At 39.9% G+C, this 288,358-nt stretch overlaps 4 protein-coding genes and 1 pseudogene across 7 annotated transcripts; 3 read left to right on the top strand and 2 right to left on the bottom strand.

The window, feature by feature from the left end:
• Positions 1-51,153: 51,153 nt before the first annotated feature.
• On the top strand, positions 51,154-70,325 carry PRDM1 (PR/SET domain 1). The gene is made up of 7 exons (XM_061207261.1): positions 51,154-51,226; positions 51,529-51,777; positions 58,182-58,301; positions 62,100-62,352; positions 67,381-68,492; positions 68,960-69,088; positions 69,441-70,325. Exons 2-7 carry the CDS (start codon positions 51,595-51,597, stop codon positions 70,011-70,013), a joined length of 2,370 nt encoding a protein of 789 aa, XP_061063244.1. The 5' UTR covers positions 51,154-51,226; positions 51,529-51,594; the 3' UTR covers positions 70,014-70,325.
• Positions 70,326-111,106: 40,781 nt separating this feature from the next.
• Positions 111,107-111,853, top strand: LOC133102392 (receptor-binding cancer antigen expressed on SiSo cells). The gene has a single exon (XM_061207379.1). It carries the CDS (start codon positions 111,123-111,125, stop codon positions 111,762-111,764), a length of 642 nt encoding a protein of 213 aa, XP_061063362.1. The 5' UTR covers positions 111,107-111,122; the 3' UTR covers positions 111,765-111,853.
• Positions 111,854-131,146: 19,293 nt separating this feature from the next.
• LOC133102237 (small ribosomal subunit protein eS1-like) lies at positions 131,147-133,173 on the top strand (annotated as a pseudogene).
• Positions 133,174-143,165: 9,992 nt separating this feature from the next.
• Positions 143,166-259,785, bottom strand: ATG5 (autophagy related 5). 4 transcript variants are annotated; one of them, XM_061206856.1, is made up of 8 exons: positions 259,502-259,785; positions 253,791-253,955; positions 245,200-245,327; positions 236,625-236,703; positions 220,054-220,216; positions 193,575-193,669; positions 160,455-160,572; positions 143,166-144,884 (listed from the first exon to the last, which is right to left on the bottom strand). In XM_061206856.1, the coding sequence occupies exons 2-8, from the start codon at positions 253,896-253,898 to the stop codon at positions 144,748-144,750; spliced, it is 828 nt and encodes a 275-aa protein (XP_061062839.1). In that variant the 5' UTR covers positions 253,899-253,955; positions 259,502-259,785; the 3' UTR covers positions 143,166-144,747. The 4 variants fall into 4 exon arrangements, with proteins under 4 accessions (XP_061062839.1, XP_061062838.1, XP_061062841.1 ...); XM_061206855.1 differs by having other exon boundaries at positions 259,507-259,785; XM_061206859.1 differs by lacking the exon at positions 143,166-144,884 and having other exon boundaries at positions 160,500-160,572; positions 193,575-193,665; positions 259,507-259,785.
• A 4,343-nt stretch (positions 259,786-264,128) lies between these two features.
• LOC133102236 (RNA-binding protein with multiple splicing 2-like) lies at positions 264,129-280,449 on the bottom strand. Its single transcript, XM_061207215.1, is given in 6 exon segments — positions 264,129-264,255; positions 269,112-269,313; positions 269,665-269,779; positions 269,829-270,208; positions 270,211-270,365; positions 280,409-280,449. Coding segments are annotated over 6 exon segments (1,020 nt in total).
• Positions 280,450-288,358: the final 7,909 nt, after the last annotated feature.

Below are 288,358 nucleotides of genomic sequence, written 5' to 3'. Positions count from 1 at the left end.
ACAGTGGTTTTGATTGTATGGTAAAACAGCTATCTTCCAAATGGAAAAAAACAAACAAACTTCTATTTGGGGGGAGAGGAAACTGTTGTTTATATTCTTATTTTTTTTTACCCATGTAAAATGTCCTTTGGCTGCTTTTTTGACCATTTCACCATCTCTTCCTGCTGGGTCTCAGGCAACTTGGACAAGTGGTAGTTAGCCTATTACGCGTGATCCCCTGTGTGGGTTTGCAAATGTGAATTTACTTACTTGATTCTCTTTCCACAATGCAGGATCCAGCCTTCAGCACCATAGAGCTGAGATAGTGTTAATTTTCCTTGGAGAGCTCTTCTGCATTCCTCTTCTACCCCAGAATATATGCTGAAGACCTGCAATAAATATTTTTTTCTTTCATCCTTCTTTTAAGGCTGATTAAACGTATTGTTTGCATTCAGAGATAATGTGGTGGGTCCTGCTTTTCAGCATATGCTTTTTTCTCTTCTGGTGAGGCTGGATTTGTGTGGATTTTTTACCTCACATTGAGCTGGTCCAACTGTGTGTATTTTTAGCACAGCAGTTCAAGACTAAGGTTAAGACCAAGTTCATGGCTCTGGAGCAGAACTTTAATGTTGGACCTTTGCTTCATGAGTGTAGTACTGTAACCAACTGAGGTAATGCCACTGAGAATTAGACATGGCCCCCTCATTGAAAATACTGTTTTCTGTGGGTCGTGATAGTGAGCAGTTGAAAGCAACTTGAATATCAAATCACAAGGGTGTGGTTAAATAAATCAGTATGTTCATATAATGGGATACTAAAACAGTACAGAAACATAGGCATTTGTAAAGAAATGTGTTCACATCATATTATTAAGTTAAAAAATACTGTAGTACGTATGTATGATCCTATGTCTGATTTTTTTTTCTACTTTATTTAAGTATAATTGAAGTAAACCAAACTATACATATTTAAAGTATGCAATCTGATGAGTTGACATCAGCAGACACCTGTGAAATCATCACCACAATCAGCATAATAAACATTCAATCAGCTCCCCTCCAAAAAAAGTTTCCTTGTGCCTCTTTGTAATTGTATTAATCCATTCTTCCTCCCACCCCTATCCACAGGCAAACACTGATCTGCTTCCTATCGCTAAAAATTAGAGAGCATTTTCTAGAATTTTATATAAATGGAATCATGCAGTATGTGCTCATTTTTTTTGGCTTCTTTCACTCAACATAATGATTTTGAGATTTACCCATGTTGTGTGTATCGAGAGTTCATTCCTTTAAGTTGTTGAATAATAGACCATGGTCTATTCATCTTGTGATGGTCATTGTTCTACTTATAGCTCCCTGGTAGCTTTTCTTTGTTTCTTGGCCTTATGGAATCTCACCTTAATGATAGTAAGCATATTCAGTCAGAGGCTCAAGGAGACCCACCTGCCGATTTCTTAAGCCCTTCTTCTGCATAGCTCCCTCTGTTTGGTTCTTTGCCATACAAATCCCAACCACCTCTGCTGCCTTGTTCTTTGATATTTGGCACCTCAGGTTAATGAGGTGGCAGTAGTCTTCTTGGGGTCCCTTCATTTGCTGTATCTTATAGGTGGTCAGGCAGAAAGCTGTGGGGTGGTAGGGCTCATCTTGTTAGTTTCCCATCTCTCAAAGATCACAGTTCTGTATCTGAGAACATTTGTGTCATATTTTTGTCCAGCGTTCTAGTTGACTTCAGTTGGAGAATTGGTTTAGAACTAATTACTTAATCATAACTGGCAATGTTAAGTCCACATGAATTAATTTGTGATAGTGATATCTAACATTCAGTAAGAAGATTTGTTTTTAAAAATCTTAACGATTTTCCAAAAGGGGAAGGTGACTCTTAGTAGGTATTTATCTTCTTATTTCTCAGGACAAGTACACCACTTTAACAGGATTCTGTGGGAGTGCAGAATCAGGAAGCAATTGTAGTATAGTTCATATTCCTATGGCAGGGGGAAATCTTACTAACTCAAATTTCTTTGAAATCACTTTTCATTTTTCATTAGGAACTTTCTTCATTGACTAGAGTGAACCAAAGCTATATAGAACAATTAAGATATTTCAAATGCCCATTTACCAGATGAAGCCCATGCAGCTCATAGAGGCAGAGGAAGCTTGGTTTAGGATGTGTGTACTATCTGCTTAATGAGATAGAAAGAGTCCAGCCTAGACCTTTTTGTTTTTCTTTCAAACACATTTCCCAGCCGACAGATTCTATTGATAAAAACAATCTGCTTCAAATCAGAGGAAACAACGAACAACCTTTATTTTTGGTGTTTCAGTAATATATGTTATCATCATCCAAAGGTTTAGCTAAAGGTTTCAAAAAGGAAAATGCAAATATAACTCATGGAATAGACATACAGCTGATAAAACCCTTGCCCTTTTTTCCATCCATGCTTTGGGAATCTACCAATGTTGTACCCAGGCTTGATTTTTGACTGGAAATTTCTAGAAATTTTCTCATTTAAGTCTCAGCCAAGCCTCACCAATTACTTGGCTAGAACAATTCCCAGAGGTTAATTTTTTTAGTTTAAATTTTCTTTGTGACTATTTTTGTATTGTGGCAAAATGCACCTGGTAAGACCTGGATGGGAAGACCTGAGGAAATCTGGATGGAATCCCCACTCGATCCCAAACACACACAACTCTGAGTCCTGAGGCTCCAAACAGGATCCTTGGAAAGCCCATGCTTTAGAAAATAACTAAGGTATCTTATTTCTTGCTCACATACCTTTAGAAAATGCAGAAGTAGCTATGGTATAAGCATTCCCTTTGATTTCTTGCGGTCATCTCTATCTTTCCAGTTTGTATTGTTGAGGTGGGGAGAGGCTAAGAGGTTTCCTCAAAGGATAAGGACATTTCTTACAAAAGAGACAGGTAGGGAGCATTTTTGTAGATATAGATTTTTATTACATCAAGAATATAAAATTACATTTGGTCTGTGTATTCAGAAAAGTCTTCTTAAGTTTTTCTTTCACCTAAGAGAGAAGTGAATCAATTCCTGTTATAGTTTTACAAGTTTCTGTATTATACAGCACACTGATTATAAGGAGAAGAATTATCCTCTATAACTACTATTTTGGTTACTCATACATGTTTCTGAAACATTGTGCCAACTTATCAGACAAGTCTATATTCCTAAACCCACTCATTTCAGGAAGCGACCACAGCTGTTTTTTTCTTTTTATTTATTGTTTTTATTTCAAAAGAATTGAAATATAGGCCACCTGGAATTTGCTCCCTTCTGTCTCTCCTTATCATTAAATTCAAGTATATAACGTTACCCCTAATATGTTCAGTGAAACATGATTAAAATGTTACTTAAAAAGTTAAAATAAGCTAGTTTGCAAAACAATAGTACTGAATGGGTTAGTCACAAATCTATTGTCATATAATATTAGAATTAAGTATTTCTTGCTGACATCCCTGCCTTAATCAGTTAGCTAGTCCATAGCGGCTTAGTAAGATTGTATTTAGCCTCTTTTCCAAATGGCAATTAAGAAATGGTTTCATTTCCTAGTACAGGTTTGCCCGTGAAATCTCTCTGGCTTGTCCACCCCTATGAATTCTCTGTCTCCGTCCTTCCCCCTCCCCTCCCCACACCTCTCTAGAAACTCTTTTCCTTTCCTCATCCCTAAGACCAAGGCTCTCCAAACATTCCCTGTGTGTTTGTACAGTGCACAGTGAGGAAGAAATGATTAAGCAGTGAAATGTTTGAAACACAGCTAATGCAAGGATTATCATCTATTTAACTCTTTCTTATCTTGAACTGGGAGGGGCTTAATGGCTGGACCTATTGTTCTCTTTTTCTTGACATTAATGAAGAAATCAGAGCATCCAGCTGATTTCCAAAGGTGTCTAAGAGTGACCTGCTGAATTGATTTATTTGTCCCCTCCTTCCAACATTGTTCCAGACTGGAGCAATGGAGAGCGTGGTATTGTTAGAATAAATACACATGTGCATGCGTGCTTGCACACACAATACAGGCACACCACCTCTGTCCACACTCAAGCCAGAGTGTATTTAGCCTCTAATAAAAGGATTGAAGGGGCTTGCAGATAGTCTGCTTAAGAGATATACTCCTAGTTTCTGTTCTACTTTCTCAGTGATTAAGAATCCTTTCAGTAGCAGCCTGCAGCTTCTCTGTATAAAGCAGGCTTTCCAGTTCTAACCTATATCTTGTGGGCTCAGGTGTTGTTGGAGTACATACCTTACTGTAGTAGATCAAAAGCTTATATATTTCTTATTTTTTATAGTTAGAAGAATTATTATTAACTTGCATTTTATGAATTAAGAATAAAAACTCCATTTTTAATGTTAACATCATGGTGTGTGTCCTTTGTTACCTTCTTCCATGATCATATAATTATAGAGGAACATAAAGGTATACAGCATTTTCTGTCATTGTTTTTGAAAAATCAGGTCATATTGTGTATCTTGCTCTTCTCAATAAATGCATGAGGGAAATCATTCTAAAGCCACTACATATCCAACTTCTATTTAATTTGTACCTGGCATTCATTGGTATGGCTGTGCCTCAGTGTATTCAACCATTCTCTGTTAATGGGCATTCATTTAGTTTCCTATTTTTTCACACTATAAACAACACAACTTTCTAGGAGAGGTAATAGTAACATGGATGGTGAAATTGAACTGCTTGGATTAGAATCCTGTTAATACCACTTACCAACTATTTGATCTTGGGCAAGTTACTCAACTACTCTCTGCCTCATTTTCCTCCTCTCAAAATGGAAGGAATGAAAGTATTTACCTCCCATGTCTCTTCCACAGCAAAATTGAACACTTGCCTAGCCTTAGGGCAAGAATAATTCAGTTCACCTGTTCAGCTCTCTAGTTGGAGGAAGGAGTCAAGGTAGCCCTTCAGGCTGTGTCCTTCTTGGGTGGATGGGATGGGCTTTCCAAGGATCCTGTTTGGAGCCTCAGGACTCAGAGTTGTGTGTGTTTGGGATCGAGTGGGGATTCCATCCAGATTTCCTCAGGTCTTCCCATCCAGGTCTTACCTTCACATAGGCAGAGCCCAAAGCCTCCCCTCCCCACTCCAGGCCTGCCCAACCTCAGCAGGTGCTCCCTACTTGGATTTGCATTGAGAGGGGAGGGCAGTAGGAACACTGCAAGCCACCATCTTCCTGAAATCCTGTCCAGAAGAAAACTATCTACCTAGACTTGGCCTCATAGAAATATATTTTTCTGCTTAACAAATTAAAAATGAAGTATCTACTCTCAATCCTGGATAATTCAATCGGAATAGACCTTGATGGTTAGAAAGTTGTGGTGGCCAATTCTTGTAATATTATGGAAGACCTAGGATTACTTGTACATGTGCTGGTATCATCGGACTAGATGCTTAATTAAAAAGAAAAAGAACAGGAATGTTTCTTGTGTTGAATTCTGTCTCTCCTCCCCACCAGGTCTTTTGAGCTGGCATCCCTATTAATGTTACTATACGTCTCTGTTACTTTTCATTGACATTGTTCATTTGAGAACATCTTCTTCTGGATGACATAAGGCCTCCCCTGGCCCTATCCACAGTGATGATATATTTTCACATTGCTGAAAGCTTAGTATTTCTGGACAGGAGCAGAATGAGTTAGCTGAGGAAAGTTCTAAAATTTAAAAATATATGAAACATATCAATCTCAAATAATGATTAAGAAAAAAGTCATTGTTTAGGGAATTACTGTTTACTATGTTCTTTTATTTCCACTACTTCAAATTATGTGTTTTTACCTGAACACTAAAGCAATACTTGCTAATTGCAGAGAGCTGGAAGATACAGAAAAGTAAAAAGATTAAAATAAGCCATCAGGTGTGGCTATAAAGGAATAGCATGAGGAAGTTTTTTTGGCATGATGGAACCACCCTGTAACTTGATTGTTACAAGAATCTATACATGTGTTAAAATTCACTTTACCGTATGATAATTGAAAAACAAAGTTAAACAAAAATAGAACTATCTATAATTCTTCCACCTAGCTTTAATCGTTTTTAACATCTCGGTGTATTTCCGTCTACTATTTCTATGAATACAACTACAGATGTGTTTCTCTTTTACAAAATTGCTCTTATACGTTTATGTATATACTGACTTTAAATATCTTAAACATTTTTTGTATCATTAAATATTAGTTTGAAACATTTTTACATGGTTGGAAAATGTTCTATCATGAGATGTAGCTAATTTATTTATTCTCTTACTGTAGTATATTTCCACAATTGAGTGTGCAAAAAAAGTTAATTTAAAAATAAGTGCTTAACTTTTGCTCCTACTAGAATTATCCTCAGAAGAAAATCCTTTTCTCACCATGAGCTACAAAGATCTGTTGCTTCTACAGCCTCAACTCACGTCACTCACCCAGCCACAGCAGTGGCCCTTCAGCCCCCAGAACTCACTGGGCTTCCTGGTTTTGGAGCTGGGATGCTTCTCTTCTTTCCATCCCGCCTGGCCTCCGCCTCTGTCCTCTTTCTCTCTCTCCAGTTGGCCAGGCTGACACCTTTAAGCTTCAGCTTAAAAGTTTCCTCACAAAGTGGTCTTCCTTGAGCACCCAATTCCCTGCCATTACCCTCTTCTCTCACACAGCACCCTCTCCTTTTTTCCTTTCCTCTCACTTCCCACACGTGGTGATTATATTTTTACATTTACTTGTTTCATGTCAGTCTCTCCCTTAATGATAAGCTCCATGAAGGGTATGGGCCATGTCGGTTTTGCTAAATACTGCATACCCGCTGCTTAGCACAGCGCCTGCTACATAGCGGGGACTCAGTAAATCATCGATGGCTGGCTGACTGGCTGAGCGAACCGAATGAAGAGCTGTCATCCTCTAGTGACACAGACCTAATGATTACAAAAATATGTTTGGAGAGCTTACATTCAGACTTTAGTATTTTTAATCAAATTGACAGTAAGTGGCATTGAAATCAGTAGGTGACCATCAGTGGAACTTAATTTAATAAAATGGGTTGAGATCCTATTATTCTGCACTGGAGTGAGTATTTTAAATTCTAAGGAAAGGCTTTTTCTCACTTGCAGTTCTTTTCTGTGTTAATTTTATGCCCTACTCCCCACCCCTACTCTCTCCTTCTCTCTACACACACACACACACACACACACGCACACACACGTTTGCCTATGTATATCTATATCTGTATTTTTTAAGTTACCATTGCTTTTAAAGTTCTCAATTTTTTTGGAAAAGAAAAGCTTTACATTTTTTCCCCATCAACCACCTTCTCCCTTTTTGTTGTTACCTTTTTTCTATTCTTCCCATACACACACACATACACACCAAATTCTGTCAACACTCTAAATCCATTGCTCTTCCTTTGAACTGTTTAGAAGATTTGCAAGTTGTAGCTGAGTAATTAAATTGAATACTAGGTAAAATTTGGCACTACGTTATTGTGTGCAGGTTTGCTTGTTTTGTTTTTTGTTGTTGTCTGTTTGCTTAATAAATCACTTAGTATTTTTTGCCAGGGGAAGCCAGAAGTCAACCATCACTGCAAGGCATAAAATAGATCCTATCCAGGGCAAACATTTGGGTGTGGAGGGAGCAGTATCTGACATTAAATCACATAACCTGTTTCTACACTTCAATTCCTTCAGTCTTTTACTAACGCTCCCTAGAAAATCTTAATTGTCTAATCCAAAGTGGATCAAAGACCTAGAGTTAAAAGGTTTGGATTCCTGCTACTTCCCAAGCAGGTGAATGGATCATTCCCATTCTTGTGATTGTTAAGCCCATTTCTAAGCTTGGTAGTCATCAAAGCAGGTTAAATCAGGTTCTTTCTCGAAGGACATCCTATCCACCTAGATAAGACCAAGGAAAGGAGGAACGATCACTCTGATTTCCAGTGAGAATCGGGAGACAACAAAAAGGTAATGAACATCATTTTTACTTAGGACTTTTTCCCCTCAAAATGAGGGGGAAAAAAAAGTGAATACATAGCCACCTTTAGAAACTTCACTTTCACTTTAAAGTGACTAGGAAACCAAATGGCTAGAAATGTTAAATCCAAGTTAACCCTTAAAGATAAGATAATTGGATACATTGTAAATGAAAAATATGGCATTAGAATACTTTTTAGGTAATTAAAAAAGAACTTTTATCGTTCTGGTAAGTCACTGTGGCTAGAAAATGCAATTTCTCAGCTGTCTTACCAAGATTCCAACCAATTCAGGAACTATCCCAATAAAACACCATCCTAATTATGACATAGCTCAGGTGGGTGTGAATAGCAGTGTTAATTCGCAGAGAAGTGGCTATTGCACAAGTGGCAGCAGGGAGATAGCGGTGTCAATAGGATTCAAAACTTGGATTAAGGGTCGCAAGTCCATGCTTTTACTGCTTTCCTTAAGATACATGGTTTAAAAAAAAATTGTTTCGTATCAGACTGTTTAAAAAAGCAAACAAACCTTATTTAGTTTGCTAGATTTTTTTTCCTGGTGTCTGGAACTATGCCCTCATTTATTGTGGCTTATTCAAAACAGCATATTTTAAAGCAATAATTAAAGTACAGATGATCAACAAGGCTAAATATATATGCCATGCTAATCTTTGTACAGTGTTCTGAGAAATCAATGTTGTTGTTCTCTTTTATTAGTGGCTGAAAGTAGTTAAGAAATATTTTCATTAAAACCTGGTTGACATTCATTACTCTAAGAAACAATGGAGGGGCAGAGGATAAATCTCCTTTGGCTTTTGTGTGGTTATCATTGGTTCTCTCTAAAATGTGATGGACAAAATAGTACAGAGAGGTACGAATCTATTTCTTTGTGCTCCAGTCTGATGAGGGTATGGGGCAAGATTTAGAAGAACTTGGAGTTTTAAAACTCAAACTAAATGTAGTATTTACTAAGCAAAGGCTAAACAAAACCAATGTTTGTGTTCTAGACAAACGTTCTAAATAACAATCCCTTCTCCCCCACTAAGGCTCACAAGATAGATGCAGAGCCTACCCCAGATCCTCATGGGTGATTTTATTATAAAATACACTCTCACAACCATTGCCACCAAATGTCTGATTTTTTACCTTGAGCAAGACAAAAAAAAACCCCACCATTGTTAGAGGAAAGGAAAGTATTCGTCCTGATCCTAGCAGAGCTGCTTTAGGGAAGAAAACACACACACACACACACACACACACACACACACACACACACGTGTGTATAGGATGCTAATCAGGCCTACTCAGAAAAGCCCTAATTAATGTAATTAAAATCTGTCAGATCAAACTGATTAGCCTGATACTCAAGCCGGAGTAGAGGGAGTGGGGCTCCTGGGGGGAGGGGAAGCAGGGACCGCTAAGGTGGGGTTAGTTTTCAGTAGAAGGAGGTGGTTGGTCTCCAAGGTGATCAAAGCAACTTGTCTTTCATTTCCATGGAATAAGGACAGTGGGCTCCTGGCCACAGATCTAGTTTCCTGCGTCTCTAGTTCCTGGCACGTCCTAAACCATTCAGGTGGGAGAAGCAGGTCCTTTCTGGGCTGTGATGGAAGGCAGTGGAAAAGGCTGCTTGTCTTCCCCCTTTGACAGCAGAATACAAACACATGAAGCATTTTTCATCTCCTGGCAATCCCCTGTCGCAGTCTTTGGCCATGACCACTGACACACCAGCAGGAAGGAGACAAAGGCCATGTCATGTGATCGTCCCGATAGGGCTGTTGACACAGGCCTCTTGCAGAGCCACTTTGGGGGGTTGGGGGAGAGCTGCTCTGCACTGGGAGAGGGAGAGCTCTGCTCCGGGCGGCTCCTTCAGAGGTCCGGAGGGGAACTCCAGGCCGCCTGAGTGGAAAAGTGAGTATTTCATCAACAATGGGAGAGAGGCTTATTCTAGCCAAATTAAAGAAGAATGAAGGACAAGTAAATTCAGGGTTCAGAAATTCTCTGAGCTTCTAATTGTGTCCTGAGAATATATTCTTTCCTATAGAGGGAAGATGACATTCTTCCTAATAACAGTTTTTCTGAAGTTTCAAGTAAGATCATCATAGGTACTTTTCACTTTTTTACTGATTAAGAAGTTTGAAAAGCAACACTCATTAAGAGATTGATGATCACCATAGGAAGTGACCTATATGATCTTTCCTTGTTTCTTAAACTAATAAATACAGAGGACCAAGCATTCTAGGTTTTCTTAATTCTTTATGCACATTGCATATATTCTGATTTCTCTGCTAACACCTATATCAGAAATACTAGGAAAGGAAAAAAGAATAGCTAGTGGTGGTAAGGGAAGAATTTGGAGTCTTAATTTGTTTCCTTAATCATAAGTACTACACATAGCGTACCCCTCATTTTTAGTCACAGTTTATGCAATTTCTTTAGTTTTTGAGGACAGTGAGAGAAGTAGTTAATTTGGGTTTTATTGGCATAGTGCTTTTTTTTTTTTTTTGACCCATGGGTTATTGAGAAGTACATTTTTATTTATTTATTTATTTTTTTTTTATTTATGGCTGTGTTGGGTCTTCGTTTCTGTGCGAGGGCTTTCTCCAGTTGCGGCAAGCGGGGGCCACTCTTCATCGCGGTGCGCTGGCCTCTCACTATCGCGGCCCCCCTTGTTGCGGAGCACGGGCTCCAGACGCGCAGGCTCAGTAATTGTGGCTCACGGGCCCAGCTGCTCCGCGGCATGTGGGATCTTCCCAGACCAGGGCTCGAACCCGTGTCCCCTGCATTGGCAGGCAGACTCTCAACCACTGCGCCACCAGGGAAGCCCTGGCATAGTACATTTTAAAAATAGTCTTTAGCAGTGAACTAGGTCTTTGTGGAAATGCCTGTAGAGAGACAGACAGACACATGGATAGTTGGTCAAAAGATAAATTGAGAATTGCATATCTTCTTTTCACTGTGTGTGTGGCTTAGCTAATCACACAAGAGTAGGATATAAAGAGGTAAATCTTTGTTATGGGAAATTCACTGGGACTTTCCAAGGGGAAAATGTGTATTAGGATGACCACTTCTGTCATCCTTATCTTCAGAGTTACGTTTCACTACAACCTCTCATAATAGTTGCACCAAAGGAATTAGAATTACATGGACCTTCACTAAAATTTTAAAGACTAATAAGAAAATTATTTATGGTAACGGAGAGAGTAAGAGCCAGGAGTTGAGAACCCTGGATATTGTCAGTTTTTCCTGTTGATAAGCCAAGTGTGAGCAAATCCCAACCCTCTCGGATCCTTGGTTTCCTCAGAGCTAAAACACAGGAGCTGGTTAGAAGAACTGCACAGTTCTAAAAGTCTGGGGCATTTTAATAAATAAATTCAAAGTAGAGGGAGAGTCTTTTTTTTTTTTTTTTAGCTGTAAAACTTCAGATTTGGCACTTCTTAAACAGCTTATGCCAGAAATTCTAAAATGTAGTTGCAAATAGTAAATGGGTGCTATGCCTTTGTTTATATTTTATTTGGTATGAATAACCAGAATTTGGAAAATGCCTCTCCTCTTACCAGAATTCTGATGGCACAGGCTCTGCATCTCTCAAAAACAACATCTCTGGAAGAAGCAATGTGTGAGTGGACCTGGGCAGGACTGGGGCGCTCAGAGCTGATCACACTGCGTTATCCTGGTATCAGCAGTTTAGCTGTCTGTCCACGGCCGCACTGATCAGGCTAGGCCAAGCCTATGTTTGACTTAGCCCCCTTTTCTCGAAATTTCACAATTTTATGGCTCTTCTGGTTGCACTGATATCCTTGAAAAAGACAGCTTAGTTAGTCAGTGAACCTGCAGTAAAGTGTGGCTGTCTGATCAGCACAGGGTCTTATCAGGAGGGAAATGTGTTTTATGGAATAGTGAAGACCAGGCTGTAGGGGAAGTCTTTTCTCTCCCTTGGTGTTGCTTTTGTCTTGCTTCAGAGTTGACCTTTTCCATTCCTTAGTATTTTAGAGCTCTTTTTTTTCTAAATGTGAGGGAAAGGCTTTCCAACTGTCTGTTAGCACTTCTGGGGCAGCATAGTACCGGGAAGGGGGCGTGAGTTGTAAAGACACTGATTCTGGAAAGCAAACCGGTTGCAGCCCTCCAGAGCTGACTGCGCTATACCTCTACCGTTTCTACCAAAACGAGCTCGGCAACAACTGGGGAAATCTAGAACCTCATTTACCAATAATCCTTAGGTGGCTGCCCTAATTTTATGCGTTATTTCTAGACGGATTTATCTTCCGTGCATGCCCTTAGTAAATAAACACTTCCTTTACTCCCCAGTCCTTTTCCCCCAACCTGAAGCCGTGGCCTCCACACTGTCTCCTGGCTACCTCTCTTCTCCCTACTCCCCACCCCTTCAAAGTTTGGGCCAAAGTAACTTCCTGACATAGTTCCCACAATTCTGTAAGTGGCCTTCGTTTCGGCCAGCGTAGATGGGAGAAAGGCCGGCTTTCTTCCCTTCCTTTCCACCCCTGTTCTCCAGCCGCGGCTGCTGGCATCCATCCTTGGTGCCACCATCCCCCACCACAGTTGTTGAGGCTCAGCTCAGAGGACACCTTCTCCGTCACCCTCCCCTGGTCACCCACCCCTCCCCGGTGAGGCTTTCGTGGCCTTTTATCACATCCCGCCTAGGACGGTATGCGCATGCGCACATGCACATGCGCAGAACCACACCAAATAGTAAACTTCTACCCCGAAACGATGTCCGAATTTATCTGGGCGTCTTTCTCAGTACCTGGTGCAGGTAGGTCTGCTATAACTGTCTGCTGAACGAATTAATATAGGAAAGAATGATGAATGACTGCCTTGACCCTTCAATTCAATTTGGTTCCTTCTTTTCCTGATTCTGTCTTTATTTCTCGTCTTTTGGCATTGTTAACGCAAATTGAGGTGATCAAGGATTTCAAACACACACTTCCCTCCCCCCACTAAACTTTGTGCTGCTTCTTTAATTCTCCTACAAGTGCAAAATAATAAATTACTTGAAATTCCGAACTGTTAAGATTTGGTGGAGAGTAAGGTAGGAGATGGCAGTGAATAAGGAGCGCTCGTGCTAGTCTCAGCTGCAAGACTGGTGTGATGTGAATTTGGAGAAGTCGCCTAACCTTATTGGGTCTCTGTTTCCACTTCTGTACAATGAGGGGATTGGACTGCCGCGAAGTGATTCTCGGACATGGGCCTTGGACCCTCAGGTTGAGTCCCCAATCAGATTTCTGCTTTTATCTATATTCCAGTTGCTCAGAGCACTGTAAGATTTCGGTAGGTTTAATAGAAGAAAAAAAAAGCAGAGGTGGTTCCACTACTAAAAAAAAAAAAAAAAAAAAGTTTGGATACTGTACACTATACTACATTATCTCTAAGGTTCCATACAGAATTCTAAAACTGTGTGATTTTAAGAGAGCATGAGAAAAGCTTTACTAAAATTAAAATGAAAGCCTAAAAGAGAATTATTACATACAGGAATTTTTTTAACCAGAACTATTTATGGTACTTTAGAATATAAAATGTTGAGGCTCTTTTTAAATTTTTCTTTATTATTTTGCAAAAACAGATGAGGTTATTTGAAAATAATGTATATTCTTGAGCTGTCATCTTTCCAGGCATGCTAGGTTTTTTCCCTTCATCCATTTCATCTACAAAGACAAAACTTCCCTACCTACAGAGGGCTCGGTATGGACTTGCTAGTTTTGTGTGATAAATTTAGTACAGAGTTACACCTTCAAAAACATATGAGTCATTACTTAGGTGATTTCAGTCATTCATCCTTTCTCTTTTCTTGAGGTAAAATAAAGCAAACCAGTATACTCACACCTAAGCTATTGAGAGAAACACTTTTCCCAAGTTACAAACAAAGGAAAACATTTTTAAAAAGTCACATCCTTAAAGAATTGTATACTTTTCATTCTTACAATCCAATGATAAATTGTACTTAGAAAAAAATTTATAAAACTATTTGGAAGAGGTAAACTCATAAAGTCTTTACATCTGATTGGGTGGTTTTCCTGCTATACCTGTAGTGTTGTATCAGTTTTCAAGAAAAAAAAAAATTCTTCTGGAAAATTCAGATTTCATCTGTCATAAGACCACAATGCTATCTATTCAGTTTGTGTATTCTTTGCATTTAAAACCTTTGGGCCCAACTGAAGAGAAACTTAAGAAAGGACAGAAAGCAAAAAAGTTCCCTTAATTATACCTGGGAGTAAAAAGCATGGTAACAAGAAAATGTGACATGTAATATGGCCCTTGTTAATCGTTAACTCTTTGAGTTGGACCTGGCTCCTTAAACAAACATAACCACAGTGGGATGGGTCCTCTTTCCCCTGTAGACCCAGGCTTAAGAACTAAGCTGGAGGATAGAGGAGGCCTCTTCCCCAGACTTAGAGAGTGGACTCACAGCAGGAGGGCTTTCACTGTCTCTTCAAACAGGAAGGGAAGGGATCATGTTACTTCAACTGCTATTTTCACATAAAGAAGGCAGAGAAGGGGGACTGGTTCTGTAAATGTCTTTCAGATCAGAGGGTAGCTGACCTGGCTTTCTCAGCTGTTATTTTGCTTGTTTAACTGACCCGTTGTCTGAACAGGTGTGTGGTACAGCAAAGTGTTGCTTAGGATAGCTGGCATAACTTTCTTTTCCGGGCTAGAAGTAGACCACAGCATGGCTTGTCCAGGAAGATTCTGGAGTCTGAACTCTTGAAGGGGGAAATGATGCTGAAACCTGAATTTTTCTTATAGAAGGGAAAAATTATTTTTGAAAAGGTGAGTGGGTGGCCTGTGATGGTTGTACTGTATTTTGGGAATGATGTCGCCTTTATAGTTTCCAAATAACAAGTTTTTTTCTTTTTTTTTAATATATAAATTGGATAATTAAGATTTACATTTTAAAAAAATTAACATTATGCTAAGTGAAATAAGCCAGACACAAAAGGACAAATATTGTATGATTCCACTTATGTGAGGTACCTACAATAGTCCAATTCACAGAGACATTAAGTAGAATAGAGGTTACCAAGGACTGGGGGTGGGAGGGAATGGGGAGTTGGTGTTTAGTGGGTTTGAGGATCATGAAAAAGTTGTGGCGATGGATAGCAGTGATGGTTGCACAGCAGTGTGAATATGTTTAATGCCACTGAACTGTGCACTTAAAAACGGTTAAAATGATAAATGTTACGTATATTTTGCCCAATTTTTAAAAATTAGCTATCATAAATATTGTTCAAAGACATTTTTATTGTAAAATATACCAAAGGAAGCCTGTAGAAATTTGGTTCAGTTGACTTGGAGATTAATATGACTAAGATAAAACCAGTTGCTTGGTTTTGTTTTGTTTTTTAAGTGAACTGAGTCTTCGGGTAATATTTTTTACTTCATGGAAGCTTTTCCACATCCCATGTGTTCAAGGCATTGTCTCCTTGAATTTCCAGTTAACCAGATGCCTTTTATCTCTTTTATGCTTTATGTGCTTTACATTTAATTAACAATTCTAAAAATAATTATCAACTTGATGTTAATAATATATACTTTACCTCATCAGACCATCACAGTAAAATATCCAACATATTAAATTCAGTAGTTATTTTGGATCCATGGTTGGAAGACAAACTGTCTCCTGCTTGTTAGCCATTGATGATGATTTGGTGGGACGGCAGATTTACACCCAAAGACTTCTTAACTAGGTGTGTTTAAATCATATAACTTTAAAAGTTCATAGTGATCATCTAGAGGTTATTAAAACCTAAACATTATAACATATTATTATTTTCTACAAATTTACACCTTAATTTAAAGTGATTGTTTGAGTGAAATTTTATTTTAATTAAATTTGAGTTTTAGAACAAATGTTTTCTTTTATTTCCTTCAGTTTAGGCCAACTGGACCCAATTTCACTTCCTGCTTCCCCTGGTGATTTTATTTACACCAGTTTTAAGCGCATGGAGACTCCCTTCTTCTGTCCTCTTCCTCCCTCCCCAATTAAGAAAAAGCTTTTTGCAGTCTAGGATCAAATAATCTGATTTCAATTTGTAGTCCAAACATCTTTGAACCTGACAGAGGTAAGATCTCTTACTAAAAACTAAAACTCGCTTCGAAAATTAAAATTAAGACAACCAAATTCGAAGGAAGCAGTAATGCTAAGTCATAAGTAATTTCTTTTGAGGAGCAGTCTCCCCTTTATATGTATTTTTTCCCCCTGTGTTTCATTTACAATTTAAAAGATAGAGAACACTGTTGCCACCCAGACTATAAATATATATTCTATTCTATCGCATCCTGATTCCTTTCACTCTTTTAAATACACTTTTTATTAGCACCGAAGGATGCTGACAAAACTTGAAAATGCTAGTGCTCTAAAGAGGCTTGCTTGTTTTCACTGAGACCTAGCTCTTGAGTAAAAGGGTTGAAGTTGAAATTGGGTTCCCTGAACTGAGAGAGGCTCCCTGAATAAAAGTGTCTTGGCTAATGTCCTTTTTTATGGTTTATTTTAGCAGTAGCACCAGGCCTCCCCCGAATGTTTACAGTCCCCTGTTTGGGTAGAAAGTTCATGCCTTCGAGCATCCTTAGCCCCTGGTTTACAGAGTGGTGAGGTAGTTTGAATGAGTGTCTAGAGTACAAAGGTTATGAACTACTTGTAACAACTTCCAGAATAAAAGCCCCTCTTTGGTTTCACTGCAGAGCTTCATCATTGGGTTGGTCTCCTTTTTTTTTCATGGGGACTAAATTCTTGGATCGCAGGTCATCTGCTGGAAGCATCAGTCTGCCTACTGCTTGGTGAAGTGGCCGACCCCAAGACTGATAGTGTTTCAGGTAGCTGTCATTATTCGATTGTAGCAGACAAATAGAGAACAAGATCATCTAAAAGTTTTTACACAAACAATTATGTATAGAGAAAACTGAAGGAAGATACAAACTCAGATATTTTACAGAAGGGTTTTTTAATGTTTTTTGACCAAGTAGATGATTTGCCTCTTACTCTTCTTATAAATAATTTAAAATCTTTTGTGTGTATGCCTGGTTATATTTCTGCTCTAAATTGAAAATCAAATTGCTACTTGTTCCCTTTTATCTGTCTGTCTGTCTCTCACTTAAAACTAATTCTGAATTGTGGGGGTGGGAGGGGAGTGTGTCTTCAGTGGTATTCAGTTTTCTTTCAAGATATTCTTCCAAGAATATGTCAAGTATTTAAAAGACTATTAAGTGGATAATAATCATAGCTCTTCAACTTTTGTGCTTTGCAAACCAGTATATGAAAGACTTGGACATTTCAGCCTAAGAAGGTAAGTGTCAGATTAATATATAAGCTTTAAGAAGATAAGGACCACGTGCATTTTAACTTCTTCAGGTAGAGAGCTAAGAATAGCTACATGAAGCTTAATCAATTATTTTATGCTAATTGTAATGAATCATACCTGTACTTTCTAAGGAGAAAGGAGAGAGAAGCTTAATTTAATGCTTTTCAAACTTTTCTATGCCAAGAAAAGGTATACATTTCTTTTGTCTTTATGGGACGAGTGTTTATGTGTTCCTTTATAAGCAAAAACACACTACTTACTGATCTTTTCACAGAGGAGACATATATTTTGAATTCGTAGTGAAGATAGGGTTTTGACATTTCCATACACACCATTTTACTTAAGATACTACCATAAATATTGGCACATGGTTTATACCCTTGGAACAAAATATATTGAAATGATCCATACTGCTATTGGATTTGTGACCTGGGCTTCATCAGCTAACCAGCACTTCTCAGTCCTGGATTATCTGAGCCAAGGAAGGAAACCATTCACATCCAGGATGGCTCTGCCAGGGCTTCCCAACAATTAATGGGTTAGGACTTGGTTCACCACACCCAAACTGCTCACCCTTCCCTGGGTGTGGGTACCTTTGCAGAAGGGGTTGTCGTGAAGGATGATCTTCCCACTCAGCACTTCTCGGTTCAAAACATGCCATGGAGTTTTGACCCAAGACTGTTCAACAATTATAAATCACCGCCAATTGAACTTTCCTAGTACTTTGGCAGGTAGGAGACTGGGCGGACAGCCTTAAATATATATCAAGTAATACCCTACTCTGCAGTTTGCTGAAACAGCAAGACAACCTGTTTTTCAAAAGAATTTTTTTTTCATTTAGGTATATTTGTGTGAACAAAATGCTATCGTTACATTGGGAGGGTACATACACACATATCCTGCATTATTATATACATGAGATGTGTTATTAATCTCGTTAGCAACCTGGTTCACAATTATAAGTAGTTGTGTATACATCTTTTATATTTTATTTACTGGTTAGAACATTTTAAGTGGAAAATGTTTGTCATTAGAATGTCTGAAATCTAAAAAAAAAAGAAAAGAAAAGAAATATGTGTCCCTTTGAAAATCCTGCAGATTAGATTATCAGCACAGCTAATACTTCAGGGACCTTGTGTCTCCCTAACTTGCCAATATCTATTTGTTGAGTGTTGCAAGAGTTTGCTAATTAAACAATTCACAAGTGTTTTGAGTGGAGCTTGTGGACATTTCACCAATTAAACAATTTATTGCTGCAGTTGAAAAAAGTTAGTTGGTGTTTATTAACTAACTTTCTTGCCATGTTTATGGGGAATCATTAGTGCGACTTCTGGCCCCTGACTCGATTTTTAAAGGGTTCATAGTCATTATTGACCCTTTAGTTGCCAAGGTGCCTGTTATTATTCCAAGCACAACCAACACTTTGCTTAATTTGCAAATTTAAGTTAGGTAATAAGACTCTTTTGACTGAGAGGCCAAATAAAATTAAGTCTGTATATATGAGAAGAGGATTGGGTGAGAGGGTCATTCTTAAGAACAAACATCAAATTTTTCACTCAAGGAAAAAACTCATTGTTTCCAATATAAAGGTAGAAATTGTATTTAAGATGAAAAGAAGACCCTTTCAAGCTAAGGATATCCATATCATAATTCTTAACAGATGAAGCTACCAAGCAGTTTTGTTTCATTAGTTAAGTGCAAACTTCCATCACCAACTCTTTGTTGTCACAGCCCAGCAGGATTTAGGACGTTGGCTTCCTACTCCGATGTCCAGTGAGGGCTCAGCAGTGAAGTGGAGAAAGCACAGGGCATTTGGACTGGGACCCACAGACCCCTAAGGGTTTAAGGGCAGTTTCTCATCTCTACCTTCCTGCCGCCTCTCCTATGCAGGTGACTGAACTCTTAACTAATTGGCCATTCCTAAAATGCAATTAGTAGGAATATTAATCCAGGCTTGACAAGAGTGGAAAAACTGTCTCATTCAGCAGATACCATATCTAATCTGCTCCAAGGTGTATAAACTTGCTTGGGCTTGAATCCCTTAGACCTAATAGCCCGTTTTATCAGCCGTACGTGAACCGCTCAGAAGCAACAAGAGAAGCTCCTGCAAAGGAAGTGGGTTTGAGTCTACTTGCCCTTTGTTGTGGTCAGTAAAGGAACTACTTGTGCTTTTTAATTAGAAGGGTGGGACCAGAGTCTTCTTAATTGCAATTTGAGCTATAATGTAAAGCATTTACAGAAGAATACTTTTTTTTAAAGAAATTCATTTACATTCTCTCCCTCTTTCAATCCCTAGCCTTTTCTTTGAGTGACTTCTCATTTTACATGTTTTACTTAACCCCTCCACCAGAATATATTCAGCTTTCTCACCTCTGAATACGTTTTTGAAGCTGCAACACTGCTCGTGTTGCTTATTTAGCTTGTGAAGGTGCCCAAAGCGTGCAAAGCCCTGGCTGGTAAGAATGCAGAAACGCTGGGTGTGCCCTTTGTTCTTGGAATGGGGATTCAAAAGTGCCCACAAAGTATGAGTTCAGCAGTGCACATTTGGAATAGCCAGAAAGGGTTCATCAAGAATTGCAGACCGCTGCTTGTGCTAAGTAGGATTTATCCTTAGAACTAGACAAGGAAATTTGTATTTCCTGTTTTAATTAGAAGGGACTTTCACAACATAAGAATAAAAGGCATGGTTTACCCCAGAGACACGCATCTGCTTTATATAAAAATAAATGCATTATAAGTGTGAGAAATTGCTTGAAGATGGCCATGATGTTGAGAATATGCTGTGTATTTACTTTATAGTCATCTGAGGTTTTCTTTTCCAGTAAGGTTAAGAACCTCAAGAATTTTTATGAGTGGTTTAGAGAAAAGCATGTTCAAGCACTCTTGTTAAAGTTATATTTGCACAGAAAGGTGAAAAGAAGCTTTTTACCTCATACACCTGCCAAATATATTCACACAAATGCAGCTTTTTCTTGTAGACCTTGAGAGGAGGCAATGGTTCTTAATTTTTCACCACAATTGTTCGTCTGGGATGCATACTGAACAGAGTATAAGTCGATAGGAATGTGTGTGTGTGTTCTGATTTTGTAGGATGATTTACTGGTTTATTGCACAATATTGATTTTTCTTTTTAATAAATCAACTTTACATATATCTATGCCAAATTCACTGTGTTGCGAAGGAAAACATGTCAAAGAACCATTTAAAATCATTTGGAGTGACAGGATTCCTACCAGAACCATAAATCGTCTTTTAAAATGAAACTAGATGTAATAATCATTTGGTCCTTGGTTCCTGCTCTATATAAAACCCAGTTTTCGTTTCTGTGCTTCTCTTACTCTAAGAAAATGTGCCTTAGACCTTAGATAATTTGTTTTCTTTTTAAGTAAACAAATATAAAGGAGATGGGAGGGTGCTGAGGCCCCAGGATGGTCACCCGATGGTCATGCCTGGGAGGGCTGTCACAGTCCTTTCCCCAACTCCATCCTTGGGAGTGGTGCGGCCGTGGTCCACACACAGGGATGCCGGTGGTAGGGGCACCTGGGGTAAGCTCCTCCCACAGTCATGCATCAGCCTTGGACCAGCGTCCTTCTCTCATGTGAGCCCCTTCTCCTCTTTCTTGCTGCATTCTACCCCAGCCCCAATTCAGAAGCAGAAATTCTGAAATTCTTTGTTCAGCTCTTGCTGTTAAAAGTAGGTAGAACATCATGCAAATTAATTTATAATCTTCCTCTCTTGCCCCGTGCTGGTTCCTCCTCCTTGGGCAGCAGCACTTCTGGGTTGTCTAGGTTTACATTCTTAAAATGCCTTGTGACTTTTCCTCGCCTTGGCCCCTCCTTACATTACATACCATCCTGCAGCAATATCTGGCAAAAGTTCTTTCCCACTCTCAGATGCACTTCTTAGAACAGCCTCAGGGCAAGTGATTCTGGCCTCCGTTTGCTTCCGTCTCACATGAGTAGCTGGCCCATCTTTAACTCCATCTCCATCACATCAGTGTTCCTGCTCAAGAGATCACCGTGCTCAACAATCACTTAGTGAACAAAATTTAAATTTATAGCATTCAACTTCTCCATCCACTCATTCAATAATTCTCTTGTCCAACAAATATTTCTTGAGTACCTACAAGTACCAAGCATAGTTCTAAGTGCTAAGGACTAGAGGTAAAAAGACAAAAAATGAAAGCAAAAAATACATTCTGTAACCTTAATGGGGATTACATTCTAGTGGGATAGACAGATAAATCAATAAACAAACAAATTAATTAATGCAATTCCAGATTTTAATGAGATAGTGATCATTATAGTAGAATTAAAACAGGGTAAAGCGCTAGAGAATGATGAGTTAGGGTGCTATTTTTAGAGAAAGGTAGACAAGAAAGGTCTCCCTGAGGAGGTGGCATCTGAGTATAGACTGTAATGAAATGAGTGAGCGATCCATGTAAAGTCTGGTGAGAGAAGAGCACGATTCAAAGGTGAGAATGATTTTGTTTGTTAGAGAAACAGCAAAAAGACAGTGTGGCTAGAGCCTGGAGAACCAGTGGGAGAGTGAAAGGAGATGAGATTTGAGAGCTAGAACATGGAAGGTCTTGACTATCATGGTAAGTAAGTAGTTTAATTTCATTCTGAGGATGATGGAAAGCCCTTGGCAAGTTTTATCATTGGAATGACATGATCTGATTTATGCTTTACGAGCTCTCTGAATGTTGGGTAAAGAATGGATGGTGGAGGACAAGACGGGGAGAAGACCATCTAGTAGACTCTTTGAACAGTCCAGGCAAGAGATGATAGTGTCTGGGGCTAGGGTAGTACTGCTGGAGGTGGTGAGATGTGCTTGGAGGATTTGGGATATATTTGGCAGGTAGAGCTAGTGAGACAGGCTGATGGACTGGATGTGGAGGGAGGGGATAGAGAGAAATAGGGAAGCATAAATGATTGATGATTCCTAAGTTTGATCTTGGTGGATGGAGGTGCCACTCACTGAGACTGGAAGATAGGGAGAAGAGTGATTTTGGGAGGGGAAAATCTATTCTATTTTGGTTTTTTTAAGAAGGAGACGTCCATAAAACATCCAAGTAAAGATGTCAAGTAGGTTGCTGGTTACAGAAGTCTGGTGCTCAGCGGAGTGTTCCCGGCTAGAGATCTAAAATTGGGAGTTGTCAGCATATAGATGGTTATTTAAATCCAAGCATTAGGTGCTGCAGCTGAACCCTAGTTCACCCCACCTCTTAAAAGGAGGAAGATGAGAATCCAACGAAGAAGACTAGAAGCAGTGGCTAGTGAAGAAAACAGGAGAGTGTAGTGCTTAGAAGTCAAATGAAGAATTTCCTCAAGAAGGAGTGCACCATTGTGTCAAGTGATGCTCGTAGATAAACACGATGAGAACAGAGAATTGCCCACTTATTTGGCAAGATGGAAGCCATTGGTGAACATGTGATTTCACGTGCAATTGTGGGAGTGAAAACTTGATTGCAGTGGATTGGGGAGAAATTCGGATGACAGAAAGTAGAGTCTGAAGACACAGACAACTCTCTTGGGTACTGGTAAGTATGACAGAAGTGGAACTATATAATTGAAAATGATATGCAAGGGAGGCCAGATCATAAACTCAAAGTTGGATGATAAGGGAAGTCAGAACAGGAGGTAAATATCAGAGAGTGAAAAAGTAGGGCCACTCATCATTGGACTAAAAGATCTGATGTGATTTGAGAAATTTTTGGAGTCAGGATAGTAAAGTCAATGTGCTGGGAAGACCGGAGAGGAGGAGATTGAGACAGACGCTTGGAGGAAGGATGCTTCTTGGTTATTCATGATGTGATGCCGTTAAGTGGGCTGGGAATGGGTGGCTGGGGTAGGAATGAAGGGGAGAAAAGATCAGATGATGTCAGAAGTAACAAGAAGTAACTAGCAAGGAAGACAGGGAGCCAGGTGTGAAAGTCAGTAAGAGGGGGATAGACCAGGGGGTCTGTGGATAATGGCAGCGAGCAGAGGTGTGGCATATGCATGTCGTGTCCTTCAACAGAAGGGATTGGGGGTGGGGAGAAATGATCTAGACGCAGTCACGAGAAGCAAGAAGAATCCCAGACTCAATGCCACGACTGCCCCTCTCTCCCCACCGCCCCAATTCCTCTTTTTGGTTTTCAGCCAGCGTCCTGAGATTTAGCCAGAACAGTTAACTGGTTCGACTAACCTGGACTGATTGCCTTCCAGCAATTCATATCCACCTTGTCCTTCAGCACCTGACTCAAGAGTTATCGCCCCAGCCAGATGTCTGAATTCATCTGCCTCGGGTATGATAATTGTGTCCCTCAGCTCAGTGTTATTTCAAATCTATTTTCCATTATGCAGTTAGATTCTGAGTTCCTCCACTTCATCTCAGTCATCTCTAGCAACAAGCACTGTGGTATAAGGACACACTATTTCTTGTTTGAGTTGAGGGTCTTAATAAGGAAATTGAGGCTCAGAGACATTGACTGATGGGCTTGAAGCTTTCAGCTAATTAGGGGCAGAGGTCTTTGTACATTTCAGAGGCATTGGGAGACTTTAATAATGTCTAACAGGCAAATTCAGCCCTGGCCCATCCATGATCAGTTTCTACTTTTTAGAGAATGGACTTAGAATATAGACCTGTCAAAGAAGAAGTGAAGTGGACAGGCTTTAAAGCACAGTTTCAAGATATAGTCAGGAGGGGATCTATCCTGATGTACAACTAACCATGCCATATCATTTTGCTTATCGGATTGGCAAAGATGATAGCTGAAAAATGCCAGTATAGGCAAGGGTGAGGGAAAAACAACTATTGGTGAAGTTGTAAATACATTCATCAGTGTTGGAAAGCAAGTGGGACATATATATTACAATTTAAAAGAAAACAAAACTCTTGGCTCCACTGTCTGCATATCTTGTTCTTACAACTCAGGCTATTTATAAAGAGGTTCTTAATCATTTCATATTTAGAGCTAGCTATAGAATCTTAAAAATATATTTTTGCTCCACCTATTGGGACACATCTCTGTAATGCAGTGTTTCTTTTTATTCTTAAGATCTAAACAGTATCAAGAGTAATTTTCTCTGTCTTTTTGTCCTATAGCATTCATTTTCAATCTATTTTTCTTTTCATAGGGAAGGAAAATGTATAACCCCATCTGTCATGAGGTTACTCTGTAACACAAAAGTTCATATCTTAAAAACTGATTTTTCCACAGATTTATACTGCAGAACAGTTTGAGATGCATTTCCAGTCCTCCAGATACCACTGCCAGCACAGTTGCTGTTGGGAGTACAAAAAAGCAGAATCTCAACAATGTATTTGTAATGTGATATGTACAAAAAAACGTTGGCCAAATCTGGCCATTTCTAAGAGTGGACTAGCTTTTATATGGACTTGCTCTAACAGAAGTTATTCCTGATAGAAAAAGTTAGGAAGAGCTTTCAAAACTGTTCACACCTCCCCACCTCCAACACATATCTTTTCTAATTATGGGTTTTGACTAAGTTGTGGCTTGCTGTGGTTAATAGGACGGCTGCTAATGTGTTGGGCCATGTTGATTCTTCCCCAGTTGCCTATGAGGGTTTGGTGGGGGGCACTGGGTGGAAATGAATAATCACTGCTGGCTTCTGTTTTTCAAAGTCAAAGGAAATGGCAGGCCTCCTCCTTCCACCCCCCCCCCAAAAACCTAATGAAGATGGATGGATTCCCTCCCACCCAAAGGGTGAAGAGGATGCCCTCCGTCCACAATAAGAATGGCAGGGTGATTCTTGGGTCCCGGCAAATGCAACCCTTTCCTTGTGCTGTTTTCCTGACTGTGGCCGCTGCTCAGCTCCTAAAACCTCTACCTCCAGGTCAGGCTGAGGTTAATGTAAACGAACTCAACACCTCCTTTCCAGATCATTCTTCAAATGGCAAAAAAATTACCGGGGGAAATAACATGCTTGGATTTTCCAAAGCTTCCTTGTACACCAAGGATTTCACCTCTTGGTTACAGAGCAGGTAGTCTTGGCACCAACTAGAATGATCTAAAGTTGGTAGAGTTTACCTGATCTTAATCTATATTCTGCCTATAAATGTCCCGCAACCCCACCTCTGAAAAATGAGCAGTCACATCTTAAAACAAGAACATTAATTGCGGCTGGCATAAGTTTTCTACTCATTTTCAGATATTTAAGAATCAGGTTTGATTGCCTGCTCTGTGTGATACGTTTTTTCTCTAAAGCGTTACTTATTGCATAAAGATAATATATCAATTTAGTAATTCCTGGTTCCTTGAAAAATAATTTCTAAAAAATAGAAAAAGATATGAAAGAGTGGCATTATGATCAATCCCAAAAATATTTTTTTGTCAACTCTGGAAATTCCATTTTAAGTGTACTACGTGTTGAATCAAGTTCTTGATCAAGTCATTTGTTAGCCTGAGATTAAAAAGATGGAGTGAGGATAGTGGTTGAGAATGGTAGAAGGCAGAAATATGTCAAGAAGCTTTTGTTGTTATGTTGGTTAATTTCCCCCTTGTGTACTAGTCTTATTTAAAATAAATGATCTTTCATCATTGTGTCAAGAGTGTGGCTTGTAGGGATTTAGCCTATACTCTGTTGACTTTCACATTTTAAAAGAGTTCAGTATAGAGGGTATGGCTTTGGATTTAAAACTGTTTGAGAGAATCCTAAGCTCACTCACTTTGTAATAATGCCCTCGTATTAAAAATTTACCCCAAATCCAGCATCTGGGAGGGACCTGAATGCAAGAGGATGTACATTTCTCATAGATGAAAGGGAGAATTCACTGTCCTGTCTAAAAATAGCATTGTGTCTTCCACCAGTTACTATCAGCTGGAGGTAGGATTAAACAGTAGTTGTCTAGGAGGAAAAGACAATAACTGAGTGTGACCATTTCTTCTGCAAGGCTAGCCCAGGTGGTGAAAGTTAAGTATTGTCCTTTGTCTCCCAGAGTTTGCCTCCATGTCTGTTTGGCTCTTCTGCAAAATGTCCTCTCTGGGTGTTGAGCCGTAGACAGACACAATCCAGACCTGTTCGCAGGGCTCCCACAGCGATCGCTCGCTCTCCTGGGTTCTTGGTGAGGGGCTCAGCTGGCAGGGAAGCTGCCAGACTGTTAAAACACACAGGTGGTGGTTTTCGCGATAGGTCCAAGTCCAGAGACTTGAAGAGTATTTGCCAAGTGACTTGAATCTGATATTTTAAGGAACATCTGAATAATTTTACTCCTGAGTGAAACTGGAGAAAGGAAGCAGTACTTGAGGGCTTGTCTTCTGAGAGCAGGCAAAGCAGCGTCCATTTATCCTGACCTCTACGAGCAGGAAAATTCTCTCTAGTTTTCCTGGCAGTGGAAGCTTAAGTTGGGTCCTGATGTTTCAGATGTTCCCAGAGCTGGTTCTCCTTAGTGAGAAGGAAAGAATGCACATTTAGCCTGAGTTCTCACCAATGCAGAATTAAAGCTAGCATTGATCAGGGAACTTTCCGCTGGGGTGGGGTGAGAGGGACAGCAGAGGGAAATAGCCCTTGGTGCCTCACAGATTCCAGTGTGTTCTCATTCAGCCCGGTCTCTGAATTGCTCTTTGAACTTGGGACAGTTGCTTAATTGAGTCAGTGTTTCCTCACCTGTGGAAGAGAGCTAATGCTTCTTGCTATTGGCCTACCTGGTCCTCAGTAGGACTTCAGCCAGCCAAAGCTGTGTTAATGTGACAAACCTTGCACAGACTGCAGGGGTGGTTCAGGACACCCATCAAATTTATTCTCATCTCCACAGTGCCTGGAGGATGTCTATGGCTTTAAAGTTTTCTGTCCATCTTGTCTATTATTTATTCAACAAGTATTTCGTGAGTATCTACTATGTTTAGACCTGCCCCTACACAAATCAATCCACAAGAGCTAGACCCTAGAAGACAGTACATTTTCAGAGAGCATCCTATAACTTAGCTTCTTTTACAATGCCCTGTGTTGTTAATAAGCTGAAATGAACAGTGGCTAAAAGTCTTGAAGGAGGAGATGGTAACCAACAGTTCATTTCCTATGTGTATCGTTAGCATCATGCGTCATTGGTAATGTTCAGGTTATTGTAATTATATATGAAGAGGGCTACACTTCTGCTATGCAAATAGTTTTCAAAAGTCTGTTTTTAATTACTGCACAAAAGTTCATATGTGACTAGGCTGCCTGCCCAATAATATCATGTCACTATGTATTGTTGAAAATGATTACAATGTCATCTGTAGTTTATCAGTTTATTTTAAATAAAAACTGGGTCAGTAGGCCTTCAGATAAGAGGTTAGGGTAAAAGAAGATTGAGACTTCATTGCTTCCGTAGATTGAGCCTATGACTTCCAAAATCGGGGGCCGCCTGGTAATCCTAATGGATTGACTTCCAAAATTCCTTGTATTTGCCCTGCTGGACTTGTCTCTCTGGAGCTTAGCTGGATCTTAGCTGCAGATAGATATTATGGTTTATATACAGTAATTCCACTTAGTCCAGCTGTAAATTTAAATCTGTTGTATTACTACAGCACTGAAAGGCAGCCTCACTCATGTCCGTGGAAGGGGGCCTGTCTTGCAGACATGTTTAACAGAAAATCAAGGATTTTCAGTTAGTTGGTTGAGAGACCCTTGGAGAAACAGCCTCCCTGCCTAACCACACGTTGGTTGTGGTTTCCGCCTGTTCCTTCCAAAGGGGGCAAATGAAGAGATTCCGTTCGTGGTCATTAGTAGGCAAGCTTTGGTGGGGGCTTTGTTCTTAAATGGGGGCTTTATCTTATCCCTGCTGGTTAAGCCCCTCCATGCACTCCTCACCTGTCATATCTGTCATACATTTAATTCATCACGCTGGGAACAAGAGCTAGCTGATCATGTCAGAAGGTGGGAGGGAGCTGAAGGAGGGGGGCTTGGTCAAGTCAGTCTTAAAACTTTACCATCAAAGATGATTACCAGATTTTAATAAAGATTTTTAAATAAAATTTTAATCGTAAGCAGTTTTGTAAAGGAGAATTTTCTGCTTCGTGATTCTTCCTTCAAAGCGGGTTTTAGGATCTAGAATTTCTGAAGCTAGGACATCAAACTCTGTTTAATTTTAGGAATCCAAATTTAAAATGTGGTGGGTATTCAAAAAACAGATCCTCTATCCAATATTTTTAACTTTTTTTTCTGATTATCAAAGTAATATTCATTCTTAAAGATTTGAAAAATCTTGAAAAAATGCAGGAAAAAAATGAATTGTATTTCCACCACTTAGTTATAATTAATTATTAATATTTTGTGTATCTATTTCCAATTTTTTTGGATATATATGTAGATTTCCACCCAAAATCATTATAGTAATGTCAGCTATAAATCCAAGTATTTTCTCCATTTTTACACATATTCTGCAACAATTATTTATTATAAAATTAGGGCATGCTTATTGTAAAGTATTCTAACCATACATATGGACATCTATTAAGCACATTCTATGTGCCAGGCTCTTTTATACATGAATGTTCCATGTATATATTAACTGGGTTAGTCTTTACAACCTCTCAATGAACATAGTACAATTATTATTTCCATTTTGCTTATGAAGAATAGGAGAGGTAGAAAAGGTAATTACCTTGCCTAAAGTCAGACAGCATGTAGATAGTGGAGACAAGATCTTAACCCAGGCAGGATGACCTCAGAGCCACTTCTCTTAACCACTACCCGGAACAACCTCATGGACTTTGCTTGTATAAATAATACATTTAATCTATCCTATATCACTTGATCATTTGGCTTGCTTCCAATTTTATAAACAGTGCTTATGTTCAGTAACCTGGTAGGTAATTATCTGGGAACACCTACAATTACTTCCCTAGAATAAATTCCTACAATTATCATTTCTGTGTTAAAATGTATGTGAGTTTGCTTCCTCAAAAAGCTAAACAGAATTACCATATGACAGAACATTTCTACTCCTAGATATACCCAAAAGAATTGAAAACAGGGACTCATCTATCTGTATGTTGATGTTCATAGCAGCATTGTTCTCAATAGCCCAAAGAGGGAAATAATGTGTCCATCATCAGATGAGTAAACAAAATGGCATATAGAAATGGTATATACAGACAGAAAAACAAAATGGAATATTAGTCAGCCATGAACAGGAATGAAGTTCTGACACACCTACATGTGGATAAACCCTGAAAACCTTATGGTAAGTGAAATAAGCTAGACACAGAAAGGCAAATACTGTATGTTTTCACTTATATGGGAAATTGGAATAGGCAAATTCATAGAGACAGAAAGTAGAATAGAGGTTACCAGAGGCTGGGAAGGGGAAGAGTTGGGGGGCAGGTGGGGAATGAGGAGTTATTGTCTAATAGATACAGAGTTTCTGTTTCAGGTGACAAAATTGTTGGAAATAGATAGCAGTGGTTGTTGTACAATTGTGTGAATATAATCAATGCCACTGAATTATACACTTAAATGATTAAATTACCAAGTTGTTTTATATATTTACCACAATTTTTAAAATGTATGATAAGTTTGTCAAATTGCCCTGAATCAAGATTTAGCATCTCTTCAGCAACATTAATTTTTAAATTGAAAGCAATACATATATATATATACATATACATATATAAAAATTATATTTGATTTATTTTGCGTGGGTAAATACACATGGTTCAGAGTTCAAAAGGTGCCAAAGGTATACAGTGAAAACTCTACGCACATGACTAGCCACCCAGCTCCTCCCCAGAGGTAATGACTCTTTTCAGCCTCTTGTGTAGCCTTCCCTATGTATATGTGCAGTATATCTTCTCCCTTCCTTTTCACATAAATTGTATCTCATAAAACATTCATGTTAAATTTGTATCTATGGAAACCTCTCCCACTTCATTCACTTTTTAAAAGCCTGGTTAAATTTCCCCTCTCCCATCCATAGTCATACAATTGAACATTGTTATTTAACAGGCTGTATTGAGCTGGGGGTTTGGGCCAAGAGATAGAACCCCCCCTTGTCTGGAGACGTGGTGCAGTCTCGGGGTAATCTTTCCAACTCTAGATACGATGACAGCCTGATGGCACCTCCTGCAAAGAGAAGACAAACAGGGATTTTCTTTCCTCACTTAAAGAAATGAACGTTATCCTCTCTTGTTTGCTTTCTGAGAATAAGCAAGTTCTTTAGGAATTGGTGCTTGATGAACGTTCTCTATTTGGCGGCTGTGGGATGTCTCCCGCCTTTGGCCACTGTCATGTCAGCATAGAGCCTTCCTCAACTGCAAGGGACTTCCCGTCACTCACTAATCTTTGTGCCAAATGGGCTGGTGGCACGAGGTTGCAAAAAGCACACAGGGACATGGGTGTAAAGATTTCAGATCTGGCACCACCTCTTCCTCCGCTAGCCGATCATCTAGCCTTTCTCATAAAATGAGGGAGATGACAGTAGATTCACTTCTGACAGCTAGAGTCTACTAAGTGTAGAGTTGCTTAGCACAGGATCGGACCAGTTAAAAAACTTAAGTCAGGGACTTGATTGTATATAACTCCCAGTGATGTCTATGTTTAACAAGTAAAGTAACAGTTCCTCAGAATGCATAGATGAAGGTGTTAAAACTGCTTTGTGATGCAGAGCTTTTTTTTTGAAATCACAGTTATCAAAAATTGTTTATAGACTCATACAACTCCGAAGTGTGTTAAGAGGAAAGAAATGGAAGCATCTTTAGAATTTAGGGAAAATGTTACATGTTTCTTCTTAAAATGGTGATAGATAGCTAGGCTAACCTTTTATTATTGTATCAGTCATGGAAAAAAAGCAAACTGGAAGCTGAGTAAAATGCCCCACTTATAAATTCAGATCACGCTGTATCTTACTACTTAGTAGTGACACTACTCTTCCGATGGTTTGGCAGCCCTCTCCACTGCTCCAATGCCATGGAGAAAGAGAGACCAGCTTCTCAGATACTCCAAATGACACGTGCCAAACACGTGGAAGGTAAATCCCCTAATTCAGTCCATTCTTCCAGCATTCTCTGGCAGACAGCCAAGCTAAATATTTCTGCTGGATAAAAAATACACTCTTGTGAGCTACACTCTTAACTGGTTGCCTGACTTCAGTGGAAGGGGTTGCCTTAGTGAGGAGGATGGGGAATAAGGAATTGGCTTCCAATGCCCTGTGTATGTTTTTTTCACCTTAAAAAAATTTTCTAAGCTATTTATGAGCTGTGATTGGATTAACTTATGCTTGAAGGAAGGAGGAAAATTGGAAAATAGATTTAATGCAATTCTTCCTTCTCCCCTCCCTCCAACTCCCCCTCAATTTGCTTTTAACGATTATCTTTTCAGATTTCCTAGGTGGCTGTCATTTTGTGTCTGTTGCATGTTTTTTAGCTAAATAAATTTTCAAAGGCTGTTACATTTGGTCTACTAAGAGGCCCAGCATATGGACCAGCGGGTGCGTGTCAGATGGGGATTATAGTTAATTGTAATTTATGACAACACTGCTGGCTTCATTAAGACTAATTAGAGGAGTAGAATTGGGAATCAACTTTCATATATACCCTTCTAATTGTTTTAGATGTTTTTATTTTACATAAAAGATAGGACATTTTTAGCAGCTGTAAAAAGGAATACGAATGGAATCATATCATAGTACAGTTTTGTATCCTCCTTTTTTTCCAGTGGTATATCATGAGCATTCTCTCATGTTACATTTATTTAAAACCTTTTTTTAATGGCCACATAATACTCATATCATGTGGCTGTATCATAACCTATTTGGCAATTTCTATAAATATGAATATTCAGGCTGTTTCCATTTTGTCATTATTCTAAACAACATTGCAACTAATATGTTTATATAAATCTGACTCCTCAAATTATTTTCTTGTCGGTATATCTCCATCAGTATAATCATTTGACCAAAGGTTATGAATCTTTAAAGCTCTTGGTATATACTGCTGAATCTCTTTCTGGAAAAGTTATACTATCAAAGTATAGTTTACAAATATCTGGACATTTAGATTTAACTTAAAATCTCAAGAATCTCCATGTTTTTATATTTTTCTCTATGTAAATATTGGTGGCATTAGTAATATTTGAAAAATTGTCCTATGGCATAGCACTTCTATCATTTGTTCAGTTGACAAATATATTGGGCTCTGTGTTCTAGGCACCATGCCATACCCCAAGGAGTGGCTTTGGCTACTTTCAAATATTTCTTCTTTTTTAAAAAAAAATATTTATTTTTAATTTATTTTGGTTGCACTGGGTCTTAGTTGTGGCACCCGGGATCTTTAGTCGCGGCATGTGGACTTCTTAGTTGCAGCCTGCGAACTCTTAGTTGCGGCACGCACGAGGTATCTCGTTCCCCAACCAGGGATCGAACCCGGGTCCCCTGCATTGGGAGCATGGAGTCTTACCCACTGGACCACCAGGGAAGTCCCTCAAATATTTATTCTTCTTTTTTTCTTTTCTTTTTTCTTTTTAAAATTTTTTTAACGTCTTTGTTGGAGTATAATTGCTTTACAGTGTTGTGTTAGTTTCTGCTGTATAATGAAGTGAATCAGCTCTACATATACATATATCCCCATATCTCCTCCCTCTTGCGTCTGCCTCTCACCCTCCCTATTCCACCCCTCTAGGTGGTCACAAAGCACTGAGCTGATCTCCCTTTGCTATGCAGCTGCTTCCCACTAGCTATTTTACATTGAGTAGTGTATATATGTCCATGTTACTCTCTCACTTTGCCCCAGCTCACCCTTCCCCCTCCCCGTGTCCTCAGGTCCGTTCTCTACGTGTGCATCTTTATTCCTGTCCTGCCCCTAGGTTCATGAGAACCTTTTTTTTTTAGATTCCATGTATATGTGTTAGCATATGGTGTTTGTTTTTCTCTTTCTGACTTACTTCACTCTGTATGACAGACTCTAGGTCCATCCACCTCACTACAAATAACTCAATTTCGTTTCATTTTATGGCTGAGTAATATTCCATTGTATATGTGTGCCACATCTTCTTTATCCATTCATCCTATGATGGACACTTAGGTTGCTTCCATGTCCTGGCTATTGTAAATAGTGCTGCAATGAACATTGTGGTACATGACTCTTTTTGAATTATGGTTTTCTCAGGGTATATGCCCAGGAGTGGGATTGCTGGGTTGTATGGTAGTTCTATTTTTAGTTTTTTAAGGAACCTCATACTGTTCTCCGTAGTGGCTGTATCAATTTACATTCCCACCAACAGTGCAAGAGGGTTCCCTTTTCTCCACACCTCTCCAGCATTTATTGTTTGTAGATTTTTTTGATGATGCCCATTCTAACTGGTGTGAGGTGATACCTCACTGTGGGTTTGATTTGGATTTCTCTAATGATTAGTGATGTTGAGCATCCTTTCATGTGTTTGTTGGCAATCTGTATATCTTCTTTGGAGAAATGTCTATTTAGGTCTTCCACCCATTTTTGGATTGGGTTGTTTGTTTTTTTGATATTGAGCTGCATGAGCTGCTTGTATATTTTGGAGATTAATCCTTTGTCCGTTGCTTCATTTGCAAATATTTTCTCCCTTTCTGAGGGTTGTCTTTTCATCTTGTTTATGGTTTCCTTTGCTGTGCAAAAGCTTTTAAGTTTCATTAGGTCCCATTTGTTTATTTTTGGTTTTACTTTCATTTCTCTAGGAGGTGGGTCAGAAAGGATCTTGCTGTGATTTATGTCATAGAGTGTTCTACCTATGTTTTCCTCTAATAGTTTTCTTCGTTGCTGCATGTAGGCTTTCTCCAGTTGTGGAGAAGTAGCAGGGGCTACTCTTCATTGCAGTGTACAGGCTTCTCACTGCCGTGGCTTCTCTTGTTGCAGAGTATGGGCTTTAAGTGCATGGGCTTCAGTAGTTGTGGCACACGGGCTCAGTAGTTGTGGCTTGCAGGCTCTGGAGCACAGGCTCAGTAGTTGTGGCTCACAGGCTTAGTTGTCCGTGGCATGTGGGATCTTCCCAGACCAGGGATCGAACCCATGTCCCCTGCATTGGCAGGCAGATCCTTATCCACTGTGCCACCAGGGAAGTCCCAAATATTTATTCTTAAAACAATCTTCCAGGCTGTTTCTTTGAACAATCATGATTTATATTGATAGGTTCAAACCATCTACATTAAGAATGCATCTTGCCATGACCATCCATTCATCTTTTAATTCAGACTATGATCAGAATCCAGTTTGGTAAGAGCAATAACATAAAGGCCAACAAAAAATTGATACACAAAGATGACAGTACTGACCCATTTTCAGTAGAATGTAGAATTCTGAGTTGATTTTCTGGTATCGGGTATTGCATTGGCATTTACTCATCCACACTCTTGGTGGTGGTTTCCTTTTCCAGGCACAATATTCCTCCGTAACTGGAATTAGGGACACAACCTACGGCCACAGACCCAAGCCAGCCTAAGGGACCCCTGTGAGTACAGAACTCAGGTCCTTGGCCTTACTGCCCCAGTTCTTTGCTAATCTCAGAGGCAGATTGCCTATTACCTGGTGATCAACCCAAGCCATATATTCAGATGCCATTCCTGTGAATGTTCCACAGCCATGGTACATTTCCTTAACCAGGGGACGATGGGGGGAAGACAGTATTTCAAGTGCAGATTTAATCTAAAAGGTGGGCATCTAATTAAGTAAATCATTTGCTTCCCAAACTTGGCAGCACATTGGAATCACCTGAAGATCTTTAAAACCTAGCTTGCTGGCTCCCATGCCAGTATTCTGATTTAACTGGTGTGAGGTGTGACCCGGCCGTCAGAATTTTTTATTGTTCCCCAGGCCATTCTAATATGCAGAAAAGTTTGAGGACCACTGAGGGAAGGCTTTTGTGGGGCATATTATAATGACCTGCTGTCAGTGTGTTCTGTTCACTGATGCCCTTGCCTGGGCTTTTGCATTTATGTCCACACCAAGTCATAGACATCCATCTTCTTTACCTACTGTGATGAAAAGCTCGCCTTCATTCTTCTTAGTTATTTCTTTGGGGGCAGGAAAAGGGGAGAAAAGTGAGGAGTAAATTCATAGTCTAAAAGGAAGCAGAATAATGCAGGCATATTTGGGGGAGTAATATATGAGTCTTAAGCAGAATTGCAGATTATAAAGGAGGCGGTTCTGGGAATCGTGACCTTCTCTGCCCTCTCTACACTAAAGTATAGCACACAGTTGGGTGTGCCTTGTCTGCAACTAAGGTATTTCATATTCTCCACGCCCAGCTCTCCTCTTCTCTGTTGTAGAGTTTGAGTATTGGTCCAATGCAGAGGGGGAGAGCAGGGGGGAAGCAGAAAGATGGAACAATTCCCTCTTCTTTCCCACAGTCCCACAGCGAGTCTTTTCTCTGTAACCCAGTTCTAATGAAACTCAAGACCGGATAACCAGATTTCAGTGTGTCCTATTTGGAAGCCTCTGCCCAGATGTGTGTACAGCTTCTCCTGCCGTCCGCAGTGCCGTCCGCAGTGCCGTCCGCAGTGCCGTCTGCGCCGGGGAACTTCGGGACAACCTTCTAACCATATATGTCATGAGCCCTGAGTAAACGAGAACAGAAACATGGTGGGGCAGATGTAGCTCTTCCCTGGAAAGGGGATGGTTTCAATACTCTCATCCCAGACAGACTTCCGGGGTATGCTTTTAAGGGAACCTTATGCCAGCAGGCCTTTGAGCTTCCCCAGAAGACTGGGCTTGTGTTGTGTGCAGATTTGACTCCAGTGGGCCGGGGAAGGGGAAACAGGGATGGCACAAGGGCGTAGAGGAAGGGAGGAGAACTGGCTGCGGGCTGTTCTCTTCACCAAGAGGCAGCCAGGAGTAGGCATGTAAAATCCCAGTGGTCAGTGAATTTGTGCGTCTGTGTGCATGTGTATCATTCTAAACCCACCGTTATCTCTCAGTATCCTTTGGATTGCATATATTAAGGGCAATATTATAGCCTAGCATATGATCTTCTTCAGTCTAAAAAAATGACGAGGCCATTTTATTGTCCCTGTCGTCAAATCAGCTGAACAGTATTAAGGAACTACTATTTTCATTTATTGTTCTGCCTAGATAATGTGTGGCTACGTATCTTACTATTGTTTAAAAATTATTTGTGACTTTTAAGTTTGTATAAGAAGAGAAGAGATTAAAACTTTGTAACTCATTTCAGCCAGTATCTTTGGTTTTTTTTTAATTTTTAATTTTTTAATTTTTTTTTTTTTTTTTTTTTGGCTGTGTTGGGTCTTGGTTGCCGCACACGGACTTTCTCTAGTTGCGGCGAGCGGGGGCTGCTCTTTGTTACGGTGCACGGTCTTCTCATTGCGGTGGCTTCTCTTGTTCTGGAGCATGGGCTCTAGGCGCGCAGGCTTCAGTAGTTGTGGCACACGGGCTCAGTAGTTGTGGCTCGGGTCCTAGAGCACAGGCTCAGTAGTTGTGGTGCACGGGCTTAGTTGCTCCACAGCATGTGGGATCTTTCCGGATCAGGGATCAAACCCGTGTCCCCTGCATTAGCGGGAGGATTCTTAACCACTGCGCCACCAGGGAAGTCCCTCAACCAGTATCTTTGTTAGGCTGCCATCAGTCATTGTATACGGAGTCGCAGGCCCAGTGACCAATTGAGGAACGTGACCTGGCTCTTGAATTGACCCTGATGCAGGTCCTACTCCTTTGTCTGCATCCCTCCCCTCAGGGCCAGGTGTGACTTAGACTTTGGAACTTCTGAGAATTTAGAGAGGTAATATTGATGCATATCCACCCAGTGAGGTGTTCTTATTCAAACATTAGTGTTTCTGCAGCAGAAAACAGCATGATGTTTCACTAATTGAGGCAAAGACAACAGACTGTCTTGGGTCAGCAGGAGTGGAGGCCATGCAAGGGTTTGGGGGAGGGAAGGGCCATGGGCAGGCTGTGATTCAGAGCGATAATTCCAGTAGCAGTGATGTTGATGAAAATCCTGGTGGAACTGGAAATGGAGAAAGCAATTCGAAGACCATTGTAGTATGTTGGTGATGAGAGTGGATGTATGGTGGTAGGAATAAAAAAGTGAAAAAACTTTCAATTTTCAGAGTTTTTGGATTGGGGGCTGGCAGATAAGATATTGTAGGCCTTATACCAGTAACTAGACCAAAAGAAAATTACCCTCTCTGTCTGTGTCAGCTTTTTTCTCCTATGAAATTAAAAAGTTAGATAAGATCTCTAGGGATTGTAACTTTTCATGGACCGAATGCTCCTAAACTTCAGACTCAAATTACTGATTGCCCACAGCATTCTGTATAATAGTTTAAAAATATATTAGTGATGTAAGTTTGATGATTAATAAAGCATGGTATGATATATGCACTTTGGAATGCTTTATAGCAATTTAAAATGATGCATACATGGGCAGATGTTTGCAGTAATAGGTGAAAAAAAGTGGGTTATAAGACTATTTACAATAGGATGTTATTTAAAAAATGATACTTGGATAAACTCAAGAATCTACACCATAATGGTTAACAATAATTGTTTTGTTAGGGTTCACTTGGTAGCAAGGAATAATAAACCCACTCAAACTATCTCAGGTATAAAGACTTTTGTTGAAGATTTACGAACGGGGCACAGCAGATAATCTCATGGCCATCTATCTAAAAGCAAATGCAATAAAGCTGCTGTGATATTGTATAAAATATTCATTTCTTTTTTTAATTTAACCATGAGTACTGATTCCTTGTGTATTAAAATAAATGGGTAATTTATTTTTAAGTGTAAGTTTTTTTAAATTTCTGAATACTTCCTTTATCAGTATCACTGTTGATGCAATTCTCAAATAGAACCTTAAGAAACATCTTGCTTCTCCTTTGAGATCTGCTAGTAACGATTTGTTGTTAAGTTCAATGAAGGCATCTCATAACTCTACCTATGAAAAAAAGGACATTTTTTGTACGATACTCTCTAAGCATAGGTTTTATAGTTTCGTATTATATAATAAATATCCTTTTACCTTTTAGATCAGAATGTTTATTTTATGGAGTCAATATTTCCAGTTTACTAATTATTAAAAATTATTTTTCATAGTTCAGAAGAAATGTGGACAATAAGAAAAAAATGAATAATGTTTTTAAATCACAGCATCTTCTTGGTTATACTTTACAGTATCAGCTGCTTCAAAACAATTTATTATCCCAAGTGTGGTGATTTAGAAGAATTCAATTATTGGCTGATCACCTAGAAATGCTATTAACTAATCTCACTAAATAACTTGCTGGGTGCTTTTATATTCTCTGTGCCCTCTGTAGACACACTGACTTTTTCCTCTCATGCTTCTCTCATCAACCCCTCTCTAACATTCCTTGAGCATTTCTGCTTTGTATTTTCTGATTTGTATGCTTACCAAGAGATGCTTGTATGTGTTCCCAAACTTGATGATGCTAGTTGTAATTATGTAATTTAATTAAATATTATATAAACCAATGAAATATAAGTATTAAGACTTGGTTCCATTAAAACCAAGTAGAAATCTTTGGAAAGACTTGATAAATACTAGTTGAAAAACTTCCTATAATTGAAATAGATGTGGGTGAAACAATTATAAAATATTGGGGAGGGGGGATAAATCTAGGAGGATTTTTGCCCTCAGGTTTCTTGGACTGAAAGGCATTGAAGTATGCGAGGGTTTATGCAGGAAAGACACTGGGGACTTCAGAAGGAAGAGGTTCATTCTCAGACAGAGGCCTTGGCCCTGCATCAAAGACAGTAAAATTGACATTCTTTGATATATTATCAAATACAATGTTTAAGGTTAGTATTTATTGTTTTTTGTGAGTCTCTGGTTTAACTCTTTATATAATTTTTTAAAAACTGGGGAGGCACAAGATAGAGGTAGGAGGTTAAGGGGAACAAACTACTATGTATAAAATAAATAGGCTATAAGGATATATTGTACAGCACAGGGAATATAACCAATATTTTATAATAACTATAAATGGAGTATAATCTTTAAAAATTGTGAATCACTATGTTGCACACCTAAAACTTACGTAATATTGTAAATCGACCATACCTCAATTTTAAAAAATTGATAGAAAAAAATCTGATCCCAATTGCATTGAATAAGAAACATCAGCTGTATTGACTAGCAACTAAATTGGGAAAAAAAAGTAATTTTGACCATCATAACAGAACTTAGTTTGAATTATCAATATCTCTTACTATATCAACAGATCTCATTTGCAAAATTTTTATAAAACAAAATTTTTATAAATTGAGCCATATTTTTACAGCAAGAACAATTTACTATTTAGAGGAATCCTTCAGTGGCTTCCTTTCTCAAGCAAACTAATTTTCAAAAAATCTTCACTTCCTACACTAAATTAGATGTCTAGAAGCTAAAGTAATATTCTGGCCATTCTTTTAGCTCTAGCTCTTTACCAATTCTATATATTTTGAGACAATTGGATTTTTATTTCCAGTGATCTGTTTCTTTCAGAATAAAGACATAATACTTAGCAACAATGACTTCTTGGGAAATTCAAGAGGTAAAAAAAGCTTTACACAGCCTTATATTAACTATTAAATGTCCCTGGTTCTGATAAGTCTCTTCCTTGGCCCTCAGAGGCTATTGTGTTTGTTTTCCTGTAGGATTATCCCCATTTTAACACACTGAGAATTCTATTACTGTCAGATGCTCATGCAGACTTCTAGTGGAAAGAAGACTATACTTTTAATCAAGTGTAGGCTTTCCCTTTTCAGGTGTAGTTGCAGAAAGCTTCTTTTTCCTTCATCGCCATGCTCCTATTCCAAAAGTCAAGGGAGTTGGTACAAGACTATGATAAAAATCACTACGGGTAAAATCAAAGTATATAGAACTCCAAATGTATGCTTGAAATCTTATGTGACACTAGTATTGAATAATAAGCAAAACATTGGAATTGTGCCACATTTTTGGTGTACAGAGAAAAGATTTTACAACGATAGTGACAGAAAAAAATTAGAAATCATAGTATTTTGTATAGTTTGGAAGTAATATTGACAGGACCTGGTGAGGTTGAGTGGTAAAGGAATGAAAGGTTCTAGGTGATAGTGTTGTTTAGTGGACCTAGCTTGGGTGACTAGGTCGAAGGCAAAATCATAACCACAACTTGAAATAGTCTACCCCTCACTGATCCCTTTTAAATTAAGATGGCACACAAGTATTTTGTGTAGAAGCATCCAGGAAATTGGATGGTGTTGATTATGTTTACATCAATCTTCCTTTTAAAAAACACATAAGATGGGACTTCCCTGGTGGCGCAGTGGTTAAGAATCCGCCTGCCAATGCAGGGGACACTGGTTCGAGCCCTGGTCTGGGAAGATCCCACATGCCACAGAGCAACTAAGCCCGCGCGCCACAGCTACTGAGTCTGCACTCTAGAGCCCGCGAGCCACAACTACTGAGCCCGCGTGCCACAACTACTGAAGCCTGCATGTCTAGAGCCCGTGCTCCGCAACAGGAGAAGCCACTGCAATGAGAAGCCCGTGCACCTCAACGAAGAGTAGTCCCCGCTCGCTGCAGCTTAAGTCCACGCACAGCAAAGACCCAACACAGCCAAAAATTAATTAATTAATTTTAAAAAACCACCCACAGAGAAGACCTATGTACTTATTAGTAGGAAAAAACGAGGCCTTTGTCTCAGAAGCATTTAAAACTCTGTAACACTGGAAAAAATAATCCTAATTAGATTCTTTAGGTCTGAATTAATATTATTTGAAGAAGGCATAATGCTTAGTAAACTATAGTTGAAGTGTAATGGTAATTTTAGACTGCATGTTTAAGACGTGGAAGTGTGTTTCCTACACACAATGGATTATATGCAAAATGGCTGCATAACTTATTTATCTTTGTTTTAAACTGCTTTGCACATCCTAAAACAATTTTGCAATCAGAATTATCAGCCCACTAAGCAGCAAGGAGTTTGTTTTGTTAATTGCTCTTGTTAAACCTAATTACCATGGGGTGGAATGGCTGTGAAGGGGAGGAAGGCCCAAAGACGGCAGGGGAAGATTTTAGGGAGAGGTCCAGTGCTGTATGAGTGCACAAAAGCAGACCTCACAAGGACTAGGTAACTCACTTAGACCTGGGAAACTGTTACATTTGTTTTTAGCTGGTGAAGTTATTTTCAAGCTCTGTTGTCAGAGGTAGGTTCCTCCCTTCTCCCATAAATAAGCACATTTCTATGCCTGTGGCTTCTATCCAGAAACATTTATTAAAGTTCCATGAACAACGGCTGAGCAGCAGTATATACCTTCTCTAGAAAAAGAGAAAGTATCTCCAGAGCCTATGGCAATGCCTCGTTCACAGGTGGGACCCAAGAGCCATTTTTTATCCGTTCATGCAGCGCACATTAGTCAGCCATCCATCACACGCCAGGCACTGTGCTGCGTGTTGGGTGCTCAAAGATGCCTGGGATTGCTCGCAGGCCAGTAGGTAGCAGACTGCAGAGACAGGTCCTCACTCAGTGCATGGGTTCATTGGTAGAGCATGAGGAAAAAAGTGGTACACACGAGGAAATGGAGCCTGGAGGCACAGCCCGGCCTGGAAGCCAGGTGTCCTGGCCACGCCTGGCACGGTTACCATCTTCCAGCAACTCTTTAGCAAAGCGTGTACTTCGATAACCCAATATCGTGTATTGACTGTCATGCTGGTCTTTGCTGGTTGGGGCTTCTGAAATGAAAAATGTTTCAAAGAACGTCTCAAATTATATGAATGAATGTGTAGGTTTAATATGCATCACAATTTGAAGAATAGAAAAACACTGTTTTTATTTCTAATGGTATTTTGGAAAAACCTCTCCTAAGGAACAGAGGGACATTATCACTGGAGAAAACTTTAGTCTGGCAGAACCTTTTTATATTAGTGTAAACTAGATGTTAATGAAATCGAGGTCAGTAAGGAGATAAACCTTTGATTTGTTTAAATATATTCTGAGTAGAACATCAAGACGAATTGGTGTCACTTGTCTGATGAGTGAAAAGCTTCGGGAGAACATTGAGTTAAGCAGTGAGGTACTTGTGATTAGTCCTTTCTTGCTGGGTAAATGTGTTTACTTTTTCCACTGGTATTTATACTAGTTAATGTGTTGCAACAGATAAATCTACTTCCTGAGTCCATCTTTCAGCTTGTTCTCCTCCCTTTGGAGCTAACAAATGATTTGACTTTGACACAGTTTATCAGTTGAGCCCCTGCTAGGTGCTGCCAGCTGCTGGCTCAGAATACTGCAGAGAAAAAGTGAGTTATCTGCAATATTTTGTTCCTGGTCCCTCTATCTGGAGGAGGGTGCATGACTCAGGGACCGATTCTGATGGCTATGAGTTGTTTTACCTCCTGTAGCATATATGTTTTCAGCCCAAGAGGGGCTCTTAATCATTTCCTGGTGGGGTCACTGTAAAACAGCATCCAGTGAGGCACAATTTTCAATTTTATCAGAAGGGCGAAATTAAACATATTTGGTGACTGTTATACCTCTCATGCTGAAGGGCACTAAAGATGCCTTACATTTGCCAAACACTAAAAAAACTTGTCCCCCAAAATGACTGCAATCCCAGAGACTGCTTTTTTTCACAGGGGCAGGATAGCAAGCAGGTGCCTCCTTCATTTTGTATCAATGCTTCTCAACGTGCATTCCCACTAACAAAAGGTGATAGACTTGAGTTCAACAGCATGGGTCAGTCAGGCAGAACTTTAAAAGTTTTATTTTTTCACCTTTTTAATATAAAATTTTGTTTACAATACTGAAGAACATGATATAATGCACCCTATGACCCAGTTCAACAACTATCAACTCAAGACCTGGATTGTTTCATCTGTACCCCAACCTGAGGGGTTTTGAAGCAAATCCCAGAAAGCATGATTTCACCCATAAGTATTTCAGTATGTATATCTGAAATACAAGGATTTCTTTTAAAAACAACCAAAAAATTATTGTATTTTTTAAGGACTGATCACAACGTACTCTTTAGGATACTGACTGGGGAAGGAATAGATGGCTCTAATAAAGATTTTTCAACATAAAAAATAAACCCTAAGGGCCAAAATTGTATTGCAAAGATAGTTTTGCTCCTTTCCTAAGTTTCTGGAAGGAGAGCACACACGTGCAGGCAGGCACCAAACTGGCATTTAAAGCTCTGTTGCTGAGATAGAATTATATCCTTTGGAGCGCTGGGTGAGAAATGAATGCTTTGCTCTGAGTAGCTGGTGGTGGCAGCATAATTAGTGAGATGTCAGCTACAAATAGAATCACCGAGGCATATGCTCGGCACACATGAGCACTTGCAGATTTGGCAGCCAGCAGTGATCTAACAGTTGGATCCTCCGTGTGCCCCGTGCCACTCGTTGAGTCTAATGCGAAGTGCAGTCTAGTCACTGGTGTGTCCGTGAGCATGATTAGCTGTTACCGATTAGTGAACTGTCTGAGGCCCCAGGGGTATTGATCTGGAGGCAGCCTTCTGTTCCGACACCCCCTCCCCACCAACACCCTTCCTTCTCCTCTCCTCAAGCTATGAGGAAGGGGAGAAAAGTAGAAGAGAAAAAGGGGTCCAGATGGGAAGACAAGAATGCTGAAAAGATCCTGTAGGAAGTAGGTCAGGTACTTTGGAGATTAGAGTAGCGCGCTTCATCCCTGAATGCTGGAACCAGGGACAAGTAGCATACAATTAGGAGGCATTAGAACAGCAACAAGTAGCTTGGATTTATCAGCTTTAATTGTCTATTGTCAGGACAGAGCTCTCCTCCCGAGGATCATGGTGGCGGTCTACATCCTAATACTTTTAATGGACCTCCATTGTGGGATTATCTCTCCTAAAGACGGTGCCTGTTCTTTTAAAAGGAGCTGTTGGGAAGCCAGCCTGAAAAACGCCAAGCCCTGGCTTTCCCTGTGATTGGTCCCATTCTAGGGTAATGCTGGGTTGCCCTTCTGTCCCCAGGGGCACACCTTAAGGGGGAAGATGCCTATTGAACATTAACCCCTCAGGCCCAGCTTCCTCTGTGTATTTGCAGGAAACAATGGGCTGTAGATGGAGATCAGATAAGCCAGGGCTGCCGGCTTCACAATCTCCACACTATCTTCTTGTTGAAAGGTTTCCTGGCATATTCTTAGTATTCTTTGTCAACATCGGAGAGTTTTTCAAAAGATAAGATGTCTATTAAATTAGGTTTGTCATTGTATTGCCTTCCCTTTCCTCCATCACCTCTCAACTCAGGTGGAGAAGAAAGCATTTAAAGGACCAGTCACCAGTCTCCAAACCCAGGTACCGAATTAGGCAGGTTTAATTTTATTCCTGTCACCACCAGTTTAGCATTTAAAAGGTTCTACAATAGGTGAGTCTCCTCCCTCCCCCTTTCCTAGCCCACCTGTACTTTAGGCCTCACAGGTGCTTAAGCATCCACGAGGATTCCACACTCAACAGAGAGCCAAGTTCTGGTTTTGCTGTCTGTGGGAGCTGAGGTCCGTCTGTGAGCTGGCATCTGCCAGGTTCCCAGCTGTATGTAAGATCCAAGTATGGAAGGAGGGCCCGGAGAGATGAGCTTTCTGCTTCCTGACCTCTGGCCCTCAGCTTCCTCGGCAGGAAAATAAGATGTTGGGCTGGGTCTATGGTCCTTACCGCCGCTGGCATATGAAATCCCCTTTGGAGCAGAACTGGGGGATAGGGGACATCTTTCTGTCTTTAAACAAATTACAAAGGTCCTACTTTTTTTTTTTTTCCCCCCTGCTCTCTGTTTGGCAGGGAGTTCAAAGGATTTCACTATTAATTCTGTCTCTTCTCTCCTAACTCACCCTGGCACATAAAAATCAAGCCTCCGCAACCTCGAATCTTTGCTTAGGAAGGATGGGGAGAAACCGTCAGTCCCATTTTTAATAAGAAATCATTCTTCCCCGATCCTTTGTTGAACATTCTGAGGTTTTAGGGAAGCAGAGTGTGGCAGGCCCAGCCGTGGGGCATTTTTCCTGTCCCGTGGGACGGCTCCTGCCCGTGCGGGCTCTCCTGGCCTCACGGCTGCTCTTCCGGAGGCTGCTGCTTCTCATGGCTCACCTTTGTGTTTAAGGCAACCCGCCCCTCTTTCATCTCACGCTGCTAAAACATCCTCTCGACAACCATCCTTTGTATTTCCACCTTGGATCCCAGCTCCGCCCCCCCACCTCCGTCCCTTCAGTGTGGTTTCTTCCTCCCACTGGAAGGTGAGAGAAGCAAACTTCTGCCCTGAGGTGTTGCTTCTCCTGTGTGGCAGCTGCTCCTCCTCTGCCCTAAATGAAGAAAAGAGGTAAGAGGAAGCCGAGTTTCAGGATGGACATCTTTCCCGTTGCTTTCTTTCTCCCTTATTTACAGCCCATATTTTGTCTCCTGTTAGTTTGTTTTATTCCTTTGTCCCACCAAATGCAAGACTAGGAAATATTTTCTGGATTCAGAAATGATCTTCCTTCCCGTGTCCTTCCCCATAGCCTTTTCAGACATTTAAATCCCTCTCTAGTCTGACTGTTGGATAAAATACATACATGATTAGGAAGAAACACCCACATAGGAAACCCACCTTGGTTTCCCCACAAATCACATAGAAATGATTATAGTTGCTGCTGTTGTTTATGAAGTGGGTGGATGTCAAACTCAATGAATAAGTTTAAAATATGTAAACGATTCAATAAGAACACAAGTGTCCGTCTGAAGGGAAGGCTGACAAGACACTTAGGTATGATGAGACACAGGTGGTTCTGTAAATACTGAGACCTCGGACATTGTGTGGGTTTTATAAAGTCTTCTGGATGGTGCTTACCAGTTCTTTATTCCTAGGAAGGGGAGGGAGCTCGGCTTTGGTTTTTCAATTTACTTAATTTTTGTTTCCCTTATTTAAGAATTCAAAATACTGACCTCATTTCAAAACACCCACAGCCCCCTAGGATCACTGTCCCGAGGTTTAGGCCCTGAATACGTTTGTCCAAAGTGTTGGAGCCGTGAGCTGTGTCATGGGAAGGAAGCCTTGTGCTATTTTTAAACTGATGCAACCCATCATTGAAACATATCATACACATATCATACCAGTGACACACACGCTGCATTGTAACATGGCATGTGTCATACATACATTCTCTCTCACTCACACACATCCCTGCCCTTCTTGTCCGGCTTTAAAAACGGCAGACAGCCAGCACACTGAGCACAGAGATTTGAGTTGAAAAGGCTGTTAAAGTGTAAAAACCAAGTGCCCCTCTAGTGCTCGGTCAGCGTGGCTTTGAGACATGTGGGAGGGCTTCAAAGCCACAGTGCCCCTCTTTTAGAGCTCAGGCTTGCAGTTGGTCCCCAAATGTTTACCAGCATGAAGATGCCTGACTTACAGGAAGTGGGAAGTGGGTGTTGGGGTGAGGGTGGGGAGTGGGGAGAGGAGGGTGGGGTGTTCTCTTCATGTGGTTAGTCTGTCATTGACCTTGTCTGGGTAGAGCAGGAGTTGAATTAGAAAATGAAAACACGTTTCATCCTAGGCACATTTCATCCCATTTTCTACTTTCCTTAGGAAAAACAAATTTATTTTTTTCCGAAGTGGAGTCAGGTCTCCAGATTTGGTACTCAATTTCCCTTCGTTCTGCAGTAGTCTTCGCCCACACTCATCTGACCACCTACATTGCAACTCCCGGGCCACCGAGGACTGGGCCGGCCCGGTAGCTGAGACTGAGTATTATAGGCTTGTCAAGCCGTTGTGATGACACCATCAAAGGGAATAGTTGGGAGTTTCTGAGAGCTGAGCTGTTGGGATCATTCATGATTTGCTGCCATTGTGAACACTTGTAAGGAGAGAGCTCTGCCTGAGAAATGCTGATTAATAAAGGTAACTGAGGTTGGCTTTTTTGTTTTTTTTTGGTGTTCTAACAGGGAGGGAAATAATATAGTGACTAAAAACGCATCAAGGTATTACTTAGAAACAAGCATTTTGAGACTTAAGATTGCAGACAGTGGCAGCCTCAGATAGCTCTCTCTGCACAGCTGTACCAGTACTGACATCTGCCTGCTTGTCAGCGTTCTAAATGCCAAGCTCTGGCCTTCTAGAAGCGGGGAGTGAAGTTTGGAAGACCCCTTCTTCTTCCCCCTTAACACTTTTGTGCTGGACATACCTCGATATGACTGTATGAACATGCTTTTCCTTACGATGGGGACTGCTTCCTTCCTTTATTTCTTCTTCCTTTTTTGCAGCTTTCATGTTAAATTATATTACGGCCTACCCTTGACTGCTATGATTGCAATAAAAATGGTTGGGTTTGGTGCTTTTGGTATTATTGGAAGGATCTTCTAGTCCAATTCTCTGTGTGTCTCTTTTCCTTAAAGCTCTACTCCCGGCCTTCTCCAGCTCAGCTGGAGCACCTGGAACTAATTTTAGGGTTGCCTGGCTAAGTCCCACACTGGTATTTGAAGTTTGCATCCTCCTTAGACTCAAGCCCATTTCACCACCTCTGAAGGTGAGTGCAGGCTGATATCAATTAACAGAGTTGATTCACTGGCATCTTCCAGTCATTAAAGTAAATATTTGGTTTAAAATAGCCTCTTCCCACCTCAACTCTCCAACTTTTGGCCCCTTCCCTTACTCCACCGTGGTTGACTCACCAGCGCTTACAAGGGTGTATGTGGCCTAAGAACAGCGTTTGATTCTAAAAGGGAAGTGAAATACTCTTTAACATCTGCAGGCGAGACTGTTTGAACAGCAGGCCAGCCTTCAGTATGACTACATTGTTTTTTTGTCCATTGTGGCGCTGACTCAGCATCGGTTAATAAGCCCTCTTGAGAAGGCTGGATTTCTCTTGTTTAATTATCATCTTGGAGCTTTCTGAGAACACTTTAAGGAATTGTTCATTCAGTTTTATACCCCTAGCACACTACCAACTCACAGTCCTGTTTCCTCTGGGTGCTAGCGTCCCCTCTGGCATAACATGTAACCACAGGTCACCAGGCAGTGAGCGGGGAGTGTATTACTTATGTCCCCTAGTGGGAATTTAATTGTTCTGTACTACAGAGATTGAGGAAGGATTTTAGACACAAATACCATTTCCTGGCAAGTAATCTTTTACTTCCCACCTACCCCCCCCAAAAAAAATTCTAGAAAAGTTTCCTAAAAGAGAGAAAAGAAATTTTAAAGATAAACAGACATGTTTTTATGATCGAGTTGGGCTTTTTTTTGCTTTGTTTTGTTTCTTCCTATAAACAAATACTCACATGTCCACTTCACTGTATGACTAAGTTGGTATCGTTAGGTGAGGACTGGGTGTGTGTACGTCGGGGTGTGCACGTCTGTCGGGACGTGGGTGTGTAGGCACACGTGTATTTAAAATGTTAGGGAAAACATTGCAGCCTAAGGTTGAAGGAGAGAGATGATTTTAAAAACCACCACGTATAGAAGGCAAGCAGGAATAGTGGGAGACTTGTGTTACAGTGACCTAAACAGTCCTTGTAATGGGGTGTCTGCTCTAAATGGACCCTTTGCATCATTGTTTCTCTGAATTAGACGATTCCTTGCTGAAGGCACAAGACCATTGAAGGAAGTAAAGCATCTGGTTTGTTTTGTAATGAGAAGCAGGAATGCAAGGTCCACGCTCTTAATAATAAACAAACAGGACATTGTATGCCATCATCACAGGATGTCCTTCCTTCAACAGAGGGCTGACTGGGGCTGGAGGAAAAGCCGGGCAGGGCTCCCAGCGTAGAGCCCCACTAATTACTGCCTTCGTCTGCCTTCCACTTGCAGCGATCAGTTCCACATTCCCTTTAACTAGGAAACGATTCATGCTGTACACTTTGCAAACACACTCCTAGGAAGTCTGCCTGTGGGTTTGGGGGAGGAGAGAAAAGGCAAAGAAATTTTAATCTGTAGGATTATACCTTTTTCCTATTTCCCTATTTACTAAATAATTGAAAGAGGGAAGTCAGTTCTACCAAATACGAGCGCCGTTTAGTTAGCAGGAGAAATGGAAGCTTTCAAGTTTGCGGGGAGAAAACGTGTATTTCACAGGCAGTAGCTTGGGGACTAGACAGCTACATCTTATTCCATTCCATGCAAAAATCATTGCTCTTTTCACGTGATCTTTTCAAGTAAGTTTTGTGTGTTCTGTAACTGGATCTGAGCCGAGGAACTCAAACGATTTTAGGTCATTTTTAGGTTTCCCTGAATTTAAGGAATGTGCGCCCCCTTATAAAGCCGCAGCAGGAAGGAGGGCGGTCTGGAGTCTTTAGAATACAATACAGCCCGAGTAAACGCTGAGGTTAAGTGCCCTCAAAGGGAAGTCAGAAGATTCCAAGTAAATGTTGAAATTCAGATACGGAGGGAGGAAGCTCTGGGCGCTCGCGGGCTGGGGGAAAGCCCTGGGGTGAGCTCTGCACGGCTCGGCCAGGTGTGGCCACGCCCCCACTTCGGGCGGCTGGTAGGAGTGAATCACGAATGGGAAATCTGCGGCAGGGAGGAGGAAAGGGCCGAGCCGCCGGCCGGGTTAACACAGACTGAGCGTGCTGCCGTGACACTCGGCCCTCCAGTGTTGCGGAGAGGCAAGGCAGCGCGGCACCTGTCCGCGCCGGGAGTCGGGACACGGGCGCCGGCCGCCGGAGGAGAGGGGCACCGCCGCGGTGCGCGCCAGCCCTCCGCCGGGAGGGGACGCGGAGCACATGCGGACTGTGTAGGCATGAGCGACACTTATCTCAGATGTTGGATATTTGCTTGGAAAAACGTGTGGGTACGACCTTGGTAAGGAACTTGATCTTGTTTTTCATTCTGAAATTGATCTGAAAACTTTTTTTTTTTCTCTCTTGGCTAACGTAGTCGTAGTAGAAACCAGAAGGGCTTCTGCTTTAGGGCGCTTAGTACTGTCAAACATTTATAAGACTTTTTCCTTATGAATCATTAACCCTTTCAGTTCTAGGCATAATTGTCAGTTCATTGAAATTTCGGTAGTGGCTCCCGCCCACACCCGTCCAACAAAGTAACTATTCCGCGTTGGCCTAAGTTTAAATTTTGGTTTTATTTTAACACTTATTTGGCATCGTGACTGTACATGTTGCAACTACGTAGAAATAAGCACGTTTGTTTAAATCGTGGCTGAGGGAAAGACAACTTCGCATCCGACTTCTTTTTTTTTTTTTTTTTTTTAAGAGCATCATATTTAGGGAAGAAATAAAAGAATGGAAAAGCCACCCTGAAGGACTTGGACAGTGTTATGTTTACATTCTAACAAGGACATGTTCTTACATGGAAATGATACCCACGTTCCTACTTCTTCACCAACCCGTCTGTATGCGAAAACACTGCAGACGTTGTTTACCTTTTTTTTTCTCTCTCTCTTTGGAAAGCACTTTTCCTGCGTGTGAGGGGGGATTTGCGGGAATACCCTTATCAGTTTATGAGTGGAAGCAGAGCTTGTCTTCTGAGCCTTCTATATTTGTTATAACTTTAGTTACAGTAAACTGTAGCCCATCAGTGACTTCTGGGAATTCGTACACTTTCAGATTTAAATGGAAAGTGCTATTTGTAGCTGAGGGCTCCTAAAGGAATTCTCTCCAGGGAATTCTATTGAACAGTTTTATGTTTTGTTTTTACTTTTTCAATTTGGCGTCAGATGCCCACAGTCAAAAGAAACTGCGGGGAGTTGCCCCCCCTTCCGCCCCCATCTTTCCTTCTCTTTTCCTATGGTCCAAACGATCTCGGAAAAGCTGCAGCTCAGTGATGCTGGCAGGATGCAGCCCTTTTCAGCCTTCCCTGTGAGAGGATGAAAGAGATCGCGCTGCAGAGGGGGGGGAGCGAGTTGTTTTGAAAGTTGTTTTGAGTTGGGAGCTGGTGGGAAAGTTCAGTCTTCCCCATTTGGAAAAGGCAGGCTGGGTTCCGCTCCTGCACCACACGCGCTTTCCATTTTTAGCTTCATTCAGAGGCAGACAGAGCTCCTTCCTCTTCCTCTCCTTGTTTGTGACACTTTTCTGAGGCAGCTTTTCCACAGCGCTGAGGGTCTGGCGGCCATGACCCCAGGCGTCCTGGGACAGAGGACTAGGCGCCCCCAACGTTTTTCTGCCGTGAGAGGTAAAGCCAGGGATTGTTTGGAGGTGGTTCTTTTCTTTTCCTTTTCCTTTTTTCTTTTTTTCTTTTTTTAACTTTGTCCCCCAATGTGGTTGCCACACTTTTTTTTTTTTTTTTTGACTAAGGATAGCATTTTAAAACCTTGCTTCTCCAAGGCAATCTTTCTACGGCTTTCTGGCTCTTACTCAACTGTACCAAGCACTCTGCATCTGCTTTTAAAGTCTTCAGACGACTGTATTAGTCATAGCCTCTCTCGGAGGAGCCACAGGACAATGGGGATTAAAGGCCTTTCCTTTCTCTTCCAGGCTGCCCCTAAGTGTAACTCCAGTGCTGTGAAGGTTCCAGGGTTGGCAGAGGGGACTGAGGGGACCATGAAAATGGACATGGAGGACGCAGACATGACTCTGTGGACAGAGGCTGAGTTTGAGGAGAAGTGTACATACATTGTGAACGACCACCCCTGGGATTCTGGCACCGAAGGAGGCACTTCGGTTCAGGCAGAGGCATCCTTACCGAGGAATCTGCTTTTCAAATATGCCACAAACAGCAAAGAGGTAAGCCTCTGGTTTCTTGCTGAAGAACACTGGCACCTGACGCCAAATCTCCCTACTTGCCCTTGAGGCCTCGTATGTCTGTGAGAATCTGTAAGTATCAGTAAATAACTGATCACTTAATTCACTTCTTTCATTGCTTTCTCTTACCCTAAGTCCATCCCTTCTTATTCCTCCAGCTCTCGACTGTTCCATACGAATTAGTAAACTGAAATCTTTTGGCAAGTTGACATTTCTTGGAAAAGCAGAATTGCAGCATGGGGTGGGTGAAATTGTCAGCAGCTTTGAGAAAGTTTTTTGGCTATTCTGGCCCTCGTCCCCCAGTATACTAGCTTTTGAGGGAGAGAAACTTTTTCTTAGAAAAAATGTTTGACATGTTTCTTTTGTCTCTTTTTGGTCATGAGATGGCTTTATTTATTTACTTTTTTAACGAGCTAGCTTTATTAACTGGGTTTCTAAAATTATTCTCAAAACCTTGACGTGTTTATGAACTGAAGTGATGGTATAAACGGAGAAGAGTTTCATGTAAAAGTGCCCTCTGTCCGGATGACTTCAGAGCTAACCCCTGTTTATCTGTGGCAGCTCCTTTGCTCTGACCGGGCTGGCAGGCCAATTTCTTCTTGGCCTCTGAAGTGGGTACACCCTTTGTTGTTTCAAAGGGGCTGAGAACCCAAACTTGGAATGAGCAAAGGATTTGTGTTTACCCTTTTCTATAATGATTGTAGCTAGGCGTAATGTTTGGCTGTGAAATAACTTGCAGAACCACCTCTTGTTTTGAGAATTCAGCTACTGCAGCTGCTTTCATTGGTCTACTGCCTGCCGGGCTGAGCTGGAGGAATCCACCCCTCCACAGCCTTGCCATCACAACCATTCCCATAGGTCACTGTCCGTCCTATCACTGCCTTCAGAAAGTCGCGAAAAGGGGGTCATTTGCTGTAGGAGCCCAGAATTCTATACTGGGACTATTCATTACAACCATGTCAAATCACTTTCCTCCTTCCCTAAGCAACAGCATTTGAAGGAGTTGAGAGCCGGTTTGGGAAATACTTTGTCTCTTTCCTGTTTGTGTATCTGAGTTCAGTGTTTTTGGTGAGGGGGTGACACAGCTGTCTAAAATTAAATAGAGCAACTCTGCTTTGGGTTTCATTAAAGCTCAACTTTTTTTTTTTTTCTTTTTTTCTTTTTTCCTGGTGGGAGAGAGGAGGCTGATCTCATAAAAAGCAAAATTTAAATTGTATTTTTATGTGAACATTACCAAAAATTTCACGCCAGAGATCGGCCTTAATTACACCTCTTTCTGAAAGTAATGCCCTTCTCTATAGAAGGTCTCTTAATATGTGGCCCATGGAATCAGTGTAGGATTTGTTTGGGTATTTAAGGTTTGGCTGTGGCTTTATAAGGTGTAGCATTTTTTCCCATATCAAATTTGACCAAATATTGATCTGTTCCCAGGTTTCAATTGTGCTGTGTTGCCCCATCCAGCCCCTTGGGATTGAAATCAAGACCTCCATTCTGTGGGTCATCCTTGCCTTTTAGTTCTGTAGTGTTCTTACCCTCAGTTCAGCTCTTAGCTTAAGTTTTTCAATTTTCATCATTCTATGTAAAATCATAGCTAAATAGAATAATGCCCTTAGTCCAAGGTTCAGAAAGATAGTCACTTACTTAAGGTATATACTTAGAGCCAGAGCCAGGACTTGGAGCAAAGTTCTTCAGACTTCCCCAACCAATGCTACTTGATTGTGCTACACTGGCCCCTCTTGGTGTCACTGTGGTTTTATTTATCGTCTTAACATAACTTCAGGACGATCATTTATTAAGCTTGTTTGGTGTTTTTTTCTCTGAATGTGTAACTCCCTATTTCATATATTCAGCACCCAAAAAGCATACAGTGCCTGTATTCCTAAGGAGGGTCCTTCAAAACGAACCTAATAAGAGATCAAGTTTCTCTTATTCTATTTTCCCCTAGAAATGCTTGAAGAGAGCAGTATATCTGTAGTCCCTCATCATAAAAGCAACCAGGAAACCAACTTAAATGTAATACTGTCTTAAGCTCTCTCTGGAATGTGTACCTGTTATTGTTTCTCCCTCCTTCATTTTTGCACTTTGGGGAAGGAGAGGTCCTTCCAGGTGGTGAAAGAGAACCGTGGAATTGAGCCATTGAGAATATGAGAGCTGCACACCAGTTCTAGAACAGAAATCTTCAGGATGGGTGAAATGTTTACATTATCATTATTCAGTTAGTTCTTTCGGTTCCACAAGCCGTGGAAAGAGGAAAAAAGCCTTTGTACGTGTAGTTTTCATCTGACTGATTTATCTTGCCCTTCTTTAAATGTTTTCATTTAAGTAGCAGAAGATGTTACATTATGTACTGATGTGCTGACATCCTGGGGATTTTTTTTTTTAGCAAGACCATTTTTCATTATGAATTTGTGCTATGTGTCAGCACCTTTTTTTTTTTTTTGGTTTAAAAACAAAACATACAAACCATATTTCTGATCTTGACCCTCATTTTTAGATTTGGTTTAGAATCATTCTGCACCTTTAATGAGGCTGTTCTTACTTCCTATTTCCAGAACTCAAACCAAATATAGACATACTATTCAAAAAACTTTTAAAACTTTTTAAACTGCTGGGTTATTCTTTTAGGGGGATTTTCCCCTTGACCTCCTGAAATAATCTTCTGTGAATACTTGAATACAGAAAGATCGATTTAAACACTTCTGTTCTGGAAGCAGGAGCCTGTACTGAGGTTGCTTGCGTTGAATTCAGAGGCTCTGTGGCTCTGAGCCTGACCTCCAGAGTTGTGTGGCAGTGAAACGTCAGGCCGAAGATGGGGACTCAGTGTCCATTTTGATTGAAGTCCATTATTAAGCCATCTCTAAAAAGTATCTTGCTATAAGTGCCATTCCCTCTTCATGCTGCCTTTTATTGTGGAGACCATGTACCCAGGCATTGCCGCATTTCCTTTAATATGAAGATAATTAAGAAGGAAACTTTCCTAAAACATGGCTATCCACTCCACCCCGTTTTTTAAAAATGGGGTGAAGTACAGGCTGAAGTCTTGATCCACTACAGAGCTCTAGTCATCTCAATGCAACTATCCTTGTATTCAAAATAGAATTTTAATCGAATGAGTCATTTTTATGGAGGGAGAGGGGAAGAGGTAGCTAGTAATTTAAATGATTTTAATATAATTTGGGGTGAGGATGCTTATACCACATTTAGACCTGAATGATGTTTCTGCTTGAAACTCACTGCGATGCATGTGTATTCATATATTCTAAAGAGGGAATTTGCTTTCAAAAAAAAAAAAAAGCACATTTATTCTCCTTACTCTCAGACTTTCATTCAGCACCCCCAGTCCACCTGTACTAAGTTGTGACATCTTCATTTTGTAAAATGGAAAACAAGCCCTGTTTTTTGTCTGCAAGCCTTGGACTTCAGGGTATGTTCTGTAACTGAGGCCACTGACAGGTCTGAAGGGGTCAGCCCCACACGTAACACACAGTGGGGAGGAGCAGGCAGGCGGGGAAGTGTTGAGGCCAGTGTCCTCTCGCTGGTAGGTTTATGGGAGGCACACAGCAGTCCGTGCCCAGCGGGGATGCTTTAGGACCCTGGTCAGTTCCAGTGAAGTTTCCTTCCTGAACTAGGTGAACACATTCTTAGTCTTTTTAGCTCTGGGAAATTTAAGGCACATACCAGGTTCCCCTGTATCATAGGCTAGCTCCAAGGATAGAACTTTGTTGGCTAAGATTCACATCTGGATCTTTCCAGGGCCAGAGGGAGAAGTATGACTTGGTCTCCCACTTCCCACGAAAAACTACCCTGGTTCCGATCCCCACTCCGGTTACCTGGCTGAGCACTGGAATCTTAGAATTAGAATCTTAGAGTTGCAGCTCTTATGTGCTCTTTGAATAATGTCTCAGACATGGATTTGAGGTGAAAGTGCTGATTGTGAGATAGGGTGCTGGACTGGGAACGGATAGAGATGGTATATAAGCTACACCGTTCCTTCCAACCCTGAAATTCTATGATTTTCTGTCTCTATTTATTCATATGTGTGAGTTTATATGTACCCAAAGCTCTGTGCATCACACAGCTTAAAATATTAGGGTTCTGTCTCACTTGCAAAGATAATCTAATATTGAGGCTCTTTTTATTTGTTTGGGACTTGAGGATTTTCACAGACCTCCCTTTCGTAACAAATTATTCTCCTGTCTGGCCCGCTGAGTTTCATTTGTAAGGTTATCGATGGCAAGAGCTACTTCCAGTGCTGTCATACAGCTTCCCCAGTGACTTGCCTATAGCTGTGCTCAAAGGTGTCAGGTGGCTTATGTCTACTGCAGATTCCTTTGTGGGAACAAAATGCTAGTTGACTTCTTCTGGACCGTAAGAAAATGGTGTATGGTTCTTAGTGTAAGATTGATAGCTGAATACCACGAAGCCCATTGGTTAAAAGAATGACAATTCAGAAGAAAAACCCTGGCCTCAATGTCATGCTACTTGTTGGTAATCAAGCTCTGACCCCCAAGACACTGTCTGCGAGAGACTATAATTTAAAACAAGGTTGATAAACCAGTTGAGTACCTTTTTTAAAATTACTGCTTTAAAGTGGATATGTTGAAAATATCAACTGCTAATTATTGGCTCACCAACAAATGACATTATTGTTTTTCCTGTTTGTCATTTTAATATTATGGAATAATCACTCAGATATGAATGCCAAATGATTTGCGTCATAGAAGCCAATTCCATGCATTTTTCAAATTAATTACTTTCAATAATATATCATAAACAATGAGCCTCTGAATAAGTAAGTCTACTTAAGCTTTAGGATGTATTTTTATCTCAAGATTGTTCTGACGTACTCCCGTCCCCCAGAGCTATACTGCCAACATATACCAATAACGATGAACTGTTATTGAAAGGGCAGATAGATGTAAATGAGGCAGAGGAGGAGGATGAAATGAACATCTGCTTTTTTCAGCTCTTGCCAGAAATTCATAACGGGCCAAAAATAACACTAGCTCACCAACCTTGTTTCAACTTGTGTTAGGTATAGGAAATTTTCTTTTTTTCTGTTTTTCCAGTCTGGGTATGCTCCATTGGCTTGTATATTGAATACTAAATTTTTTTAAATTAATTCTTTAAGTCACGTACATGAGAAAGCCTAGTCTGTCACAAGCATGTAGGTATGCTTATTCTATATTCATTTAAACGGAGACAAATTATTGATGAGATTAGTGAGGTGTCAGTGTATATCATAACCAAAATCTTAGATTCCACTGCAGACATTTATTGCTTCATGTATTTGGCCTTACCATTTCAGGTACACAATTATAAAGGAGCCACCAGGGATAATAAAAACTGGAAATAAATACGTTTTACCTCCCTTCTTGGTCCGTATCAGTAAGGTATTCAGTAAGTGATTTGTAGGCTGTTTGGAGCAAAAAGAAAATGAAAAGAGGAAAGTGAGTGAATAAAAACCAAAACAAAATGTACTGCAAAATGTCCTAAGGGACTATTACAGAGAAGGAGTTCTTTTGAATTGCTTCCTGATTCCTGGTTGGTGACTTTTTTTTTCAAACCCACCCCCCCAAAGAAATTTACGATCAAGGAGGAACTGGTATAGTTAACATGTTTCTTTAGCAAGGCCCTACAAAGTCAAAATGTGTGATACATCCAAGTCTGAGAAGGTCATTTCCTCAGATCTTAGAACCCACAGCTCTCCTCGGTATAAATTCCACTTCAAAGGAAGACTTTTGACCACTGTTGAGCAGAAGATGCTAGAGAAGAACAAAGTTACTTGAAAGAATTCCCTTCTGTTAAAGAGAACTTACAAGTTATAAGAAGAAAAAAAAAAAAAACCCTCATCTGGAATGAAAAAAAATATAATATGTTTTGTTTCTGGTTCCTTGGGCCTTTGTGGAACAACCAAAGAACATTATTTTGGTTTCTGAGGTTAAAACTATTTTATTCCCCTTAAGCACACTGTGTTTATGGCTTGAGGGAGAAGAAGAAATAGGAAACTAGGAGCGGGCTGAAGTGGTCTAACCTTGACTGTCTAATTCTGCAGTATCTGAAACTCGTTCTAAAATGGAATGGTTACCCTCTCCGTTCTCGCATAAAAAGTATTAATAAAAAATAGAGGACCCTCAGTCACCGGAGAATTAGACTGTTTTATACTTGGTTATGTATTTGCTTATGATCTGCGAGTTTAAAAGATGGTCTTCCCCAAAAGTCAAGCTCGTTGTTAATTATGTAGGCACCATTAATGTCTGCTCTCCATAGTACAATTTCATCATTGTTGGTTATATTACCATTTGACAATTCAGTTCATTGAAATGAAAAGATCAATTAATATTTTACAGTTGAACTCATTGTTTCATATGTTTTACCCCCTTTAGGTTATTGGAGTGGTGAGTAAAGAATACATACCAAAGGGGACACGTTTTGGACCTCTAATAGGTGAAATCTACACCAATGATACAGTTCCCAAGAACGCCAACAGGAAATATTTTTGGCGGGTAAGTAGGGAAATTTTTCCAGACTCATTAAGTATTAGGGGAAAAAATGAAACTAAAATTGCTGGGTCACTTCCTTTTTCAACGTGTCCTGGGGCTCCCCACAAGTATTCAGGGTCCCCATGGACATAGGGAATTCTAAGCAATCGTGATGAACCTGGTTAAATGTTTGGCCTGGGAAACACAGCCTGTAGGTGGTTAGGGATGGAGAGATGGTCTATATGTGAATCTTAATTTTTGCAATTCATAAGAGCTTTGTGATGAAAGGAAACAGTTTGCTGCTTGCTTCAAGGGTAAGTTCATTTGCATTTCTGTGCAAGGAAGTAGTAATGAGTCACCAAGCCTTAGATTTCACCCCTTGTTGATTTCTTGCTGACTTAACTTTAATTGAATGGACAAGTAATCATAAATGAATTACCTCGAAAATAAATGCCTTTAAGGAAGGATGGGTAGAAGATGGTACTAGGGGAATGGAGATGGACCACAAGACTCGTCCTGTTTCAATGCACCTGTACCATGAAACTATTGGGTTTGACAGTACGTAAGTTACTCCTATAGCGTAAGGGAAATGCTTATAATCATTCGGGATGATAAACTTTCCTTTAACATCCAAAGAGTCTGGCCAATCCAATTTCCTTTGGAATATCACAGTTAGAAAGGATCTCACAGGACTTCCCTGGTGGCGCAGTGGTTAAGAATCCGCCTGCCAATGCAGGAGACACGGGTTCGAGCCCTGATCCGGGAATATCCCACATGCCGCGGAGCAACTAAGCCCGTGCACCACAACTACTGAGCCTCCGCTCTATAGAGCCCGTGTGCCACAACTACTGAAGCCCATGCACCTAGAGCCCGTGCTCCGCAACAAAGAGAAGCCACTGCAATGAGAATCCCGCACACCACAATGAAGAGTAGCCCCCGCTCGCCGCAACTAGAGAAAGCGCACGCAGCAAGGAAGACCCAACACAGCCAAAAATAAAAAAATTAATTAATTAATTTAAAAAAGAAAAAAGAAAAAAAATAAATAAATAAAAAAATAAAAAAGACCTCACAGGTGAACTAATTAGATGGAATCTTTGAGTAAAAGACCCTGGATTAGGATGAACAGAGAAAAAATTGGACTGCTTTCCATTTTCCCATAGATCTCTCTGGGATACTTGGTTTCCTCAATTAGAAAATAAAGCTACGTTTACTAAATTTAAAAGCAATTTTTTATATACATACTTGCATAAAATGTACATGACTACTGGGAAACTGTTACTAAAATTCTTTTAAGAAACAGCTGCATGGTAGCAACAAAAATTGTATTATACTTACTCTGGCCAGATTTACCTAGAATGCTTATATCATTTGGACAAGTATATTTATAAAAGACTTCTATTTGGGGATCACTCAGAAGCTGTTCCTAAGAAACAAGCTTTTTTTTTTTTAATCTGGGAAGTTTTGTGTTTTAAGAAATGTATTTTACTATTTTCCAAACAAAAGAAATCACTGAGAATTTTTCACTTTGAGTTCTGTGCTCACAATTTTTATTTAATAATTAGTCATGCTTAAAATATATTTAATACCTGACTAATAATGGGCAAAATGTAAGCGAGTTCATTTTTCCCTTTACTGCCAATAAGGTCTTCTCAGAAGTGAGCCATAGACACGTGTAATTCTTGGAGTTGAAGGTCGGAATTAAGAAAATCCAGCATAAGTCTCGTTAATTCATGATCCTTTTGAAAAAAATGACAAGAAATATTTAAGAACCTCCTATCTCTGTCCCAGTTCCCTGGTTCATTGAAGATTCACTCTAAGTAGCTGAAATGCTTTCCTTGGGAGGATTTATTGAAATCGGTCCTTCACATGCAAAGGATATTGTAGGAGATAACTTCCCACATGTTGCTAAAAGCATCCTGATTTTGCTGGCAGGAATATGAACATCTGTTGTGAGGAAAGAAAAAGTTTCATGCAAATTACACAGTCAAAGAAGAGAAGGGATGTTCAAGTTGAGAAACCAGTGACATTTCTTGTAACTGTGCTATGAGTCAGCACGTTTTTAATCTTCTTGATAATATATGGAAATGTAGTGAGGGTGATAGGGAGCAGTGTTCATCTGACGTATCATTATTTTATTTTCTTGTGGGTGTGGGTGCGTGTGTGTGTGTGTGTGAGACTTCATGGCATCGACATATCTGTTTTTAAATGAGGATACAGTAAATTGTAGTCCGTGGAAGGCTGACTGGAATCAACATACCCGTAGCTTTAGAAAGCAGTTTCCGCCCAGCGAAGAGTGCAAGAGCGATGGAACCCCGTGTTCCTGGAAGTTTGCACATCAGAGTAAACAAACTTGAAAACCCCTCTTGATAGCAGAATTCACCCGGCCTTGTTCCATTTTCTCTTAACAAAACACACCGCAAAAGCTCTCACAAGCTGCTTTGATGAAGCCACATGTATTTCCCCCTTCACAATTTACAGGAAGTTACTCTTAAAAGAAAGTGATTCTGGTGTTTACTGCCCGTGTTAAAGGGACAGAGTTCCTTTTTGTCTGATAACATTTGAGCGAAATACAGAAACACTTTAGAGACTAACATAGCATGTGACTAAAAACAAAGCAATAACCTGCTGTCCGGTTAGAGCAAAACTTCTGCTATGAACCAGGCCCTATGACTTGGAACCTCTAAGTTGCAGGTAACCAGGTATTTCTTATATATGTGTAAGGATCTCTTAAGTCTGAAGATGAGTTGGGTACATCTTAAAAAGAGGGAAAGAGAGAAACTTTCTGTGGAAGGGTAAGGCGTTTGTTTATAAAGTTGTTTATAAAGTTTCAGTAAGAATGTATACTTTAATTTTTCCTATTCTTACCTCTACCTTTTTACCGAGTGGCCTGAGGGTATCTGTTAACCAAAAGCAGTATTACTCTAGGGCAGACTTTGAATTCTTCATTTTGCATTGCCTTTAAAGAACAACATGGTTTCTTTCTGTTCTTTTACCAAAAACACGAACCCTGTGGCTCTGTGAGTGGTGTTTTAGCCCAACCTCCTCACGGATAAGAGGGTTCCCTCTCCCCTCCTCTGCCTTGGAAGAAAAGTGCAAGGCCGAACACGTTTATCAAGAGGAAAAGTGACTTCTCAGTAGACTGTCTGATGCTGGCTTCTGTCCCAGTGTTCACTTTGTTATGGCAGGTGAAGTTCACCTTGGCCTCACCCAGCATTTCCACAAAAAGGCAGGCTTCCAAGTATTCATATGAACAAGTGTTACTGCTGGACTTGGAGGCTTGGGGGTGGAGGATGTTTGCATAGTTTAAGCCTTGGGCGGGGGTGTAGGAAACGGCAAGTACAGAGGCCATAGAAAAAGTTGAGAGACTCGGTTTGACGTACTCAGTCGGGTTGGTCTAATACCCAGTGACTCAAAGCATTAAAAGTCTGCATGATCGCAACTCAAGTTAGTAGCATCGCCTGTGTGCCATTCACTGTGGTAGCAGAAACTGTACTCGGTGGTTGTTTAGTCCTTCTGAGGCAGCTCCTTAAATGAAATCTTGTGTTTCACTCTTCTGTTACTTTTCCTGTTAGTTTTCCCCAGAAGTGAAAAGACACTAAAACTGAAATGGAAAAGGTAACTGACAAAGTGTGCCTTCCCTGTTTCTGCCCTTATTTCTGCTGATTCAAGACAACTCCGGCTAAACTGATTTCCTTTTCTAACCAGGCAATAAGGGACCAGAAATCAAACCTGGTATTGGCTGGGTTTATTCTCAGAGGTGCCAGGGAAGCTTTTCGTTGCTTTGGGGCTTTCTTTTCCATGTCCGTCTTCTCTTTTGGGCAGATCTATTCCCGAGGGGAGCTTCACCACTTCATCGATGGCTTTAATGAGGAGAAGAGCAACTGGCTGCGCTACGTGAACCCAGCACACTCTGCCCGGGAGCAGAACCTGGCTGCCTGTCAGAACGGCATGAACATCTACTTCTACACCATTAAGCCCATCCCCGCCAACCAGGAGCTTCTTGTGTGGTATTGCCGGGACTTTGCGGAAAGGCTTCACTACCCTTATCCTGGAGAGCTGACAATGATGAATCTCAGTAAGTGGATTACAGAACAAAAAAATTAGAAATGCCAGTAATGTCAGTTCTGCCCCTTTGCGCTAATGACATGTTTAATTACATGGCTTCATCTGATGGTCCAAGTAGGTGGCTTAAACTAGGGACTGGGAACAGGAAAACAGCTTTCTTTAGTCTCTATTCCCTGTAATGAAACTTGATCATTTAAAAAATACTAAGAGCTACTTTGAATGTTCAGAAAGTTACAGGAAGAAATATATGTTCAATGCTAATCTATCCGAAAGGGGGCAGGTAGGATTATAGTATAATAGAGATTGGTTCTGACATGCCAAGGATGCAAGGTATAGTTCCTTGTTTGTGGTAATTTGTCAGTGCTTAACATGTACATTGAAATATTGTAGAGATGCACATTTGGTTATCAAGTTATGGTCTGATGTGAAACATAAAAGGTTGTTTCTAGAAAAACTCGGAGCTATAATTTTTCAAATCTTATTTGAATATGGATAACCCTAAAGATTTTATATCTTAGCTTTCTTCCTAATGGTAAAAACCTAATTATCTGATCTCCTGATGAGTATTACAGTAACCACCTATCACTTTATCTTAACAAATTCTCAGTTCCTTAGGTTTGCAAGCTTTTACTTTTTTATTTGCTTAAAGTTGGCTATCATGACCTCTCTGCAAAACCCTACTTCATTTTAGTCATTCTCAAGTGATCTCTATGAATGATTTAAGATTTACCATAAAATTCCAACCTGTTGTAACTACGGTTGTATATTCTCAGACTGCTAAGTTTTAAAGCAGTTTTTTAAATCAGCTCCTTCTGGTTTAAAAGTTTTGGCCTCTAAATGCTGAAATTTTTGTAACCTTTTGTTTTGATCTCATTTGCAACCTAAGGAGAAGTTGCAAGAACAGTACAAAGAATTCCCAGAGACCCTTTACCCAGATTCATCAATCGTCCATATGCTGTCCCACTTGCTTTATCTGGAGGCTAAATTGTTTTAGTTCACACTTTGTCCTTTGAGATGAATGTTAATATTAACATAAATTAGAGTTTGACTTAAACCTTAGGACCAATTATTTATCCTAGTCAGGTATAATCCAATTCTATAGCTATTTGGTGCTCATCCCACACTGTCTCGTTTACTTTTGCTCCCCCTGTGATCCCAAGACTATATTTGCAGTTTTCTGAAAAGCTGGGGCTATAAAAGCTTAAGGACCTCCACCATAAGATCATCTTTAAATTTGTGTTTGTGGTCCTTACATACACACATATAGTGCACCTTGAGCTTCAGGAAGAAGTCTTAGAATAGTTGGAAACAAATTGGCTTTCAGCTTGAGCATGGTGGGTATAATCAGGTCCTGGCCAATGGTGGCGGTTCTTTTCCCTTATCTCTCTTTAGCGCTTCCAAGAGTCTCCATCATGTCACTAGTGCCAAGCATCCCAGGAGCCCTTCAGCTATTTTACCACCTGTAGGTGCCAGGCCCAGTGGTAAAAGGCAACTTGTATTCTGGCAGGACATCTCCCAGGAAGATGTGCTGCTTCCTCCTGACTTTCTCAGCATAGCCGGTCACTTCCTCTTGAGGGTCTCCTCCCATTCCTTGTGCTTCATCATTCACGGATTCAGAAAAAGACTTTGATTTTTTTTTTTTTTTTGAACAGTAACTCCATTTGAGGTGACCCACCCTGGTGACTTTGCTCCAACCACAAAGAAGTTTTTTCACATACATCTCTTACCTCCTGCCAGTCAAAGAAAGGTCTTAAAAGGCCTTGCATTTATTCAAATGCTTATTCTTTGTGTTCAGAAGCAACTGTCACGTATACTATGAAATGACACCTTTGTTCCCTCAAATATCCCTTTCTGTTTACGCAGAATTTTTTCTAAATGGTGGTTTAACATTTTCAGGTACCCATTCATTGTCCAGTATTCGTAGTAAAGAATGAGAGTTAACAATAGCCAGTCACAATAAGCCAAGACTCCAGTTGCCTTGTGAAACCAGTTGTCTTAGGTGTGGTAACTGATGATTGAGATGCTGATCAGGAAAATTTCCACTGTTTCATCAGGCCTAATAGGTAGATTGTGTCTTCACATGAGTTGTGTTGGGTTCCATGCTTCAAGCACAATGGAGGCTTGTGTCAGAATCTCCGTGAGGGCTTTAAAATGGCAGTGATAGTTCAACTGGTAGAGTTTTGAGGAGAAGAGATTTGAAGAAAACTGAGGTAAAGAAAAATAAGTAGCCAGAAATCATAAATAGGCATTTTTTAAAAACCGAAGAAAAGGAATAGGAACTATCAGGTTTAACTCTTACCCCTCCCAAGTTTTTTTGGTAGTTTTTTTCAATCTATCTAACTAACCCATCTAGAAAACAGTTGACCAAATTATAGACTTCTAAATGTTAATCTGCTTTCTCAGTTTCAGTTGAAAACAGACTTTGTTTTGCCTACTGCAGAACTTCTAGGTTCTTTCTTGTAGTCTTGGGGGTTCTTATTATAGATCGAAAATGTGAGTCGGCATAATTAAGCCATTCAGAGCCTTCAGAAGCAGTTCACTCTTGAAATGACTCCGTCCGCCTACAGCCATTTAAGATTTAAGAACAAAAACAGATCTTGATTTTCTTTTTCATGTTAACTCAAGCTGCTGCTGAGTGGGAGAGTCAGAAATGACACCAGCTCCGCTGATTACTCAGCTGCTGAAGGATGGTTTTTTTAAATGTACCTTTTCACATAGACTCCATGATCACCACCTTAGAACACCTGAGGGGGGCTGACGTTGCCCTCCGGATATTGTTTTTTAATAAGAAATAAACGTATTTTTATGAAGGCATAAGAGATATTGAACATATATCATGGATTTACTATATGCTAGGCACACTGTGCTCAGTATTTTGCACAGAAAATTATAAATTCCGACTTTCTGGTTGGCCCAATCGTTAGCTTTTTTTTTTAAGTTTTTTTTTTTAATTAATTAATTAATTGATTAATTTTTATTTTGGCTGCACCGGGTGTTAGTGGCAGCATGCGGACTCTTAGTTGTGGCATGCAGACTCTTAGTTGCGGCATGCATGAGGGATCTAGTTTCCCGACCAGGGATCGAACCCGGGCCCTCTGCATTGGGAGGGCGGAGTCTTCCCCGCTGGACCACCAGGGAAGTCCCCAATCGTTAGCTTTGTGGTAGTTCAATAATCGGATTATGGAGGTGCTCAGTAAGAACACCAGACTAAATAAATAGTAGGGACAGTGCTACGGACGGACTTAAACGTTTTGCTTATGGCTTTAATTTATTGGATTTTAGAACCAAGACAGTGTTGAAGCCAGTGAAGAAAATTAGGAGACTTACATGTAATTTGCCACATAAAAATGGCAGAAAGTTATGATGGTGAAGTTTCTGTATTTTCATTTTTTTTAGGGTGACATCTTTCGGTGGATGCCTCCAAATCATTGTTTTTCACCTCAAAATTCCCTCCTGTGGGTGTGAGATGCCTTGCCTATCAGCTTTCCAACTTAGTTGTCTCTCTTCCTTTACCATTTCAGCTTTAAAAAACAAAAGTGACAATTTGAACTTCCTGCCTGCTGAGCCTCACTGAAAGACTGATATTGGCCTGATAAGGGGCTATTTATTTTGGTTTAGTGGCTTCAGAAATCCCTCTCCCTCAACAAGCTTTCCATCACTGCCCCCATCAGCATCTTCCCTGATAGTGTCTGGGCTGTGTTTATTCTGGGGCTGCTGGCTCACCCAGGAGTAACTGATAACAGCCAGCAGAGATAACATTCTCTGAGGGGCTCTCAAACTGGAATCGAATCCCTCAAGCTTGTCAGTCTAGAGAATGGATTTGAAGAATTCAGACTCTGGAGTTCCACAGAGTTCATTTCTAGACCTATCAGGTATCAAGCCTGGAGTTCCTCCTCCGTTAAATCGAACAGGGACTTTTTTAAAGACAGTGAATGATACTTTTACAGAGGCTTCAGCCCAGTCCCCCAAGCCTGTCCTCTTCTGAGGCTAAGGCCACGAGGTCCCTGCCTCTCCTGGCATCTACACACACCGACAGCTGATGCCTATGCCTACGGCAGGTGTGCAGGCTAGAGGGGTTGCCCTCCAACAACCAGAGCTCCGACTAAGCAGCATGTATTTTACTTTTGGTTTCCAGGGAAGGCTGAGCAGCGAGTGTTTGGTTTTCCCTGCTCTGGCTGGTGTCTTCCCAAAGGCATCGTTTGTTCTGTGTGTTTGGAGGGGCAGTGCTGGCGATGGCCTGGAGAGCCTGTCCTCTCATTGCTGCTGTTCCTAAACAGTCTATTTACCAAGTAACAATATGCCGTCTTTTGGAATACATGCTTTCATCTTTGCTGCCTGTTTTCTTTGGTGCTCTAAGTAATTGAACTGGCTCAGGAAGTGCCAGTTGTGGTTTGGCAGTGATGCCTATGTCACGCCTTGTGATTCCAGGGAACAGCATTACTGGGAGCCTGGTTAGACCAGAGCCTCAGTGAAATTCTGGTGTTGTCAGCAAATGGAGGGGAAGGGGTGGCATCACATTGCTAATCTGTCTGTTTGGGAGAGGCAGTTTTAACAGGGTTTTATCAAATTCGTATTAAACAAGAATGGAGGCGAAAACTGACGACTGCTTATTACTTGAAATGAGTCTTAATCTTGCACATCTAGTTTGCAGGGTGTGCTGATTTCCTTTAGGTAAACCGTGAACATGAGAATGACTTTTATTAACCTGTGACACCCCGTCCTGGTATTTTTCCACGCCATTTTCATGGAGCCTCTCCTACTCTAGGTCGAACAGGACTGTCCTATCATGAGGTTTTTACCATTGGAAACAAAATAACACAAACGGTTCCATTCGTTTTATCGATGCCACCAGTGACCTGGTTTTGCTGAGAAGGAACTGGAGTGGCGAGAGCCTTCTAGAATAAGTGGGCGTTGAGATGCCAGGTGTCCCTCTTGGGGCAGCTGGGGCTCAGGTTTGCTCAAGGAGAGAGCAACTTGGGCTGGGCAACGTCGCTCCGATTTTGTCGCCCTCTGAGTAATCACCCTTTCTTTATTTCAGCGCAAACCCAGAGCCATCCAAAGCAGCAGAGCACTGAGAAACATGAACTTTGCCCAAAGAATGTCCCGAAGAGAGAGTACAGCGTGAAAGAAATACTAAAATTGGACTCCCACCCCTCCAAAGGGAAGGACTTCTACCGCTCCAACATTTCACCCCTCACTTCGGAAAAGGACGCGGATGACTTCCGGAAAAATGGGAGCCCCGAGATGCCCTTCTACCCGCGGGTGGTGTACCCGATCCGGGCCCCTCTCCCGGAAGACTTTCTGAAAGCTTCCCTGGCCTACGGGATGGAGCGGCCGCCCTACATCGCGCACTCCCCCATCCCGTCCTCCACGACGCCCAGCCCCTCGGCGCGCAGCAGCCCGGACCGGAGCCTGCACGGCAGCCCCGGGAACACCGTGTCGCCGCGGGCCCCCGGCTCCCAGGAGCACCGCGACCCTTACGCCTACTTGAACGCTCCGTACGCCGCCGCCGCCGCCGCCGCCGAGGGGCTGGGCCCCTACCCCGGCTACGCGCCGCCCCCGCACCTGCCGCCCGCCTTCATCCCTTCCTACAACGCGCACTACCCGAAGTTCCTGCTGCCCCCCTATGGCATGAACTGCAACGGCCTGGGCGCCGTGGGCAACATCAACGGCCTCGGCAGCTTCGGCCTCTTCCCGAGGCTGTACCCCGTGTACGGCGGCCTCCTGGGCGGGGGCGGCCTGCCTCCCCCGATGCTGGCGCCCGCCTCCCTCCCCAGCTCGCTGCCCTCGGAGGGGGCGCGCCGCCTGCTGCAGCCCGAGCACCCCCGGGAGGTGCTGGTGCCCGCGCCGCACAGTGCCTTCTCCCTCCCCGGGGCGGCCGCCAGCCTGAAGGACAAGGCCTGCAGCCCCACCAGCGGGTCCCCGACGGCCGGCACCGCCGCCACGGCCGAGCACGTGGTGCAGCCCAAAGCTACCTCAGCGGCCGCGGCGGCCCCCGGCGGCGGCGACGAGGCCGTGAATCTCATCAAGAACAAAAGGAACATGACCGGCTACAAGACGCTCCCCTACCCCCTGAAGAAGCAGAACGGCAAGATCAAGTACGAGTGCAACGTCTGCGCCAAGACTTTCGGCCAGCTCTCAAACCTGAAGGTAGGCCTGGCGTGGGCGGCCCGATGGTGCGGGGTCTGTCCCCGGGAGTGCACGACGCGCCTGGGTATTTAGTTGGTCTCCCGCAGGTTATAAATTGCCATTCCACAGTGTGAGACCCGGGCTGGGCATGGTCGATGCGGCTTTGCTTTTGCCTTTGCCTTTGCTGCTCTGGCTGCACCGCTTGGGACACGTTGCTTCCCCTCTCCTGAGTGTCTTCTGAATGATAAACACGTGGGGTTTGCGCTAGAACATCAGTTTCGAGTCCCTGCTTAGCCTATGACTTTTGTTCCTTTAGCTCCAACACAACAGAGTGTTCTGAAAATCACATCGCGGTTTGATTTGTTCTAAGACTTCACCTTGATGCTTTTCTTAAGAGGTTTGCATTCTAAATGCCCGAGTCCTTGCACGGGAATGTTCGCTTTTGCAGCCAAGTGACAGCTGAGCTAACGTGTGTAGCTTCTTCCCAGGTCCACCTCAGAGTGCACAGCGGAGAACGGCCTTTCAAATGCCAGACTTGCAACAAGGGCTTCACTCAGCTCGCCCACCTGCAGAAACACTACCTGGTACACACGGGAGAGAAGCCACATGAATGCCAGGTGGGCAGTGTTTTCTGGGTAGAACTTTCGACCTTTGTAGACAGTGTCTCAGGAGTCGCCCTCCCATCATCCCATAGCCCATAGTTTAAACCAGCACAAGAATTCTGCCTTCTTTGGGCTGCTGATGAGCTGAGATGATGACACACCAGCTTCCAGTGGTTGGACAGTGGTCTGGAAGGGAAACACCACCCCACGGGCAGTGCGTTCCCATCGCTCTATTTGCCTAACGCTGCTGGGAGTTTTTTCACCTCCCAGGTTGCTGGGTGTGGGTGGGCAGCGTGCCCCTCCACTTGGCAGCTCTTAACCTTCTGGTCTCCCACCTCCCTTCCCTGCCCCCTTCCCCACGCTGCAGGTTTGCCACAAGCGATTTAGCAGCACCAGCAATCTCAAGACCCACCTGCGACTCCACTCCGGAGAGAAACCTTACCAGTGCAAGGTGTGCCCCGCCAAGTTCACCCAGTTTGTGCACCTGAAACTCCACAAGCGCCTACACACCCGGGAGCGGCCCCACAAGTGTGCCCACTGCCACAAGAGCTACATCCATCTCTGCAGCCTCAAGGTCCACCTGAAGGGGTATTGTCCTGTGGCCCCAGCCACGGGGCTGCCTCTGGAGGACCTGACCAGAATCAACGAAGAAATCGAGAAGTTTGACATCAGCGACAATGCCGACCGGCTGGAGGACATGGAGGACAACGTTGACGTGACCTCTGTGGTGGAGAAGGAGATTCTGGCCGTGGTCAGAAAAGAGAAAGAAGAAACTGGCCTGAAAGTGTCTTTGCAAAGAAACATGGGGAATGGACTGCTCTCAGGATGTAACCTCTACGAGTCAACAGACCCGTCCCTCCTGAAGTTGCCTCACAGCAACCCACTACCTCTGGGACCTGTAAAGGTCAAACAAGAAACAATCGAACCAATGGATCCTTAAGATTTGCAGAAAACAAAAGATGTTTTGTCTTCTTAACTTATGACTTGGTGAGTCAGGGTGTCTGTAGCAAATGCTTGTACATAATTCCAGTTCTGCAAAGCTCTCCTGACGGCAGATGGTTTCCCCTCACCTCTCTGGAATTAAAGAAGGATCCCCAAAGTTACTGAAATCTCAGGGCATAAATGAGGGAAAGACAATATATATACATATTATATATACTTATTTACACCCCCATCTATATATTTGAACCTGTGTATTTTGAATATTTGTGTGGATATGTTTGCATAGCCCTCCCATTGCTAAGACTATTGCCTAGCCATAATTATTTTTTCAATGATAATCCTTCATAATTTATTATACAATTTATCATTCAAAAAGCAATAATTAAAAAAAGTTTACAATGACTGGAAGAATTCCTTGTAATTTGAGTTAAGTGTTATATTTTTGTCTGGTGGCTCTTCTTTGTAGATAATTTCTGCACATCTGTTTTAAGTACCTAAGATTTAGTAAACAAATACATTATGTCAGCCGACCTCCCTCTATAATAATGGTTTGAAAATGAGGTTTTGGTGTTGCCAAAGTTAGGCAATTGATGTGTTCATTCATAGGATTGTATCATTTGAACAGCACTGTATAACTTCGGGGTATGTGTGCAGAATTACCCAGTAATAACTTTGGTAGAAGAAATAAGAAAGAGAGAATCTTGTATGTTTCTGTAGATAGTTCAGCATTTCCCCCCCTAATCACAGATTTACCAGAAAGGCGACAAGAAGGCTTTGCTAATCTGTCTCCCTCTCCAAAAAACAGAGTCGCCCCACCCCAAAGTCATGTGACCGTTCGGAGTGGCCACGAGACTTTGGCATCCCAATGTATTATCTGAAAATGTGAAGAAGACAAAATGCCATGTTTAAAACCACTGCAAAACATTCCCAAAGCACAGGTGGTTTTTGTATGGGTGAGGTGAGGGAGCATGAGTCTGGGTGTTTTTGTTGTTGGTCTTTTTTGTTGTTATGTCAAAATTGCACAAACGTGGTGCTCTACCAGGAAGGATTTGAGTTAGATAGGCTCAGGCCACACTTTAAAAACCAAAAACCGGAAAACGGGTATTCTCGTTGTCTTAGGGTCAAAGCGGGTAATGAACATTCCTATCCCCAACACATCAATTGTATTTTTTTTCTGTACAACTCAGACTTTCCTCAGTATTTGTGTTTTTACATTTTATGGTTAATTTAATTGAAGAAGAAAGGGCATTGCAGAGTTGTTCAACAATTACCTCATTGAGTGTGTCCAGTAGTGCAGGAAGTGATGGCTTCTCTAATGATTTGCTACTCAAGAGGAGAGAGCCAGTGTGCACCAGAAAGCTGGAATGCGTCGCATTCTGTCTCCTCTTCTGCTAAACCCAAAGATGACACGTTGGCATTTGAGGTGTAGCGGAGAATGATGTATATTTATAAATCTATTTATACCACTATACCATGTGTATATATAATATATTTATAACCACTTAAATTGTGAGCCAAACCATGTGAAAGATCCTTCTTTTCCTAATGGCATAAAAAAAAAAAAATCAAACCCTTTCTGAGACTTTGCCTAATTAGCACTCGATGACCTCACAGTCATATTGGTGAGCTTGGGCACCCCCTTGCTATTGTAAGTGACCCTAAAACCTTGGTGCAAAGGTGGGGACTGCATAACAACCAGGGAGAAAGAGACATAAGTTTTTTACTATTAAGGACAATCTAAGATGGGTTTTTTTTTGTTTGTTTTGCCACATTCTGATGATGTGGTCACACCCAAGCCCCAGAAATGAAAATCCCATCGACCACTGCAACTTTTCTCTCTCTTCCTCTCCCTCCTTCCTAAATAACTGATGTTATCACTCATCAATCTGGTTTATATATTCAGTATTTTGGTCCATGGCAACTAATGTCAACCTGCAGAAGAGAACAACAAATTTAGGATAATGCAGAGAAACCTAAGAGCCTTACTGATCTGTTCCTTTAAGTAACGAAACTGACAGTTTTTTATGGTATTTTTTAATCAGTGTTTGACAAGTACAGTCCTTAATTGTAGGTAAACCAAAGCATCACATTCTGACGTTGACACCAAATACTTCCTATTCCCAATTATTCATTTGTTCTCTTTTTCCCCTTTCATGCTTTCTCATTAATGGGAATTTTTCCTGAGACCTGCACAGTGGCTTGAGACTTCTTGATTCTCTTTACCTTCTGACTTTCCCTGAGGCCTCTTACATGTGAACGTTGAGCCCACAATCAACAGTGGTTTTTTTTTTTTTTTTTTTTTCTTCTACTCAAAGTTAAAACCAACCAAAGTTATTGGCTTTTTACTTTGCTAGAACAACAAACTATCTTATGTTTACGTACTGGTTTACATTGTTATTTATGTGCAACTTGTCAAAATGTAAATTAAATATAAATGTTCATGCTTTACCAATGCTTGTCTAGTGTCTTGAGTGAAGGGTGCGTGAGCGACACCTTAACCATACTGCAAGGGTGGCCCCAAAACAAATTCTGAACATGACACAATTTGCCTCTATCCTGCCCACATCCCCACCCTCACCCTTCATCCCCCCCAGAGATGATTCCCTAATTTCACCTCCTCTATCGGCGACTGCTCTAACAGGGTCGGTCTCTTGCCTCTCTCATAACTCAAAGGTTTTTCTCTTTAATTATGAGCTATAAAAGTGCCCTCTAAGGAAATCATTTCAAGCATTAGCCAGTAAGTAGGGGAAGATTTGTTTGCTTTTGTTGGACTTTTTTGTTTTACTTTGTTGATGGACGTGGGGTGGTGGCGAGGTGAGGAAGACTTGAGATCAAGTCCAGAAATGCTGTCCTAGCCTTGATCCAGCATGTATGTGTGTGGACCCAGCCAGCTGCTGGGTGAGGGGCTCTGGGGAGCCCTGGGAACCTGAGGAGCATTTTGCCCATTGGTGGTATCATTTTTGCTTCAGTAGCCAGCATTGAGCACCCCACGGGGAATCAGGGCTTTTGTGCTTCTGCATAGTCTTCCTGCCCTACATCCCATTGTATCTTTTTCCTTCACATTTTAACTCGGGAAGTAGATTAGCCACTTGTGCATTTAAAGCAAATTTCAAGAAAGCTGTTGTTTGACCAGCCTCTGGGCATTGTTAGTATGAAGCCCAGGGATCATGGTGGCTTGGCCATGTGGTCCCAAGGGTCATATGTTGGGAGTGAGTCTACTTGCTCATCCATTGATGCTCCAGTAACTAATCTTTCTCCAGTCACAAACAAAAAGGCACAAATTATTTTGAGTCTCACTTGGTAGATGTGAATAAGAGAGATGCCTGTAGAAAAGTGCTACTGCCCTCAATGAAACAAAAAAAAAATCTAAAAGCCCTTTGCAAATGGTTTTCATGCTTCCCATTTCATCCATTACCAAGTTCATGGTACCATGCCCATGCTAACTGCATGTTAAGAAAATAATGCTCCCTACATTTAGACACTCAAAACTGCCCACTGTTTTTTTTTAATGCTGCTTCTTTATATTCACTTAAACATCTGTGCCAAGAATTTGAAATGCTGCCAACATTTAACTGTGGAGTTAAGAAAACCAGAACCCTATTGTCATAAATGGGCCAAATGGTGCTGGTTGCACTACCAAATTCTACAGAACCATTGTGGTAATAATTTTTCAAAACAAAGCCCAAAAGGAGTCAGAGTATAACAGTTACTACCATAAATCATAGTTCTTTACTTGACAAAGCATGCCTTTTTTTCTTGAGAGTTATCTATCTTGGGAACACTTGTGGACTTAGCTGTTTAATGAAACATTACATGAGAAGATAATATTCACTAGGAGCTCAAGTCTCCCCAGCCGACATCCACCCTGTTGAACTGAGACTTTGGGCAGCTGTTTGTAGAGCAAGGCAAAAATGAAGAAGCCACCTTTTTGAATCTTTCCTTAAACTAAAAGCCCTGTTCAGAAATGATGCATTCAATTCTTCACCAGAAGAAAACATATAGAATATACAGTTCCATGGGAGTTTATGGGCACACATCTCAAATTGTTTCTCTTGAGGGACAGGAAACCAATTTAGGACCCATAAGTTTGTACAAGTGAACTTATTTCTGTGTGTGTGTGTCTGTGTGTGTGTGAAGCCTTCTTTAAAAGAAGATAATGGGGACAGGCCAGAGCAGAGAAATGAAAGTAATTAGAGGCACATGGTGGAGGATTTCTAATGTAAAACCAGGCCTCTGGGATAATCTGGTCTACAAAGGAAGGCTGTACCACAGAGGTTGGCAGCTAAAAACATTAATGCATAGAAGAGAAGTTACATAGAATGGGATCATTGAACCAATTGAAAAGACATTTCTATTTCCTTTATGAGACCATAGAGTTCATTCTCCATAACATGTCTGTTTCATTATCAGTGTCTGGCCAGAAGAAATCAGATCATCCTGAGCACTGGCTACCTCTTTGGAGTCCACTTCTGGGCATACAGCAGCTGCAAGAAATGTTTCAGGACCCAGGAATAAGCCTCCTATCACATCCTTTTTTAAGCTTCAAGTCCTCAGGACCCCCAAGTCCGTTTGCTCAAAGTGCTACTGACAGCTGCTCCTTCAATAAGTGAGAAGTGATTTTAATCTCAATATAGCTTTAATCACGTAATTTAGGCCAAAAACAGAGCAAGATTCCAAAAAGTTATTCTTAACCTGATTTATGCAAATACTCCCCATGCCCAGTTCAACAGAATACTATAAACTAACAGACCCTCTCCTGGTTTGCTCTTCCTTCCAGGTTTGATAAATAACGAACCAGAGTTGGTCATGTACACATTCCTTCTCTCTGAATTTAAGATAGAAGCTTTTATTTAGCATAAATGTGAACACAGTCACCTTGTAGTTTTCTCCTACCCCCATCAAGAAAGAAAGAGGAAGTGACAGGTAAATGCCAGTGGGTAGTTTTGGTAAGAAATTCTTCAGTGTGCTAACAAAAGGGGGTTGTTCTCATGGAATCGTGGTACAACTTCCCATCTTTAGGTATCTGAAGAATTCATCTGTGGGCTATGGCAACCAGGGTGAGGAGCAGAGCAAAAGAAATGAAGTTAAATCATTAGCAGAAGGGACTTTGGTTTAAATGACAAAAAATAACACCCACCTTTACGGTTGGTAACACAACGGCTTCCTTTCCATGGGAGGGAGGAAGTAGTCTCCTTGCTGGGAGGGCTTAGAGAGGAGCCAGCTTGTTTGAAAGCACAGGATAAGCAAGATGCCTGGCAAGTCCTTCCCACGTCTGTAATTCAAAGGTTTCTCTCAACCTTACAAATGATGGTGCACCTGGAGACAAGACAGAGCTAAGGCTCTGGTAGAGAACTTAAGTTTCCTTAATGTTCCTGAGGCCTCCTAGGAAACTATTTATATAAAACTATCTATATGGAAGACAAATCTGAAGAGCTTGTCTAATTCTGAGGAAGAGTCCATGACACCACGAAATGAACTGTGCTGTATATTTTGTAAAATATTTGAAAACATATTCCCCGTTTGAGTTCTTCCCAGGGATTCTGAAAGGGGTGGAAAATGAGACATGGTACCCCTCCCACCTGGCACCCAGTACTCTGCAGAGCAATGTCCAGGCTAGCAGCCTGTCAGTGTAGTTACACCTTGGGAAGAGAAGGGACCGTCTCCACCCTCCCTCCTTCCACAGCAAGGCTGCCCTTGAGTGCTATTTCCCATCCACACAGGCAAAGGAAGTGGGATGCACCCTCATCCCTTTCTGTGGAACGCTTTCTTGCCTCCCCAGTTTTAGAACAATTAACGTGACAGTGATTTGCTGTGAGACTAACCATCTAAAGATCATGAATGGGGTGATTTAAGTCCTTCTTCTGTGCTCCCCAGGCCAGAGTCTAAATATACGCCCAAGGTGGGAACTGAGATTATGTGCTCCTACTCTGCAGGAAAGAGTGAACTGGGGATTTAGTTCTAGTCCTGGTTCAACCCCTAGTTACCTGTGTGCTCTCAAGAAAGTCCTGGAACTTCTTGGGCCTCAGTTTCCTGATCCATAAAATGAAGGAGTCATTCCTAGGTTTTCTTTGCCTCTTTCGGAAGTATTACATCTCTTAATATGCTAAAAGTCCATCGTTTTCTCTTATTTCCTTTTGGTTTGTTTTCCTTGGAAGTCTGATTGTTGCTATAGGCAGATATTTGTAATTTAGAGAGCAGATGTCAGAGGAAAATGGAAATGAGAGGCAGGCTTATATGGAAAAAACTATTGTGGCTTCTTTTGGCAAGAGATTGGGCTCGCAAAGGTCCTGCTAATTTGTGAGAACCATGAAATTTCCCCAGGAATTAATATGCTCATCTGAAAGGAATCAAGATTCTTTTAATGGAAATAATGAGTTGTGTGTAAATCAAACCTCTGTTCAAGTACCATGAATTCTAGGCTGTTTAGTTTAGCGGCTTTTTGTTTTTTCTTATACATCTTTTTTCTTTCTTTCTTTCTTTCTTTTTATGCAAAGGCTTACTTGTATGAAGACTAAGAAAGATTTAATTTTGTTGCCACAAAAAGGAAAGGGGGTCAAAAATATGAGAGCTAAAGAAGAGAAGGTGAGGCCAATCGAGAGAACCCAAGAAGACGCTGAAAGAAACATTCTGGTTAGCAAAGCAATGGAGGCCTCGATACTGCTCTAACGGTTCAAGGTTTAAAAAGGGGAATAAAGAAAAATGAAGCAGCAAGAGGGAGGAGGAGAGGGAAAGGTTAAGCCAAGACAGAAACTGTGAGTAGATAGATGTGAAAGGGGCTGAAAATAAGTGAAAAGTGAAAAATTGCTTTATGAATAAACCGTTAAAAAATAGCGAGTGAAAAAGCAATCGTGCTTCCAGTTATTACTGAATCACCAGCTCGTGGCAGCCAGAGGCTGACCTGAGCTGCGACTCCAGGCTTAACCTATATGCAGCAGTTGGTGCAGGGCTGCTCCTGTGGGCGGACTCCGTTTTCTACTTGAGTGTCAGTTTCATTGTGATTACTTGCCGTCACAGACGCATGTGGCCCATTTTACCGCCTTGAACACAGAAAACATGACTTGGTCCTCTCTCCAACCTGCTGACACTACAAGGCAGGCGATAGCCTCTCCGTACATACAGGACACAGTCAAGGCAGGGAGCGAGGGCCGAGGGCCGGGAAGGGTGAGCAGATCTTCTAAGAGAAGTTGATGCGGCCCGAACGCTCAGCCTGCCTCAGCCTTTTTCTGAAAATGAGGCTGTGAGTTCATACTCAGTGATCCCTTTCATTCCTGGTGGTGTGTCAGGGCAGGGACACAGTGGCCGTCCCACAATGTCTTCTGTGCCAAGAGCTGACAGAATAGCCTCTCCGGAGCACATCAGGGCCAGCAAACAAAATGCCAATCATAGCGTAACTGCCTCTGCCCCCGCCTACTTGAGGAAGCATTGGGAGCCCTAGGAAGTGAACCGGTTCCACCAGTTGACCCCGCCCTCCGAGCCTCCCGGAAGCGCGAGGACCGGAAGTGCTCGCACCCACCGGAAGACGGGTCAAGCATCGCGAGGAAGGGCTGGTGCAAATAGTACAAGGCATCTCCAAAGCTGCAGGGTCGACCCCCTGCTCCTTCCAAGTGTAGAACATACTTCTCTATCGGAGGTGCCTGTGTGCAGTTAACTTTTGATTCTGTTTCAACAGAAAGGAGGTGGAAGATGGTCACAAATCCCGAGATAATTTGCTTGCGAGGGCTTCACTGGTTGTCTCCAGTGGACTCCAGGGAGGCGGGTGGCCCGCCAGGGTTCTAGGGGCTGGCAGAAGCCAGCCCCAGGGAACATTTGACCCAAGTGACCCATGGAGCAGTGAGCCCATGCACACAGCTGGCTGTAAAATCAAAGAATGAGGCCCAATTTTAATGAATCCATTTCATTTTTAAGAACCAAGGTTAAGACTGTAGTTCTCTACATCTGGCCAATGGGGCTGAGGTTTCCATCAGAGCCTCACACAGATCTTAGTATCTGCTCTTGCTGTTGCTGCAAGAAGTACCTGGCCTTGTGCTGGTGGAAGGTTTAAGTCTTTCGTCCTTGAATGTTTTCACGAAGGAGGAAGGTAGGGATGGGCTTTGAGCATCTCTATCTTAGAAATGGGACTGTCAAAGCATGGAAGGTCAGGAGAGAGGCCCAAGCCACCTGACAAGTTTCTGGTGGACCTGGAAACCAAATCCCAGCTTCCTGATTCTGCTTCCCAAGTTAGCAGGTTACACAACATTGCTATTGCCTAGCGGGGCAGGGCCACAGGAGTCACTGATGCTGTTTGTACTTAGGGCAGACTTGCCAAAACAGCAGGGTTTTACAGCATTAAGTTACTGTCTTTTGCCTTGTCCGGAGCTTGACTCTTAACGAGTTCTGCAGACATTTCAGGAAAGCAAGGTGGAGACAGCAAGCCTTGGAGAACCGTGGCCTGCTACGGCCCAACGTTATTCTGAATCCATCCCAGCTCAACACAATTATTAACGTCTCTGAAACCAAGCTCCCTCCAGATGCCCCTTTTCTGAAAGGCTTTCATCACTCTGGGGGTAGCCAGTTCCCCTTCAAAGAGCCTGATTGAGTTGGCAGTTCCACATGCGTTAACAGAGGGTGGGTGTCAGGCTTCAGTGGTTCCGGGTCAGCCTCAGGTCAGCAGTGCTCCAAAGAGGAAACTGAGGCAGAGAGCTCCTCACTCCCTGTCAGGACATGCCTCAGGGACCTGACAACTACAGCTGAAGGGCACAGTGATGCTCAGACAGAAGGCACTGCGCACTTGCAAAAATTCAGCTGCTATTTTGGATAAAGTGGATAAGCTCATTCCACTTTAAAAGCGTGGAGGGTCTGAGTTTTCTACAAAGGAGAGGAAACACATAAATGGACATCTTGTCTGCTTCGAGTACACATAAAAATTTTTTTGTTGCTTCTGAGTTTAAGGAGGTATGTTCTCTGTTTTAAATATTGCCCATATATAGTTAACCAACATACCTGGAGACAGAGATGAAAGTTGAGAAAGAGCAGTCTGTTCTACCTTTCTGTTCCCAGGCAATGTAATCCCACAAGGCACGATTCCTCTAAGAATTATCTGAAGACTTGCAATATACCCACCTGTTATACAGCTTTTGCAACCAACAGAAACCCTGTAGATTTATAGTCATGTTGCTTCAAATTGGTAGTTTTTGTCTTCTCTAGTTTTGACCTGCACATGGATTCCAGACTGAAAATTACATTTATCTGTAGCAAACCATTCAGCCCATCTTAGATAGGTTACAGCTGTTTCAACCATCCCTCCAACTTTAGTGTAATAACATCATATATTACGGTTCATCTATAGCCTGAAGAATTAGGTGCTCTTAAGAGGACTGGCAGGAAAGAAAGAAAGAGAAGGAAGGAAGGAAGGGAGGGAGGGAGGGAAGGAGGAAGGAAGGAAGGGAAGGAAGGAAGGAAGAAAAGAAAGGAAGGAAGGAAGGAAGGAAGAAAAAGGAAGAAAAGGAAGGAAGAAAGGAATCTTTTAAGAGTAGCTATATAACTTAGACATGGGAGAAGCATCTCTTGAATTTAGGTCCAAATCTTGTTCACATCAGAGGAATGAGTGAGAACGTGATCAGGTGGAGATGAGCATTGGCTGGCAGGGATGCTGAACCCCGGCTCACCATGAGTTCTGCTGAGGGCCACTGGGCTTCTCCAAAAGAGAAGCATATATTTCTTATAAACAAAAACCAGAAAAAGGCAGGGCAAAGTCTGTGCTGAAGGTGCACAGACTTCCTTCCTTCCGTATTTGGGTTTTTCTCCCTTCTAAGGGGTGTTTGAAAGTTTTTCCTGTGCTTCTAACTGAGCAGAAACCACATCACGTCTTTTGTCACCGTCTCTGCTCACCACTGGAGACCCTGGTGGTTAGAGAGGGAAAGTCCCTTTCGATGGGGGTAGAGGGTGTTGGGGGCCAGGAAGGGGGGTGGTGGGGAGAGGGGAGAGGGGAGAGGAGGGATCACTAAGGTTTCCTCCTGGCCTCTACAGTGTACCCACCCTGGCCGGTCTCTCCAATCCTCCGAGCCACAAAGCACGTCTTTTAATGCCCCTGATCACCTTGGGGTGATGGAGGAAGAGATCATTCAACGAAGGAAAGAACATCCACTTCCAGAGCTCTGTGGTTCTGGGAAGCCAGAAGAGTGGCCACGGGGACCTCTGTGTAGCCTGAGGATAGCTTATACCTGACTCCTTAGCACCTGTCCCGATGGACAGGTGACATATTGGGAGGACAAGGGGAGAGAGGCTGGGGCACAGCTATATATTTGGTTTGAGCTGTTTTAGGGCAGTCTCTGTAGTGACATTTCTTCTCTCTCTTTTTTTAAATCATGGTAAAAAAAAATACACACAAAATTTACCACTTTCACTGTTTTTAAGTGTACAGTTCAGTAGTGTTCACTCTAATCACATTGTTGTGCAAAGATCTCTACAACGTTTTCATCTTGCAAAGCTGAAACTCTTAGCCCGTGAAACAACAGCGCCCCTTTGGCCTCCCCCTGAGCCCCTGTGCACTGACATGTCTTGATCATGAGTGCTTTTCTTTTCAGTTAAATCTATAAACTTGATTTCCGTGCCAAGACCTGTTGCAAGTTCATGCACCAGCCTCCCTGTCTAGTGAGCAGTTCAGATTCACTCGGCCATGAATATTCATCACTCACTGGGGATCACGTTCCCAAATGCTTGTCCTCAGCACTCCGGCTGGGCTTCAGCAGTTTATGGACTTGTTATTGGCACCACCAAACTGGTCAGGAATGAAAATAACAATCAACTCCTTAAATGTTTACAAGCTTCCTGGGCTATTGCACATGTAATTTCAAGCTGCCATCTTGTCTCCTCTCGCTCAGTGGAATGGAATGTCCTCTCCAACAGCTTGGCGGCTGCAGGACCCTGGGGAGGACAAGGCCCCTTGCCCCGATTTTCTAATGGAGCCTGGGCTGCAGTCCTCTCTGGTGGCGGGTTGTTTGGGCTCTTGTTGCTCTGCACCACTTCCTCGTACAAGTTACGTCTAAACAAATCCTCCCAGTAGGTTGTCCTTGGAGCCAGAGCAGGAGGCAGGTGAGTACTCTCACTCAATCAGCACGATCAGTTTGTCATTCCCTGAAAATAGAGTCGTCCCTCCAGTCTGTCCAGTCTCCCACCCCCAGCACTTGGTGGCGGGGATGGGGAGGAGGGCGCGCCTTGGAGCAAAGCCACATTCCAGGGGGAGGGTTCCTCCCACTCACCGCACTGGGCGGGCATGTTGTGCCTCGTGCCTGCAGCCACCCTTGAAGTGTTGCTGTTACACAACAGTCATGAACTCTGGAATGTCTCTGGTCATTTACAGCGTGACTGGGTCACTCCATAAATGACATGGTCAAGCTTCAAGGCCCAGAATGAGGTTGGCTTGTTTTTCAATAGACCATTTTCTCCCGCCCAGAACAAAGCTTCCAGGCTTTTACGATGTACTTCTTACTCTGAGACTCCTGAGAATGGAAATTCAGGGGAAAGAAAATACGGGAATAGATTACAAATCACACTCCAGTAGTCCTACGGATGCTTTCAAAACACTCTGAACAATTTGACCATACTATTTGCAGATAAGAAGCTTTCTAGAAATTAGCTGGGCACTTCTTAGAGTAACTTTTCATCTTCTCTCACTCCTGCCTTGACTTTTTCCTTCTTTGGTTCATTTCCTTCATGAGATAAATGAAGAGAGCAACCGATTAAGGTTCCAAAGAACATAGGATTTATGAGTCATGTCTATTTTTTTCTCTACTGTATTCATTTTAAATGGCATTGTTCCAGTAGAAGAAACAGAAAGTAAAATATGTACCTTAAATACTGATTTTGGTGCTTCTGTAGTACAATAATCATTATGAAAATAATGCCTCATTTGATTTATACTGTATAAGTTACTAGGGTCTGCCACCGCCATTTTCTCATTTTATCCTCATGAATACCCTTTGAGATGGGTTCTATTATACATACAAGGAAACAGACGCCCAGAGAGATCAAATAAATTAGGTGATGCAGGGAAAAAAACCCTTAACCCAGTTCACATCGAAAATACTCCAAAACAGTAACTGTTCTTAAGTAACTTGCTTAATGTCACCCAACTAGTGACTATGACCAGAACCTTCCTAAACCATGGCCACTAACTTCTCTCTCCACCTCAGCATAGCAATCTTAAGTCCATGAAATACAAGAGATTTAACTTTAAACATTTTCTGGAACCTCCACTTTATTATGTGTTAGCTATAGAATTAGTTTGTTGAGGAGTCACTAAATGTAATTCATACAACCTTGTGGTTTTTTAACCCATTTCCCCCAAGGCGGAAAAAAAAAAAAAAAACGCTGGGAGAATCCTCCCTACTGCTCCTCTTATTTTTAAATCATTTTATCAAAATGACTGAGTTTGGGGTGCGGGGGGCATGTTTTAAATTGTGAGGCTTTCAACCTAATAATGAAAGGTAAATCCAGCATTTTGACTCATGCATTCAATCATTTGTTCATTCAACAATATTTATTGCCTGCCTATTATACTTTAAATATTGGGCCAGGCTAAAGTATCCCAGCTGGCCAAACCAGGAATAAACCCAGGAGCAGGTACGAATAAGACCAAGACCTTGATGTCAAAGAGTTTCCTGCCTCCAGAGAGAGAGAGCTATGTACAATTTGATTGATGTTATTGGCCTCTTTCAAATAAATTAGTTCTATTAATAACTGCTAAGAGGGATCAAATTGAATTAGAAACACAAATTCCTAGCTTTCATTTGAAGCATTTAGTTTTATAGGTATTTTGGGTATCTTCTGCATATAATTCACCTTTGGCTCAAAAATGATAATTTAAGTAAGAACAGTGTACATCCTGACTATATTTTGGTTTGGATGTCTAACAGAGAATTCCATGTCCACTTTTTATATTTGTACTAGCCTCCACGGGGCAGTGCTAGAACTGAATATCAGCAAAACACACTGTTAAATCTGGCTATGCCTGCAAGGAATTTTTTCTAATTTAAAAAATTTTGTTATAAATCAGTGATAATTTAGGAGTAGGTGGTCATAGGACTACAGTATCATTTCTACATAGACCTTCAGAAATGTGAGTTTCTGGATGAGATATAAACAAAGAGAGCTCTAAGTTGTTTGTTCTTAATATTATATAAAACACACTATGCTGAGATGTGCTAGGTTTAACTTTAACTATCCAAGCATCTCATAAGAATTCATAAAATCATGTCAGGTCATTTCTTTCTTTCAAAAAGATGTATTTCCAGAAAAATAGCAATAATGGTGGGGGGTCTTGAAATGGAAGGGGTGCTATACTGGGGGGAGTTGTGGGGTATGAGGACAGGTAATCAGGACACCTGGGTTTATTCCTGGTATGGCCAGTTGGGCTACTTCAGCAAGAGGTGTAGCTTCTCCAAGTCTGTTTCCACATCTGTAAAATGTAGTAGTTAAACGTCTAAGTCCATTTCTACAAATCAATGGATGTAAAAGCTTGTTGCTCATTTTAGTAAAGCTGTATTAACATGAAAAGATCTCAGGGAAACCTCACTCAGCTGGTGGCCTCCCTTCTAGCCATTCTGTGTTTTAGCCAAACACGGTGTTTTGGTCAGGGTGGCAAAGGAAAACAGGGCGGCGTTGCCCTGCAGCTCTTGGCTCAGAGCTTTGGGAGGTATTGATGACTCAGCACGTGGCTCTCTGCCCCGTGGTCAGGGCTGCAGGTGCCCAGGAGGGCCTTATTAGGAGGGAGCTGCCAGCACTTTGGGGTGAGGCAGGAACTTGAAATGCAGACCATTTATAAGCACTCAGATTCCAGGATACCTTACTCAAGCTTAGGAGTGTCAACCTCCATCCCTTCATCAAACTGCCACCTTGGATAATTATGCTTCTCACATTAGTCTTGCATTTCAGTGCCATGTGGCATCCACACTTACTCTTCCCTGGTGTTGTGCAGTTTGCTTGTTGTCATCTAACCCATAAACCTGATGACAAGGCTTTTATTGCTTGGGGGTGGGAATAAGGGTGAATTGGGATATTTTTCTTAGACCCAATGAATCTGCTCTTTCAGGTCACTAAAGAGAAAAGAGAAAAAGAGAGAGAGAGAGAAAAAAAAAAAAAAAGCAATCCAACACTCTTCCCAATTTGAGGACAAAGGAAACTTACCACCTCAAAAACATTGGTGTCAATACTAGAGTCACCCTCGGTAGACAGGGGTCTTGGAAATCCTGGAAACATTTTGTAAAGATTAATACAACACTTATTTGTATGGAAAACTATTTTTTAAGGGGGTAATACGTTGTGAAACTACAAGGCTGTATAATCTTTAAGCTATGAGCTTTCGACATAATTGTTTTGAGATCAACCAATCAGACCACACATTTCGTGCTACCAGGTTATAATGAGTGTTCATTAAACATCATGATAACAACACCCTACTTCTTTGCTAACAAAGGGGCATTCTCTTCATGTATCACTGATAACAGGTGATGTGGCACAATTAAAGTCATCTACTCATTCCCTTTTTCCTGATTTCTTTCAGAGCTGTCAAATGGTCAGAGAACATTTTTTCCTCCTCCTGATTTTTCCTCCTTCCTCTTTCCTTACTTCTCCTTTTTTACCTTCCTCTGGGTTGAACTAGGGTTCCTCATGTGAGGAAATGTCTCCCTCCTGACCAGTCAGGCACTTTGGGCAATGCTTGACTTTTCCAGGTCACTGGGACACCGTTGGGTGAACTGCAGTCAACATTTACGGAGTGAAATTCCAATAGCTGGAGACATCTACCCACCTCCCAATATGACCAGTTTTTCCAGAGGAGTTATTTACTCACCTTGCAGAGCTAGACAATGGAGTGAACTCTTCCATGTGTGCATGTAAATCTGGAAAAATAGCCTACTTTTGGAATATTCTAAATATCTGCTTTTATTTGCATCTATTTTAATTTATTGGTGTTTCCTATGCCTGACTGGTTCTCTGTGATTTTAGGCAAGTCATTGAACCTCTGATTTACCATTTACTTATCTCTGAAGTATCACTGGTACAAATGAGGAGCTTTAATTCTTTCATCCACTATTTATGAAACCCAAACTTTTCTGCATGATGCTGCATTTTGTGTTTTCGGAGTCACAGGACAGAACAGTGTCTGCTGCTGTTCCCTAGAATTTACAATCTAATTGGAAAGATGGACATTTACACATAAAAATAATACCAGCAGAGCAAGGCCATATGTGATTATGCCCAGTAAGACAAATGTTGTATGTACAAGGATATTCACTGCAGCACTGTTTGTTATAACAACATTTGGGGAAACGTCTAAATGTCCATTAATACGGAAGACTGGTTAAACAAAATATGATCATCTATACAGTGGAATACTATGCAGTTAGTAAAAAAGAATGGGCTGGCTCTCCATCTACTAAAATGGAAGCGCTCCAAAATACAGCTTTAAGAGAAAAAAGCAAGTGTGTAATAGTGTGGCCTGTGCTACCATTTGTGAAAAAGAAAAAAATAGGCATATGATGCAAAGTCTTATGTATGCATTGGATATCTTTGAACAGATATACAGGAATCTGGAAAAAGCAAATGGCTCTTGGGAAGAGATGGGAGGCTAAGGAATGGGGAAGGAGGAAGAGCCACCTTACTTTTAGCATCCTCTTGTCACTTGTGAATTTTCCAACCTGGTACATATATTATCAAATTTTTAAATAAACATAATAATATTTAAGATGTACCCTAATCCCTAACTGGAAGATCTACTGCTCTGTTCCCTTCAAGTCAGTTCCCATCTGATGCTTCTAACATGTAGAGCAGGACAGAAGGGGTTTCTATAACCTGACATTCCATTAAACTTGGAGTTTTAGGGAACTGATTCAACATGATAATTCAAAAGGATGTGGGACATCGTTGAGGGAAGGAATTTGGGGAACACAGGAGAGCCAGCCAGATGTGCCCTGAGTAGAAGGTTCTTTCTTCCCTGAGAACCTCTGCTGACTCTGTCACACTTGTGGGTGTCCTTTGTCACCTGGACACCTGTGGCCAAGAAGGGGACTGACAGCCCTGGCTCCTGTCATAAGGAGGGTCATGTCTTCTTGGTTCTAAGTTCTTCCTGGCACATTCCCAGAGGGTATGGCAGCTTATCAGAACTTTGTTACCATTGGTAATAACATCTCCTAGACCAGTAGAATCTCAGAGGCAGGAAGGACTCTGGAAACTCTCCTCACCGCCATCATCTTACAGTCAGGCCCTGGGGAAGACTGACCCGCCCATGGACACATCAGGCATCAGGCGCAGAGCTGGGATGGTGCCCTTGCTCTTCTAATCCTGAGTCCAGTGCTCTTTTTATGACACTACATAAAGTCACGGTCCCCTTGGATTTTCAGTTGGGGCGATTCTAAGGCCATGACAGCTGTTCCTCCAAAATGGATTGAACATTGTGAGGGCAAACTCGACAAGCCAGAGTCAGGGCTTCCCTAAGGCCAGGCTGCTGAGACAGGTTTCAGGGTGGGAATAAGGGGACCAGGAGATTCCCTCTTCCTGCTGGAGAGAAGGTGGGTGATCACACAGACTCCCAGCCAACAGCCAGACAGGTAGTCTTCAGGATATATACCCACCACTCCCCCCATGGATCAAGTCCAACCTAGAAGCTTCAGCATGAAAAAATCCTCACCCCCAAGATGTAACATACCAATTTTTATTAGTGATGGGTTATATAAAACTTCCTACAGTCTCAGGTCTGGAAACCATAATATAGGAGCAAAGCAGTAAGGAAAATAGACAAATTTGTCCTTTTTTTTTTCTGTTGGAAAAAGAAAACAATAAAACCTCAGTCCTTGGACTAACTTTAAAAAACATAGTAAGGGCTAAATGTGCTCGTCCATTTGATACCACTTCTCTTTTTGCTATTTGTACGAGTCCCCTGTGTCTATGGGATCAAGCTAAGTCTCTGGGCATCAGAGTCCACTGGGTTGGGTTGGCAAATGGCTCATCACTCCTGGGTGCTGACCTCTAACCCTACTTAGTTAGAGTCTCACCTGTGCAGCTCTGACGGCTTTTACTTTCTATTTACTAAAATAAATTTCCTCGTTTATGATGACTTCAGAAAATGGACTCTGGACTTGGAGTTTATAAAGACAAGAACTAGCTTATCTCCGTCCTGGCCGTGAATCACTGCCTCTTCCCACCCATTTCCACAGACACCTGAGTTAATTTAGTCTCATCTAATTCCTCCTGCTGTTCTCAGCGGGACTTCCGCCACCTCGGCAGCATGAGTCAAAACGGATCATCCGACTGCTTAACGAATGAAGGTATTTGTTTGCAGCTGAATGTTTACAACAAAAACCGCCAACTATCTTGTTTTTTCATGTTGGGACAGCCCGGAAGCTGAGCTCCAGGGAGACAGCCTCTCCATTCCTGCCTAGAAGATGGGGGTCTTCTGATTTCTTGGCTTGTTTGGCTTTCGTTGAAAGGTTCGAAAGTTCTACCCCACGTCCAGTGTCTCAGGTCTCGATGAATAAAAAAGTGTCAGCACCTAAGCTAATCTTTATTCTTCATTTCCAGCCACAGCTCAAGGGTTTTGGTGTCTGTCTTTGGAAATGACTCAACTAACAAAAGGGGGGGGGGGGCGGGAACTGCACCACTGAATTAATTATGCTGCAACTTCAGGCTTTGTCCTGATTCATTTACTGAATCGTGTTTAATTAACAACTCAAGACGGCACTTCCTTGCAGTCGAGTTTGCGTTTCATGAGATCATAAAATTAAAGAAAAAGTCTGCCACACTCATTGCTCACCAGCCCTTGGCCCTTGCCTGACCCCAGCTGCTTTCATTCCTGAGTCCTCTCTGGCACTCCCCTGTCTAACTAGGAAAGTCTCCTAGTAGGGGCAGTGAGTGCTTGCCACTTCAGAGGTCACCTTTGGAGCACTGTCCTTGTCGCTTCTGTTCCCATGACTTTTTCCACTCTCTCTCTTCCTTTGTCTTCTCTGCATTTTTATTTGCCAGATACTGGCGGATTGTTAAGCTGCCATCACTATTTACATACAGTTCTGTTTTAGCTAATGGTCATTTTACGAATAGACACAAATAGTCACAAAGTACCTCCACGGCCTCTCTCCTTCGCCGCCATTTTTACCATCCCTTTTTCTCTTTTCTTCCTTTGCCTGAAGCAGGAAGAAGGTAGGGGAGAGGGAATTTACTCTTGTTCTAACCTAGAACCAGTCTTCAGCCCTGGCTCATTTTTCTCCCTGACTAAAAATAAAAGTTCAAGTTTACCAAATGCTTTACCAATACCAACTCATATAACTCCCAACAACTGTGTGCTTGTCCCCATTTTACCATGGAGGTGGTCTGGCTCTTAATACTGTGCTTACCCTGCCCCTCACCAGCTATGTGCTGCCCAATCACCTCTTGGCCAATTAAAACACACACACACACACCCCCTTAAATTTAAAAATAATTCCTCTGATGTAATTTGGATCCATGGATATTAACTCCCTTCAATAAGCTGACATCTTTGAGCCTAGGCATTGTCTACAGTGGTGAAGTCTGGAGTGGAAAACACTAAAATGTTGACAAAGGGGGGGAAAGAAACAACATAAAGCTCAAAATACAAGACAGAAATGTTATATTTACCAACACCATGTAAGTTATTTTGATGATAAGACCTTATCCATTCAGTATACTGGCCTCTGATCCACCAGAAAGGGTCTCATAAAAGTTCAGTGCTAAAATCCAGCCCCCAGCTTATTAGCTGAGCCCCTCATCTAGAGTCATTTACATTCTACTCACTGTTACTTTCTACACAATTCTAAAGGGGCCAGGGATCTTCTTACCAGTCCATAGTAGAAGACTAGAGACCGCAAATCAAAAGGCAAAGCCAGAGGGAAAGACGCTAGAAGCCTGCTTCCTAGAGTGGGTAGAAGAGGTGGCTGATACCTTTGTAGGAGGAAGAGGTGCTTTACAAAGGAGCACACGTAGATCATTTAGTGTAGGAGATGAGAGCTCCGCCCGCAGCTACCCTGACATCAAGAAACAGAGTAACTGTTCATCATCACATCCCTAAGTCACCAAGACAAGGACCAACCACGACCAATTATAACATGATGAAGAGGTTCACAACTTTGTCAAGGAATCCCTATACATAATGGTTAGAGTTTTATTGCCTGAAGGATATCAGTAACACCAAGATAGCAAAAATGACTCACTCCCCAAGATTTCTGGTTGGCCAAGTTTTACTTTGTGTGTTTACATGCAAGTTATCCCAGAGATAAGCCACACTGTCACTCTTAAACTAGTTTCTGATGACCATATTTTTATATTATCCAGTCACAAGTTCTCAGATTAGGCAACAATAATTACCCCTAATGCCATGAGTGTCTAAAGCACGTCTGACTATTTCAAGAGACTCTGCATTTCTGCTAGTACAGGTTTCATGAATGATTCTGGCAAGAGCTGGAGTCAGCCCGGACTGTGGTTATTTTGCATACATGAAAAGTCTGGTCATCTCTTTGAAGGGCCTGGACTGTGTCCAAAGATCCCTTCCTTTTTGCATAATGGGGCTTTACTTCCTGGATTACAAAAATATTATTTTACTAAAGAGAAAAGAACTGGACTTGTGGCATACTCTTGTGCAATAATTTAAGTTAATTCCCTGTGTTCAAAATGTACCTGTCAGTTATGAGCTGACAAAAAGAAATAATATATTTCAAAATCAACAGAATATTTTCATTCACTCTTCCAACCTACATAGAGTCAAAAGCCCAACATCATCACCACCCCAGTTTCTGGTTAAAGAGCACTCTAAGCCTTTCTATTATGGAAATTTCCAAGCATCTATAAAAGTAGAGACAATGGTATAATGAACCTCCATGTACCCATCATCCAGCTTCAACTTTTGTCAGTTTTTTGTCAGTCTTAAAGAGTACACATTAGGACTTCCCTGGTGGCACAGTGGTTAAGAATCCGCCTGCCAATGCAGGGGACACGGGTTCAAGCCCTGGTCCAGGAAGATCCCACATGCCACGGAGCAACTAAGCCCGTGAGCCACAACTACTGAGCCTGTGCTCTAGAGCCCAAAAGCCACAACTACTGAGCCCACGTGACACAACTACTGAAGCCCACGTGCCTAGAGCCTGTGCTCCGTCCGCAATAGAAGCCACCGCAATGAGAAGCCCGCACACCGCAACAAAGAGTAGCCCCTGCTCGCTGCAACTAGAGAAAGCTCGCGAGCAGCAACGAAGACGCAACGCGGCCAAAAATAAAAATAAATTAATTAAAAAAAAAAAAGAGTACACCTTAGTTTCACCTACGTGAAACTCCTTCTATTTTCATTTTCCAGCAGGCTGGAAATATTTGGGGTTGGCCTCCAGCAGGGCAGAGCAGCCAGGCATCCAACTACAAGGGTGATTGGGAGCATGTCAAAGGCTCTTTACCCCCCAGATGATGACTGCCATCATTGGTGCTAACATTCCTGGTGCTAACCATTGCTCTCTCTCTCTCTCTCTCTCTAAAGTTCTGTTTCAAAATGCCCTCCTGCTGGGAAATTCCTAAAAATCTTGTTAATAATTGGTTTTATCAAAGTAAGTTGGTTTTTATCAAATGATTTTTTTCTAGAAGAGAAGACTTGGGAGAGACAGTCTAACATCCCTGTAGTCTGGAGATACACAGGACCCTGAAATGGTGAAAGAAAATAGAATAATGTGAGGTAAGAAAGACAAATTCACAGTGCCGCCCAGGATTAGCCCTGGTAGTATTTCCTTTGAGAGAATGCCTTGGAAAAAAATTCATAATTGAAACATTTTTATGACCAATAATCAGGGTTTGGGAGTAGTAAAAAGGATAGTCCTTTTGTCACTTTAAAAAGATAGCTTAAAGCCACACCATTTAAAAATACTTTTTAGTTAAGGTGAAATGACATTCAAAAGTTTCCAGCCACCTCTATTTTGAGCAGCTGTGACAACTGGCTGGTCACCTTAGGAAGAATCATTTTGGTGGTCCTTTTCACTTATGTACTGTGAGAAACGGTTAGTAGGACTTTGTGTATGTGTGCGTGTGTGTGTGTGGCTTGACGAAAGTGGTCCCTCTTTGGGAATTCCCTGACGGTCCAGTGGTTAGGACTCAGCGCTTTCACTGCTGAGGGCCCGGGTTCAATCCCTGGTTAGGGAACTAAGATCCCGAAAGCCACGCGGGGCGGCCAAAGGAAAAAAAAAAAGTGGTCCCTCTTTATATATGTTTTAGGACATCCCTGCAGCAGGGAGGGGACACGTTGTCAGGACTGCCAGAGGAAAGAGACTGAGTTCTTGGTTGTTGTTCTTTGAGGTTCAGTATCATAAGAACATTTCTAATGGATTGATGTAGCCCGGATTAAGGTCAGCTGGTGAAAAAGGAGCCTAGCGTTCCACCCTGTGCCTGCCCTACCCCTGGCCTTGCGAACTCAGCAGTTGTGATGAAGAGTCTGAACTGGTGACCCAGGCTTGGGTCTGTCTTGTTCAGGAGAAAGTGCGTCTGGCAGCAGCCAGACATCGCGACAGCTCTGCATCCAGCAGCAAGAACAGTAAGCCTCCTGGTTCTTAAAATTATCACAGGAAGAGACAGACTTATAGGCGGGAAGGAAAGACAGACTCATAGGCAGGACGGGGGCTCAAATCTTATCAATTTTCATGTTAAAAGAACTGTGATTATTTTGTAGCTCAAACTGGTAAAGCAGAGCATAAGTTTCTAGGAAAAAGATTCTAGGGAAGTTTATTCATGGGTTAATTATTTTTTCTATAGTGTGAGTTTGTAGTACATTTTTGTTTTCTTCCTTATTCTTTTTTGGTTCTTTTAAAGTCCACCTTTTCCACAATAAAAATGCGTTGTTTTCTATTTAGGAAATATAAGGACAGTAGGAGTTTTCGTTTTTTCACCCAATTAATTATCTTGCTAGGGTGGAATCTGCCTCTCCCACCAGGTCACCTGTCTCTCCCTCCCCCTCCCCTCCCCTCCCCTTTCCTTCCCTCTGGAACACAAGAGAGCCTCCCCTAAAGGTGGGCACTCACTACCAACAAACAACTCTAGAAAGTTCCAGAGGACAGCAGGATGGGCAGTTTGGCTAGCAGACAATAAGCGCTGAGGAACAGGGAAAGCAGAACACCATCTCCGGGAAGATGAGGGGGCGTACTGACAGCCGGGGGAAGCGAGAGATGGGGGTTGAGGGAAGGGTCAGGGCGGTCACTCTCCACAGCGGTTCGCAAATGTCCCCGGGGCCGCTCAGGCAGAGTGCAGATTTCTGGGTCTCACCCCAGACCTGGTTTGGAAGATTCGGGGTGAGGCCCAGGAATCCCCAGGTGATTCTGGCCTGAAAGTAGCCTGAGGGCCTCTCTTTAAAATCTGCGGCAAGAGAGGGAGGAGATATGGGGATGTATGTATACGTATAGCTGATGCACTTTGTTATACAGCAGAAACTAACACACCATTGTAAAGCAATTATACTCCAATAAAGATGTTAAAAATAAATAAATAAATAAATATAAAATAAAATCTGCGGCAAGGCCCAGTAAGTCCACCTGAAGAGGAAACCAAGCTGGGGTTTCGTAAGATGGTGCTCACTGTAACTCAGGAACCGCCTCCCAGCAGCGAGCAAGAAACTCACTCGTTCTGGTTCCACAGAAACTCCCCGTGGACTTGGATGACGTAATGCGGTGATGACGACAGTGTCACGCTGGTTCCTGCTCCACACGCTCCTGGCTGACAACCCGAGGGCAGGACACCGTGACTTTGACGGGCATCACCCACCAAACTCCCCTGGTGGTATGCTCACTTTCCTGATGTCTTCCGGGTGGAGTCTGAGCCACGCAAAGGGGAGGAACCGTCACTTGCCTTCAGTGATTGTCACCCTCCCCTTTGGGGGCAGGGTCTTGCTAGAAGGTCTAAAATATATACATATTTTTAATTTATTTTAATAAATTTATTTATTTAGTTTTGGCTGCGTTGGGTCTTCGTTGCTGCACGTGGGCTTTTCTCTAGTTGCGGCGAGCGGGGGCTACTCTTTGTTGTGGTGCGTGGGCTGCTCATTGCGGCGGCTTCTCTTGTTGCAGAGCACAGGCTCTAGGTGCACGGGCTTCAGTAGTTGTGGCACGTGGGCTCAGTAGTTGTGGCTCGCAGGCTCTAGAGCACAGGCTCAGTAGTTGTGATGCACGAGCTTAGCTGCTCCGTGGCATGTGGGATCTTCCCGGACCAGGGCTCGAACGCGTGTCCCCTGCATTGGCAGGCGGACTCTTAACCACTGCGCCACCAGGGAAGTCCTATACATATTTTTTAATGTGTTGCTCCTCAAAGTGCTCTACTGAGTACAATCATATCTACAGTATTGACAAGAATTCACAGGAAGTGTCCTACCGTTGACGCTTTGCACAAAGCCTGGCAGGGGTCCCTGGACTCTCTCTTGCTGCTCTGCCAGGCATTTCTGAATCCTGAACCACTGAGCACAGACACGGAAAAGCACCGAGTCCATGGCTGGAAAGAGCCTGCCTGCCCCTCATATTTTGTCACCAATAAGCTCTGCCTGGAATTCCCTGAGCACCGACTCCTGCTCAGCCACGTGGCGGGGGGTGGGGGTGCTTCCTGGGGAGGTAACCACGTGACTGTCCTCCGGGAGCCTCCACTGGAGGTGGAGATCAAAGGCTTAAGGAGAGCTGAGATAGGCTTCTCCAGCCTCTGTACTTGACCTTCATAGTTTCCAGGAAAACCATGATTTGTGTAATTATTTCCTCACTAGACAGTAGACTCCAGGGGGTAGGAATAGAGTCTGTCTGTATCTTCAAAGCCTAGGAGAACTCAAGGCACATCCTCAGCCTTCAGTCCCTGGCTGAGGAATGAACAAATGACCCACCAGCTGGCTGAACCGTTTGCGGAGTGCTGGGAAGGGAAGTGAGAGGCGGAACCAGGGACCAGAGTGGGGGACTTAGACAACAGAAGCTCATGGAAAGTTTCTGAGCACAGGATCACATGCAACCTTCCATGTTTCAGGAAGATGAACATGGGGCGAGGCTGATGGACAGGAGAAGGGAGGGTGTGCAGGAGGCCACCCCAGGAGGAAAGCCTCGCCCTGGACCTCCTGCCTCCCCCTCCCCAGGAACTGTCACAGAATCGGGAGTCCCATAGGTGGGTTTTCAACCACTACTGCATTAGAAGGGATAACACCACTGGAGCTGTTTTTAATACACCAAAGAAATGGGGTTGCATGGACGCATCTATGGCGATTTTGAGAGCCGTACCTGTCCACCCGGAGTTAAGGAAGCACGGCTTGGCGGTACATGCCTTTGCCATGAACTCTGTCAGGACTTCAAGTATCCTTTAGTTCCTAGAAGAGCTCATTTTCCAAACACACACTCCAGTGCCCTGAGTTAATGGGTGTACATCTCACTCTCGTGGAATATTTTACTCACTACGGATGAACAGATGATTATTATGGCTATTATTAATATTGGGCCTAATACTAGTAATAAACATGTTTCTCGGGGGCCACTGCATGGATAGCAATTAAAGCCTAAAAGAACATAGTCTCCAGAGACCTACAATACAAGCTAATCAGGCAGTTAGGGAGGATTTTTTTTTTTTAACTTTCCCCCTTAATCCCATCTTCACTGTGTGGGTGGAAATCACCCCTTGAGGGATCAGCCTTAAGGCCACATTCTGGAGCTATTTCAAAAGGGCTAAGGGGTGGCGTTGTGGGCCCAGGAGCCCTGTGAAGTAATGGCTGGTACCTGATACAGTTTCTTTTCGAGAGGCTTTGGGTGGAGGTGGCTCTTCTACCAAAACACCGCTTTGTCGCTGCCGGCGCTGTTTCTTACTCCATAATTCGTGGCAATCCTGCCATTGGGGGAGGCTGGAAAAAGACAAAAGAAAAGGGGAAATGTGTGTGGGAATGTGGTAGTGAGTGAATGGAGGAACAAGAGATTAAAATAGGAAGGCAAAGAGCAAGGGGAAATGGAAAGGAAAATATAAAAATAACCAGAAATGTTGGTAAACAAATAGTAGCAGCGCAAATAGAATCATGGCATATGGTAGCCACCCCAGACCAGTGTTACCCAATAGAAATGCAATGCGAGCCACAGGTGTAATTTTAAATTTTCTAGTAGCCACTTTAAAAAAGGTAAAAAGAAACAGGCTAAAGAATTTTAGTATTTTCTTTAACCTAATGTATCCAAAATATCATTTCAACATATAATCAATCTAAAAATTATTAATGAGATATTTGAGGGTTTTTTTTGCTGTTGCTGCTCTAAGTCTTGGAAGTCTGCTGTTTTACCCTGACAGCATGTTTCTCTTCGAACGAGCCACGTTGCCAGGGTAGCTACTGGCTGCCATAGTGGACATCACAAATGGAGCCCCTCTGGGAAGATGCTGGTGTGCCACCAGGCTGCGGACACTGTGGGCAGTTACATGAGGAGGCCCCTCTCGGGCACTAACCACAGGAATTTAGTACTGGGCGCCAAAGTAAGGGACAATGTCCAATGCTTGCCCCTCCCGGTGCCAGCTGAGCCGAATAAATGCTCTTCCGGTTGAGAAGGGTCAGTAATGGAAGAAATGTTGTGGCAGAGGGAGGTGAAAGCCTCTATCAGTTCAGAGATTCTGAGATTTTGTAAATCTAAGTCATGCTGTTAGGAGTCTGGGAGGTCAGGGAAGAGAATGACAGGCCCAGGCAGAACCAAGAGAGGAAGAGGAAATGAGGCCGGTGAGAGGGGATTTGCTACACCAGAATCTGGTGGGGAGGGATTGCTGACTTTGGGGCTTCCTTAGAGATGATCCTGCCTACCTTGGGCTGGAGAGCTTGCCAAGGAAGGAAGGAGCCACCAACCGCACCAGAGAGACTTATCCTTAGGGATGAAAGGAATGTCACTCAACACCCCAAGGGGAAGTGCAGACTAGTGGGCCTCCTTCGGCACAAAGACGCAGCTGGGCCACATGGCCAGTGCCCTGTCTCTAGCCGCGAGGCCTTGGGGGGCTGGGTGTGTCCACTCTCCCCTACAGCTTACGTAAATAGAATTTGAAATAACACATTGTAAAACGATCCAAATTATGTCAGATGACTCTAAGTGATTAAATTCGACGCGACAGAGAGGTGGGTAATGGGCAGTGGCTGCCTGCCTCCCCCACTGTCTGTATCACTGAAATGAATCAACCTCGAGACTGAGTAATGTAGGGCAGGGCCGCCCCACTTGGGCTGCTGCTTCCTAAAGAGAACTGGGATCTTTCCCACATTTCACAGGTTCAGCCAGGGGATCTCGCCACAGGTAAAAGTGCTGCTTCACGCCCTGCAACCACAAGACCTGCCTTCTGCTGCTTGGAAGGAATTTTCCGTTAAAGGCCACAGTGTGAAGTGATGCTTTAGAATTAGGCCTTTTAAAATGAACGTAGAGTTCCAGGGTCACAGGACATTGACCACTGTGACAAAGAGACTTTGGGTCAAGTGTCAGCCTATAAGCTGTGAAGATGGCACACGGTGTGGGCCTGGCAGGGCATGACCCACTGGGTTCCTCCAGGGCCAGGGGTCCATTAGCACATTCAGACAGCTGGTACGTTTAGGCAGCTGTTGGGTTTCAGGCCAATTTCTAAAGAAATTATACATATTTAGGCTTTGGGGGTTGGAAAATGACCATTTGACTGACTTCTTGAGAGCCCAAGGGAGACTTCGCCGTCTTGCAGTGTGGGGCAGTGCCACCCAGAGGCCCACCTCGGCCATGTTAGCTATGTACCCATTCCAGCCCAGCTTGCTTGAAAGCCACACATCTGGCAAACAAACAGGAGGGAAACATGTTCATCCTGGGTTGGCTCCACTCGTTTCTCTCCCACAGAGGAAATGGCCCGCTCCCAGAGTTCAAAGCTTCCCGGCTGCTTGGGAGCTGGGACGATGTGTATCGGCTTACTGGGCTCTCTCTGCCCCGATTCTGAAAGCCCGGACGCCGAGGACAGGTATCTGCTAAGTGACGGTAAAGAATGAAGTCCGAGGCTGGCAACGAAGGAGCAAGGCAGGGGAAGTCTTGCTCCAGGGAGGCTGGCCGACCCGACAATTATTTTTTATGACATGGCGTATATTATGTTGATGGTTTCATTTATGGTCATTACCTTCTATTAAAAAGCATCTTGAGTAAGATGATTATGGGGGCATCTTACTCCCACCTCAGGAATCTACTCTCAAATTTTCAGTGAAATGCTGTTTTTCCTGGACATACTATTATGATTGTTCTTGTTATGGTTGTGATTATGGAAACTGCTAGTTGTCAAAGGGCTCTTTATTAGCCGTTGCTCACAACCCCATTGCTTTGAGGTAAATAGGGCACGGAGAGGTTAAGTACCCCAGGAAGTTCTCTCCTGGCCAGGGCCCACTCCTAGACTAGAGGGCCAGCATTTCGCCAGGGCCAGGGATGCCAGAGGGGGTCCCTCTCCTGCCCTCCCCAACCGCCCTGCCAGGAGCAGTCTTGGGAACTGTGAACAAATGAAGAATATGCCCAGAGCGGTGTCAGCTCCTCCTAGTTCTGGGTCCAGCTCCGGTGCCACCCTGGTGCTGGAGATTTGCCATGGATCTCCTGAGCTTTTGACTTGAGTGACTAGCCTAGTGGCAGACAGGATGGCCTAGGTTGGCCGCATTCCAGAATGAAGAGTCAGGGCTTGGAACCACAAATGTCCCTGAATCCTGAACTGGAACTAAAACACTATGGGCCGTTGTCACCTGGCTGTCCCACCAGCGCCTCAATCAATGGGTCTAAATTGGATGTATTATCTTACCCCCAAGCCAAAACTTAGCATCTCCTGAATTCTGTCAGTGGCATCTCTCAGTTACCCAGGAGAAAAAGACTTAGATTTCTAAATAATCTAACTTTTTAAATTATAAAATTATACACTTATTGCAAAAAAATGCAGAAGTTTATAAAACAACAACTAAAAATACGCCCTGCAGCCCCAACTCCCCATCCCGCTCCTCCCAAGTACCGGTGTGTGTGTCACTCAACACTTTGTTCTCTGCAACCAAAACCAAGTTTCTTTTGTTGTGGCCATCATCTTTGACCCTACCCTTGCCTGCATCAACTCCCCCTAGTTTTTCCTTTATGTTTCTCATATCTTTCCATCCAAATTCCTACTGACCTGCGCTCAGAATATCAGTGTTCCACAGGGAAATGAGAGAGGGCTTTGGAACCGAAAGACTTAGGTCTCCATTTCTCCACTTGAACAACTGACTTTCCTTCTTTGAGTTTCAGTTTCTTTATCTGCTCAAAGGGAACAATAATATCTGCCTTTTGAGGTTGATAAAAACGGATAAAGCTCTAAAGTGCTAGGACATAGTAGGTGCTTAATAAATGTCCACAATTAATACTCTCTTCTGGGTGGCCTTGCTGAACACTCATTTCAGTTCCCTCCAAGTTAGCCTGCATACCATAGTTGGATTCATCTTTCTTAAAACACTCCTTTTTATTTTGAAAGTCTCTTGCTCATAACCTTTAAAAGGCTTCCCACTGTTTATAGTGCTGGTGACAAATAGTCTTTAACTCACACCTCAGTTCTAGTTGATTAGTAGTGTCTGCTTGAGAGGTTGCCCCTGGGCCTGGTGAGAGAGAGTGCCGGGTTTGATTAGCAATATCTGCTCCGAGAGCAAAGGCAGGGAGTAGCAGGCAGCCCTGACCTGCAGAATAAAGTCCGACCTTACTTCATGTCCTCTACGCCCTGGAGGATTCCCTCCTTACAGGCGTCATTCCTCCCTCTGGACTGGTCTCCTGATGTGCCACACATACCGTAGATCCTCTGCCAGTGAAATCTACCCCCACCAGATCTTGCTGCAGCTGGCTGACTTCCCATCACCTGAGCTCACGTGCTATCTCCCCAAAGAGGCCAAGCACTCTTTATAACACTGCCATTGGTTTTCTTCGTAGCACTTCATCTCTGTCGGAAGCAGTCCTCTTGATTTGTTTTCATGTTTATCGTCTGTCTCCCCCACAAAAATCTGAGCAACTGAAGGCAGGGACTTTCTCTTATTCACTGTGTGTCCCAAAAGCCTAGACCTGGTCTGGCACCAGCGGGAGCTCAGCGCTGGGCGCTCATCGAGCCCAGGGCTCCTTCCATGACCGCATCCTGTCTTCGCAAGCAGATTGTGACTGGAGGCCAAGGACTGGGTCTGATTTTTCTTGGTGCCCGCCACATGTTGTCCAGCCTGCCATATTAAATGTGCTCAATAAATCCTGGATTGGCTGATGGCTATGGCCTTCAGGGGGAATTTTACTAAGGCATGTGCACCCATGAACTGCATCAGATTCTGTGCTCAAAGGCTGTAGGTCGCACCTGTGGCCAATCTGCCTTATATAGGCCATTTTGCACGCCTGCTGGCAATTTCTCTCTGGACTATCTCCTTGGTAGTTTTCACAAAATCACTTGTTGCTGAGTTTCCTGTTTCCCAGAGACACCTGATAATGTGCTGGTTACCTGTGTCATTTACATCTTGACTCTTCTGGTTTTCTACTTTCTGTCTTAACATCATGTGTCTGCAGGAATGAAAGCATCCAAAGGGCTTAGAATATTAAAATCCATCCTGCAGAGGAATAGCACGGACCTTAGAGAATGCTGAAGAACAGAAATGATGGGTAACATGGAATGCACAATCTATTTTTTGCCAATGTGAGCTAACTTCCAAAGGACAAATGATGAAAGATTATTAAGTCCCCTGTGTTTAAATACATTTTCATTGGTCATTTTTCTACTCCCGGTCATATTGTTTTAATTGAAGTTTTTTCCTCCAGTTTATGTCTGAGATCACATAACATCAACACTGAAGAGCACATTATGACGGAGAAATGTTTTCATATTCTGCCACCCTAACAACTGTTTTCATTTTTCTCGTTTCCTCCCAATCTTTCTGCATATGCGTATTTTTTCACAGTTATAATCAGACATTTTTGAGAAAGATAAATGTTTTACTGCTAAAGCCAATAATAATAAATGTAAGAAAGCACCAAATAGTTTTACTTTCTATAATAATATGCTCATTTTTTCCCCCAAAGTCTAGGTTTTCCACTGTTGGCCTTGAACATAGTCCAGAGGTATAAAATATCAAGGAAGAAAATAATGGAAATGTCTGGTAAAGGATGCCCATACCTATACCGAATGACATTTTACTTGTTCCTGGTTTAGACACATTCCTACGGGTTGCGAAAGGTAAGACACTTCACCCAGCCCCAGTTACCATAGAATTGGCTTCCACGGGTTGAATGCCTGGAAACGATATGAGTCAATCCTTATTATTTGCAGATTCCGTATTTGCAAATTCGTCTACTTGTTAAGATTTATTTGTAATCCCAGGATCAATACTCTTGGTGCTTTTGTAGTCATCTGCGGGCACACACATGTGCAGTGCAGCAAAAATTTTGAGTCACTCAATACGCACACTTTAGCTAAAGTTGAACAAGGCAACATTGTCTCCTTGTTTTGGCCCTGACACTGTAAACAAGCGACTTTTCGCAGTCTATTTAATTCTGTGTTATGTGCCTCTTGTACTTTTTGTTAGTGATTTCACTGTTTAAAAAGGCCCCAGGCACAGAGCTGAAGAGCTGCCTAGTGTTCCTAAGTGCAAGAAGGCTGTGATGTTCCTTACAGAGAAAATATGTGTGTTAGAGAAGCTTCATTCAGGCATGAGTTACAGTGCTGGGGTGCTGGCTGTGAGTTCAATGTTAATGAATCAATTTCTATTAAATCAGGTGTCTTTAAACAGAACCACACATAACACAAAGTTAGGTATTGATCAGTTGATGAAAATGTTGTGACCAGAGGCTGGCAGGACCCTAACTCTGTATCTTCCCTAGGGGCAATGGATCCATACTCATGAATTCAGTATTCCTAGCGGTCGTAGAACGTAACCACCACAAGTAACGAGAATTGCCTGTGTAAACTTCTGTGTGCATTGGCATTTTTTTGAGAGGGAGAGGACTCTGACTTTTATCAAATCCCCAAGGGGGCATTAAAAAAGGTTTAGTCATTGCATCAGATCCTCTATTAGAAGAGAAATAATGCTGGTCCTCTTGAAAAACCACGGGAGTGTTTTCAGATGACAGGATGGATCAGCCCCCAGACGGTCCTGGCTGTCAACTTGGTCCATGCTCGTCCCAAGGGAATGAAAAGCCAGGGTGTTCTAGGCCAAGCAAAGTCAGTCATGTTTCATAGACTTGGAATGTAGAGGCACTCTGAACCAGCTTGGAGGAATGGTGTGTTTTAGGACCCTAAAGAAACAGTGCTCACATTCGCTCCTGTCATCTACAGGAGGTGTCCTTTTAGTAAAGACAAACCAATATGTAAAATGTAAGAACATAATAACAGCTGCTGTTCATTGAATGCTTATTAGGAACTAGTATTATTGCAGGTAACTCTTCCAACCATCCCAGGAGGGAGGGCATGACTAGCCCCAATTAACACATGAGGAAAATGAGGCTCAAAGAGATCAAGCCGCTTGCTTACCCAGGTGACCCAGCTATGGCGGGAGGTGGGGCTGGGATTGGAGCTCAGCTCAGCAGAACTAAAAAGCCCACATTTCCAACCGCTGCTCAGGGGGGTCATGACTTGTTTGCCCTGATCCTCCCCACCAAGTCCTGTAACCACGAGGAGCCCCAGCGTGCTCGAGGTGTGATGCACTTTACTCACATCTGTTCTGATCACTTCTCAGAAGCCTATCGGCCGCAGTGGAGAGAAGGGTGACGCTGCACTGCAGGGTGATGAACTGTAACTGTGGCTCTTCTCATACCCTGTCGTGGTGGCAAATTCTAGGAGTTTCCAAAAATAGCATTGGGACTTCTGCTTTGCTAGAGAAGGGATTATTCTGACCTTTCGCCCAACAAGGCCCACCTCCTGAGGGTGACAATTTCACTGCTTCACATGACATTTGGTTTCCCTCACATGTGGCCAGTCGGATTATACTTACAGGAAGTCAGAGAGAACCTCTAACCTCCTCCTGCTCTATTTTTTGCTTTTCATTCTCTTTCTCTTCTACTCCTCACCCCGCCTTTGGTTTCTTGAATCTCTGAGAATCTTCTTAACCCCCTCTCCCCCGCTCGCAGCCACAGTAAGTGTGCACTGGGGAACACGTGTCCTGGGGAGGGAAAGGTGGCCAGGTGACACGGGCCTGGCTTCCACCCACTGAGCCACCCTCTCTGCCTCTCCCCCACTTCACAGGTAGGATTGCCCCCCCCACCCAGTCTCAGCTTCTCGAGGGAGGCGCTGCCTGAAGAAAGTCCTTTAACAGCACCATGTGCCTCCCAATCTATAAAAACCAGGTGATCACTCACCTTCCGAGCACAGGTGTTGTGAGGATTAATTACTGTCCGGCGGTGCTTTGAGATGCTCGGATGAAAGCCTTTCTGTAGGTAAGTCCTGTGGTCCTGTGTTTCTGAGCTTCCCTGCCCTGCATACTCCACCAACGTGACTCTTCAGCTGGGAGGAATGTTATCAGGTTGATGAGGTACATGTCAAATAGGACCAATATTCAGGGCAGAGGCCCAAATTCCTAGCACAGGTTATGCAGAGCTGCGTCTTCTGGAAGGTGCTTGTTAAATATAGTTGGGGGGCGGGAGTTGGCCAGGTCCAGCCAAACACAACACAACAGCCTGCACACAACCTTTCAAACATGTGGTAGCATTTCAGAAATCCCTTCTTTCCAGCATCTATGCCTTGATGCTTGTAAAGTCCAACTGACTAAAGCAGTGTCCGTAAGTGGATTTTGATGGAAGTGGAAATGGCATCGAGGGGTTCAAAGCACGGGCAACTAACGTCATTCTGCGCGAGCCTCTCTCCGAGCCGAGCCAGCCTGGCTTTCTGTGTCCTGAGCATGGCGGCTCCACACAGACGCCCACCCAGATCCTGTTCTTCAGCAGCAAAGCTCCTCTGTGTGTTTCCTTCTTTCACCAAGAGCACCATCCCTGGGAAGAAATCCCCCATCAGGTGACTCAACTGGCCCCTCGGCCTTCCTAACACCTCTTGAGCAATTCTTTCACCATAAGAGATCCCAAAATATTTTCTACTTCCACTGAAACCTCTAATTACAGAGACGTGGATGGGACTGTGGCCTCTAAATACCAAAGAGATGGAAGCCTGGGCTTTGGAGACTGGATGACACAGTTCAAATCCCTGTTCTACCACATACTAGCTGTGTGTCCTTGGGCAGGCCACTTAACCTCTCTGTGCCTTAGCTTCCTCATCTGTAAAAGTGAGCTCCTCAGCTGATGTGAGGGTTAAATGAGAGACTGTATGTAATCGTGCCCGACATGCCGTAAGTGCTCCATTCATGTTAGCTCTGCCGAAAAAGGAAGAGAGGGATGGCTGTGCTGAGTGATGATTCTAGATTTGAGAAGCTAATTTTCTTTTGTATCACTTGGCCATGTGAATTATGCTATAGCTCATGCCAGAAAACTCCAAGGTGGGGTGGGGGTGATTTTTCTGGGATGTGCTTGCCTTACTTTCCCCATGACCAGTGGGTCAGATGCCTCTTCCGGAGTCAGCCTCACCGCTGGTGTCTCTCCTCTGGATGCTGTCTCTCCTCTGCTCTCTCCAGATGCTCCTGAATTCTTCAGGATAAAGCATCTGCTCAAAAGTACATGAGGAGAATCGAATCTGCTGTCACAGCCCTATGAGCAGGGCTGTGGCCTCACTCACGGGGCTGCTCTGAACTGAGACGGGGCAGGAGAGGGTGGAACCCGAGGCTTTGCTGGGTTTTGCTCTGCTTTCTAGCTCCACTCCAGGCCAGGCCTGCATTCTCGATACACATTTGACCTTCAATGTATTCTGAAGCTGCAATTTTAAAAAACGGAGCTATGTAATAAACTCACTATTTAATAAAAGAAATCCCACAGCACCTCAGGCCACAGCGCTAGGCCACAGAGCTTGGTCAGAAGCGCGCACAGTGTGTGGTGTTAGTTGGATCTCGGAGTCACCGAAGGGCCCTTCAAATGGTTTCTGAGGCTGTCCTCACAGCAGCAGTGGCCCCATCAGGAGAGGCTGCACCCCCCAGCTGTAGGATCAGATCAACCGTCCCTCCCACCCCCCCAGGCCACACAGCCCCACCTTTGAGGGTTTAGACTTAGAACCAAGTATTAGGTCTGTTGAGATGCCTCCTTTGGGGAACTAAGCTGGGAGAAGACAGCCAGTGCAATGGTTTGAAGGTTTGTGTGCTCCCAAATTCATATGTTGAAATCCTAATGCCCAGGGCAATGTGTTAGGATTGGGAGGTGCTTCGATCATGAGGGTGGAGCCCTCATGAATGGGATCAGTGCTCTTTAAAAAGGGGCCTCCCGCAGTGGTTGGGAGTCCACCTGCCAGTGCAGGGGACACAGTTTCGAGCCCTGGGCCGGGAAGATCCCACATGCTGCGGAGCAACTGAGTCCGTGCGCCACAACTACTGAGCCTGTGCTCTGGAGCTCACGAGCCACACCTACTGAGCCCACGTGCCACAACTACTGAAGCCCTCAGGCCTACAGCCCGTGCTCCACAGGGGAGGCCAGCGTAATGAGAAGCCCACGCACCGCAACGAAGAGTAGCCCCGCTCGCAGCAACTAGAGAAAGCCCGTGCGCAGCAACGAAGACCCAACACAGCCCAAAATAAATTAAATTAATTAAATTAATTTTTAAAAAATAATAATAAAAATAAAAAGGGGCCTCCACACAGCCCCCAGCCCCTTCCGCCATGGGAGGACCCAAAGAGAAGTATTCAAACTGGAGGATAGCCCTCACCCGACCGTGTGGGCACCCTGATCTCAGACTTTCAGCCTCCACCATTGGGAGTCATATATTTCTGGTGTTTATAAGCCACCCAGACTGTGGTATTTTGTTATAGCAGCCCAAAGGGCTAAGATAACCAGCAATGTCTGCACCCTCTGAGCCTCCGCTGAAAGAACATCTACCGATCCAAGAAGAGTTCTGTGCTTGGGGAAGAGAAATGCAGCACTCCACATTTGCATTTATTCACATAGAGCAATCATTTGTTTTCAGATTACTTCTATCATTTCAGAAGGAAATTTTGGAAAATACAGAAAAGTACAAAGAACATGACATCACGTGAAACCTCACCACCCTGAATTACAAACGGCTATTGAGGAAGAAGCCAGGCTGCAGAGTGGGAAGGCCAGCCTCAAGCCTCATTCCCTAACCGGCTCTGTCATCTTGGGCCAGTAGTTTGACTGGACCTCAGATTCGTCGTCCGTGAAGGGAGGGCATTACACGGACGGATTCTGAGATCTCTCTGGCCCTGCCGTTCTATGGGATGTCAGATTCTGGGATCACAAGCCTCAGGCAGGACGGTGCTGGGGCTTCGGTCAGCACCCAGACACCAGGTGCTCCTGAGAGGGTTTGCCTCGGGCAAATGTATCAGGGAGCCTCTTCAACGTCTTCTGGCATATCCTGCCAGGTGTCTGGAGTCTGCTGCAATCACTGCCCGTGTTGGAGGGCACTGCTCAGTCTGGGGCTCAGGAGAGCTGGGTGCACCCCTGGCCCTGTCACCAGGTTCTAGATGCCCTGGGGCCTTAATGTCTGTAAAATGGGGAAAACAACGTCTGCCTTCCCCAGCACACAGAGCTACTCTGTCAATGAGCACGTGTACATAGGAGCATCTAGAAAAGAGTTCAGGCCTAAAAATACGTAAAAGAGAGAATGATCAGATCACGTGAACAAGTGAGTCCATCCGCTAAATGGAAAGTAGGGCTTCACTCTGGGCTCCATCCTGTCCTCACACAGAGACGTTCTAATCACCGTAATCAAGAAATCAAATAAACATCAGCGAACTTACCAAACAGGTGAATGGGAAACAGAGCGGCAGTTTCAGAGCCTGGCTTTCGGTAAATGTTAGCATGACAGCCGCAAAGCAGGCAGTGCTTCGAGAGCAGGTGGGAGACGAGGAGAGGTTTCCTGGCCCCTGCCCTTCACCTTGGTCACTGACTCAGTGTGAAACAGTGCCTGCAGAGAGGAGGAGGGTTCTCATCCTAGTTCACAGATCAGCCTGCGGCCACAGTGGGGGCAGTGAGCTGAGTTCAAGGCAAAGGATGACTAAACAGCCTCTTCATCATTAATAACAATAACACTTGGCATTTATCTAGTTCTTTATGTTTTCAAAGTGCTTTATAATCGTTAATTAGTTAACTAGCACTCACCACTATCCCTGCCGTCTGCCTGCTGTGCTGAGCAGACAAAAGAGCCAGGCGGGACCTGCCGTCTGCCAGGGGATTGCAGAGCTGGGGAAAGTGAGGGCCGGGGCATGTGGGGTGAAGAGTGGGGGGATGGTATCAACATCAAGAACTAAATTTGGAAGGAGACGGTTATGAATCAGTGCAAATAGATGTGGGTATGTCCCTTGACGAGGATGTCAAGCACACAGGCAGGGACGTGATCTGCACTTGGACAATGGGATTCAGTCCTTGGTGGGTAAGCATGGTGCTTCACCAGGGGGCTTAGGATTTCCCTAAAATCAGATTGTTCCAGCCCCTGCCAAGTGAGATGATACAGGATATAGGTGGCATCTGTGCCCTGGACGGTCAGCTTCACCCCTTCTCCTCTACAGAATGCTCATGGATTTGGGCATCATTTTCTAAACTCCAGGGTTCTGCACGTGGCCAAGACCCAAACTTGCTGGTACTGTTTATCCAACTTGCGCTGGATATGAGATTAACCTCCCTGCAAAGGGTTAAAAGTGCAGTGTCTCCCAGACACTCAGCAGTGATCCTGAGTGGGGATGCAGATGGCAGCAGGTGGGGTGGGGTGAGGTGAGCTTTCTCTCCTTCACCCGTGCCCTGAACTTTAAATGACGCTGGGAAAAGCACAACGAGGCATCTGGGACTAGGTGAACCCACAAGCGCAGTCAGTGAAGCTGGATGTGCCAATTGTCAGCTACCTATTTACATGGAAATCTGATAACTGTTGTACTTAGAGAGTAGAAACCGAAGTCATCAGCCAAATAAGTGACCAGAAGAAAGCGATTAGTCATCTTTCTTCATGAGTGATCACAACACTTCTGAAGCTTCTCCACCTGTAACTTGCAATTTAGGGCCTTGTCTAATGACAGGGTGAGCGTCTCTTATTGATCTCCAGACTCCTTAGTCAATTAAATGGCAGGTACACAAAGAGGCGAGGGACAGGAGTGTGGATGCAGCCTCACAACTCTTGCTCTGTTCGAACGAGGTTCTAGTAAAGCCTGTGGGTCTCTGGGCTGCCCTGGAACTCCAGAACCAAAGCCTGTGGCTGGCAGAGCCTCCCGGGGCCAGTCCCTTGTGGTGAGATATGCATAAATCTGCTGATTAGCCTTGATTTATGGCCCTTCTCACCACCTGGGGCTATACCTTGTCAGATCTCAGGAACTAAAAACAAGGCAAGGGCTTGGCTTCAACTTGGCTGAAAGACCCAGAAATGATAATAATAATTAACACAGCTCAACTTCCACTTGCCCGATAAATAGTAATTAATGCACACAGCAGCCCAGGGAGGCATCTAGATTTGGATTATGAGCCTTGTTTTGCAGACAGGGAAACTGAGGCCAGGAAGTTAAGTGGCTTTTTCAAGGCCACACAAGGACTCCATATCATACCTGATGTAGGCTTCCCTGTCTCTTCGTCTGATGTCTGGATCATACCTGTCAGTCAACAAAGACTTAAGAAAATCACACTTATACACACACATCAAAAAAGGCATTTCCCCAGAAGTCCAGGAAAAAATGATAGACTGAATGTGGCACTGGCCTGCCAGTCACCTGCTGTGAGTGGACAGCATCTAAACCAGACAAGAACTGGTGGTGCTGTGTCCATTCTGTGAGGAAAGGCAGTGTTCCCCAAAACTGCCTTTAATGCATTTAATTGCATTTAATGTCATGCACTCCGTCTGTTATACTTCCTTTCTTTGCCTCCTCCATTTTTGTAGTTTGAACTAAGGAGTTGATGGGGATAGTTGTCTTAACTTGTCATAAACTAAAGAATTGAAGATGTTTTTCCAATAATTTGGACACTGCATGGGAATCACCTTTCCTCGTGTTTACCTTGCCCAATTGTTGCCTGAGTATTATAAAACTCTCATGAACTTAAGAAACTTCAAATATTGCTTGTACAATAATTGAAAACAGCCTCATTTGATCTCTTCCACTCATACATTCATATATCTAATAATTGATACATTCAATATAGAAAAAACAAAATACAACTACCAATCCAGTTATTTTCTCCAAGTAGATACTTTTTAGTTGTCAAAAGGATAACCTTATTCTGGCCTCTTAGTTGTCAGTGACAGAAACTCCATTCAAATTGGTTTAGATGGAGAATTTCAGGGATGGCTTCAGATACAGCTGGACTCCTGTGAGCAAACGATGTCATTGGCACCTGAGTTTCTCCATCTCTCAGCCTGGCTCAGGGCTCATCTGTGGGGACAAAGGTGGCCACTTGAATTCAGGCTGACTTCCCCCAGTGGAGCAGCTCTGCAGGTGGAGAGCCTTTCTTTACTGATAACACAGGCAAAAAGTCCTGGGATTGACCATGGCTGGCCCACTGGACCGCTTGACCCTCTCTGAGGTCACTGTGATAGGAGGACACGTCACTCTTGTTCAGGCCTAGGTCACACGCTCATCCAAAGAGCCAGGGTATAGGGATGGCCCCTCACAGACCACTGGAGTCAAGTATGGGAAAGGAGTGGTTCCCCAAAAGAAAACTGGGGTGCTATTTGCAAAAGAAGAGGGAAAGGATGTAAGGCAGTTAAAAGCAACAGATCTCTACTACCTTTGTGTAGAAATTTAAAAGTCTACATTTTACCATATACAGTAACAGAATATTCTTCTAGATGCTATTTCCATTGCCACTCATAAAACCCTAGCTAGGCCCTCAAATACTATTGCTAAGGGACAACACCACCTTGAGGAACCTAAAAGCAAATGTGATTCTCCTACTAGTTCAAGTGTCTGCCCACATCCCGCTCATTCAGGATGCTTATGATCATGGACCTCAGGATCACATTCTAGAGCTGGGAGAGGGAGCCAGGGCCAACAAGAAGGCAGATAGCATACCAAGCCAACAAGCACCTCCCTGCCAAAGAGATCTGGCAAATGCCACAGGCCTGGTGCATCTTGATTTTAACATAACACTTGACAAAATGTTCTCCAATGGGCTTCTGCATCATTTGGATTTTCATGAGGAGTACAGATAACTTTTGTAATTAAAAAGAAACCCCAACAATCTACAGAAAATAAAGATGAAGACAAGTGGGTAGGATGATAACAATACAGCTAGAGGGCTGTTGGGTTAGTTGAATCCCGCAGGTATGAGTCCGCACCCAAAGCATGTTACTTACGTGCTAATATTAAATGTTAAATTGACAGTGTCTGAAAGACTTCCTCCTGTGGCTGAGTGCGTGTAGCCTGGACATCCCACGTTCTCCAGCCCTCGCAGGCCACCCTCTCCTGAGTAACCCATATCAGAAAATCCAGCTATGTCCCCATTCCTCCTCTCACTGGTTGGGGACTCCCTAGGAGTATGTCCTTGTCCCCAGAGTCATCCTGGTTATTTCTTATTGTCTCTCACTCCTGCTCCTCCTGGTCAGCACCAGCTGCCTCTATTTCCCCCAAGGACCCTCACAGTTCTCCAAAGCACAGTGAAAACAGCAACAGTTTAACAGCATCTACTGAGGACTCTAGCCTAACACGAGGGAATTACAGAGCAGAAAAAGAAACTTCAAGTAGATATCAGCAGCCCCACATGCCACTGGTCTTCCTCATCACCACTACCTTTTCCTTTACCTTTTTCTCACTAAAGCACAGCTCCATCACATGTGACCAGGATAGGTCATCTCCCCTGGAAGGTTGTCCCATAACATCTAGCCTTATACCTGATGACTTACAAAGAAAAGAAAAGAAAAGCCTCATCAAAGCGTTCCTTCCAGAACAAAAGGACAAATTAACTCCAAGAGCTAATTTCCTTCTTCCCTAGAATGCAAAAATCACTCACAAAATCAAAATGGAAATTTCTTGGTTTCAACTCTGTCAGGGTTCGGACCCAAACTTCAGTAACAGTAAAAAACTGGCAAATTTGAAAATAGAATTTTTGGTCCCTGCCGTATCAGGATGAAGACCAAGAAAGCATGTTTGTCAAATCTGTAGAGAGCCAAGCATGGAAAGGACAGCCTCTGTCCTGGAAGACAGAATAAGGATCTTGACAGATCATCATGACTCAAGTCAAAGAGGACACGCTATGTCTCCATGCTGAAAAGATCAATGGCTCCAGTAGAGACTGGGATAGACTGGCTTAACTTCAGCTTGGGAGGGAACAAAGACCCATGTGGTGTAACTGATCACAGGGTTAGTATATGCCAACTGTGTGATCTATTACTAATAAGTGACACTAGTAGAAGGCTGACATTATAGCAGAAGGAACAGGTGTGGTCAGATCAGACCACATCTGGGGGGGCACTGGTCCTTGTCCAAAGGAGGGTGCTCAGAAAGTGAGAGTGTATAGATCCTGTCACACAAGATCTGGAGCAGAGAACTTGGGTTGGGGGTAGAGATGACACATGAGAGTTGTCTTCAAATATTTAAAGGAGTTAAAACTTGCTCTGTGTTGGTCCAGTTAAGTGGAATTAGGAGCAGCTGGTTAAAGTCACAGGGCTGCAGGTTTTCGCTCAAGGGCTCAATATAAACAACTTGCTCATACTTAGAGGGACTGCTTGGACCACACCTGGAGGATGCCTTACTGGGATTCTGCCTGCATGGGAGGTGGCACAGATGACCTCAAAGTCCCTTCCTACCCCAGAAGAATAAGGCCTGTAAGAAGGTGTGGGTGTGCGCGCGCAGCCCGCGGCAGCTCGGAGCCTCCGCGGGGCGGGCGGGGACGGGGAGGGACAGGCCTTGCTCCTTCCCAAGCAGATTTTTCTAAAATCCAAATCCCAGTTCACTCGGCACCCACTTGGAGCAATTGAGAGCGTTTTCACCAAACGCCGTACGTATGGCGTCGGATCGTGTAACCTGAAAACGCTCCTGTTGTTTTTCGCATCTGTACAGTGGGTGAATCTTTTTCACTTGACATAGCCAAGCTGTCATTCCTGTTGATTTCCTAGAGATGTCATTTGTCCAAAAGCGCTGAGGGTTTTGATTCCCACCATGGCTATCACACAGTTTCGGTTATTTAAAGTTTGTACCTGCCTAGCAACAGTATTCTCATTCCTAAAGAGATTAATATGCAGATCTGGCAGAGGACGGAAATTAAGTGGAGACCAAATAACTTTGCCAACTACAGTTGATTATTCATCAGTTCCTAAGCAGACAGATGTTGAAGAGTGGGCTTCCTGGGATGAAGATGCACCCACAAGTGTAAAGATTGAAGGAGGGAATGGGAATGTGGCAACACAGCAAAATGCTTTAGAACAACTGGAACCTGACTATTTTAAGGACGTGACACCAACTATAAGGAAAACCCAGAAAATCATTATTAAGAAGAGAGAACCATTAAATTCTGGCATCCCAGACGGTAGTACAGGTTTCTCTAGTAGACTAGCAGCTACACAAGATATCCCTTTTATTCATCAATCTCCTGAATTAGGTGACTTGGATACCAGGCAGGAAAATACCAATGCACGGGAAGAAGAAGAAGATGCGGCCTGGCAAGCCGAAGAAGTTCTGAGGCAGCAGAAGATAGCAGACAGAGAAAAGAGAGGAGCAGAACAGCAAAGGAAGAAAATGGAAAAGGAAGCACAGCGGCTAATGAAGAAGGAACAAAACAAAATTGGTGGGAAACTTTCATAACAAAATGTCCTTCAGATGCATAGTGCCAGTGGGAGAAATGTGAGCTCCACAACCCAAGCAACATTTGTATGGATCTAAGAGTATTTTCAGAATACAAATACACTGCTTGATTTTAATGCATTCATCTGGCCATCCAGGACACCAGGATTCTCTCAACGTCCCTTGAACTCTTGGTGACTGAGACTCAAAGAACAAAAAAGACTTGTGAGACAATATTTTCTTCAACATGTTCCAACTGTAAGACAATTGTTTGCTGTAGAGAGATTATTACAAATGGAATATATCAGTACCTCTTCAAGCTAGTGTTTCTAGCTAATTAAATGGGTGTAAATTTTATGGTGGGAAAGAACTCTGCTGTCTATAATGCTTTCCTTCAATGTGCATAATGATAAAATAAATCATTTTAAATATTCAAAAAAAAAAAAAAAAAAAAAAAGAAGGTGTGCCCCAGGCCCTTCCAGGTTACACACAGGAGGCATAGTGCTAGGGCAGAGATACTTGTGAGGGCCTATGAAACTTTAACGTTTTTTCTCACATTCAAAAAAAATGAAATTTTTAGGGCCCACAAAAATCAACTAAATTTTGTCTAAAAGAGGAATAAAGGTTGAAGTATCTAAAGTTATATTTTAAATATTTTAATATTGATATTATTATGGTGGGAGGGGCTCACAAAGGCCTCAGTGCCCAGAGCCCTCGGAGGTCACGGCGTGGCCTGGGTCCCTGGGTAAGGCCCAGCTCCCTCCAGGGGTCCCTTTTTAGCACAGCCTCCTCCAGCTGTATGTTGTTACTTACAGCCCAGCTCCTAACCTACCCATCATTCTTTGGATCTGGGGATGATCTTTGCTGTTTAAACAAAGAAGGACATTCTCCGTGTCAGAGGCAACCACTTGATCCCAGCAAACTAAAAGAAAACAGAAGATGGGCTTAACCACACACATCTTTCCTTCTCCTTCTCTTCCTCCGAAACACTGAACAACCAGCCGCCGAACGCAGCGTTGACGCGTTGGGAACGCAGAGCTGTGTTCAGGCCTCTGAAGTAGGCTCCACCTCGGGCCTCCCACCACCCCTCCCTGGCCCACCTCTACCTTCCAGGCAGGAGGAAGTTGGGGGCTTAGCCCTGGACCCATGGACTTGTTTCCCCCACAGAGGGGACCCCCACGATATCACACTCCCTGAGGCATACATAAGTTCTCATTTTGCTGCATTGAGAATATTGCTGGAAATGATGGTCCCAGGCTGCAGGACTCGACTGGAAATAAAGTGATGTTTAGATAATTTAGGAAAGAATCTAGGAAGGGAAAAAGGATGTTGTGCACTTATCTATCTCCCCCACTCCCCCGCCCTGTATCATTTTCCTCCATCCAGGTATATGTCTTTCCCAGTGCTCTGTAATTATGGTTTTTAAAAACTGCAGTAAAATACACATAATGTAATATTTATCATCTTAACCATTTGTAAGTGTACAATTCAGTGGTATTAAAAATATTCATAATGTTGGGCTTCCCTGGTGGCGCACTGGTTAAGAATCCGCCTGCCAATGCAGGGGACATGGGTTCGAGCCCTGGTCCAGGAAGATCCCACATGCTGCAGAGCAACTAAGCCCATGCACCACAACTACTGAGCCTGCACTCTAGAGCCCGCGAGCCACAACTACTGAAGCCTGAGTGCCACAATTACTGAAGCATGCGCGCCTAGAGCCTGTGCTCCGCAACAAGAAGCCACCGTAATGAGAAGCCCGCGCACCTCAATGAAGAGTAGCCGCCACTCGCTGCAACTAGAGAAAGCCCACGCACAGCAACAAAGACCCAACGCTGCCAAAAATAAATAAATAAAATAAATAAATTAAAAAAAAAATATTCATAATGTTGTGTAACCACCATGCTATCTACACCCAAACTTTTTCATCATCCCCAACAAAAACTCTGTACCCATTGAATAATAACTCCTCCTTTCCCCTCCTCCCAGCCCCTGGTAACCACCATTCTACTTTCTGCCTCTATGAGTTTGCCTGTGCCAAGTATCTTGTATAAGTGGCATCATACAATATTTATCCTTCTGTGTCTGACTTATTTCACTAAGCATAACGTTTCCAGGCTTCATCCATGTGTAGCGTGTGTGAGAACTTCATTCCTTTTCATGGCTGAATAATATTCCACTGCATGGGTGTACCATATCTCTTTATCCATTCACCTGTTCATGGACACTTGCGTTGTTTCCACCTTTTGGCTACTGTGAATAATGATGCTATGAATATGGGTGTGCAAGTATCTATCCAATTCTGTTGGATATATACCAGGAAGAGAATTGCTGGGCCATATGGTAGTTCTATGTCTAACCTTTTAAGAAACTGCCAGTTTGTAATCGTGTTTTGATGGGAATGCTCGCACGCAGGTAGGTAGCTTTCTTGGGTAGAGATGGCTGGGACATTTGAGCTGGGAGTAGAGATGAGTAATTGCTTTGACATCAGGACAAAGGACCCAAGAAAAGCCTGGCTGTACCTCAGGCACTTTCCAGGTCACAGTGCTGATGGGCCACCCCAGACACTTTCCTTGTCAGGGTGGTTGTCACATGGATAGAAACCAGAAAACCACTTGACAAACTGAATTATTCACCTTCGTCCCCTGATCAGGTGAGCACAATACTGTTGGCCATCACCCAGGACAGGGAAATGGCTTCCTTAGAATTCTTGCATAATAGCGTTCATTTATATATATTTTTAATTACAAAGTATATCATATGAACAAAAACAGTACGTAAGTATAGATTAAATCATAATAAAGTTAATGCTGTCACACCTACCACTCAGCTTAAGAAATAGAACATTACCAACCTGTTTGAAGCTCCGCGTTTATCTGTTCCTGAGCACATTTTCATTCTCCACCACATAGGTGACCATTATACTGAATTTAGTCTATCATTCTCTCTTTTTTTCTTTATAGTTTACCATACACATAAGTAAGACTACATTCTAATATATTGTCCAATTTTGCATGTTTCTGAACCTCATAAGTAAAAACATCTGGATGTATTTTTCTGTGCCTCGCTTTTTTCATGCATCGTTATACTTTCAAGATTCATCCATACTAAACTGTGTAGCTGTAGCTCATTAATTTTCACCACTGTGTTGTGGGTTCCATTTTATGCCCATCCTTAATGTATTTATCTATTCAACTGAAGATGGGCCGTTTTGGTTATTTCCTAAGAGCTCATTCTAATCAGGGTTTTAATCCTCACAGTAATTAGCACTAAATGATTTTAATTGTCTGTTTTCCTACATGTGCAGGTTTTTCTCCAGATTGTATGAGGGGAACAGGTACCATGGCCCTTTTCTTTTGTTGGATTACTAAATGTTGAGTGATCCTATCCCATCACCCACATACTTTTTCTGAGCACTGGCTCTCTCTGACTCAGAAGCCATATTTATACCCACGACCCCACCCTCCCGTCAGAGCTGATTGGGCAAGAGGCGGATACAGCTCTCAAGCTGGACCAATCAGATGCTCTTTCTTGAGAATTTTAAACTAGTGCCAAAAGAGAGTGGTCTTCGGGGACTTCCCTGGAGGTCCAGTGGTTAAATCTCTGTGCTTCCAACGCAAGGGGTGCAAGTTCAATCCCTGGTCAGGGAACTAAGATCCCACATGCCGTGCTGCAAAAAAAAAAAAAAAGAGAGAGAGAGAGTGGTCTTTGATTCTTTGCTGGTTGGCCCTGTGAAAGTGGAAATTTGGGATCCTGGGTCAGCTCTGTTTTCTTTACCCTGTGTATGGGGGGCAAGGGGAAGGACAAGGGGGGGTTAAGGTATAAATGAGAGAACTGAAGAGGATGGATAGCTTTTTTTAAAGGGGAGGTGGGTGGTGAGAGATGGACCAAGAATCCTAAAGCCTTCCAGGCCTCAGCCCCAGCCCTTTGCAGAGGCCTGGTCCTTGGGTCTCATGAGATCCTCTGCTGAGTCTTTATAATAAATTGACCTTTTTGGCTTAAATTAGTTTCAGCTGTTTTCTATTACTTGTAATCAAAGACCCTCACTTATCTATTCAATTTACTTCTTCCCAGCCATTCAAAAGAACTGCAGGGCTGTCAGGGACCCCTATTAACCAGAGAATGAGTTAAATTCTTTCCCCGACTAACAAGAGATAGGAAATTCTCCACTTCCAAAGTCAGTTGGCTTCAGAGAGCTAAACAATGGAGTGGATATTTAGCTGCTTGCTAGTTTTATGTCAACAAGGTATAAAGTAGGTATGCTAGTTTTATCTCGAGTTATTTTGACCAGCTCTTAGAAATGACTGAAGAATTTTGCTCTTAACTTCCTAAAAACAGGTGCTTGATAAAGACACCCCCTCCCCATTATCCTCAGGTGATCGGGAGGGTAACCACAAATAAGTGAATTTTACAGATAATCTCCAAACCTTATCTAAACTCTTATCTTGGGCAATAGCTTCCTCTTCTGCCTTTTAGCAGAGCTGTTGACAAGAAGCAAATGGACTGTGGCAAGGTGGAGTTTTTATCTCCTTCTATTTCCCTTGCACACCTCCAGTGGAGATGCTAAGGAACAATGACAAGGACAGAAAGACAGGTGGCAGGAGAGCAAAGAGAAGAAACAAAGCCGGGACGGTTTGAGCACTGGCAAGACAGCTTCCAGGAGTTGTCTTAAAGGAGCTGGGGGCTTTGGGAACATAGGTCACCGAGGATGGGGAAGGGAAGCACAATCACACGGGGGGGGGGGGGAGTCCTTGCTCCACATTTCACAAAACACCTTTCCCAAGTTGGCACCGCTGCATTTACAAGACAACACACTCCTTGCAGGTATTTGAGATTCTGAAGATGTGGCCCTCACTAAGTGGAAGGGAAGCCCACTTGCCTCCTAAGTGTGGTTTTGCTTAAAATCTTCTATCCGTCGGTACAGCTCCTACAAAGGCATCGGAGATTTTACTCTAGCCTCTGCCAAGTGATGAAGCCAAGCGCACCCCGTCTCACTCTAGAGGTAGCCATTCAGCTTTGATGTGTAATTTGAGGCAAGCTATCTTCTGCCGCCCCTTTCTTTTTTCACTGAAAACCACTGTGTAGCCACAAAGCTCAAGTTCAGAGGGGAGGATGGCTCCCCAGCAGCGCCATCTTAGAACAGGGGAAAAAGACTCCGTTGCTTAAACCTCAGCCCACTGAATCAGATCATCCTTTGCTGTGATGTTACAACTGTAACGTTTCAAACTAGCTCTCAGAAGCTGTTAGGTAGTCCTTGCCGAGACCTTGAATTTGGTGGGCACTACACTACATGAGGTTGCCAGCAGAGGAGGGCAGTGGTGTTTCATTATTCATGGAAACATGCTGCTCGTGTGCTTCGGTTTGAGCTTTTGATGAACAGAAAATGTGCTCTTTACATTTTCCTTTTTGTGAAATCCTGACACAGCATTTCTGGTTTCAAAGGAAGCTGTATAAAGACCAGCAGAAAATCCCACAAAACAAGACCACCTTAAAAATCAAGTTTACTGGCTAAATGGGATTAAGCTAGAGTTGTGTTTTAAAAAGAATAAACCAGAAAAAAACAAATCTTTGCTGCATGGTGCCCACTTCTATCTAAACAGCTCTGAAGTCCAGATGCACGCTGTCACTGGAGCATCTCTGGAGAGAGCGTGGGAAGTTAAAAGTCAGTGTTTTTGATTAATTAATAATCATCCTCAGCTGTGTTGGCAAATGATAAAAACAAATTGTCTGCCTTTAAAGTAAGGGTGGAAGACGTGTGCTTACCCAGAACCGAGGGGGAAGGAGGAAGAGCCCTGCTGGCCTAGTCGGCCCTTGGCTGGTCTGGTGGTGGCTGAACAAAAACGACGTTGTGTGTCTCTTACCCTGTACGGTCATGATAACCACCACAGCTCGGGCAGTCAGTCAGGGAGGTGGGTGGAGGAAGCCAGTGTCTAAGGAATGGCCCAAAGGGCTACCCAGTTGTCTTCTAGAACAACCCAACTGAGCATGTGCAGGAATAACTGTTTCACCATGTTTGTCATTGTGAGGCGCGAGTCAGCAGGCTCCAGCTGAGTGAGTGTCCGCGTGCGTGCATGCGTGTGTGTGTGTGTGTGTGTGTACCAGGATGAGGTGAAGTTTCATTGGTAGTTTAGAGGAGAGATGCAAAGACCCCTCTCCTTTTAAATTTGCCACCTACAAGTTAAACAGTGACTCCACGTCTTTCTTTCTTGAAGACTCTGACTGCAGCTGGGCGCCATCTTCCTCCCTCCTGAACCTGTAGTTCTCGAGCCACACTTCTCTTACAGGACTTACCATTTGTCTCTTGGTAACACAGTCATTCCTACTTCCTCAAATGTAGTGACGTTTGCCTTTGGGGCAGCACCTGGGACAGATTATTGGGTAGAGGAGACATACAATACATCTTAAATATTGGAATGAGTGGAGGAAGGCGGGACTGATGGATGGACCTGTGCTGGATGCTATGTTCATTTCGTGGCTCTGTTGGTGGAATTTCTATCTTCCCCAGTGACTGCGACATTCTCTCTTTCCTTCTGTCCCTACTGCCAGAGCCATGATGCAGGCTCTGATTAACTTTTACCTCTTCTCCTCTCATGGTCTGCAAATAATCCCCATCTCCTAGCTGCCTCTACTTTAATCCATCTTACATACTCAGTCCACCTTGATTCTATCCCGCCCCAGCCTCCAAATTTTCCATGGTCCCTAATTCCTCACCAAATCACCCAAACACACTACACCTGACGATTCAAGAGCCTTCACACACTGGGGACCCAGAATACTCTTTCTATCCTAACTCACACTACCCCTGATGTGTCAAATGTCCAACATGCTATTTCTCTAAAAATTCACTCAATTTCCTATTTCCATCCCTAAAGTAAAACACCACTCAGCCTTCAGGGCTCAGGTCCAATGTCACTTCCTCTAATAAGTTTTTGATTTCACATACTGGATGTGATTTCCCTTGCCTTGATCTTCTTTGTATTAGACTCTTTCAGTGATTGTCCAATTACTATATTAGAAGCCCCTGAGGGCAGGAAGGCCAAGTTCATCTTTGCCTCGGAGCTGGCAGCAGAGTGCTGAGAACCAAGAATCCCCCTTATTGCTGAATTATATTCAGAGGGAACCAGGTGGCCAGGCTCTCCTGCTGGGAGTCTACAATCTAAGGCTGACATCAACACAACTGTGGCTGTGGCTACTGACCTGAGACTCTGGTGCCAGGATAAATGTGGAAAATCCACAACTCCAACACAATTAAATATTTACCTGTATTAGTTTTCTATGGCTCCATAACAAACTACCACCAATTTACCAGCTGAAAACAATACCCATTTATTAGTTCACAGTTAAATTCTATAAATCAGAAGGCTGGCACAGCATGCCTGGGCTTCTGCTCAGAGTAACATAATGTTGAAATCAAGGTGTTGGCGCAGCTGAACTCTTGTCTGGAGGCTCTGGGGAAACAGGGCACTTTTAGCACTTTCTTGTTGGTAGTAGAATTTAGTTCCTTGTGGTTATAGGACTGAGGTCCCTGTTATGATTAGGTCAGGGCCACTGGGATAATCTCCCTTAAGGTCAAACGTGCCATAAAACATATCTGATCACACAGGTAAAATCCAACATATTCACAGGGTGTGCACGCAAGTGGGGAAACAGGAAATCTTGGGTCATCTTAGAATCCTGCCTATCACATCACCTTAAATATAAATTTGAGATACTGGTGAGAGATTTGAGGCCAAATCAGATTTGGGGGCAAATGGCAGCTGGAGAGACCACCATGTTTCTTCAGGCAGTACAGGAAGACATTGCAGAGAAGGAAAAACAGGAGTTCTTGAAGAGTTGGGAGGGGCCTAGAATTCCTGAAAGAGCCTTGATGGTACAGCAAGAGGAGGGCTTTCCAGGCAGAGAAAGAGATGAGGAAGAGGATGCAGGGAGTGGCTGAAGGAACCAGAGAGACCAGTGTGGGTGACAGAAGCGGTAAGGGAAGGAAACAAGCCTGGGAGCCCCAGGTCAGGGCTCTGTTTCTGAGCCACACTGTGTGGGGAAGTTGCCACCATGGCCAAGGCCGAGGGCACGGGGACCACTTGGTGGATGTGCTGGAGTGAGAGGGGAGGCCAACTGGGACGAGTCTGTAAGAGGCCAATTGGAGCTGGACAACCCGTGAGACGGCCAAGGGGCGGCGTGAAGGGAGACTGAGGAAGGCAGAGTCTCAGGCTGTTGAGCAAACCTGAGGAGAACAAAGCGTTAGGGCAGGATTCACGGAATGAGTGTCACAAAGAACTCTTGTTATGGATAAAGCAGGAGACATCTTCTCTGAGACCACAGAGGCCGAGGCAGAGCCGAATGCTGGCCCAGAAGGCACAAAATTTGTGTCCTGGGCCCAGTTTACTGCTGACTCACCCTGTGGCAGTGGGTGCCTTACTTGCTCTTTCAATGCCTTTGTTTCCTGATCTATAAAGTGGAGACTAATGACAGCCCTGTCCTGCTCGGTCTAATTAGTGCATAGAGATCACTTTCCAGTCACTGGCTGCCAGGAACATGCCTTTCCCATTCCAGGGCTCTGCGTTTGGCCTCTGCTAGTGAGTCGAGTGGACAATTCCGTGCTGAGGGAGCAAAGCACAGGTGAAGCTTGGCTGGTTATGTCCACCCCTGGGTCAGGCTGGTTCAGACCACCTCCTAGCTGGGCCCTGAGCCTGAGGAGATTCACCTCCAAATCCGGTGTACATCAGATGGCAAGTATTGTTCAGGAGACTCGCTTTAAGCTGTATAATCATCTCCTGTTAGATTCCTTTCTGGAGGAACTCTCCTAGAGATCCCAGGGCAGAGAAGTTTGTATATGCCTCATTTAAATCACCATTCACTTTCAAACCGTGTCATTCACGTTGTCAGGTGAAGCCCAAATGTCACTGCTGAAAACTTTGTTGAACTGTGAGACTACCAAAAAATCTTTGAAACAAGAGCCAAGCATTAGCCTCCACCCCGTATACCCCGTAGACATACTCCGGGTGGTAGGAGAGGCAGTACGAAGCCTCTGTGGGCAGAAGTCCTTTCCTACGACGGGCCCAGATCAAGTCTTAAACACTCAAGACAACAGCAGGCAGTCACTGACATGTCTTAGAATTTTCCGGCCCTAAAAAAAAGTGCTTTGAAAGAGCTGGGTTGCCTTTTCAAGGACTTTGAGGAGTAGGCAGAAATGTGAACTGAGGAGAAACCCAAAGTGAAAGGGTTCGTCCACAGCTGCCACTTCCCAAGAAAACCCAGGACAAAGTGCCTGGCGGGGGTGTGGGGGGTGGTTTGCTCCTGCCTGCTGGGTACAATGTCAGCGGCTCCTATAGTCCAGAGCAGGAAGATCCTCCCGTGATGTACATGTCATGTGGCCTGAAGGTCTCCACTGCTGACAGTGTCCCCCTCAGGACTGGGTCTTCTCCATGTGGGGTCTCAGTCAGGCCAAGCAGTTGGGCAGTGGGGTCCCAACATGAGACTGCTCGCTGTGGGCCCACCTGCCCCCCAACTCCTAGGACGGACCCAGGGCCTGCGGGCTATCCTAGGAAGTATTGGTTGGCCTGGATCAGGTCCAGAATCTTCTGGAGTTTCTAGGTAGATAGGCCTGTTTTGATCCAGAGCCCAAAGTCTCCTGTAGAGTCTTGAGGTGCAACCAGAGCTTATGTTAGCAATGATCTTCCTCTGGCCTCTCTACCCAACCTGGAAGTTTCTTTCAGTCTTTTTCTAGAATTGAGCAATGTCTGGCCATATCTTCAATTCCAAGTGGCTTTGTCTGCAATAATTCTTGGTGCCTATTTTTGTTTCTGAACATACTACCTTTAACACCTCAAACCCCACCCTGTCCGTGTTCTGTGAGTAGCAGGAATTAGCCCTTTAAGAAAGGTCCTTCTGGGGCTTCCCTGGTGGCGCAGTGGTAAAGAATCCGCCTGCCAATGCAGGGGACACGGGTTAGAGCCCTGGTCCGGGAGGATCCCACGTGCCGCGGAGCAACTAGGCCCGTGAGCCACAACTACTGAGGCTGCGCTCTAGAGCCCGCGAGCCACAACTACTGAGCCCACATGCCGCAGCTACTGAGGCCCGTGTGCCTGGAGCCCGTGCTCCACAACAAGAGAGGTCACCGCAATGAGAAGCCTGCGCGCCGCAGGGAAGAGTGACCCTCGCTCGCTGCAACTAGAGAAAGCCCGCGCGCAGCAGCGAAGACCCAACGCAGCCAAAAATAAGTAAATAAATAAATAAATTTATTTAAAAAAAAACAACAAAACATAGATGTAAACAGAAGTTAAAATATTTTCTTTTTGCACTTCAGTGGATCATCCGTGTACTTCACAGGTCTAGAGTAGAAGGCCTCAAAAGTCCAGCTCTGTGAACTTTCAAGATCAATTGAAAAAGATATCCAAGATACTTGGTATGGGTAACATTATACATTTAGTTCTAAAATAAGATGGTCAGAAAGGAGATTGGCACACGTTGGCTGATACCAACTAAAGCTAAGGTTCTATAAAAATAGTTCTTTAAAAATAGAGGTATATGACCCAGCAATTCCACTCCTGGGCATATATCTGGAGAAAACTATAATTTGAGAAGATACATGCACCCCAACATTCATAGCAGCATTACTTACAATAGCCAAGACATGTAAGCAACCTAAATGTCCATTGACAGATGAACGGATAAAGAAGATGTGGTATAAGTACAATGGAATACTACTCAGCTATAAAAAAGAATGAAATTTTGCCATTTGCAGCAACATGGATGTAACTAGAGATGATCATACTAAGGGAAGTACATCAGAAAGAGTAAGACAAATACCATATGATATCACTTACATGTGGAATCTAAAATATGACACAAATGAACTTATTTATGAAGCAGAAACAGACTCACAGACATAGGAAACACACTTGTGGTTATCAAAGGGGAAAGGGGGTGGAGGAGGGATAAATTAGGAGTTTGGGATTAGCAGATACAAACTATTATATATAAAATAGGTCAACAACAAGGTCCTATTATATAGCACAGGGAACTATATTCAATATTCTATAATAAACCATAATGGAAGAGAAAAAAATAATAAAATAGAGTTTAAAAAATTGCATTCTTTGGTCCTGTTTGGCAAAATTCCTATTATCTTTTCCCTTTATCTTGGCCAGGCCTTACTTAATGCCAAAAGGGTCCATAAATATTAAATGCATTCTCAGCACCATACCAGGTAATATGGGTGAATATAAAAGATCTCTGAATACAGATGTCCATCTTGAGTTTAGCTGTATTTGCTTTCTTGCCTGTGTCATAGGTGAGATGCATCCATGGGTGGGCTTTAACCACTAGTACCAGGATTTGGGCTGCATTGCCTTTCTGGGACTTAAGACCTGTCTCACTCCTTTCTTCAACCAGCCTGTTCAGCCTGGCTTTCGAGCTTGGCTCACACAGCAGCAGCAGAAAGGCATCAAGGGGAGGTCAGGCTGGGGAAAGGTGCTGCAGATGCCGAGGTAGCTGTGGAGCTTAGGGTGTTAATCACTTTCACTCAGGCGCCGCTGCTCCGGCTGCTGCAGGCTCCCCCCATGCTGCCGGCAGAGGGTCCATGCAGCAAACCAGCAGGAAATAGAATGGTCAGGAGAGAGCATAAGAAAGAAACATATCCTTTCTCAGACAGGAGCTTTTATTTCCACCCTGGTCCACAGCTTCAAAGGGCAGCTGCCTCACAAGGAGAGTGTTTGACCAAATTCAGTTTGCATGTTTGAAATAAGCAGACCGCTTTCTTGATCTCTGAAACTGAGTCCTAGAAGGCCCCGTTCCCAGCATCCTTGCCGTCCCCTTCCCCTCCTACCCCGTCAGCTTGCTCCAGCTGTGCTGGTTGACCCTCCGGGAAGGGAAGTGTGGCCAAGAAACTGCAGACCTGTCCTCCACTTGGACAATTTTGCAAACCTTTGTATAAGAGCAGATTGCACAAGGCTGCATGGGTGAGGTGGAGGGAAGAAAAAGGGAAGAGCGTTTTCTGCTTATGGCCGGGACCCTGTTATTCATTGGCTTGGGTGTTTCAGCTGAGTTTTGTGGATTAGGAGGCCAAGTCATGTCAGTACAAGAAACCTCCTGGGTCTCTGTCACGTGTGCTACCCCACCTCTTCCCCGCAGCCCAGACCATTCCTTTCAGAGAACCCTCCCTGTTTCGCGCTTTCACAGAGCGAAGCTGTTCTGAGTCTTGGGGTCACACCCAACTCACACAACCCAGCAGAAGATGAGGCAAGGTCTGGGGTCCTTCTCTGTGGCCTCCATCTTCAGCCCTGCCCCTGCTTCCGCAGACGGGCATGAAGCAGGGCTCACAGTAAGAGTTGGTGCTGGTGTCTGGCCGTGGCAGAGCTTCCATCCTGCCGGATTGGCTCAGGGAAGGGATGCTGGGCAAACAAAAGCTGGGGTGGCTGTGTAATGTGGGAGATGGCGAGGGCCATGTTCCCAAACTATAAGTCATGATGACACTGTTAAAAAGGGCTGGTGGGCGGGGGAAAGTGAAAGAAAAAGAACAGGGGGAACAGAAACCAAAGTGAGGCACACAGAAGGGTCGAGCAATGGCCAATGCACGAACAGAGGCTAGGAAATGGGACAGGCCTGCAAGAGAATCAGGGAACGTAGGATAAGACTGTGGGTAGGAGGAGAGAGATTAAACCAAGGAAAACACAATGAGACACGAACGGGAGATGTGATCATTTGTTGGAGGAAATGGCAGGTAACTTGCCAACACATACACCAACAGAGGGTGTTGGAGGCCTGGTCCAAGGACGGCCCTGGGTGTATCACCTTCAAAGCCCCAAATACAGGACAGATCAGCCCTGACGATGAAATCTACGTCTCTGCTTGCTTAAGCCCTAGTGAGACACTTAGGAGAAAAGAAAGAGGCTGTAAGCAGAGGGAAAGGATCAGGGAGATCCATAGATGCAGTCACAGCCCTTCCACAAGTTAATCCCCAGGCAGACCTGCCCACGGTCTTGCAGGTGATGCAAAGAAATAGAAACAATGGCTTTTGGCCTCAAGAAATTCACAATCTGAGAGAAGGGACAAGATGTACATATGCGAAGCAATAAATACCAGCAATATTAGTGGGACTGCTCAGGTGAACACAGTAAAGAATATTGGTTGAAAGAAACAAAGAATGAATTAAGATAAAGAAATGAACTACAGAAAGGCTTTCTTGACAATGTTCCCATGTGGAAATTTTTTAAAATGCAGGAATTAAGTGATATGATGTTGGTTGAACTGGATGAAACATTTAAAACTGGGCCAAGAAGGTGACCAGGGCTTGACTACAGCATAGCACAGGCTCCGAATCAAAGCAAAGAACAGGAGGCATAACTGCCCAATGAGGTCTTCCAGGTGAGTTGGATCTATGTAACATGAAATTCAATTCAATATTCAACATTTTAAAAAACATTGGTGCCCTAGGAGTCATATTTAGCATTAAAAGGCAACAAGAAAATATTGGTGAGATGGCCCTAGAGGAGGCCATCTTTCTAGCATGGAAGCAAGACTTGCCCTAGTCTGAGACAGATGCTGGAAGACAAACTGAGATCAGGATCAAATGAATAACTGAGGTTGGGGGGAGACCCAGTGGGTGGGTTGTATACGTGTGAGTCAAAGAGGCAAGGTCATTTAACTTGCGATTTGAGAAAAAAGGATAGTGAAGGTAATGATAATTACAACAACAAACATTTATCGAGCGAAAACTATGTGCCAGGTGCTGGTCTAAACACTTTACATGCATTCGTTTACATGATCCTCACTACCACCCATGAGGGATTTTATTATTATTATTATTTGCATTTTATATGTGAGGAAACTCAGACACAGAGAGATCAAGCAATTACACAGTAGAGGTTAGCCCAGGACTCTAATTAAATTCCACAACACTCTCTCTCTGAAGCCATGGAAAATTCAATGTCTCTGTTTCCTCATCTGTAAACATTTGTTATCTAACCTGCTTATAGAGACACTGTAGATGATAAAGCCTCTGTGAGGAGACTGGCTGTGGTGTCATTATGAGAGTATTAGCATTAATAGGAAGGTCATGCTTTTTCCAGGAATGCTAAATATATGCTCACTTTTTCATGCTAATACCACAAGGCCTTGAAGAAGTTTACAGAGGCTCATCAATAAAACCCCCTCCTCTGGGTTCACAGTAGACATTAATGCCAAGCGAGTCTTCTCGCAAAAGGTGAAAGGTCTCTTTCTGACACCCCTTTACAATCCTTATAATGTTTGGGGGTTGGGACTCGGTTTCCCACTGAGAAGAGCAGCCAGGTTTTTGTCCTCGCAGGAGCCTCTCCCACAAGGCCCAACCAGAGGACCACGCCATCTTAGAAATAGGGTTTTGAGCCTGAGAGGCAGCAGATAGAGAAAAAGATAGCAAATACATCTGTTTTTACAAGAGCCTGTTGTTCTCTGTACTAACTGCTATAAAAACGACATGAAACTAGCCACACATTAGTTTTGGTTCTCGTGACTAAATCAAGGAATGGCATGATGGTGCTGTGTCATTAGAAATGAAACCAGTTCTTAAACAAGAGAATAGGGCCGACATTTTAATAACCTGAACGATTTCATAGAAAAATCAAAGCTGAAACTTCAACACCCCATCCCTGAACACCTGCTGCTTAAGTTTGGTTCTGAACCAGTGAAACTTCTTTCTCGCCATGAAGACACGAGATGGGCCCTGACTTGCCCAACACTTGGTGGCCAGGGAAGCCTTCCTTCCACCTGCTGTCCTACTAGGCTGAAACGTGGGCTCAATCTTGGCTTCTACAGGACTGACTGTAATTGCCACTTTGAGAAAATACAAAAAGTACCTCATATTTTATTTTTATTTTTTCAAATATATAACCTGATATATTTTGAGATATATATATATATATGACATATTTAGATACATGAATTTTACCCTCCCTGAGGTATTTTCATCCACATCTTTTCAGATAAAGAAACTGAGACCTGAAGAGGTTAAGTCACTCACCTAGAAGCAGGCAGAACTGGGGTTCTGAACAAAGGTTTCCTTATCTATATCTGCACTGCCTCCAGTTTGGCCTTTATCACGATAATAATGATGTTGATGTAGTAAACATACATAGGTTGCCTCCCTATCATCCCTCTCCCCCCTTTTCCTGCCACAGCACCCACATTTTGCCTTGAGGGCACCACCCCCTCACTGTCTCCCCTTTCTCTAACAGCTGGATACATCCAGCTCCCAGGGGTAGCCCTGATGTGCTTAAGCCAGAGAGTATCCATCACCTGGCCATGGTGATTGGCTCAGGGGTGGGCATACAGCCCGATTCAGGCCAGTGGGATTTGAGGAAATGTTCCCTAGGGCTTCTGGAAAAAAAGCTTCCTCAGCCCTCTGTGGGTTTACCAGAGGGGACAATCCCCCTTCTCCTGGATGGTGTATTGGAGAATACAAGATTCAAAATTCCCTCAGCCATTTGCGCCACCAAGAGAAGTGCCAGCCTGAGGATGAAGCCGACACACAGAAGAGGCAGTGCTATAAACAAAACGGACATGGAGCTGATATCGTGAGGAAGATTTAAATTCTAGACTGCGTGCTGGAGTTTTCAGGCCATAAGCTAACACAATCCCTTTGTTTGCTTAAGCCAGTTTGAGTTTGTTATTCTGTCAGATGAAAATTCTTAACCAATGCAAACACCACTGGCATCACTCCCAGTAACATCTGATGGTTGCTTTGGCTTCTCAGTCAAGAGCATGAAACCCATTTGACCAAAAGGACCAATTCTTCAAAATTAATCAGCATTTCTGGAGCACGCCCATCTCTGGTGCCCGACTTTCCACAGAGGACTCACATTTTTCTGCTCCTGGGGTCCGGCTCCTCCTGTTTTCTGCTCCATGTTGGCTCTGTCTAGGCCTGTCCTCGTCCCAGTCCCTCCACAGTGACAGGAGGTGGCTGTCTTCTGCTGAGGAAGCCAGCGGCCAAGTGGGCAGCCAGCTGCAGACCTCAGGCATCAGCACTGTCAAGAAAAGGAGAATCAAGAAAGGATTTGGCCACAATATATTTTAATATGACATAAAATCGGGTGGGAGAAGGGTCTTTGGCACATAGCTATACACGATTACCCGCCTCCCCAGCCAGCTCCCTGTCAGAATGCTAAAACGCCAGGAATTTTGGTGCCCCTCTGAGGATATTTATTTGCTAGTGATTGGCGCTCACAGAATTTCAGAGATTTGGCATCAAAGATTATAAAATCTGTGGGTCTGAAAACCTGTGCTAAGAACTGTTTTTTGTGATTCTACTCAATCTCAGTTTCTCTTGAAAAATTCTGTTATTTCCACTTCTGGCCACTATGACTAAGCACAGAGGTAGAAACACAGTCTAAACAGTTGAAGGATCCTGTAACTACCCAAAGTAGCCCAACAACAGAGAAAGAAAGCAAACGTGAGCACTGGCGGGGTGCAGTGTGTGAGGGAGGGCTCTCACTCTCCCCGTCCACCTCCCCCAGACCCAATCTATCAGCAAGACTTGCCAGTTCCCAAACATGTCTTGACTCAACCACATCTCTCCGTCTTTACTACAGTCATGTAACTTATTCATTCAACACGTATACATTGAAGGTCTTCTGTGTTCCAGGCATTGTTCTAGTGGCTGGGAGTACAAGACTGACGATGGAATGTGAACGCACGTCCTAGTGACTCTTCTTGCTTGGGCCTCCCTCTGTACGACCCTTCTCGCTGACTGGCTCCAGCTTCCTCATTTGCCCTCTCCTTCCATTCTCCACATAGGAGTCTAAAAGATCTTCTTAAATATCAACACTTCCCCATTTGCAACCCTCCAATGACTTCCCATTGCTCCTTAATTAAAATACCAAGGCTTGCTCGGCCCTGGCCCTGTTCGAGGGCTGCGCACCTCCCTACATTTACAGCCTCTTCTCACATCCTAGGCTCACTCTCCACAGTCACACTGGCCTCCTTTCAGATCCTCAAGTATGTTACGGATTTTTCTCTTTTCAGAGTTTTCAATCTGCCTTTATTTCCTCCTAAAACAGTTGCTTTCAACTTTTTTTTTTGACAATACTCCCCAGTAAGAAATATTTTATACCATGAACCAGTAAATACATCAACCTATAAATAAAGGCAACATTAGTTTTACATGATACTTCTGGTATGTCCTGTCCTTTTTTTAAAAAGCTAGCCATGACCCACTAACCTGCAGTTTCGAAAACACTCCTCCCTCTGCTCTTTGAATGGCTGAATCGTTCTCATCAACTTTCTATCTAAATGTTAGCTACCCATGGGGGGGGCTTCTCTGGCCACCTGATGCAACCCAGGTCCCTGACTTAGGTTATTTTTCATCTGAGGGCCACGTCCCTTCCCTTTGAAGCACATATCAAAGTTATAATTACGTATTTCTTCGTTGAGACTTGCTCATTGTCTGTCTCGCAGGCCACATCACTAGCTTTTAAAGGCAGGGACTTGGATGCTCTGTTCCCCACTGTATATCCTGCATCTGGTTCAATGATCAGCATGAGAGAAGAATATACCTACGTAATCCTTGACTGGCTGACTGAGTGGGTGGGTAAGTGGTGCTGAGGTCTGGATTGAAAAATAGGCCTCCCCAGTAAAAGGAACCGGGGTTCCTTGGAGAAATGGCTGATTCTAAGGCTGGGGAAGGAAATATACAGTAGTGCCAGAAAGTAAAGAAATACTCAAAAAACAAAAGGATGGGGCATGTCAAAGGGACACAGGAGCCAACCTAAAAAGAACTCACAATGGCCAAAATTGGAACAATTTGAGCAGCAAAATAAATAGCCTAATATCAGATTATAACCCAAATCTTTAAATAAATATGCATGAGAGTCCATACTGATATAAGTGGTTGACTAAATAAATAAACGAAGAGGGGGAGAGTTACTTCTTTCTTACAGAAGAATTTAAATGACTTACATAAATACTACCCTCCAGGAGGTGGAGCTTAATTCTCCCCTCCCCCTACCCCCTTGAGGGGAGGGGGAAGGCACTTAGTGACTTGATTCCAAGCAACAGAGTAGGTAAAAGGGGAACAGGGTCACCTTCAGTGAGGAAAGCTGGCAAACAGTACCTTGGCCAGGTGTTCAAGATTGATTTTACTGTCCCGTCATGTGGATGGCATGTACCCCCGACAAGATGTGAGAAGGGCACTTCACCTCTGCTGGCTTCCTCCAATAGCCCACAACCCCAGTGCAACCATAAAAAAAGCATCAGGGAAACCCAACTAGAGGGGCATTCTACAAAATACCTAACTAGTACTCTTCAAATCTGTCAAAACTCCATGAGAAACAAGACTAGAAACTACCACAGACCAGAGGGATTAAGGAGACACAACAACCACTTGTGGTGTGGCATCCTAGATGAGACCCTGGAACTGATAAAGGATATCAGTGGAAAAGCTAAGGAAATCTGAATAAGATATAGACTTTAGTTAATAACAACGTATCAATATTGGTTCATTAATTGTGACAAATATACCATTGTAATGTCAGATGCTAACGACAGGAGGAGCTAGCTGAAGGGTATACGGGAACTCTGTACGTTATCTTTGCAACTATTCTGTGAATAAAAAACTGTTTTAAAATTAAAAGCTTACTTTAAAAAAAGTTCAGCCTTAATGCCAAGAGCCGGGCCTTCATTCAGTCAATTTTATGGAGTCCCCACAAAGAGCTTCCAACCCTGCTGGGCACAAAGAAGACACTTAGACACATGGGAATGAATAGATGCATATACACAGGCAAGGCATCCGGGGTGATGAAACGAAGAGCAGAGCATGCAGGTTTGCAGGTTGACTAGAGAGAGCAGGTGTGTGTGTGTGTGTGTGTGTGTGTGTGCTTGCGCGCACGTGGGTGGGGGGCGGGTGGAGCTGGTAATGAGAGAAAGCAATGACCAGAATGAGGAAGGAAGACAAAGACTGGCTGGCTTTGGTGAGGTGGAGCCAGCTATTCCCCACTGGAATGTAAGCTCCCCGAAGGCAAGAACCTTGTCTCTCTTCTCATACCCCTAGGAGCAGAACTGTGCCTGGAACACAGTAAATGTTCATAAATGTGTATTGAATAGATGAGAGACTAGATAAACAGACAAAGTCCTGCTGGAACTCCACTTGAACTCCAGAACCAATACTGTCATGTGAGGTCTCCCAGGTGCCCACTGGATTTGCATTTTGTACATGGTGATGATTGTTCTGCATCATCAGAGGTCTTCTGGAAAGCATGCAGATGTTAGCATTGGTTTGGAATGGCTCTAATATTCACCCACAGGCATGGAAGTGCCTTGGAGCATTTCTTGATGGTATTAACCGGTAGGTCTGCTGATACGCAGGAGTGAATGGCATCTCCTCTTTGCTCTGTTCTAGCATCCTGTTAAACCCAGCAGGGGGTCCTAGAATTGTAAGAATGGAGAGTTAGCAGGGGCTTCAAGCTTTTGATACGGTCTCTACAAATATAAGGAAACAGTTTAGAGGGATGTTGAATTTCCCTGTAGGCATCTACTGACATTCCTCCTTAAAGGTCCTAAATGCTCAATATATTCACTTGCATGTAACTTTATGAAGAAAAATTCAAATTTGGGGAAAATTATGGAAAAATCATACCCTATTATGTAGCTATTAAGAATAGTGCAGACTATATGTATTAATATGAAATATTAAACATACAAAGTAAAGCTGCTTTCTGAAATAGACACAAGACACTGGTTGACAGAGGGGAGTTCTGTGAAGACAGCACGGGAGGGAGGAGACTTTCACCGTACACGCTTGGAACCTTTTGCATTTTTCACGTGTACAAAGTATTACAAATGAAAAAAACTTTTAAAAAATTTTATTTATTTATTTGGCTGAGTCAGGTCTTAGTTGCAGCACGCAGGATCTTCGTTGCAGCATGTGGGATCTTTCGTTGCAGCGCACGGGCTTCTCTCTAGTTGTGGCGCGTGGGTTCCAGAGCACGTGGGCTCAGTAGTTGTGGCGTGTGGGCTCAGTTGCCCGCAGCATGTGGGATCTTGGTTCCCTGACCAGGGATCAAACCCACGTCCCCTGCATTGGAAGGCAGATTCTTTTTTTTTTTTTTTTTTTTAATTTTTTTAACATCTTTATTGGAGTATAATTGCTTTACAATGGTGTGTTAGTTTCTTCTTTATAACAAAGTGAATCAGTTATACATATACATATGTTCCCATATCTCTTCCCTCTTGCGTCTCCCTGGAAGGCAGATTCTTAACTACCGGACCACCAGGGAAGTCCCGAAAGAAACTTTTAAAAATGATTCCAGAGGAAGAAAATTTTGAATTTTGTCTTCAGGTTATAATAATCTCCTTTTCCGATCTATGCTTGATTATCTTTGGGCCTCTGCTTTCTGCAGGATCTGACCCACGTCGGGTGACAGGCAGGTTATTCCACCTATCTAGTCCTGGCTTTTAACATCATCTCAAATAAGCTTTTACATGAAGTGACAGAAGTATGCTGATGGGATTGAAAGAGGAAGACATTCATCATAGTTTATGCGTTCAAAACTAGGAATTAATAAAAAAAAAATAAGTCCTATAGTTATTTTGTAAACAGCATGCTTATATTATATTGCAGTTTTCTGTTAAAAAGCATTACGTTGGCTTTTTGGCTCTCTGAGCAGCACCACGGTGGTTGGCAAGAACAAGCACCTTATGAAAGTGGCAAAAAGGGAGCCAAGAAGAAAGTGGTTGACTCATTTTCTAAGAAAGATTGGTATGATGTGAAAGCACTAGCTATGTGTCAATATAAGAAATATTGGGAAAACACTAGTCACAAAAACTCAAGAAACCAAAATCACATCTGATGACCTTACGGATTCTGTTTTTGAAGTGAGCCTTGCTGATCTGCAGAATGATGAAGTTGCATTTAGAAAATTCAAGCTAATTACTGAAGATGTTCAGGGCAAAAAATTGCCTGGCTGATCTCCATGGCATGGATCTTACCCGTGACAAAATGTGCTCCATGGTCAAAAAATGGCAGACCATGGTTGAAGCTCACATTGGTGTCAAGACTACCCATGGTTATTTGCTTCGTCTATTCTGTGTGGGTTTTACTAAAAAATGTAACAATCAGATTCGGAAGACCTCTTATGCCCAGCACCAACAGGTCTGCCAAATCCGGAAGAAGATGATGGAAACCATGACCCAAGAGGTGAAGACAAATGACTTGAAAGAAGTGGTCAATAAATTGATTCCAGACAGCATTGGAAAAGACATAGAAAAGGCTTGCCAGTCTACTTATCTGCTCTATGATGTCTTTGTTAGGAAAGTAAAAATGCTGAAGAAGCCCAAGTTTGAATTGGGAAAACTCATGGAGTGTCATGGTGAAGGTAGTAGTTCTGGAAAAGCTGCTGTGGATGAGACAGGTGCTAAAGTCGAACGAGCTGATGGATATGAGCCAGTAGTACAAGAATCTGTTTAAAATTTACACTTTTAATGATGACAAATAAAAGTTCTTATTCGTGAAAAAAAGCATTACTTTGCTAAATGTTAACATTTAAAAAGTATATCTAGACCATTAATAATGAATCATACTAATACCCTAAAAACATTTGTAGAAAAGATTGAGAAGTCCCTTTGAATCAACAAACAGTATATCCCTCAAAAAAATAACTGATCAATAATTCACTACAGGGCATCCCTGGTGGTGCAGTGGTTAAGAATCCGCCTGCCAATGCAGGAGACATGGGTTCGATCCCTGGTCCAGGAAGATCCCACATGCCGCCGGGCAACTAAGCCCGTGCGCCACAACTACTGAGCCTGCTCTCTAGAGCCCGCGAGCCACAACTCCTGAAGCCCACGCGCCTAGAGCCTGTGCTCCACAACGAGAAGCCGCCACAATGAGAAGCCCACGCACCGCAATGAAGAGTAGCCCCCGCTCGCCGCAACCAGAGAAAAGCCTGCGTGCAGCAACGAAGACCCAACGCAGCCAAAAATAAAATAAATAAAATAAAATAAAATTTAAATAATAATAATAATTCACTACAGATAAATATTTCATCAAGATCACATTCTGCTTTTAAGCAATTTTGTTTTCTAATATTCCAAAACAATATGGTTTCAAATTCTGAAGACAACTCCTTTCTTAGTACTGAGAAAATTAATGTTTGAGATACACGTGAGCATTTTGAGTTCTTTAAAACTAGAACATATTTGTGATAAGATGTATTTCAACCTTATTTCAGCTAACTTCAGAAGAAAGGGTGTTCAGTATTTCTCGCATAAATTTCATTACAAGGTTAAGCCAATGTAAAATATTTACATTCAGCTGCCATTGCAAAAAAAAAAAAAGCCTCCTGGAAGCAAGGATGGAAGGTCTAAGCAGCAACCGCATCCCTGGGGTGTTTGTTGGAAATGCAGAATGTCAGGCCCTGTCCCACCTCCTCTTCACAATCTGCATTTAAACAGGCAGTGATTCCCATGCTTGTCACAGTTTGAAAAGCTGCTGGGCTAAGAAACCTTAATTATGTTCAAATTCAGGTTATACCCTTTAGTGAACACTGGATATAATCTTTAGTAATAAGGACAATGTGATTTTTTTTTTTTTTTTTTTGAGACCAGAGAGTCACACTTATCAGAAATGACTGTAATTAATAATCACTGGTCCCACCCTCCTCCTCTTACTTGCGAAACATCCTTCCTCTTTTCTGAGTCCACCCCCTCCACTTGCTCCAAGACCATCTATCACCCCTTCCTCCAGGATGACCACTGTCATTTTCCACTGATTCCTCCCCTTTCACCTATGAACACACTGAGGTCTCCCTCATGCATAAAACGCACACACACATGCACACACACACATGCACACACACACGCACACACACAGACACATTTTCTCTCCACCGTGTTAACAGCTCAGCTACAACCTTTTCCCCATCACTAAATTTCTCAAGATTAGTCTGCATGCAACCTGACAGCTATCAGACCCGAATTAGCTCTCTTGAAGGTCCCAAGTATTTAACTGCCAAATCCGAAGGCCTGGTCCCTGTGACTTCCCTAGATCCCTCTGCAGGTTATGAATTCTTTCTTTCTCTGGCTTTATTGTCTCTGGTCCTTCTTCCTCTTTTTGCCACCCAAGCAGGGGCATTCCCCTCAGCTTTGCCCAGGGTCTTCTTTTTCCACTCCATACCTTTGCTGTGTTCTTCCCTTCCTCCACTTGCTCCTGCTTCAAAGGTCACCTCCACACAGAAAGTATCCAAGACAGTATCTTCAGCCCTGGCCTCTCTCTAGAACTCTAATAGCTTCGTGTTGTTTTCACTCATTTAATATTTATTGAGGGCCTATGACATGCTATTGCACTGTGCTAGGCATTGGTGAACAAAGAAGACTCATCCCTGCCCTCATGGCACTTACAGCCTATCAGGTACCACAGATGTGGATCAGTGAATACAAGTGAGATAAACACTGAGGAAAAGTAAAGAGTGAGCTAGGGGAGAGAATAACCAAATCTAGTTGGGAAGTAGGGTTTCCAGTTAAAATACAAGATGTCCAGTTAAAGGTGAATTTCAAATAAACAACTAAATTTTTTTAGTAGAAGTATGCCCCAAATATTGCAAGGGATATACTTATACTAAAAAATTATTGTTTATCTGAAATTCAACTTTAACTGGGCATCTTGTATTTTAATCTGCTACATCTAGCAACCCTACCAGGAAGGGATTGTGCAGTTGGAGAGGAAAGTCCTGAGGAACTGAGAGAAAGGATAAGTAGGAATTAGCAAGCAAAAGTGGGTGGTGGGAGAGGACATTCCAGAGAGAAGGAATAGTCAAGGCAAGAGTTTGTATTAATAGAGAGCTTCATGCTTTGAGAATCTGAAAGACGTATAGTATGGTTGGATCATGAAGAAGAGGAAGAGTACTGGGGAATAAATCTAGTGGGGAGAAGCCAGATCTTGCAAAGCCTGTGTATAGTACGGATTTTGGAGTTCCCTAAAGACAACAGGAAGCCATTTCAAGATTTCAAGCAGAGGAGAAAACGGACCTAAAATGGCTCTGTACCAACGTCAACGTCTGGGGAGCGGGATGTTCCCCACACCACCAATAAGCAATTTTCTAGATACCAGCAGAGAATCCTACAATTCAACTCAATTCTGACACATCTGCCCAGAAATAGCATCACCTTCCACAGCTAAGGGTTTAGTCCCACAAGACTGCCTCCTCCCTCCAGCCACACCTCAGACACCAATTGCAAGCCCACACTGCTGCCTGGCTTTTGACCAACAGCTGTAGACCAGGGGTTCCCACAACTCCCGCTTCCTTTCACTTAATTCGCTAGAACACCTCACAAAACTCAGAGTAACATTTTGTTTTCTAGTTTATTACAAAAGGATATAAACCAGGAACCACCAGATAAAAGAAGTGCATAGGGCAAGGTATGTGGGAAGAGGCGCCATTCTCTCCAAATGTCCATGAATTCACCCACCAGGAAGCTTGCGGAAGCTTTTGGGTTTTTACGGAGGCTTCGTTAACTAGGCATAATTGATTAAGTCATTGACCAATGGTGACTGATTCAATCTCCGGCCTCTCTCCTCCTCCCTGGAGGTCAAGGCGGGGTAGGATTGAAAGTTCCAAACCTCTAATCACATGATTGGTTCTCCCAGCAACCAGCCCCCATCTTTAGGTGTGGTTCAAAAGTCATCAATAACATAACGAAAGATATCTTGATTGCTTTCATCACTAGGAAATTCCCAGTTTTAGGAGCTCTGGGCCAGAAAGGAGAAAAAGACCAAATACATATTTCTTATTATAAATCACAATATCACAAGACCTGAGCTGAAGCTTTAAATGATCTTTCTGGCTGCCAGATGGAGAAAGGAATTGCAGGGCCAGGAGTGGATGCAGGAACTCCATTTCTGAGATTACTGTGATAGTCAAGAGATGTAAGTGACTCGATCATGGCAGCCTTTCTCTCATTGGTCTCCCAGACTCAGCCTATACTAAACCTCTCTACAAGATGCTACCAGAGTCATCATCTCAAAAGGTTACTCTAAACATATGATCTAACAACTAAAAATATTCAGTGGCTCTCATTGTACACCAAATAAAATCTCATCTCCTTAGCCTGGTACTCAAGGCTTTCTATAATCTTCTCAGAACAGATCTTTCCTGTCATATCTTTCCTTCTCTCCTGCAAGTGACTTAGCCCAACTGGACAATCTTTTCTCTGAGGTTTTATTCATACACCTCTCTCTGTATGAATATCTGTATCTGTATCTCACTTTCCTTCCTTCTTTTCCCAATTTCTTGAAGAAAGAATTTCCCTTTCTTCAAGCTCCAGCTCAAAAGCCTTCTTCAATGAGGCTTTTCCTAACCTACTCAAATAGAAGCTTTAGAAACTTACGCATTCAACAAATATTCAATAAGGCCCTGCTATGTGTCAGGCATCGTGAGAGTTAAGAGGATGAAGAGAAGAATGTCCCTGCCCTCATGGAGCTTACACTCTGTTGTGAGACCAAAGGCAAGCTAAGGCAACTGCAGAAAGTGGGTGAGAGTGTGGACCTGGCCCGTTCCGCCTGGGTTTAAATCCTAGATCTATTACCCACCTCATGATGCTAGTATAGTAACTTAATTTTCCTGTGCCTCAGTTTCCCCATGGGGATAATACCAGTAACTATCTCATACAGCTCTGAAACTAAATGAGTTAATACTTGAAAAGCACTTAGAACAGTGCCTGGAACACTGTAGTAAACACTCAATTACTGTTAGCTACATAGCCATGCAGAATCCCCAGAGGGAGAACCATCTTGGCGTATTTAAAGGACAAGGTGGGGAAGGAGGCCAGTATAGACATAATAAAGTAGTGGAGGCAGAGAGTGATGAGGTCAGAAGCAGGGATCAGATCAAGCAGAACTTGGTAATTTTAGATCTATTTTGGTGGGCTGGAAAGACACTGGAATGTTTTCATCAAAGAACTGCCATGACGTCACATGTTTTAAGGAGAGGCCAGATAAGAGGCTACTGTTAAGTAGTCCAGGTGAGACAATGATTGCTGAGACTTAGGTGGAAACAGTGGAGGTGGTAAAAAAATATATTCAGGGTATATTTTAAGGTAGACTCATTAGGACTCGTTGATGGACTAGACATGGATGTGAAGAAAGAAATTAAAGATGACTAGGTTAGGGGACCTCCCTGGTGGCGCAGTGGTTAAGAATCCACCTGCCAATGCAGGGGACACAGGTTCGAGCCCTGGTCCATGAAGATCCCACATGCCGCAGAGCAACTAAGCCCATGCGCCACAACTATTGAGCCTGCGCTCTAGAGCCCGCGAGCCACAACTATTGAAGCCTGCGCACCTAGAACCCATGTTCCGCAACAAGAGAAGCCACCGCAATGAGTAGCCCCCACTAGCTGCAACTAGAGAAAGCCCGCACGCAGCAACGAAGACCCAACGCAGCCAAAAATAAATAAATTTATTAAAAAAAAAAGATGCCTAGGTTAGGAATAAAAGATAGTAGGCTTTGGGGCTGGGTTGCATTTATTAGGATGGGAAAGAGAGAGCTACAGGTATGAGCAGAAAATCAAGAGTTCTGCTTTGACTCAATAAAATTTGAACTATTAGACATCTAAGATGGTTGTCAAGTAAGTGGTTGGGTAGAAGTCTGGAACTCAGGAGAAGTTAATATTGCAGAAAACATATGATTTTAAAAGCCATAGGATGAGCTCACACACTGAGTGTAGAAAAGCCTGAGCCCTAGAGCACTGCAACATTTAGGAGTGAAGAAAAGAAAGAATCATCAAAGAAAACTGAGACAGGGGCTGAGGTAGGAGGAAAACCAGGAGGGTGTGGTGTCCAGTGAAGAAAGTGTTTCAAGAATGAAGGTGTGATCAACTGTCAAATGCTTCTGAGAGGTCAAGCAAGATACCATCTAGTTCGCTCAAAGTAAATCATTCTCTCAGCTCGATTTTTCTCATAGTGGTTTATTTGTACGTTCTCATTGCAATATCCAACTATTATGTTGTAGTTACTTTTGTCTTCTCTCCTCTTACAGAGGTCCCTTAAGGTCAGAGACCATGTCTTTTCTCTCAAAATATCCACTACCCTACTTGCTCAACAAATGTTTGAATAGATGAATCATGTAGAATTCTTTAAGATCTGGGAGAATATGCAGAACACAGAATTAGCAATCAGAGTTGGTTTTTACTAAGATATCCTAAATGCTCTAAGACTAATGCATGGTCTTCATTCTGCCTAGAATGAAAGGTGTCCACCATGCATCTGAATTTGAGTTGAACTACAGCTAATCATAACCTATCTGGCATTTCTATTTTTTTATTCGAATGTTTCATGCATGGTACAACCCAAAAGTAACTTAACTTTTACCTGATTTGCTTATATATATATTCCTCCCCAACCCCTGCCCCAACCTGGCTAGCCCTCATCTAAAGTTGGCTCCAGTTGATACCTTCACACGTCAGCAGTATCATCAATAACTTTCTGTGTCACACTTGAATGTTAGCATCACTATGGAACATCAGAGACATCAGGTAAGTTGACATTTCATATTACATGATAATTAATTTCAAAACCATGACAAAAGGAAATATTGAAATATAGGCACTTAGGAATGACCAAATTCTTAAGGGAGGCATGGTTGAGATGGCCTACCCAGAAAAAGGCTAGTAGTCAGGGCATGAAATTTTTCCCTAGGCCTGCACACAATAGATCAGATACAGGTAATAAGTCACTGAGTTACTGTCTCTGTAAAAGAAAGCTAAAACCCAACAGTTTTGAGTAACAAGAATATCAACATCCAAATTATGGATTTAAGCTTTCAGAAACATAGCTTATTTGGAAAATGTGCATTAGACAACACAAAGATACAGTCACCACATCCCAAACAAGTACAGTATCTCCCTAGAGATAAGAAACGCCTGCCACATGTACCAGTGCCACAGAAAATCACCCATCTATGGAGCCAGCCTCTCTGCTTGGCCCTTCCATTTGGAGCTCTAGTAATTATTTTCCTGGAATGCCGCATTTCAGCTTCATGGTTCTTTTGCCTACCTTTATGGAGGCTCCCTGAGAGCAATTATTCATCCCTGATTCCTGCTTACTTTCACACCTAAGAATTGACCATCTGCCTAGTTTTTATACTTGGATGGTAGTCTTATAAAGAGACCTTGTGGTTCCCGGCCCTTTTACTAAATCTTGCTCTGAATGTGCTGTCAAATTATGGCACTGCTGTGCAGCCAGACTATCCACCCAGCATTAACATGACAAATTCTAACCTATTGTATTTCTTGCACATAGCTTGGCATATATTACTCATTATATACTTGGTGAATGAATTTCAAGAATGATACTGACAAAAATGGAACATATCTAGAGGATGGAATGAATAGACTCGAGATATTTTTTTGGGGGGGTCATAAGCTTAAGAGATACTTTCAAATGGAGTTGTCAGAAAAAGAGGGAGAAGCCTTACGCTCTAAGCTCTAGGTCATTAGGATATAACGATTTAATGTAGCATTTCCCAAACTAGAGTTCAATATGATGTGGTACTGGAGGAAAAATCCTATAATCAAGAAAATTTGGGAAATGCTAGATCAAACAGGTCTCTTAACCTTAGAACTTCTCAAAGTCTTTAATGTATCAATACGCTTTGGAGTCTAAAAGGGAGATATACTACACAGACTTTTCCAACCTTTTATTCAACAAGTATGTAGTATATTCCGCTGTGTTGCAGCACAGTGCTAGGTCCTGAGAATACAATCCTGGGCCAAACAGACCTGGTCTCTGCTCTTATGGAGTTTATGCTCAGTGTGAGAAACAAATACCATACAAATATTTATTATAAACCACAGTAAACATTACGAAGGAAAAGTTCATCAGTATTTTCTAAATAATACATGAAGCAGATACCTCTTCCACTCAAATATAAAAGACTGAAAGACAAATATTTCTCTTAAAGCTTTTCATAAACATGGTCCTAAGAGTCTACCTCAGTTTGAAGAACCCTGCTCACAGGTCTAACACATTTCCCTTGCTAAAAATGTATTACATTTTCAGAAGTAAGGTCTAAAGGCAAAAGCAAGACACAAACCACTCATTTATGAAAAGGCCAGAATTAATAAATACCTCTAGATGCTTGATGAGAATAGCTCCAACTTTAGGGGCTGCTTAAATTAGAGTGATGTTGAAACAGAAGATCTGTGCTGCGGTCTATGCTACAACTAAAATGAACGTGGACTGACGCAAGGTTCCGATCCACAGTGGTTCCTGCTGAAAGTAGCCAATTTGAGTAAGCAAGTCTTCACCAGTACTGCAAACCTGCACTCACTGCACTTTGTATATTGATTTCTAAACAACAAGGTCCTTCTTATTTTTATGGCTGGTATTTTTAACAGGAAAACATAACATTGATTTTAAAGCATCATTAAATGATCCTGTTAATTTTTTTCTTTTTTATACATAGTTGCAAAGCACCAACTATGTGCAAGACACACTACTAAGAACCATGGTAAACAAAGAGGAAAAAGCCCGGTTATGCTTTATTTATTCTTGTGATACGGGGGTGGGGAAGCTATAGAGGGAAAGCCAAATTCATCACTTTCAGAAGAATCAATTAGTAAGTTGAAACATGTTGACATTTCTAAATCTTCAGATTAGTCTTTATCTCACTGGTGATCATTCCAACATATTGTCAGTTGACAAGAATAGTTAAATATTAAAACAACTTAAATACTTAATGAACCACCTAAAGGATCTAAAAATAGAGTGCTTTTTCACTCTATGGTTCCTATATTGTGACTGCTAGATTCCATAGTAGTATTACATTTGCCAATAAGTGTGGAGAATCAAATCTGTAATTCATGTTTGAGAAAATTTGACAAATAAATCTATGTGGTAATGAATTTTCATTACAAAGAATCATTTAATCTCAAATTAGTTGAAAAGAGGCATGACTCCCTTCTCTCCAACACCCGTGTCGGTAAGTTTTAATACTTTCAGACCAAGAGATGACTGTATTTATAAAAACTTAAGTGGATGACAGAACTCAATAGACAGGTAAGTATTCTGACTGATTCCACCCCAGTGATTGACCATGAATGGAATGGACTATAAATATTGTCATACTTGATTTTTTCCTATCATACCCCAAGATCCTACACTTCTATTTCAACTGTGTTGGCACATCTAAAAGGAAACCCAACTTACCTCAGACCTAAGTATCAACAGTATGATAAAGAAAACATGAGACTGTCATTCTTTGGCATGACCCACGTAAACCAAATTTCTGAAAATTGAAAGAAAAAATGTTACCTCATATAGCCTACAAAATATAAACATATCCTAGAAAGATAACCATTAAAAGTAAGTGCCACTCCATATCAAATCTTGTATATTGTTTTCTTAGCAAACCATCCATTCCCACCTAGCTTCCAGTGAATGGGGGAATAAACATAACAGGAGCAGCCTATCCTGCGTTCATGTCAGACTGACTGGAACGTGTTCTGAACATCACCATGCTGTAAAGACTAGTAGGTCAGTTTTAACTATGAGCAAGCTACTTTGGGTCTCTAGATACATAAAGTCCTTATCAGTTCACTCTATCCATGAACTTAGGTCATCCAAGTGAAAAACAACATTATGAAGGACAAGCAATGATTTACTTTACTTAGGCTGAATTTTTTGCTTCCTAGTTAAACAATGCCAATAACTTAAGAACACATTTTCATTTTCTTAGGATGCTCGTTGCCGAGGATGAGTTAAACAAGCACATTGACAAGATCTGTGGTCCTCTCCAGTTTTCTTTCATATATTCTCCTTTATCCCTCCTATCATTTATTTCTTTGAGAAACTTTTATGACAGGTATAAGAATAAGGAAATTTTAATGATTTCCCCAACAGGTAACTTGATTTATAGTCAACTTCATTTTCAACTTCTAGAAATAAAGACAGACACAAAATTAATTTAATTTTTTAATAAACCATAAAATTTAAATATTCAAATAAAAAGAAACAAAAATAGATATTTAAGCCAGCACTAATTTCTGTTTTTATTCTTCCTCTGGGTATCAGAAGCTTGACTTACCTGGGACTAGAGTAGAGTAATACAGTTATGATGCTGGTGTAATGATGAACAAGTAGGTAAAAATGGGAAATGGCTTGATAAAACTTACTTTCGAATCTGGAAGTAAAGATCAGTAGCTCACTTTAGCCCACTGCAGAGACCTTACACTGGTCTCGTCTGTGGAAACTACTGTGGCTTACTGCTCTCACCACACTTATCTCCTTCACAGCTTAGCGCTCCTGGCATTTTGATCCTTTTTCTCGCTGAAGCTCACATCAGTCTGTCAAAACATCAAGAGGGAAAATCCCCAAACTGAATAGATGAATAAACACTTTTAATGTGAACAATCATATTCAGATCAACTTCTTTTGAAAAAATACAAGTCAGTGGGTTTTTTAATCCTTAAGTAACTCAAATATTACTATTTTTTCTGCCTTACTAAAATGGCACTTTTCATTTTATTGACGTTAGCCAAGTATTTGCTACTTGCTTCTATTTTTTTCTGATCATATTGGTACCCTATGTTTTTCTTTTTGATTGAGGCTTACACTTTCCATTCCAGAATATTTGATCTCTGACTAACTTTATCTCATCCTGTGGATAAGTCTGCTGCTTAGTGAAAATCGTAAAAGGAACAAGGAAGCAGTGAGCACTAGCAGGATCTCACCACACGTTCGTACAATTTTTTTTTTTTAATGAGAAAAACATTCATCTTTATTTTGGAAGCTAAAACCATTATTGTATGATACTGTCTTTTAGCATACTCAAACGGGTCAACATTCAATATGAACAGCAAGCTAGCTCACAAGAAACAAAGTGTAATGCACAAGTACGTTCAGCTGGTCGAATCCCAGCAGCGTGGTAATAAAGTGCAGCAAAAATTTCCTTATTTGAATAAGAACTCTAGTAACCTCTGAATATTTTTGGTAAAGTTAAGGGAAAGCTATTGCAGTCTGGAGATTGGTAATCTTTAAACTTCAAAGATTGGCTACCAGGGACCACCGTGAAACATTAGACCTGAGGCCAATGAAAAACACTAGCTTGAAAAGGAATGGGTTTTTCCAAAAAAATGTAAAATTATACAGATGCTTAAGATACTATGATTTGACAGATTTACAGTGATAAAACAGCAATGATAAATGGCAACATTATTTATACTTTTAGTGTAAATAACACAGATTTAAAAATCGGCAGCAAGAAATTCTATGACAGCTCCTGAGACAAGTTATCCTGTGCCCTACACCCATTCCATGCCAATGATGACCAGTCTGAAAGGTAACACACAGAGTAAAAACAGTGATCTAATGTATGTGAGTCAGAAAGTACTGGAAAAGTGACAAAATTGTATGTTATTAAATGACAAAACATATTTAGAGGCTTTATTTAAAAATCTCTCACTGTTCATTATCAAAGTTACAAGATTGCATACCAATAGACAGACTGTAAACATAGGAAATTTTCATTAAGGAAAGATGGGTTTACTGTAATTTGATCTTTTATAAAAAATTACTGAAAGTTATTGATAACAGAATTTCTCTTTTACTTTCTTAAGTCTAATTCTCTTGAAAATTAAACCAATGTTTCCACTCCCTTGAGCTAAAGTTCAACCATGGTCACCTTAGGAAATACCCCTGTTTATTTGTTAATCAGAAATACAAATTGAGTGGCACATATTTCCATTTTCTTCTTAGGCCAAAGGCTTCAGCTTCATTATATTTTACAAGAAAACAGAAGACTTGCAGTGGTCCTGTAAAGTCTTTCATGTCGCAGCTGAGGTTTAATGACGGCAGCGGAGGAAAGCAGTGGTGATGCAAAGTAAGACCAGCCCAAGTACCCTTATCTGACATGGAATCTTTTTCCTGTTTGGCTGGTAGCAGTGTTTCTGGTCAGGTTGCCTCCACCAAACCTGATTGAAGCAGAAAGGTGACATGCTCTGGTAAATCCTATTTAAGGGTGATTCCGTTCAAGCAAATGGTTGATCCTTCAATCTGTTGGTTGCGGGATGATACTAATATGAAGAAAATTATCCGGGTAGCTCAGATGTTCACTCAGCCACTGCAAAGGTGTTTCCAACATTGGTTCAATTCCATGAATCATCACTTGATTCTTTTTTTCCCCATCTATTCCAAGAAAGAAATCCAACAATAATCGATGAGTCAAAACAGTTGAAGAAAAAATAATCTGCTGCCTTTGAGAATCCTCAGTGAATTAAATGGATTTTACTCCTTTAACAGGTTAAAAACCTGGTCTGTTTCCTGAGCAGGAAATGTGGACATGGAGAAAGTTCAAATGTTGCAATATGTATCACCCAAAACAGAAACCTGAGGGTTACAATGAATTCTGATAAAAATTCTGTTGCTATATGTGAAAGTATTCATTCTTTCTTAATTACTGTGCTTACCTAAGATTGACGTTAATGAAACCATAGTGGAGAAAACAGCCCATTGTACCCACTGACCAAAATTTATTTTAGTTACACATTAAAAACTGTACTATACGGCTATGAAAAATGACAGGTGGGTGAAGTAGGTCAATACATATTTAAAACATACAAAACAGAAATGTGTCTAGAAGTCATCAAGAATAAGATCAGTGTTTAGGAAGATGTTTAATAAAACAGATGGGAGCTGTAAGTTAATTTTCAATAAAGCTGTTCATATATGTATGAGAAAATTTTAGAGACACTATTAGAAGAAGAGCTAAAGTTTTAATGAGAAGGAACTGGGAGTCTGACTCAGGGATTTCTGTTTCAGAGTACTGAAACCTGATTGATTTTTGTTAACACCCATTCGCTAATTAAAAGGTTGCTGAAATTCACACTCTTCTCTAAAGTTCAAATTTTATTTCAAATTAAATTTAAGATTAGTTTTGTGTCTTTTATGATTTTTGTATGATATACTGACGATCTTTAAAGAAAACGGAAGCATGCTTGGTTGCTATAGAAAAACAAAGAAAGTAAAACCAAACTCTTTTTGAAAAAACAGAAAACAAAATAAAACAAAATAAAGAACCTTCGAGAAACTTTGTATCACTCCTTTAGCACAATTCTTGGTTTGTCTCTTTTAGTTTCTTCAATCTACAACATCTAAATCTCTCAACTTCCTGGACACAGAAGACAGCAAGGAAACAGGGAATTCATGGAACTGTATGAGAGGGAAATACCCTATTTTTCCTTTCTGCTCTGTTCAAAATGACTTTTGCATCCCTAGTGCTCTAACGTCTAGGCAAAATGGGCTGATGATGTATGGTGATAATGGCTTGGCTGGCACCTGAAACAAGAGACCCTTTTAAAGAAATATTTAAACTCCCTATTAGAGGCAGCACAGTCCTGGGCAGTGACAGTCAACAGATTGACAATGAGAGGACACAAAAACACTAGAGAATTGCTAAAAGAATGCCAAAAATAAAGACCTAACAAACATATTATCAACCCCAAAGATAACCAAATAAATGTCTCCAAAAAACCCTGAATTACTGTGTCATAGCTTAAAACAATTTTGGAAAAAGATATCACCTTATAATACTACTAACTTAAAAAAATTCTCTCATTGTTTTGATTCGTCCACCAATCTTTGTTGCATCTATGCATACTTTTTACACAGTTGTGATCACAGTATTAATACAATGATTGGTTTCCATAAGGATGTGAATCATTTATAACTAAAAGATTAAGCTATATACAGAATACTACAGAAAGCACAGTATTAGTACTTTGAGAAGATTTAAAAATGTTGATATTCAAATGGATAAGCCCTCAGCTATCTGGAATGATTCATACTTTGTAAGTTCTAGACTGCCAAGGTTTCACTGTATTAAATCTTTTTTAGAATATTTAAAAACATTTCCGGTGTAGTTCTCTTTATATTCTTATTATATATTTCTTTGAAATACCTTAATAGTCTCAGAATCTTCCTCCTACTTAGCACTGAGTCAAAAAAAAATGAAAGAGCAGTGGTGTAAGAGTCAAAGTTCCTTATCTGTAAAGTTCTTCCTTAAGCAGTGTCACCTTTGGATACTATGAGATAGAGCTGAATATCCAAAATACTCTGCCTGAAGCAGCATGTAAATGTGGGAGCAAATACAATATGGCACACTGACGCATGGTGTGTCTGAAAGGCAAAAGGCTAACCCTGTTACACAAGAGGACAGTTTAAGAACTGTACAGCAGAAGCTGGAGAACATAAGCACAATTCAAACACTTTGTAAAACAAACCCAATATATCACATTATCAGAAACCTGAATAGGCAGTCCTGATTCTCTGGTTTAACCTGGGGCCACTTTTAATCTGGAACATAAACGTGTCGCTAAACACAGACAACTAAGCAAGTGATCTAGACTGTCATATCCCTCAACACAACAGTTTAAGATTTTAAATATATAATTTTGTCACTGCTTACATTTGTCCAAATATTTCACCTGTGTATATTTATCTTTTTGGTTTTCTGACTTTCTCTGATAATGTAACTCTCACCAGAAGGATTCTTAGAATGGGACAGCAGTTTCCTTGAAACTATTAACTAAAACTTCTCTCTCATTTATCACTGTATCCTCAGTGCCTAGCGTGGTGCCTGACAATAAATGTTTTCAGAGCTTGGATCATTTTGCTGCTGGTAAAACACACTATCAAAATTAATGTTTTGAAAATAGTTTCTAATGACTACCACTACTATGTAGAAGAGCTCTACTGATAAAGACAGTTTTGGTTATTAAAACAACAAAAAGTCAAAATGTTTCCAAATAAGCCAAGAAGTATATATGCCATCACCAAAATTGATGCTACTGCAAATAACAACAAAGCATGACTGGACATTTTGGCAATATCAAAACTAACAAGACTAAATAGTAAAAATTTAGCAGATTTTTTTTTTCCCCTAACCGAAAGGAAACACTTGATGATACTGCTACTAAAGTAAATCATGTTTTTGGTAAATACATCTTTGTGTTTCAAAATGGGAATCTAGAATTTAATACTTGGGAATAAGAAATATGTCACTACAGAGTAAATGACTCAGGAGAAATATGTTACTCCACATCCCACCCACTCAGATTTTTAAAAACGTTAGTCTGATGCTTTAAAGTAGGCAAACGTTTGAGACAGTTATCAAGTGAACTCATTCTATATGAAATTTTCACATACAGGGCACTTTTGGGGGTAACTTTTGATTTGGATATAATTTCAAACTTAGAGAAAAGTTGCAAGAATAGCACAAGGAATTCCTCTTCACCCAGAGTCATCAACTGTTTACATTTTTACCCCATTTGCTTTATCATTCTGTGTATATATATAACTACTTTCTGAATCATTTGAGAGTAAATTAGAAACAGAGTCCTTTACCTTTAAATATTTCAGGATATACTTTCTAATAAAAATATTCTTTTATATAACCATAGTACAGTTATCAAAATAAAAAACATTAACATTGATATTATACTATTATGTAATCATTTCAAATGTTATTAACTATCCTAATTATTTTTTTCTCCAGTCTAAGATCCAGTCCAGGAACCACACACTGCATTTAACTTTCAGGTCTCTATACTCTCCTTTAACTTGGACAGTTTTTAGCCTTTCCTTGCATTTCTTAACCTCAACAATTTTGAAGAATACATGTCATTATTTTGTAGAATGTCCACATAGCAATTTAAAAAAACAACTCTTTTAATTCATCTTGTAAATATAAGGACAGTCATTCCTAAATACTTTGAGTTTGTGAATTAAGGAAAAGGACAGAAACAAATATCAGAGACAAGCATTTTCTTTGAGTAGCAATTAAATTCACTTTAAGAGTTAGATGTTAAATCTAAAGAGATCATGTATCAATACAGAGAATATCACAATAAAATTTCATTTCTTATATTCATCTTACTTATAAACCTCAGTATTATGAAAGATAGAAATGTAAACACATCATATAATGTTTTATTATCACCAATACCCTAATAAAAACAAACTTAATTCTAGCATCTACTTTAAAGTGAGCATTTTAGAGCTGTGTGACATTTTAAGAAAAATATATTTAGACAGATTTTGGTTGTATGATTAAAACAGTAAGAATTACATATAGAAACAAAAAGAAAAGAAAGAAAATCCATATTAGTTAACAAGTCATTAATGAAAATTATGAACTTTAAAAAAAGACATGAATTGGGAGGGAGGCAACTTGAATTCCAATTCTGATAATGAAGGACTCTGGGCAGAACTCATCTCTTTCCTTATGTATAAAAAGAAAATGTCTGTCTAGATCTATGGTTTGCAAATCTGGCTGACCATCAGAATAATTTGGAAGATTTTTAAAAATACATAACCTCTCCAGACCTGAATCAATCTCTGGGGTAAAGTCTTTTTTTAAATGTTCCCTTAAATAAATCGTATTTAATAATATGGGTATAGAATTTTTCTTCAAACAAAATCTTATGCAGAACCACAATATATAACACAGGTGCAGGTGGGGCAGCTTTGGTTGATGTGGGATTGAAGCCTGTCTCCCAAGTCCTGCTGCTTGCTGACTTATGATCCATGGCAGTTTGTGATTCAACTCCATGGGTCAGTTTGTAAAGCACTGGTCTAAAACAGAGGATTGGTAACATGTCTTCCAGTTCTAGTACATGAGTCTTTTATGCCTAAACAGCAAAATATTTCTTTTTGAGTTTAAACCAGCATAATACACTAGTTTTTAATTCTTAGGCAACTCACTTAACCTTTTGAGTCCCAGTTTCCTCCTCCTACAGTGTAGATAAAGAATTCTAACCTCCAGGGTTGCAGAGAGGATCAAATGGGATATCCAAATAAAGCACTCAGCACAGAGCCCAGCACAGGGCTTGGACATAGTAGGCATTCAATAAAGTGAGTGATATACCAAAAGGTATATAAAAACTGTGGATTTAATTAAGTGACTGGCATGCAAAGGGCTGTGAGAATTTGGCCTCATGTTAATATACACTCTGCATTATTCAGACCCATTATTATGCAGTGTGTCACACGGATTTTATGAATGTGTTAAGAAAAAAAAGGAGAGAGAGATGAGAACAACAAAAAAACCCAAAGACTCTATCATTATGCAGACAACAAAATGAATGACATTTAAAAAAAGTCATTAAGCACTGTAAACCCTCTGGATAAATCTAGTACTGCTCTAAATATGTATATTCAGCAGAGCACATCCTGGATAAGTCAAATGAGCCCTATTGTACTATGGTGATGTTACTTAATAGACTTTAGATATGGTTCTTATTTTATTTTAAAGATGAAAAATTCAAGTAGGGGGAGAAAAAACTTCCAAAATCTTTGTTGTACATTTTAAAGTACATCATTATTTGAGAACTTAAGAGTATGTGATGAATCTGCTTTTTAGAGATTTCTATTAGCAATGGCTCACAGCCTTCCCCATCCCAATCTGCATTTTAGCCATTATTTTTAAGCCAATTATCAACAAGGAATATGACCTAAATGTCTTTAAAAACAGGTTACTTGAGATTCTAGAGAGATGCATGAGTTTCACTCTTACTATTAATACGTGTAACTAAATATGTGAAACTTCTTTGAATTTAAAGGAAGCTAGAGAAATGGATGCTATATCTTTAAGGGAAAGTGCTTTTAATCAGAACATTTCAGATTGTAACTTGTTTTTTTAGTTCACACTTGTGAATATGGAATAATAGAAATCTAAGGCCAAAGGCTGTAACCACTGTGTTTAAATTTGTGGCTTCACATTTATATTTTACATAGTTCAGCAGAAAATGCCTTGATTTGCTATCTTGGAATGTGTGATGCTGAAGGTAAAACTTCTGAAAAATATTTGATACTTCTGAAAAACAGAGATAAACTTTTTTACTGTCACTATTCTGAACAATGTTGCTCTGACAAATTCTTTAACTTCTGATATGTTCATTAGTAAAACGCCAACTAATTGAGTCCATCGACATGAAAAACCACAGGCTGAAATCTGAAGTGCATACATCATGCTGAAGGATTTTGACTCAGCCTCAGCGATAATAGTCAGTGAGGTCAGGTCAAAGAGGGTTAAACCAAGCCAGGATATAGCCAAAGGAATACATCAAACGCTGATTTTAAAAGGGCAATTAATCTTAGACAGAAATGCTTCCTGGGGAATGAGATCTCAATCTTAAGAGCATACTACATGATGTAGCAGTAAAAATGAACATATACAAGCTTACAGAGCTTTTATCCTATGATCACAAACAGAAGGAGAGTGCTGTTTATCAGAGAAATACAAACCCATTTAAAAATACTTACATTAACTTCTTCCGGATCTATGCTCATTTAGTAGTATAGGTTTTAATGAACATAGAATATCACAGTTAATATATACCACCTATCTTTTCCCATGCGTAAATTTTATCTTTATATATATTTTTACTATTTCTGTCCAAAATATTACCAAAGGCTTGACTCTTAACATTCTGTATAAGATTTTTCAAAACATGTCTATGTTAATTCTTTCACTGACTTGTTTATAACCTTTGTATTTCTTAATGAGGAGGTAATAAACCAAAATTTAAACTTAACCCCCCCAAATTAGCTATAATTATAAAAAGAACATTGTATTAAGTGACTGTGAGACCATTTACATAAACTGATTAAATGCCTCCTGATAAGATAAAAGTGTGGTACAAGTTAGAAATTAAAACTTGTTCACGTCAAGAAACCCCCCGCCCCAAAAAATGAAACTTTGAAAATATAGGTTCAAATGTTTTTGAACTAATTTTATAAAATGATCCAGTAATTCTAGCTGGGTGTAATAGGGCCCATTAATATTTGTCAATTATGAGTTACAGAACAGTTCAAAACTAATTGTTTTATTTAAAATACAGGCAGTAATTACACTGTTTATATATGGTCAGATTAAGGTCTCACAGGACTTGTTTTAACGAAGAGACGACTTGCTTTTAATTGCCTGCATGTGTTATTATTTTGTTAAGAGAATTGTTTTCTAGTGCTAAATATGAAATATTAATTATGTAAGATCTGTTCCCACTTTTGAAAGAGTCAAGTTAATTCATTTAACTTCTTGGGATCTAGGTAAAGGAAATCAGAGGCATCTCCTGACAGGCCCAGTAATCCCATCTTCACTAATGGAGAATAATGAAAATAATCAGTTTATTATTTCTTTCATTTTAGAAAAGACATATGTCAATGGGTTAAGTCATTAACAGATTCTGTAGCACCAAAATTAGTCCATGTTACCCATGTGTTGGGACAAAGCACAGAGATGGAGGGAAAATCAAACAAACAAGGCGAAGAGTTCGATTCAGTTTAGATTTGATAACATAATGATACATTTAAGAAAATATATTATAATTACCAAGTTTAAAATAGCCTTATAAGTTACTTCTGTCCAGACTTGAATATAGTAGATCTTTGTTGATGAGGGCTACATGTGAAGAACTTCTTGTATTACCACTGTGAATGACACTGTATCATTTCTTTTACACCCAGAGAGAGAAAACAATGAAGAGTAGAGAGTGTTAGGATGAGACTGCAGTCTAATGACCCAGTCCCACATGGCAGGCTCACGGTGGAGTTACAAATGGGCCTTCCAGGGCTACTTGTGAATAGCTGAAACTTCAAATAAATATGTGATTCGTTGCTTATAGTCTTCAATGAAAAGCTTTCACCAGCAGCAACACTTCCGGACCTCTTGCCTTAAGATTTTTCCTTTTTAACATATTTTAACAAGTATATGCTAGTCCAGCTGGCTGCAGTGACTATGGAGATAAGCTTACTTATGTCTTACCAGAGCATTCCTAATCACATCCAGAAGGTAATTTCTAAAAAAAGTTAAAAACTCAGTAGCATGGAACTCTTGCCATAACCTGAGGTATAAGCGGTTCCAACATCAGTTTACATTTAGAGCTCATCCTACATCTATATCTTCTGTGCAGAGGCTGAATATCAACACGTACTTATCTCTGCAGAGTGGGATTATCAACAAATGACAACAAGAAAAAACAAAACTGGTTCTTGCTAACTCCACTTGGTAAATTTCTTATGAGTACAGTTATTTGTGAAAAAATACTAACAAAACCATAAGAAAACAAAAAAATGTTAATTGTAAAACTGTGAAAAATATTAGATTATGAAATCTCACTTAAACAAATCTTTTGTTCATTTAAACCCTCCAACCATCCTATCAGATGTGTAGCAGGTAACACCCTTATTTTATAGAGCAAGAACCATTAAAAAAAAAAGCAACTACTAAATGATCTTCTAAATCAATCAATCATACCTTTGTATGAAGGTACAAAAGGATACTAGAATGAAAACAAATTTTAAATGAGTGAAAAAAGAATTACTGAAACTGTAAAACGATTATTATTCTTACTCCTAAACCCTCATTCTGATGAAGTTTGGGGTTTGAAGGCTTTATGTTTCTGTGGCATGAACTGGCAAATTGAAATGCCACCTCTTTGGGGGTCAGTGTCATCATGCTGACAAAAGTGCCAATTTGAAGTTCAAACTTCAAATTGAAGGATCCGCCTTGGAAGAATAATGTGAGATTTAGATGTTTCTTTTCTCTAATTGCTTTATGTCTGAAAAAAGCTGTTACAACAAACAGTTGATTCACTTTATAAAACAATCTAATCATATGCTATGGGGCTAAGGAGAAAAAAATGCGAATGCACCATCTTTCCTTACTTTCTATAGAAACTATTCTGTGGTTTCTCATAAAGCATGTCAAAAAAAAGCAGTATAATTTTCAAGTTAGACTTCCTAAATGGGATATTATGACTCCCTAGCCTCAGTTGTTAAAATTATATTCTAATGTACTGACAAATAAAAGATTTGTACTAATAAAAGATTAGTACAAATAAGATTTGTACTAAAAAAAGATTAGTACAAATAAAAGATCTGTACAATAAAAGACTTGTACAAATAAAAAGATTTGTACTAAGCAAATAAAGATCAATTTTAGTCACTTAGCTCCTCAATACTTTCCCCCCACATCTCTGACCTCATTGAAAATCTTGTCCACATTATTGGGAGAAAAGTAGAAAAATAAAGCTAGTCTTTCAGGAAATAGAGTAGGGACATTTTAGATCAGCATTTCAGACCAGACATTACCCCTGAGCAACCAGCCCCTGGGTAGCTAGTGAAGGATTCTACTACAGTGGGACACTGTGACCTGGTCCCTCCTTTGCAACTAATTTCTGCTCATCTTTTAAGACTTAGCTCAGTCTTTATTGCCTACTCTGGAATGGATAAGACAATAAATCTTCCTCATATCTTTTGCATATCTCCATTCCTACACATATCACATCTGTGCATCTTTCTGTCCACTCCAACTGGACTAAAGTTTCTTAAAAGCAGGGACATCTTAGTAACCCCAGTGTCAGAAGACAGTATGATGTGAAGAAACTGATGAATAATGAAAGCTACAACATCAAATGGAACCCAAAAGTTAAATGGTAGTTGGGAAGGGGCTCAAAGAGTAAATAAAATCCCAGGAAGCAGGGCAGAAATGGAAAAAGGCAAGCAGCAAGAAGACTGTACTTACTGGTAAGAGAGATGCAGGGAACCCTGACTAATTTGCCAGTGAATGTAAGCCTTTCCCTACACACACACTCCATTGGTACAATACCAAATATAAATTCAGGATTACAAGAGCCCAACTGTTACAGAGGACTGATCAACCGGAACTTTGAAATAAACTTATAAAAGTGAGAATGGACATTGTTATTTTTATAACCCTAACTTACTAGGTTTTTATATATTACATTAGAAAACTGAGCAATGAAACATGATTGGGCAAAGCTTATAAGATTTTTGTATTCTCCAAAGTAAAAGAATAAAAGCTATGATTTTTAGTTTTAGGTTTTTAAAAGTTTTTGTATGTTGTTTCTAAATGGACAAAGAAAGAAATTTCACTTCAAGCCTGCTACAGAAGCTTAGCTCTCTGAGTCATTTTAACTACTGCTGACACCACAGAAAAAATTTACCTGAGTTCACCTTTGGTTACTTCCTGTTATCCTGGCTAACTTATCTAGCCACTTACAAAACAAAAAAGGAAACACATAAAGCAGCTCATTGTTAGTTACAAGAATAATGACCTAAAGCACGTCTTCATGCATATTAGTACATTCTACCTTCATATGATGAAATAAGGTAAAATTCCTTCATGCATGAATCACTTGTTGTAAGGAGTAGTAGACAATGGTGCCGCATAACTTTTATGAAGCACTTTCTCTTGTAATCATGTGATGACAGCTAGTTCTTATCCATACACACCCAATCTTAAAGTCTTTCACTTTCAACTTAAGTTGGGTGCAGGTGTTTCAAAATGCTTCACGACGGACAATATCACAGGTGTACTGAACCAGACAGTAAAGATTTTTACTGAAAGAGTGACTTGATGTTTTGAATACTCCCCATAGATCCTGAAATGACTGACAGTTATTTTCCAATGAGGTGACAAAAGGAAGAGGCAAATAAAAGTTTTTCCAAAGATAAGATACTGGTGTTAGAAATGTGGCCTCCTCCTGGTATGAAAGGTACCATCAAGAGTACCTCAAAAGTATAGGTACTATTTACATCATTTCAATGAAGTATGTGTATGGTATGTGTATGTTCCCTGATGGATACAAGCATGTGACAGTTTGGGTGGGAAGAAGTCTGTCACAAAAAGATATCCGCCTAAGAGGCAGGTTAGTGGATTAATGCTGTGAGTGGCTACCTCACTGCCCTCCCTTCAAAAAAAAAAACAACAAGGGGAGTCACCTTGTGTATGCTTTAGGAATGGATGGGCAGGTAGGGCAGGTTAAAAATTTAGGAGAGGGCTTCCCTGGTGGTGCAGTAGTTAAGAAGCCGCCTGACAACACAGGGGACACGGGTTCGAGCCCTGGTCGGGGAAGATCCCACATGCCACAGAGCAACTAAGCCCGTGCGCCACAACTACTGAGCCTGAGCTCTAGAGCCCACGAGCCACAACTACTGAGCCTGCGAGCCACAACTACTGAGCCCGTGAGCCACAACTACTGAAGCCCACGTGCCTAGAGCCTGTGCTCCGCAACAAGAGAAGCCACCGCAATGAGAAGCCCACACACCACAACAAAGAGTAGCCCTCGCTCGCCACAACTAGAGAAAGCCCACGCGCAGCAGCAAAGACCTAACATAGCCAAAAATAAACAAAATAAATAAATTTTTAAAAAAAATTTAGGAGAGAATAAAGAGTCTTTAAAGGAATAAAAAAGCCTCACAAATGTGTGTGCCATTCTTGTGCAGGACCACAGTAACTTTGTATATGTACTGTGATCTGGGTGTAGGAATGGCAAAAAAGCACAAAGGTACATTCTGACAAATGTGTCAGCTCAAACCATGTGACTGCTTTTCATTTACATGTCAGAATGTCATAGACAGCATTTCATAAAGTCAACAAGAAGAGTAGCCAGAATTATACACAGGAACACTACAGTAACAACAGAAGCTCAGGTCCCTAATATCACACCAGGGAACACTGAAAGAAAGTGTAGGTCTTGCATGTAGGCCAGATTAGGTACTAAACACAAATCATAGAATAAATTGAGTTAGGAAAAAGCAAACATTTCAGAATGTTATTTTAAAGTAAACAAAAAAGTGAAAAGATTGAAAAGGTGAAAATGAAAATAAATGGTAGCATAGTAAAGTGGAAAAACCAATGGACCAGGAGATGAGACCTGAGTTCTAAACTTAGTTCTACAATTAAGCAGCTAAGAGACCTTTAGCAAATCATCTAAAAAACTAAGAGACTGAACTGAAATAACTCTAAGGTTCAACAGTTATATGATTCTTTAAAGATGTCAAATACAAAATTAACACCCAACCAATTTCTTCCTGCTCTCGGTCCACTAAGGTTTTCTCTCATCATTCTGTGGATTTGTTGATAACTGTGCTGCCAGTTGGGGGGCTAGCGCCTTACAGTAGAACAGTTTTATTAAGGTTTTGAGTCTTATTGTGATGTTCTCACTAAATAGTCAAGGATTTTATAAAGAAGTACATTTTACATGACAATGTTCTGGAAAGAAAATTGTCAAAAAACATCTAAGAAAAGTACAATCAGGTAGTCATTTCAACATTAAGCTTTAGCTTAAATTTCAATTTACTCTTAATTGATAAAAGCATTTTTTCGATGTTCTTTAAAATACTGCAAAGTACTCAAAAAGAAAGAAAAATACAGTGCAGAGAAATGAATAACTGAAGGCCAATGCTTGCAGTGGGGGCAGCCTGTGGGTCCCGTCTCTGACAGCAATAAAAATGATTAATCTCTTAATTATACTTCAAATGGAAAAACTAGTCTATATTCCCGAATCTTCAAGAATGTAGCAAAATAGACATTAAATAGATTTTAAAAACACACACAAAACCCCTATAGCATGGATCAAATGAACTGGAAAAATAAGATTATTCCTAAAGTTACTGGGAATATCCCAGTCCAAATTTCTATAACTTGAGTTCAAAACGAAAAAGTTTACTTAACCATCTCTGTGAGGATTTACAGGAAAATGGCAACACTGGTTGTCTCTGGAGAGGGGAACTGAGTCAGGGTTTTCTGTATAGGAGTTGAGATAGAGACTTTTCACTAAATTCCTTTATAAACTTTTAGATTTTGGAACTATACAAGTGTATTATCTACTAGAAAAAATATTTGATTATTTAACTGAACACATGTATAAAAAACCTTGATAAATAGGACTTCATCAAAATAAAATATTTTTTACTCTTCAAAAGAAAATGAAAAGGTAAGTCTCAGACTAGAAGAAAATAATTACAAACCATGTCTGGTAAAGTACTTGTATGAAGAATATATAAATAACTCTCAAAACTCATGGATTATATGATATATAATCCATGAAAAAAATGAGAAAAGGATTTACATAAGACATTTCATCAAATATATCCATGAGTAACAATAAACACATGAAAACACTCAACATCATTCGTCATTAGGGAAATTTTAAAAAACCAACATGAGATACCACTACACAACACTAGGATGGCTAAAATAAGACAAAAAACATATACATTGATAAAGATGTGAAGAACCTGGAATCCCCATTCATTGCTGGTAGAACTGTAAAATGGTGCAGCCACTTTGGAAAAGTTTAGTAACTTCTTAAAAAATTAAATATAAACTTACCATACAACCCAGCCATTCCACTCCTAGGAATCTACCCAAGAAAAATGAAAACATATGTCCTGTATGTGGATGTTCAGAGCAGCATCATTCATAAAAGTGAAAAGGTGGAAACAACCCAAATGCCCATCAATTGGTGAATAAACAAAATGTGATACATACACCCAATGGAATACTACTCAGTAATAAAAAGGAACAAACTACTAATTTATACTACAATATGAATGAAACCCAAAAACATTACGCTAAGTGAAAAAAATCAGTTGCAATTTTGTATATTTCCCTTTATGTGAAATATCCAAAAGAGGTAAATTACAGAGACAGAAAGCAGACCAGTAGTTGTCTATAATTGGCAGCAGGAGCAGAAATTAGCTACAAACAAGCACGTGGGAACTTTGAGGTGATGGAAATATTCCAAAACTAGATCGTGGCAATGGCTGCACAACTCTATAAATTTAATAAAAATAAAAATCACTGAATGGCAAAAAAATTAGTTAACACAAACTCTTACTGAAAATGAAAACTACGTAGCAATAAAGAAGATTAGGATTATAAGATAGTATTATCCTATTATTAGAGATATGAGGATGTGTATGACAGTATCAAAAACCTTGACTAGTATAGTACAGTGGTGACAAATGACACAGTAAATATAGTTTACTATGTTTAGTAAACTATAAGGTTATTATAAGAGGTTATAACTAAGAGGTTATTTAGTAACCTCTTAAACCAATGAAACTTGCTCAATTTTCATAATTTTGAGTAGTGGTCAATGATCTTTTTTATCGATCCCTTCTGGAACTGGTTCTGATGGTATTTCAGATGCCCCTCTTCTCCCCGCCTTTTGAGCCTTTGTGTATTTTCAAAGTGCTACATATACATAGGAATGCCAGGAAAGGCAAGCATATTCAATTAAGAAAAATAGTTATATTCACAGGCCAAATAGCACACATTTTGAGTTCCATATTCTTTGTTTAGTCTTTTAGGCTAGAATATCAACATTCCTCTCAATCCTACTATTTCTAATTCTACTTAATGGGCAAACCATTTCCATAGATACTGTATGATTCTTGAACTGTGTGATATAGTTACAAGTCATATAAATAATACTGCCATTACCACAACTTAGGATATATTAATAAGAAACACAGCATTATCTACTGAAGTATTACCTTTGTATTTACTAATGCCTTACCTCTTCCCATAAAGGATTTAAAGTGGCAAGTTTGAAATGTTTTTCTATATGATAAATCCAAGTCTAGGCAATATATTAACAAATACAGCAATATGCCACTGAAATTTCCCCTACAGCTTAGTGTAACCAATAATAAGACAAGTCATTCAGTAACAGGGTGATGGTCAAATTATGGTACATTGATATAAAGGACCATAGTGCTGGTATTTAAAAACATAGCTTTAAAGAATTTTTAATGACTATCATGTTATGTTAGGTGAAAAAAGCAGCAGGACATATAATTTTATACACCCACCCCCCCCCTCTCAAATATTCAAGTGTATATCTGCATGTGTGTGTTAATAGTGGCCTCTATGAGTTAGGGGTCTATAGCATTTCCCCCCTAGTCTTCTGCATTTTCCAAGTGTTCCTTATGTTGCAATTAAGAAAAGAGAACTGTGATTTTTATATTTTTCCTCTGCTTACAGGAAAACAATCTTAACCTAAGCTACAAAATGAGTACTACAAAACAGGACAAGTTCTTGACTGGACTTGTGAAATGTTAAAGCCTCAGAGAACAATGTTGAGTAAAACATTAAAGAGTAGCAAAAAATTCAAATAAAATACGCATCCATTATTCAATATTTTGAATTTTAAAATATCAACCAAAGGCAAGACCTTTTCTTTTCTTTTTTTTTTTTACTATCTCTTATTCCTTTAGAATGAAGAAACACAATGCAAGATTAAAAATAATGTTTACCAGGGCTTCCCCGGTGGCGCAGTGGTTGAGAACCTGCCTGCCAATGCAGGGGACACGGGTTCAAGCCCTGGTCTGGGAAGATCCCACATGCCGCGGAGCAACTAGGTCCGTGAGCCACAACTACTGAGCCTGTGCGTCTGGGGCCTGTGCCCCACAACAAGAGGGGCCGCGACAGTGAAAAGCCCGCGCACCGCGATGAAGAGTGGCCCCCGCTTGCCACAACTAGAGAAAGCCCTTGCATAGAAACGAAGACCCAACACAGCCAAAAAAATAAATAAATAAATAAAATAAATAAAAATAGCATTCAAAATAATAATAATAATAATGTTTACCAGAACTGAATTCACAAATGAAAGACGCAAGGCCCCAGAAATACAAGAGAGTAATTTTAAAAGTATATTTTAGTTTGCTAAAGGGAGTGAAATTCTTATTCTCTTAGTGTCAATAATTTATAAAATAGTAAGTTAAATATTAAGTGCTTCTATTTCAAAAGATTTTTCCTTACAAGATAATGAAAATATCTTCCTGAAGTAACTAATAAATGTTATTTATAAATATAGAATGCTTATGTTACTTCAGTAACAAAGAGAAATGAAAGAAATGTTTTAATGTTGCTGATTATATTACCTTCAGGAGCAACTGCAGAAGGACAGACTTCTTTGAGGAGATCTCCTAGTGTATGCAATTGTCCATCTGTAGCCACAGGACGAAAAAGCTTCTGAATGAAAGGCCGTTCAGTTGTTGTCTATTTGAAAAATGAAAAAAGATTTCAAACAATTAAGTCTCTGTTGCTGCAAATTATGAACTAATAGATCAGAAATTTAAAGCTGGCATTAGATGTCTTCTGATATAGTGTAATCAGAAGCATATAACATCACAAATGTGGTATTATGGCCCAAAATGCTTAACACAAACTCAAGTAAATCTAATCACAGGAGGCAATAAAACAAATTCAGAACGTGCAGCATTCTAAACACAGCTGGCCTGAACACTTCAAAAAAGTCAAAGGCATTAAAAAAATAAAAACAATACAAAAAGATTAAAAGAGACTGACAAGATATAACAACTAAATACAAAACACGAAGTCTGACTGAATACTGGATTGGAGAAAGAAATTTAAAAAGATCAGCTATAGGGCTTCCCTGGTGGCGCAGTGGTTGAGAATCCGCCTGCTAATGCAGGGGACACGGGTTCGAGCCCTGGTCTGGGAGGATCCCACATGCCGCGGAGCAACTACTGAGCCCGTGAGCCACAACTACTGAGCCTGCGCGTTTGGAGCCTGTGCTCCGCAATGGGAGAGGCCACGACAGTGAGAGGCCCGCGCACCGCGATGAAGAGTGGCCCCCGCTCGCCACAACTGGAGAAAGCCCTTGCACAGAAACGAAGACCCAACACAGCCATAAATAAATTAAAAAAAAATAAATTTATAAAAAAAAAAAAAAGATCAGCTATAAAAGACATTTTTGGAATAAATGGGGAAATACGAAATGAACATTAGATAATATTATTAAATTAATGTCAAATTTCTTAGGTGTGATAATGTTTATAAGGACAATATCCTTATTGTTAAGAAATTCATGATCCAATATTTAGGAGTAAGGTACCATGATGTCTGAAACCTACAGTCCAATGGTTGGGGGAGGGGAGTGAGAAAGAGTATGTGTGTAGAAAGAGACAGCAAATGTGAAAAAATGTTAATTACTGGTGAATCCAGGTGAAGGGTATTATATGGTCTTAGTTGTTTTATTATTTTTTCTTTTCTATAGGTTCAACAAATTTCAAAATAGTAGATGTATTTCCTCTGACAATTGTTATTAGCACTATGTCATAATTTATTGCTAATAATTTCAACGTCTTACCCATTCAAAAAATTAGGTTTAATTTTCTCAAACTCCCTCTCTAGAAGCACGACAACAGTGATGAAGCCTCCCCATGACAGACTGCAGACTCTGGAATCAGCCAATCTATGAATAAATAGCACTGTCGTTTATGAGTTCTATGATCTTGTACCCAGTTTCTTTGGAAATTTGGGACATTCCATACCTCTTAAGTTTATTCTGGGAATAGGAGAACCGCCAAGAACAGAATAAGTAAATGATAAGGAGAATAATACCCACCACAACTCTTAACTGCTATTTCATTTTAAGATGCTAAGTTTTTGTTTTAAGCTTCCTGGAATGAAAAATCATAAAAACCTACAGGAACAGAGTAATACGTTACATTTTATAAGAAAATGATTTCAAATACCTAGCCATTAGAGACAAGTTTTTGGTTTGTTTGTTTGTTTGTTTTTTAATTAATTAATTTATTTAGGATGCACCGGGTCTTAGTTGCGGCATGTGGGATCTTTGTTGCGGCATGTTTAGTTGCAGCATGCGGTATCATTAGTTGTGGCATGCATGTGGGATCTAGTTTCCCAACTAGGCATATAACCCGGGCCCCCTGCATTGGGAGCGCAGTGTTTTACCCCCTGGACCACCAGGGAAGTCCCTGTTTGTTTGTTTGTTTTTAAATCACAGAGGTATATCTCAACTTCTTCAAGACAACTTTTACCAGATTTGGTAAAAAATCATCTGATTTTAAGTGCAGACATAAACTACGATGTAATAAGAAAAGCTAGATGTGGTGCAAGCATGTGAGTACCTCTCCTGGCTTTACACTGTGTGTTCAGTGAATACATAATAAATGTTAAAAACAGTGTTACAATAATACAGTTGAGCATATATGGAAAGTATGAAAAAAACTAAAATTTTAATAAATATGCACTGAATATAATGCAATTCACTTCACTAATTGAACTCTTCATTTTTTAAAAGTATGATTGAACAGGGAACTCTACTCAATACTCTGTAATGGCCTATATGGGAAAAGAATCTAAAAAAGAGTGGATATATGTATTTGTGTAACAGATTCACTTTGCTGTACACCTGAAACTAACACAACATTGTAAATCAATTATACACCAATAAAAATTTTTTTTAAAAAGTGTGATTGATATCCTTCAATTTAGGAAGCTCATACTTTTCCCACAGGTGAAACTGAGAATGATATCATGCACAATCAAGGATTAACTATGTGAAGATAATAAAGGTTAGAAGAATTCAGAGAAAAAAGAAATGAATAGGGGACTGCAGTAATAATTTAAAATAGCCACCACCCACTTAGGGCTTTCTATCTTCCAGGCAATGAAGAGGCTTTTAAGACTTTTTAGCAAAGGAAGTGACGTGATGAAAGAGGCTTTTTCTGAAGGCTAATGGAAAGCAGCTCTGTGTACAATGACTTGGTGAAGAGGTAACATCAGGATGATCGGTGAGAGGCTGTCTGAGTAATGCAAGCCTATGTGATGACAACTAGGACCCGGTCAGTAGAAAAGGAGGGGCAGGACTGTACCCCCAATTTAAAAAAAGTTAAAATGTATCATCCATGCTCTGATCTGAAAATACTAAGGTTTTCAGCAAAGCCAAATAAATCTTTTCAAGATTCATTCGCCCTTACTTAGTGACAGAACTATGAGGTGGCTTAGCTATAATAATATAATATATATTATAATAATTTGAAAAAATATGCTGAACAGGAAAGGCCAAGTAGTCTTAGCTACATATTAAAAAACAGAAATTCTCCTCTATTCCCATTCCTAGAAAAAATGGCCTGTAATTTCTCTGTACTTCTCTTTTTTCAACTCTCCCAAAGTGGAGCAGTTATAATAAAGGTATAACTTCAACAACCTTTATAATGCTATTTGCTTGGGGGGAGGGGGAAAGCCCCAGTACTATTAACACATATTCTAAGTAAATTCTGTAGAATGGTAGCCAAGAAAACTCTCATCAAAGTAAACTGCTGTTCTTCAAATAATAAAAACCTTTATTAAAATACCCCAATAAAAAATCTAATAAACATTTTCTGTTTAACATTTATTCGAGTGCCTTTAAAAACTTACATTCTCGGGCTTCCCTGATGGCGCAGTGGTTAAGAACTCGCCTGCCAATGCATGGGACACGGGTTTGAGCCCTGGTCCGGGAAGATCCCACATGCCGCGGAGCAACTAAGCCCGTGAGCCACAACTACTGAAGCCCGTGCACCTAGAGCCTGTGCTCCACAACAAGAGAGGCCACCGCAATGAGAAGCCCGCACACCGCAACGAAGAGTAGCCCCCGCTCACCACAACGAGAGAAAGCCTGCTTGTAGCAGCGAAGACCCAACGCAGCCAAAATAAATAAATTAATTAATTTTTAAAAATCATATTAAAAAAAACTTATATTCTCATTCTTAAAAATTTAGTATGTTAGAAAAGAGCCATTAAGTGTCTGAGTAAGTTACACCAAAGATTATGAAAAGTACTCAATTTTGAGAGTTACTTATCCTTAAAACAAAAGCCCTCCACAGACAGATCAGGAATTCAACTACTGTACAGAGGTTCTGAAGGGCAGTGGGAATGAAGGGTAAATTCATGTAAATTTCTTAACAGATCTCATTAAACCTAAGTTGGAGTTAAGCAGAGAAGACTAAATTATGTTAGGAAGTATTTAAAAGCTATTTTCCTTTTGAATATAGCAAGAATTTTAAAAATACAAAAACTCCACGAACATGAATTCTTTAAACTTTGATTTAGTATGCATAAAACCAGATAATGCTAACAATATCCATGGTAATCTGAACCTTAGCCTGATAGATAAGAAAGCCACTGTAATAGAACTACACCACAACACTTAATCTAGCCATATATTTGTAAATATGCAAACTATTTCAGGGACTTTCACAAAACAGAATTACTTTCTCATGAGAAATAATATGACTTGGTAAAGTCATATTTGAAACTGCCCTTGCTAGTTTTTAAACTAAATAATGTTAGTCATTTCTTAAACACATCAAATGTATATAAAACTGGGATGCTACTGGCTGGCTGTGCCCCATCCCTTCTTTACTCAGGCACCCTCATCACTGTAACAATAACTTTTTCCTGTATTAAAACGTTATGCTGTTGATTTACCTTGGAGATATACTGAACAGAAGCAGAGGAACTATATTTGTAAAAATTTTAAGTTAAATTTGTAAGATTTTACTGAATCAAGTTTGCACACATATGCATGAGTATAAATGGAGGTCATATCTACACTGCAGAGTTTCTGAGATAAAATATATACACAGTACAGTCATGGTACACACAACCACCTAAATACACACTAAAACACACACTACCACCGCAACACTACCACCACCACGATCAACAGTTTTAGAGCACTGTAATGAATATTTTAACTTAATACTGTCTCAATTTAGCAGACTCAAATTTTATTTCTTTTTAGTTTTAATCTACTTTCTCTAAGTTCACTTGTCTAGATGCTAAAAGGTCCAGAATCATGAAATTCAGCTTATGTTGTAATGTTTTTATATGGCAAGGTAAAAAAAGCAAAGTCACTTTAGGACTAGATTCAAAACTAGTCTAGAACTTAACACCAAAAAGCAAGATCCATAAAAGGAAATATAGATAAACTGGACCCCTATCAAAATAAAAAAAACTTTTGCTCTAGAAAAGATTCTGTGAAGAAGATGAAAAGACAAGACTGAAAGAAAATACCTGCAAGACTACATATCCAACAAAGGTCTTGTATCCAGAATATATAAAGAACTCTAAAAATCCAACAGTACAAAACACAAAGAATTCAATTAGAAAATAAGCAAAAGACACCAACAGACATTTCACCAAAGAGGATATACATATGGCAAATAAGCACGTGAAAAGATGTTTGAGGGCTTCCCTGGTGGCGCAGTGGTTAAGAATCCTCCTGCCAATGCAGGGGACGTGGGTTCGAGCCCTGGCCCGGGAAGATCCCACATGCCGAGGAGCAACTAAGCCCGTGCGCCACAACTACTGAACCTGCGCTCTAGAGCCTGTGAGCCACAACTACTGAGCCCGCATGCCACAACTACTGAAGCCTGCATGCCTAGAGCCCATGCTCCGCCACAAGAGAAGCCACCGCAATGCGAAGCCTGCACACCACAATGAAGAGTAGCCCCCGCTCGCCGCGACTAGAGAAAGCCCACGCTTTCGAAGACCCAACGAAGACCCAACTCAGCCAAAAATAAATAAATAAATTTAATTAATTAATTAATTAATAATTTTAAAAAGATGTTTGACACGTCATTAGCCACTAAGGAAATGCAAATTAAAACCACAATACAACATCACTACACACCTACCCGCATGTCTAAAATAAAAAATGGTAATAATACCAAATGCTGGTGAGCATGTGGAGAAACGAGATCTCTCGTACTATTGCTAGTACAAATGTAAAATGGTTCAGCGCTTATGGAAAAGGGTAAGGTAGTTTCTTACAAAACTAAACATACATTTACCATATGACCCAGCAATTGTACTCTTGAGTACTCCCAGAGAAGCGCAAACTTATGTTCTCAAAAAAATTGTACACAAATGTTCATAGTAAAAACAATCCCAATGTCTTTCAACAGGTGAATGGTTAAATGGTGGTATATCTATACCACAGAATACTACTCAGTAATAATAATGTAAAAACCTATTAATGCATGCAACAAATTGTATGGAGTGCAAGGGAATTACACTATGTGAAAAAAATCTAATCTCAAAAGCTTATGTACTGTATGATTATACTTACATAACATTAGTAAAATGATAAAATTTTAGAAATGGGGAACAAATTAGTAGTTGCCAGATGTCAGGGAAAGGAGAAAGTGAGGTTGGAGGCTGAGCTATAAAAGGGTAGCCTTTGTGTTGGAACAAAACTAATGAAATATGAATAAAGTTTGTGGATTGTATCAACGTCACTTTTCCTGGCTATAATATTTTACTATAGTTATAGAAGATGTCACCAGTGGGGGGGAACTGGGTGAAGAGTATGTATAGAGATGTTTCTGTATCATCTGTTACAACTCCATGTGAAGATTATACATGTTAATTTATGAAAAGCATTTAGAATGCCTAGTGAACATTAATTGCTCAATAAGTGCTGTTACTGTTCTTATTAAGCACGACTTGACAGTCAAAAGAAATTTATTAAACACTAACATGTATTTTATATTGAGTTGTAATATAAAATATGGATGATAAGAAGATATACTAATCTTGTCATCACACTGTTACTACATAGCATTAGGGCTGATTTTGTTGTTTTGGTAATATATATTGTATCAATATAATGGGTTAGAAATGTTAGTTTGTTGAAAATGACAAATTACAGCTGGACACATTTGGTTCACAGACCACGGAGTTAGTGACCTTAAAGAGGAAAGAGTCATATCCAATAGGAAAAGGAGATTCCATTCACTGAAACAAAGAGATTAAAAGTTATGAAAGAGAAAAACATAAAAATTCAGAAAGGATGCAACCTAAAAGATGTCCAGTAGATGCATGATGATTCACTTGTTTGTGAAACTTACAAATGCCCTTAATTAAAAGGCTGGGGCGGGGGTGGGTCTCCTACTGATACAGCAGGCAGTACCTCATGATGACAAGGGACCTCGTTTGTTAGAACTGCTTGGATAGAATCATCCCAGTAGTAGTACCCAGGTTCAGGATCTCTGATCTGACTCGCTGTAAACTGAATCCATAATATTTGGTCCAGTGAGCCTTAGACTGGTATTCTAAGCCCTTGGTTGGGCTGAAGAAATAAATATTATGTTGATACTTTATATATGTGGTATTTCTCCAGGTACAGCAACAAGTTTTGATATCATCAGCTACTTTGTATGTTTTGCTTTTAAGTCCTATGAAAGAGTCAGGATAATTGGTTTACTATATTTGTAGATAAAATTTGATTTACAAGACTTGCTTAAGTATATCAAAGGAGTTCACTTGTTAGGTTTTTAGATTTTTTTAAAAAAAATCAGCTATACTGAATTATAACTGGAATTAGCAATGCCTACTTATTAATAGAGAATGTAATTAGATTTATTTCATTAACTATATAGATAGTACTATGTGTTTTAGAAGAATAAATATGGAAAAGGAATAAATTATAAAAATATCAAGAAGTGAAAAAAACTGCTCTGATTTTTATGCAAACCTACTCTATTTATAACTAGCATAAATTGAACTGAAAGACATTGGAAACAATAGATTTTATAAGTCCAATAAAACACATATAACCGTAAAGTTACTTCCAATATTAAAAACTCCACCAACTAGGGCCATCAAAATCAGTGCATTTTCACTTGACACAATTTTAAAATAACTAAATTTACTATATTTTAAAAGCTTTACATAAGTAGTGAAGCCTTCATTATTGCCAAAATGGTGACATGATGAACACCAATAAAACTTTCCTTATATCCGTAGAAAAAAACCACAATATAATACTTTACTTTTGAAAATCATGTGGCCACTGATATTCCATTAATCCTTGTAATGTGACAGGCATTACAAGGATATAAAGATAAATAAATTGCAACAAAGAATATTACATTTATTTCCTGTCAATGTTTTTTTAAAAAAAGGATTTGAGATTGCTTATAGCAAAAGCACGCATATAATAACAACAAAAACTATTAACACATCTTTGTCTTGGATAGAATGATCCCATCTCTTATATGCAGAATCCAAAAAATAAAAACAACAAACCAACAAACCAAGCTCACTGATCCAGAGAACAGATCAGTGGTTGCCAGAGGCGGGGAGTATGGGGGTGGGAGGATTGGGTGAACTGTTTTTGTTTTTAGTTTACAGAAATTGAATGAGGGAAAAAAAGGACTAATCCTGCTACAGTCTATAACATAAATTAAAATTGGAAGAGACTGGAGAATTGGGGAGTCTCTTTGGTTTGCTTGAGAAATAATGAGGATAAGAACTTGTGTGGTGGCAAAGAAAATGGAGAGAGTGGATATAAGGGATGTGGATAGATTGTGTGATCTGAAAATAGATTTGTTTCCTTAATTCATTCATTTATTCTTACTTTAGTTCACCTCTTTTACTGTATCAGGCAGTTGTTAAAGGTATTCAGCAGAAAATGAGCAGGGTTACTCCCCTCACAAAGCTCTCTGACCAGCCCTGAGTAGCTCTCCTTTAATCCAGTAACTCAAAAATTAGTCCCACCCCCTAAGAGTGCTCACAGCCTCCATCCAGAAACATTCCCTCCACATCCTTTCAAATTCTGCTTCCTAGCCTGTTCCCAAATCTCCCAGTTTCTGATCACATCTTCTTTTCCTGACTATGATTCCACTTCACCCCATTGGCAGCTCTCATCTCTGGCTTCTTAGATGCACTTCCTACTTCCTATTTTTAGAGAGTTAGGCTGATTTCATGTGCTTTGGGTAAATTCTTGCCTAGTCCAGTGAAGCCCTGTGGTCTTGGCAACTAGGCACAGTCCTCATGGCTGTCTCCCCACCGGCCCCCAAACAGCCCAGACCCAGACAGTCAAGAGTCTAGCCACAACACAACACAACACAACAAAACAAACAAACAAAAAGAATTATCCCAGTAGTAGTACCCACATCCAGGATCTCTAACAACCAGAGGGCAGGGGTAAATATATCAGAAATCTTCATTCATTAAACATTTGTTGAGCACTTATGAAGGCATCACTTGTGCTAGTAGATACAAAGATGAACAATGCACACATAAACGAATAATTGTAACAGTGTTAAGTGATAACAAAAATATGTACAAAGTGCTATGAGAAAATTTAAAAGCCCAAGCATAAACTTTTTAACTCTGGACTTTTTGGCAGCTAGAGCAAAAACAAAAGTAAAAAACAAACAAACAAACATCAAACAAAAAACTGGTTACATAATTTCATTTTATAAGTGTGCAAGATATACCAGTAGGTTCAAAGTAAAATATGCTAAGTGTGGTAGAATGTAATGTATTAAATAAAATTGTAGGGAGTTTCCAAAGAAGATGAAAACAAAGGAGAGAATATAGGTCTTCCAGTTTCCAACTTGAAATGGAGAATTTTTTTTTAAAACAGAGAAAGAGACAAGGCTATTTCAGGCAGAGTACAGCACCAATCCTTCCCTTTCACATGCCCCTCCCCACTAAAATATTCAGAGGCAGATGGAATATAACACTACCTGTGAGAAATTAGTGGATAAGGGGAGCAAAGTGGCCTACAAATTTAGCACATAAAGCGTGGAATGTCAAATGCACTGAATTACCAAGGGCTTGGTTGGAATCCCAACTCACAACACAACTGACTAGGTACCTAAGGCAAATTACATCAATCTTTGGGAGTCTGTTTCTAAATTTGAAAAATGGGAATAATATATATTTTTGAATGACTGTTGTAACAATTAAATAAGATGAGATACACAAAACACCTAGTGCAACAGGTGTTTTAACAATGATTAATTCCTTTCATTTCTCCCTTTAAAACCACGGTTAAATCTGGACCAAAGAAAGGTAACACTATCTAGTCTTTACAGAACCAGAAACAGAGAGAATAAAAAATAATTGGTATTCAACCATGAGTTGTTCCCTTTGAAGTCTTGTTCATTAGAATAAATATGTGGCACAAAGAAAAAGAAAATAGGGGTTTACAGAGGATATGCTGACAGACTTTACCAACAATGACACATGATATGTGCTTCAAACTGTCACATGCATATCTGGCCTTAGATATATTCATGCATGTCAAATTTTGCGTCACATGCTTTTCAAAAGAAGCCTCATGTTAAAATTAGCTTAAGAATATACACAATTACAATACCTCATTAAGTAAAAAGAACAGGCCATTTTCAAATGAATGCTTTTAGACCTTTACAGTAAACAGTCCTTTTGGTGGTGGGAAGTAGGGGGACAGGGAGGACAGCGGGAGGGGGGAGTCTGTGCCACTTATCAGGCTACTTTTATCCTTGATGTAGGGAAATGGGAGACTTGAAAATAAGCACTTTCTGTAGTTATGCTACCAGAGTCTGAAGTCCACTTTTAATATTCCCGACAACTCTGAAAAATAATAATTAACATTTGAAAAGCTGTCATTATTATAGTCAGGGACACTTAATCCTCAAAGCAGCAGTGTCTTAACTGAGACTATGATTAAATGAAAGCACCCATCAGAATTACATCCACGCATCTGGTTTGAAGTTTATGTTTTGTCTTATTTAAATTGCTATATTTATTATATTTCTGCCTAGACAATACCAAATATATTTTGCCGCATAAATAATTAAGGCAAATTTTCTTCAAATACAGGCAACAGTTTGTGTCTTCCTCATATCCTTTCACTGAATAAAATGTGTTACAGGGAAGTACCATATCCCTCTTACTCAAGATTGAGATCAATTTGATGCTGTTTATGAGCTAATTTATAAAACAAGTTATATGGCTTTAAAGTGTTTTATTTGAAATTATTAGTAGAGTGGCCAACTGAGAAGCTTCCTATAAAAGTGCTAGGATTGACGTGTTTAAGTAATAATTATCTTAATTCTTCTAAGGTTTCTCTGGAAAGATTTCAAAACCATACCTGGGGAATCATAGTTTAAATTTCACTATCTATAAGAGCTTTAAAATATCTTTTCTAATTTTACCTAAAAGCCATACTAAAAGGTAGGCTACTACAAGAGTAATGTAATTAATAAATGTTTTTGACTAAAGAATCAAAGGATACTTTTATATACAGATTATTTCTATCTTTATGGTATAATTACATAAAATAACTATGCAGCACTTTTAATTTGTACAAATATAGAAATCCAAGTAGCAATAAGAAACATCTGGGTAAAAGAGGTTGTGTTGACCTCAGAATTAAAATTCTGTTCTCTTGATGTCCAGTCAAGTGTCTTATCCACTAGAAAAGTGTTTCTAAACTTGGGCCAGGAGCTAGTGAAGCTCTACAAGATCCTCAGTCCTCTGAGCAAGGTCCGTAGGTTTTACAGTGAATGCTAAATAAAGTTTATAATATGGGAATGTTGATATTTTTGTTTCTGATACAAATAATTTAAAAAAATTATCCTACTGAAGTATCATCAAAAGCAGATTTATCAAAAGATAAATTCTTGTGAATTTTTTACAAGTAGCAAATAAAAACTAGTGATAAATATTTTACAGATCTCACTGTTGAAAGTAATCTGCTGATTAAGAAATTCAAAAAACATAGCCCTTGACTACTCTAAAAAACATATGAAGAAAAACAATGTAGTAAAACTATAAAACTCTTGAAAAACATAGAAGGAAATCTTTATGGCCTTGGATTTGGCAAGACAACCTGAAAGCACAAGCAACCAAAGAAAAAATAAGCTGTATTTAATCAAAATTAAAAATCTCTGTACTTCAAAGGACACTATTAAGAAAATGAAAATAAAATCTACGGTATGGGAGAAAACATATGCAAATCATATATGTGATAAGGAATTAGTGTCTAGAAGATATAAAGAGCTCTTATAATTCAGTAATAAAAAGACAACCCAACTAAAAAAGAACAAAGGTTTTGAAGATATTTCTCCTAAGATAACATACAAATGACCACTAAACATATGAAAAGATGTTTAACATCATTAGTAATTAGGGAAGTGAAAACTGAGACCAAAACGATATACCCCTTCATACCCACTAAGATGGCTATAATTAAAATGATAGAAAATAACAAGTGCTGGCAAGGATGTAGACAAATTGGAACCCTCGTACTCAGCTAGCGAAATGTAAAATGGTGCACATGCTTTGGAAAACAGTCTGGCAGTTCCTCAAAAGATTAAACATAGAATTATCGCATAACCCAGCAATTCCACTCTTAAGTATCTACCCAAGAGAACTGAAAGTATATGTCCACACAAAAACTAGTACATTATTGTCTACAGAAACGTTTATCCATAATAGCCAAAATGTAGAAACAATCCAAATAACCATCAATTGGTAAATAGATAAACAAGATGTGATATCTCCAAACAGTGGAATATTACTTGGCCATAAAAAGGAATGTACTGAAACATGCTACAACACTGATGAACCATGGAAATATAATGAAAGTGAAAGAAGCCAGACACAAAAGGCCATATATTTTAAGATTCCATTTACACAAAATGTTCAGAATAGGCAAATCCATAGAGAGACAGAGAGAGAAAGTAGATTAGTGGTTGCCATGAACTGGAGGTGAGGGGGAATTTGTCATGGGCTGGAAGGAAGGAAGGAAGAATGAGTGACTGCTAATCAGGTATGGGGTCTTTTGGGGGTGATAAAAGTGTTCTGAAATTACATAACAGTGATGGTTGCACCAACTTTGTGAATATTCTTAAAATATCAATGAATAGTACACTTTAAAAGGGTGAACTTTAGGACTTCCCTGGCAGCCCAGTGGTTAAGACTGCACTTCTGCTGCAGGGGGCCTGGGTTTGATCCCTGGTTGGGGAACTAAGATTCCGCATGCCATGCGGCACAGCCAAAAGAAAAAAAAAGGGTGAACTTTATGATATCAAAGTTATACTTTAATAAAGCTATTATTAAAAGGAAAATATAATGTAAAAAGTCCTCAAATGGGTGGGCAGTGGGGGGAGTCCTTCTGGGGTGATAATTCAGATTCATCATAGTTTCATTTACAACTATTCATCAAACCATGTTTGTTTCATGAGTTCTTAAAAAACAATAATTATACCACCCCCACAAATTTAAAAATTTTAAAGTCAAGAGTTTCCAAGCAATAAGGATCAGAGAAATATCCGTCTTCATCAATTCAGAAAAATTATAAGTTTTTCTTTAAAAAGTTGTATAGCATCGTGCCAATTTTAAAGTTGCCTGTGGGGGCTTCCCTGGTGGCGCAGTGGTTGAGAATCTGCCTGTTAATGCAGGGGACACGGGTTCGAGCCCTGGTCTGGGAGGATCCCACATGCCGCGGAGCAACTGGGCCCGTGAGCCACAACTACTGAGCCTGCGCGTCTGGAGCCTGTGCCCCGCAACGGGAGGGGCCGCGATAGTGAAAGGCCCGCGCACCGCGATGAAGAGTGGCCCCCGCTTGCCACAGCTAGAGAAAGCCCTCGCACAGAAACGAAGACCCAACACAGCCAAAAATAAATAAATAAATAAATAAATAAAGTAGCTATTAATTAAAAAAAAAAAAATAAAGTTGCCTGTGGGAATTTAAATAACTCTGCCTTAATTTGTTTAACTCATTTAAAATCATGTTCTGATGCTTAAAATGAAGCCCGAAAGTTTTGAAATTATAAAACCTAGTTTAAAGCGTGTGCGCGCGGCAGGGGGGCTTACTAAAATGAATTCAGAATTTAATAATAAAGGGTTATATAAAACAGAATTAATCTCTCTTACCAAATAGCATGTCTGGATCATAAAAAATGTTCTTATTGATCAACTGTTGCCCAGCTTGTAGACTCATTACGTCTATTATTTCAGAGCTTTCCCAGAACCCACTCTACCAGTCAGGGTAGGAGAGGAACTCCTCATCTACCTACTTCCTTCCTACTAGCTTGGAACCTCTGATTCCAGCCCACACTGCTGAGACCCGAATGGAGAGGCGGGACTCTGCAATAAGAGGGGCTCTTCCTCTCACAGATTCTTGACTTAGAATCTAGAATGGTAAAGGAACGATATTCTAAGTGCAGGTTAGGCTTTACAGTACCAATATCATAGTTCAATTTCATTACTAATTATGTGGCCTATCCTAGGAATTTTTTTTACTTATAATACAAGTCCTATATGCTTTACAGATTCAAATTTTGGGAACACAATATATGAAGAAAGGATTGTCTATAGAATCCAAAGTAGGCTAATATATCCCATCAGAATTTTAGTTCAAGATAATTTTCCAATACTACCAATTCAGCAAGTCAGAATTGCAGGTTTCTTTCCACAATGGGAGTTTTAAAATAGCATAAACATTTTGCTATTTAGTACATTGAAGTGGTGATTTTTTAAATAAGGGTCTAAGAGGACCATAGACAGCAAAGATTAATTGTGTAACTTAAGTGACAGTCTATCCAGCTGAGAAATGGAAGACTGTGGTGAGGCAGAAGAGAATAAACTGTGGCTAAAAGCTATTATCACAACACTTACGAATAGTTATCAGCTGAACTACAAAATGGGTGAAAGAGTGTGTATTTCAACTTAAAATATAGTTCTTTATTTAAGGAATTTTATTTATTGTTCCAAAAGCAGATCATTATTCCCCAGAATTAATTACAATTAAAGGAAGCCTTCTTTACACAGAACATAAATTACTATATTATTTAATGTGGACATTGTTAAAACATTCCAAAGTAATAAATCTGTTCAATTATATGTGATATGACTCAGGAAGGCATGGAGGTAGAAAAGTTTTTAAAACGATAATGTGTTAGAGGGAAGAGCAAATTTGTTAGTTCTACTCCATTAAGGATTCCTTAAGCAACGTAAAAACCAGAGTTCTAGTTATACTTTGATGTGTAGATCCTTTTGAAAGCTACTCTACTCCATTTTATATGAAGCATCTGTAGCTAAAACGAACACCTAGTGAAGAGTACGAATGCTGCATTACACAAGCAGACGTCAGAACTGTCCCAAGCTGATTCTAAGTTACTTTAAACATGTATGCAGTCAGAAATTAGCTGTGGCTTACTTCTTAGAAGTAACAGATAATTACTCTCATCATGATGAAAAGGATTTTAAATGTAAGCTAATAGAGGCATTTTTCCTTTAGTAAAACTCTGCTTTTAAAAGTAAACTTCAAAACTTTAATTAAAATAGGAAATGCTTATTACATAGTAAAAACTTCTCAGATTAGTGAGGCAGAGAAAAGGAGGGGCTCTGTAAAAGAAGAAGGTGGGACAGAAAGATGAAGAAAAAGAGAAATGGAGGAGGAAAAGAAAAGAAAGTAAGGAAAGACTAAAAGAACAGAAGTGCCGACTGAAATACATTATTTCTTTCAAATTTTAAACTAGCAGGAGAAGTTTTTTCTTCTCATATACATGAAATAACCAACGTTTCTCTTATCTATGCTTTGAAATATCTAGACAAACAGAAATCCAATGTATTATGTATTCTTAACATTTTGAGCCTTTAGTTTTGAAGACATGTTATTTCTTAGTATGTTTATTTTCTACATTTGAAATGTAATATCCATTTACACAAATGTTTTGAAGACAGATTTAATATGGTGTAAAATATGGTTAATGAAGTTCAATAATAAGTAACATATTAGTTTGACTTCTCAAAGTTTTGTGCACATTAACTCAGCCACACATCTAATATACAAATCACTCATCAGTGAATTCAATAATCATTTGAAATCCTCAGCTTACTAATTCATACAATTTCACAATTGTATGAATTTTACTTCATACAGTTTCAAAAATTGTATGAATTTTACAATTCATACAATTTCAAAATTGTATGAATTTTACAATTCATACGATTTTAATTAATTTAAGTCGTGTACATAACTGTGTCACAACATAACAGATAGGTGACTTTCATGAAAAGATCACACCCAAGGTAGACATATGGTCTACTCATATATGGTTTCCAAATGTAGATCCAATCCTGTTGAACTTAATTGTGATCAAGACTCATCATTCCATTGTTAGAGAGCCCTCTCTATCCACTACCCACTCTAAGCAACACACTTCAAACAGTGGCTCTTTGAACCAGCATTGACATTCCTTTACATTTATAACGTTTTTTGAAACAGACCTTTAAGAGATACATCCTGTTTGAGACAAGATATAGTCTATAAAATGCTCCCAAGGCATCAAAAGATAATGCAATTGACTGTTTAGTATAGTTTAGATTATATTTCTTAACTGAGAATTAACATTTTAATATATCACAATCGATCTGCAAAAGGAGCAACTTGCCTAGCCAACAATTTAGAAATTTCAAATATGTATATATCAAGATATGCATCTATATGTAATAGCAATACAATTGATGCATGCATCAATATATCTACACATATATCTCTGTATTTACATGATCTCCTTAGTACTTGTCTTATTATTATAAACAACCTGCATGGATCATGAAGCAAAAATATATAAACCCCCACAAAACCTTGAAAATTAAAAACAAAATTTAAAAAAAAAAAACAAAAAAATGGGTATGACCCAACAACTAAGACACAAACTTCATCAAAGAGTAATACCAGGATATAAAATGCCAAACAAAATTTTCTAGGTTCAGGCCAGAAATAAAGAATAAGATATTAGCCTGTGTATTTTTAGATTTGTTTTTCCTTCTAATATTCCTAAATAATCACACATACATTACCTACTTGAAATTATTAGTAAGTAGTTATTTTAAAAGTATGAGTAATTAGACCAAAAGCAATTCTCATATTTACCCAAAAGAAGGAACCACTACTAAGAATCAAAGCCTAGTAATTCTGTTCTTAACGGACAGGTGTTGTGTGTTCTGGCCTGTTATATGAAAATCATTTATGAGAAGAACAGGAAAAAAAAATCAGAAGGTAGTTTTCACTATTGGAATAGATAAGTGATTAAGCAAATTTTCTTACACCATGAGATTGTCAATAGATTAAATGATCACCCTATAGGGCATCATTTCTGGATGTTGGCATTCCTGAGATGGAAAGGGACTGAAAGAAAAATGTGATAATGACACAAACACACACAGATGATATGGGTAGTAGAAAACTTTTTGAAGGAAAAAAACATTCTTTAGACAGGGACTGAACTTAACATCTGCCAAGACCTCATTAGGCCAGCAGTAAATCAGGAAACTAAAACCCATGTCAGTTAGAAAAAGATGGGAAGGCTGTAAATCAACCCATTAAAGCAGCAGCTGACCATCCTAAGGTGTAGGTTATCCATGGCATACGGTTGACAATTCCTCCAAGAAACTCAAATATTAACTGTAATATGAGGTGCCTTAATAAATAAATAATAATAATAAACCAAGGAGTAAACTTGAATTGAAAATATTTTCTTAAAAGAGTTATATACCAAGATCTTATTTTGTGATATAAATACTATTGAATACTTAGGTATGAAACAACTCTATTTTCATTTTAGCCAAATTATAATTTTTTATGTCATCTCACAGTTAACCTAATAAGCTCTTTTCAAATTTCAAACTAACTGGAGTTCAACTTATTTTCACCATATCTACTCATATTCTCAAAGAGTGTTTAAGGAGAGTTGAAATTATCAAAAGGAGAGAACGAAAAAGAAAATACACATGAATAATTGACAGTAATGTCAATTTTTACATATATTAGAATACCATAATAAAATATAAGCATGTTATTAAACTAAGAATTTTTTTATGGAGGGATCTAAAATATAATTTTTAGTGAAATAATTAAGACCATCTTATCAAATTTGTCTATCTTTTTAAAATGAGGTATTTAATCTTTCAGTTCTTAAAATTACCCCATAGTACTACATGCTTAAGCAGGAGAGTGAAGTTCATTCTATTCCTAAATTTGAGAGTTTACGCTTTAATGTGATCACTAAAAATCCTTAATTGGTAATTGGAAAAAGAACATTCTGTAAATAAAAGAGAAAGAAAACCGCACAACTTTAGCTATCTCTTTCAATCTCTTCACACTAAAGGGAGGATGTCATGTTTTTACTTTCTGTCCATGCATTTTCTCTATTAGAAGAAGAAGAAGAAGAAAAAAAGGACTGAAGGCAGGAAGCAACAGAAAGGGTGGAGTAATAAGTAGCCTGATGTGTGTAAAAACTGGAAAACAGTCTCAAATGGAAAGTTGTGATAGAAAGGAGTAAGAAAATAAAAGTAATGAACTCAACAATGTATCAAAGGAATAGTGATTAAGAGTGAGAGCTCTGGAGCCAGACTGCCTGGGTTGAAACCCCAGCTCTTCCACTTCCTGAGTGACCCTAGGCAATTTTCAATAACCAACCAATTACTTCATCCATACAATAGGGACAGTACCAGCATATGTCCCAGAGGACTCTAGTGAGAAGTAAATGAACTAATACATGTAAAGTAGTATTTCAAATAGTACCTGGCACACAAAGTACTCAATAAATGTTAGCTATTATTGGTGTTTCTCTATAGCTTACTTTAATTACCAGTAATGTTTTTTATTCTTGAAAATATTAAATGAAACAATGACCTAGCTTAGTGTAACAAATTAGTAATAAGAAAATGTTGACTTCATTTAATAATAACTTTAGTACTTTGGGATAATACTATTAATTTGCATATTTTAACTTCTTTAACAATAAATTAGGGGCAACATTTGCCATTATATTATTATCTGTGTTATTTTGGAATTAATAAACGAAGCAAATTTTTAAGAAGCTCTAATATATATCCAACGCCTTAAAAACAAAGCAGCAAATCATCTGCATCAAAAAGTTCCCATTCTTATACAAGACAATTTTAAAAAAATATACCCACCAAATAAGCTCATAATTAATAGTTGCTTTCATTTTTCAAAAATCCACATAGGAAGCAATTTAAGACTAAAACAATCCCAGAGAGTAGTAGCTAGCTTATTTAGCAAGGGCAATCAAAATCTGCTGTGTTGGGCTGCCCCCTACAGGCCTCAATTTACCAATTTCTTTTAAAAGGTGTCTAAGGGAATATCATTAGAATCTTACATTAAGAATATTAATTAATTCTAAAGCAAAGTATTATTCATTCATTCATTCTAGCAGGAAATAGTCTCTGAGAAACCTCTATAGAGATACAGAGAGAAATGAAACAATTCCTCGACCTCCAGTAATTCACAGGTTACATTTTACAGAGAAATCACATAGACTTCAACAGATCCATGGTGAAATACTGCAAAATAGCTTAAGAAATGTCTATATTACAATGCTGCATGTAGAAAAAGAACCAGGCTGGAAATCCAAGACTCATGTTCTACTCTTGTCTCTGCCATTGAGTATCCAGTTGAACATCTGGGCAAGAGTTTTGTGCAAGCTTTCTAAAATTAGGGGGCTGAATTAGATGATTCCTAAGGTTTCCTCCTAATGTATAATTACATTTGCCATAATAAGAGGCAGAAGGGAATGTTTTAAAACAAAATTCAGAGAAAGAAGAAATAATTTCTACATGGTATGAAGAGTTGGGGCACATACGGAGAAATCAAGAAAGACTTCTTGGGGGAAGTGACATTTGAGCTGAGTTAAGAAGCATTCTGGGAAAAGGGGCTATTCCTAGCAGAAGTGAACAGAGTAAGAAAATAAAAATATCAAGCATGTTTTGGGGAACAATACATGATGTTATTTGGTAGGAGTCTAGCTTTGTTCCATGAAAATCAAATTAACAGTAACTGAAATTAGTGCAAATGGCAAGAAAGTGATAAATGCAAATGGTTCTGGTACTGTACAATTCTAAGAAACTAATCAAAAGAGATTCCAAGGTATTTTGTCTAGAAAATTGAAAGAAAGTGGTAAAGAAATAGGGAACTGAAACAGAAAGAGTAGGTTATGTGAGTACTTGGCAGTAATGAGTAACAGATTTTGGGGACCAGACAGAGCCTCACAGAGAAGACTACACTAAGACCAGAAATATATTGATAAATGGAGTGAACTATTTGTCACATATGTTACAGTAGTCATAGGGGGTATGGCAATCCCTATCATCACTGATAAAATAATTCACAGCAATAAAATCTAATAATAATTACAGCAAATAATTTGCAAATTATTTCCTATGTGCCAGGCATAATATCAAAAAGTATTACATTTAATTTTCATTAACAACCCTATGAAATATTATTATCCCTATTCTACGAATGATAAAATTGAGGTCCAGAGATGTGAAGTGAATGCCCCAAATCACAGCTAATTGGGATATAATTGCCTAAATGAAACTTCTCCATCTTAACCACTTGGTATATTAATGAAAGTTACAGATTAAATTCCTACAAATTTTTCAAAGTTCTTTACTGGAGAACCTATGTAGAAAAAAAAATCCAAAATAATCAAGGATACACAACTTTTAGAAAAAGTAATAATCATCTATCCTTTATAGCAATATTCATGTTCTTAAGCAATATACTAAGTTAAAATTTTTGTATTTAGAAATAATTAGAAAGAACAGATTAAAAAAAAAAAAAAAACCTTAGAAAACTCCTCAGTCTTTATTCTCTTCCCCAAATTTCTACAAAATCCACCTATCTAAATTCGGAGGTTAAGAATTATTAGAAGTGGTGGTGTCATCAGTAATGGTGGAGTAAGGACTTCAAATATCCTATCTTCCATAAAAGCAATGAGAACACTGGCAAAAACTGTGAGAGACTGAATTATTAATTTTTAAAACTTCCCACAAAGAAACACCCAGAACCAGATGGCTTCCCAGGTGAATTCTACCAATTATTTCAAGATTTAACACGAACCCTTCACAAACTCTTCCAAAAACTAGAAGAGGGAACACTACCCAACTCATTCTGAGGCCAGTATTACCCGGATATCAAAACCAGATGAAGACATACAAGATAAGAATACTAGCGACCAACAATCGTTATGAATATAGACACAAAATCCTCAACAAGAAACCAGCAAACTTGGACTTCCCTGGTGGCACAGTGGTTAAGAATCCGCCTGCCAATGCAAGGGACACGGGTTCGAGTCCTGGTCCAGGAAGATCTCACATGCCACGGAGCAACTAAGCCCGTGCGCCGCAACTACTGAGCTTGCATGCCTAGAGCCTGCGAGCCACAACTACTGAGCTTGCGTGCTGCAACTACGGAAGCCCACGCGCTTAGAGCCCGTGCTCCGCAACAAGAGAAGCCACCGCAATGAGAAGCCGGCGCACAGCAATGAAGAGTAGCCCCTGCTCGCCGCAACTAAAGACTACGCACAGCAACAAAGACCCAAAGCAGCCAAAAATTTTAAAAAGTAAATAAATTAAAAAAAAAAAAAGAAAGAAAGAAACCAGCAAACCAAACCCAGCTACATATGTTATATAATCTGACTGACTGGTATCTATCCCAGGAATACGAGGTTGGTTCAACAAAGAAAATCAAGCAATGCAATACATCATATTAATAGAATAAAGGGGAAAAACCCATATAAGAACCTGAATAGACACAGAAAAAGCACCTGACAAAATCCAACACCCCTTCATGATAAAAATACTCAACAAGATATAGGGAACTCAATCTTATAAAGGGCATATAAGAGAAACTTACAGGCTAACATCATACTCAATAATGAAAGACTGTAAGCTTTCTTCCCCCTTAAGATCAGGAATAAAACAAGGATGTCTGCTTTTGCCACTTTTATTTTGACTCTGTACTGGAGGTTCTAGTCAGGGAAATGAGGCAGGAAAAAGAAGTAAAAGGCGTTTGAACTGGAAAGGAAGAAGTAAAACTATCTCCATTTGTAGTGACATGACCTTCTATATGGAAAATTCTAAGGAAACAGCAAAAAAAAAACCAAAAAAACCCCCCAAAACTGTTAGAAGAAACAAGTTCAATGAGGCTACTGGATACAAGATCAATATACAAAAAAATCAATACTATTTATACACACTAGCAATAAAAAGTCCAAAAACAATAATAAAAACTGGATCAAAAAGAAAAAATTACATAGGAATAAATTTAACAAAAGAAGTGGGCAACTTGTACACTGAAAACTACAAAACATCATTGAATACCTACATATATGGGAAAAAATCCTGTGTTCACTGATTGGAAGACTTAATATTGTTTTTTAAGATAGCAATACTCCAGGGAACTCCCTGGCAGTCCAGTGGTTAGGACATGGGCTTTCACTGCTGTGGGCCCAGGTTCAATCCCTGGTCAGGGAACTAAGATCCTGCAAGCTGCGTGGTGCAGCCAAAAAGAAAAAAAAGATAGCAATATTCCAAAAATTGATCTACATATTGAATACAATTCCTATCAAAATCCCAACTGTCTTTTTTTTGGTAGAAACTGACAAGCTGATCCTAGTATTCATATGGAAATGCAAAAGATCCAGAATAGCCAAAATAATCTTGAAAAAAAGAACAAAGATGGAGGACTCATACCTCTTGATTTCAAAACTTACTACACAAAGCTACAGAATTCAAGAATAGACATATAATCAGTGGAATAGAATTGAGACTCTAGATACAAATCCACACATTGTGGACAACTAATTTTCAACAAGAGTGCTAAGACAATCCAACGAGAGAAAGAGAAGTCTTTTCAACAAATCATGCTGGGAGAACTGGAATATCTACATACAAAAGAATGAAGTTGGACCCCTTTACCTTGCACCATATACAAAAAATTAACTCAAAATGGATCAAACACCTAAATGAAAGAACCAAAACTATAAAACTTTAGAAGAAAACATAAGAGGAAATCGTCATCATTTCGTATTAGGCAAGGTTTTCTTAGATATAATAACATAAAAGCATAAGTAACAACAACAAAAAGAACTGGACTTCATCAGAACTAAAAACTTTTGTGTTTCAAAGGCCATGACCATGAAAGTAAAAAGACAGCCCACAGAACGGAAGTAACTATTTATAAAGCATATATCTAGTAAAGGTCTAGGATCCAGAATATATAAAGAACTTTTACAACTCAACAATGAAAAGACAACCCAATTTAAAAATAAGCAAAGAAGAGACATTTTTCCTAAGAAGATATACAAACCGTCAGTAAGCACATAAAAAGACGCTCAACATCATTAGTCATTAGGGAAATGCAAATCAAAATCATAATGAAATACCCCTTCATATCCACTTAGGATAACTAATCAAAACGATGTACAATAACAAGTGTTGGCAGGGACATGGAGAAACTGAAACCCTCATTCATTGCTGGTGGGAATGTAAAATGGTGCAACCGATTTGGAAAACAATATGGCAGTTCCTCAAAAGGCTCAATGTGGAGTTATCATATGACCCACCAGTTCCACTCCTAGGTATATACTCAGGAAAAGTGAAAACATATGCCCACCCCCAAATTTGTACATAAATGTTCATAGGAGTTTTCTTCATAACAGCCCTAAAGTGGAAACCACCCAAATATTCATCAACCCGATGAATGGTTAAACAAAATGTGATGTATCCATACAATGGAATGTTACTTAGTTAAAAAAAGGATGAGGTACTACATGCTACAAGACAGATGAACCTTGAAAATATTATGCCACATGAAAGAAGGCAGACACAAAAAGACACATATGATATGATTCCATTTATACGTCCATGTAGCACATCCACAGAAAGAGAAAGTAAATTAGTAGTTGCCAGGGGGAGGAGGGAAGAGAAGTGACTACTAATGGGTGATATGATTCCATTTATATGTCCATATAGCACATCCACAGAAACAGAAAGTAAATTAGTAGTTGCCAGGGGCCAGGAAGAGGAGGGAAAAGAAGTGACTACTAATGGGTATGGAGTTTCTTTTTGAAGTGATGAAAATGTTTTGAAATTAGATAGTGGTGATGGCTGCACAACTGTGAAATACTAAAACTGTACACTTTAAAGGGGTGAATTTTATGGATGTGAATTATATCTCAAAAAAATAACCCACTAGAATATTTGATCCTAAAATTTTGTGATATGGAACCACAAAAGACCCTGAATAGCCAAAGCAATCTTAAGAAGAACAAAGCTGGAGGCATCACACCCCCTGACTTCAAACTGTATAACAAAGCTATGGTAATCAAAACAATATAGTACTGGCAAAAAAACAGACACATAGAACAATAGAATAGAATAGAGAGCCCAGAAATAAATCCACAGATATGTATATGGTCAATTAATTTATGACAAAGGCACCAAGAATATACAATGGGGAAAGGATAATCTCTTCAATAAATGGTGTTGGGAAAACTGAACAGCCACATGCAAAAAAATGAAACTGGACCACTCTCTTATACCATTCACAAAAATTAACTCAAAATGGATTAAAGACTTGAATGTAAGACCTGAAACCATAAAACTCTTAGAAGAAAACAGTAAGCTTGTAGATATCAGTAAATGGTGAGAAAAGTGGTAAGCTCCTTGACATGGTCTTGCAAATAATTTTTTGGATCTGACTCCAAAAGCAAAGGCAACAAATGCAAAAAGAAAAGAATGCTGGACTCTATTTCTTTAATCCTTTAAAACTCAAATCAGTGCTCCAAATTAATTCTTCATTAATTGAACCAACCTATGCCTGTAAAACATTAATCTCATATCCAACTGCTAAAGTCTCAATAAACATTCATCTTCTTGCAAAAAAGATATCCCTTTATAATACGGGCACATGTATATACTACACAGAGATAGATTTGCACTCTAGTCCCTGCTCCACTGCTCACTAGCTTTGTGTCTTTTATCTGGTCATTAACTTCCACCTTAAAAAAAGACGATAGTATTTGTTCTGTCCTCACAAAGCTGTTGTGAAGATCAAATGAGGTAGCGTGAAGGTATTTTACAAAATATAAAGTGCTAAACAAATAGGATTTATTATTATTATATACCTCATATAGCTCTGTTCTACTTTAGGGCAATAGTAGAGAATGATAGTTTACTCAACAGAAAATCCAGCCCAGAATTCTGTAGTAAAAATATATGGTATGAATGTTACAGTCTAATTTATTATGAGACCAGAATGACCACCACCTTCATAGATAATGAGACCTTCCTTAGTTTGTTATATAGTTTGTGTATTTAGTGAGCACCTATTATGTGTATGGCATTGTGATGAACACAAAGATATAAGCACAGTACAGAGGCTCAACTTCTTCTCTGAGTTTACTAAAGAAGGAATTCTCCTTAGCTGTTTAATAAATGTTTAAAATACTCTGACCAACCTAAATGTCCATCGACAGATGAATGGATAAAGAAGATGTGGCACATACATACAATGGAATATTACTCAGCCATAAAAAGAAACGAAATTGAGTTATTTGTAGTGAGGTGGATGGACCTAGAGTCTGTCACACAGAGTGAAGCAAGTCAGAAAGAGAAAAACAAATACCATATGATAACACATATATATGGAATCTAAAAAAAAAAAGGTACTGATGAACCTAGTTGCAGGGCAGGAATAAAGAGGTAGACATAGAGAATGGACTTGATGACATGCGGTGGGAGGGCGAAGCTGGGGCGAAGTGAGAGTAGCATGGACATATATACATTACCGAATGTAAAATAGTTGGCTAGTGGGAAGCAGCAGCACAGCACAGGGAGATCAGCTCGGTGCTTTGCGATGACCTAGAGGGGTGGGATAGGGAGGATGGGAGGGAGGCTCAAGAGGGAGGGGATATGGGGACATGTGTATGCATATGGCTGATTCGCTTTGTTGTGCAACAGAAACTAACACGGTAATGTGAAGCAATTATACTCCAATAAAGATCTATTAAAAAAAAAAGAAAAAAAAATACTCTGGAAAGAAATTAACTTCATAAGCTGACCTTAAATTTATATATAGAAAGGTGAAAATGAATGATATGCCTTCAACTTGCAAGTTATTTATCATTTTATAACTGTTATCGTCACTTGGATCAGAAGTGAAGTTATTTTGAGAACTGAGCATCCATTCTATACTTTCTTGTCTTTACATATGAGATACAAATCCTGTTTTTAAGCACAGATGTCTTAATATTCATTGTAGCATGTACCGCCATGGCTAGGGTGTGAATTAAGTATTAGACACCTTGCCCCAAGGATTACTGCCATATAATTCTTTACATGAAAAAATAGCATAATAACAACTATACATGGAGAGGATTCTGGGAGGATGGAAGCTTAACGCTTCCCCCTCTCCTTTGTACTCCCAAATCTATCTCATACCCAACACAGTGGCTGGCTCTCCTGAGCTAAAGCACCTATTGGGGTGAGTAGGCAGGGAGGACCTACATGGAGGAGCTACAAACCCTCTGCAATATTCTCCCCTCTGGGTGGACATGAGCCTAAGGACCAACAAGCCTATGTATCCCCAAAGGCTAAGGAAAAAGCTGGGAATAAAGGCTGAATCCTGCTAGTAACATTTATTATTCAATACTGTCTTGGCAATGCAATACTAGCAATGTGATAAGATAAAGCAAACGAGAAATGGCTGATAAAAGTGACAGCAAGAGGTGTTGTTTTTTTTGGTTGATGCCATAAATAAATATCTAGACATGGAAATGAAATAAAGAAAAACAAAATCTAAAAAACACCTAGAAATAAATTAAAAAGAAAGGCACAGGGCCTATTTGAGAACATAAAAACAAAATCTGAATAAGAAAGATGTACCTGGGCTTCCCTGGTAGTGCAGTGGTTAAGAATCCGCCTGCCAATGCAGGGGTCATGGGTTCGAGCCCTGGTCCGGGAAGATCCCACATGCCACAGAGCAACTAAGCCCGTGCACCACAACTACTGAGCCTGCGCTCTAGAGCCCACGAACCACAACTACTGAAGCCCACACGCCTAGAGCCCGTGCTCCGCAACAAGAGAAGCCACCACAATGAGAAGCCCGCGCACTGCAACGAAGACCCAATGCAGCCAAAAACAAAAACAAACAAAAAAGATGTACCATGTTCTTATGTAGGAAGATTTAATGATATAAAAAGGTGAATTCTACCAAAATTAAAACAGAAATGTATTTCCACTTATTAAGCATGAAAAGACTGAAAAAAAGGTAAGGGGTGAATTGCCCCAGCAGATATCAGAAGACTAAAATCAAATAAAAATAATACTGTTATAAGAAAATACAAATAAACCAATGGAATGGTTTGTAAACATTTTTTACAGAAAGATACCATAAAAAATCAAGACAAATTTTATAGTTGTGATTATTTTTTAACAAAGTGTTTGATAGAAAAATGGTTAATATCTATAAAAATAATTTTTGTAAAATCAGATAAATAACCCAAAAGAAAAATAAGCAAAATATTTATTTTGCCCCCAACTCTGTGCTCAAGACCAGCAGGCTGTCCTCATACTTACAATGTCCCCTCTGCCTTCAAAGGTCCTCTCATCACTCTTTGCCTACCTTAATTCTATCCACTTGTCCGACCTCAAAAGACATGACACTTTCATCAAAGAAGCCTTCTCTGCCCTACTAAGCTAGATCAAATTCCCCTTAGAGGAATTAGGCTTCATTGCACTATATACCTCTCCTTCACAGCACCAATCACAGTTGTGATTTAAAATTTGTTTGTATACTTATTTGATTAATTTCTTTCCACCTCTAGATTATAAACTTTTAAAGGATGCTGTACCATATTAATAACCACTTGCATCCCCTGTGCACAGTATAAGGCATAGCATGCAAATATTTGTGAACAAATGAACTTGAATGAATGAATGAGACAACCGTTTCTTACATGTAGCATATTGGCAGGATAACACTTATGAATCCATTGCTTCTTGAAAAACAGAAATTATGTGCCTAATTTTCACTATACAACCTAAATACCAATGCCTAAGGACTTCACAGTCACTTTACAAGTCTTTTTAACAGATATCCTCATTAATCACATCTGTTTACGTGTGCTCGTCTCAATAACATTTTAGTTATATTTTTGAAGCACTTCCTGCCATTAACCTCATCTCTAGAATACTGGCTAATATGAAGCACCTGGATTTCAGGAACACAGACCTGAAACACACACGCTAAAGTAAACTGTTATGTAAATGACAGAAATGACACATTTTGGTCTGTAATGGATCTCTAAACTACTTTTGGACCTATTTTACTTTTACCACTAAAATTCTGTCATTGGATTATAGTCATTTTGAGCCCGTGGTAAGCAAATTACAGATGAAAAAGAACTAAAGTTTTCCAACAATCTGTATAAAAGTCAACCTTTAAAGAATATCACCAGTTAGAGATTTTCTAGGTTTGGTCAAAGTGGACTTCACTTTATGTGATACTTACGTCTTGAAAATTCTGTAAACTTAATTTTTATAAATAAAATTATATTTTCTTTGTAAGTCTCACCTACGTCTGGATACTAGTTGTTCCACATTTCATATGTGTGCCCCTGAGCAAGTGATTTAAAATTCCTCAGCTTCAGTTTCCTGACGTGTAAAATCAGATAATGATCCCTACATCCTAAGATGGTTTTGAGGCTTCCAAAGATAAAATGGGCCTCACTCAAGCATGCTCACTGTCCTATCCTTTTTACCCCCTGCTATAGAGGAATTCTATTAGAATGCTGCAAAGAAAAAAAGTTTAGCAAAATTATGCCCTTTATTTGTCTTACTAATAAACCTGGATTTTCAGGTTTTATTTAAATTTACTTACTAATTTAAGGTCTCAAATAGTACAGAGATCTACATCTAGTATATTAAAGAAATGAAAAGTACAGATTAATCAAAATGCCACATAAGTAAAAGCTACACTTAATCAATAGACTATCCCAACCACACAAACTAATCAGCTGTAAAGGAGTCAACAGCAGAAATATGGTATTACCTTTAGATCATATAATTAAGGAAAACAGAAAGCAGATCCCATCTTCCTTTGGTCAAGGCATGAATGAAGATTCAAAAATACAAAATAGGGAAATGGAAAAAGCCAGAGAATGGACAATGGGCAAAAACTAAGACTCCTAAATTTTTATATTCACTTATGCATCTCACGTCTAAAATTTTAATCAAGTTCAAGTAAGAACCAAACCAGATAAGGGTAAAGTCAACAGCAAAGTCAATAAAGAGAACCAATAAAACCGTGAGGCTCGGGGGTCTTCTCTGGTGGCGCAGCAGTTAAGAATCCGCCTTTCAATGCAGGGGACATGGGTTCGATCCCTGGTCCAGGAAGATCCCACGTGCTGCAGAGCAACTAAGCCCGTGCGCCACAACTACTGAGCCTGCACTCTAGAACTCGCAAGCCACAACTACTGAAGCCCGCATGCCTAGAGCCCGTGCTCCGCAACAAGAGAAGCCACCGCAATGAGAAGCCCGCGCACTGCAACAAAGAGTAGCCCCTGCTCGCCACAACTAGAGAAAGCCTATGCACAGCAACGAAGACCCAACACAGCCAAAAATAAATAAATAAATAAAAACCAAAAAACCCTGAGGCTCTGTCTCTCCCTGTTTGAGGAAAAGCTGCCACTGTCTTGACAGAGGAAAGATCAGGCAGCAAGCTCTGCCCTAACAGTCACCACCTGGCAGCCAGGTTTTGTCAAGCAAATTTTGAGAATTCTCTAGCTTCCCACTTTCTATCTAATTATAGACCTTTATGAAAACCATTCTCTCTCACACATACACATTCTCTTTCCCTCTCTCTCTCACATTCTCTCTGTAAATCCTTTTATGTTATGATATGACAGTAACAGGTATGCATACATCTGACAATTTTCCCCAGAAAAGAACGGTAAATACTGCCATAAAGGAAAGAACTGTGCTTACCGTAAAAATAATAAATCTGCTCTGAAATCAGGAGTATAAGGTGTTTGAAAAAGAATATCAGTGGTACAATTAGATAAACCTGTAATATGGCTTCTTTAAAGAACAATTCTGACCAGATGTATAAATTCACTCAGTCATGCCCTTTTCATTTTGTGGATGAGGAAACGAAGGCCCAGCAAGACAGTAAGCGCCTGTGGACACACAACTAGTCAGTGTCACACCTCCCACAGAGCCTTAGAGGCCTCCCTTCTAGTGCAGTGCTCTTAGTAGGAAACCTAACTGTTTTTCAAGGGAAACTGCTTTGGCCTCTATGTCTCAAATATCTGACAACTTGGCGAGCTCAGAGAGGTTTACATGAAGTCACAAATTGTCAGATTAGGTGAATAAGGCAAAACTGTGATCTTGATCTATCATGCACTGTTTTTGGATGCAACCCTTCCAACAGCTCTTTTCCACTTGCTCCTACTATTCTCCCACCATTTGAATTAATTTTAAAAGTGTTTTTTCTTCAACTATTACAACAGCACTATCCTTGTTAAAGCCAGCTAGTTCTTTCAGTTTTGGATTATTTGAACTATAAAGTCTTTTTTCAGCTTCAGAATTATGTGATCTTTGGTGCTTTTAATATTCCAAGATTCAACGAAGTAAGTTACTTGTGAAGCACCTACAGTGTACGTAACACTGTGCTAAATCCTACTACACAGATTTAAAAAGGAAAAAACAAAAAAAACCCAAACAAACAAAAAAAACTAGCCTTGCCTTCAAAGATATCACTAGCATGTTGAGTGTATTAGTGTATCCACAGTGCTAGTTAGATCAAGAATTACCTAACTTGGGCAAATCACTGAACCTGTCCAGGCCTAGATAAAGAGATTTGCAAACTGTGCTTCAGAATTTCCATAAGTATGTGATGCTATAACCACTGGTCCCCAGGAGGACAGAGTCAAGCCACCTGAGTCAATCTCACTTATCCCCATCTACCCACCCCTTCCAAGTTCAACCCCAAAGTGGGCTGCTGCATTAAAAAAAAAAAAAAGAAATCTACTCAGAAAACTTCAGGACCACTCTAAAATTCTGTAATAACCTGTTACTGTTTTTAATCAGTATTTTAATCACCAATATCTATGTCAGTGATGGTGAAGACGTAGCCTCTCCCTATGAGATTTATAGACCACATGAAGGATCCTACCCACTATAAGTACTATACTTAGTCCATAAAATCTGACTCAATTTTGGCTTTTCTCAGTGGAATAACTAAAGCATATCACTACTGAATCTAGTTCTGTAAAATCACTCCTGAAGTTCTCTTAGGGAATACCTGAGGTGGTCAGTACCAATTCATGTAATGTGAGACATTTCTTCTCTCTATACAACTAGGCTTCCTGCCACCTTTCTCACATTATTTTATGCAGATATAGGCACTGTCCTATTTGCCCACTGTTTAATGTAACAGTTGCCGAAACTGTTCTACCTCTCTGCTGCCTGTACAGAGAAGACTGAGACTCTCTCATGTGAGCAGCAACAATGTTTCCCTTCCTTTTCCTTAACAGGTCTCTGCAAACCTCTCTTCTCTTGGGCTAAACTTTACTGGTTAATCCCAATCCTCAATTGCCTTGCTCCATCAATTACTTTCCTTCTTATTTGACAAACACATTCTTCCATAAAATAACCTAAAATTTTATTCTGCCTTAGCCTTCCCATTACTTCGCTAAGTCTTTATTATACTGTGGATGATCCATGGCTTATGACACATTGTCTTTAGCTATCACTGAGTGACACTTTAGGTAGCAGCTTTACTGAAACTATTATTATATTTTTACTGTAGGTAAGGTATAAAGGATATATTGCCCTGTCCCTTCAGAATGAGGCCATGTGAGAATTTCTTTCCTAGGTGGTACCCAAGAAAAGTTAGCTTTCCTGATGACCTAGTAAGTTTTCATCATATATAAAATGAAAAACAAAATTATATCTCATCACATTTCTTTCCCCTTTGCTCTGGCTAAAAGGAAGCTTGGGGTCAAATTTATAGGTCAATTTTAATAAATTTGAGGATTTCACTTATTCATAGCGTAGGTCATTTCATGCTGGGTTTCCATTTTATATCTTTGGTGGCTCTAATTTTAAATTTCAAACTTTTTCTATTTTGTGACTATACAAAATATATTCTTGTAAATTGCCTCAGATTCTTCATGATACAAGATAAAGTATAAATAAATAAATTATGGCATTTCCAAACCCAGTGGGTAATATTTGTGCTTAACAAAGACTTGTGGAATTAAAATTTTACTTTCCTGAAAAAAGGAAGCAGAGGAGTGTAGCTAATTAGATCATCTGGTCTTATTCCATCAAGCATTTTTCTCATTTTATTTCTATTGTACATATTATGAATCCATGATCTAAACATAGTCTATTTGCCATTATGTTAATGAAATAAATGAGGAGCAACCTTATTTAAGTCATAAAAACTTTTCATTCTTTGAGTATATTGGGATTTTTGTTTTTTACTTTTCAATTAGACAGTTTGTTTTCCTCTTTGAACACACATTAATCTGATGGCGCTATAAAAGATTAAAAAATAACTGTAGAAGTAACTATGAGTAAAGACTGTGAGATAGTAAAAATGGCTACAGAGGGAAGTTATGACACAATCTCTTTGAGTTTGAATGGAGGGCCTGCTAGATGAGAGTCTATGTTTGTGACACTGTGTTTCTAATTCCTATTCTTAACTGCTTTTTCCATGATAGTAGGCAACTAGCTTTCTGGATACCATTCATTCAATGAAAATTTACTCAGTATTGCTATATAGGAAACACATGGTAGTTTTAAAGTACTCTACAGAAACATGGAGCTTCTTAACCCCATGAAAGTGTACAGTAATGAGACGCTACTATTTATTTTGTTGTACAACACTGAAGACCCATCATCTAAAACAAATACAGTCGATTCTCATCTGTGGTACTTATGTTCTATAAAGTTACTGCAAACACTGAATTAACAAATACTGAACCATTGTTCTTAGGGGGACTACAAGGGTTACTGCAAGTCTCTGGTCACATGTCTTCAACTCGTCAATACATAACCTTGTTTTATGTATGTTTCTGTATAAAGATAGCACTTCAGCACTATGCTTGGGAGTCATTTTTAACATCAAAATTACCAACAAAAAGCACAAAAATGTGAAGAACGTGGCACTAAATAGACTGGGAAAAGTCACTTGTTTACAGTATGAGAGCAGAAACAAGAAGGCACAGCATCACTGAAAATGTGCACATGGGCAAATCAAATTTTTCATCACTCTGCACATGTCCAGGGTAGTACTGTTGAGTACTGACTTTGAGGTTGCAAATAAATTTTAGCAAGCAGGCTAATCTGCAAATACAAAATCTGCAAATAAAGAGCACCAACTAAATGAGTCACATATTTCACAGTGCAGTCTCTGATTTGACTGCCACCAAAAGGAAGAGATCTGGAAAACCCTAATAAATGTTATTCAGTTACTATGCAAACTGAAAAGACTTTGGACTAGAGCGCTTCAAGAAGTAAGATGTCCAAGGCTTTCATAAGTTGGTATTGTTAAAAATGTTACTTCCTACCTGGTATATTCTAAAAGGGACGTAACGAAATCCATTTTCCTCTGCAGGATATTCCATGAGTTTCCGATTGATGGCCCAAAACTGGTCAAATCTGTCTGTAATGATAAATTATTCATTAAAAATGAACAACATTATAATTTAATACCTCATATGAAGAGATGAAAGTTGTTAAGCATCCATCCTCATAGAAGTTTCTGAAAGGGCATTATTTCTATACTATTTTTCTTAAACTTATCTTTCCATAACTAAACATAAAGCAAGATATAAAATTAATTTTTTTCTACATTATTGTTGCTTCCTTTTCCTAGATATCTCCATAGACATTTTTTCTCATAAGAGAAACCCTAAACAGATTATGACTACTGGTGTTACCACAGCAAAAAACATCAGGTATAGATGAATGTCTCGATTCCCTTGGTCCTATTCCTACTGTCTAAACTATAAAGGCACAGCTTCAAGTGACCTAAAGTTTAACCACAAATTGTTTAAAGAAACAAAGTAAAAATACCAAACAGAGTACACATTAAACAGAAAAAAGATAAAATTATAGGACAGGCTTTGAAAGAAATGTGAAACTGACACTTAAGAAATAACTGTCAGAAATAACTGTCAGTTGCAGTTTAATCTTAGATTGATTAAACAACTCCTTTTAAAAAATGTAAGGCTTGCTTTAAACAAAAAAAAACCCACTTTACTGATATATAATTCACATACCATAAAATTCACCCTTTTGAAGTGTTAACTGAGTGGTTGATAGCATATTCAGAGTTGCCAATATCTAATTTCAGAACATTTTCATCATCCCCAAAAGAAACCTGTACCCATTAATAATTATGCCCTCACCCCCCATCCCCTGGAAATCACTAATCTCTATTCTATTCCAGAGATTTCATATAAATGGAATCATAAAATATGTGGTCTTTTGCATCTGTTTTTTTTTCTTACTATGTTTTCAAGGTTCATTCATGTCGTAGCATGTATCAGAACTTCATTTTTACTACCAAATAATATGTCATTCTATGGAGATACCACATTTTGTTTACCCATTCATCAGTTTGTAGACATTTGGGTTGTTCCCACTTTTTGGCTATTATGATTAATGCTACCATGAACATTCACATATAAGTTTCTGTATGGATGCGTATTTTCAATTTTCTTGGGCATATTACCTAAGAATGGAACTGCTGAGTTACACAGTAACTGTTTATCTGCCATATGGTAACTATGTTTTGAGGAACTGCCAAACTGCTTTCGAAAGAGGCTGCACCATTTTACATCCCCACCAACAATGTATGAGGGTTCTGATCTGTCCACATCCTTGCCAACACATTATTGCCCATCTTCTTTATTATAGTCATTCTAGTGGGTGTGAAGTGGTATCCCCTTATGGTTTGATTTCCATTTCCCTAAAGACTAATTATGCTGAGTATCTTTTCATTTGTTTCCTAGCCATTAATATATTTTCTTTTGGAGAAATGTCTATCAAATCCTTTGTCCTCTTTTTAACTGGGTTGTTTATCTTTTTGTTGTTGAGTATTGTAAGAGTTCTTTATGTATTCTGGATACAAGCCCCTTAATCTGATAAATAATACACAACTATTTTTTTTCCCATTCTGTGTGTTGTTTTTTAACGCCTTTAACTCACCCAGATTTCTACCTTAAAATATTTTTTATACACAGAAATTTATCTCAGAATCAAATCTCTGTAAAGTACGTGAATACTCCAGAATCTCAGGTCAGCCTGGTATATTCTCTATTACTAGACTCATCTCAACCCAATTTACTGGCAATCTATTCATACTGCTTAAGCCGTCATAATTATATATAAAAAACAAAGTTTAGAGGGAAGAGATATGGCAACATATGTATATGTGTAACTGATTCACTTTGTTGTAAAGCAGAAGCTAGCACACCATTGTAAAGCAATTATACTTCAATAAAGATATTTAAAAAAAAAAAAAAAAGTTTAGTTGTTTCTTCTTAGATGACTGTGACAGGCTCTAGGCCTTCTCTAATCTCATTTTCAACTCCAATCTGGGGAAAGACACATACTACAATAGAACTGGTAGGATAGGGAATTTAGAACCCAGTCAGTCCAGGGCAATTTCACAGATGACAACTAAGGTCCAGCTTGTTATGAGTTTAGTTAAGAACCAAGACAAGACTCTTGGTCTTCTGATTCAAAGCCCACAACCGTTTCAACAGTTGCAACCACAAAACTGCATCTTAACGCTAAGAGTAGCTCCTTTAACCACAATTCTTTCATGTATGAATCAATTATTCAGTCAATGCTTTTTTAAAAGTATCTTTCTACTTTCAAGTATCAAGCAAGAATGTGATAGCTACATAAAGTGATTCTTCATGCACTGCTAAAATTTTACTCACTGCCTCATCATTAAATCTCTAACACCTACCACAGTGCATGCACAACACATGCTCTTGAATCAATGAATAACAGAATACTACATATATAACTTTTCATTAAAATTTTTGGATTCTAATCCTAGGTCTGCAACTTAATAGCTAGACTAGAAACAAATCAACTGAAAATTCTGCCCTAATTCACTTACAGATGAAATAAAAGGAGTTAAATAGTTCTAATACCTCTTCCAAAAATAAAATTTTGTAATTATTTAAGACACCCTCTTTATCAAAATATAACTTATTAAAAACCACAAGCAAACCTCTATTAAATGAAAAATTTATACTGTTTCTAACAGAGGGGAAAAAATGGGCGAAAGCAGTGGTCCTTAACCAGGGAAGATTTTGCTCCCCTGTGGGTCTGGGGACATTTTTGGATGTCACCAATATGTGTGTGTTACTAGCATCTAGTGGGTAAAAGACAGGGATGCTGCTAAACATACCACAATGCATAGGACAGCTCTCCACAACCAAGAATTATCTGACTCAAAATGTCAATAGGGCTAAAGGAAGGAAAGCAAACACAAACAAACAAAAAGTACAGAAAGGTAATTAGTAAAAAGCTTTCACGTACCTATATTGCAAAAAAGTAAACTGGAAAAAGAAACATTACTGTGCACATTACCAATTTACTGACTCTCAGCTCCAAATTCACCCTTCAATATATACACAGGCATAATGGACACAATTTCTTTAAGCATCTCTAGCGTGACAATCACATTAAGCTTTCTCAGTAGAGAGTACTGAAAGGACACTGCAGGAGAAAGGGGCTCCTGCCTACACACACACACACCGAAGGTCCCTTGCCCGAATTAGCACCCTGCTTTCCGCTGCAGGCCCATATGGGTGGCTGGCCTACAGTTTCCCACAGAGACGCCAGTCCCTCTGCATGCCTGTGCCACTTGTTGCTGGTGGCCCACACTCCAGATTTTCCTGACTTCCCAGCCACTGCAGACCTGCTCCAATCTGGGCAAAATAGTGAATTTCTCTACTAACCCAATGGGCTGGAATATACGTTCTCCAATGAGTTCTAAACCCAGCTCTGGGAAGGGGCTCCTTTTAAGTGTGACCTTCCTCTTTAGCCCTAGGGTACCAGATACGATTTTCTTATATCTTCAGTTACTCTTTTACCAGAGTTTAACCATTCAGTATATAATACTTAACCTATTTAACCCTCTGTGTGGTTTCTATCTCCTGACTGGACCTAGTCTGATACAACTATGTTTTAAAGGAATAAAGACATAATAAAAATCTGTATTAATTAAGATTAGCTTTATCTTCTTATAAAAATGTTACGTTCTTATATAAAATAGGCATTTCCTCAACAAAACCAAAAACATTCCAACCAAGAATAATCTAACTTTTGTAAGTCAAAGTTATTAACAAGAAAGACACAAATAAAAGAAATTAAAAGAAAATCAGTGCTGAGTTTCAGTTTATAACCAAATGTCTTTCACACTGGGTTTTGTAACATCAGGAACTCTTCTATCCCTTAGTCAATAATTAAATAAAATTGGAGTAAGGATGTATTGCTAACTTCCTACATGGTAATGAATCAAGTACATATTAACCTGTTACCAAACAATACTTTGAATATTGGAACTACGTTATTAGTTATTATAATTAAGTTGTAAATTTAGTTATTTGTGTCATTGGCCACAAAAACAGTACCTGCAAGTAAAAGAAGCGCAATGGTCTTTAGCCGCTCATTTTTTAAACTGTAAAGTTAGGTAAATGTACATCTATTTCAACAGCTTTCACATTAATTTAGTTCTAATTCTAAAACAAAACAAACTACTAAGTAGAAGAAAATTAAAACTAGCAGTCACTTACCTTATACAAAGAATGGGAGAAAAGAAAGTAACTTAACGTACTTCTTGCCAGAGCTTATTAAGAATATGATTGATAAGTTGGTTTCTGTTTTCTATAGCTGTGCTATAGAAAGTCAATCTATTTTTTTTTAAAGATATTAAAAACAGAATTCCTCAAAATCCTGGTGGCCACCAATTTTTTTTTCTCACTCTCTGCTGAATTAAGCTTTTACATTGGTCTTGGAAATTTTTTTAAAATCCAGAAAAAAAATTTTTTTAAACCAAAGATCTTCCTAAGAAGCATGAAAAATAAATTGATTACACTTGTATTCTTTGTTCCTCACATGGAAAAAGCTGCAGAAAAAAGTGGCAATCTTAAAGGATGTTTCTGCTCTTCCACTTAAGCTTTATTAAGAACTCAGGGCAAAATAATTTTTAATATTCAAATGCCACAAACAATGTATTCATCTACAGGATCCCACAGGAAACGTGGAGGACATCTAAGGGACTGCGACCCAGCCTCAATTCAGTAATGTGGTATCGCTGGCTGGGATATAACCATAAGAAAGGGGTGAAATGGCTTCCACATGCACACCATCCACTTCCTGCTCTTTAAGTCTGTGATGTCAAAAAGAACAGATTTACAGCTCCCTAAATAAGTGTCAGATCATGATGGCCCGTAAAACACAGGCTCTAAGCTTTTCTTTAAAGAGAAAAGCAAATGGTTGAAAATCACTACTGAAGGGAACACGCTCCTCACAAAAGTCCGCATTTATCAACAGTATTATTCAAATCAGTACTACAGGCGGCCATGCGATATACATGGTGTTTTGACCAGAGGCTTTCAAAATTTCTAACAGAAAACATGTCCAAGTATAGACCTATTTGAATTAATTTCTTAACATGTAATATAGTAAACATCTTTGTGAAGCAAAATATGAGGGGAAAAAAACCAGTAATTACTGGTAGGGTACCAAACACAGGTGTGTTAAATATGTGACCTGTATCTTCAAACTCATTTGTCCTCTGAGTCATATGTTAACAGGACAGTTAGGGCTGACCCAGGGAAGGGAGCATTCTGTGTACGGCAGCACGTCCACTGGTGCTTGGATGCTTCTTAACAGAACTACACCCATACATTTCCATGAGAACTTCTGTTTGAGGTTTCAAGTTACTGTGATATATCTTCAAAGAAGTCTTGCAAATGCTTCAAGGACCCCTGAAAATTTGTCATGAAGACAGAAGTAGGCAGGACCAGCAGGCTGGCCTCTGTATTAAGGCTGAGAGGAGAACCAAACCAGGAGAAGGTCAATCCTTACTCCTGTTCGTAAACACTCATCTTGGCAATAGGATTGTACCCTGGGGAATTTGTTGTTTGAGTGAATCAAAAGAGCAATAAAACCTGGATCTGAGGAAATCTCTGACCTGGAGCATCACTGCCTCAGAATAAACTGAGAGAAGACATTTACAGCAGTCTCCCCTTATCCATGTGGGATACGTTCCAAGACCTCCAGTGGATGCCTGAAACAGCGGATAGTACCGAATCCTATACAAACTGTGTCTTTTCCTATACCTACATACCTGTAATAAAGTTTAATTTATAAATTAGGCACAGTAAGAGACGATCCCGATTGCCAGCATCACTAACATTTTGGGGCCATTATTAAGTAAAATAAGGGTTACTTGAACACAAGCATAGCAATACCACAACAGTTGATGTGATAACTGAGACGGCTACTACGTGACTAACAGGAGGGTAGCACATACAGTGTGGATATACTGGAATCATCCCCTATACTTCACATGCTGAGGTGAGACGGAGCAAGATTTCATCATACTACTCAGAACAGTGCACGATTTAAAACTTGTGAATTATTGATTTCTGGAATTTTTCATTTAATATCTTCAGACCACGTATGCCCACAGGAAACTGAAACTGTGGAAAACGAAACCATGAATAAGGAGGAACTACCATACTCCTCTGCCCTAAAAAAGAAGTGTTGTCTATTAAAATAAAGTCAATTACTGGGATTCACTCTTGGAATACATTAAAGATGTTGTAACACACAGTCTACAAAACTGGCATCAAGGAGAGGAATCAATATATATTTTTACAGTGCAATTCTCTCTGTATTCACTGCTACAACTTTCATCTAAACCACTATCATCTCTCATCTGAATCATTGTGACAGCCTCCTAACTGGTCTCTGCCCTTCCACTTGTATCCATAATACACAGCATCCAGAATGCTCTTTTAAAACATAAATTGAATCATACCATGAATGAATAAATTTCCAAACATTTTTCTAATGGGCCATAAGGAATAATGCTTTATAATGTACTTTAACAATACGATTATTTGAAGTTAAGTACTAGAATCATTATTAAAAGAAAAAATCCATTGCATCTCCTTACTGGCTACAAATGGGGCAGACTGCTCCCCACTCAAACTCTGCATGCAAGCAACCAAAATGTTGGTAATGAAATACCTCCTTCCCAGGAAGCTGGTTCCTTTCAGCCCCCTCCCACTCCCTTGGAATGCAACGGTTCCTGCATCCCTCTGAGATCTCGCTGCCTACCAATCTGCTTACTAAAGCTCCAAATCACACTATTTTTCTTTTCTGTCCCTAGAAAACACCAAGCTTATCCCCACATCACAGTTAGAGGCTTGGAATCCCCCAATTTTCTAATCTTCATGTAGCTGCTTTTTTGTCATCATCCAAGTCTCAAAAGAGGTGTCACCTCCTCAGGGGAGAATTTCCTCATAATTCTAGCTAAAGTATTATCCTGTTTTCTTCTAAAGACTTACCGTTCTTTGAAATTACCCTATTTACGTGTTTAATTAGTTACTGTCTCTCTCCCCCAATTAAAATGCATTCCAAGAGTCAATCCCAGTAGTTGACTTTATTTTAATAGACAGAATTCAATTACTGTATTTCAACCAATTAAGAAACATTTACTTCAAATTTATTTTCAAATTGGGCCAGTAACAACATAAAAGGGATTCAAAATTCAAAAAAAATCATAATGTAAAAAAACCCCAACTTATTCTATGTGCTCATGTTAAAAATAAAAAAAGGAAGAATGACCTTCAATTATATTCAAGTCTTCACTGACTCTAAAAGACAATTTTTAAAGTAGCTTGTTTGCCAAAAAGAGATTTAAAGAGCTATAGCCAGTGGCAGGCCAGCGCTAATTAACTAAATGTATTCCTGTGTAAATCACCTATAGATTTTTAAACAGATTACCTGACTTGTTACCTTTCAAAACTACTGTAAATCGAGAAAATATTTTTCCTCTCAGCCTAAGTTACAGTTTATCACTTTCCTAAATTCAGAGGGCCAGAAACAAATTTAACATGTTACCAAGCCCATTTTTACTTCACTCAGAGCACTCCAAAGTCATAAGACAAAAACAAAAATCTATTTTAACTTTTGAAAGACCAATGGAGAAAAAGATACTCCATTACATTCACTACTATCTTTGCAATGTTTATTATGCAGGATACTCTATCTTTATTTTAATACAAATTCCTCATGCTTCTGATGAGAAACTGTAAATGAGAAAATTTTATTAATAATTATTCATAGACAAATAACAAAAGCTTAAAAAGGTGGGTGGGGCACCAGCGGTCACTGGAGATGCAATATATAATGCAACATTTCTCAGCTTTAGCTGCCTACCTGGACCACCTGAGAAACTTTAAAAAAAATACTAATGTCAAGGACCCACTCCAGACCAGTTATTTCAGATTCCCTGGAACTGTATTTTTTGGAAACTCCCAGATGATTCTAATATGTAGCCAGAGTTAACAGCCTCCAGATGTACTGGAAAATACACTGACTTTAGAATCAGAGATCTAGGATCAAATCCTGGTCCCATCTCTTACTAGCCCTGTAAGCTCTTTTCCTCATTTTTAAAGTTATAATGTTTATCAAATTCTTAGGAAGAATCACTAAGAAGGCATATCCAGGACTGGGACATCATAGGAATTTAGTAAATGTAATATGATTACAGGTAAATTCTGTTCTATTTCAAATCCATCTCATCTGTCCAAGGTGGCTACATGAAAAATGCCTCTTTAAAAGAAGTCCCCCATTTGCAAATAGTTCATATTATGAATCTCCTGTTTAATTCTAGGCAAGGAAGAGAAAAGAAAAAGTAAAACAACTGATAGAAGTAACAGTGTACTCAATTAAGTTTTTACTTTGTAGGATCTGCATAGAGTTAAATCTATTAAAGTGTTTATTTACTCCTATTATGTACCTAATTGAGTACTGGGAGCTGTAGAGAATTAAAAACCAAAATATAAAACAAGTACACGGACTCTCCTTTACTTAATATGTAGTTGGGGAAGCCAAATTGACATACATAAAGTTATCACAATTTCTAATGGGTCCGATTGGTCCTTTATTGTGCATTAGTAGTGCTTGATGGTTCAAGTCCTCCCCGCCCACTTCTCTTCTAATGCAGGTGACCAAGTGACAGATGCTTAAGTAAAAAGCATGTTAAAAGTTAGGCTGGGGACTTCCCTGGTAGCGCAGTGGTTAAGAATCTGCCTGCCAATGCAGGGGACACGGGTTCGATCCTGGTCCGGGAAGATCCCACATGCCATGGAGCAACTAAGCCCATGCGCCACAATTACTGAGCCTACGCTCTAGAGCCCGCGTGCCACAACTACTGAAGCCCGCGTGCTCTAGGGCCCGTGTTCCGCAACAAGAGGCCACCGCAATGAGAAGCCCGCGCACCGCAACAAAGAGTAGCCCCCACTCGCCACAACCAGAGAAAGCCCGCGCACGGCAACAAAGACCCAACACAGCCAAAAATAAATTTTTTTTAAAAAGTTAGGCTGGTAAAGAAGTGGTATTAAAATAACTCAAGTGATGCTAGAGTGAAAAGTTATGGGTTCTGATTATAGTAGAACCTCAGAGATCATTTTTATTAATAACATACCTGAACAGAATTTAACTGTTTTTTTAAAACCCTAAATGAATTTTATGTTGTTTGATTTTCAAAGCAACTTATTGAGGGAAGCTGCGGTTCAAAGCAGGTAAATGATTTGCTTGAGGTCACCAGGCCAGTAGATTCTCAGGGATGCTACCATATCACAGAAAACTTTCAGTTACATTTCTATAAATTAAAACACTGTTTGCTTGTTAAAACTCCAAGTTGAGTCAATTCAATGACGTATGATTAACAGGAATCTGAGAAACTATTAATGAACAGAATGTTCATATTATCAAAAATTCCATAGTCCTATACTTCAAAATTCATGGTAGTGTCAGGTATAATAGTTTACCAAATCTTGTCTCCTTTGGCAGTTACAGATCACAAACTGAACAGTTAGCAGTAGCTGCTGCAGAAATAAATACTTAATAAACATTTAAGTAAATAAAAATTTACTTCAACAGGTACATTAAGGCATTATTTTTCAATGAGAACAAGGAAAAATGCAACTGATAATTGAAAACATCATTCAATTAGGAACTACCTCTTAAAAGCAGACATGGGCAATGATGAGTAAAACTGGAAAATTCAACCATAGTTTAACTTTTAGCTACTAGGATTATTCAGGTGGCAATTACTACAAAATTTATTTATTATAACAACTCATTCATTATCAAAACAAAGTTGACTTGTAAAATTATACAAGTCCCCAAGGCCCCAAAAATAGGGCCCACCCAACATTTTATAAACTATATTACTTCCTATAGTGAGTTTATTTTAGAATAAATACTATTATTTTAAATGTATTCAGTAGGTTTTAGTAATAAGTGATATATATAATGTATCCTAAAAGTTAATCAGGATTTCTAAGAATTCCAGTAGAAATAAGAATAAAGTTATTGAAATTATTCTACCAGTGCTTCTCAACTTATTCATTTACACTCAAATATCTGAATCTCACAGAATATTATTCTGAGTGTAATAACGCCTTAAAATAAATGATGATAAAAATATTGGAGGGAAACTTTTTTTTGAATTTTATATTATTTATTTTTTGTACAGCAGGTTGTTATTAGTTATCTATTGTATACACATTAGTGTATACATGTCAATCCCAATCTCCCAATTCATCCCATCACAACCACCACCCTCCCCCGCCACTTTTGGGGGGAAACTTCTGTATGTAAAGCCTTTCTCCTTCACTCAATGAGCCTATGCAATTGCTCTCTTCTCTTCCTCCTTCCCAGATATTAGATGTCCACTAATTGCCTTTTTTCCTCTGCTCCTCCTTCCTTATATTCTGAGTGGACAAATAGCAATACCTTTTTTTTTCTCGCAAAAATGTTTTTATAGGGTTTTAAAAACCCACATAAAAATAATTTCACCTTAAAATAAGCGAAAAGTTAAGTGCAGGTTAATATACTTGTAGGAAAAAAAATGTGAGTTTATTAACAAAAACAAGAAGCTAGTTTAAGAAAAAGAGGCATATATCTTGAAGTGTACTTCTGCGTGTGGTTTATGGTAATGTGAAATAAAGCGAAATCTGAATCTGGTTAAATCTTTTATGCAAATAAACTCCAATTAAAAATACCATTTGGGATATTTTATTGATATTCCTCTACAGAGAAAGATAGAAATAAGCTAGATGTAGAAAAGCCCAGGAACCAGAGATAGTCCGGATCCTAAAGGGACCCTGTGGGAAGAAATGCTTCTTAAGTAGAAAGCCACTTTGAAGATAATAATCAGGACTTGACTGAACACGCTGTATCTTAGATACACAAATTTGTTTATTTTGCACTCATTTTTTATAGGTTGCTTCTTTTCTAGTTTTCCAGCATTTGGGTTAAAATCTTGCAACTCTCTGAATGCTAATTAAAACACTGGAATAGTTTAATATTTAAATGTAATTTTCACATAAAAGGATTTCTGAATCTTTTACAGTTTCTAAAGCAATAAAAGAGACATGCAATGAATAATAACAAATTAGCACTGCTATAGAACAGCAGTTACTTCTTTGGTTCAGAAAAAAACATCATTAATATGGAGAACCGTGACATCCAGAACTCATTATCACAGCCACTAGTCAGGACTGGTCTGCACAGGCAGAGATGGAGTAAATAGAACGTCACAGGGATAGGACTGGGAGAGTGGAGGGGGAGGAAATTCTAGAATTCTCAATAAAGTAATTTCTAGGTCTTTGTTAAAAAGTACATGAAATAGGTACCTGGGAATAGGTAACACACTGGCCCTCATTAATTAGACTGTTGAGCTAAAATGTTTATCTGGTCATCCAGACCCTAGAAAGATAATGAAAGAATTGGTCAGAGAGTAGGTAAAAGTTTAAATGAGAGGCAAGAGCGGGAAAGAAGTGTTATCAACATATTCAGAACTAGATCAAGTGCCACATAGAAAGCTGGAGAGGGAGAGGAAAGGCAGCAAAAGAAGGAAAAGGAAAAATATGGAAGACACATGTTACTTCAAAAAATGTAAACAGGGACTTCCCTGGTGGTGCAGTGGTTAAGAACCAACCTGCCAATGCAGGGACATGGGTTCGATCCCTGGTCCGGGAAGATCCCACATGCCGCGGAGCAACTAAGCTCGTGTGCCACAACTACTGAGCCCGTGCTCTAGAGCCCACGAGCCACAACTACTGAGCCCATGTGCTGCAACTACTGAAGCCCGTGCGCCTAGAGCCCATGCTCCTCTACAAGAGAAGCCACCACAATGAGAAGCCCGCGCACTGCAACGAAGAGTAGCCCCCGCTCGCCACAACTAGAGAAAGCCCGCACGCAGCAACGAAGACCCAACGCAGCCAAAAATAAATGAATAAATGAATTTTTAAAAAATGTAAACAGTCTTACTGAAATGACAGCATACTATTGATTCATTTGTCATTTAATAGTCACCTCAACAAAAATAAAATAATCCTCATCATCCAGAAACAATTATAGCTAAGTTTACAATAAGAAGTTCACATGGTTATGTTTACATACAAGAAGAGTTAACTGATTAAACTAACTTTTTAATTTGTTTACATGTCAAAGTCCTTTTGTTTAAAGAATATAGTTCCAAATACAGCCTAAATGAGTCACTGTAACAACTGAACATAGTAGTTCTCAAAGGCTGAGTTGGTGGAACAGATGAGAAACTTCATAAATAAATTGGCCCAGGCTTTAGACTTTCAAACACATCTTACAAGGCTGTTGTGATGACAGTGATAATTCATGTAAAGTACCCAGGACAGAACTTGGGGATTCAATAAATGATCACTGCTACTTTAATGGAGAAGCAGTTTTATGCATTAATTCTACATCACCTCTCTCAGAGCAGTGGTACTCAAATGGGGTGATTCTGCCGCTTAGGTGATATCTGGCAATGTCTGGAGACATTTATTAATGTGATGATTGAGAACGGGGAGTAGTGTGCTCCTGGCATCTAGTGAGTGGGCAGAGGCCAGGAATGCTGCCAAACATCCTATAATGCACAGGACAGCCCCTCCCTGACGCCACCCCAACATCAAAGAATTATCCAGTCCAAAATATCTAATGGTGCCAACCCTGAGAAATCCTGCTCAAGAGTAGTGGCTCTCAAACTTTAGTGCATCACAATCACCTGGAGGGGTGCTGGACCACAGGTTACTGGGATCTGCCCCAGAGTTTCTGACTCAGTTGGTTTAGGATACATTTCTAGTCAGTTCCTAGCTAAAACTGATACTTCTGTCCCATTGTCTACACTTTGAGAAACACTGCTCTAGAGAAAGGTGATCAGGAGCTAATTGACAAAACAAAAAAAATATTACGAAAAGTAAGTACACTTGGGGTTTTCCATTCTCTTGAGGAGAATTACGATATTAAGTTTCAAAACAAAAGATTCATTTAAAAACAAAATAAGTTAAAATATATATGCACATATACCTTAACATAGGTCTTGGCAATTTTTTTCAGTCTGACATCAAAAGCAAAACCAACAAAAGCAAAAATAAACAAGTGGAACTACATCAAACTAAAAAGCTTCTGCTCAGCGAAAGAAATCATCAACAAAATGAAAAGACAACCTACCGAACGGGAAAAAATATTTGCAAATCATGTATCTGATAAGAGGTTAATATCCAAAATATATTAAAAAACTCATACAACTCAATAGCAAAAAACCCCTAAACAATCCAATTTAAAAATGGGCAGAAGATCTGAACAGACATTTTCAAAGAAGACATATAGATGGCCAACAGGTAGATGAAAAGTGCTCAACATCATTAATAATAAGGAAAACACAAATCAAAACCACAATAAGATATCACCTCATGGGCTTCCCTGGTGGCACAGTGATTAAGAATCCGCCTACCAATGCAGGGGACACGCGTTCGAGCCCTGATCTGGGAAGATCCCACATGCCAGCGGAGCAACTAAGCCTGTGCACCACAACTACTGAGCCTGCGCTCTACAGCCCACGAGCCACAACTACTGAGCCTGCATGCCACAACTACTGAAGCCCGTGAGCCTAGAGCCCGAGCTCCGCAACGAGAAGCCACTGCAATGAGAAGCCCATGCACCGCAACAAAGAGTAGCCCCCGCTCGCCACAACTAGAGAAAGTCCGCGCACAGCAACGAAGACACAACACAGCCAAACAAAAAAAGATATCACCTCACACCTGTCAGAATGGCTACTGTCAAAAAGAAAAGAGATAGCAAGTGTTGGCAAGGACGGGGAGAAAAGGAAACCCTGTGCACTGCTGGTGGGAATGTAAACTGGTGCAGCCAGTATTTTAGTTATTTTTAGTTATTTTATAACTGGTAAGGTACAGCATGGTGACTACAGTTCATAATACTGTATGGCATATTTGAAAGTTGCTAAGAGAGTAGATCTTAAAAGTTCTCATCACAAAAAAAATTTTTTTACAACTATGTAAAATGACATGTTAACTAGACTTATTTTGGTGGTGAGACTTTGCTATATATACAAATATTGAATCATTATATTGTACACCTGAAAATAATATAATGCTACATGTCAATTATACCTAAATTAAAAAAATTAAAAACTAAAATAAAAATATAAAAACAAAGTAAGTTAAACTATATATGCATATATACCTGTGTATATATATGTGTTTTGTGTTTGTGTGTACACCATGTTTTGTTTTGTTTTTAAGAAGAAAGAGGAATCATACTGTAACTTCAAATAATAATAATAGGTCATGAGTCCAAGAGTGAAAATCAATATCCGGATATTGATATTGGATCAATATCCGACAGACGTTATTCTGCATTTCCTTTATATAGGGTACCAACATTCATAAGAGAAAGCTTCTTGAACCTTCCCAAACTTACCTTACAAAAAAGTGACAGTACGTTACAAGGCATACATTTTTTTAAAGTTTTTTAACTGGACCAGATAAATAAAAGATATGATAAGGTAGTCCTACTGTAGATAATTTGGAATTTTATTTAAAATGACATTACAAACTAAACCTTTGTATTCCTGCAACACTAAGAGTTCACTAAAAATATTTTCAAGTACTGATCAGAGTTTAGACTGAAGTATAAATCTAGTCTCATAGATTTGTACATTTATCAACTGAATCTCATACACAAAAATGTATTCTCTCTACCACTGATTAACCCTGGAACATATGACCATTCACTGTAATTAAAGGACTCTTTTCAATAAACTTATGTTAGTATAATTTGTAGTGTATTATGAAATAACTGTCTAAATGTTTTCGCCAAGTTTTATTATCCATGATGTTCACTGCCAAGTGTACCCAAAGCACTGTAAGAAGCTATGATCCAAATTATTACCAAATTTATTTATTCATTCAAATCATGTAATTCCCAAGAGCAATCTTTCTCCAGAAGCCAAGCAAAGTATCTTTATGATTTTATATTAAAACACAAATGCATAAACTTTTTAGATTTTCATCATTATTTCTAATTACAGAAAGTTAGAATACCAAGAGATTGATTTAAAACATGTAGCATAATATAGTAAAATGCTTGTTTGTTCAGCAGTAAAACTTGAATGCTCAAGCAGGTTACAAATTTTCTCTAAGCAAATTTCTCAAAAAGTTGTAGATTCTTGAAGCCACACACACAGCTTCAGACTGAGCTTATTCATCTTACTACACTGCAGACAAAACAATAAGGGAAACGACTATCTCAGCTGTATGCGGAAAAAAAGCAAAACACGGTTAGTGGATATAAAGAACTCTCATACATTAGGAATATATGGGATTGCTCCATATTCATTGCCTTGTATCACTAGGACATTAACTGTCATATCCTTTAAGATAAAATAATAAACAGGGCACTTATTGCTAAAGTAAATGACTATGACATTAGAAGCTGCAGCATTCAATTCAAATCTGTTAAGCTTTCTTCATCTACTGATACACACTCACAATACTTAATTCTATCAACCTCTAACTCAATGCATCTGCACGTGAATGTCTCAGAGACATTTCAAACTTTTTTTAAAAATTTATTTTATTTATTTATTTTTGGCTGCTTTGGGTCTTCGTTGCTGCACACAGGCTTTCTCTAGTTGTGGTGAGCAAGGGCTACTCTTCATTGTGGTGCATGGGCTTTTCATTGTGGTAGCTTCTTCTGTTGTGCAGCACAGGCTCTAGGCAGGCTGGCTCAGTAGTTGTGGCTCATGCGCTCTAGTGCACGCTCAGTAGTTGTGGTGCACAGGTTTAGTTGCTCCGCAGCATGTGGGATCTTCCAACACCAGGGCTCGAACCTGTGTCCCCTGCACTGGCAGGTGGATTCTTAACCACTGCACCACCAGGGAAGCCCACATTTCAAATTTTGCCTTCAAGGCTGACCTTCTCAGTTTGGCTTTGTTCCCCATCCCAAACCTATTTTTTATCTAGTTATTTCATATCATGGTATAAAGCACTACTATCCATCTAGCTGCCCAAGTCAGAACTCAGGAATGATTCTTTCCTTTCTTTCAACCTAAACTTGAAACCATACACAAGCCCCTGTGTCCCTGTCCTTTGAAGTAAAAGGCTTTTGCTTTAGTCTCCCAGGCCTCCCTTGTGTCTCAAAAGGCTGACTCAAGAGTTAATGATTAGGAAATGTGAAGATGTAGAAATAAAGAATAGCTGTTGGGCTGGGAAACTGGTAACAATTTAGACTATAAATCCACCACACAGCACAGTCACCCAACTCCCAGGTCCCTGAAAGATACAGATAAAGGCCTGACACACATTCCTGAGTTGTTTTTAAAGGAATCAGGCCCCCACCAGATGGAAACTGCTGACCACAAGAACACAGATCCTAGTCTGGTTGAAACCAGAAGGTCGATGATGCTTGGAACTTCACCTTGATGCCAACCAATCAGAGAATTGTGCAACAGCTGATCACACACCCTGCAGCCCCTCCCTCACACTGCCTTTAAAACCCCTTCCCTGAAAGCCGTCGGGGAGTTTGGGTCTTTTGAGCATGAACTGCCCATTCTCCTTGCTTGGTGCCCTGCAGTAAACACTGTACTTTCCTTCACCACCACCCAGTGTCAGTAGATTGGCTTTACTGTGTGTGGGTGAGCAGACTCAAGTTTGGTTTAGTAACAACCTAACACCCCATCTAATAATAGATTCTATCAATGCTACCTCCAAAATAAACCCCAGATTTACTGACTTTTCTCCATCTCTACCATCATCACCCTAAAGGCCACCATCATCTTATACCTGGACCTACTACTACAGACTCTCCACTTCCACTCTTGGCTCCCTCTATTCCACCCTCTATTCAGCAGCTACAATGTTCTTCCATCATATTCTGCATCTCATCACTCTCCTGCTTAAAAATCCTCCAATGGCTTCGCAATGCACTTAATATCACAATTCTTTCCTTGGGCTTCCCTGGTGGCGAAGTGGTTAAGAGTCCGCCTGCCAATGCAGGGGACACGGGTTTGAGCCCTGGTCCAGGAAGATCCTACATGCCACTGAGCAACTAAGCCCGTGTGCCACAGCTGCTGAGCCTACGCTCTAGAGCCCACAAGCCACAACTACTGAGCCCGCATGCCACATCTATTGAAGCCCACGCACCTAGAGCCCGTGCTCCACAACAAGAGAAGCCACCGCAATGAGAAGCCCGCGCATCGCAACCAAAAGCAGCCCCCGCTCGCCAGAACTAGAGAAAGCCCACGCGCAGCAACGAAGACCCAACGCAGCCAAAAATAAAAATATAAATAAAATTAAAAAAAAAAAAAAAGGATGAACCAAGTTATAGCAGAAATGTGATGGTTAATTTTATGCAACAACTTGACTGGCCACAGATGCCCAGATTAAACATTATTTCTGGGTGTGCCTGTGAGGGTGTTTTGGGATGAGATTAGCATATGAATATGTGGCATTTCAGTAGACTGCCCACCCCAATGTGAGTGGACATCATCCAATCAGTTGAGAACCTGAAGAGAACAAAAGGAAAGGCAGAGGAAATAGGAATCTGCCCCCATTTTTCCTGCCCCGTTGCTTGAGCTGAGACATCTCATCTTTTCCTACCATTGAACTGGGATTTATACCAGCAGCATCCTTGGTTCTCAGGCCTTGAAACTCAGAGTGAATTACACCACTGACTTTCCTGAGTCTTCAGCTTGCAGAGGGCAGACTGTGGGACTTGTAAGACTCCAAAATCACATGAACCAGTTACTCATAATAAATCTGTGTGTGTGTGTGTGTGTGTATGTGTGTGTGTATGTGTGTGCATTAATTCTATTTCTCTGGAGAATCCTGACTAATAAAAGGAGTATGCAAGAAGAGTGGCAGGAAGGTCAACACCAAGCACAAGATGAGGTTTATTTAAAAAAAAAAAAAAAAAGAGGAGGAAAAACAAAACGAGCTTTATAAACCATGTCTGGCAAAGAAAGAACAAACGCATGGAGAACATTATTGGGAAAGACGGTTATCATATTAAGAGATGACAGAGAGAAAGCTAAACTATCCAACTTCTGTTTAGTTTCCATTTTCTTCAACAAGAGAATGATTTTCAAAGAAGAAAGTGTGAAAACTTAGCTAAAATAAAAATGATGCTTCAAAAGATTCAGACATAACAGTAGGTACTCTGCTTTAAATTAATGCAAGTCTTCAGACAAAGGAAAATTACTTCAGAGGACACTAAAAGAACTTAAAGATAGGATTACAAAACCAATGCCAATAATCTTATGAAACAATGGAAAATGAGAGAGGTACCTGAGGTCAGCAGACAGGCAAATGTTTCAACCTAAAAATATGAATGGATTTTATCAACTGGTAAGCCTGACGTCAATCTTTAGCAAAGTTTTAGAATGTTTTTGAGCATTCAGGAAGTAAAACAATAATTAGTAGAAATCAGCACAAATTTTAAAATACTTATAGCATCAAAGTGACCATGTTTCTTTTTATGACAGTATTAAGAGACTGGATATCAAAAAAATGATTTATCTTAATATAACAATAAAGATCTCCTTCGGGGTGTCTGTAAGCTGGATGAGTGTAGTTAGGCACACTCAACAGTTTCTAAAATGTCTGGGAACCAGCTATGACAGTTTTCATTCTATGACCCACCACATTCAACCAAATACTAAGTCCTAGCAAGTCTACATCTCAAATATTTCTCAAAACTGTCCACTTCTCTCTACCTTCAAGACTGCCCTGTAGTCTGAAAAATTCATCTGCTACCTAACCACTGGAATGGACTCGTACTTGGCCTTTTAATTCCATATTTGTTCCCTTCTAATTCATTAACCATATAGTAGTCAGAGATAACTTAAAAAAGAACATCTGATTCCTTTATATCCCTGCTTATAATCTTTCAGCAGTCCCCTATCTACCCCCCCTCACTCCCTGGAGATTAAGTTCAATATCACTAAAATGTCCTATCAGACCCTGAATAGATAGGGTCCTCTATCCAATTTGCAGTGTTATCTACTTGCCACTCTCAATCTTGATCACCGTGCTCTAGTCAGAATAGCCTTCTTGAGCCTTATAAAGAAAACTGAGGGCTTGGAGAACCACTGATTAAACACAGAAGAACCACAGGAGGCTTGAAGGGGGAAGTCCAAGTAACATGGCTTTAAAGATTTGCTTAAAGGAAGTAAAAGTACCCCTTAAATAAAATATTGATTTTGAAAAAAAAAAAAGAATAGCCTTCTTAAAGCCCCTAGAATTTATTAAGCTCTTTTCTCCTTTGCAGCCTAACCCAGATCATTCCCTGTGCCTGGAACACTTTCATCACAACCACACTGCTCTCTATCCCTTCCTCTATAACTCAAGATATAAATGTAATAATTACTTAAAGGCTATCTGTTTAATGTCTGCCTCTCCCACCAGAATATAAACTCTGAGGGAAGGAACCATGGCTGTCATACTCACCCCAGCTCCCCCTATGCCTAGCACAGTGCCTGGCATGTGGTAGATTCTTGTAACTGGCTAATCCATACTATCAGGATCTGGGTATAACTCTCGTATAATGATTGTTCTTTCCAAGACTTGATTAAATAACAGAGTATAAAGTCTGTGAAGAATATAAATCTGTGAGCAATATTCATAGCGCTAGATTAAAGAATGAAAATTTCTATAAACTCAGAGTGGGGGAGGGGTGAGAGCAGATGAAACAAGACTGACCATATACTGATAACTGCTGAGATGGGTGATAGGTATGTGGATGCTCATTACACTATTTTCTTTGCTCTTATTTATACAATGTGATCCCAGTGTTCTCATGACTGATAAACATCTGAGTTTTTCTAAAGAAAGGAAGCTTACCAAATAGTGACCTTTCACTGAGACAAAAGGTTCAAGAAGAATATTTATGCTTCCTATTGACAGTTCTACATAGGAATCTCCTTCCACACCACCTACACATTAGAACAGTACTGACACTGTGATAGCAGCACAGAAATGGAAGCTTCAAGATACAGAGTTAAGTCCAAAAATCTCTTGTCTTTCTGTTTTAGTAGTCTTTCTATGACACCACATTTATTTCTAGAAAGTTATCTATTGCCTTTTACCTAAGTCCTGCTTGAAAGGACCAGAAAGGAAGAGAGGGAAAGAGGGAGAGGTAGAGAGAGAGAGAGAGAGAGAGAGAGAGAGAGACAGAGCGAGAGAGAAATAAACAATAATTATTCTTCCAGGAAATCCTCTGGAATCAAGAATATCTAATCACCAGAATTCAGGTGTAAGTGATTACCACTGGACAGTCTTTGAATCTGAGTCTTGTGAGGTATCATCACCTTGACATTTATAAGGAAACTCCATCTCAAAAGAGTGATCTGCCATGGCCACACAACCAATAGGAGATAAGCAAAGAAAGATCAAGTCCAATGCTCCTTCTCAGACCAAGAGATTCTCAGTCCATTACTTATACTACTATATTGCAACTGATAAAAACAAAGCAATGCAATCACAACCCAACTGTCTCTATCATATAAGCTTGTTATAACCATTGCGTTTCTTTTGCATCACCCACCAAACAGAAGTATTTTCAAAATGCTATGACTTATCATAAAATTCACCTTAAGCTAACCACTATTTCGTCTTAAAAACCAGTTTTAAGTTAAAATGGTACACTACCAAATAATTGATTTCTCTAAAAAATTACTTAGCTCAAAAGGATTAACCATACTTTATAAACAATGTAAATTTTCAATATTTAGCAGTGAAAACTTGCATTTATTTGAAGGTCTATGGAATTTATTTGATGCCATCTTTTCTTTTTTTAGTATACTCAGAAAACCAAAGCTGAAAACTAAGTCATATATTATGTTAAAAATATTTTTTAGAGATTTCTTCAAATCTCTAGCTTATAAGAAAAACCTCCTGACATTTAATAGAAAATAGCCTGCAAATATAGTGACAAGTGCCTCATAAATAATAAAAATGCTACTTTCTTCTCTTTTTTTGTGGTCATTACCTTTGTTTCACAGGGAGGTTAAATACTTTTATATCTAAAATGAAAACCCATAAAAAACACTGAAAGGCACAGTATGTCTTAAATGAGCTTTCTTGGTTTCAAAAGCTTTTCTTATTTCTCTTTCACAGAGATCTGAAAAATTAAAATTAGCATTTGAAAGTATTCAAAAATTGTTTAAATCGTTTAGTTGCTATGCTGTACAGGTGCAGTTCTGAATGAAATAAATTTACCATCTGCTTTGTCTCAATTCCGACCAATTTACAATTACACTAACCAACAGGTGAAATGTCTCTGCCCTAACAAATCTGTAAGACTTTCTTTTGGATGGAAAAATTCTTAAACATAAAATCCACTTCCATAATTAAAAATTTTAAAGGTACTTCCTCTATTTTACACTAATATTAATCTATTTATAAAAAGCTGTTAACAGTATTTCCTTGTTGTACTAGATAGGATTAAAATAAAGGAGTCACTCAGTCAATATTTATTTTGTCCATTCTATGCCTAAGAATATACTAGGTGCTGGGGATACAGAAAATGCATGATACACTCTAACCAAGAGAAATTTATATTCTAGCAGAATACATAAACCATAACTATAACAGAGAGTGAATTATGAGAGCAAGAATGCATATGAATGGACAAGGAGCCATGAGAGCATGAAAATATAAATAGTTCTGCCTCCACTTGGCTGTAGCTTCACAAAAACAGGATCCATGTTTGTTCTATCACTGCTGGATGATCACTAGCTCCTAGCATAGTGTTAGGCACATATTAGATGTTCAATAAATAGTTTGTTGGCTAAAAAAAAAAATGAAAGAGGCAAGTTTTCACTTAGAGGGTGACAAGACAGATGAGCATTAAAACATTAAGTAAGAATTAAACAGACAAAAAGGGAGGGAAAGGTTATTCTAGGCAGAAGGAACAGAATGACGTACTATACCCACCTTTCACCAATTTACCTTAATGTAGGTAACATTCAACATTTTACCCCAAAATATATTTTCTACAAACAACCTTTACCCAGCCAAAGATTTTCTAAATGTATATTTCAATTTTAAAAAGTAGAAAATAAACTATCAAGGTCTCCACAGGATACCACATGTAGGATTTTGAGTGTGTAAACTCAATCATTAGCAGTACCAATAAAACCAAACATAATAGCTACAAAAATAATTTATAGCTAAAAAAAAGGAACAAAATATATTTCAACCACATACCATTTTAAGTTGGATTTAATGAAACTCAATTTGAAAAGTAATTTAATAAAAGTTAAATTAATAAAAATAACTTTAAAATAGTCATATATCCAAGAAAGAATATAAGCTAAGACAAAAATAGGAAAAAAGGAATTTCATAAAAAAATATATTTTTTTATATAAAAAAATAGCAATGAAGGCAGTTATTAGACTAAGTCTGATACGTTAAGTTATACCAAGTTCTGAATATGTGACACTGTGAGTCATGCTCTAGATCAATGATAAATACAAGCTGTTGGTTTAATCAACCTTCTATAGGCTGGCAAATGTTTTCTAAAAGGGTTAGAGAGTAAATATTTTAAGCTGTGGGCCACATGGTCTCTTTCACAACTATTTTTTTTTTACTTTTTAACATCTTTATTGGAGTATAATTGCTTTACACTGTTGTGTTAGCTGCTGCTGTATAACAAAGTGAATCAGCCATACATATACATATATCCCCATATCCCCTCCCTTTTGCGTCTCCCTCCCACGCTCCCTATCCCACCCCTCTAGGTGGTCACAAAGCATGAGCTGATCTCCCTGTGCTAATCGGCTGCTTCCCACTAGCTATTTTACATTTGGTAGCATATATATATGTCCATGCCACTCTCTCACTTCATCTCAGCTTACCTTTCCCCCTCCCCGTGTCCTCAAGTCCATTCTCTACCTCTGTGTCTTTATTCCTGTCCTGCCTGGTTCGTTAGAACCATTTTTTTTTTTTTTTTTTTTAGATTCCATATATATGTGTTAGCATACGGTATTTGTTTTTCTCTTTCTGACTTACTTCACTCTGTATGACAGACTCTAGGTCCATCCACCTCACTACAAATAACTCAGTTTCGTTTCTTTTTATGGCTGAGTAATATTCCATTGTATATATGTGCCACATCTTCTTTATCTATTCATCTGTGGATGGACACTTAGGTTGCTTTCATGTCCTGTCTATTGTAAATAGTGCTGCAATGAACACTGTGGTACATGACTCTTTTTGAATTATGGTTTTCTCAGGGTATATGCCCAGTAGTGGGATTGCTGGGTCATATGGTAGTTCTATTTTTAGTTTTTTAAGGAACCTCCATACTGTTCTCCATAGTGGCTGTATCAATTTACATTCCCACCAACAGTGCAAGAGCGTTCCCTTTTCTCCACACTCTCTCCAGCATTTATTGTTTGTAGATTTTTTGATGATGGCCATTCTGACTGGTGTGAGGTGATACCTCATTGTCGTTCTGATTTCCATTTCTCTAATGATTAGTGATGTTGAGCATCCTTTCATGTGTTTGTTGGCAATCTATATATCTTCTTTGGAGAAATGTCTATTTAGGTCTTCTGCCCATTTTGGGATTGGGTTGTTTGTTTTTTTGATCACAACTATTTAACTCAGCTGTTGTAGCATGAAAGTAGCCATAGATGTTACATAAATGAATTGGTGTGGCAGGGTTCTAATAAATCTTTATTTACAAAAACAGGTGGCTGGCTCATGACCACACTTTTTGCCAACCCCTGTTCTCGAGTCTCAAAGTGACTTCTCAATAATTCTTTTTATCAAGACAGCTTTACTTCCTTTCAAACACTTTCACATAAACTGTATTAGTGTTTCGTTAAAGCTTCTAAAAACATTTATAGGAAAACATAGCAGATATTCTCTTATTTTACAGATAAAGAAACTGAAGCTAAAAGGGATTGAGTGACTTGCCCTAAGGAGCTACCAGAAGAGCTGAGACTAAAAACCACACCTTTGTTATTTCCACAACTCTTACCCATCACCCTCCATACCTAATCCTCTAATGCCCCAACTGAAACAGTTCAATCATTTTTAGAATCCTCTGCTGAATCCCTGGGCTCTCTATAGCTGACTCACCATGCTCACAATAGATTTCAAGAACATCTACTTAAAAGTTCATCTAAATTATTTACTTAAATTCTGAAGACAAATTACTCTCAGATCTCTTCTCTCTTTAGAACATTCCTGTCTTCTTCCATTTAAGCAATCCTCTTATTCACAAGCCTCCTAAAATGTCACTTCATCTACAAATAGCCAGCCAGGAAAAGGAAAAAGTACACCTTCTTAAGGGGTTGTAAACTCTTTTGATCACTTAATAAGAATATGTGTACTCAGTAATATAAATGAAGTGAAAGGCCTGGTGCCTTCCTTTTGCAAACCTTACAACCTAATTAAGAAATATCAGAGGTACAAATATGAAACTAAGGAGCAACTCCACGTAACTTGGGTCAAATCTAAGAAACTTAAAAGAAATGTGAAAATTTAATTTACAGGACACACTGTCATAAAATACGTACCTTTTGTACTAATGAAGTCACAGATAATGCCCTGTACTTTGCATAATGAAAGTTTAATAAATACTAAATAACTACAGACGACTCTGTGAAATGGTAATGATACAGTCCAAAAGATAAAACTGTATCACATTTAAAAAATTTTTTTTTTTAAGGGGGAAAGAGGGGTCGTCTCTTATTCTAGTTGTCGCCATGAAAGAGCAGCTTATATTGTACCAACTCCTTGTCCAAAAACAACTATCGAAGATGGACAAAATACAGACAGTCCTTGCTTTGCACAGTAGTGCAGGACTGGAAAAATGACCATGCAACATAAAACCATGCAAAGTGATCTTAATAGTTAATGGGAAAATTTATGATTGCTTTGTGATCTTTTAGAAAATTGTCAAAATATTAAAAACTCTGATGGTTATAAATGTACAGGAAAATGAAAAAAGTAAATAAAACTAATATTTATTTAGTACTGTGTTTAACAGTACACTAATTAAAGCATTAGAAACATGGAGAATTAAAGTGCTTTATTTGTAAAAATCTTAAGCACAGTTTGAATAGTGCCTGCTTTCTTACAAGCAAGCATCTTTCCTAAACCTTGGCAAATTATCATACTCCTTTCTAAGTTTGGATCAACTTCAAACATGTTACTTGCACTTTCAACACCATGAGATATCCCTGTTCCTTTAATGTGATATTTTTGCCAGTATCACTCCTTCTGGGATAACTTCATCTTTTTCATCACAACCACTTCCCTCATTTGTGTGGAAGAGTTTGCCTTCACTAAGCTCCTGGGGCTGCATATCTAAAGTCTCTCAAATGGTGGTAGTGTCAACAGCCCCACAGTTAGCTATGTCTTCTATAATTCCACTACCTTTTATTCAAATTTCACTTCCAGCATTATCACTTTCTGTTTCTTTGCTACACTTTCATCTTTCTTGGCTAATTTCCTCTTTCAATTATCCAGTTTTACAAAATGTTATGTGGGCTTATCAATGGACACAAGGAGGCAACACAACTGCATGCTTTGCTGTCTGTGAGTGAATTAAATAACAGCGGCATAACGACGATTCACTGACAGACACTGAAAGAAAGTGACCGGTCACTGATCATGATATGTATCTGTTGTTACATAATGAGTGGACCGAAGAGTTAACTCTTACGTATTTGTACTTTATGTGATTATTCACAGTTAATACACCATGACAAATGAAATTTGAGCCACATTGTTGGGGAACTGGCATTATTTAACTAAAGCATGTTAACTGAAATTCATGCATATTTGACCCATGCAAAGTGAGAACGGCCTGTATACAGAACTGTGTGTAGGCACTGGAGGGCAATCAATGCAGGCAAGATTAAGGAACTATGATGGCTAAGAAGAAGAATACATCAGTAAATTGCAGATTCCCCTCAGCTTTTTCCTTGAGTGTATTTTCTAAATCCCAGCCAGGAGAGAGAGAATCTGAGCACAAAGCAAGGCTTCCTGTTCTGAGAAAGCAGAGACTAGAGATTGTGCCCTACCCAGGCGGAGGTATTTTGGTACATACACAGGGTATTCAGTTGCAATTCCAGAAGGATCGTGACTAGGACTAAGGGCACTTTTTCCAGAAGCTAAACACAGGAAGTTTATACTGTCTTATATTATGGGCAAAGCAATCTGTCTAATGCTAGGGAATCCAGGAAGAGAGGGATGCTAGAAGGGTACAATGTAAGAAAGGTATGACCAAAGGTAGCTTCTTTGTGAAATTCTGTGCACAGAGGCTGGAATTTAAACTTGTACCACCAACCCTAAGATGTACCAATTACTCACAGGATTATAGTTACTTCATACTTCATAAAGTGGTATTATGAAATTAAACACTGTTATATTTACCATTTTGTAAACCCATCCAGAGTTGCTTGTGATCTTTTTTCTGCATTTCATTGATTACTTGACTTTTGTGCTTTAAAGCATCCGCTTCTTTCACACAAGACATAAAATGAGCTTCAATTACATCCTTAGATGGACAGTGCAGAAGGTCCTTTTCTGGAAAACTCTATCAAAGGAAGAAAAAATACACATATAAAACAGGTACACACATTACAAAATTAGCTCTTCAAAGAATTGTTACCTCCTGCAATTTTCCAATATTTTAAGCAAACCACCTCTTACCTTTGCAATAAAGAGATTTTAGTATAACTCCAAATACTTTTTAAAATTAACTTAAAAATCTTAGCTGTCTGGCATATTGTGCACTTTTTCCAAATAATCCTTATGTGATATGGTATGCATTTATACAACATGAAAAAAGATATGAAAGAGCAAGAATTTTAAAAATAGCTTTTTGACTGACCATACCTAGTATTGGCAAGAATGTGGATGGAAATGTAAAATGGTACAAACACTGTGGAAAACAGTTTGGTAGTTTCTTCTAAAAAAGCAAACAGACACCTACCATCTGATCCTGTCATTCTACAACTAGGTATTTACTTAAGAGGAATAAAAGCATATGTCTACACAAAGACTTGTACATGAATGTTCACAGCAGCTTTATTTGTAGCAGTAAAAACACAGGAAGCAACCTAAATGTCAACAGATAAACAAATATATAAACTGCGGTATAAACTTATCAAAGTGTACACTTTTAACATGCATAGTTTCCTTTAGGTCAATTAGAGCTTGACAAAGCTGTTAAAATGTAAGGTCAAATAGCTAAATTTACATTCTTTACCTTCACTGAATCTTTTAGGCAGTTGAGGCAATGATCATTGGACAAATAAGCAGTTATGTAAATGAGATGACATGCACTTTTCACCGAAAAAAAAGAAGGATATTAACAATGATAGCTAACTCTAATTGAGCACTTAGTATGTGACAAACATCGTACTAAGACTTTAATCTGGATTAAATCATTTAATTTTCCTAACAACTCGAGGTAAACACTATTGTTATTGCTATTTTACAGATAAAAAATATATAAATAAAGCTCTGGGAATGGACAGAATTGTACAGCTTGCTAGTGGTGGAGTTAGAATTAGTCTGACTCAACAGTCCCAGCTCTTAAACCACCATGCAATACCACTTCCTCCCTAAGACCTAACTATGTACTTAATGATTATATTCGAACATTATCTTACCAAAAAAAGACATTGTTCTATAAGTCCTTTAATAAAAATGGAGTCAAATAATAATGGTAGAAAATAGCATTTAGTTATAGCCTACTCATGTTATTGTATTAATAGACAACATTCAATTATCCAAGTCATGGAAAGCTCCTGAATGATTAGGAAATTTACCATAGATGCCCTCCTACCAAAGGAAAAGGCACTTGACTACCTATGGCTATCTCCTAAAGCATATATTTTTTAAATGCAAATAATCAGTCACACCTCCTTCTATTTTCATAGAATCCAGCCTCACAGTTTCTGCTGAGTAAACGGTAAGCCACTATATAACTACCGGCTGGTCACAGTTGCCTAGAGCAGAAGGAAACAGCTGAGACAATCAAATTGTCTCTCTAGGTACAAATGGATTCATGGTGCTCTTGAACTAGAAGTCCATAAAGAATTAAGATGGATGCTTTCAGACACAGGCACACAAAGGCAAAGAATAGGAGAAAATATAAAATGTAAATATAAGGCAAAAGGAGAATATGAGGGACAGATAAAACTAAAAGATGAGAGAGGATATGGACAGCAGAGAGAGTGTCCCTGCCATAAGCAACTTTACAATCAGCTGTATTTGCTTTGAATTAGCTAGACTGAAGGGATTTGCCCTGGATTCCTGACCAGGACAAAGAATTAAGTGTACATCATATCAATTCTATTACAGTCAAATGGATTAGCATTATGATAGTTATTTGTATTTAAGAAAATTTCAATTTTGTTATACTTGATCTATAAAATTAGAAGGGCTTTTTCAGACCAATGCTTTCTTTATTTTTTACTTTTTTAGGCCGTGCAGCATGTGGGATCTTTGCTCCCCAACCAACCAGGGATAGAACCTACACCCCCTGCAGTGGAAGGGCGGAGTCTTAGCCACTGGACCGCCAGGGAAGTCTAGAAGGGCTTTTTCAGTTATTGTACAGTAGTCCCCAACCTTTTTGGCACCAGGGACCGGTTTCATGGGAGATGAATTTTCCCGGGAAGGGATTTGGGCAGTGGTTGGGTGGGGTGGTAGGGATGGTTCAGGGGGTAATGAAGCTTCGCTCGCCTGCCCGCCACTCACCTCCTCCTGTGCGGCCCGGTTCCTAACAGGCTGGGGACCCCTGTTGTACAGTTCACTACACTGCTAATTATCCACTTTGGTTATGAATGAGTGGCAGAAAATATAAAAGTTCATATTCCAAAGAAAATATTGTTTTCATGTAGTTTAATTTATGACCTATTTAAGCTTAAATACCGTTGGAATTTCTTTAAATTGTATACAAGCTGATTATGAAAAAAAGGAGTTAGGATCTCTCAAACCACTGGTTTGAAAAATCAGGAGGAAAAAAATCCTGCCATTTTTTAGTGTTGCATCAGCATAGGCTGCTAATTCCTTCAATGGTTCTTGTAACCAGAGAAGGTACTGAGGTTTTGCTTTTCCCAGACTTCCACTGCTTTGCAGGTTTCTAAACTTAACCAATGCTGACACCTATAATTGATAGCTGACAATTCCAAATGCCTAGTCTTTATAGCAAAAGAGGGGGTCTACTAAGAGCGTGCATGTTTGTACACCTACCCTTCAACAGAGAATGCCCTATCTCCAGATGAACTCTTTAATGAAATGAACTCAGGGGAAGCATGAGAGCAGTAACAGAAAAACGGAGATACCTGCTTAGGCAGCCATAGCAGTTGAATTAATTGTGGCAATGAATACAGTGTCAGATGTCTCAGCCAAAGCCCCCTCAGCTTCTACTCATGAAATGCTCTTCTTTCCATGATTAGCTTGGGCTGGGGTGGGAAATCTTTTTTTGAAAGCTTCACAATAAAATTACAAGCAGAATCTAGGTTTGTTACATTACATTTCTAAATCTCTTCTCATATACATGAGCAGTTGTGTTTAAGTGCATATCTTTTCAGTCCAAATTCTTGCAAATAAAGGCAGCGACTTTAACACCATGTTTACTTGCTTTCATTAATCTTCCAAGTCAGAATCCTAATAAACTAGATCTAATTTCACTTTTTTCCTGAAAGGTTCCATTTACTTATATACTATTACCTGTGTCCTTTAATTAAAATATTAATCCAGGCAGTCTGGAGTATGTCCAGACGCATTAGAGATAACCAAATAACACTAAACGAAACACTAAAACTACTTACAAAGTTAGTAGGAAAAAAAGCCTTTTCAGTCTATTAATAATAATATTACAAGCTCTATTATGACAATAGAGCAAAACAAAAAAACATTTTCCATGTACTGCTGATTCCTCCTTCTCCCCGTCTCCCAGATCCAAGCAAGTTCTGTTGAATCTACATCCTAAATAGATCTGAATCCATTCACTTTCAACATTCCCAATGCCACTTTCCTAGTATAAATTAACAACTATGTGAAATTTCTGAAAAACCTCGTGACTGGATCCCATGCCCAAAATCTTACCCTCTTTAATTCATTTTTCACATTTGGAGTCATGGTGATCTTTCTAAAATGCAAATCTGGTCTTCTCACTCAGCTGCTCTGCTCTACTTTTAAGATAAAATCAAACTTCTAACGCTTTCAACATTCGAATGATTTCTCTCTCTGCTAACCTCTCCAGCATAATCTCTTACTCGCATTTCACATACTCCATTCTCTTTCCCTTCTCTCCCACATACAGTCTCTGCTCCAATGATCCTGAATATCTGTCATCTGCTCAGACATTCTTTCAGCCATACTCTCTTTTCTGTTCCTTTACACAAACTATATCTTCTGCCTGGCACACTCTCCTTGCCTATCTCTCAACCACCTACATGCCTACCCCCCAAAAAAATCCTCCTCAAAATTCAGATTCAGTTTTGATATCACTTCCTTCAGGAAATTTCCCTTACTCCCCAAGTCTAGGTCATGCTCACAAAGTCCTTATACTTGACCCTATAATATCACTTATATGTTATGTCACCGTACTCTTAAAGCTCCTCAAGACAGAGACCAAGACTGTTCTCAAGTCTGTGTCATCTCAATAAACTTTTAAAAATAAGTAACTTTATTGAGATATGATTTCACATACAGCCAAATGAAGAAATTTTACGCATACAGTTAGATGAATTTTGATACTGCGTAACTGTCAGCCCAAACAAGATATAGAATATTACCATCACCTTCTAAAAAGTTCCTTGGTGCCCTGTGCAATCAGTTCCCCCATTTTGAACCTCAGCTATCACTGATCTGATTTGTATCACCAGAGATTAGGTTTGCCTATAATATAATCACATATCAACAGAATCATACAATGTGCGGTATTGTGTACTCTAGCATCTTTCACATAGCATGTTTTTGAGATTCATTTTTGTTACTGCATGTATCCGTAGTTAGTTTCTTTTTATTGCATAGTAGTGTACAACTGAATGGATATACCACCATCTGTTAATCCAAAACCCTGTTAGTAGACATTAAGATTATATGCAAATTTTGGCTATTACTAAGAAAGTTGCTATGAACATTAGTGTACAAGTCTTCTGAGAACATGTTTTCATTTTTCTTGAGTATATACCTTGAAAAAGAAATGTCGTCATAAAGAAAGTTTATGTCTAACTTTATTTAAAAACTGCCAAACTATTTTCCAAGATGAAAGTACAATTTTACACTCCCTCCAGCAATGTAAGAGAGTTCTGGTTACTACATTCCTCAAACTTAGTACTGTCAGAATTTTTTTTTTTGGCCGCACCGTGTGGCTTGCGGGATCTTAGTTCCCTGACCAGAGATTGAACCCGCCCCAGGGCAGTGAAAGTGCCAAGTCCTAACCACGGGACCACCAGGGAATTCCTTTTTTTTCGGTACTGTATTTTTAATTTTAGTCATTCTACTGAGTGTGAAGCAACATCTCATTTTGGTTTTTAATACACATTTCCCTGATGACTGATGACGTTGAGCACCTTTTCATGTGCTAATTGGTTATTCCCACATGAACATACATACATATATATCTGTTCATATATATACACATATACATGTGTGTGTGCATATATATGTCTGTTTAGATCTTTTGGATGTGTTCCAAAGTGAATGATATATTAGGGAACAATTTGAACAATGTAAATTTCATGTTTACTTTTGTAAACATTGTCCACAATAGTAGGTGAAGACAAAAAATGCACCCAGCTAAACCAAACCATATCAGAACACACAAAACAAACACACATCTCAGAAATGGATCCACTACTTCAATTCATACTATGAGCTACACTCATCCACATCCTATGTTACAATTTTGTCTGATTTCAGATAACCTTCCTCCTATCACTTCATAATAACTAACAAGCTGCAATCCTTTCCAATGCTCATTTCAACAAGCAAATTTCCAGTCTTTTTCAACATAGAGTGCCATATTCATTGTAGTACTTATGTATTCCTTAAGCATTTAACATATGTAAAATTGTGCTTTTATTAGGTTCCTATCTTTTTCATTTGTCATTAATGAAGTTTTGGGGTTTCCTCTGATTTTTAACAACACAGTACTTTTTAGGAATATGTATCTTGCAGTAGAGCAAAACTATGTAGAAGTGGTGGAAGCAGACACTCTTGCCTTTTTCCTGATCTTAGGGTGAAACATTCAGTAAACCACTATTTAGCATGATTTCAGCTATAGGCTTCTCATATTTAGTCTTCGTCAAATTGAGACAATTCCCTTCTATTCCTAAGCTTGCTAAGAGTTTTGATGAAAAACGGGTACTGAGTTTTGTCAAAAGCTTTTTTTGCATCTATTCACCAAATCATGATTTCTCTTTTTTCTGCTAATATGCTGAATTGAATTAAATCGATTGATTGATAATGAAGTTGAAGTTACCCTTGTATTTGTGGGACAATCTCAACATGGTCATGGTGCATTGTCCTTTTTTACATGTTGCTGCATTCGATTTGCTTGTATTTTCTTGAGAGTGTCTGCATCTAAGTTCATTAGAAATACTGGTCTGCAATTTTCCTTTAATATCTTTAATAGGTTTTGGTATCAGAGTTATTCTGGCCTGTAAAACAAATTGGGAAATATTCCCTCCCCTTCTATTTCTGGAAAAAGCCTACAGATTGACATTATTTATTCCTTAAACATTTGACAGAATTCACCAATCACGAAACTAGGCAAGAAATTTTACTTTGTGAGAACTTTTTTTAAAATTACAAATCTAACTTCTACATATATTTAGGGGCTATTCATATCTGCTACTTCTTTTCATTGAATTTGTCCATTTGTCAAATTTTCTGGCATAAAGTTTTTCATGATATTTCTTACTATCCTATTAATGTTTATAAGATCTGTAGAAATATCCCATTTTTTCATTCCTGGTATCAGAAATTATGTTTTCCTACTATAGAAAGTTTTTAATTTCCTCTAAGCACTGCTTAGGGTGACTCCCACAAACTTTAATAAGTTGTGTTTCCATTATCATTCAGTTTGAAATACTTTTAAAATTTCCCTTGTGATTTCTTCTTTGACCCATAGCTAACTGAAGATTTAGTGGCCTCATCCTTTAGATAAGTGTGGCCACATATTTTACTTACAGACATTATTAACCCTTCCTTAAAATGATATTATTCTTGTCTTAAACTGTCATTTCTCTTTTAAAGAAGTTAAAAGAGGTAATCTTTTCTATTTATTTACCATTTCTAGTGTTCTTCATTCCTGCCTGTAGCTTCTTCCAGTGCTTTAAGATGTCATTCCATTTTCTTTTGTTCTTCACTATTTGTTTCTTTTGTTCTTCACTATTTGATGAGAAGTCACCCATCATTAACCTACTGTTCTCTTGTGTCATTTTTTTGGTGGCTGCTTTCAAGATTTTCTGTTTATAACTGGTTTTCAGCCGTTTATGATGTGCTTGGATGTGGTTTTCTATATAGTTACTTGCTTTAGATTTGCTGACCTTCTTTAACACAGACTGTTTTCTCCCCCAAATTTGGAAAATTATTAATCATTATTTCTTTTTTAAAAAATTGAGATATAGTTCATATACAATTCACTTAAAATTGACCATTTTAAAGACTAGAACTCAGTAGTTTTTAGTATGCAGTTGCCCTCCATAGCTGCAGCTTCTTCATCCATGTACTCAACCAACCACGGATCAAAATGCAGTTGGTTTTATCTGTGGATGCAGAACTTGTGGATACGGAGGGTTGACTGTACTACACCATTTTATATAAGGGACTTCAGCATCCAGCGGATTTTGTTATGGAGAGGGGCGTCATGGAACCAACCCCCCCACAGACACCCAGGGACAACTCTATTCACAAGCTGTACAACCATTACTGCTATCTAATTACATAATATTTTCAACACTCAGAAACAAACCTTGTATCTGTAAGCAGTCACTCCCCATTCTGCCCTCCCTCCAGCTCTTGAAAACCACTACTCAACTTTCTGTCTCTATGGATTTGCATATTTTGGACGTTTCATATAATGAATCATATAAAGTGCAGCCTTTTGAGTCTGCCTCCTTTTGCTCAGGCTCAGTATGATGTTTCAAGGTTCATCTGTGCTATAGCACGTACTCCGTTCCTTTTCATGGCCAAACTATATTCCATTGTATGGATATACATTTTGTATATCCATTCATCAGTTGATAAGCATCTGGATTGCTTCCACTTCTTGGTTCTTATGACTAAAGCTGCTATGAACAAACATGTACAAGTTGATGGGTAGACATATGTTTTCAATTCCCTTGTGTGTATGTAACTATGAATGGAGTTGGTAGGTCATACGGCAGGTCTTAATCATTTGAGGGAATTGCCAGATTGTTCTCCAAAGCAGCTGCAGCATTTTACGTTCACAACAGTAACATGTAACATATGAGAAGTACCGATTAGCCCATTCTCTCCAATACCTATTATTGTCCAACATTTTGATTATAGCTATTCTAGTGGGCATGAAGGGGTAACTCACTGAGGTATTTCTTTGCAGTTCCCTAATGACTAATTATGCTGAGGTTTTGTGGTTTTTTTTCATTTTTTATTTTTATACAATTTTTAAAGGTTACTTTCCATTTACAGTTATTACAAAATACTGGTTATATTCCCCGTGCTGCACAGTACATCCTTGAGCCTATCTAATACCCAAGAGTTTGTACCTCCCACTTCCCCCACCTCTATGTCTCCTCTCCCCCCACACTGGTAACCACTAGTTTGCTCTCTATATCTGTGAATCTCCTTCTTTTATGTCATATTCACTAGTTTGTCCTATTTTTTAGATTCCACACATAAGTGACATCATACAGTATTTATCTTTCTCTGACTTATTTCACTTAGCATAATGCCCTCCAAGTCTATCCACGTCACTGCAAATGGCAAAATTCCATTCTTTTTTATGGCTGAGTAGTATCCCATTATATATATATATATCGCATCTTCCTTATCCATTCATCTGTTGATGGACACTTAGGTTTTTTCCATGTCTTGGCAACTATAAATAATTATGCTTGGTTTCTTTTCATATGCTTACTGGCCATTTATATACCTTCTTTGGAGAAATGTCTACTCAAATCCTTTTTCCATTTTTAATTGGGTTATTTACCTTTTTATTACTAAATTCTAACAGTTCCTTATATATTCGGGACACCAGACCATATTAAATATATCATTTTGCAAATATTTTCTCCTATTCTGTGGGTTGTCTTTTCATTTCCTTTGAAGCACAGAAAGTATTGCATTTTGATGAAGTCCAATTTATCTGTTTTTTTCTTTGGTTGCTTGTACTTTAGTTGCTGGTACCATGTAGTTGTGTTTACTGTTGCTTTGAAACCAGGAAATGTGAGTCAAATCATATTTCTTAAAATTTTCTTTCTGACCCATGCCCTTCTTCCTTTCCTTCTAGGACTCCAATTACATGTATGTTAGACTGCTTGATATTATCCTAGAAGTCACTGGGACTCTGTCCCCGCCTCCCTCTAATTTTCTTCTCTCAGTTCTTTACACTGAATAATTTCTATGGACCTGTCAAGTTCACAGAAGCTTTCTTATGCCATCTCCAATTCACTGTTAAGTCCATCAGTGAACTTTTAATTTCAGATACTGTTTTCAGTTCTGCAATTTTGTTATCTTAAGTCACTGAGTTTTTAATAGTTGCTTTAATTCATTTTTTGCTAATTCCAAATGTGGGTTATCTCAGGGTCAATGTCTATTGACAGCATTTTTCCCCTTGATATGGTTCAAGTTTCCCTGCTTATTTGCATGTCTAGTAATAGACGATTGTATGCTAAACATTGTGAATATGGTGTAAGGATTCTAGATTATACTGTCTTTCTTGTTGAGTTTGTTCTGCCTGGAGCCTCTCCTTGATCTTAAAAAGGCTTAATTTTAGGCTTTATTAGGGCAGATCCAGAGCAATCCTTACTCTGTAAGAGGAGTTAAACTTTGTCTGTAAAGAGCAAGATGGTAAATGTATGATTTGTGGGCCATACAACGTCTATAGCAAGCACTCAACTCTGCTGTTGTAGTCCAAAAGCAGTATGTAAATGAATTAACATGGCTGGCTGCATCCATCATTTATGGTCACTAGAATTTATATTCCACATCATTTTCACATGTCACAAAATAGTATTCTTCTTTTAATTTCTTTTCAGCCACTAACAAATATAAAAACCATCCTTAGATCACAGGACATATAAAAACAGTCAGTGGGCCAGATTTGGCACACAGGCCATAACTTGCCAAACCTGTCCAAAAGCACAGCCTTTCAGGAATCTAGATTAATACCCAATATATTAACCAGGTCTTTCTCCACTCTGGATGGGCTGAAATCCAACATCTCCAGGTATTATGATATTTCTCCCACTTTTAACCCCCTAACATGCACTCTCTACTAGGCCTTAAGGAACATCACCTACATGTGTGCAGCCCAACCCTCAGCCAAGCACTCTTGGGGAACTCATACTTCTGTACATACCTTCTTCTTCAACAACCTGTCTAACAAGTTCCAGCTGCTTCAGCAGCCCAGAACTCCAATCTCTGCACCCTCAGTTCAGTAGAACTTCCTTGCTCTGCTTGAGTTCCACTCCCCATGACATAGTTAGCCAATTACCCTGAAGCACAGAGATGGGCTAAATGTGGGGCTCACCTCGTTTGTTCTCTTTCTCTCTACATCCAGTGCCTAAAAACAGCTCTACTTCATATACTTTGTCTGGCTTTATAGCTGCTTATGACTAGAGGAAAAATACAATCCACTTACTCTGTCAGAGATGAAAGCAGATGTTAACCTCAATAAATATTTGATACATAATTTAATGACTAAACAAACCTTATTTCATAAAGTTTTAAGTATGTGTGACCCTCTGTGATCTCAACCTCTTGGTGTCCACACCTTTCTGTAACCCCTTCCCCTGGAGTGTAGGTAGGACCTGTGATCTGTATTAATCAAAAGAATATGGCAAAGGGACTTCCCTGGTGGCACAGTGGTTACGAATCTGCCTGCCAATACAGGGGACACGGGTTCAATCCCTGGCCCAGGAAGATCCCACATGCCGTGGAGAAACTAAGCCCGTGTGCCACAACTACTGAGCCTGCGCTCTAGAGCCTGTGCGCCGCAGTTACCGAGCCCACGTGCTGGAACTACTGAAGCCTGCACGCCTACAGCCCGTGCTCCGCAACAAGAGAAGCCACCGCAATGAGAAGCCCGCGCACCACAATGAAGAGTAGCCCCCGCTCGCCGCAACTAGAGAAAGCCCACACGCAGCGACAAAGACCCAAAGCAGCCAAAAATAAATTTAAAAAAAAAAAATGTGGCAGAGATTATGGATACTACTCCTGTGATTAAGTCATGTTATATAACTCTGGTCTTGCTAACAGACTAGCTCTAGAGGCTCTTTTTGTTGACTCAATGAAGTAAGCTACCATGCTGGGAAAATGCACATGGCAAGGAACTTCAAGCAGCCTGTAGGTGCTGAGTACAGACTCTAGCTAACAGTCAACAAGAAGATATATCCCTTAGTCCCACAGTCACAAAGAAATGAACTCTGCCAGCAACCTGAGTGAACTTGGAAGCAGATTCTCAAGTCTCGAGGCAAGAATACAGGCCAGTCAATACCTTGACTACAGCCTTGTGAGACACTAAGCTGAGGATCCAGGTAAGCCTGACCCACAGAAACTGTGCGATAATAAACGTGTGCTGTTCTAAGCTGCTACATTTCCGGTGACCTGTCCCACCGCGATAGACAGATAATATAATACACTATTGATAAAATACTTCAAGACAGCCACCAATATTTAGAGCTGGGAAGTACAGGCAGCAGAAGCATAGGAGATACCATGAAGTGCACTTAAGAACAAGGAAAGCTACCTCAGATCTATGTCATCAACACACAGTGGAAGGAGCAGGGACGTGGTAAATTACCCTAGATAGAGACACAGTGGCTCTTGGCCTAGTAAGAAAACTTGTCCATCAGAAAAAGGGTGCGGTCAGTCCTACAGGTATAGTCAGGACCAGTGGTAGTGCCTTCCCATGCACCGTAGGAAAGATAGAGTGCCTTGATCCAAAAACCTAAGTTTGTCTGGTCACAATCATTCAGCAGTGTTTTACACAGAAACACCTACCTTAATGCTGACCCAATTTTGCCTAGCAAATGTGAGCTCTGACCCCTAATAATCACTGTCAAGATTCAAAATTTAAATTTCTGTTCTTTTCAAAACCTAAATAAATCAGTTTAGCACCATTTTATTAAGAGAAAAAGAAAAACACTGAATTATTGTTGGGTTTTTTTACTCCATTAATTTTTTTTTAGGATAGATATGCAATAGACCTGAGCATTTTAAAGAGCCCACTCTCTTCATTTGATGTTACTAAATTTCTGAATCACACTACTAACTTCCCTCTTTAAAAACTGCACATACTGTAAGCAACCTTTTGATTATAATGCAGCTTTGTAAGCAAAATGCCCATAGGAATAATGAAATATCAAAGAAAAAAAGAGACAGAGAAAGCAAAGGTAGCAAAATAACAACTGGCAAATCCCGGTGAAAGGTTTGTGGGTGTTCGACTCTCAATCTTTCTAATACAGGTTTGAATTTTTAAAAATAAAAGCTGAGGAAAGAGAAATAAAATAATTTTCTCAGGAGGCTAATCAGATTTAGGAATCAAAAATGTCCTTGAAGCTAATTAAGAAAACCATGAAGAAGATATCTTTTTCATTCCTGTTTTGGTAAACAGAAAAAGAAAGCAAAGTAAATCTACATGTTTTAAAGTAGTTAACACTTTACAATTGCATAATATTTCTCTCTCAGAATTCAAAAAATAATATAAAAATTCCTACAGAAACAATTTTCTGAATCATCCTTTACAACTTTTTGGTTTTGTACACAACACTAACATACATACATTCATTCATTCGTTCATTCATTCATTCATTCATTTATTTATTTATTTATGGCTGCGTTGGGTCTTCGCTGCTGCACACGGACTTTTCTCTAGTTGCGGCGAGCGGGGGCTACTCTTCGTTCTGGTGCATGGGCTTCTCATTGCGGTGGCTTCTCTTGTTGTGGAGCACGGGCTCTAGGCGCTCAGGCTTCAGTATTTGTGGCTCGCGGGCTGTAGAGTGCAGGCTCAGTAGTTGTGGCGCACGGGCTTAGCTGCTCCGCGGCATGTGGGATCTTCCTGGACCTGGGCTCGAACCCGTATCCCCTGCGTTGGCAGGCAGATTCTCAACCACTGTGCCACCAGGGAAGTCCAACACTAACTTTTAAATCTGCATTGTTTTCTAAACTCTTGTTATTCAACCCATGGTCTGGTGGATCAACAGCACTGCGAACTTGTTAAAAATGCAGAACCTCTGCCCTCAACGCAAACCTATGGAATCAGAATCAAAATCTGCACTTTAACAAGACACACATGTGATTTGTACGTACATTAAATTTTGAAAAGCACTGCTCTAGACATTAAAATTCACTTACTATAAACATTATGAATCTATTCAAATGACAAGCATCAAAGTCAGTTAAAAATTAGAGAAAATATGTCCTTTCGAAAAATTTTTAACAGGTTTTCTCCCCAAGAATTCAGTGTGAACTATGAACTGACCCAAATGTGTGTGATGGAGGTGGGGGAATCTCTTGGAGACTTCAGTGTTGCACAAAATCTAATTAATAATCAATATCTTTGAAAGCAACTGTAAAAGAAAAATTCTAAGCAGTCTGGTTAAAGCACACACATCATCTGACACACTCAATACAAAATCTTAAAAGATAAAATACTGATGCATCAACTGACAGAAAGTTGTTACTCGATAAATTTAACCTGTTGATGAGAAACTATTTTCTAGAAACTTAAAGAAAACCTGCTTCCTCAATCTAAAAGCATTGCTTTTCTACCTGCAAATTTAATGCTTACTCAGTTTCATTATTATCAATCAAAAGCCATAAGGCACTACAAGGGGATGTGGGCCTACATCAGTCCGTATAAGCTATCAATTAAATACCTGAGGACGACCTTTGTGGTAAACCAGGTCTTATAACCCTAAATAAAGGGAACTTAGTATAGGGAGAAAGAAATCTGGGCAATAATTTTCCTCCAACACAGGCCAGGGTCAGAAAGAGTAAGAGCAGCTGACAGAAACACGCTGGTAGTTGGAGCAAATTTAAAACATCCTCTAACATTCTGCTTTCTATTTAATTTCTCTAATAAACTTTCCATCGGGGAAGACAATGTATGACCTACTAAGGATCCCAAAGAGCAAATCATTTTAAAATATCAAGAACAAACCCATTACCTGTCAACACAAAAACTGTATTTTTGTGAAAAATAACTATATTTTCCAGGATGACAACAACAACAACAATTTAGGGAGAAGACCGGCACTGCTGTACAGTTTTGCAAATACCTTTATAACGTCTGGCTTAATGGGAAGTAGATAGAGTTATCTTATTTGCTTCCACATTCAATACTATGCAGTTGTTTTGGTTAAAGTATGTAATTATACAGGTTTATAAAAATATGTAGTTGGAAAAAGCAGTATTTTAATAGTCTTTTCAGATTTATGGATATTCTTTTTTGATACTACATCAATTCAATAAGTATAGTTTATTATAACATTAATGTGGAATCTGAAAACACATCAATAAACATTTTGACCTCTGTTACATTAAAATTCCTGATGCCAGCCGTGCACTTTGAACAGATCTTTGACACATGCATAATTTCTCAACATAATACATTGATCATTTGGAAAGTATCTGTTTACTGAGTTAAGGTAGGCCTTCTCCAAACGTTTTCACATTTCACTATATAAAATTTCTTAAAAATCAATTTGTTAAAATGACCACCAATCTCATCAGAAAATTCTTTGAGAATAATAAAGCTGTCAAGCTCATGGTGACAGATACATGTTTTCCAAAATTCTAATTTTCACTTAAAAGTGCAAATCTTATCATTAGAAACAAATACTGTCAGTTGTTTTCTCTGCAATGAGAGGTCACTTTGTTTGTTTTCAAGAAACTATCTAACAAATACCCAAGTGTGAATAAACCACAGTTTGTCAGTCACTCTTTCAAATAAAAAATGGTGTTTCATGAGAAAAGTGGCTCATTTAGCTCTCAAAGTAAACAAGGGCACAATGCTTTTCCTTAAGACAACCATCGTATTTGGCACACAGAAGTGCTTTATGTGTATTCCCATTTCACCACATGAGATTAAAAAGACATGTACTTAAGAGTCAAGATTAATAATAATTAATAATTTGTACCGCTTCACTCAGAACAGTCCTAGTGTGTGGTGGTGAAGAATACAATGACCACTAGCACATTTTGGTACAGGGCCTTGCTCTGTGCTAAGGTGCCAAAAGTTTTGCCCACCATCGCTTTTGCAGATCAGTACAAATTTAAACACAGTGGAAAGGGCAAATAGCATCTTAATATTATTATGGAAATAGGAATCCCCATGGATCTGGGTCCATCAAGCACTCTGAGAACAAAAACACTATCCCAATCATAAGAATTCTAAGCCTTTCCTATCACTATTACAATCCATCAACTAATTCAACCAATAATTACCGAGGGCCTAGCAGGCAATGCCAACTAGGTACCATAAACTTTGTTTGAGTATCTTTTGTATCATTCACTCATATATCCCAGGCTCCTAGAACAGTGCCTGGCTGGCACACAGAAGGCTCTCAGTATTTGTTGAATGAATAAATAAGTGGGTGGCTATATTTTAACCTAGATTTCAAAGCCTTTTAGAGTGCATTCCACACGCACACACACACACACACACACACACACACCCCACACACACACAGGCACACAATCTAATTACTGGAAATGCTTTTCAACATAATGGGAAAGACCTGTTAGGCAATATGGAACTTCTACACTCATTATGCTTGGAGTAGTTTTACCTTCCTACCATTCTAAATTTAAATTATTATACATACAGGCAGTCCTTGCTCTTCACGGTAACTGAGACTCATGCATATTAGAACCATGTCCTCACTCTGTATGGTTCTGTGGTAACTAACATCTGTGGTAGCATGGTGCTGTGCAAAGTATATTAGTGCAAATAACAGGGGAATAAATGCAGATGCCCCACAAATTCAATTTCAGTAAAACGGAAAGGAAAGTAACTTAGGAAGACTGGGTGAGCCTTTGGGCAGTGACTTTGAATAAGTGACCCTAATGGGAAAGCAAATCAGACACCTAAATGACTTTTCAAACTCTTAGCATGTCTCCCTCCCACTATATGTCACCATTTGAGAATCACTGCCTAGTGATCAACTAATAGAGGGGGTTCAATCCTTCAGCAGTACTTGCTTGTGGGGTGGAGGATGGAGAATCAGGGTGTTTAGTGAGAAAGAGGGATGAGATTTTTATAAAATAATGAGACAAAATTAGGTTACAATAAATCTAGCCTGGACTCAAAAACTACAGGAATTAATATTTCTCAAAACAGACTTAAATCAAGTCTTTGTATTTCTGTCTCCTAACGCTTCTTTTCATTCCATCAAAATAGCCTTAGAGTTACTTAGTGTTAGGTTGCCTCCTTCCCCATTCCCATGCCCACATGCACTCAGGATTTTGTTCTTCCTATTTGAGATTTTTTTTTAAATGAATATAAATATTCCAAAATATTATAAATTTTAAACATAGTGTATCCAGCGCCAACAAAGAATAGGCACTTATACGTTAAATGTTTAAATGGTTCTGGCAAGAGTTAAGAAGAAATTGAAAGGCATTTTATAAACACTAATGGCAGCTTAGTAAATAAAAAGTATCATGGGAAAAGCAATAAACAACTTAACTTAAAAAAAAAAAATTCTACTCTAAGTCTACTTACTAAGTAGTACCACAAGTGGGACAAATGGGAAACGCTATTTAAACTATACCTTAAAATGTACTGTGATGTTCCAAGGAAGAGCTGAACTTGATGCAAGAAGATCAAAGAGCAAACCAATTGGATAATGCCTAAAAATGAAAGAGTATATTTTGAGATAAAATAAATATTTAAACTACAACTCCAAAATAAATTTCCAGCCATGTTTCAACATCAAATATCAGGGGACTTTAACCACAAATCACAGAAAGGTAATGTTTTAGACAGTTACTTGCCTGGGCTAATATGGCATAGTTTCTAGGCATCAGGTGGTTTTTTTTTTTTTTTTTTTTTCTAACCATACCGTTCCCCAGGGAATCCTCAATATACATAATGAAATTGTACTAAGGCACCTTTTATCAGCCATGAGCACTGTTACGTCACAGTACTGCCACATCTAATTATCATCCAAGCATTCATATTGGGCAACCAGTTTTTTCTTTAAAAACAACTTAAAATTTTAGAAAATGTTAAGAACTGAGAAGAGCACCTAAAACAGCATGCAATCACCTATTTTGTACTTATTACTATTAACATTACAGTATACAAATTTCCAGTCTTTTCTTTATGCATACATATCTAAATATAGATTAGGCTTATCCTTTACAGACTGCTATAACCTGCTTTTTTCATATAACAATATGTGAACATTTTCCAAAGTCACTGAATATTCTTCTGCAACCTAATTCTAAAGTTTTTTTTTTAATAATAAATTTGGGACTTCCTAAATGAGAGAACATTTCCTAATATAACCATTACTCACAGTGAAGCAAATTATTTAGTAACAAACAAGTTAATAATACAAACCTTGCAGATTTCAGTGGACAAACCTTATTTTTTACAACCTTTTCAAGAATCTAAAGTAGCTTAATCAGTGAATCAGAATAAATAATCCTCCCAACAAAGACAAAAAGAAGACTGCCTGGTTTTATGCGCAGTCCTATTCTTTCCTATATAATAGTGAATTACTCCTAGATTTAAGAGTGGAAAACTTTGAAAATACATCTAATTTCCTTCCAAATGAGTGACCCAAATACATTACCTGATCAAGATTCAAATATTAGCTAATACTATTTATGTTTGCTTACATCTACATAATATAATTGTGGAAAAATCATCAGTCATTAGAGATCATATATTTATTTAGAATGAATTTAAGATGAATGCCCTGCTAGCAAAATAAAACAGTGAGTAGTTTTAGTCATATATGTGTTGTATCTCTTAATAAAACCCTCATACTTCTCTCTAATCGAAAGTCAGTATCTAACACAAATCCTTCATAACTAGGAATGAATATCAAGTAAATCTTGAATTAACTAAATTACAGAATGCTTCCTTTAGGAAGTTCTCTAATCAGGAAAAACTCCAGTCTCAGTTAAAAACTGAAATAAAAAAATTAATTAAAGAAAACAAAAATATTGCACTATAAACAAGTTATAGATTCTATCCAATTCTGATCCTTCTCTCTGACCTCTTAAAATTGCACAGGCTCTACATAATGCCCTGCACTTTTACAAATTAGACCTTTTTTAGTCCTCGTGTCCCTCTGAGTTACGTGCAACTAGGTTAAGAATGAATATGGGTACTTAAAGTAATAGAGCACACTGCTTTCCAAACTCTATGCAGCACTGCAGATATAATTATAGAATCCCTTTAGCAAATTCTGTAGTTGACCTATTGGATAGATTCACCAGTAACCCCATAAAATGACTAGCAATTCAGTGTTGTACACGTCCTCCACCATTCACAAATGGAACTATATACAAATTCTAAAGTTAAATCAAATATTATCTTCAAGTAATCTATACAGTCACATAAAATCAAGTACAACCTTAAAAATAAATGATAAGTATTTGAGTTAGAATACAATTTAAACATAAAAAGACTCATAATAATCAGTTATTTTTTTACCCTCAATATTAAAAAAAAAAAAGGCCTCCAAGTGCACAGAATCTTGAACAAAGCAGCTAATACCTGCTGAATGCATAAATCAAAGATCCACAGAATAGTTAACCCTTGGTATACCATGAAGATCCAATGGGCCCAATTTTAGGTTCTGAACTTCTTTTCTGAGTAGCTCTATTTTAAGATTAATACTTTATAACTTTTATTCTTTTTTTTTTTAAGATTTTTTTGATATGGACCATTTTAAAAGTCTTTACTGAATTTGCTACAATATTGCTTCTGTTTTATGTTTTTGGGTTTTTGGCCGTGAGGCATGTGGGCTCTTAGCTCCCCGACCAGGGATTAAACCCGCACCCCCTGCACTGGAAGGTGAAGTCTTATCCACTGGACCGCCAGGGAAGTCCCCCCTTTTATTCTTTCTTAAAAGTCTTCCAAAAATCACAGAGAAAACTCACTTAAGAAAAAAGAAGAAAAAAACTTAGTCTGTCTAGTAACTGCCATATGAATTCACTGGACCCTTTTACAAATCTAAGATATATTGTGGTATCTTAGTGATCTTATTTTTTTCCTCTATCTTGAAACTTTTTGCTATTTCATCATTCTAGGGATTATTTCATCATTACTTATCAATTATTCCTAACTAAAAAAAAGATTAAAATAATAAGAATTTGGAAGAATAATGTTATGCCTAGAAGAAAGATATAATAATGCATCCTTCTCCCATTTTCTTACTTTGTCACCTAAAACATTATATCATATTTCAAAAAGCATAAAATAAGGATGCAGACCCCATCTTTGGAGTGTGCTTTTATCTCTCACTAATACAGCTGAAAATTCAAAATGTCTTATTTTCCACCTATATTGACAGAGGAAGACGTTACATAATTAGATAAATCAAAGGATTTTTGCAGAGAGACAGATAGCAGTACTTTAGACTTTAATGACATTAGTAAAACTCATCATATAAGTGAAATCTCAGACTATGAGTCTTTAGATGATGATATCCTAGGTGAATTTTATAAAACTCAAGAACTAATGCATAAACAATGTATTTCTAAAGGACATACGGCATTCTTATCCACTTAGTCATTCAAAAGAAAGGATTTCTTCATACAGTATTTCATGACTAGAACCTAGACCATTCCATTTTGCTAAAAGGATGTGTATCAGTATTATCTTTAATGCCATTTGTACACTGCAATTTACTTGACAGTAAGTGGGCAAATATTAAAGCCAGATTTGTACACAAAGATGACTGGAAGGAATTAGATGATGTAGAAATTAAAAACAATTGGACTGCTCATTCAGGATGTTTACTCATGTAATAAAGAAATTATTTTACAACAAAATCACGATCTAGGGCTTTTTAAATTTCGTAAAGCATTGCCGTTAAACGCAAGAAGAGCCAGAAGTAATGACAAGCTGGAACCTCATAGAGGTCTATTTGAATGTTTGACAACTAATGAGCAGTAACTTGCATTGAGGACATTGCCCATTTCTGGTAAATATATATCTTTGAAACCAGGAAAACATGGAGTGAAAATTTGAATTTCTATATTTAAATGCTTATTAAAATTTCTATAATAAAGTTATTATATGCCATTCCTTTATACTTCTCTAAGTTATTTATAAAGTTCATTGGTCTCAAATAGTAAATGATGATGACTTTTTCCTGATATACTAAGGGTTAGGATGGAAATTTATGATAATTTCTAAAACTTATATTTAAGATTTAAATATAAATATTATCATAAATATAAATATGATTTAAAATTATATATATAAATATATCATAAATATAAATATAATTTAAAATTATATAAATATAAAAAATATTATCATAAGAGCATTCTAAGTAATACAATAGCTAACAATTATCCTGTAACAATCTTTAGAAATAAAACTAAGCCAGAAAAATTTAGGAGTAAAATAACTATTTATTTCTATCGTCAAAGTATATAGACCATACGTGGATCATCAATGCAGATGTTTATGTCAGAACGATTTTGATGCAAGTATTATACTAACTCCAAACAAATACACCACCTGAATTAACTGGTTCCAAGATTGCTTATTTCTGATGAATCTATTAATATGCAAGAAAATCTATAAAACAGAACTGGCAAAAATTAAAAGTACTGACTTTCTCTTACACTATAATCTCATTTATGTCAAAGATTTCAAAAGTACTAATTTGCACAATTCCTCTAAACAGATATTCCACATAGTTTTGTTAGGAGGCTCCTAACCCATAACACAGAAACCATGTAAGCCATAACTGTGAGTAAATCGTAATGTAGCCATTTGGCTGTTACATTGCTACTCCTGCCAATTTAACCTAAATTTAAAAGAAAAGGAAGTGGTGAGGATTTCAACCTGTAACACCCCAGAAGAGGACCAAACTGGTAAAGGTTCAATCTACCGCGCTATAAAAATTAACTGCACCAGAATATTTAGTGTTGTGTCTACTTTCACATTTTATTCATTTTCTTTCTCTTCCTTAAATTGCTCTAGCCTTTTCTAAATTCAATTCTCTACATGAATTAACGTTTTCTTTTTTTTTTTTTGCATAAGTTGTTTCTTCTTTACCCTTTCATTACTGCTAAAATACATATACATACTGGCACATGGTATGGCAGTAACAGATATGCTTTGAGGTCAGCCAAGGGTACTCATTCTAGTCTAAACATCTGCAGTTAGATAGCAAACCAGTATTTTAAGATCAGTATTGAAAGGAATCTTCCCTATATACTAGAGAACTATTGTCCCACTCCATTTCACTGAAATAAATGCATCCTATTCATAAGTTTGCTACATTAGTGATTCACTGAAAACAGGATTACATTCTAATGAATAAGGGTTTAACTCAAACGTAAACCAAAGTAATTTAATGATTACAATCTACTTTGCGTTACTCTGTCTATAGTACAAACACAGACAATTACAGGCCAGTGCTGTGTTTTCTCAGCTTTCTAAGCCTATTCTTATGGATGAAAAAGTACAGAAATAACCAACTAAAGGGATATTACATGTATAAAATGCTAAGTAAACCACATTTCAAAAAATCTAGTTTACAGAATAATTTATAAAATTCTAAAAATGCACAACCTTAGAAAAATGACTGGACATAAGAGAAGAGCCTGCACAATATTTACAATTAAGATGTTAAAATTACTTTGTTAAAATTTACTTTTGAAATCACATAGGTACAGTATTAAATTCTGGGTCACTCTATTATGCCTATATTTAAGATCAACATCAGTATTTGCTGCCTTTTTTTTTTTAATTCAAAAGGTAGTTTCAACAATTTATTTTCAACAATCAGTCCTGAAAATAAGTCAATTTACACAAAATAATAATATCCCTGTACAGACACTTGTTTTACAGTTGACAAAGAACCTTTTTCTAAATTTTGTACCTGGAGGCCTAAGATCTAACTAGCATTAGGGTAACTAACAAAGTATTCTTTAGAAGAACCAAGAACTTTTCTCTTAAGATAAGCCTAATATAAAAGTAACAAATACAAATTTTGAACACTTGAGTTACGGTAACAGGAAACTTTATCCCTTAAAATGCAATGTTAGAGCACCCTCTGCTGACTAATCAACTCAAATCACTCTTTAGAAAGAGATCCTTAATTTGAGTTAAGATCAGCACTTTCCATTTCCCATATAATTTTTAAAAGCACTAATCAGATAAGGCCTCCTTGGCATCTCTCTACAAATCAACAACATATTAAGTATTCATTATGTGCATACCACTGTTCTTAAATACTTTTCTATTCTAATATGGACAAATTAACATAAGTCATTAGAACATACAGAATTAGAGAAAACAACAACTAAGAAACAGAATATCAGCATGTATGGTAGAAAGAGCCCTCAAAATATGGTCCTACTTGCTCATTTGAGTAAGTTATTTATTTGAGCCTCAATTTTCTCAATAAAAAGAAGAGACTTATTTAGATTCATTTTTTCATTCAAGAAACATTTACATAGCACCTCTTACGAGCTACTGCTTAAGGTACAGAGCACCTGCTCAACCATCTCACATAGATGATTAAATATTTGTAATAATAATTAATATGAATAGGAGAAAGGGTTACAGAGAGAAAAGGAATATCAATTTATGCTTTCTTCCTTCTTTTATGAATTGTCTAAACTGGTGTTTGATTTCCTTTCTCACTTGAATTTACTTAAAACTCCAAAGAATCAAGTATAAGGCAGACATTATCATCCTACTGAAATAAATGCTCCTCTACGTTTAAGACACATTTATGGTCTCAAAAGTCCAAGTCCTACAAAGCTTCAGTGGTAGCTGCTTCCCTACAATGATTATCCTATCCTATGAAGCCCACTGCTTAAATGCCAGGGAGATACTGACAGCTTATTTCCAGGAGGATAACTTACCACACAAGAGAAAATTGCTATTGTTGGGAGCAAAGAGAGAAAAGATCAGAACTTAGCCCAGAGGTCCTAAATTTTATTCATGCCTCGGTAAGTTATTCATTCCTCAAATATATGGAATACCTAACAACACTAAAGGAAAAGTTGTATCAAAAGCCATTAAATACAATGAGTGTACAGCAAGACACAGCTATGAAAGTGGTATCATGCATAAAAAGGTAACACCCCAAAAACTAAAATGAAGATATGTGAACACAGTTGCTTTCACATAAGCTCTCTAAAAGGAAAAATAATTTCACTCTTTAATAAAAGACTTTCAGAAGGGATGAATAATGACAAAGTAGGAAAATGCATCTTGAAGCCAAAATCATCATTCTGTCATAACAGGGAGGAATGGGTCCAAATGTTGTTTACTGATATCATATATAGAATACAAACCTATAGAAGACAAATCATAGCAAATACAAAAATAATCACCACACAAGATAAATTAAAACGGCAGCTGAAAGATGATGACTTAATAATCATTTCCTATAAAAGCTAAATTGAGGTTTCCCATCTTTTCCAGAGTTTCTCAAGTGGGGGTGGTTTTGCACCCCCTACCCCAGGACATTTAGCAACATTTTTACTATCACAACTGAAGGGCGTGCAACTGGCAATAGTGGGTAGAGACCAGGGCTGCTGCTAAAAACACTACAACATACAGAATAGCCCTCCCACAGCAAAGAATTATCTGGGTCCAAAATGTCAGTAGGGCCATTGTTGAGAACCCATGCTTTACAATGATAAAACTGAAAAGCCCACTGTCAATCTCATGAGTTCTTAAGGGAATCTATAACTAATACACATAAAACAATACAATTTCAACATCCATCTATAATACAGATAGAACTGTCAAGAGCACAGAGATATCCTATTGCTACTCACCCACAATCTTTCCCCCTCCTTCCTCTCCCTCTACTCTCCTGATCCTTGCTCCTCTTATACTTCTTTTAAGCCACCTTCCCATTCCAAAACCTCCAATTCTTCTGAGAAATAAAAAGAAACAGAAAACACTGACTTATCTATGCTGCCAGAGGTCTAGAACTATTCAAGAGTCATAATGAGTCTGATAATGTGATTATGAAGCTCAGTATTCCGTTTTGACTAAAAAATGAATGTTATACAAAAAAAAGAAAAGAAAAAAAAAGGTTAGTGATGTGACCCATAACTCAATACAAGATATCACCTTGCATGTTTCTAAATCATTAAGAAAATCTACCCACTCTTGGAAATTCATCAGCACAAGGTGAGTCCTAAAAGTTCACTCCTTGTTTCTAAGTAATCCTTGGATTCAAGTCAGCTGCACTTATTACACACCTACTAGCTTCCTTTTATTTGCTTTAAGTCTCTTTTAAAACTCTTCATTTTTATTATTCCCAGATTCAAAGAGCAAGTCCATTATTAAACTATTTATATTTTCCATATTTCACTTAAAGCTTGACTCAGCCTGTATCTTTCTCATTCAACTACTATCTATATGGCAGCATTTCAACACCTATATCTCAGCATATCTTGAGTCACTTTTTAACATTCTTCTCCCTGTAATTTCTTCAATTTCATTAAATATTTTTGGAAGCACAATGACCAAAGCTCCCAGTAACAGAGGAAGTACAAAATTACATCATCTATACATGGATAAGCCCAGATTTATGTGTCTGAAAAAGGATATTTATTTTAAATGTTTCTGAAAAAATGGTATTCCAATATACTACCAAAATTATTTTTCACACAAAAAGGAAATCAATATAATTTAAATACTAAACCAAGGCTAAACAACATGTGCTTATAGCACAGTGGTCAACTATATGTGACAATCAGTTTGAAAGATGCCCCTTTAGGTAATCATGCGTATATAAAGTTCTGTTTATAAAGATTTTAGAGATAGAAACAAAACTGAATAGTGTCACAGAGTGACTTATTCATAAGGGAGTTTTAAATATATGTTTAAAAAAAAATTAAAAAAACCAAAAACTCCATAACCAAATATACTATTATTATGCCATATAAAAAAATCTATTGATGAAAATATACAAATCTGTCCAGTCTCCCATGCATCCAAATAGAAGACAGAAATATTGCCAATAAAATATTCCAGCATTGGTTTAAAATTCACTGTATTATAGAGCTAGACTAGTGATTTCTTGTATAGAACTTTTAAAAAACTGCTTCAAGGCACTATACCTTCTTAAAGCTAGTATATACTCAACGCTTAATAATGCAGAAAAATTCACTCACCATTTCAGTGGTGTGCCTTCATATTCAAACCATATCTCACTAATGTCTTCTTGTCTCATAACCTTCTGAAAGTGCTTTTTCACTTTGTCAGTTACCAACGTCAAATAACTTACTCTTGGCAAAAGCAACTGAAATGAAAATTTGTAAACCATATTTATTTACTATTTTTTCAAAAAGAAATATACTAAATAGGTTTTTTAATATATTTTGAATATTCTGAAAAACAACCATTTTCTTTGCATTATTTTGAATATTCCACACAAAGTCAACTGCTTTTTATAGAAAATCAAAGGCTAAAGGCTAAGATGTTTTAAAATTTCTTATGAGGTCATTACTTATGTACAGCTTATAAGATAAATACCTAGAATAATAAATAACACAAGTTTATGTGCAATCTTTCTGTAATACTTTTTTCCAAATAAAAATACAATGCAATCATATGTCATACTATTTAGGATACTTATTAGTTCTATCAAATTTAACTTAAAAATTAATATGATTCACCTGAGTTAATTCAACTTCTGAGAAGATAATAAACTCAGTCTAATGTACACCTTGACTTATCAATCAGGACTTCTCAATTGGTCCATCACATTTTGATAAGCTACTGTGTACTGGCTTAGTTGCAGTGAAGAACACCAAGACAAGGACATAATCTATCCTTTTTTATGAGGCTAAAAACAAAACAAAACAAAAAAAACTCATAAAAAGTACTTACAAAAATACTTCATGGCAGCAATAGAAAGACCTTTGAAGGTCAAATAGAAATTTTCATTTGATAAACAGTGAAGCCCACTATGATACCATTAATGGCATGATGAAAACAGTACTTGAGGAATATTCTAGCCATTGTATATAAAAATTGCAATAAGGTAAGATTCTAGATAGGAAATCTGTTAAGGAAATATTACATGAGATGAGAAAGAAGGAATGGAAAAGTGGGGGAGGTCTGGAAGTCAGAAAAGATTTTTGTGATTACTAATGAAGAAATCTCAAGGAGAGAGGTAAGTTAGATGACTGACTTTTGAGCTACACATTTAAATATTTAAATGCAATAAAGTACAAGCTTAGAGTATAATGCTGGTGGACTGACGATCCTGCCACTGTCAATCAACTCCCTCAATCTGTCCTTATGGAGGCTGGACCTACTTGGACTCTGGAGAGAGAAAAGTCTGGAAAGGAACATTAAGGTTGGTAAAGCCTCAACTGGAATAGTATGAAGGCTGTCAGCGTTTTTCCCCTAGGAAAGGTACCCAGAAAGAAAACATAAGAGAGCAAGAATTTATTTAAAGAACCTACGAGTAGATAAAAGGAGGAAACTGGCAAAAATACATGTATTTTCCTCCTTTGCAGCAGACTCTGTAGCCATTTCTTGTTTTCCTAAGCTTCTGTCTTCTTTTGCTGGTAAAACTGTTTTGTTACTCTCTTTCAGCTGCTTCTGTGAGTGTAACTCTGCATCACTTTTCATGCTGCTTATTCAAGGTTATGTCTTTTGATCAGTAAATCAAGTAGAATTATGTAGCGGGCTGGGGAATATATACAAAGAGAAATATTCTGATTAAAGGGACTCTGATACTTAATCACTGAAGATCAAGGTAACAGGCCCCAGTTAGGTAAGGGAACATGACAGTAGTCCTAGGAGCTACAGGGTACAGGGATATGGGCGGTAGTTGGCATGCTCCAGTATGGAATAAAAGGTACTAATACTAGGAACAAGGTGTTGGATAGCTGTGTGGATTCAACAGAACCTAAGTTCCTCTTTTATAAAGAAACAACTAGAATGTGATTAGGGAAGAAAAAAAAAGGAAACTAATACTTACTATGTATAAGGAAAAGCACTAGCTGTTTTACAGGAAGACTTATTATCACCTCTATTTTACATACAGCTTAAATAACTTGCCAAAACCATATTCTATTAAATAAATGGCAAAGAAATGATTCATTAGAGTCAGAAATGACAGAATCAAGTACAGAAGTATCATGGGCAGTCTCTAAGAAATTAAAATAGCATGGTAAATTAGCCATTTTTAAAAAATAAATAAGTATGGTCTATTAGTTCAATAGTTCTATGTTAGTAAGTCAAGGACTTTAATTTAAAATGTCTGTTGGGCATTACATAGCTATCTATTCTGTAGAGAATGATATTACCCTATGGAGATCATAAGAAAGAAGATATATCAGGACTAAATGAGTATGGGTATCAGCTCCTGATTTTGGAAAGAGCTGTACTACATGCTTAGGGTTCAACCAAATCTGCTGAAAAATTCACAAATGATTTTCATGAAACAAAAACTTATTTACAATAAGGAATGAGGAACATTAGAATGTAAGCTCCATTAAGACAGGGGTTTTCATCTGTTTTGTTCACTGCTAACTAACATTCCCAATGCCCAAAATAGTGCCTGCTTCATAGCAGGCATACAATAAATATTTGCTGAATGAATTAGAGATGCAAAAGGTTAAGTGGGACAAAAGGTCAAAAGTGATAAATTGTAAAAGAATGCTCATTCTTCAGACAGAAGGTACACTAAAATGTAGCTGGAATCTTCTGTCCTAAATTAGCCTGTGGGAGTAATATGTAACTAACATAAATATCTATACATAGTAGCACTAAGAAATAACTAGAGTAGGTATAGATACTTAATCTAGCAAATATTTAAATAGGTAAAAAGGGAAAGAAAATAACAGCAAAAAGACATCACCCTGCCTTCTACATCCAGATTGTATCATATAAGGTTTTTCTTTGGTGTATCAAATTGGTTTACTTCAAGTTCATTTTTAAAAATCGTGGTAAAATATACCTAGTGTAAAATTTACCAGGTTAACCATTTTAAGTGTATATAGTTCAGTGGCATTAAATACATTCACACTGCTGTGCAACTATCACCATTATCCATCTCCGGAACTTTTCATCATCCCAAACTCAAACGCTGTACCTATTAAACAGAAATTCCCCCATTCTCCTCTTCCCCCCAGCCCTTTGTAATCACTTTTTTACTTTCTGTCTCTTTGAATTAGACCATTCTAGGTACCTCATCTAAATGGAATCATAAAATATTTGTCCTTTTGTGTCTGGCTTATTTCACTTTGATTAATGTCTTCAAGGTTCTTTAAGTTCTTTTAATACAAAAAGGATTAACCCCCCCGGGGACACTGTCCACTACGAGGACTCCATCATTCCCTTATTCCTCATTCAGCACTGTCAAGTACTCAGTATGACACAAGTGATTCATTTTTTTTTCTGTACAGCTAATAAGTAATACATGTTTTACATAGTTGCATAGATTACTTATGTTTCAGAAAAAAGTGCCCGTAATATTATTTGTTTACACCAAATCCTATTTTGTCCAACAATTTTCAATTATAAAATTAGAGATTCGCTTATCTAGAACAAAAACAGAATTAAAATACACTAGAATTCTGTCCCATTTCAATGTGTGAGGCATCACACTAGGTGATGAGGATAGAGCACTGAATGAGACAGAAAGAATTCTTCCTCTCATGGAGCTTACAGGCTTGAGAGGCAGACAGTAAAAACAAAATTACAAATATGATGAATGCAAAGAGGAAGTAAAGAACGTTATAGGAGCAAGTAGCAAAGAAATTTAACCCAACCTAGGAGCTCAGGGAAGCCTTGACAGGAGGTCAATTTTAAGGCAAGGGTCAAAAGGGAAACAGGAATGAACCAAACATGCGTTGGTGTGGATGTCTGGGTGTGAGTAGGGGTGGGAGATACTGCTGCTCATTCCAGCAGAGGGAACTGCAAGAAGGCATGGCGTGAATACAAAAGGACAAAAACTGGCACATGAGGAATTATAAGAAGTTGAATATGACAGGACTGTAGAGGTTCAGGACAGAATAGTACTGAAGAAGCAAGGGACCAGATCATGAAGAACCCTGTAAACTATATTAAGGATCCTAAAGACAATGAAAAGCCACTAAAGGTTTCTAGCTGGCAGGTGACAATGTCAGATACGTGTTTTGAAAAGATGACTCCAACTGCAGACTGGAAAATGGAAAGAGGGCAAGACTGAAACCAGGGAAATTAGTTAATATTATACAATACACTAGTTTTTTGTTGTTGTTGTTGTTTTATACATTTATTTATTTATTTGGCTGCGTTGGGTCTTCGTTGCTACGCACAGGGGCGAGAGGGGGCTACTCTTTGTTGCGGTGCGCGAGTTTCTCATTGCAGTGGCTTCCCTCATTGTGGAGCACGGGCTCTAGGCAAGCGGGCTTCAGTAGTTGTGGCATGCGGGCTCAGTAGTTGTGGCTCGCGGGCTCCAGGGCGCAGGCTCAGTAGTTGTGGCCCACGGGCTTAGTTGCTCTGCAGCATGTGCGATCTTCGCAGACCAGGGCTCGAACCCGTGTCCCCTGCATTGGTAGGTGGATTCTTAACCACTGCGCCACCAGGGAAGTCCCAATACACTAGTTTTTAAATGGTGGCCTGAACTAGGCTGTATCAGTGGGTATGAAAGGAATCAGAAAAGTGTGAAATATCTGAGATGTAAAATCAGATGAACTAAGTTATGAATGAATGTCAGGGATATGGGAGAAGGAAGTATCAAAGGATGAGTCCCATGTTAATTACTGTAAGAGTAATTAATTAGCTGGATGATAAAACAGGAAAGGAAGATGGCAGATAATCAGGTTTTCCAGAGTAAAGAGATGAGTCCAGTTTCAAACACTGTTTGAGTTCCTTCAAGACATCTAAGTGAGGCTCTCCAGCAGAAAGACATATAGGTCTGGAGCTCAGGAGAAAAATCCTGGGGAGCTGTCAAGATAAAAATGCTCAACAAAGACATAAAAATGGAGTGAAAGCTCTAGGGGGGAAAAAACAGTAAAGTGGAAAAAGAAAAAAAAAGGCAAAGCCCCAACGAATGCCAACACTGAGCAACAAGCAAAAGAGGTCCCCTGGCAAAGGGGACCACTGAAGCAAAACCAGGAATGAGGCACTGCAGAGCAATGGAGAAAACAGCCAATGACATCAAATAGTGCTGAGAGATCAAGCAAATGAAACTTCAAAAACATACTCTAGGTCTGGTAAAAAAAAAAAAAAAAGTCATTAGTGACAGTGACAAGAACAGTTCTGTCGGAGTAGGGTGAAATATGATTACAGTGAAGTAAGTGGTGGGAGATGGGAAGGAAACAATGAGTACAGACAATCTTTTTAATAAGTCTGGCTGTGAAGGAAAAGCAAGTAGTTGAAAGGAGGATGGGGTCAACAGAGGGTTGTTTTAGGATAGAAAGGATTTGAGACAATATAAATGCTGCAAAGAAGAAGTCAGTAGATAGAAAAGTTTGAAAGTAAAGTAAATACAGAAGCAGGAGATGGGATCCAGAACACAGATGGAAGGCTGGGCCTTGTCTAGGAAGAAAGGACACCTCTTCCATTAAAACAGGAGAGAGGAGAAGTAAAAATATGTTGAGTGCAGATATGTTTTACAGACTTGGTGGCAGAAAGTTAAGGAAGGTCCTATTGTATGGTTTCTATTTCCTTTGTGAAGTAGAAAGTGAGGTCACCTGTCAAGAAAGATGAGGTCAGGACTCAGAGAAATAGTCCTAGCGGAGAAGAACAGAGACAGCTAACTAAGGAAACATAAAAAGAATGCTGGGAAATGTTTAGGGTCCACTCAAATCGATGACCATGTATCTGTATGATTTCCTCTGGTAACAAGTCACAAAATATGAATGCAATTTAGTATGTATGTTTCATACTGGATAATCTAAATGAAAAGCAACAGTTCAAATGAATATAACAGAAACAACAAAAACTGAAAAGTTGCCTATTTTCTAACAAATTTCCTTCCTAATACTCCCTGTAAAATAAGATATAATTCTCAATGATATACATACAGGATGATGGCTGAAAGATTTATACGGCGCCAACAAATAGACAGGAATATGTCTAACATTAACATGCTTTTCCAATGGAAACAGGAAATTCCATAAGACTCTTTGAATAATAATTTATAAATTTGGTATGAGTGGATATTTTTAAATCTAGTTTCTAAGAAATAAGCTATAAACATTAATAAAAATAAACTACATTCCCTTTCACCCATCCTTCCTGCACCTCCACGTGAACACGAATGGACTCTTCAATCCTTGGTGACAACCTGTTATGTTATCTCATCTGAGCTTTGAGAATGTCTGGGAAAGAGGTCTACTGGCTCTCAGGCTATGGTATTTTCATCTCATTTCATCCGGAATCTTTAAAACGTTATCATAACGTTTGATAACGTTGCGTTATCAAAGCAATTAAAAAATACATTCAAGTTTAATTTACAACCAAGAGACAGGTGAACTAAAATCATATTGGCACTAAAATGCTCACCTATAATAATTCTAAGGGTAACCACTGCTAGTGGTTTTGTATATTGTCTTTCTTATACTTAAGTACGTATGTGTTTATTAAGTATGTATGTATTTAAAGAACAAAATCTGGATTATGCTGCATGGTTTTAAAATCCAGTTCTTTGTTTAATATTTATTATATGCCTATCACCCAATATTCTGCAAAAACATAATCACAATGACTATGTAAGAGTTTCTTTTGGGTGAAGAATTAGGAAGAATTCAAGAAAAAAATCAATTACTATTAGACAAAACAGTCCTCTTCCTCCAACAGTTATCCCCCATTACTCTTTGCCATTTTTAATTCGATTACAAACAGACAGAAAACAACTTACCCTCTAGTTCTCACAACGGTCTTTTCATATTTAAACAGATTCATATATAAGGAAGGAAAAATACTATATTCTTTACTTGGATTTTTTTTTTAACTGCAGAAAGTGTGTCAAACATCATATTCTGATTTAAAAGTAAACAGTCTTAAATTATATATTTCTTAGTTTTTGCCACTTTGACCAACTGAACACATATACTCTTTTGTTTAGATACTATTAGAAAGCTACCCAAAGTTAAAAGTTTTCATTAAAATAGCAAAAGCTAGTTTGGAAACAAACATAAATGATATCCTAACCCATGCTACAGGGGGAGAAGAGGAAAAATACATCTAACAAATGAAATGTCTCTAAAAATAAGCTATGATCACACTTCATTTTTAACTGTGGAAGTTTTTCTAAAGGCAGAAAATTGTTGAGGTTTCCAAAGTTAAAATGACTCAAATTTATAAATATAATCAGCTACAACTACCTAAATACTAGTACAAAAGACTGCCCAATTTCTCTGAAATTATCATTCAATAAGAAAACCCAGAGAATTTAAAACAAACCCCTAACATGGGTGTGGAGAGGCTTTCATGCACTGAGTATCTACCATTTGCATGACCTATGCCAGATTCGAGAATGTGCAGAGAAAAATGCAAGTTCCTCTACCCAAAAATTTAGTGAATGGGCCCCTGAAGGAGCTTCTTCCAGCAGTCTGACTTCCCACAGCTGGAGAAGGCTGTGGAATAGTGCTGCTTCTCCAACAGAGAGGAAGAAAGCCAAGTGCAAGCTTTACTGAAGTGAAACAAGAAGACTTCCCTGGTGGCGCAGTGGTTAAGATCCGCCTGCCAATGCAGGTGACTCGGGTTCGAGCCCTGGTCCAGGAAGATCCCACATGCCGCGGAGCAACTAAGCCCGTGTGCCACAACTACTGAGCCTGAGCTCTAGAGCTTGCGGGCCACAACTATTGAAGCCCTCGTGCCTAGAGCCCGTGCTCCGCAACAAGAGAAGCCACTGCAATGAGAAGCCAGTGCGCCACAATGAAGAGTAGCCCCCGCTCGCTGCAACTAGAGAAAGCCTGCATGCAGCAACGAAGACCCAATGCAGCCCCAAAAATTAATTAATTAACTTTTTTAAAAAGCGAAACAAGAAATAATCCAGAACCACAAATACATTTCCACTTCTCCAGATCCTCCTGAGTAAACAATATTATGTGTACCTGAGATGAAAAAAAAAAAACTAAAATAACAATTGAGAATGTCTGCCTACTAGGGACTATTCAGTAAAAAGGCAAGATACTATTATCTCTGACTGACAGATGCTTAAGTTTGGATCATATATGCAATTAGAAAAGAAAAAAAAGCAGACTAAAATCAGAAGATAATTGATACTTTTTTTTTTTTAGAACAGATAATACACTAACTCAAACATACAAGCCTATATACAGCGATTTATGTTATTAAACAATATATTTCATATAATCTATATTAACTCATGAACATATGAAGTCACACACACATTCATATGTTCACTCAGCTTGCAAAAAGAATTTAAATAGTTGCTTTGAACCACCTACATACAAAAGAATCAAGTCTGAACCTAGCATTTTCAAAATAGCTTCCTGTTAAAAAACCACACATAACTTATGATTCATTATCATATACTATATATGCATAAGAAAAAGAAAGTCAAGAAGGTCCCACATCAACATGTCAACAGTGTTTTTTTCCTCTGAGTAGTAGGATTAGAGGTAATTCTTATTTCCTTCTTTTTATAGATCTGTCTCCTAATTTTTTTCCACAATAAGCACATATTAATTGTATATAAAATGTTGAAAATCAGCCTCCAGGTTCTTAGAGCTTTTTTTTACAAAAACGGACAAAGTTATGGTATCCCATTTGCCACCATCAACATACTTACATAATATGGTTCTGCCTCCCGTTCAGTTATCTCATCCTGATAGAGGGTGAAGCAAGTTGGAATTCGTCCAAACCACACATCTCGAAGCACATCTTTGTCATCTGTCATTCTTCCAGTGGTTAAAGCAGTACATATAGGCTAAATTCTTTTCCAGCCAAAGCCAAACTGAAAATAAAACGAAGAGTATTAGATCCTTGCAGGTATAAATGAACCTGCTCCAAAACAAAGGAAGATTATAGGAAAAAAAGAATGCATAAAGACTATTCACTTCAAAAAACTCCGTGATGGGTATTCTTTAGAATGAATGCAAAAATCAGTACAACAAATTCTAAATGTGGAGCTATTATTTATTTAAAGAGATCACGGAAGTAACCATTTCAAAATTACATATACAACTAATGAACCACAGCCAAAGTGAAACTATACTTGCATCATTCTCTCAAGCCCCAAAAGAGTCTACCGCTTATCTAAAGTGAACTCTTCACCTATAACTTCTCTGTGTCTCAGTTTTCTCACCTGTAAAATGGGAATAACAGCACTGACCACATAAAATAGATATGAAAATTAAATTAATACATGTAGAACACTTAGAACAATGCCTATAACACAGTACTATAAAGTGTATTTATCATAATTTATAGAACCAACCAGAGCATGTCTCAAAAAATGTTCAAAAGTCAAAGACTTTAAGAACTTAGAATAATCAAAAGCATTATTTAGTGTAAACTGGAATTATGAGAGTAAAGGAAAATAACTAAAATTTATACATTGAACATTGCTAATAACATTCAATAGAGAGTCAATAAATATTTGATCATTTGATATGCCCAGCTCTGTGGCAGGTGCTGAGGGCATACAAGATGATGATGATGATGGTGGTGATAACTTTTTTAAAACCTCAGGCATTGCCCAGAAGGTATTATTTACAAATCTGCTAAACATACCATGCACCTTCATGTCCTTGGCATGGCTTTGCTCATGCCAGTGGTTCCTTACCCTAAAGTAGCCTTCCCCACCTCGCCTTCCAACTTACACATCATTCAGGACTCTGCTCAAAATAGCCTTTCTTCTATGCATGAATCAGGCAGAACCTCTGTTACCTCACTGTGCCTTTACTTTTCCTCTACTACAGCAGGATTTCCAATCTCATAATTTTTCCATCATACCATACTTATTGCCAAACATCCCTTCCAATTCCAAAATGTCCATGGTTATAACTAAATGTTACTTTGTGAGAGCTTTCATAATGCAGGAGGGGAAGAAGTTAAATATTAACAGAACCTATAGTGTTCAGGGAAGAATCTTAAAAGATATTGAACTTGAAAAATGGGTAGAATATGGACAGACAAAAAGAAGACAAATATTCCAAGCAAGACAAAATAGCATCAGCAAAGGCAGGAAGTGGCAGGAGCAGTATGTGTACCAACTTTTTAAGAAACTTTGTGTTGGGAGGAGTAGTAGATAATGAAAGAGCTGACCTGTGACATGTTTTACTATCATACTTGATCCTAGGTAAGTCACTTTACTTCACTAAGTCTAAATTTCCTTACCTGTAAAAGTCACCAGGTTGTTCTAGAAAAAAAAAAATCTATAAAGTATTTGACATGGTAATGAACACAGCATGTGTTGAGAAATAAAAGCAATTATTATTCTTTTTTTTTTTAATTAATTAATTTATTTATTTATTTTTGGCTGTGTTGGGTCTTCGTTTCTGTGCGAGGGCTTTCTCTAGTTGCGGCAAGCGGGGGCCACTCTTCATCACGGTGCGCGGGCCTCTCACTATCGTGGCCTCTCTTGTTGCGGAGCACAGGCTCCAGATGCACAGGCTCAGTAGTTGTGGCACACGGGCTTAGTTGCTCCGCGGCATGTGGGATCTTCCCAGACCAGGGCTCGAACCCGTGTCCCCTGCATTGGCAGGCAGATTCTCAACCACCGCGCCACCAGGGAAGCCCAATTATTATTCTTTTAATGTCAAATTTGTAAATATAAAATGTAACTGGATCATGAAGTACACCAAACAGAAAATTGTGGGTTTTCAATTTCATCCAACAAGCCTAGAAAGGTTTTATAATGGTGAAATAAAAACAATTATCTGGTAGCAGTGCACAAAAGGGGATCCAGAGCCAGAGAGAGGCTAGCCGGGAAGCAATTTCAGCAACTAAGGCATATAATGAGTGCCTGACCTAGACTGGTAGCAGTTGATCGATGAGAGACAGGAGGGCTTTCCAAGGAAGAATGAATAGAAGTTGGTAAAAAGACCAGCTGAGGGACAAAGAACAAGGACAGAGAAGATTTAAATGCTTACAGCAGGCTATACAGTAAGGTAGTTAAGGGGTTTTGAAATCAGACTGACATAGGTTTCAACCCTGACTTCCACATATAAGCTGTATGTCCTTGGACAACAAACCTGACATCTCTAAACCTCATATCTATAAACTGAAGATAATTCTAATTTCACAGGGTTGTTGGGTATTTAGCACCTAGTAACCAACCACTGGAAAAATGGTAAATGTATTTAATACATGGTTTCCCTGTGCTTCCATGGCCCCTCTGCTTGAATACCCTTTGCCCCTTCTCTTGGCCAACTCTTAATCCTCCTTTAAGAGTCAGCTTAACATTAACTCCTTGGGAAGCTTTCCACTAAGCAAACTATAATCTAATTACTTCTGTTATTATATATTTATTGTTATATGGTATAACAATGCATTGCAGCTGTGTATCTTATCTCTTGCCCCTCCCCACACTGAACTGTCAGCTCCTTGACAGCAGAAACTGAGTCATATATACCTTTGTATCCAGGATGTTAGCATAATCAGCACATAATAGGCTCTGGAATTTTTGTTAAACAACTGGAAAATATATAAATAAATAAAATGTGTAAATCCAAAAGTTATACTAGCTACTTAAGAAACTTTTCCACCTAAACTCTTACCTAAATCTGTACAATCACACTTCATATTCAGCGAATTTCACTATTTTAGAAAAATATTTTTCCCTCTCATACATATACTACGATATCAACACCATGCATCCAACTTGAAGGCAATGTTTTGGAAGAATAGAAATCCCAACCCATGATGCAGTCTACTAGAAGTAAGCTTCCTGAGGGCAGGGACTACTTCTTGACTGCTGTATTCTCTGCATCTAATTCATGGCCTGGAAAAGAGGCAGGTGCCCAACCAACAACACTTAGCAAATAGCACAGTGAGTATGATAAAAATATTGGGTTGGCCAAAAAGTTCGTTTGGGTTTTTCCATAACCTGTTACAGAAACCTGAATGAACTTTTAGGCCAACCCAATATAATGCACAAGTAACAGTCCCTTTTACACTACAAACCAAGAAAGGCTAACCTATTACCTGAAGCTGTTTTGCTGACAAAATCCCCAACTACTCAGAAATTACTTAAAATATCAAATAACTACTAGTAGTAAATTTGTAAACATCTAAAAATATATATGCTGGCTGGTCTCCCTTTAAATTCATGAACACTGACCTCAAAAGTGGGCTCTGAGTATTGCCCAGTATTCTCATACTTCCCTAGTCCATTTATTCTTCCACTGTCCTAAATCAACTCCCCCTCCTCAAATTTTCACATCTCCTTCCTCACTCTCTCTCAGCTAATGACCTGGCTTTCTATTTCCTTCTATCTGGTTACTGAGGATCACTAGTTCTGAACAGGGGTTTTAAGGAACAGCCCCACCTCCACCCTGGGGGATAGGTCATAACTCGCTCCTATCTCCAAATGCTGAAGTGCCCCACGGTCCTTGAACCCTGCCTCTGGAGATCTCTCAGGGCTTTAAATATCACTTACACATTAACAATTCCCACATTTACATCTTCAGCCTAGACTTCTCTTCTAAACTCCAGTTTCATATATACTACTGTATACTGACATTTCATTTGAAAATTCAGCAAGTGCAAAACTGAAAATGATTGCAGATCTTCCTCCCTCCTCTCCCTATTACTCTGCGGTCTTCCCCAAATCACTGAGTGGTAACTCCATTCTTTAGCAGCTCAGGCCATAAATCTGGGAGTCATCCATGACCCCTCTTCACACTTGATGGCTCTAGCTTAGATATAAATCTAGAATCTGGCCATTTCTCACCACCTCCACCCTTACCACACTGATCCAAGTCACCTTGACCTTTAACCCAGATAAATGCAAATGGCCTACCAACAGAAGTCTCAACGTTTCTGCCCTTGCTGCAGAGAGACAACAAAGTAATCAAAAAAATCTTTTAAAACACAAGTCAGATCAGTTCACTCCTTTACTCAAAACCCCACCATCTCATTCAAAGTAAAAACTAAAGTCTTACGAGGTGTTAGCAGGCCCTATATGACCTGACCCCACTCTGACCTGCTTATCTGCTTCTCTCCGCAACTTGCTCCCCCAGTTCCAGCCAAACTCGCTGATGTGCTCCTGCCTCAGGGACTTTGTGGTTGCTCTGATGGCCCTCTCCACTACATCCACGGGCACCCTTCTTTAACACTATTAGGTCTCTGCTCAAATGTCATCTTTTCTAAGGCCACCACTATAATTTCCCATGCATGCTACCAGCACTCCCCATTCCCCTTCATTACTTTATTTTTTCTCCATAGCACTTTTCACTACCTGACACATATTTTAATTAATTTTTAAATTAATGTCTCCCCCCTCAACCCTCAAAGTGAACTTCATTATGGCAGGGATTATTATTGTCTTCCTCACTGTTTATTGTTTTGTTTACTTTTTGTTCAGTGCCTGGCACATAACTAGCACTTAGTATCTGTTAAATTAATAAACTGAACCTACACTTGAAGCTTGTACATTATTCTAAAAACTCTTATCCATATAGTACCATTCTGTTCACTTTTCCCCAGTTTTAATCAGCATACCTTTGAGGATCAAAGCACCTACTTAAATCCAATATAAAATTCTAAAATTTCCCTCCACTGCTACCCTCAGCCCAACATCTTTACTTTCAAATTCAAAATTCAACCAACAACTCCCTTTATGGAAATCACAAAATAAGTCCGTTCAGATCCAAGTACACACAGTCCCAAAGACTGAAATTTATCAAGTAAACTCTGGAAGGCCTTGGAAATTCAGTGCTGTTTGATAGCCTCTGGGTTCTGATTCTTGCTGAAAACATGCTGTGCCTCCCCATCCCTCAGAAAAATCTAGAACCAATCCACTTTCCCTAGGTTCCCCAAGTTCAGGTGTGACTTGAAAGTAATCCAAACTATAAAGTATGTGAAAGTGCTCTGCCAAGGGAAAATGGCTTTGTTGGCACTAAATATTATCATTAAAATGAGACAATGAATGCGTCTGAGAAGATAAATTGGGGGGAAACCCCACCGATTTCGGATAGAATCGAACTGCCTGTAAAATAACTATGATCTAAATAACTAACTATTCCACGAAAAATGCAGGTCCCGAACTAAACTCTAGAGGCTGCGACGAGACCCAAGCTTCCCACCTTAGTAAGGAACGGACGTATTCCCCGAGAGACCGCGCAGGCTACACCCTCCAGCCGGCACTAGGGCTCCGAGGTCGGCTCTTAGCCAACGCCACCTCCCTCCGAGGAACCACCTTCACCCGCCACCACCACCCGGGGGAGCGCTCCTCTCGCCGCACACGCCCCTCCTTCTTACCACACCTACCTAGCACTTCCCCAACCCTCTTCCTCCGGGCATTTCCTCACACTGGGGTGACAGACACACACATACCCTACCACAAGCTCAGGCTTCTCCTCCGCCTTCCTGCACCGGTGAGGACGCTCGGGTCTGGGGCTCTGGCTGGGCGGCGGCGGAGAGCGTCAGACACACTGTCCCGCAGAGATGCACCAGACTGGAGTCCCGCTGGCCCGCGCAGCCGCAGAAGGCACCTGCGCGGAGGTCAGAGTCGAACCCAGCTGCACTTCCGCCCTCCCGTATCCAGCGAAGACAGCCCACAGCGCCGCGGAGCTCTGGAAGCCCACCGCAAGTACAGTCACCCTCGCGCCCGGAGATGACGTCACGGGGCCCCACGTGGCCCGCACTCCGCCCTCCCAGTTCGGCCCAACCCCGTGAGCAGGCTGGAGCCGCGCTTGAGCATGCGCGGATAGAGCAGAGAGCGTGAATGTTCGGTCAAACCCCTGGCAAGTTCCCGGCTTCTTCCCTCTTCCGAGAGTCCTGTGCTTTTGGCATAGTCATTGTTGTTTAGGGAGGTTAATATAACAGTTCCGTGAGAGCAGAGAGTTTTGCAAATACTGAGTCACTGCCTCACTAGAGCTTCATCGCAGCATCCCTGTCCTGGCTTCACACAGTAAAATTAATAAAACGTTGTTTTTCAAAGTGTTTTCATATCTATTTTCTCATTTGATCTCCTCCACTTTGTCAGAGCCACAGCACGGATTAAGAGCCGCATTTAACAAAAGACTAAAATACTTTAATACTGAAGCCCAGCCATCCCTCCAATTGTACGTAACTATGTCTTCCTGTTGGTGAAAATGACAAGCAATTAGTCAACTTACTCCTAAAAAGTGTTTGCATTAGGTCTATCCAGAAGTCTTAGCAGGCATTTAACGTTTTCCTCTTCATTACACATGGCTTTCAACATAATGCTATGCATGCCAAGTGAATACTACTGTGCTGAGACTCATGATAGGTTCCTGATAAGTGGGAAGACTAGGAAAATCCTAGTATTAGCCACAGGATTCTTTTTAAAGGAAGAATCTTCTAGGAATTCCCTGGCTGTCCAGTGGTTAGGACTCCACGCTTTCACTGCCTGAGGGCGTGGGTTCAATCCCTGGTCGGGGAACTAAGATCCCACAGGCCGTGCAGCGCAGCCAAAAAAAAAAAAAAAAAAAACCTTCTTGGAGGTTGTCTAGCCCAATGATTTTCCAGTGGTGAATCACAACTCATTGGTGGGTCATCAAATCAAGTTAGTGGGTCATGACTAGCAGTTTTTAAGTAAAAAAAAAAAATAGAAAATATTGGCATGCTTCACACATATTAAAGGTAAATATTGTTTCCTGAAGTTTTTACTTTAGTATGTACGTGGTTTACACTGTGTAGCAATGTGAAATACATTTCTTGATATGGGTAGCAGTCAAAAAACATTGAAAGCCACGGTCCAGTCCACTCCACTTACTTAATGCAGAAATCCTCTCTATAGCATCCCCAACAGACAGCCATTAGCCTCTGTAAAAAAGCTCTTGGGATAAAGTTGCCCCCACTTCCCAATGGTAGGCAAAACTAAATGGAATTTACTCTGAAATGTATCGAAAAAATTAGATGGATGGACGAATGGCTAGAGGGATGGATAGATGGATAAATATGTGATAATGCAAGTACAGTAAAATGTTAACGGTAGAATCTAGGTGGTGAACATATGGGTGTTCACTGTAAAATTCTTTCAACTTTGCTGTTATGCTTGAAACTTTTCCTAATAAAATGTTCGGGGAGGGGGCAGAGAAACTATTTTTGGAGAACCCTAATGGGTAGAAAGTGATTATATTGAGCTAAAATCCAGCTTCTTGTAACCTTAAGAATTGACCCTGTTTATTTCCTTCCTCCCCTCGTCCCTCCTCTACCCCACCCCCAACCTACAATAGAAATAGCTAACCCTTGTAATAGACAGCACTTCAGCTATGAAAAGATATGCCTCATAACCCACTCAGCATAAACACTGTCAGTTCTTTCAGCCATTCTTCACATGACATATCTCTCCTCTGGATATGGTCCAGTTGTTGTACTCTTTCCCATCTCATTATTATGCTCCTTGAGCAAAAATTTGGAAATAAGAGGAATTCTATATTTGTTCTCCGTCATTTCCATTTGTTAACATTATGTCGTCTCTCTCAATCAGTTACCAAGAGTGACAGATATCCACTCTGTCCTTTAAGATGTTTCTTAAACTCTAAAAAAAGAAAAAAAATGGTAACAGGTTTCAAAAATTTGGATTTCTGACTTATCCTGGAATCTGACAACCCTGGGACCACATTCCCACATGGCAACCGAGTGCTGGAGTGGAGCTGCAGCTGCCCCCTTTTAGGCTGGGAATGCCCTCTCCAGTTTCTCACTGTCCCCACACTATCACTTATTTAGACTTTAGATTACCTACCTGGATGCTAAATGCTTTGGAGCGTAACACTCCTCTATAGCTCTTCGTGTTTCTAAGGCACTGCCTACCTCAGTTCTTTGCACGTAAATATTCATTTTGAACAAAAGACCAAAACAACCAGGCCAGAATGCATTATACTGAATAACATACATTTGATTGTGATTGTGATCATATTTATAGTTCTAAGTTTTTACCTTTAGGCAATTCTAAGGACACACGCTTGAAGGTCGGGAAAGTATCATTATACAGTGTTCTCTCCTGTGAGGTGAGAGAGCATTTGGAGGATTCAAATATTATTTTGAGACTTTCAATGCTGAACAATCATAGACATCCCATTTGTATCTATTTAATTGACATTCTAAAATGAATCCAGGAGCTGGATGGATAGACTCTTTTAGCTTCAGTGACAGCCTTTCATTCACTGTGACAAGTCTTCATTCAGTCATTTAAACATTTCTTGAGTTCACATAATTAGGTGCTTGGTAAAGTGAAAATAAGTAACTCTCAAGCAACAACAAAGGAACCTCCCAAATTTCATTACATGAATACATATTTTAAAATCACAATTTGGAGCAGTTTTCTTATGACTACCATGTCAACTATATAATACCATATGTAATTCCAGCACTGCTACAGATAAAATGTGGGTTTTTGTTGAAAATATTGTGTTATAAGACTATGATTCCAGTTACTCAGTACTCTCTATCTACTTGCCTACATAGATTGTATAGGAGTGAATCAAAACAATATGCCAAATATTCTTTGGGAAAAATATATACATTCATAACTTGTATGCATTTGTGCTTTAATTTTTGATTCCCCAAATTACTATTATTCTTTTTTTTTTTTTAAGAAATTCACGTTCTTATTTATTGATTGATTTATTGATTGATTGATTGCTGTGTTGGGTCTTCGTTTCTGTGCGAGGGCTTTCTCTAGTTGCGGCAAGCGGGGACCACTCTTCATCGCGTTGCGCGGGCCTCTCACTATTGCGGCCTCTCTTGTTGCGGAGCACAGGCTCCAGACGCGCAGGCTCAGTAATTGTGGCTCACGGGCCCAGCTGCTCCGTGGCATGTGGGATCTTCCCAGACCAGGGCTCGAACCCGTGTCCCCTGCATTGGCAGGCGGATTCTCAACCACTGCGCCACCAGGGAAGCCCACTATTATTCTTTAAAAATCTTTGAATTAGATTATTTGGCTGTTCTCATAGGAATATTTTCTATAAATGGCTCCTATTAAAAACTGGGAAAAATTAGTCAAGCAGTTTTTCCATCTGTTTTCTCAATGTGTGCAGAAGAAAAATAGTCTGGGAAGTATAAAATTGAAGGGAAACTCTTAAAAAAACAAAACCAAACTGAACAGCCTGATTCTTGAAACAGCAAAATAAATCCTTGCAATAATACGTTGCTGTCACCAGGTGTCACAATCAACCTGACACAAAGCTCAGAGCTCCCCAACCAGCAAGGCCAGTCAATAGCACCCTCAGTGATGTAATAGACTGTTTCCCAATAGGAAAGTTCAAGTTATCTCAAGAGATTTTGTGAAATCCTAAAAAAGTTTTCACAACAAAATTATTTTAATTTGAAAAAAAAAAAAACCAAACACTTTCTAAACCTTGTCAGTACTGACAAAATTTCCTTCAAATCCATTCCCTTTCCTTCACCTGTGTTTGTTCTTCGATCATAAACTAGTGCAGTATAGCATAGCTGAGGACGTGCTCTTAAATCCCATATCCGACATCTATTATCTGTGTGGCCCCAGAAAAAAAATTATTTAACCAGTACTGGCTACATAATTCCACAGGGCCAGTGCAAAATGAAAATGAGGGCCCTTTGTTAAGGAAAGGAATTTGAAGATGGCGACAGCAGAGCATTAAATCAAGCGCTGTGCATACGACAGGTCACACGCCCAAGAACCTAACTCTTATGTGACTTCTCCAAGCCTCCACTTCTCCATTTTCCTCACGGTTAAATGAGGATACTGATAGCACCTGCTTCATAGACTCGTTGTGAAGGTTAGGGAGGATGATGCACATAAAACATTTACCACAGTGCTTGGTAAATGGTGAGCTCTCAATAAACAGGAGCTGTTGTTTTTATGTCCTTCATCAGGCACTGTGCCTCCCTTCCCCTGCACCAACCCATTTTACAATCTTCTGCCAGAGTAATCTTCTTCAGCACAGTTCTAATTATGTCGCTGCCCTGTTTTTCACACTGCCTACAGAATAAAACCGAAATTTCTTGGACTAACCTAATCCAGTTTTCCAGCTTCATCACCCATCACTTGTCTGGCTCCCTGGTCTCTCTCTGACCTCTGCCTCACATCCTGCGTCTTTGCTGATGCTGTTCCTTCTGCTGGAAATGCCCTCTCCCCAGGACTGTACGGGAAATACAAGAATAACAGTCACAGTTCTGCCTTAGAGCTGTTTACAATATAGACTGGGAAACAATATTACACAGAGATTCAGCAAGAACGCAAGACAAGGTGAAAAGAATGGTCAAGGAAAAACATGTCTTAGAAGTTCAGAAGTAGAAGCCATGACTGAAATGACACTTTTTAAAGCATTTCATTTCATAGTTTATTAATGGTTACTATGTTATGCACAGACTCTATGTTATATGTATCAAAACGCAGAGCTCCATGGATTCTTTTTCAAAAATATAATTCATATCCCTCAGTTATTAAATGCTAAACTTAAAAGCAGGGGCAATATATACTTTTAATTAATTATTTTTAGAGCAGTTTTAGGTTTACAGCAAAATTGAGCAGAAAGTCCAGAGTTCCCATATGGCATCTCCATACACTCGCAACTTCTTCCACTATCACATCCTGCAACAGTACGTTTGTTACAATTGATGAACCTACACTGACACATCTTTATCACCTGAAGTCCATATTTACATTATGGTTTGCTCTTGATTTAGTCAGAAAGGCTAAACATGAGTTTAGTCAAATGTATAATGACAGGTATTCACCATTATAGTGTCATACAGAGTTGTTTCATTGCCTTAAAAACCCTCTGTGCTCTGTCTATTCATCCCTATCCCCTCTGAACACTTGGCAACCGCTGATCCTCTTATGTCTCCACAGTTTTGAGTTTCTGAGAATGTTGTATAGTTGAAATCATCAAGTATGAGGCCTTTTTAGATTGGTTTCTTTCAGTTAGTAATATGCAATTAAATTTTCTTCATGTCTTTTCAGGGTGCAATGTTTTTTAAATAAAATTTTAAAATTTTAAAAGAAAGTCACATTTAATTACACAGAGTACTAATTTTTTACTTTAAAAAGTACGTTTAGGACTTCCCTGGTGCTGCAGTGGTTAAGAATCCGCCTGCCAATGCAGGGGACACGGGTTCAAGCCCTGGTCCAGGAAGATCCCACATGCCGCAAAGCAACTAAGCCCGTGCGTCACAACTACTGAGCCTGTGCTCTAGAGCCTGCGAGCCACAACTACGCTTAGAGCCCATGCTCCACAACAAGAGAAGCCACTGCAATGAGAAGCCCGCGCACTGCATCGAACAGTAGCCCTGGTTCACTGCAACTAGAGAAAAGCCCGCGGGCAGCAACGAAGACCCAACGCAGCCATAAATAAATAAATAAATAAATAAATAAAAATTAAAAAAAAGAAGACCCAAAACATACACATAATTTTAAAAAGTAAAAAAATAAAATGTATGTTTACCAGCAACTCTTGTGTTGGGGAACTTTCTGTGGGATAATTTGCCCACATACATTAAGTATCAGAATTGTCATCCCAGAGGTGGTATGTTCCTAAAATCTCTGTCAATTTTAGGGACAAGCGGGATGGTTTAAAACACCGATTTTTTTAAAAATTCAGGTATTCAGTTTGCCTAAAAATAAAGTCTGTTGTGGAATAACTGCTGAATTTTTAAAAAGCCCATTGTGTAATCATTACTTTTTTCATTCACCTCCCAGATCTGATGGCACAGTCAGCCCACACCTTTCTCCTTTATCTTTCTCCTTTAGTGGTATTGCTACCACACACATGCCATGGTTTACTTTTCATGTTTTCCTAAACACTACTACTGAAACGCTCAATAGCCATCACTCTGTTCCTAGGATCCATTTATTACCTTGGGCTTTATAGGACTGTCATGATTTAAGAGAATGAGAGAGAAGGGAAAGGTATAGGTATTTCAGGAAAGGAAAAAAGAATGATCAAAAGCAGGGATGAAACAGTCACGTTCATGCCTGGATGCTGTGAGTGTATTTTATTCTGCAAATGTAAGATACTCTAGGTCAGGAGGTTAGACAATTCATCATACACACTACTTATCTAGTTAGTTAGTTAGATAGTTAACATTTACAGAGCATACTATGTGCTGGGCACGATTCTATAACACTTTTCTAATATTCTAACCTCATACAATTTGGGAGGCCCTCTTTGGAAAGCACACATACAAAGAAATTACAAATACAAAATTAGGTGACCCTAGAAAGGACCCATGTAAGTGAAGAGACCTGAAAATTAAGCTTCACAGTAAACTCACCTCCATTTCCCATGACCGAGAGACTGAAGTGAAGAAGTAAGCTTCAGGCAGCCCAATTCTTCACCTCTCACAGGTACCCAAGACTGCTTCTTGTCCCATGATCTCCATCTCTCCCTAGAAGAGCTCGGTTATACTGCCATTAGAGCAAAGGGCAAAATTAAACAAGAAGCTTTCATGTTCTGCTTGCCACACATTTCTAGCCACCATTTATGCACTGATTTTATTCACTGCCTTATTCTAGGCAGATTTTCTAACATTCTTTTCATCTTTTCATCAAACCATAACATGGAATTTCTGTATTCCAGAAAGACGGATACGAATAAAGTATCCTTTTTGCCCCCTCTCCACACTTTCCCAGCAATTTATAAAATGATTAGTGTTCTCACAGAACAGTGTGTTCATTCACTTAATAGGCTTTTATGTGCCAGGCCGTACCAGGTACTCAGGATACTAAGATGCATCAGAAATAATTTCTTCCCTCAGGGAACTCACATTCCAGTTTGGCAGAGAACTGATAAGTAAACAAATGATTGCAATAGTCCCTAACTGGCTGTAATAGGACTATGTACAACTGTTATGGGAACCTAGCTTTGAGAACCAGTAGCAACGTATAAAATAAATCTTAGAGGATAAATAGATACAACATGTGGACAAGGAAAGAAAGGGCTTTTAAGCCAGGGGCTCTTAACCAAGGGGTCCACGGTTCAAATTAAGGAGCTTGAAGAATTTGGATGAGAAAATGAGTACGTCTTTATTTTCACTAACCTCCAGTTTGAAATTTAGCATTTTTTTCCATTATAAATATAGGTCACAAACTGGAGTAGTATTAGCAATACTTGTAACTTGTCACCAATAGAAACAGATATATTCAACATAGATATATTCATATTGCAGTTGACTCAGATTCTTGAAACATTATTTTACACATATGGCTACTTTGAAATTACAGTAGGAATTAGACTCACTGCGAGACCTTATTATTTATTGCATACTACATAACACAAATTTGTTTTCCTAACATTCTGATAACTGTATAGGAATATACAATTATCTCTTTGTAGTAATACGTATGTCTATGTAATAATATGTATGTTTATGCATTTAAATATATTATTCTGAGAAGGGCTCCACATACTTCACCAGACTGTCTAAGAGATTAATTGTGAAAAAAGAATAAAAGTAAAGTTAAGAACCCCTGTTCCAGGCAAAGGGAACAGAAGACACAGTAAGTTTGGGACTTCCCTGGTGGCGCAGTGGTTAAGAATTCGCCTGCCAATGCCGGGGACACGGGTTCAAGCCCTATTCTGGGAAGATCCCACATGCCGTGGGGCAACTAAGCCCCTGCACTGCAACTACTGAGCCTGCACTCTAGAGCCCGCGAGCCACAACTACTGAGCCCACGTGCCACAACTACTGAAGCCCGTGCGCCTAGAGCCCAGGCTCCGCAACAAGAGAAGCCACCGCAATGAGAAGCCCGTGCACCGCAACGAAGAGTAGCCCCCGCTCGCCGCAACCAGAGAAAGCCCGCGCGCAGCAATGAAGACCCAACGCAGCCAAAAAGAAACAAAAAACAAAAAAAACACAGCAAGTTTAAAGATGAGGACTTGTTCAAGAATTCAGTCACCAGTGCTGCCTTTTCTTTCTCTTGACTCTGAATTCTTCCCACTCCTCTTTCTGCCACTCCCCTAGTTTGGGATACCTGCCCATTTGGCCCTCTTCCAATCTATTTTCCACACTTCCCAGTATCGGGAATCCATATTCCCAAAGCTGATATTGTGTCACTGCTATTCTGGTTGAAGGGGATCAGGAGAGCCCAGCCTGCTTGGCCTTGATATTGCCTCTGCAGGCAGAGGCAAGATCAAGGAGCCCTTGGGTTCCCTCGGACAGATCTGGAAACCCCTGGCCTAAAAGAGCAAGTGTGGCTTTCAACACCCTCCATGGGGCAATCAATACCTCTCCATCCTTATCTTCTATCATATGTCCCTGAGCTCTGTCCTCCAGCCTCACAGAAACACTTTTCACTTTTCATAAAGATCCTGCCCTCTATCACCTCCGGGGGTATACAAGCTATTTTTTCTGCTTGGGACTCTACTTCTCACCACTCCTTTTTCCTGGTTAACACCTACTTATCTGTTAGGTGTCAGTTTAGAGGTCTCTTCCTCTGGGAAGTCCTTCTACTCCCCACAAGAATGGCCCAAATATCTCTCCTATGTGTTGCCTTAACAGCCTGTATTTACCTTCTTTTTTTTTTTTTCTCCTTTATGTGGCATAAATATTTTGTTACACAAGGTACAAAAATACTTCCACGTTTTGGTTGCTTTCAAAGTTTGAAAAGAATGATGAGCCACAGCAGGGGTGGAATGCGATGTGGAGAGGTACGCAAAACCAGCAGAGAAAGGATATATATATATATTTTTTGGCTGCTTTGGGTCTTCGTTGCTGCACGTGAGCTTTCTCTGGTTGCAGCGAGCGGGGGCTACTCTTCGTTGCAGTGCGTGGGCTTCCTATTGCAGTGGCTTCTCTTGTTGCCGAGCCCGGGCTCTAGGCGGGGACTTCAGTAATTGCAGCACGCAGGCTTCAGTAGTTGTGGCACACGGGCTTAGTTGCTCTGCGGCATGCGGGATCTTCCTGGACCAGGGATCAAACCCATGTCCTCTGCATTGGCAGGGGGATTCTTAACCACTGGACCACCAGGGAAGTCCCGAGAAAGGATTTTCTTAACGGCTGTTGGCCCATCTGAGGAGGAGGAAGCAGAGGACCCCGATTTGAAATGACCAGGAAAACGCTCTGTCTTGGCTGGGTGGTCCTTCCTGTTGGGCGGAACTGGCTGCAGGGCTTGGTCCTCACTGAAGCAGGGTGGGTGCAGGGAGGGGTGTGGACAGTGGGGCTGGGAATGATGAACCATTCGTGGTCAGGACCTGTTGCTATGGTGACACAATGTGAGAACAAACGGTACACTCACAGATACACAAGTTTAAGTGTCTTAATCCATGCCAGAAAACATGCAAAATTAAACGCGTCGTTTCTTTGAGATGGAGCTACGGAAGCAAATTTGGACTGGAGGTCAGGCCTCGCTCAGTCCCAGGGAGGCCTCTGAGCTGGGTCTGGGTGTCCCAGAGAGAAGGCCCCTGAATCCTGCCGTGAGCACCCTGAAGAGGGGTTTTGGGGCAGGACAGGGCTGAGGAAGAGGAGAGAAAGGAAACAGGAAACAGTGCACTGAGTCAGGCTTAAAATTCTCAGGCTTTGGAGGGAAGCAGCAGCTCTGCACGGGCTGCCTTGGGGCAGTGGAAGCTCAGGGCGGCTTCCTCCCCAGTGGGGCGGGGGCCTCGAGCCGTGGCGACAAGACTTCCAACCTCGCTGGGTGGTATCAGAGGAAGGGTACCAGCGCACCTCTGGACATCAGTTTCTTCATCCTGAAAATGGGAGATCGCCACCTGACCTGCATCCTCTGAGCATGTAGGGCAGCGGCGGCAGCGGTAGTGGCAGCGGGGTAGGTGAGCGCAGCAGGTGAGGTGGCTGGGGTCAGCTCTGTGGTGTACAGAGGGTAGGGGGCCCAGGACTCTGGGTATGCGGGGCTCAGAGGGGCCCCCATCAGCTCTGAGTGTGCTCCTAGGGAGGGGTGAGCGTTGGTGGGATTTGGCGTAGCTGTCAGCTTGTTCTTGGCCGTCTTGGTGTTGGCTTTGGCACACTCTAGCCTCAGGGTCTGCGGGTTCTCAGGATCAAAGCGAATACCGTTCAATGCCTTCTGGGCGGCTTCTGCTCCTGCCCGGTTGTCAAAGATCGCAAAACCAGCAGGCTGCCTCGATGTGAGCTTGATGGGGACACTTCATACCCCTTGAACGGCCTGAAGAGCAGGTAGAGCTCTTTGGGTTGAATGTCCACAGGGAGGCCACTGGCGAACAGGGTCCGGAGCTCCTCCTCCGTGCGAGCCGTGCGGGCGCTGCGCGCGCAGTCCGGTCTCAGGTTGCTCGCGGGGCTGGGGGTGGGGTGGTGGGGGTGGGGTGGTGGGGGTGGTGGGGGTGGTGGCGGTGGGTGGGGCAGCCAGCGGGTCCGGCTGGAGTCGCATCAGGCTTCGCGGGGGCGGGAGACGGGGAGGGGGTGCGGCGGACGTGGCACTGGGAACCCCGGCCGAGCCGTGGTGGCCGCCGCCTCCGCCTTTTCCCTGCGACCGGCGAGTCTTGTCTTCCTTTTATCACGGAATGGTAATAGACTTTTTACTGGTCTGCGCTCTTTTCTCTGGTCGGCACTGAGCCTTTAATTCCCCACATAGGGCCTGACAGTAGTGGGCGTTGGGCGGCTACTTACTGGTTAGATGGATAAATGAATGAAGCCAGAATTGTCACCTAGAGCTATAGCAGAAAAAGGCTTGGAAACCGAGGTAAGTGCTTTGAACTATATCCCCTAGACCAGGATTTTCCAAACTGTAGCTTATGACCTATTAGTGGATTGTGAGATCAATTTAGTGGTTTGCAATAATATTTTTATGTGAAATACAATTTTATAGAACAGAAGACTAGACTAGAATAGAATAGATCAGAGTGCATCACAAGAAGCAAGGGTAAGTTTGTTTCATAAAACTTTTACTTCAGTTATGCATATCATGCGTATATATGCACATCCTGAACTAGTATGTGTGCCTTGAGTTGTGATTATTTCTTCCAATAGATTAAGTCAAGAAGGTTCTAAAGCTCCTGCTGTAACCACAGGGGAGCCGTTTTGAAGGGTTTCAATTAAGGATGTGATATGATCAGATCTGTGGTTTGGGAAACTTCCTCAGACCATGGCATGAACGGTATTTTGACCAGCGATGGTGGCAATGGGAGCATCTGAAAAGCTACTACAGTCAACCAAGAAATGACAAGAAAGATAATGGCGTGGGATGGAAAGGAGGGGGTGGGAAGGAGAAACAGTGACTGACTGGAAGAGGGTGCTTGTGAGGGGGGTTGAGGTTTAAGATCTAGTATCATGGGCTTGATCTGGAATGCCATAATTCAGGTAATGGGAACGTCACAGCCAATGTCAATTCAGTAGGAGGAAAATCAATTATACTAACTTCTGAATTGAATTGACTGATCCATTTAGTCAGAATAATTAGCCCACATTAATATGAATTGCTCTGGATGCTAAATATAGTAGTGACTAATGGGCTAGATTGTCCCAAGTATAAATTACCCATAACTAGTGTTTGAATCTGGTTGCTTAAACATTTAAGCTACTTTTATTATGCTATCACTACAGTGTATGAAATTATCCATGTTTTTGAGTGGGGAAATCAACCTACACAGCCCATTGCTTATGAATTATCTATAGTTTACTCACCTACCTCAAATCCTTTTCTGGAACAAGACAAATATGAGAAAAAAATCCAGTAATACATAATTTAATAAGCATTGCATATGAGAATAAATATTATTTTTGTTTCTCTATATAATAATGTCTTCTCTCGCAAAGTCCTCATTCATCTGGAAGAATTATATAATGTTCTCAATTTACTACGATGGGCAATGCTTAACCTGGGTGGTATGTGGATCACCATATCTTAGTTGTAGGACGGGACCGCCTCCAAGCAATCTGAATGTAAATCAGGTATGGGTGTTGTCCTGAATAGTTATTTAGGAGCAGAGGAGTAATGGTGGACGATGGTGCAGCCAAGGAATGAGACAAAATAAAATGTATTAGTTTTTATGCATTAGATTAGTAAGCTAATGATAAAATAATGATTAAAGGCTCACATTAGAGCAGCAACTTTTAAATTTTGACCCTTATCATTTAATATTTAGTCTTATGTGTTAAACTAGATGTTGAATTCCTAAAGGATGTTGTGGGCCCCACATAGCACTTAGCAGTGCCCTGAGCCATGCTTACTGACTGAATGATATATTTATTAAGAATTACAATGTTGCCCATCAACAGACAATTGGCTTGAGGAGATGTGATATATAATGGAATATTACTCAGCCATAAAAAGAATGAAATATTGCCATTTGCAGCAACATGGATAGACTTAGAGAATATTATGCTTAGTGAAATAAGTCAGAGAAAGATAAATACTCTATGATATCACTTATATGTGGAATCTAAAATATAACACAAATGAATCTATAAACAGAATAGAAACAGATTCACAGACATAGAAAACAAATTTATGGTTACCAAAGTGGGGGAGGAGGGACAAATTAGGAGTATGGAATTAACAGATACAAACTACTATACATAAAACAGATAAGCAACAAGGATTTACTGTATAGCACAGGGATTTATGCCCAATATCTTGAAATAACCTATAATGGAATATAATCTGCAAAAAAAAATCTGAATCACTATACTGTACACCTGAAACTAATACTATATAGTATAATATATACTATATATAGTATATATAGTATACTATATATAATACTATATAGTATAATAATATAGTTGATATTGTAAATCAACTATACTTCAATAAAAATAAATAAAATATTTTCAAGCTCTTAAAAAAATTCCAGTGTTAACTTCCAATTACCACTAAATTCTTTTTATAGCTAAAATGAATTACTTGAATTAAAGCCATCTGCTTAAAGGTACAACTATAAAGTTAGGTGACTTTTAAAAAAAACATAATGAAATATAAATTATGTTGTTCCTCAAAGTTGAAACTCCAGAAGGCTACACACTTGTGGAACAATAATGTAATTACTCAAAATGAAACAGGAGGGAAGGAGGCAAGGCACAACCTTTGAAAGAATGACATAGCCTGAGGACATGACATAAACTGATTAGAACCAAATAGGTCCAAAATGGTGGACAAGTCGACTTCCACTAGACCTTGAGCCTCAGTATACGCCCACATCAGCAAGCTAAACCCACAGGCGCCATGACAGTTCCATAAGGATCAAAAAGTGGGCAGTGGCCCAATTCCTAGAAATCCCCTCCCCTTCCTAAAATAGCTGGAGTACTCCTCCCACTCTTTAGCCTATGAAATTACCCACTCCTATAAAAACTGACAACGCCATACCCTGGGGCCTTTCTCCCCTTCTGAGATGGCCCACACTCTGTCTGTGGAGTGTGTTTCTCTCTAAATAAATTCACTTCTTACCTAACACTTTGTCTCTCACTGAATTCTTTCTGCAATGAGACATCAAGAACCTGACTTTCGTTAAGTCCTGAGACCAGGGTATGATCTCAGTTGGAAGACTGTGGGTTTTGGCTCGGGTTTGAGTCCCAGCTGTGTGGGTTCAAGTCCCAATCTAAGGCGCATGGTTTCAAAAGCATCAGCAAGCTCTTTTGCAATTGCCTTTAAAGCCAATTTAAGAAACATACAAGAAAAACAATTCACTTTATAAATACGGCTAATTTCTGTTACCCCTCCCACTGGAAAAAAAATACATATTTGGATTATTCACTTTATTCATCATATTTGGCTTTAGATAACTCTTGGTTGTGTTTTTAAAAAATGTCCTTGAAGAATAAATTTGTAGCTATTAAATGTACTGAAATAAACATGACACAGGATCATTATAATATACTAAATCTCCATACTGAGAAATTTTTTAAATTTTATTGAAGTATAGTTGATTTACAATGTTTGTTAATTTCTGCTGTACAGCAAAGTGACTCCGTTATACATATATATATATTCTTTTCCATCATGGTTTATCACAGGATATTGAATATGGTTCCCTGGGCTATACAGTAGGACCATGTTGTTTATCCATCCTATATATAATAGTTTGCATCTGCTAATCCCAAACTCCCAATCCTTCCCTCCCCTACCCTCCCTTCCCCTTGGCAACCACAAGTTTGTTCTCTATGTCTTTGAGTCTGTTTCTGTTTCATAGATAGGTTCACTTGTGTCGTATTTTAGATTTCAAATATAAGTAATATCATATGGTATTTGTCTTTCTCTTTCTGACTTACTTTGCTTAGTATTATAATCTCTAGGTCCATCCATGTTGCTGCAAATGGCATTATTTCATTCTTTTTCATGGCTGAGTAATATTCCATTGTAAATGTATATCATACCTTCTTTATCCATTCATCTGTCAATGGACTTTTTTTTTTAAACATCTTTATTGGAGTATAATTGCTTTACAATGGTGTGTTAGTTTCTGCTGTATAACAAAGTGAATCAGCTATACATATACATACATCCCCATATCTCCTCCCACTTGCGTCTCCCGCCCACCCTCCCTATCCCACCCCTCTAGGTGGACACAAAGCACGGAGCTGATCTCCCTGTGCTGTGCAGCTGCTTCCCACTAGCTATCTATTTTACATTTGGTAGTGTATATATGTCCATGCCACTCTCTCACTTCGTCCCAGCTTACCCTTCCCCCTCCCCGTGTCCTCAAGTCCATTCTCTATGTCTGCGTCTTTATTCCTGTCCTGCCCCTAGGTTCTTCAGAACCATTATTATTATTATTATTTTTAGATTCCATATATATGTGTTAGCATATGGTATTTGTTTTTCTCTTGCTGACTTACTTCACTCTATATGACAGTCTCTAGGTCCATCTACCTCATTACAAATAACTCAATTTCGTTTCTTTTTATGGCTGAGTAATATTCCATTGTATATATGTGCCACATCTTCTGTATCCATTCATCTGTTGATGGACACTTAGGTTGCTTCCATGTCTTGGCTATTGTAAATAGTGCTGCTGTGAACATAGGAGTGCATGTATGTTTTCAAATTATAGTTTTGTCTGGGTATATACCCAGGAGTGGAATTGCTGGATCATATGGCAACTGTATTTTTAGATTTTTGAGGAACCTCCATACTGTTTTCCACAGTGGCTGTACCAATTTACATTCCCACCAACAGTGTAAGAGGGTTCGCTTTTCTCCACACCCTCTCCAGCATTTATTATTTGTAGATTTTTTAATGACGGCCATTCTAACTGGTGTGAGGTGATACCTCATTGTAGTTTTAATTTGCATGTCTCTAATAATTAGCAATGATGAGCATCTTTTCATGTGCATAATTGGCCATCTGTATGTCTTCTTTGGAGAAATGGCTATTTAGGTCTTCTGCCCATTTTTCAATTAGGTTGTTTGTTTTATTCTTATTGAATTGTACGTGCTGTTTGTATATTTTGGAAATTAAGCCCTTATAGGTCTCATCATCTGCAAATATTTTCTCCCAGTCCGTAGGTTGTCTTTCCATTTTGTTTATGGTTGCCTTTGCTGTGCAAAAGCTTATAAGCTTGATTAGGTCCCATTTGTTTATTTTGGTTTTTATTTCTATTGCCTTGGGAGACTGACCTAAGAAAACATTTGTATGATTTATGTCAGAGAATGTTTTGCCTATGTTCTCTTCTAGGAGTTTTATGGTGTCTTGTTTTATATTTAAGTCTTTAAGCCATTATGAGTTTATTGTTGTGTATGGTGTGAGGGTGTGTTCTAACTTCATTGATTTACATGTGGCTGTCCAACTTTCCCAACACCACTTGCTGAAGAGATTGTCTTTTCTCCATTGTATATTCTTGCCTCCTTTGTCAAAGATTAGTTGTCCGTAGGTGTGTGGGTTTATTTCTGTGCTCTCTATTCTGTTCCATTGATCTGTATGTCTGTTTTTGTGCCACATATTGAGAAATCTTAAACTGTGTATACAGGTTGAAACTGTGTAGTGAGGATTGTCTATAATTAACCCATGAACCACTCTCTCTAGGCATTCTTTTCTTTTTTAAATTTATTTATTTATTTATTTTTGGCTGCTTTGGGTGTTCGTTGCTGCACGCGGGCCCTCTCTAGTTGCAGTGAGCAGGGGCTACTCCTCGTTGCAGTGTGCGGGCCTCCCATTGCAGTGGCTTCTCTTGTTGCAGAGCACGGGCTCTAGGCGCACAGGCTTCAGTAGTTGTGGCATGCAGGCTCAGTATTTGTGGCTTGCGGCTCTAGAGCTCAGGCTCAGTAGTTGTGGCACACGGGCCTAGTTGCTCCGCGGCATGTGGGATCCTCCTGGACCAGGGCCCGAACCCGTGTCCCCTGCATTGGCAGGTGGACTCCCAACCACTGCGCCACCAGGGAAGCCCTCTCTAGGCATTCTTAAGTTTGCTCAAGCATTAATACTAATAATACACCAATAAAGGGGAGAATTTTTACTGTGCATCTCCTAGGACCCAAAGTTGGTTAATGACAACTATGTTTGTAATATTAGCATCACCAGATGCCACAGCGGTTTGATTAAATGTAGATAGGAGAACAACTATATTTTGTGACTATAAGCAAACATTTAGGTACACTTCAACATGTCTCCTAAGTACAAGAATAATCTCCTACATAACCACAGTATAATTACCACACTCAGAAAATCCAGCATTGATACAATACCATCATCTAACATAAATCCATATTCAAATATCCTCAATTGTCCATAGGCCACATGTTTTGAATCCAAAATTGAGAATCCCTCCCAGAAAGAAGTTCTCTACCACTAGGATTATATCTTTCACCTTCTTATCTGCCATATTCCTTGCACCACAGAAAGAAAACTCTTGGTTTGCTCTCATCTCTGCTGAATTTCAGGTCAGCTATTCTTTGTGTAATGTTTCCAAGCCAGCTATCCATTTGTATCTATTTTTGAGACGTTTAATATGTATTTGGGTAATTCCTGGGTTAAAGTCCACTTCTCCCACAAGACTGTTTCACAAGGATAGTGATTGTTTCCCCCAGCCCCAAATGTATTTCCAAGTGCAAGTGCTTGGTGCATAATAGGTTTTCAAGAAATATTTTTGGAATGAATGAATATATAAAGTGTTTAAGTTGGCAGAATGCCTGTATTGTCTTTATATCTCTCTGCATCCCATAGAGTGGGCCCTCAATGGGAGTTTAATAGACCTTTGTAAAGTGAAAATATTCAGCACCATAGCTGGAAGCATGCTTTGACTATTTCTTTTGCACTTTCCTTTAACATTTAATAACATTTAAAGAGCAGAAGATGTATACAGGGAATGCTGAATTTGATCGCCAATTCAGTACACCAAGATGTAGGAATTTATTAACTATGGGGAGAATCATTGCTGTGACAATGGAAAAATTAATTTTTCATAATTTTGATATATTAAACTATCATTTATTATGCACTTACTAAGTGTCAAACACTGTGCTAACTACTTCACATGCATTGAAAATTTTTATTATTATATTTTTAAAGATAAGTTTTACTGAGGTATACTTGACATTCAGTAAAATTCATACCTTTTGGTGTACAGTTCCATGAATTTTGACAAATGCTTTAGTCATGTAACTAACTACCATTACAATCATGATATAGAATATGAATATTTCCATCACCCCCCCAAATCCTCTTATGTTCGCTATTAACACACGTCATTTACTCTTCCTACTTTAGTATATTTTTCTCATTTTTTAAAATAAATTTGTTTATTTTATCTATTTATTTTTGGCTGCGTTGGGTCTTTGTTGCTGCGCAGGCTCTCTCTAGTTGCAGCGAGCAGGTGCTACTCTTCGTTGTAGTGTGTGGGCTTCTCATTGCGGTGGCTTCTCTTGTTGCAGAGAATGGGCTCTAGGCGTGCGGGCTTCAGTAGTTGTGTCACGTGGGCTCAGTAGTTGTGGCTCGCGGGCTCTAGAGCTCAGGCTCAGTAGTTGTGGCACACGGGCTTAGTTGCTCTGCGGCATGTGGGATCTTCCCAGACCAGGGCTCGAACCCGTGTTCCCTGCATTGGCAGGCAGATTCTTAACCACTGCACCACCAGGGAAGCACCTTTCCCATTTTTTTTGGAGAAGAAAAACTGAGGCTAAGAGCAGTTGAGTAATTTATTCAGAGTTACATAATTAGTAAGTGGCAGAGCTTGGACTCCAGCCAAGGTCTGTCTGACTCTAAATCCCAAGATTTAAGTACGCCACCCTGCAGTTACTACTTTGTGGGATTCCATTTGCTCAGCATTGTATTTCCCATTTTGTTACACAATGGCCATAGAGCTGTAGCAACAAGAGGAAATTAAAATGAACCTTTCAAAAATACTAAGAATAGGGTAAATGAATTACAAGATAAATTTTATGTCAAACTAGAGGTATATACTCTATTGCATAATATTAAAAGCAAGTAAATTTTTGGTTCATTGATATGGTAGTAAATATTTTAGTAGTTGTGAGTTTTAACTTTACTTCACAACTGAGGACTCTATTAGCCACTTGAATCTAGGAATATCCTAGGATAAAATTTGGGGGTTCGTCGCTGCCTGACACGTCAGACCCAGACCGTTCCTGTCCTCAGGTAGCTTACTGCTGAATCTCACAGATAAAACGATTACCTGCATTATGGTTTTATTTAGAGTTCTAACATGATGCATCTTAGCCTAAATCAGTTACAGAGTGTTTTGCTGAATTAGATAAATTAAAAATCTACTTAAAAATAATTTTAACAGATGGAACAGGGAATCCTCAAAGTAGCCTTAATATAATAAACATTTTATATTTGTAGTATATTAGAAAGACAGTGTTCAATTTAACTACTAAATTTGGGGGTGGTTTGTTATGCAGCAAGAGACAATAGAAAACTGATACAGGTACTAGAGTATTAGTCTGTTCAAGTAGGAAGATCAAGTCACATTTTTGAAGTCTCCAAATTACAAATTAGCTGCATTTTGTAAGTCAGTTGTTTAAAATTTAGAATATATTGTCTCATAGAAACAGATGCATTTTCTTACCAAGTAGTTTGGACATAATTGAATCTTTATGTGGTAGTTCAGGATTTTTCCATTGCCTACATTCATTGTACATCTCTGAGGTTAAGATACAAAAGGTGCTCACAACTGAGTTGGCTGTTTATTGACCTTGTGCCAGGTCACTGCTTTTTTTTAAGCAAATGTTTTTAGACAAAAAACTAGTGGCTTAAAACTGCACTATTTATTTGGCTCATGAATCTGCTGGGCAGTTCTGGTCTGGGACAGGCTTAGCTGATCTCCAATGGGCTCTTTCATGTGTCAGGGATCAGTTGGTGGCTTGACTGGGCACTGGCTTGTCCCAGATAATCTCACTCATATTTCTGATGGTTCGCCGTCTGTTGGTTGGGGGTAATAGGCGTGACTTAGCCACACATCTCTCATAATCCTGGAGGCTAGTTTAGGTATGTTCATATAGCAGCAAGATTCCAAGAGAAGCAAGGAACTAAGCCCCAAAGTGCAAGTTCTTTTCAAGTACTGCTTGCATCACATGTGCTAATGTTTCATTTGCCAAAATAAGTCACATAACTCACCTAGATTTAAGGAGTGAGTAAATGGATTCTACTTCTTTATGGGAAGAGTGGAGAATTATGGGCATTTTTACAGTTTACCTCAATGTCAACTTAAATTCAGATAGAAAATATAACAGAAGGCTAAAGAAAGAAAAAAAAATCAGTGTAGGTTAGAGAGAGTTGGCCTCTTGACCTCATTCTCTGTTGGAGAATGAGAGGAGATGTTAAATGCACCTGAGATTGCTGGATAGAGGGAGAAGAGTGCAAAGGGCATTATAAGATAGAGGACCCAGCCTCTATCTATCTATTAAATCTTGAAAATAGGCATCACATGACCTTGCCAAAGGGATGCACTCTGCCCCAGACAAGCTCCTACCTCTTTAACTGCACTGTCTGGCCTCTGTCGTGTGTAGGCTCCCCCTTACCTGCAAAGCACCTAAATGTCAGTGTTACTCAGGGTTTTGTCCTTGCTCCTCCTTTATCCTTATTCTACACATTTGCCCTAGGTAATTTCATCTGATTTCATGGCATCAGCTTCCACCTATTCAGTGATGAAGTCCAAATCTACGTATGTAGCCCTGACCTGTGGCCTCCATAACCATATATTTCAATGAATTCTTAGACATCTGTGCCTATATAGCCTCCAAGCACTTCAGCCTCAATATGTTCAAAACCAAATTTATTTTCATGCCCAGAGACCCTGACCTTTCTCCTGCGTTCCTGTTTTTAGTTAATGGTTTCACCTTCATCCATTTACCTAAGCTAGAAATCTAACCTCATTGTCATTCTTGATTACTTCTTCTTTATTTACTACAATTCCTGGTGAGTCCATCTCCTACCTGATTTTGCATTCATCCCCTTCAGTCCATTTCCACCCCATCGCCTTGGTGTGGACTCTCATCACCTCTCCCCTGACCTCTTGCAGCAACCTCTTAACTGGTCTTCCTCAAATATTTTCACCTTTCTAGTTTTTCGCTACTCCATTCCATTCAGGGTACACGTTGTAAGACCCAAGTTTGTTCATGTCACTCTATTTAAAAATGTAAGCTGGGTCCCTATTGCCTACAAAGCTAAGTCCCAATTCCTTAAAAGCATGGCTCACCAAGTGCTTAGCAGTCTGGCCCCACCTGATTGTACCAGCATCATCTCCTGCCATCCTGCCCCACCCCATCTCCTTTTATCCAACCTCACTGAACTTCTCACTGTTCCCCACCAACACATGCCCTTGCATAATGCTGGGCTTTGGCCCATGTTGCTTACCCTTTCTGGATTCCAACACATGCCCTTGCACAATGCTGGGCTTTGGCCCATGTTGCTTACCCTTTCTGGATTGCCAGCCCTCTCTTCTCCATCTGATAAATTCTTGTTCATCAGCCCAGCTCATCAACCTGTCACCTCCCTGCTGATGACTTCCCTGAGCCATCCAGAGTTACTCACTTCTTCTGTGTTCCCATAGCCTTTTGCCCTTTCCTTCAGCAGTGACCATCTTGTGCGCTTTTGGCTGCCTAGATTCTTTTGAGTATCAGTGTTATGTTTGGCAAATTTTTAGCCACATGAATTCCATCTCTCTGAAGTAGAACCCAGAAAACTCAAATTTCCCTTGCAGCTAAGAAGCCATTAAAGGATCTGAGCTCCCTCAATCAGATGTACCTGAACGGAACTTTTTTTTTTACAAGTGAGCATTAGTGTGTAAGGGGGCAAGGTGTGGGGCTGATCTTCGGTCACGAGTGATCAGAACAAGTCTTTGATTCTTGGGATGGCAGTAGCAGAGCTGCCTGTGTGTAGCCCCTACTGCGGAGAGGTGATAAGTGTGGTGTTAGCTAGACCAGCTCTCAGGAGTGGCTGGGCATGTTTGGGCTTCAGAGTCTGGCTCTCCAGCTTTGTGGGATAGTCTGTGAGCCATCTCACATGCCATGATAAGTTAATTTATTGCTTAAACAAGCCTAAGTTTGTCTGTTTTTGCAATGACTGGAAAACAGTGAAACACTTTGGTTAGAACATATCAAGTTTTATGGTACAAGTTGTATTTTATCAAGTTGTATTTAAGTGTCTATTTCCCTCACTAGATTAATCACAAGTACTGTATCTTAGGCCTCCTATACGTAGTTCTAATTCCTTATATCATTCAAATAAAAAATCTATATTGGGTGCCAACTCTGTGCCATGCACCGTGCTAGTCATTGGGGATATAATAGTAAAAACGACCCATGTGACCTTTGCTCTTACAAAGTATACAGTCTACAAGATCTGTGCCTGAAACATTCTAGGTATCCAGTTATTTTAAATACCAATTCATTTGGTTAATTATTTCAATGAATGGATATTTACATTTTGAAAATGTAAAAATAAATGAAAAATGTTCTTACGTTTCTCTCAGGCTAATAGGAGACACATACGTAAACAAATAATGTCTGTGCAATATGGACAGTGTGATAACTGAAATATGTTCCAGATTCCCTGATGGTAGAAGGGAATAGCATGAAGAATCTGCTTGGAGGAGTCAGGAATTACTGAACTTGTAATATTTGAGCAAGTGTGCTTGAGAAGATGTCCTCTTTTTTCCCTTTATCCCTTTTACTTCTCTTTTCCCTCTTTCCCTCTTCCCTTTTTCTTGCTGATCCCTTTGCCCTTTAAGATTCAACTCAAGGGGCTTCCCTAGTGGCACAGTGGTTAAGAATCCGCCTGCCAATGCAGGGGACACAGGTTCGAGCCCTGGTCAGGGAAGATCCGACACACCGCGGAGCAACTAAGCCTGTGAACCACAACTACTGAGCCTGCGCTCTAGAGCCCACGAGCCACAACTACTGAAGCCCGTGCGCCTATGCTCCGCAACAAGGGAAGCCACCGCAATGAGAAGCCCACGCACCGCAACGAAGAGTAGCCCCCGCTCGCCGCAACTAGAGAAAGCCCATGTGCAGCAACAAAGAGCCAACACAGCCATAAATAAATAAATAAATAAATAAATAAATAAATAAATAAGATTCAACTCAAGGGCTACTTTTTAAATAAACCTTTACTGACCACTCCTCTTCCTCCCTCCCAAACTCCCAGGCTGGGTTAGTAATGTTTCCAAACTCCCATAAGGCCTGATACGTACCTCTACTAATTCTCTTACCCTTTGACGTATATCATCTGTGTGTCTGTCAGTCACCAACCACCCTTCCCCCCCAAGTCAAGGCCTGGCACATAATTAGTACTCAGTAAACTCAATAAATGTTTCTTGAGGAAATATAAATGAAAACTACAGTGAGATAACATTACACCTCCATCAAAATGGCTAAAATTTAAAAAATTGATATCAAGTGTTGATGAAAATATAGAAAAACTGGAAGTTTTAAACATTGCTGAAAGGAGAATAAATTGATACAACCATTTTGGAAAATTTTTTGGCAAAATCGATTGAAGCTGAACATATGCCCACCGTGTTACCCAGAAGCTGAGCTCCTGGGTACATATCCAAAAGAAATGGATGCTTATAGTGAAACAGGTTCACACCAGCTTTATTCATAATAGCCCCAATCTGGAAACACCTAAATGTCCATCCACAGTAGAATAGACAAGTGAATTGTGGTATATTTATATCATGGGAGAGTACACAATAATTTTTTTAAATGAAAAACTGCTATGTGAAGCAATATGGATGATTCTCATAGACTAATATTGAGCAAAAGAAACCAGAGACAAAGAGGTACATCTTGTGATTCCACTTCAGTGAAGTTCCAGAAGAGTCAAAATTAATCTCTGGTGATATAAATTGAAATAATGGTAAACTTTTACAGAAGGGAGGGGTAAGGCAGTGGAAGGGGACAGGAGAGGGACTAAGGCAGTTTGGGAAATGTTCTATATTTTTATAATGGTATATTTAAAATCCACATACAGAAGGATTTTCTAAGGCAATGTCAACTGTCCTTTTTAAAAACATTTTATACCCACAACCACATAAATATGTAAAAATTTGAGTTATATACTTAATGGTTTGTGCTTTTTTTTTTTTTTTACTATATGTAGGATTACATCGATAGAAAAGTAAATATAAAAATAATTAAATAAAAATGAATGTTCCTTGAATGAATGAATGAATGAATAAGTTGGGTCTTCAAAGAGAAAAGAAAGAAGAAAGTATTACAGTGTAAGAGGGACTTGTACTGCATTGAATTTTAAAGCAGTCTTGGCTCTTGAGCACTTTATACTCCAATAATGCCCAAAGTGAATTGCTCATGGACTTCTTTTGCTTAAATATTAGTCCCCTTTGCTATTTAAGCAGGATTGTGAGGTTAAAAAAGGAAATCATTAACAGTAAAGCAGATGTCGGAGAGGCCTGTGGGACTGGCATTAATTCACAATGAGGGATCTATTAAGCCCTTGGGAACTGGGGAATATGCCTCATTCTCTTCAGTTTTTTATCCTTTTGTGCTTTATGAGGTGCAAGTACAAATTAATTTTTCAGACTCTTGAAGGGAGAGGAGAGGAGTTGGCACCCGTGATTACAAACAGAAACAGAAGCCACCCCTCACACGACATTGCCCAAGACACCTAACGGCCAGAGTAGATTAGTTCTAATCGCCGAGCAACCCGGCCACGGGATGCGCCTCCCCCCATCCTTCTTCAGGCGGGGCTCGTGGCTAAGCATTCTTCGTGCCAGCCTTGCTCAGGCCAAGAGTGACCAGCAACTCCTCAGACGACCGATGGCACATGAGTCAGAGGTGGTGTCAAAACCCCGACCCGACTCTGGCTCCCACCACAGAGCAGAGGATGCAGCGTCAGGAGACGCGGTTCCCAGGCCGTCCAGTAGGTGTCGCTGTCCCGCGGCCGCCGCGCTCCTCGAGGCCCGGGCCCGGGGGCGTGTCCTCCCTACCTTGGGGCTGCCGGCGCGCGCACCTCACCTGGGCTCCCGCCCCGTGCCTTCCGCGCCGCGGTGGGGTGGGGGGGGGGCGCGCTGTGCTGCGGCCCCGCGACCAGGGGGCGGGGTCGGACGGCGCGCTGGGAAAGGCGGGCCAGCTGGCGCCCAGGTGCGTTCTTCCACAAGGGCCGGGCGGCGGAGACGGCAGCATCCGAGCAGCCGGAGGAGGAGGCAGACGAGAAGATGCCACTGTCGCTGCCACCTCAGGGCGACCACGGGGAGTCCAGTCCGTCCAGGACCCCCAAGAAGCACGCCACTTTCCATATCTGGCGCTCCAAGAAGAAACAGCAGCCTCCGCGGTCTGACTGCGGGGTGTTCGTTCCGCACCCGCCCCCGGCGCCCCTCGGCGAGGCCAGGTAAGCCCCTCGCCGAGCTCCCCCCTACCCCCAACAGTCTCACCTCCTCCTGCCCCCTTTCTACTCCTGCTGCGCTGACCCTGGAGTCCTCTCCACCGTCAGCCCCCTCGACCCCTCTCGGAGAAGGGGAAAGGCCCAGGGTCGTTTCCCCCGGCAGGAGCGTAAGGGGCTCCAGCGGGGGGCATGTGGTGGCTGCTGCGAGTGACCGGGTTCCTCGCGGCTTCTGGCTCAGACCAAGCTCAGCGAGAGGAACTTGTGCCCACCCATGTGGCCTTTATTTTGACTGGCAAAGACTTTACACCAGAGTCTATACTATCAACTTGCTAACGAGAGCATGTGGGTTGTGAAGGGTTATTACCGTAACGAACGATGATCGGAACTCCACCTGGGGATTCTGTTAAGACTTGATAGTGGTGCCTTAATTGTGGAGATTCCCACTCTTGCAGTTGTTATATCTCCATTGTCCTCACAGGATCCGAATGGAGGAAGAAGTGGGAGGAAGGTTACCCCCATTTTATGCGAGGAGAATCTGAGACCAAAGGGTGAAGGGCTTGTCCCCATTGGAATCAGTGGCAGAACCAGGCAGCGCCTAGTTATTCAAAGTGTAACTGCCATTGTGCTTTTAAATTCTTTACCATGATTTTGTGATTTTATCCTTTATGCATAATTATTCAATTATACTATCTGAACTGATGCATTCGTTGAACAGTAATCAACTGGATGTAACAGTATATTTATGGGGTACAGGTGTGTGAAATATTTTTAATGAAGGACAGTTGGCAATATGCAGTATACCCTTCTGTATGTGTTTTTAAAACACACCTTTATGAACAATGAGAATAATGTTGTGCAAGATTTGCATTGTAGAAATATTTTTCCTTTGTTTCTAAAATAAGTCTTAATTTGCAACATATTTTCATTCATTTAGCAAATATTTTATTAACTAAGTGCTGGGATATCAAAAACAATGAGAGTGGTCTCTGTCATCAAAGACTTTTTAGTGTCTTGAGGAGCCCAGAAAGTAAACAGTGGGATAAGTGCTATGATAGATGTTAGCATAGAGGAGGGGATCTAGGGAGGCTTCCTGGAGGAGGATGACTGAAGCGCTTTAGTCAGACAGAAAAGGGGAGGAGCAACAAGTTCCAGGCAGAGGTGCATTATGAGCATCGCCAACACTTGGAAGAACATGGAACTTTCTGAGAAGTACTTCCTGAACAGGTGGTTCAGGGCCGTCTGAGTATGTGTGAGGGCATAGGGAGAGGCGTGCTAAGAGAGAAGGTATTTTATTTTTTCTCATGTTTATCATTCCCAGTAGTAATTGGTTGTAATAGAACATTTTTTTATCCACATAAAGACTTACTGTGCTTAACTACTAATTGAAATTTCTAACAAAATATGTTACTTAATAATGATGTATCCAACATAAAAGTATTTTTCCTATTACCTCAGTAAATATTTTAAAAACTTCCATAGTGGTGGTTCTTATCTGACTTAGTCGCATCATTTCGTATCTATCAAATGAGATAATACACAGCTGCAAACAATTTATTCAAACGCAAATACTTTTTAGATTAAAACTTAAAATAGGAGTCTTTGTTTCTCTCTTCGAGCTTCATGTATTTTAGTTCAGTCTTGAAGCATTCCATTCTTTCCTTCAGAACTATGATGAACTTTGTACTAACACATGTCCTGAGAACTAAACTTACTGGTCTGTCTTTGGGATGTTTTTCTAGTTATATCATGTTTATAAATATTTTGTTTACTTCTGAGAGATTGTACCTGTTTCTAGTAAAGAGAGCAGCTGAAGCACACTTAGGTTTCTGGCCCACCTTTGGCCAATGTGGCTCTCTTGAGCCATCTGCCCTGTACGTTCATTTCTGTCCAGGATTTGGAGGTGGTGGACCTCAGCTGGAATGTGCAGCACTCACTTTGGCCTTTGTTTCTACATAAAGATGGGACAGTCAGGTGGCCACACTTATCTGCTGGGCATACACGATTAATATTGTGGGCTTTTAGAGCAAATGAAAGTGAATTTATGTCCTGGATGCGTGACCTTGCGCAAGTTACTTCACCTTTCTGAGTCTCAGTTTCTTCATATGGAAAATGGAGAAAAGAGTAATACTAATTTTGTAAGGCTCTCGTGAATATCACATGATAATTCATGTTATTAAATGTAAAACTCTTATCACACTTCTGGACACAAAGTAGAAACTCAGTAAATGTAAAACCATCACCACCACCATCATCATTATTATAAATGCAAAGGTCTAATGGGAGAAATGGAAAAAACAGGGTTGGGGAGGGGGAAAATGCTTCTCTTCCTAAAAGAGCTTTTACCACTCCAATGATGGTTCAAAGTTTATTGATGTCAGATTTCTGTATTCTGCAAATATTTGTGACTTTCAGTGTAATGTTCTAAAACTCAGTGACCATTGCTTGCTTTCTTTACATAAAATAATTTGAACATGGCTGCCTCTCGTCCTAAAATTCACCCTTAGAGGTTTTTTCCAGCTTGGTTTTGGTAAACATGTTAATATGTTATTTTCCATAGAAATAGAGCCATCGCCCTTCTGTGTTTCTCCTTTTTCTTACTAGTATCTTGCCTATACTTTTTTTTTTTATAAATTTATTTTATTTTATTTATTTTTGGCTGTGTTGAGTCTTTGTGGCTGCGCACGGGCTTTCTCTAGTTGCAGTGAGCGGGGGCTACTCTTCGTTGCGGTGTGTGGGTGCTACTCTTCGTTGCGGTGTGTGGGCTTCTCATTGTGGTGGCTTCTCTTGTTGTGGAGCACAGGCTCTAGGCGCACAAGCTTCAGTAGTTGTGGCACGCGGGCCCAGTAGTTGTGGCTCGTGGGCTCTAGAGCGCAGGCTCAGTAGTTGTGGCACACGAGTTTAGTTGCTCAGTGGCATGTGGGATCTTCCTGGACCAGGGCTCGAACCCGTGTCCCCTGCATTGGCAGGCGGATTCTTAACCACTGTGCCACCAGGGAAGCCCTATACTTTCTTTTGAGTAGTAATTTCATGTGTTTCTTTTCTGCTAGAAAATAGTACTTCCTTTTTATTCTCCCTAATCGAGACATCCAGTGTTATTTTGATTAGAAATGGGCTCTTCGCTAAGGTCAGTACAGTGAATTAAAAATGATCACCCTCGAACTGAACTGAACTCCAAACCTAGAAGCAAGCATTAATGCTCTCTGCAGGGAAGCCAAACTCAGGTGATGGGTGGGCTCCATAATCCTCTGAAAATCAGCAGACCTGGTTTCATTTGGAGGAAAAAATGCAGCCAGCGCCAGAGAGCAGAGCATCCTCATTTCAGGGTACATAGGTTCAAGTTTTGGGACTGTCAGCAGTCCTTTAGTTTTTCTGTCCTGGCATGGACCTTTTCCTTCTATAAAGGGAAAACAACTTACTCCCTGTTTATATCACTAGAGTGTTGTGAGGATAAACTACTGTTTTATTCCATGAGAAAAAGAACAATAAAATGTTATTTGAAAGCATTCTGGAACTGTAGAGTGTTAGTCTTCGTGACTTAA

This window comes from Eubalaena glacialis, chromosome 12, assembly GCF_028564815.1.
Source record: "Eubalaena glacialis isolate mEubGla1 chromosome 12, mEubGla1.1.hap2.+ XY, whole genome shotgun sequence".
Classification (NCBI taxonomy): Eukaryota; Metazoa; Chordata; class Mammalia; order Artiodactyla; family Balaenidae; genus Eubalaena; species Eubalaena glacialis.
Note: the sequence above shows the minus strand (reverse complement) of the source record. Positions and strands in the feature narration are given on the sequence as shown.

Bases quoted from the DNA above. Each gene is read 5' to 3' on its own strand.
- PRDM1 (XM_061207261.1), top strand. From the start codon at position 51,595: ATGAAAATGGACATGGAGGACGCAGACATGACTCTGTGGACAGAGGCT. The intron at 58,302-62,099 runs GTAAGTAGGGAA...TCTTTTGGGCAG, and splicing joins ACAGGAAATATTTTTGGCGG to ATCTATTCCCGAGGGGAGCT. The intron at 69,089-69,440 runs GTGGGCAGTGTT...CCCACGCTGCAG, and splicing joins AGAAGCCACATGAATGCCAG to GTTTGCCACAAGCGATTTAG.
- LOC133102392 (XM_061207379.1), top strand. From the start codon at position 111,123: ATGGCTATCACACAGTTTCGGTTATTTAAAGTTTGTACCTGCCTAGCA.
- ATG5 (XM_061206856.1), bottom strand. From the start codon at position 253,898: ATGACAGATGACAAAGATGTGCTTCGAGATGTGTGGTTTGGACGAATT. The intron at 236,704-245,199 runs GTGAGTGAATTT...TTTCATTTTTAG, and splicing joins GAAGGCACACCACTGAAATG to GCATTATCCAATTGGTTTGC. The intron at 220,217-236,624 runs GTATAGTTTAAA...TTCCTTTGATAG, and splicing joins ACATCACAGTACATTTTAAG to AGTTTTCCAGAAAAGGACCT.